This window comes from Equus caballus, chromosome 29, assembly GCF_041296265.1.
Source record: "Equus caballus isolate H_3958 breed thoroughbred chromosome 29, TB-T2T, whole genome shotgun sequence".
In the NCBI taxonomy this organism is placed as follows: Eukaryota; Metazoa; Chordata; class Mammalia; order Perissodactyla; family Equidae; genus Equus; species Equus caballus.
The window spans coordinates 17,245,224-17,533,581 of NC_091712.1; the positions used below are offsets into that span (position 1 = coordinate 17,245,224).

Consider the following 288,358-nt stretch of genomic DNA (forward strand, 5'->3'; position numbering starts at 1 on the left):
GTGATTGCCCTGAAGAATAGAAATGAAGGTTGGAGTGGGTGGAGCAAGAATTTCTGTTTTTCACTATTGTGTAATTTTACTTTTAAACTATGAACATGTGTTATTTTGATAAAAATATTTTTTAAAATATGTTTTAAAGAATTAAACTACGGTATTAAGTAGAATGCAGGGGTCTTCTGTCTGACCTGTGAAATAGTTCTATGGTGAAAAACCATAGAAAGGTGCTGAAAAACCATTTGCAGAAGGTGGGACTTGAGGACAGATGGGTAGAATTTGGATGGACATAAGGGAGAGACATTCAGGGCAGGATCAGTAGGACCTTGAAATTAGCAAATTATAAAGAGGACTAGTGAAAATGCCAGTTGTCAGGAGTCAAGAAAGTAAGCTATAAAACGGTGGGAAAATTCTTTATACTTATATATATAAGAGTATATAAGGGGAAGTGAGATGATAGAAGGTCTTGGAATTTAAGTAGAGGAATTTGAACTTGTTTGAGCAAGAAAAAAGGAGTTGTAGTTTCTTGAGCAACAAAATGATGTAATACAGGCAATGTTTTAGGAACTCTAACCTGAAAATTGCATGCGAACTAGTGGGTATGGGAGGGAATTGTTTAATCTTTTTCACCATTATCCCCCCAGCACCTATCTCACAGCCAGGCTCATAGCTGGAGCTCAGCCCACATCTGCTGAATGATCAAATGGGAACGAAGCTGGAGCTGTTGCAATAATCCAGGAATGAAGCAGCAGAGCCTGGCCTAGAAAGGGGTGGTGGAAATGGAGAGGAACAGGTGTCTGTTGCACACATTTGAAAAGGAGAAATACTATAATTTCCTATTCTAAATGCCCATTTAAAAAAAATCACTTCATATTAAACATGGAATAAATTTTCTTATAATAATGTTATAAACAGTGGTTATGTTCTTAGACTCCCTCCAACTATTTATAATTACTCTAAAATATAGTCCAATCTAAGTACATCTATTCTACAAAAGTAATATTTTACACGATTATTTTCAGGAGACAAATTTTAAGTTCCAAGTTGTAGGCTATTATTCCAGTTATCTATTGCTATGTAACAGATTTTCAGAATTAAGTAGCTCAAAACAATAATCATTTTATGACATCTCATGATTTTATGGGTCAGGAATTTGGGCAGGTCTCGGCTGGGTGATTCTTCTGCTTCAAGGGTGTCAATTGAGATTACTCACTGGTAAGCAACTGGTGGATGTGCTGGTCTGGACAGTTCAAGCTGGCTTCCCTCACAAGTCTGGTGCCTGGGTGGGGATGGCTGGAAGGCTGGCATTAGCTGGGACTATTGACTGGAGTACCTACATATATATGGCCTCTCCAGCATGGTGTGTGCAGGGCAGTTGGTCTTCTTATATGGTAGTTCAGAGCTCCCTGAGCTACTCCTGAACTACTGAGACCTACGTGGTTTCTTCCCACCTAGTCTCAGACAGCGTGCAGTGTCCCACTTCTGCCACATTATATTGATTACAAGTGAGTCAACGGGCCAGCCAAGATTCAAGGAAAGAGGCTATACAATAGTGTGAATCCAGATAGGCACGGTTCATTGGAGGACTATCTTTGGTGGCTAACTTCCACAGTGGAGATTTAATGTTCTAAATCTGTATAGGTGCAAGTACCACTCACATTTTCATAAGAAAAATTCATGTTAATGAGTCTCAAACTGTACTCTCAAGGAAACCTGCTGTTTCACTGCTCATGTTGAATAATGGTGGTCTTTTCTATATTTGGAAGAAAAACTGGGATTAAACAGCTTTTTTTAAAATCAATCTTTTGCTTCCTTATCAAAATATTTCTTAAACCCTATTGCCTGATACCACTATTCCTCACTAGTGTTACAGGACAGTTTTTAGAAATGTATTGATTTTCACATAGCATTTTTCACCTTCCTGGTCCTGTGCAGAGTCAGGCTCTTTGTGCTCCCTTGCCCAGGAGAAGTGTGTATGTCGGATCTGAAAGCAGAAGAGTCTGCAAACACTTCCTTTTCTGGATTTTGTTTTCATAAAGGCTGAGCTTCCAGAATCTGTTGTGCAGGAGGAAGGAAGAGGCAAGAGCTCAAAGGCAACAGAAGTGCCTTGAGCAGAAGAGGTTCCCAGAGCTTCACTCCTTGGCCATTCCATCCATCTCATTTCCCTCCTCACACCCATGAAATCTCCTGAGTCACCTCTTTGGAACCTATATTCCATGTAACAGAATTTGAAAATCACTGCTCTAGAACAATCATTCCTCAGATCTTCTGAGTTGGGGAACAAACGGGAATGGTGGAGTAGAAGTTGAGGAACTTCAGATGCAGACCATGTTTCTCTTCTGCATGTATAGGAGGTGAAGGAAACAGAGGAGTTACAGGTGACTGGAACTTTTTTAGCCTGGGAGTATGGAAGAATGCTAGTACTGGTCATCAAAACTGGAAAGCTGAGTAGTTGAATTAAGTACCGGCAGGCAGTAGAGGATAATTAATTTCATCTCTCGAATGCTAAATTTGAGGTTAAGGTTGAGCATCCTAAACAAAATGGCCTACAAGCAGCTGGAGAGATGGGAATGTCACACAGGGGAAAAGGTCAGGGTTGTAGATAACAGATTGCAGCAACTGTTGAAGTGAACTCAGAAAGAAAAGAGCAGAGGGCTGAGGACAGAACCTTCATGAGATCCTGCTGCAAAGGTTGAAAACTGTGGCCCATCTGCCACAACAACCTCCTTTGAGTGACCACTGCTTTCAAAAACTTTATTCTCTAAAATCATACTCTATTAGAAACTGCTGTTTGAAATTATATCAGTAAGAATAAAACATACCACTCTCGCTTGGAGGATCTAAGACCAAGAGAAACAGCCTCGATTGATTTCAAAACCAGGTGTAGAGCTTTGGAAAAGGGGTTTCTGAAGACTACATTCCACAACTATCTCAACTTTGCAGTTTCCAAGGAAGCAGGATCTTGGGTCCACTTGTAGTTCAGCCATATCACAGATCTGCTTTATCTGGAACTTATCAAAACACAGCTTCATTCAAATTTTACCTAAATTCCACACACTTCCCCCAAAGCCCAGTAACAACCCCATCTTTTCCTTTGGTGAGACATCCCGTGGTTCCTCTGGTGTGAGCTCTCCCTCACTGCAGTGGATCCATAAACCTGAATTTGTTGGACTATGGATTCATTTCTGGAGGTATTAGGATGATTTCGTGAGGAGAGAGGGCATTGAAGGTTTTCATAGTTCAATCCTTCATTTTACAAACAAAAATTGGGGACCAGAGGAAGGGTTCCTGTCTTTGCAGTTCTCCTTCCACAGCACATCAGAGCCACTTCCACGTGAAGAGCCTTTATGGTATCCGTGTTCTGAAAATTGGAGGCGAAATCAGCTGTGGAGTGGGTTTCCTTAGACGTGTAATCCACAAAGTTATCCAGGCCTTTTAAGACCATCTTTACACTACAGGCCAGTCATTCCTACAGTGTGGGGACTGACAGTTCCATACGTTTATTTATTCCCAGGGAAGTGGGACCCCCGATTCACCGAGGGCCTTCTCCCACCTCCTCCTACTCTTGGATGTTTCTTCAGCTACCTACTTCATTCCTTAGGAGAAATCCCCTTTTTCTTTCCCCTTCCTATCTATCCAACCCATTCTCTGAGGATAGAGCAACCACTTAACCAGAGTCATGCCCCACCCCTCATTCAAATCCTTTTTCTGGCAAAGCGCTCTAAAACGGTGGGCTAGGAATCAATTTTTTTTTTTAAGATTTTATTTTATTTTTAAAGATTTTATTTTTCCTTTTTCTCCCAAAGTCCACCCCCCCCAACATACTTGTGTATTTTTAGTTGTGGGTCCTCCTAGTTGTGGCATGTGGGACGCCCCTCAGCGTGGCCTGATGAGCAACGCCATGTCCGCGCCCAGGATTCGAATCGGTGAAATACTGGGCAGCCAAAGCGGAGGACACGAAGTTAACCACTCGGCCACCCGGCGGCCCCAGGAATCAATTTTACGTCCAGACCGACTAGAAACCAAACCCTTCCTTATAGGATTGCAGTATTTTATTTAAACAAACTACAACATAAAATAGTTATAACGAATCCCTCGCGTCTAAAGAAAAAGATGCTAAGCTCGTCTGCCCCAGTTCTGGGGAATTCTTCGGCGGGCCGGGCGGGTGGAGCAAAGCGCCAGCCCAGTGACCGGCCGGTAACTCTCAAATCCGAGACCCCGGCGGCGAGCGGCGGCGGCGCGCGCGCGGATTGGTCGCCGGGGCGCGCGGATTGGTCGCCGGGGCGCCCGGATTGGTCGCTGGGGCTCCCGGCCTGTGCGCCTGCGCCTTGCTTCGCCGCACCGCCCATCCCACCGTGCCGTCGCCCCTCCGTGGCCTCAGGAGTGATCGGGCGGCAGCCGCGAGCGGACGGACGGCCGGGCGGGCGGACTGGGGGCCCGGCGTGCTCTCTGAGGAAGAGGGAGGGGGCCGTTTCCCCGGCCTCCAGAAGCCCCCGAAACCCCGCAGCGTGCCCAGCCGGCGAGGGAGAGGCCGCGGAGCCCCTGACGCCCCGCCCGGGGCCGCCGCCATGGCTGCCATGATGGATCGGAAGTGAGCCTCAGGGCGACGGCTGCCGGCGCCGGCGCTCCGAGTCCGGGTTCCGCTGCCGCTCCCGCCGGGGGAACGCGCCACGCGGCGCACCAACTTCTCCTGTCTCGGCCTTCGCGAGCCCAGACCCTCAGCTCGGGCCCGCTGCCTCCAAGGCTGAGCGGCGGGGAGTGGCTCCCGGCCTTCGGCCCCGGTAGCAAGGAAGATGGCGGACCCGGCCGAGTGCAACATCAAAGTGATGTGTCGCTTCAGACCTCTCAACGAGTCTGAGGTGAACCGCGGCGATAAGTACGTCGCCAAGTTTCAGGGAGAAGACACGGTCATGATCGCGGTGAGTGACCCGCGCCGTCCCGCTCCTCGGACCTGGCAGGGCTTGGCGTTCGGGGAAGTGGCAGGCGCGGGAGGAGGGAGCGGAGGGGCCGTAGAGCCCGGGGAGTCGGCCGGCGCCGGTTGCCCCCACCCCGGGCCTCCGCGCCGGCAGCCGCCGGGGACACGCCCCGCCTGGGCGCTGAGGGACTGTGGGGAGCGAGCCGGGCGCGCGCGTTTGCCGGGCGCGGGTGCCGGCGCGCCTGGTGGCGCGGGTGCGGGCGGTGGCTGGCCGCGCCCCGCGTCTGCCGGTCGTGAAGTGGGCAAGGGTCAAGTTCAGCCCGGAGCCTGGAGCTCCGAGACCAGCCAGCCCTCCGGCGCCCTCGACAGTCAGGAGCTCGGTTTATAGAGCCGGCGCTGCGTGCCGAGCTGTGTTGTTCCCCGCGGGAGGGGGAAGAACGGCCAGACCACTGCGAATACCCTGCACCCCCGAGGTGTGCGCACCGCCACTCGAGTGATGAAGGCAGTTTCATGTCACCAGTTAAAAGTGACTAATCGACGACTGTAGAAAGAAATCGTGAGTTTTCTTTTAAAATCTGAGTGATCAGTGTTGTCTGATCTTCCAGCAAATCTAGCCAATTCAGTTTGAGTCAAGTGTGTGCCTAGGGAGGAGTGATAACTTTTTGTGTGTACATCAAAGTGTGGTAAAAGCAAGCTTTTAAAAAAAGATAAAATTTGACCAGTAAACTAGATTTGTTGTTAGTATTAGATTTCTACTTCTACAGTTAAGATCTGTCTTGAAGAAGGTTGATTTTGGTAATCCCAGGCGTGGTGCCATATTGTCCCTTCGTAGTACAGAACGTAACAACCGGAGTTGGCTGGATCGTGGTCAGGAAGACCAGCATGTAAGGTTGATTTTTTTGAAGTCTGAGCTCTGGTATTGAGAGATCTCTGAAAAGAGCATCCCCAGTTCAAGGAGATTGCAATGGACAGTAAGAAACTGCATACAGAACAGGGAACAGTGACTAAAACGTAAGTTCATCTTTCTTGGTAGATGCCATGTGGCAGAACTTTTTTCTACATTGCTTTCATGGTTAAAAAAAATTTAATGTTTTTTTCTCTCATGGCATTCCACGTTTAGCGTATTGTTTGTGGAGAGTTTAATTCCGAAATAGGACAGAGGGGTCACAGGAGGTGGGACATTGATGATTAAAAGTATTGATGTCTGAGATAGGTGAAAGTTCTTTAGAGTTTTTATGTGAAAGTTTCCAAAGCTCAGCTTTAGAAAATGAATGTCACAGCGTCAGAGTTGCTCTGTCGGCTTTTGGCAAACAAGTCGTTAGGTTACTAACAACTGTGAGCTCCTCCTGTGAAGACTGTCAGGCTGGTTCTTTGTTAACAAGTCCGCAAAAACTCTGGCTATAAATGACATCGTAGTGAGGCCAAGAAGTTAAGCACAGAGGCAGTCCTTTCTCTTTAGGATGACATGCTTTACGTGAATCAGAGGAAGCTTGCAAGGCCTGCGTTGTTAGTGGGCAAACTAGAGGCTGCCAGTATCTCACCACGTTTCTCTGATTACTCGACCTCAGCAGTGGTTGACACATCAAAGCTATTTTCCTTTTAGATTTGTATCAGGAATATCATATTTCTTCAGACTTGTATGTATGTATTTACACAAATCTGTAAGTATCACTAAGATTCATTTGTTGGAATGCTAGAATTTAGAATTCGCAAAATGCATAAAGATTGGGTTAGAAAGCAACCTTCTGATGCAGCCCAAATATGACATATAATATGAGGAAAGAGTCAAATGAAAATGAATAGTTACCACAGGAAGCACACATTTATTCTAGGTTGTTTCCTTTGGATAAAGTTGTTGTAAGTTCGTTACATAAGTTTCTTTAGTAATATAAATAAATTGAAATGATAATATTAGAAATAATGGATAGGTAGTTGAGTTGTGAGTCAGTAATGCACAGTTAGTTGGCCGTTAGGTAAACTGATAAACATTTTAGTCTGGTTTTTTTAAAAAGTATAAAAGCAAAAGTACAGCTGAGTAACATAGCATTAAAAAATGTAAGGCAACATGTTTAGTTCATTATTTGCAGGAACTAATCTTTTGCATATAGTAAGTCTCATTCATTTTTTTAAATGAACTATTTTATTATTATAAAAGGTTTGGGAATTTATAAGGGCAGCTCAGAGGAGTAAAATTAGAAAGTCTCTAGGTAAAATTGTCTGTTGGTTTGTTTTGTTCGTTTTATTGGATCCTGATTGTGATTCAAAATAGTTTAAGAAGGAATTGCTGCAATGCAGCATTTAAAATTAAATTATTTAAAAACAGTGTTCTGGTTAAATCAAAATTTGAAGAATAAGTTTTAGTTTATAATGTTACCAAATTATAAGTATAATCAGTGCTCATGTAGAAAATAACTTAAGCATTCTGGTTTTCATCTAAGTTCAGTTTCCAGTATTTTGTCCAAACTTGTTTCTTGTTATGCATGTAACAGGATTTTAATATAGTGAGACTCCTCTGTGTTTTGTAGTTAGATTTTTTTTGAAATTATGTTCTTGGTGAAGTGCTATGAATAATCACATATTGCATGAAATAAGTGAATTATTTTCTTAAAACCTTTAGGTGATGCAGGTAGAATCTATTTGCTTTAAATAAGAGAAGTTTTTATCCTCAAGAAAGAGGGGACAAAGGAAACACCTTATGCAGTTCAAGTGAGCCTGCTGAAAACATCGGGGAAAATATCAATAGAAAAAATTACTCCTGTATCTATCTATGCGTCATAAAAGTGGAACATGCACTTTTACATCATTAGGTGTCTTTACTAATGATTGTTCCTCATATGGTGTGCTGTAGAGGCTGCCAGGACCAAAAACAGGCTGTTGGAGTTCATTGAAATTAGAGGAGAATAAATTTAATTAGATCATCTTACCTAGTTCCTTGCCTACAGCACAACATGATGTCCCTTTTCAAGTGAATGATGATTTGGTGTTTGATCCTAATTTCCTTTACAGTGATATTGAAAGAGAAGGAGCCATCATCACAGACCTTTACAATTGTGGAATGTTAGCCCACAATCAGTGTCAAACTAAGGAAAATTTAATATGATATAATCCCATGTGATCTGAAGATCACTATTCAGAATTCCAGAGAAAGGCATATCCCTGCCAGAAGGGTATCCTTCATAACCAAATTTGGTGTTCAGCCTGGTCTGTGCAAACTCCAACAGGAACCACTTCACTTAAGAAATCTAAGATATGGTTGCAGTTCAGATAAACTTATTCTTATTTGGTTTTGTCCTCTTAAAGTCTAAGTTAGATGTGAATGCATCTTGTGACCTGGAGTATCCCTGAATATTCATAGAAATAAAGGCTACATAATGTACATTTCAAGGCCAGGTTTTTAAAGAACCAAGGTCTTAAAATATAGGTATCCAGATATTGTTTTCCTTTGTTTAATTTATTTGACAGATTATTAGTTACGAGATGTGCCTTAATTATAGACCATTAGAAATAGTCTTTATGTTTTAGAAGTCTTGTTTTCATCCCAGAAAGCCAGGGTCGGTTAGTAACTTTATGGCTAGATCTCTAATCTAAACATTTGCCTTATTTAATAAAGTTATAATTTAGTTTCGGGATTAAGACAGTTTTGTCAACTTAATGCTAAGCACTTAATTTTTTATTTAACGGTGATGTAACACCTTTAAAAAATCACTCAATACCTGCTTGATTATTCTTATTTTTGCCTGTTCATATTCTTATTTTAGTAAGGTTGTAGTGGTGGTTTGTGTATCTGCTGTGGAGTGGTGCTAGAGTGAACAGCTGCATAAAGTACTTTTGAGGCAGGCTTGATTATTGCCCATTATTTTTGGCTTATCTCTTTCTGAATGGTTTATGAGCGTTGTTTTTTATTGATGTGAAAATGGAGATATGACTTAAAGCTCAGTAGTCTATGTTCTTTCTACTCTTTAAATGTTTAAGAAAATTTTATTATTTGGCTCATTTTGGAGGGATACAGTTGTACTCATACTTTTACTTATTTTCTATTGATTAACTTGTTTCTTGCAAGCAAAATTAGAATTAATCAGTTTAATTGTTGTTTTCATACTATTTTTTTACACATCTGTTATTAAACATATATTTTGGCTAATTGCAATCTCTTCTTGACTGTTTACCAGGTTGTGAGTTCTTTAACGCTAGAGGCTATCTCCATTTCAGTTGGTTATCGTTACTTGATCACTTATATTAGATCCTAGTATACATCTTTTTAGCTTAGTACTCAAGACTTTCCCAGCTTTATTTTCTATTCTTTGAACTCTACAGTCTCTGTTAGTTAAGTATAATTTCTAAAATTGTACTTTTTTTTTTACTCATTTACAATATCTAATACTTTGTAAGTGCTAAATATATGTTTGCTGGATAAATAAAGAGGGAAAATTAACTTTCTTTTTGCATAGAAAAAATATTAGCATGATTTATGTCTGGGTGGTTATTGTTCTTTTGATTGTATTTGTTTTTAGAATTGTTTATGATGAACACATCTTGTACAATCAGTGAAAGAATGGACTGTCTTTTTTTAGCCACACCTGTAGTGTTAAATATTAATGTGTCAATAGCATCTTAGCAAAAGGACACTTTTATGTATGTTATAGCCAAAGAATAATTAGATATTGAGACACCAAAGTGAGGTCATCTTAGTATATCCTTCAGGAATGTGCTCAGCTGCAGAAGGAAAACAAACAACTAATAGCAATTTAAATAAATAAGAGGTTATTTTTCTCATATAAAAAGTCTGGAGATGAGCCTTTATATTGCTATTACTTACTAACTCGTTATCGTCTGTCATTCTTAGTTAGGACTTTTCATCATCATATTTGTCATGTTTGCAAGATGGGTGCTACAGCTCCAGGCATTCATTCCCCAAAGGAGAAGGGCAGCTTCAGCTGAGATGGTCCTTTTTATCAGGAAAACAAAACCCTTCTCTGAGACCTCCCAGCAGACCATCACTTACTTGCTAGTATCCAGAACTGGGTCATGTGGCCACTAGTTGCAAGGAGACTAGGCTTAGCAGGTGGTTAGCTTTCCGAACTATCTAGTGGTCCGTGGCAAGGGGAAGGGGAATTGGGAATGGCTTTGGATAGCCCTTTGAGAGTGTCGGCTTCATTCTTACTGTCGTTCCAAGCTTTGGGAAGGGGATTATGGCATATAGCTTCTAAAAAGATCTTTTTTAGCTGAAAGCTAGGAAGTGTTTGTATAATGTAAAGGATTTTTTTTTCTGGAGTCATGATTGTTTTGTATTTTAGAGCCCAGCTTCCTTCCTTTCCTTTAGAAGAGACTAGAGAGCAGGGAGACACTTAATTTTAAATACCCAGAACCCCCTTGCCCCTCTCTCTCATCTTTACATGCCCACTTTCTCTCTTAGATTACGAGATTATTCCTGTAAGCATGTAAACTTACTCCGGTCTTGCCCATCTTTAAAAAATACCTCCCTTAGAGTGACAGCCAGATTTCTGCTCTGCTTGGTTACCTCCCATTCTTTTTTCAACGCATTCCAATCTGACGTTTGTCATTGGATATTTTTCAGTTTTGCCTTGACCTTACAGCTATATTTGGCACAGTCACTCCCTCCTCAAAAATTCTTCTTTGATTTGCATGCATGCTATACTCTATAGTGTCTGTAGTGATTTTTTTTTTTTATTTTGCACCTCTGGGCTCCTTCTCAAACTACATCAGCAGTTCCTTAAATGCATCCCCAAGGGTGGAGGCCCAAAATCCTTTCAGGGGGCCCACAAAGTGAAAACTATTTTCAAAATAACACTAAGATGTTATTTGCCTTTTTCACTGTGTTGACATTTGCATTTGATCTTTGCTCCTTATACTTCAAACTTAACTTCCTTCTATTTCTTGAATGCTACAAGCTCCTTTCTGTCTTAGGATCTTTAATCATCCTATTCCCAATGCCTAGACTACTTCCCACACTCACCCTCCCTCATGACTAATACTGAAGAGAACGACAGTGGGCTAGGTGCTACTTATTCTTCAGATCTTAAACATCTCTTCTCCAGAGTATCTCCCTGACATTCTTCTGCCTCTCCCCAGACTCAGGCTCTCCTGTTAAGTGCTCTCATAGCACCCTGTTCTATGAGAATTCGAAGTCAAAATTCGAGTCACTTAATTGTTTGTCTGATGTCTGACCTGCTATTACTTATGTTCCACTAAAGTCGAGAGTAAATTTCTCTTGGTCATTCTATCATGGTGTCTGGCAAAATAGGCATCCCATAAATATTTGCTAATTGAATTAATGATTGAAAAGCTGTTGGAATAAACTGAAAAGCTGAATGGAGTGATGGAAGGAGCCCTCAACTGAAAGGAGATTTGGGTTCTAATTTTAATTTTGTCGTTAACGACTTTTGTACCTTTCAAAGACTGTTAGTTTCCTTATCTGCAAAGTGCTATTAGTATTGAAAATAGTCTCAAGACCTGCCAGAGTAGATGCTCATTAAATAAAAACTCACTGAGCAAAACTTGAGGGCCTAGTATAGTAGTGCTAGTTACTGTGCCAGGCCCTGGAGCTGCATCAGAGACTAAAACAGACATTCTTGGTTTTGTGGAGTTTATTCTAGTGGATTTGTACTTGGTGATCCCTAAGATCTTTTCCACAAAGATTCTATGACATGAAGTGATGCGTAGTAGGTATCCTATTTTGAAGGTTAAATATCTGATGACATCTTTAAAGGAGCTTAAAAATATTCATTCACCTTTAATTTGTGTAGTTGAAACTTCTGTTTCTGTTTTTCAGTCCAAGCCTTATGCATTTGATCGGGTGTTCCAGTCAAATACATCTCAAGAGCAAGTGTATAATGACTGTGCAAAGAAGATTGTTAAAGGTAAATATACGTAGCCTGCTGAGTTGTCCCAGCAATAAGTAAAATTTTGTTTATGCTCTTTCCCATTTACCCAACATCTTATTTTTCATTTTAATGCTCCTTCTTAGTTAATTGCGGAAGAAAGTTTAAATAATAAAAAGGTAAATACCATTAGTGAACATACTATTGCTCAAATTCCATGATCTAGTTTATATACAGTACCTAGTGAAGGGTATTATAAAAATTATAGTGTTACATGCTTCTTGGAAAATGCATTTCTATTAGATATTCCCTGGAGAGTTTCTAAGGTAGCAATTCTAGAAATACAACAGCATGAGAATGAAGACAAAATGGCTAGACAGGTTTTTAAACGGTAGTAGAAAATGGCAGTCTATCATTCTTCCATTCCATTGTTATTCCTTCCCCAAAGACTTATCTTGTAGTCAACAGAGAAACCCTTGAGGAATTTAACAGGGGTTGCCAAGGGTGAGAAAAGTATGTATATCCTAGTTAATGCTATTAACTTATTCTAGGATTTTTTTTTTTTTTTAAGATTTTATTTTTTTCCTTTTTCTCCCCAAAGCCCCCTGGTACATAGTTGTATATTCTTCGTTGTGGGTCCTTCTAGTTGTGGCATGTGGGATGCTGCCTCAGCGTGGTTTGATGAGCAGTGCCATGTCCGCGCCCAGGATTCGAACCAACGAAACACTGGGCCACCTGCAGCGGAGCGCACGAACTTAACCACTGGGCCACGGGGCCAGCCCCATTCTAGGATATTTTTCATTTTATATTTTCTAAAACCATAGACTCCTAGAGCTGCGAGGGGTGATTTTCTGCACTTCCAGTTACTACAGAAATCTCTTTTATCAAAGGGATCTTATAGTTAAATAGCCATTACTTTATGGTGCTTTATTCTGTTTTTTGACAGATCTAATTTTTAAAATGTGCTTCTTAGATTAAGGCCATATCTGTCTTTATGCAGCACCAGAGTATAGGGGTTGGGATTCAGTATAAAAGTGGATAGGTTAAGATTAAGGAGCACAGACAGTTCATCCAGTAACAGGAGAAAAGATAGAGTTTATGGATAGAAGTAGGTCTGTAGGTGTGATGAAGGGAAAATGTAGATGTTCTCTTCATATTAATTCATTTTGTCTGTGATTTGGGGAGCACAGTCATGAGAGTGAAGCTGGAGAGGAGGTTCTAGGAATAGATATGAAGTCATTCAGCAATAGAAGTGAATGGATTAGGGAAATGGGGCAGTATTGCCAGGTGGCATTAAGGGCTCACTTGAGGTTAGCTGCCAGAAGAGTTGAATTTTACCCAGGTGGGGTTTTGCCAGACGAGTACAAAAGAGGGAAAGAAGGGCAAGAGAATTGAGGATGTAGTCAAGAGAGTAAGAGAGTGATGATAATGGTCAGTCATGGAATGGTGGGTGAGGGGAAGGAGGACATGGGGGCTTGGAGGTGGGTTTGAGGGACAGTGAAAAAAGGTGTAAGATTAGTATGATATACTCTGAGTGGACTCAAAAGTTTGTTGGCATTAGGGTACTAGAAGGCGTAATGGGAGGTGGATACTTGAAATTGAGATAGAGAGGCAGTACAGTTAGTAATGAAAAGGTCTAGAGTATGACCATGGAGTTGGCATCTGAAGGAGTAAAGGACAAGTTCATGGAGAAAATTAGGTCAAGGATCTGAGAGGCAGGGTGTTTTAGTGGGATCATCTACATGGACATTGAAACCACCAAGAATTAGAACAGGAATGGTATTGGTGAGAGACAGTGGACTGGATGCTGAAATCTTCATAAAATGAGGGAGAATTAACTTGTGATTCTGTAAATGATTGCAACAAAGAGGAATAGGCAGTGTCATGTTTTTTGTAAGCATCAAATCATTTTCCAAAGGGTCTGTCCATCGTGAAACACAGTTATATTACATTCTTTGATTGTAACGTACTTTTGTTATCAGTACAGCCTAAGATTACGTTAGCATTTTTAATAATATAAAGTTAATTGATTCATGAACTCATGGGCAATTTAAATATACAGATCTTTTTCACATCTGCTGTAGCTAACATTAAACCCCAATCCATACTTGAATATTGAAGTTTTTAAATTTTTAAAGCAGGCCTTTAAAATGCAAATTCCATATTGTTGATTTTAGCTCTAGATCATATTTTGAGTTTTGATTTTATATTTATCTTACTAGGGATCTAAGTTGGCTATCAGCATATTTGATAAGTCTGTTGTGTCAAGAACATTGAAGGTTTTGTTTTAAAGATCTTTATTTAAAGACATCGAAGTTTGAAAAATATTACTCTAAATCATTTATAAAATGCTTAAAGGGCCATGGTCCTTCGCCTGATCTTTTAAAAGCCGAATAAGATTGTTGGTAATTAATGAAATTGCACTGGGCGTTCAACCAACTTCAGATTCTCTTACCTATATAGTTGTATAGTTCTTAGCTTGTCAGCATCATCCATATGATGAAACTTGGATCCTTTTATGAAATCTTGGTGCATGACTGTGGTATTTCCCCAAAGTATCAGTTGAGTGACCCTCTCCGAACAGGAAATGAGGTTAGTTCAACGATAGCTTTTCCTTAGTGAAATTTTGGTATACTTGTCTGTAGTTCCAGGAATCTATCATTTTTCCCTTTTAGAAAATAAATATAACATTTACAAGTTAGTCATCTTCTGTTACCTTTGTTCTCTATGGCTTTTTGTTTCGTGAGGAAGATTGTCCCTGAGCTAACATCCATGCCAATCTTCCTCTACTTTTGTATGTGGGATGCTTCTACAGCATAGCCCAAGATCTGAACCTGCCAACTGTGGGCTGCCAAAGCGGAGTGTACAAACTTAACCACTATGCCACCAGGCCAGCCCCTTTGTGTGGCTTTTACAACTTACCTATGGTAGCTGTGGGATTTTTATCCATGAAATATAATTCTCTTAGAACTAGAAACTTGGGCTTATTTAAAACCATTCTTTGGCTGTCCTACCCACCTCAACCTTAAAGTCTCTCTTGTCAGTGTTTATTCTGTTGTTCCGTTCTAAGGATAATGTTGAAGAAGATGGTAATAAAATAGGAATACCTCTGTCTTACATCATCTGTTAACAGTGTATCATTTTTCTAGGCAATGCAGGTCTACTCATTCATTATTCTTTCTCTGAATATTTTAAAAGCTCTTTTTAAGGCCTTAGTTTTTGTTTTGTTTTTGTAAGACTTAACTTATCCTAAGCTTTTACCTTTCTCATGCTTTTCCACTGATTTTTATCTCTTGTACATCCTTGGTTATATAGTCTTTTAATAATAGATTCATACCTCCCTGTCTCAGACCTCTTTGAAATCTATTGTCCTGAAGTCCAGGTTTCTACTACCTTTTGTTCTGTTTTATTACTGTTTACAGTTCTAAGGTGACGTCATTCTCTTCCTCCAATTTCCCTCCTTTTCTCAAAATTTTGGTCGCTTTTACTTCACCAGCAAATTCCTGCTTTACTGTTGGGAACCAAGTTCTGAATAGCAGTTTCGTTCTTTGCCATATGGTTAAGAGCACAGGCTTTGGAGTCACACAAACCTAGATTGGATTCTAGGCCCTGACACTTTCTAGCTATTTGACTTTAGCAAGTTACCCAACCTCTCTAAGTCTCCGTTTTCGTTTCTGCAAAATAAGGGTACTGTGAGGATTCAAAAATATGATTATGAAGAGAAATACTTCACCCAGGGCGTGGTAGAAAGTAAGCACACAACAGGTATCAAGTGCTATTTGTTTCCTCTATTTTCTTAGAGAATTATTTTCTTAATGTAATCAGCCATAATTGTACTTTGGATAACTTCTAGCCTAAGATATTTTTACTCTACAAAATTAGACTCCAAGCAGTTGTTACAGTAGAAGCTTTCTCTCACTGTCTCTTTCCTGCTTCTGTGCCAGCTTTGTGGTTTATGTTAGAAAAATATCACCTGACTATGATGTCGTCCTTTTATCTCACCCAGATGCTGTCTACCATTTTGGAGGAGCTTGGATGTAGTAGTTAATGGGTCTGGTCCTGGGCAAGGATGTGAACGTGGGAGAGTTACCAGTAGAGACATAGATTTAAGGAGAGAGATGAGGTGGGAATGGGTGCCTGGTGTGGTGTGAGAACAGGAAACCAATTAAATACGTGGCAGATTGGATTTTAGACAGTCATTGGCAAACAGATCTGGGGGAAGACCGTGGTTAGAAAAACTGTTGGGAGGCAACAATCAGCAAAATGATGGGCCAGCTGGTATTTCTTCTGCGATGTGGATTTGATGAGCAAGCTGCCAGGAATGACCTGAAGGCAGCTAGTACTCTCTGGGCCCTTGACAGTCCACTGAGGTTGCATTGCTTTATAAATTTCTATACAACTGCATAACTTTATTATATATAGGGGCTGTTGCCTTTCCCTTTTCATAGATGCATTAGATAGATTTTTTTCTTTTGAACAAGATTTACCCACCTGTATTCTCTTTTGAATTCTGAATCTGAGTAATATATGCAAGTTTGTTTCCCCTGTATTAAGTAATTGTTATATATTCAATACTTCCTTTATGCCAGGCATCAGACCAGGCCTTCATAGATCTCTCAGTTTCCCACCCTGGCTTCCTGACCTGGACTGTCTTCCACGGTATCCACCTCTAACTTTTTCAGATGTAGCCTGCCATATATTTTAGTTCTTGGTTTTCTTGAGAATATAGTATAGTGGTTAAGAGCATGTCTTTGGACCCAAGACTGTCTTAGGTTTGCATCCCAGCTCCATCTTATTATTTTACCCTCTGCCTGCCTCGGTTTCCTCATCTGTAAAAAAGGAACTAAAAAAGTGTCTTGTGTAGGGTTTTGTGAGGATTAAATACTTTAATATATGAAAAGTTATTAGAGCCTGGGACATTGTATGCTCTCAGATGTTAACAATAATAATTTTATATGATGTCTTCTAATTCTCACAGTCTTCCCCTAAGCAGACGTTTTGCCGAAGTTCAGAGAGATTAAGTGACTTTCAGAAGGTGTTGTGCAGTTGTCTCACTTATTAAATATGTTTTTCTTGTTTACAAAGTGTGGCAGAAGTACTATTTATCCATAGTTGTTCACCTCCGTTTCTCACAAGAACAGCAAAAGTATATTTAAAAAGGAGATGCTGTGTGTTAGTGATCGTAGCAAGCATTTGAGTACCTCCTAGGGACCAGGCACTATGCTAGGAGTTAACACAGTCCTGGCCTCAAGGAGTTTACAGACTGTTAAGGAAGGCAGACAAGTAAATTGACTATTGCAATACAAGTGATAAGTATTATGATTAGCTGCAGATGCTATAAGAACACACAGGTGGGACTGTTACTCAGATTCATTTGAAAGTGGGTTGTGGAGTTGGGTTGGAGGAAGAAGAAAAGCCTGAGTTAGTCTCTAAGGATGCACAGAGTAGGAAGGAGAGGGAGGGATGCCTACCAGGCAGAGAAAAGACACATGGGCTAGGGCATGCCCCCCTGAGAGTACTGTTGTGTACATACTTTATGGTATGACTGAAATTGAGCCATATGAAATTGTCAGATTTGATCATTTTTACCAACCTATACAGCAGCGTAAGAAGAAAGGTAGTGGGAGATGGAGCTGAAAAAGCAAACGAGAGCCAGGTTGAAAAGTGCCTAATTTTGTCTGCTTATGGATGTGTGCTCTCTAGGATTTTCAAATAGATGAGTATTATTTGTATTTTTTTATAGGTTTGTACTTAAAGTATATGCATTTCGTTATATATTAATTTTACCTCAGAAATAAAACTGTGAAAGACCGAATTCTAGTTAAGGGTATATGCATGGTGAAGTATTTAGGTGGAAGTCTGCAGTTTACTTCGAAATGCATTAAAAAAACAAGATGAATAGGGGCCAGCCCGGTGGCGCAATGGTTAAGTTCGCACAGTCCTTTTGGCGGCCCGGGGTTCGCCGGTTCAGATCCCAGGTGTGGACATGGCACTCTTTGGCAAAACCCATGCTGTGGTAGGCATCCCACGTATAAAGTAGAGGAAGATGGGCATGGATGGACGTTAGCTCAGGGCCAGTCTTCTCAGCAAAAAGAGGAGGACTGGCAGTAGTTAGCTCAGGGCTAATCTTCCTCAAAAAAAAAGAAAAAAGATAAATAGATAGATAATTAAAGCAAACACTAAAATGATCAAATGTTAATGGTAGAATCTTGGTAGTGGTTATAGGAGTGTTCACTGTAAAATTCATTCAGTTTTTCTGTATGTTTAGATTTTTTAGTAATAAAACGGGGGTTAAATCATTATAGAAGGCAAAGTCAGGAATGGATTTGAAGGTAGGCAAGAAGGGATTATTTTTCTAAATGGTTAAATTTTATTATTTTAGTGATAAACTTGATGTATCTAGAAATCACCTAATCAGTCACTCTTATCTCCCCCGCACCCATAGTGGGTGCTCAGTAAATATTTGAATGTTGGATATTCCATAATCTCTGTAAACATAGGAGATTTTTAAAGTTATGCTTGAAATCCCAAATACGAATGTGTTGCTTACATTTATTAACCTGGGAGCCTTTGTATAATATAGTTTCACATAACACAGATGTACTCTGATATCATATAGATATATGCTGCTAATAGGATCTTGGGAAAGTTGCATGTTCATTCACCTACAAATGTTTTTTAAGTACCTATTGTGCTAGTTGCTGTAGATAAGGGGATCATATCATGAATGGACCTTTTATAGATTTAACAAAAATTTGGAATTTATGCTTAGGTTTTGTGTGATTGATCCAAAGATCTTAAACAGGGTATGATGTAGACATTCTGAGAATGATTATGTATACAGAAGGTGAATTGGAAACCTCTAGAGCTTTTTTCTCTAGATGATTTCTTCAGCATTGCTGACAGAAGTACTGTAATCCCATCTATTTTAAATGTGATTCTTGAAATTATTTTGCTTCCCTTCTTATAAAACTGAAAAGATTTTAAAGGAAAGTTTCAAATGTTCGAGTCTGTTAAAATCTTCCCAGGGAAGTAAGTACTGATGCCTTCTTTTCATGTTAATAAATGTTTCTGTAGGAAATCTATTATCTAGTTAGTTGTGCCCAAAGTTGAGATTGTTCTTGCTTTTCTTTTCTTTTTTAAAGATTGGCACCTGAGCTAACATTTGTTGCCAATCTTTTTTTTCCTTCTTCTCCCCAAAGTCCCCCTAGTACATAGTTGTAGGGCCTTCTGGTTGTGCTGTGTGGGACGCCACCTCAGCATGGCCTGATGAGCATGGCCAGGTCCGCACCCAGGATCCAAACCAGTGAAACTCTGGGCCACTGAAGTGGAGAGCACAGACTTAACCACTCGGCCACAGGGCTGGTCCCCTTTTCTTTTTTTTTTTTAAATCATCAATTAAAAAAACAAAGATTGCTTGCTTGCTAATTTACCTTCCACTGTTACCGTTTGCTCTTGCCAGTAGAGGCTTCTCTTTTTACTGAGGTTTCCTCTAGAATGGAATGTAATTTCATAGTACCTTTCTTGTTAGCAAAAACAAAACAGAACGGAGCCCCTGAAAGATGGCAGTCAAGTCACCTTCTCATTAACTCACATTCCCTTTTTTCCCCTTCAGCCTAGTACAGGAAGATACTTAAATGTTAGTGGTTGTTCTTGTGGTACACAAAGGGCTAAAAAAGATATTTTTTAATTTCACAGGAACTTTCTGATGATTGATTTTATGGTAGGACTGGGCTTGTTACATTGTGTGTAGGGAGGAAGGATGGGTTTGTGAGGTTTAACCATGAGTTAACCGCAAATCAGTAGTCCTGTTTCTAAAAGCTAATTTGTATGTATATGTAAATTAGCAGAGCATTTTTTTCTTTTAGATCACATAAAGCTTTGTAATACAGATGTAATGTTGTTTGAGATGTACATTGACATAAGAGATGATTATAGGCTATGGAATTTAAAATTTGTTTGCTATTAATCACAGAAAATAATCTGGGCTGGAAGGAAAGTAATTGCTTAGATGGATCATCACTAAGAAAACTACTATTAAATATAGTCTTATTTATTTCCTTTACTATCTTTATAAATCTTTTATGTACCAAACTTTGGTTTTGATGGAATCTTTCATATTAGTGTAAAGAAAATCTAAATCTTCCTCACCATTCTTCCTGCAAATATTTATGCAAATTTGATTATGCATGGATAAGAAACAGGGTTAATGTGTGTGTGAATTTTTTTAGTGTTTTCTAACATTCTTAAGTAATTTCTTATGAATCTTGCTTGAGGGAAAAAAAATCCCCTGAAATATAAAATCCCTTATTTTCTCAATAGACGTACTTGAGGGATACAATGGAACAATATTTGCATATGGACAGACATCTTCTGGGAAGACACACACAATGGAGGTAACATTTTATAATCTGTACTTGGAGGTGATTTGGAGTACAGACAGTACATTCATTCATTATTTGTGAAATTATTTTACCATGCTTAAGAACATCTTTGTTTATTCTTTGTTTCTCTTATACGACTAATATACAGGTAACGTTGGAATCTTAATTAGTTCTTGAATTTGAATAGTGAAATTATATCTAGCTTTGTTTTATCAGTTAGCATAACCACAAAATTATGAATATTTTAGAATTAAATAGGAATTTTCTGTCACTTTATAATGATAAATTTTGAAATTTTGATTGTTTATATTTTCACTTCTATTCAGAGCAGTTAAAATTTTCTCCTCCTTTCCCTGAAACTCCCCCCACCCCCACCTTACCTGCCACTCTTCTCTGGTAAGACTGTCTGCCCAATTATCGGTGCCACTGTTAATAATAGATGTTGACCTGATCAAGCTTTGCTTCTGGAAAACAGCCTCTGATCGTCTGCCACTGCTACAGAGCATCTGCTTTTACCGTTTATCTGAGCGTACTATCTAAAGTAATGCTATTTTAGTGTAACTCACGTTACTCATGTTCATAAAGTCGTAGAGAAAGGACATTCCTACCATTTCTGTGAATTTGACTTCAAGTAGAAGGAATAATTCAGGTGTATATGGAAGGAAGCCAAAGCATTTTCCTAGAATGTTTCATTTACAAGCGTGAATAATCTAAATCTAATGATTAAATAAAAAGCTAAGATCAGTTCGTAACCCATGTGGTGGACATAGACTATTTATGTGTAACTTAACAAAATATGTAATAGTTGAATTGGGTTTTCTAGATATTTGTAGAGCCATTTTCTCCCCAAAATGGCAGTAATTAGAATTCCCATCTTCTATTGATTGTAAATTGTAGATTAAAAGTTTTGAATTTTAATTCGTACTTTCTAGTTTGTTTAAGAAGTCTAATTTTGTTTTCTCTTTAGGGTAAACTTCATGATCCAGAAGGCATGGGTATTATTCCAAGAATTGTGCAAGATATTTTTAATTATATTTACTCCATGGATGAAAATTTGGAATTTCATATTAAGGTAAAATCTTTGGGGAAAGATTATATTTGTTTTGTTCCAAAAAATAATAAATGTTAAGTTCCTTTTAAAAAATATTTTTAAATATTTTCAAAATTATTTTATGGACAAATATAGTGAAAAGATCATTAGAGTTAGTAAACATGGATTCTTCATCTGCCGTTAGTTGACCTTAAATGTAAAATAAAGGAGTTTGTTTTAGTGTGGAACTCAAAGGTTCTTGCTACTTTAATTAATTCATTTTAGGTGAATATATTTGTAGTGAAAATTGCTTTTTAGTTGTGTAAGCTAATTTAGGACTTCCCATTAGAATATGAGCTATGGCTGTGTTGTTGGTAACTCTGACCCCCTGGCAGTTGGACCCCAATAAATATTTACTGAATAAGTGAATAAATTATTTTATAATTTTAATTGGTTGAGCTTTTTTCCTTTTGTTTCTTTGTCTTTTAGGTTTCATATTTTGAAATTTATTTGGATAAGATAAGGGACCTCTTAGATGGTAAGTTAAATTCTTGCTCTTTGATTGTTTTAGAATATCACATTACTTTTTTTAGTAGTGGATGTGAGACCATTTCTTGGTAAACTATATGAAATTGACTTGAATTATAGGAAACAGACATTTAAAATTTTTTCTTTTAAAGTTTTAGTTGAATGCCTTTTGACATATAGAATAATTATTATTTAAAGCACATATTTATGAGTCCTCTTAAATAGTAATTTAGAGCATTGGACTGGAATTAGAGAGCTTGACTCCTGAGTTCTAGTCTTCTCTCAGCTGTCAATTAGATATATATTGTCCTTGGGCATTGAACCACTCTGGCTTAATGTTCTTATTTCCAATTGTTGGTGGTAGAAGTTGGACTGGACCTAAAATTCTATATTGCTTCATTGTTTTGTCTTTAAATCTCCTACTGTTTTTACAGGGTCTTACTTTAATAGTGATGTTTTCATATTTTTAAAGTTTGCCTGTTATTAGGCTGCTCAGGAAAGGAAACAATCAATTGAATTAGCTATTTCACAGCCAGTGTTAGAGTTTAGGAAAATAATACTAATTTATTTATTTTTCTTTTTCAGTTTCAAAGACCAACCTTTCAGTTCATGAAGATAAAAATCGAGTTCCCTATGTAAAGGTACTTAAAATGTAGAATGATTGTTTAGAAAAGCCCTCTAGTAAAATTTTTTAATAAAATATCCATACTTAAAAAAATTATTTCACAGGGGTGCACAGAGCGTTTTGTATGTAGTCCAGATGAAGTTATGGATACCATAGATGAAGGAAAATCTAACAGACACGTAGCAGTTACAAGTAAGTAGAATATTTTTTAACGCTAGTTTAAGTTACAAAACTGCCTTAAAATATCTTTATCAAGTTGATTAATTCTAAGACTTTCCTTTGTAAAATAATGCTTTAGAGATTATTAGTAAGGCAAAAAAATCTGGCAACTGTTATTGAATTCTCTACCTTTTCAAGTCCTGTTTAAATCACTTTTTCCTGTTTGTTCACCTAACGTTCCTCAAATTACACCTTCTCCTCTATCTCCCCGAAGCAGGAGCCTTATTTCCAGCTGTAATGATCTTGCCTAAACCATGCAGTAATTTTGAAGTAATCTTCCTGCTTAAAGTCATCCCCCATCACATATATTTAAAATGAACTTTCATGACTTCCCTGTTCTTATGCAGTAAAGGTGAAACCACATACTGTGGCACATGTGGCCCTCACTTATATGTCTCTGCACATGCGGGGTGTTAGCTTTTGCAGCACGTACTTTGTTATCTCGGCACCACCATCTGCTTTTACCTACCCAGTATTCCAGGCATTCTGAATGACTGTTTTTCTGAACATTCCAGTCTTCATTTACTAGTTCATTGTGATCCTCTCTCTGGAAGGACATTAACTAATGACTTCCACCATTATTTCCAACCACTTGTCCATCTTTTAGTCTCAGCACATATATTTTCTGATTATCTTAGACGAATTAACCTCTCAGTGAAAATACAAACATATGTCGTATGCCACCCCAGGAAGATACAAGTATCTGGCTTAGAATACCTAAGAGAGGAAATTCACTGTAATGGTTAAAAGATCAGAAAATAAGCCAGATTTCGAAGTCCACCCTCTCGATTTACCAGTTGTCTGACTTGAGCAAATTATTTAACTTCTCTTTGCCTCAGTTCTCCCCATTTATAAAGTGGATGTAATCATAGCAGGTATTTTTGTTAGAATTTAATGAGTTAATGTATGTTAAAGTGTATAAGTTTTGTTCTTGTTAAAAATAGCCATCGTCCATAATTGAGTTGAAAGTAGGGGCAGTGTCGTGTGTGTGTGTGTTAGCACATAGCAAAGTTCTCTTGTGCATAGTATAACAAATATTTGTTAAATAAATGAAGGAATACTGGAAAGAAAAAGTACTTGGAAAAATCAATTTTTTGTTCTTAAGCACTTTTTCTTTTTACTTTGTGTATGTTAATTCCAAGAAATAAAATTAAATTTTTATGTTGTTTTGGGTGAGTGTAAAACTTAGTTCATATGAGGATGTGAGGAATTCAAAGATGATCTCTATAAAGAAAAGGAATATTGCTGTTTATAAGTTAAGAAAAATTAATTGCTTAAAACTGAAACACTAACTTAAAAGAGTTCTATGATTTTTATTTTTAAACATTCTGCATCACCCAGCTGGGCAGCTGAGAACATTCCCTTGGAATGCATCCCCAGCACTATCAGAGGAGTGCGTAGAGAGCCGTGGTTCAGTGTGTGATGCCTTTTTATGTCCTAAAAGAAAGAAATGCATTTCTCTTTTCAAAAGAAAAAAAAGAAAGAAATCATTAGTAAGAGCCATGTTTGCTTATAGTTGTTTGTGTAATTTCATTGCAGATATGAATGAACATAGCTCTAGGAGTCACAGTATATTTCTTATTAATGTAAAACAAGAGAACACACAAACGGAACAGAAGCTGAGTGGAAAACTTTATCTGGTTGATTTAGCTGGTAGTGAAAAGGTAAAATGTTTATATTCTGATAGATATTTAAGCATTTTTATAAACTCTAGCTTGAGTTTGGACTTACACATTAGTCATTGATACATCCTGAAGACTTTTATGAAATTGGATTTGGTAATATTTTTGAGAATTAACGAGCAGTGTTGTCAGTGCTTTATGATTATTTAAACTGAGTAATCAGTTCCGAATTATTGTTATTTGGGACATAGTTGGGCCAATTCAGCTAACAGGGATTACCTTTGATTTAAGATGTATGTTTTTATTGAGAACTTGTTTGGCATGTGTCATTATGAATTTTACTAGGTCTCCTTGTCCTAATTTTTGGTATATGTTTTATCCATATTGGCAATAGGTTCCCTATGAAAACTTTCTAGTTTGGTTGTATTTCTTTCCTTTGGATGATTATTTCATTATTACAGTCCTTTACAATCTGATTCTCTTTATCTCAAAATCAAAATAAGTTCAAATGTTTTAATATTGAACCTCTGTGACTATTTGTGCTGTTCTGCTAATTTTGTTTCTTATTAGAATGACACACCTATTCCCTTCAACTCAAAAGTCTTAGATGCATCCTTCAAAGCCTGTCTCTAATTTTGTGAATTCTGAGAAGCTCTTTAGCCAACTTTGCTACCATGTTGCTATCCTATCTTTAACGTATGTATTTTACATTTTTTAAAAAGAAGCAAGTTTGCTTAAATATTTAAATTCCATCTTTGTTTTCCAAAAGTTACATCATCAACATTATGCTTTAGCAAATTTTGAAAGGTTCCTTTTTTCTAATGTAGTAAAGAAGACTAACAAATTAGTAAAGTACAAATGTAAACGTGGCAAAGAAAATCATCTTCAACTTGTAATTTTGTTTCATTCTTTTGAAATCGTATGTATAGGTGAGTAAAACTGGAGCTGAAGGTGCTGTGCTGGATGAAGCTAAGAACATCAACAAGTCGCTTTCTGCTCTTGGAAATGTCATTTCTGCTTTGGCTGAGGGTAGTGTGAGTATATATGTCTTGTCCTTTCCTGTTGTTATCTTGTGGGGAATTACTTAAATACAGATGTGTGGATATGTATGCATGGATGTGTGAGAGAGTGAGTGAGGGAGAGAGATTGACTACATTTAAATCAGTATGTGTGAATTAGTTGTCTTTTAGAAAATTTATAGTGTTAGTGTATATGTTGTAGTTCCCATTTTAATATAAGTAGTTAAAGTAACTGAAATCACTTTGTAATTTATTTAAAGTAGTATATATAATATGCTTTATTATTTAGAAATCCATTGGTCTTCTGTGCTTTTCTGTTTGTTTTTGTATGTAGACGTATGTTCCCTATCGAGATAGTAAAATGACAAGAATCCTTCAAGATTCATTAGGTGGGAACTGTAGAACCACTATTGTAATTTGCTGCTCCCCATCATCGTACAATGAATCTGAAACAAAATCTACGCTCCTGTTTGGTCAAAGGTTTGTTTTTAAAAAAATGCGAAGTCTAAAACAGGCCTTTTGTTTATTAAGTTTAGGAAAATATCAGTTAGATATTATTCAAATTAGTGCATATTGTTAGTGCACTAATACAGCTTTTTAATTGAGAGATAAAGCAAGGTCCATTTTTTAGGCTGCTTGGGTTTGAATTATGTTTATTGCACGTTAAAGTCAAATGTTAACTTTAGTCACATTTATATGAGAAGCTTTAATTCAGCATTAAAGAAAAGAAACATTTGAATGAGATAATAAAGTCCTGACAAATAGAATCCTATGTTAAGCCTGGTGACATTTGTGACAGCTTCAAATAGTGAGATAACCATATATGAGATGGTTAGCCTAGGAAAATCAATAACGATAACTTTTAGACCTTCAACAATAATTTTTTTTCTTAGTTTGGCCTTCCAAATGAATTGGAAAAATATAGGCCCCTGTTTTTTACCTCATCAGGTTGTTGATTTTTTTTTAAGCTATTCACAGATGTAGGGGCTGACCCAAACCTATTTGGGTTGTGAATAAGCACTAAGCCAGTTATAACTTAGTATTTAGTCAGATAACTGGACAGGAATAAATTACGTAACCATATAAACATAGATTACATAGGGATATAAATACCAGTTGAAAATCATTTCAGTCACATTCTTTTTTCCTCCAATTACTTACTTCTCTTAGGGCCAAAACAATTAAGAACACAGTTTGTGTCAATGTAGAGTTGACTGCAGAACAGTGGAAAAAGAAGTATGAAAGAGAAAAAGAAAAAAATAAGACCTTGCGGAATACCATTCAGTGGCTTGAAAATGAACTCAACAGATGGCGTAATGGTAATAACTTGAGTTTGTCATTTTCAGATTGTTGAATACAGATTTAGAGCTGTTTTATAAATTTGACATTCTCATGTGAGTATAAATAAGAAAAATAGATCATATTCATTTTCACTTTTTAGGCATTAGGGATTGTCAAATAAAAATGAATGAAATGTTTTACTTGAAGTTTTGATTTTACCTGAAATATTAAATAGGCACAAAGGCCAACTGGGAAGCCATAGCAGTCACAAGATGGCAAGGTGCCTAGATTAGAGTGGAAGCAATAGAAATTACAAGATTGGTGATTGAACTTAGAAGATGGGGTAGAGTCAGAGGTAATTCTAGCTTTTCAAATCTCAGGGACTGAGCTGATGAGTTGGTAAGAGTTGCTGAAATTGAATCAAAGTTAGAGTAGTTTTACAGGTGAGTTTTTATTAACCATTCTATTGTCTTATTTTAGGAGAGACAGTGCCTATTGATGAACAGTTTGACAAAGAGAAAGCCAACTTGGAAGCTTTCACAGTGGATAAGGATATTACTATTACCAATGATAAACCTGCAGCCACGATTGGAGTTACTGGAAACTTTACTGATGCTGAAAGAAGAAAGTGTGAAGAAGAAATTGCTAAATTGTACAAACAACTTGATGACAAGGTTGGTATTGTTCATGTTCTATTTTGTTTTAGAATATTTTTGACATGGGTATTTTTATTTACTAATTTCCATATTATGAGTTCTTGTGACCTATATACAGCTCCCTTGATATCTCTTAACCTATTGAAAATCATTACTTCCTTGATTTCTCTTTACCTTTTGAAAATCATTGTATTAGCAGAACATGTAGAATTAGAATTTTCATCTCTGTAGAAACTATGTAGGAGGCATATCCCTCTGCCCCCCTTTTTTTCCGTCTTAAAGAACTTCCTAAAGGACATTTGGTATTGGGTCTTCAGAAAGCCTTAATGAACTGGCCTCTTAGAATCAGGGATATGAGAACTCTAATAAAAGATAAGGCAAGAGATTAGATCGAGGGAACAGAACAGAGTGGAAATAGTATCTTCTGCTTTGATTATGTCAGTCTGTAGTGTGAAAAATGACAAATTATGAACTAAATAGAGAGGAAGGGAAAAAAGAGCAGGACGGGCCTGGTGGCAAAGTGGTTACGTTTGCGTGCTCCACTTCAGCGCCTTGGGGTTCGCAGGTTCAGATCCTGGGCACAGAGCTAGCACTGCTCATCAGGCCACGCTGTGGCGGCATCTCATAAGATAGAGGAAGATTGGCACACATGTTAGCTCAGCAACAATCTTCCTCAGGAAAAAAAAAAAAAGACTGGAAGAAAATAGTTCTGGTTTTGTTTTTGTCCTTTGTTTTTAGGTGGTATTTTTTATGTATTTTAAGCAAAGATGGCAGGTTTGACGTGGCTGCATGGCCATTATTTTCAATAATAGCTTTAAACATTATTTCTTAGCATTTAAAATATTTAATGACTAGCTTTCATGAACATAAACTTTGTTTCTTATTGGATGATAAATGTTACAATTGATAATTGAAAGAAATTCCATCTGTTTTCAACATTTTCTTAAGAAACAAGATCATAATAAGCTATGTTGAACTTGGAGAAACAGTTTTGAAATATTGGGGGTGGGTAGTTATCTTAAAATTTGTGTTAGGAAACAGAACCAGGTTGTGAGCTACTTGGTTAACATGTTACTTTAAAATTCTAGGATGAAGAAATTAATCAACAGAGCCAGTTGGTAGAGAAACTGAAGACACAAATGTTGGATCAGGAAGAGGTAAATTGAATACCTTTCATATTCCTTCCGGAAAAGCTTTATAGTTTGTCATTAGCATTTAAACATAAAAGATGAAGGAATCCACATAGCTCAGAATATACTAGAGTACTTTTTAAAAATTTTTGAATATGTCCATGCTTTACTATGGATGTCTTGTGACACTGATATATGCATTGAAGGAAAGATTGACTTCCTCTTAAGATTTTGGGTTTTTTAAAGTTTGAATTCTGTCTAACTAGAGTGGAGGGGATCACTTTTTAGTATTTATTCCTTAACACACATCTGTTGGACTTTCTAACACTGTCTTCTACTTCCCCTGCTTGAAGTACAGTGCTATTTTATCTCCTTATTCTCCTTAAAACATTTTTTATTGGCCCTTGGGAAAGACTTATACTGAGCTGGAGTAACCTTAGACTCCCCCTCCCTTAATGAGAAGTATTTCCACATGGAAATGAGGGAAAGGACATAAAAAGCACATGTTTTATTCTCCTTCATTTACTTAAACACACTAAAGGGTCTGAAGGGATTATTAAAGAGAAAATATTGGTTTCTGAATTGCATGACTTTATCTTTAATAATTGTATAATTTTGAGTATGGCTAACTGTGGGAATGAGAATGTCAGTGAATAGAATCATTTTTTACTCCTTCACCATTTCTACCCTCTTGTAACCTGTTGTTCATTTCTGCCATCTTTACATTCATCTTAGTTCTTCCAAGTTTCTCCTCTCTAGTTTGTCACCTAGTTTGGTCCTTCATTTTATCTCACCTGGTAGAGCAGGGGGATGATTCAAAAATGGTCTTTCCTTTAAGGTTTGTTTTGGGGATGGGCCAAAGACTGTATAGCTTCAATAAGAAAGAGTTATCCAGGGGCTGGCCTGGTGACGTAGTGGTTAAGCTTGTGCACTCCACTTCAGCCCAGGGTTGTCAGATTCCGATCCCAGGCCCGGACGTAGTACCACTCGTCAAGCCTTGCTGTGGCAACATTCCACATAAAATAGAGGAAGATTGGCACAGATGTTAGCTCAGCAACAATCTTCCTCACAAAGAAAACAAAAAAGAGAGATCTATCATCAGTCAAATTAGTCCTGGTCATATCATCTTTATCCTTATTCCAACTATAACATTGTTTCTCAAAGGGTACTAGTAGCGTTTGCATAATTCTTCATTATATTGTTCTGTCCTGTGCTTGGAGGACATTTAGCATCCCTGGCCCCTACTTCTAAGTGCCATTAATGTTCTGCCCGATTATTAATACTCGCACATCTTTTCAGATGCCCCAACTTAAGAGTTACTGTCCCTGAATGATTGCAGTATCCTCCTAACTAGTCTCTTGGCTTCTCTAGCTAAAATTTTATATGCTGATACCAAGTTTTCCTGAGCATAGCTCAAATGCCATCCCATCCTGACCAAAGAAAATCTTAACGTTTTTGTGTAGGGTGGGGGGGGTGAGGCAGATTCCCCCTGAGCTAACATCTGTTCCAGTCTTCCTCTTTTTGTATGTGAGCCACTGCCACAGCTTGACCACTGATGAGTGGTATAGTTCTGTGCCTGGGAACTGAACCCAGGCTACCAAAGCAGAGCATGCCGAACTTAACCACTAGGCCAAGAAAATCTAAACTTTTAAGCATATCTTCTAAACATGTACTAATTTCTTTTTCTATGCACACTGTTTATGAACCTAGAATGCCTTTTTCTTTCTGTTAACATTAATTTGCAGATGACTAAAATCTATCTATCCTAGCCACCTTCTCCATAAATACCCTACAAAAGTATCCCCCTATACTACCAAACACTTTGTCTATGTCCTGTCCCTCCTTTATGGCTCTTATATTCATTCCATCTTGTAATTTGTTTATGTACCTGTCTGTCTTCTGTTCGATTCCTCAAAGGCAAAGGCGTTACTTGATTTCCTTTGTCTCCCGCAGTGCCTGTACATAGTAGGCATTCAGTGAATCTGTTGAATTAATGTTAACCACACTTACTGGCGTCCGCATTTAATTCCCTTTGTGTTTAGCAAATGGTAAAGCAATTAGACTTTTTGAAACCTGTATACTTTTGGCAAAAATGGGTGTTTTACTCTTTTCGTGTAGCTTCTGGCATCTACTAGAAGGGATCAAGATAATATGCAAGCTGAGCTGAATCGCCTGCAGGCAGAAAATGATGCCTCCAAAGAAGAAGTGAAAGAAGTTTTACAAGCCTTAGAGGAACTTGCTGTCAATTATGATCAGAAGTCTCAGGAAGTTGAAGACAAAACTAAGGAATATGAATTGCTTAGTGATGAACTGAATCAAAAATCAGTAGGATATAGTTTTGTTTTCCTTCTTAAGGCTTTAGTACAAGCATTCATCATTGAAAAATTACTGAAGTATACAGAAAGTAGATAAAACATGCCAACCATCTAGAAAACTGTCAGTTTTATTCTAACATTAATTTGTTCAGATTCAGTTTCCAAAAATAACCCATACTCTGGTAATAAGCAAAAATCACATCTGATTAATTTGGAAGTTACCCATTTCTAGACAGAAAGTATTACCCAATCTCAAAGATTAGGGAAATAATAAAAACTACCCGCTCTTAATAGAGTACGATACGGCTACTTAACATAGTCTGTCAAGTCTAAAATACTTTTTAAAGTTTGAGCTGGGAGCTATCCCAGAACTCAGTAGAAGTTTGAGAAAATGAAAGCAGAAAATAATGGTTTTGCGACTTCTAGATGAAAACTTGAAATACCTGTCAATATTTAATTTGTTCATTTAATAGATTTAACTGTACCTTTTGTTTTTGGTTCTATTAGGCAACTTTAGCAAGTATAGATGCTGAGCTTCAGAAACTTAAGGAAATGACCAACCACCAGAAAAAACGAGCAGCAGAGATGATGGCATCTTTACTAAAAGACCTTGCAGAAATAGGAATTGCTGTAGGAAATAATGATGTAAAGGTAAATATAATACCCCAAATATTATGACGTGTACATAACTCATACTTTTGTTTACTGTTTATTTTTTACAAAGTCCTTTTCATACCCATTATCTCATCATCACAATAATCATGTGTAGTAGATAGTATTAACTTCATTTTAACTAGATGAGAGAAAGAGGAGAATAAGGGGTACTCAATAGACATAGTAAGTAGCATTTATTTGGACCCCATGTTTCGTTCTTTACTGCGTAAAGATTTTACAGTTAGAAACTATGTTAATAAATTTCCATACATAAAAGTATGTAATTGAAACAACAGTGAAGATTAGTTCTGTGGGTAAACTCATAAATGAATTGGCCTGTAGTTGCTTTAAATGTTTAAAAAGACAAAAGATGAGTGCTGCTAATTAATTCTTTTTTAAAATTTTATTATGAAAAAATTCAAATATATGGCATTAGAGGGAATAGTATCATGACACCTCAGAGGAAGCAGTTATCAAAATTTTGCCACCCTTATTTTATCTGTGATTTTTTTCTAATAATCTTTTCCGGGATACTAATACTGGTTATAGGCAGTATTAGGCACTAGTATCAGCCCCTAGGCACATGGTAAAAAATTTTAAGGACCTGGTAGATTTTAAAACTTACACCAACAAAGCAAGCTAACACTCTCAACTGCAAAAACATGCACGTAACATGAAAGATTTGTATGTTGCAGTAGGTATTTGGACCTTACCTTTTTGATTAAAGCCTAATTATAGTAACAAAGAGAACAAACTTATACTTGGGTTTATAGTGAGAGCCTCCTAAGAAGCCCGGTTTATCAGGAACTAGAAATGAAATAAAAATTTTCAATATGGAGTGCACATTCCTTCTGTCAGTTGTTATTCAGAGCTGCTGTTTGTTGATGGAGGCAAGGATTCTTGTAACCATTCTCCAAATATTGTCATTTCTTACTGTTGGCTCTTTGTTGAAACAAAGTAAAGCTATTATTGTTAAGTACTGGGTGACCTCTTAACCATCAGTAGGAACAGTCTGCCCTGTCCCTGTTTATGGTGAAGTCATGTGAGATGTTAGAGCCATATAGGAATTTTCTGGGTGGAAAAGTAGATTTACTTCGTATCACTGAACACTAGAAAAGTGGTGGTCAAAATTTGCTTTGTAGATTTGCAAGTTCTTTTTAGAAAAATCTTTCCGTTTCATGTTCAAATAATCTTAAGTGAAAACGTGGTGAAGATGGAGAAAATAAAGAGTGCAGAAATGGCTTATGTTTAGTGGCAGAGTAGGTTCCCTGACTCCTAGACTGCTTTTTTCAGTACACCATTATAACATTTTGAAAACAAGTCAGCCTTGCAAATAGTTTCTTTTTTTAAAAAAATAAATCTATGGATTCCTCAATATTTTGGTTGTTTTCACATAATTCTTTTCCTGTTAGATCATCAGTAAGCACTGCTTGAGCTCCACTTAAATTGTTTTGTGTTTTTTCATTGCAGTTCATTCTTTGTGTTGTACAGTTCTGTGGATTTGACAAATGCGTAATATAGATCCACCAGTACATAGAGTACTTCCACTGCCCTAATGAAGCCTTTGTGCTTTATCTGTTCATCCCTCTCCCCTGAACCCTTAGCAACCACTGATCATTTACTGTTTCTGCAGTTTTGCCTTTTCCAAAATGTTATAAAGTTGAAATAATATAGTATATAGCCTTTTCAGACTGACTTCTTTCACTTAGCAAATATGCATTTAAGGTTCTTTTAAATCACTGAATAATATTCCATTGGATGGATGTACCACTTTGTTTATCCATTCACCTATTGAAGGATGTCTTGGTTCTTTCTGAGTTTTGACAATTACATACATTCATGTGCAGGCTTTTCTGTGAACATAAATTTTCAATTCAATTGGGTAAAAATATGTAGAAGCATCGTTGTTAGATTCTATGTTAAGACTATATTAACTTTATAAGAAACTGTCTTCCAAAGTGGCTGTAGCATTTTGCATTCCCATCAGCACTGAATGAGAGTTCCTGTTACTTCACATCCTCACCAGTATTTGGTGTCATCAGTTTCCTGGATTGAGCCATTCTAATAGATATGTACAGTGTCTCTTGCAGAGCAGAAGTTTTTAATTTTAACCCAAGTCCAATGTATCCATTTTTTCTTTCATGGAGTGTGTTTTTGGTGTATCTAAAAACTCATCTCCAAAACCAAGGTCATCTAGATTGTCTCCGGTTATCTTCTATGAAGTTTTTAGTTTTCATTTATATTTAGGTCTATGATCCATTTGGAGTTAATTTTTCTGAAAGGTATAAAGTCTCAGGATTCATTGTTCTACATGTGGATGGCCAGTTGTTCCAGCACAATTTGTTTAAAAGACTATTCTTTCTCCATTGAATTGCTTTTGCCACTTTGTCAGAGATAAATTGATTGTATCTGTGTGTTTCTATTTCTGGGCACTCTATTCTGTTCCAGTGACCTTTTTGTCTTTTCTTCTGCCAATACTATACCATCTTGATTATTGTAGCTTTATAATAAGTTTTGAAGTTGGGTTGTGTCAGTCTGCCAACTTTGCTCTTCTTCAGTACTGTGTTGGCTCTTCAGGGTCTTTTGCCTTCCTGTATAAACTTTAGAATTGTCTATATTCCCAAAATAACTTGCTGGGATTTTGATTGAGATTATATTAAATCTATAGATCAAGTTGGGAAGAACTGACGCGCTACCAATATTGAGTCTTCCTATCCATGAATATGAAATATCTCCATTTATTTAGTTTTTCATGGATTTCTTTCATCAGTGTTTTAATGTTTCTTTATATAAATCTTATACGTATCTCTTACATTTATATCTAAGTACGTTTTTTTCTTTTTGGCATTAATATAATTGTCACTGTCTTTTTAATTTCAAATTCCACTTGTTCGAGCTGATATATAAGAAAGTGGTTGACTTTTGTGTGTTAACCTGGTATCCTGCAGTGTTACTATAATGGATTATTAGTTCCAGGAGTTTTTTTTAACAATCATGTCATCTGCAAACAGTTTTATTTCCTCCTTCTCAAACTCCGCTTAATTTTGACAGTGATTCTTATACTGGAATTTTATAATGAAACCCAAAAGTTAGGAATGTACAGTGATCACAGTTCTCCTTGATGGGCTTCAAAGTCATTCTTTCCCTGACACCTAAAACATCATTATTTGTTTAGTTTTTTTTTTAATATTTTCTTTTTTTTTTTTTAAAGATTTTATTTTTGTCCTTTTTCTCCCCAAAGCCCCCCGGTACATAGTTGTATATTCTTTGTTGGGGGTCCTTCTAGTTGTGGCATGTGGGACGCCACCTCAGCATGGTTTGATGAGCAGCACCATGTCCGCGCCCAGGATTCGAACCAACAAAACACTGGGCCGCCTGCAGCGGAGCGCGCGAACTTAACCACTCGGCCACGGGGCTGGCCCCATGTTTAGTTTTAAACTAGACTTACACATGATTAACAATGAACTTACTGAAGAAGGCCTATGAAAAGGAGATCCTTTTTTTTAGGTTTACGTTCTTTTGCCTTTCCTTGTAGGTGTGTGTTAACTTCTAGAAAGGAAGGAAGGTAAAAATTAAGGTCTATTTTACTTGCCCTTTATTAAAAACAATGTTTAGTAAAAAATTCCAGACTTCCTATGAATATTGAGTATGTATTTAATTTTGTTATAAGATTTTAGAGTCTTAATTGGGTAAACACACACTGAACATTTTTCTCTTGAATTATTACTATGATTTATTACTTTTTTTTTGGTGAGGAAGATGGTCACCAAGCTAACATCTGTGCCAGTCTTCCTCTGTTTTGTGTATGGGATGCTGCCACTGAATGGCTTGATAAGTGGTAGGTAAGTCTGCGCCTAGGATCCAAACCTGCGAACCCCAGGCCACTGAAGTGGGCTGCACGAACTTAACCACTATGCCACCAGGCCAACCCCAATCTTGAATTTTTTTATTTCACTTTTTTTTACAGCAGCCCGAGGGAACTGGCATGATAGATGAAGAGTTCACTGTTGCAAGGCTCTACATTAGCAAAATGAAGTCAGAAGTAAAAACAATGGTAAAACGCTGCAAACAGTTAGAAAGCACACAGACTGAGAGCAACAAAAAGATGGAAGAAAATGAAAAGGAGTTAGCAGCCTGCCAGCTTCGCATCTCTCAAGTATGTGTTGCAGAACAAGGTTTCTTCACTTTTTTGAACAGCCGCATGTAAATTTTATTGTAGTAAGAGTTTTAAGGCAAATGAACTTCCATAGTTTGAGTTAATGACTAACGAGGTTAATTTGATCAGTTTTTCCTAGTCTAGCTGCAGTATAATAACATTAATGATTTAACAGGATTATATTTGCTAACATGTACTTGTTAAGTATAGAAGTTTACTAGAAATATGTGACTGTTGAAGACTCTGGAAGAATTCTCTGGTGGAGAGAACTGCAGAGCCAGTTTTCTGGCTTTAGCAACTGTGAGTAGATGAGGTCATTAACCAAGACAGGAATTGTAGGAGGGAAGAGGGTAACATCAGATGGAGATAACAGTAAGAATATCTCATTTTAGCCTTCAGTGCCTTATTTTTGGAAGTGTTAAAAACTATACAGCTGACTATTTCATTGATAAAATTCTTTTTCATTGCAAAATCTGGCCCCTGAACGTTTTAGGTTTAAATATCTTCTCCTTTAAATGTATTATGTGTTTAGCTCTATTGATAAAACTTGCTTACTTTCAAATAGTCTTAACAACAAACTGTGTGCGTGAGATTTTTTTCCCCTTCAACTCAGTACGTTTTTCCCAAAAGCATGAAGCCAAAATCAAGTCATTGACTGAATACCTTCAAAATGTGGAGCAAAAGAAGAGACAGCTGGAGGAATCTGTTGATTCCCTCAGTGAAGAACTAGTCCAGCTTCGAGCACAAGGTATTAGCTTCTAATTATTTATGAGTCTCATCTACATTATTTCATTCTTTATGTATAACTGTAGTAAACTGACATTCACACTGGTATAAGATAGTAGGAATATGGATAGCTTGCAATAGTAAACAAATAATATGCCCTTATTGTGGCTTTGAAATATTTTTGAAATTGTTTGAATGTGGAAGTGGCCAATTTGGGAATTTCCCATAAAGTTATGAAGTGGTGTATATACATACATAGACACACAGATCTATATAAATCTTGACATAGGGGACTTTTAGGAAGCAATCTCATTTCCCTACCATTCCCTAATGCCTCTATTCTGAGGTTAGGCTAGGAAAATAAAGGAAACCCTAATATCAACACAAATTAAGTATACTAGTCAACATGTCATTGAGCTTGGAGAACAAGATTTTTACTATGTGGCTTGTGGATAATTTAAAGTCAAGTACTGCTAAGAAACATAGCCCTCATATAAAATGCATTTGCCTCTTGGTTTATATGAAGAATTTTAAGGTTTATTTCATCTCTTCTGTTTTCTTTCCCTACACCAACAGAGAAGGTCCATGAAATGGAAAAGGAGCACTTAAATAAGGTTCAGACTGCAAATGAAGTTAAGGCAAGTTTGATATAACATTGGCTTCTAATGGCTTTAATCCATCCTTACTAATCTTTGTTAGTCTGACGTAACATCCTTTTCCCCCTCATACTTTTAGCAAGCCGTTGAACAGCAGATCCAAAGCCACAGAGAAACTCATCAAAAACAAATCAGTAGTTTGAGAGATGAAATTGAGGCGAAAGAAAAACTTATTACTGATCTTCAAGAGTAAGTATACTTTTCTTTTCCTCTAAGATATTAGAAATGAACTCAAAAAGATTGACTCTTTAGACAAGAGGAAATAAGCTATTGATAGATAATATGTCCTATTGGAAACCTGCATTTTTCAGTGAAATTATAATTATTTTTACTTAAAAAATAGAGAACCTTTTCATTTATGAGTATAACATCTAAGTTCCAAGTGGAATTTTTGAAAATTTTTCTTAGGTCTTTGATGTTAACCAATCAGTAAAGGGAAAAAAAATCCCCGTCTTCAACTATTATTGCATGTAGACACCACAGTCTCCTCCAAATCATTTTCTTAAATTCCTTTTTAAAAATATTCTTAACTGAGAAAAACTTTATTGGAAATTGTGAGTTAAAAAAAATTTTTTTTAAGTAGAGATTGTCGTCTTAGTTTATCTAGATGACATTTTCTCCTCTTCCATGTCGTATGCATGTAGCATAAAATTTATAGAAATTGGAAGTCTGCAACTAAATCGTGATTTGATTAGGAAGCAGAGGAGCCTAATAAAAAATGATGACAAAGTTTGTGACACGGGTCTTAAAGTTAATACCCGATGGATTTAGGGACAAGGAATCAGGGAGATGAAAGCTATAGAAGAAGAAAACCATGGTTTCAAACCAAAATATCAAAGTATTTTATGGCTGAAAGTAGCCAGGTCCTCCTCATCGCTCCCTCTGTAGGACAGGATAACAGAGGACGCCTGGGGTATTTGAATGGTGAGATTTAGAATTTAAGAGTTTGAAAAATTTTGACAGACAACTTTCAGAAAGTGATGATGTTGATATTACATTGTTTTTTTTTTTTCTTTTGTCAGCCAAACTCAGAAAATGATGTTAGAGCAGGAACGTCTGAAAGTAGAACATGAGAAGTTGAAAACTACAGATCAGGAAAAGAGCAGAAAATTACATGAACTTACGTGAGTGAACGTTTTAATTCAAGTTTAAAATTAAAAATTAAATTAGAAGACTGCAGGTATTGCTATCAGATCTATCCAGTGGATACATTTTTCACTTTGTATAGGTTAAAGAGTGTTTTTCTTAAGCCCTCTGAGTTGGTTTGATGTATGCCTAAAATCCTGCATATATTCTCGTACTTCAGTGAAAGCAAGCTCTTCTATTCCAGTGCTCGTCAAGATTCACATTCCTGCTTGTCAACCTACTTCTTGTTTCTCTCTCTGTGCCACCGTATTAGTTCAAGATCCTGCATAAAAATAAACTTAAAACATGACGTTGAGTAATTTAGAAGATTTCAGGATCTGCCACAAAAACTGAATTTTTGTTAAATTTGATCTTGAATAAAAGAACATTATTGTTTTAGCCTTGCCTTTTGAACAGAGGCTTTTACCATTTACTTTTTCCGATTTACTAAGTATAGTGAATACACAGTTTTCTAGACTCTGAGTAGTTAGAAAACTCATGATTTTAATTTTTCACATACCTTGAATTTATGAGAGCTAATTTATAAATGAACTGCTATTGTTAGGATGGACTCACCATCAGGACCAAGTCATAATTGATTTATGAAGATTCTGCTGAATCTCACCCATAATTTTGTTTAGAATAATTTTAATGTAAAATGTGTAAAATGTTTGAGTTTGCAATAATTTATAATCTCTAATTCCCAGTTAACCAGAATTATTTTGGATAAATAGCAGCATGCCATATGTGGCATATTCTAAAATATAAATAAGAACCAATCCATATTCTTTGAATTCTGCCAGATTTTCTCTCTTCCATTTCTATACGAGGAGAAGTTTTTTCCTAATAAACTATAGATTTAGAAGGAGATTATAAGGCACATAAAAATTTCTTTGAAAGACACAACATGGGTACACATAGTAAAAAATAAATAGCTTTCGTTTATTTGAATTTAAGACTTGATCCTTTCAGATAAAAAATATTTGATTCAATTCTTGTGCTAAATAAAACTAGAATTTTATGGACTCAAAGTTGAAAATGTATGTATATTCTACTCTTTAGGGTTATGCAAGATAGACGAGAACAAGCAAGACAAGACTTGAAGGGTTTGGAGGAGACAGTGGTAAGAAAACTTGAAACTAAATAGGATTGGGGAATATTGAATGGGTTTTTTCCCCTTGGTTATACTAAATTTGAAGTCTGAATTTTAAAAAATACTGCACCTCTTAATTCAAGGCAAAAGAACTTCAGACTTTACACAACCTGCGGAAGCTCTTTGTTCAGGACCTGGCCACCAGAGTTAAAAAGGTAAGAAAGCTATGCTGAGGTGGGTGTTTCTATAAATGGTGCTCTCTCTGTTTAATTAATTGGACATTGTCATAATGTATGTGTAGTTAGGCTTAGGGTTTTTTGGTCATTAAATTTTTCGCAGTATTCATAAACCTTCTTTTCTTAGAGTGCCGAAATTGATTCTGATGACACTGGAGGCAGTGCTGCTCAAAAGCAAAAAATCTCCTTTCTTGAAAATAATCTTGAACAACTCACTAAAGTGCACAAACAGGTAATAAAAAGTATATTTTGTGGTAGCTACAGCATTGTAAGAATGAAAAATTGAGTCCTGGCAAGTATTTGAATCTTTCAGAGTCCTAAGGAATTTTCATACCTTTACCCATTCCATTATTTTATCAAGCGATGATATAAAGAAACCACTAGCAATTTTTAAGGGAGATTATATGTATGTATTTTTTTCCTCTTTTTCTCCCCCAAAACACCCAGTACATAGTTGTATATTGTAGTTGTAGGTCCTTCAAGTTGTGGTATGTGGGGCACCACCTCAGCATAGCTTGATGAGCAGTGCCGTGTCCACGCCCAGGATCCAAACCGGCGAAACCCTGGGCATGCAAACTTAGCCACAGGGCCAGCCCCAGGAAATTATATTTTTAACAACCCTTTTATCCATAGAGGCCAATGAAAACATGTATTCTTTCCTATTTCCTTTCTAGGATTTCAGATCTGTCAGTTTTGTTAATTTATTTATGGTAATTTTAAAATCTCTTGTAGACAAGTCTTGCAGTTAAAATACAATTTTTTAATGTCTTTTTACATTTAATGCCTTGAGGGTGAAATATATCATGAGACAGTTCATATTTTTTTTTTGAAAGAAATGCTTATTATGGATTTTTTGGCTTATTTTTTATAATGGCTTGGTAAATGACTGACTTATTTAAAAAATTCCATGGCGCACTCAGTTGATATCTTTGTTATTGTAAACCTGATACTTGTACTACAGTAAAGTTAAAGAAATTTTAGACTTTATTGCTTTCAACACTTACTAAGGGGCTTGCTAAATTTTTGTTTACTGTGGGTCTTACTGGGTCTAAAACCTAAAAGTATATGCATTTCCACTAGATTAGTGTCTTACTGAAGAGACATAACACTGTGTTATGACTTGTTGTTGCCTAGTAGAGGGAAAGAACAATCTCCTCCCCACCAAAAAAATTTTTTAATGAAACTGTATCTTTGTGAGAAATATATATGTGTGTGACATATATGGATGTATATATTCCTTGCATGTTGCTGCCTAAATTAAATTAGCTAAATGGAAAACATTGATATAAATATAGTTTTACTTTTCTAAAGAAAAATTATAACGTGTTGGTACTTTCTCAAATCGTCTTGTTAAAGCCAGAACCCTTATTTTCTTCATGTACCTGTAGTTGGTACGTGATAATGCAGATCTTCGCTGTGAACTTCCTAAGTTGGAAAAGCGACTTAGAGCTACAGCTGAGAGAGTGAAAGCTTTGGAGTCAGCACTAAAAGAAGCCAAAGAAAATGCATCTCGTGATCGCAAACGCTATCAGCAAGAAGTAGATCGTATAAAGGAAGCAGTCAGGTCAAAAAATATGGCCAGAAGAGGACATTCTGCACAAATTGGTTAGTAGAACACATTAAAATCTTTAAACCTTGCTCAATTTGAGTGTTTTCATTTACCTGAAAACATGATCTGATTCATTTTCTGTTGTCGTGGTGGTAGTATTTGTCTGTTTTTATTTTCTAACTTACCAAAGAGCATGTGGCGTTGTTAGGGTAAGAACGAAGTTGAAGAATAACCACAGTAACAGGACAAGAAGATAAATAAGTAAGAATGGTCAGGGGTAGGAGAAACTATATAGAGCAATGTTATTAAAGCAAAGAGAGAATTGCAAGAAAATAAGTCATCAGCAATATTTCATATTTTGGAGTAATCATTGATACACAGTAGGATTTTTAAGAGGTTAAGGATTGTATAGATCCTGGAAAAAAGGATGTAACTGAGAAGAAAAAGATAAAGGAATTTGCTGAGCAACACAAAGGCAAAGAAAAACAAAACGTTTGGGAATTTGTTGTGAATAAAAGAGAGAGACCTAAAAAGTCATTACAATCATGTGTTAAGATTTATTCTAAAGTCAGTTTTTATTTTTCATATTAGCTAAACCTATTCGTCCTGGGCAACATCCAGCAGCTTCTCCAACTCATCCAAGTGCAATTCGTGGAGGAGGCGCATTTGTCCAGAACAGCCAGCCAGTGACAGTACGAGGTGGAGGAGGCAAACAAGTGTAAGCCTCACACATTAGCCACAGGTTTGTAGTTTATGTCTGGCTTTTGATCATAACTATAAATGGAAAGGTTTAGCCATTATTTGCTGAACACTTCTTTGGATTCTCACATCAGTGTTAATGAGTCTCTTTCTTTTTTCCTTTGTTTCTTTTCTTTTCTTTCTTTCTTTTTTTTTTTGGTGAGGAAGATTGGCCCTGAGCTAACACCTATTGCCAGTCCTCATCTTTTTGCTTGAGGAAGATTGGCCCTGGGCTAACATCTATACCAGTCTTCCTCTATTTTGTATGTGTGATGCAGCCACAGCATAGCTTGATGAGCGGTGTGTAGGTCCACACCTGGGATCCAAACCTGTGACCCCTGGGCCACCAAAGCGGAGCACATAAACTTAACCACTATACCACTGGGCAAGCCCCATGATTTTCTTTTTTTTTTTTTTTTGTAATGCACGTAATTATGAAAGTAACTTGGCACAATTTCTTATCTTTTTTTCATAGTTCAGATCATCCTATATATTCAAATTTGTGTTTATATTGTTTTTAACCTAATATTGGATCATTTTTAAAAGCTCTTCGTTTTCTAATGGGTATACCATGGTTTGTAAGTTAGTTTTTTCCAAAATTGAAATTTCCATATATGAAGTTTGAAGTGCGAAACATCTTTTTATACCCCTTGCTTTTTAGATTATTTCCAGAAAATTCCCAGAAGTGGAATTACAAGAAAATGTGAACATTTTTTAAGGCTCTTGATACATGTTAACATACTGCTCTCCAAAAAAACTATACCAAATTGGATACAGTGCATTTTGTTGCGTCTTTCCCAGCGCCAAGTATTAATAGTGTTTAAGCTTCTAATGGGTGAAAGTAGGCATCTCATTGATTTATTAATGAAGTTGGGTAGTTTTTTCATATATTGGTCCACTTATATTTCCTTTTTTTTTATGAGTTATTTCTGTGTCCTTTTTCATTTGCCTGTCCTGAGTGACTTTTCTAACAGATTTATGAGTTCTTTTATTTATTTTTAATTATACAAGTAATATCTGTTCATTGTAGGGAGATAAAGAATATCACAAAGTAGAAGATAAATATCCTCCAGAGATACCACCCAATATATTGTGTGTATCTTTCTAGAGCACTCTTTACATATTATAACTTCTAAATTAAAAAGTTTAAACTGTTATAAATATTCCAGCAACATACTACCCTATTCTACTCCATGTGCTCCTTTGTAGCCTGCTTTGTTAACTGAGCAATATAGCCTGGACATTTTCTTCTCCAACATGATTGGTTAGTTAATAGCTGCCTATTGTTTCATCATATGGCAGGAACTCATATTTTAATTTTTTTAGGAAGTCTCAGATGTGTTTGTAGGTGCATTGGAAACTAAAAATACTAGATAATTATGGTATGGTTAACTGTTGTTTCTGACAAATACTAAAGCCAGTTGATTTTACTGTTGTTTTTACTTTGATCTGTTTTTACTTTGCATTTTGTATAATGTTGGCTCTCAATTTGAGTAGAGAATTAAGTAGTATTCTTGAGAATTCACATTTCCAACAATTTAAAATATTTTTTGTCCACACAGTGTGGGATTTAAGAGAGTGATATAGTGCAAAGAGCATGGGCTGTGGAGTTCTAAGAGTCTGGGCTTTTCTGCTTTTATGAACTTGAGCAAGTTACTTTTTTATATTTAATTAATATGTTATATATATATTTAATTATATTTATTTATATATAATAATTAAGTATAATTAATTATATTTAATTAATTATAATTAATTTCTCATTTTGACTGCTTTTAAAATTCTTTAGCGTAAAAGTATATTATGGATTCATGACCTATTTAATGTATCTCTAACACATAATTTTTTTCTTCATAGCCACAATAATTTCACACCTAATAAAATACTTTTAATATTATCTAATACCAATCCATATTCAGATTTCTCCAATTTTTTTTAAGTCGTTTACAGCTGATTTCTCTCAACCAGGGTACAATCCAGGACCACTGTTTGCATTTGGTTATATCCCTTAAGTCACTTTTGAAAATCTAGAGTAGCCCCCCTTTGTAATGACATTGACTTACTGAAGAGACTAGGCCAGTTGTCTTGAGCATATGGTGCCTTCTGGATGTGTTTTGAGTATTTCTATGTGTAGTTGCCTTGTTGCTCTATTCCCTGTATGTTGAAAGCATTCATGAAACTTAGTGTAAACATTTTTAACAAGACTGACATGGTAGGTAGTATGTGCTTAATATTGTGACAGGTCAGTTGACATACAATAGCTAGTTTTCCTGCCAGTTAAAGATGGCCTCTCTTTTTCCCCCTTTGGAGTAGTAACTTTTTGAGTCCTTTTTATTAGTTAAATGAAAGTCATTCTTGAAAAATACGGAAGTTACAATACAAAAGAAATACACAAGTCGTTAGCTAGTACAGAGTGAGGTTCATTAGATGCAGGTTGCTTTTCCTCTGGACGTGGAAGGTGGAGAAGGAGATTTTCAGAGCATAAATATAGATACAGATAAAAGTTTATCCTTTTTGGATATTGTTCTCTCAGTAAAACTCATATGTAAACTTTGAACACATATCTGGATTACAAAGAGGATAGACCATGGCCTTTGTTAAATATAGCTAGGTTTTAGCTTGAAAGTAAAATGCTGATCCCAGTGTAATGACAGCAGTTTAGCACATGAGGGAGATAGCTAGACTAGGTTTTCAAGACTTGAAGTCATTATAAAAGTGTAGTTGTTTACAGGTTTGCTTTATCACTGATCCAAAGGATAGTTGGTTCTTAATTTTTTAAACTCTTGTATTACTCTTAAACCACGATTGAGGCGTGTATGATCTACTTAAGTGATAAATTGTTGAAAAATTAAATATTTTGTAGAGAAATTTTTAAATTATTTTTTAATTATTAAGAAAAACATTTCAAAACTGATGGTTCGTTTTTTCGAAAAGATGACAGTGTATTAATAATACTGATACCTTTAGTACCCAGTTTTACATGGCTGGTCTTCTGCCTTGCATAATACTTTGAACAGGGTGAGTTTTTCTAAACCCATAGGTAACTAGGCAGTTTAATACAAGCATGCCTCCAGGTAACAACTGCCTAAATTGTTTCACTGTCACTTTGCCTACCGTACGTACCTCTCGTTTATCCCTGTTCCTCCACTCCTCTCCTCCTCTATCCTTCCTGCTACCCCCGAGCTCCCAGGTATGTAACATTGCTAGTTAGTGATCTTTGGTTTAGGAATGTCACTGACACTGTTTGCTGGCTTCCATTTTATTAACCATCTTTTTCTTTTATAAAAAAATATAATTCATACATCAGCTCACTTGTCACTCTTTTGAGGAGTGTAAAAAATGCAGGGCTGACCTCTTTTTAAACATTGTACTGCTCAAAATCAGCTCTGCTTACAAGATGAATAAAAAGAGAAGAAATCAAATCATTTAATGGTGCCATCTTTTTAGTTTGGGGGAAAGTGGTCAAAGCTGTTGGCTAAAATGTTTTTTAAACTATTGGTCTGCTTTATTTACCTTTTTGCTTCTTTTCATGATTGTCTCAAACACGTTTTGTTTTATAAGTAAAAATATTTTCTGTCTATGCTTTCTCTCATTTTCAGGTGTTGAAAGTAACTGAAGTATGAAGAGGACATACTATCTAGCAGGGTCATTCAGTGACTGTAACCTCTACCCCCTGGGAATTGTAGAATTATAACTTTTTTTTAATGTATAAATTCTCCCTGGCCTGTACAGCTCTTTCCTACCCACTCTTCTTGTAAACTCTGCTGCTTCCCAACACAACTAGCGTGCAATTTTGGCGTCTTAGGAGGGGAAAATGACAGTTTACAACTGTGGCCCTATTTATTACACAGTTTGTCTTCATGTCTTAAATTTAGTCTTCACTGTGCCAAGCTAACTGTATCGTATAGGATTGTGCTTTTTGTACTTGTTCTTTGTGTGTATGTTTTTTAAAATCTCAGTTTAAATTACCTAGCTGCTACAGCTTCTTGTTTTTCTTATTAAAATGTCTTCCTTATTTTAGAAAAAATGGAACATTTAGATTAAATGTCTTAAAATTTACCACTTACAACACTACATGCCCACAAAATATATCAGGTTAGTACTGTACTTTAAAATCCCTTGAAATGATTTCAAAGTGAAAATTACTTGCATCATCTCTGAAGTTTGCTTCTGAAAACTACGGTTTGAGCACTGAAACCTTAAAACTGCCTAAGTGGGCATTTCGAGACTGAGCAAGGCTACTTAATTGTTATCTCATGAAATGCCTGTTGCTGTATTTTCTTGAATAGAAATGTTTTACAATTTCAAAAGCAAATCTCAGTTTAAGAAAGAGAGTTTGGAAAAGGAGTTGTGTTTCTCTGCTTCCCAATCCTGTAATCAACATAGCTCGATGGAGTGAAAATACCCTGCTTCGTTCTGGTGAGCCTGCTAGTTAATATGAGAATTGGACAGATACTAATTTGTCATCTTAATATAGTGAGATGAGTTAAGATATTATGGGATTAAACATGATTTTATACTGTTAGTACTATATTAGTTGAATTATAGACTATGGAAATTGAGAAAATGTGGAAGAACAGGACAAATATATAGTGAATTTATCAATATGCAGGTAAATTTTGGTCTGAAATCCCGGAGGTGTTTTTAACCTGCTACACTAAGTCATACACTATAATTTATTTCTCATTTAGTCTAGACATAGTAAATGGTTTGCAAGTCACTAATAATCCTCAAAATTACTTTGTTGGCTGTAGCCCATAATTTTGTAATTAGTACTAAGTGTATCTGTTTTTGCCACTTCTTCCTCAGATGATTAAACTTAGTCAACAGTTTATTTTAGGGAGATATAAAACTAATAGGGAAAGATTTCAATATTTGCTTCATCAATGGGGGGTGACTGCAACTGTCTTAGCAGAAATTTGCGGAGATTGGGGATATAAGGTTGAAACTTAGAAAGTTCTGTCTTAGGATCTGGCTGGCAGAATTAACTTTTTGAAGAAGTTTTATACACAGATATTTGTATTAAATTTGGAGCCATAGTCAGAAGACTCAGATCATAATTGGCTTATTTTTCTATTTCCTTAACTATTGTAATTTCCACTTTTATAATAATTTTCATTTAAAAGATGAATTTATTTATTTATTTTTTTAACAGTCAAAAATCCTTGCTGTTGTAGTCTGCAACCTTTAAAATGATTGTGTTGCTTTTAAGATTGATCAAAAGAAACAGTCCATAAACTGAGGTGAAACTTTGGTGCAGCAAGATTGAAGTAATGCAGTTGACTAAAAAGGAAAGTGCTACAGCCTGTTTATGACACTTTTCTAAGTGGAGAAATATTTGGCTGCATTCACACAGACATTTGTATTTTGTTTTCAAATGAAAACTTGCTTCTTTGGCAATATTCATAAATGAGGCAGAATTTTTTTTCTCTTTTGTCTGAATATGGTAATTCATTCTTGTAAGATGTATCACGGGTATTGGTGCTGTGTAACAATGAATGGTTCAGAATACACAATGTTAGGTTTTTCAAAATATCTCGGTGGTTCTTTTCTATTTATAATTTCAAACTTTCAAAAAGTGTACAAAGAATTTCATAAATTTGTTTTCTGTGAACTGCTCTTTTTGCTATGGTAGGTCATTAAACACAGCATTTACTCTTATAAATGAAAATTTCTGATCATCTAGAACGTTGACACTTACTTCAATTTGCAGTGTCTTTTTTTGGACTGACTATATTAACGTTCCTCTGAATGGTATTGATAAATGGTTCAGAAGAGAAACTCAGTGAAATAAAAGAGTAATATTTATTCATGGTGATCAATTAAGTTATTTTCCTAACTTAAGAAAACTACTGTGCGTAACTCTCAGTTTGACATGAGGTGATAGAAAGAGCCTGAGTCTACCTGTGGAACATGTCGGTGCATTTTCAGTGCTTGAAGATACAGTCAAAGATAATTGGTTTGGGAAGACGCCATATAATTTTAAGTTTTAAGTTAACCTGCATGCTGTAAATGTGTTTTATGTTTAAATAAAAAGGAAAATTTTTTTGAAATGTAATGACTTTCTTAAATCTTATTCAGTGGAGCATTAGGTTGATGTATATGACTAAGTGGCCTTCTGTCTTGACAGAATAGCGACCAATGTGTCATTATATTCGTATTTTTTTCTAATACATTGGCTACTCTTTGGACAGCAGGTGTTAGTTAGATGTGTAGGCTGAAGAATTAAGAGCTGGAAGTCAATTCTCAATGTCCCCATGTCACTTTAGTCTACATAGTTGGGTTCAGTTGAGCCTGATTGTTTTATTAACCAGTATAAGAAATGTTACTTTGGCTTCCCTAATGGTCATTCAGGGCTAGCTGGAAAAAACAAAGGAAAGACTATTCCTAAATTCTGGTGGTGATTGGCTTTTCATCTTTTAAAATTATTTATTAATGGAAATTTTTAATCATATATAAAAGAGTAAATAATGAACCTCCAAGTTCCTATCACTCAGTTTTTACAATTGTCAAGAATTAACAACTCATGGCTAATCTTGTTTCATCCATAGCCTCATTCATGCATTATCCCCCCCCCCCGTATTATTTTGAAGCAATTCCAGACCTATGCTTTTATCCATAAATATTTCATTACGCATTTTTAAATACACACTCCTTAAAACACACACCAAATACCATTATCACACCAAAAAAATTAATTTCCTAAGCAAAATTTTAATTTTGGTGAACAGTTTTATTTGAATCAAGATCCAATTAAAAGAGGCTGGCCCTGTGGCCGAGTGGTTGAGTTCATGTACTCCGCTTCGGCAGCCCAGGGTTTCACCAGTTCAAATCCTGGGCTCGGGCATGGCACGACGCGTCAAGCCATGCTGAGGTGGCATCCCACATGCCACAACTAGAAGGACCCACAACTGAAAATACACAACTATGTACCAGGGGGCTTTGGGGAGAAAAAGGAAAAATAAGATCTTTGCAAAAAAACAATCCAATTAAAATTCATACATTGCAAGCCAGCCCTGGTGCCTAGTGGCTAAAGTTCGGCACTGGCCGCTCCAGCAGCCTGGGATCACTTCCTGGTTGTGGAACCACACCACCCGTCTCTGGTGATGGTGGCTCAAATAGAAGAACTAGAACAACTTGAAACTAGGGTATACAACTGGGGCTTTGGGGAGGGGGAAAAAGGGAAGATTGGCAACTGGTGTTAGCTCAGGGTGAATCTCCTTACAAAAAAATTTAATATATTGCAATAGAGTCCCCTTTCATCTCTTTCTCATTTTTTTCCCTGCAGTTAGTTTATGAAGAAAACAGGTTATTTGTCCTGTTGAATTTCCCAGATTTTGCTGATTGTGTCCTTTTGATATTATTTAACATATTCTTCTGTCCTTTGTACTTTCTTTAAATTTGTTTGGGATCCACAGACTTAATCAGATTCAGAGTTTTGTTTTGTTGGTGAGAGGCAGTATTACGTCATAGTGGTGATATTCTTCCATCAGGTGGCACATCATGTCTGGTTGTCTCTTTTTGGCTTATTAGCCAGCACTGATAATCAGTGCCTAGATCCATCACTTTATTAGGGGTTACTGAATGCCGATTTTCTAGTTCTGTCATTCCTTCATTTGTTAGCTGCAGTAGAGAAACTTGTCCTCGTCTACTATTTGGTTACCTAGTGGTGTAGTTCTATAGGAAAAATGATAAATGCGTGATTCTTTCCCTTTATTTGCAAGTTTCAAATAATGAGTTGCTTCACTACTGTCTTCTAGTGGTGACCAGTGAGTTGTGTGTTTTACTCCTTTTTTAAATTTTTTATTATTTGGTTATTATCTTTTAAGTGTGCTCTGTGGCCACTTCTTTGACCAGCAAGTGGGCTCCCAAAGTCCTCACTCCCCCTGTGAGCCTGCCCACCAGCTTCACAGAGGGGCGCATTTCCTGCCCACCTGCACTCTGAAGGGCTCTGCCAGCCTTGGCCCACTTGTACCCCAGTGAGGTGTCTCCTTCCCAGTCCCAGCCATGGTTCCCTGCTTGCCAACCTCACCTTGACTGCCACAGAGGGATGCCTCCTGCTTGCCCAGCAACTGTGCCCAGCTCTGGCCCGGGAAACCTAGCAAACTTCTCTGCCATCCAGTGGGCTGCAACCACACATTTGCCAACAAGATCTGAATCCCAGACATCGGGAGGGGACCCCTGCCACATTTCTTCCTTCGTTGTGTACTCTCTTTGTCCTCAAGTATTCTTTAAAGTTCTTTGTACCCATTTGTAGTTAATCCTTTGGACCCTGACTGATGCAGAGGGTAATATCAAAGTCTATAACCAGAATATTTAGAACCCCGGCTCTTGTCCCCTTACTTGGCTACCTGAATGCTGGCAGCCAGGCTTATGCTCTCCAGCCAGGAGATTAGAAGATTCTTCCCTGAAAAACTTGACAGCTGATGGGTGTGCCCATGGAAGCAGTATGGTTACAGAAGTGCCACAGTCAACAAGTCCTACTCAGATCAACCTTCTGCTTCAAGTCGGCTTCTTCGTGTCCCCATCTTGAATATGTGTAGACAGCCAAGGGTCACCAGGCATTTGAGGAAAGCCTTTAAGATAAAAGGATCAAAATAAACAAACAGAAAAAAAGCAAAATGATAATACAGAGGGAAGTGGGACCATGAAGGAAGGAGAAAACGTTTTAAAGAACTACCACAAATATCCTCAGCTTTTGAGATAGTAAAAAACTTTGTCTCCACTGAAAACAAGGGGCCGTAAGAAAGATCAGAAAACAAAAAAAAGTCTTGAAAATAAAAACTCAATAGAAGGGTTAGATGATGAAGAAATTGCCAACAAAGTGGTACCAAAAAAAACCCTGGAAAATAGGAAAGAAAAAGTAATTAGAAGACTGGAGCAAACGGCCTCAGATCTGAATAATAAGCATCCCATAGAAAGCAGAGGAAATCACCAATGAAATAATTCAGGAAAATTTAACAAGGCCGTCAGTTTCCAACGCCCAGCACAATGGATAAAAATAGACCCACACGAAGGTACATCACTGAAATTTCAGTACAAAGAAGACCAGAAACAGATTTTGCACAAAGGATTGAGAATCTGAATGAATCAAACAACACTAGAAAAAAGAAGAAAATGGATCAATACCTTCAAAATTCAGAGGGAAAATTATCTCCAACCTCAATTGGTGTAAAAGTAGGTAAAATAAAAAGGTTTCCAGACATGCAAGTTCTCAAAAACTTTACTTCTTATGCACACGTTATTGGGAAGCTGTTGCTCAACCAAGATCAGGGATTAAACTAAAGAAGTGGGACATACAAAAGAAGGCTCCAACAAAAGAGGGGAGTCACCAAGGGGACCACATAAAGAGCCACCAGTCCAGATGGGAGCCGGGCCATCAGAGGCCACCAGAGAGATGTTTCCAAGACAAAACAGACAGAGGAACTGATGTGTCTGAAGATTTTGAGACGAGGTTTATATAACCAAGGAGTTTGGGGTTGACTAAATGACTAGTACATAGAACACTAAGAAAAAAGTCACTGATTCAAAAAAAAGAATCCTGTAATAAGAAAGGAAAAGTCGCCATAGTCTATTACATAGCTCAGGTGCGATTGGCATATTTCATTGTCATAGTAAACATGGATTATTAATCGTGATGCGACCTTACTGAGAGCAAGAGGGATTGGGGGTGTGTCTGTGTGTCGATGGTGAAAGAGTGCTCAATCCTTCTGTAGTGACAAGGCCACAGATAATGCTTCAACGTGAATAATTGAGAAGTAGCAGAGATTCGAGGATGAAAAATAAAGAACGTGGATGTTCTGGAGAGTAGGAAAGAGGTGAAGTGGGGCAGGAGAACCACTGTTTTTCGACACAAGTTTTCTAGATCATGTTTGACTTTTCAGGGCTCAGCTTTGTTCTGTCGGCGAGCGGCTCGCCTTTGAAGATGGCTTTGGATGTTGGTCCCAGGTTCTTGCTCTAACCCTAGAATTCAGCTTGCTCATTTGTAGATCCAAGAATGGTCATTTGAAAACCTCAAGGTGACTCTTAGGTGCCTTGTTGCTCTGTAATTCTGTGATGCTGAGCAGTCTTTTCTAGAGTTATAACATTGGTTCTCACTTGGGCAGCACATATGCTAAAGATCGGGATGACACAGAGAAGATTAACATGACATGTTAATCTGTGCAAGGATGACATGCAAATTTGTGAAGCATTCCATATTTTTAAGTAAAATGTTTCTCTGAGTTCAAAATATATATTATACATATTTGTATATATAGAATATATACAGTAATTATATATAATTATATATAATATTCTCTATATATTTGTATGTATATATATATATATAAAACATCTGAAGCTCTTTTTTGTTAAAGATGGCACCTAAGCTAACACCTGTTGCCAATCTTTTTTTCTTCTTCTCCCCAAAGTCCCCCAGTACATAGTTGTATATTCTAGTTGCAGGTCCTGGTTGTGCTTTGTGGGACACCGCCTCCGCATGGCTTGATGAGCAGTGCCGTGTCCATGCCCAGGATCCAAACCTGCGAAACCCAGGGCCACCAAAGTGGAGCACACGAACTTAACCACTCAGCCGTGGGCTGGCCTCAGAAGTGTTTATTTTAAATTAAGCCTTCATGATTACTGACTTTATGTGAAAACAAACCCACATGGTCTCTCAAACTGAAGTAAACAGCTATTAAAAATACTTCTTTTGCACAACCAGAAGGACCTACAACTATGTACCAGGGGCTTTGGGGAGAAGAAGAAGAAGGAAAAAAAAGAATATTGGCAACAGATGTTAGCTCAGTTGCCAATCTTTCAAAAAAAAAAAGTACTTCTTCATTAAATGAATGCTTCCAAATTTTGAAGATCTAGAAGTGGTTTTTTAAAAATTGTGGCAAAATAAACAAATTAAAATTTACCATCTTAACCTTTTTTTTTTCTTTTGGTGTGGAAGATTGTCACTGAGCTAACATCTGTGCTAATCTTCCTCTATTTTGTGTGTGGGATGCCACCGCAGCATGGCTTAATGATCCAAACCCATGAACCCTGGGCCACCAAAGTAGAGCATACAAACTGCCACCAGGCTGGCCCCAGTCTTAACCGTTTTTGAGCGCACGGTTCAGTAGTGTTGGAAGAGAAGTGATTTTTAAAATAAACACAGAAGTTAGCTCAAGACTGGAAGTATTTGTGTCATGATCTACATCAAAATATTTAATGTTTTTGACTTCATATTAGCTTACCAGAATAATGTTAACATAATAACTTTGAAATGTTTCCACTGTAAGTAAAATCAGAACCTATGCAACTATTTAAAATATTCAAGAAATCAACTCACTTTTCACCCACTTAGCAGTTGAGAGCCATTTGACATGAAAGATACAGTAGTGTAACTAAATCTAAGCAATCCCAAATAAACGCCCATTGTTTCTCAAGAGAGAGACAAGACAGCACCAGTCTGAGCTACAGAAACTCCCACACTCACATCTTGCATATGTTATTTTCTTGCTGAATAAAAAGTTAGGCACACAGCTTTTCTATACAATAACTGGAATTGTGCACAGTCCCCCTCCACGCTGCTCTGAAAATGAACTTGTGTTTTATGCAGATGCAGACAAATTTGAAAGAACAAAAGGCACACATTTTCAGGCTGAGAACATCCAACTGAAAATGTGAAGCGGATTTTTCCTCCGCTAGACAGGAGACTGAGTGGAAGCCTTTTGCAGCACACAGTTAGAGGCGGACCTGAGCTCTTCCTGTTGCTCCCTCTTTGAAGGTGGCTGTCCACTGGCAAAGTCCTTCCTAAACGCTCCTGTCAAGGGTCCCGACATGGCCTATCTCCCGGAGTAAATAGGAAGAAGTCAACACCTCTTTCTGGCCTCCTCTGGTCCAGTATGAGTGATGAGGACCAACTTCTTCCCGCACCCACCATTGTAGTACCTTGCTCATTTTAAGGTCTGAGCCACCTGCTAGAGGGCTGGGCCCACAGAGATCTGATGGGCCAGGGAAACTGCCACAGCCGCTTGAACAGAACTTTTACAGCAGGGGAAGCCTGGAGACCCACTCAGGAGGGCTGATGAAAAGATGCTTGGTTATTAAGGAACGTTGAGGTCCAGATCCCTGAGCCTGAACACAGAGGCAACCAGCAAAGACCCTTCCTACCCCACCCCCAGCACACGCCCCAGAAGGCCAGGCTCCCTGATCCCTGACAACAGCTCCACTGAGAACTCAGACGCCACCAAACTCCGTGCGTCTTCCATGGCTGCCGTCATCGGTTCTGGCCCAGCATGATCACACCTCAACTCTGCTCCATAGTTACCCTCGCCACTTTCCCCGTCATCCATCCCTTCACTCCCTTATTCATCTCTTCAACACTGATGTCCCATTGCTTTTCTGGCAATTCATGCTTTTTCACATGGACCCTCATGCATTAAACTATTATCTATAAACTGATATATCCAAAATCTGCTTTTCCATCCTTATTCTCTCCCATCAATTTCTAACTCATATATCCAACTGCATGTAAGCCATATCCACTTGAAAGGCCTACAGGCACCTGCAATAAAACACGTCCAAAAGGGAACGAAAAAGAATGAACATTTTGTATAAATAAAATCCACAATATCTTACTTGAAACCCTTGAGACAAATGTTTTATGGAATTTTGAGTTCTTTAGGATTTAGAAAAGATGATAGTATATAAATAACACTACCAGTCAGGTCTAGGCCTTATAATCAAACACAGTTTTTTTTCTTCAGCAAAATGTACCACTCTTCATATTAAGTGGAATATACGAAGGCTAAAGGTGCAGACCTACACACTGCTCATCAAGCCATGCAGTGGCGGTGTCCCACATACAAAATAGAGGAAGATTGGCACAGATGTTAGCCCAGGGCCAGTCTTCCTCAAGCAAAAGGAGAAAGATTGGCAACAGATTGGCTGAGGGCCAATCTTCCTCACACACAAAAAAGAATGACAACTCAGAAGGAAAATTGACCACGAACATGAATAGACCATTGAAAGACAATATTTTTTGAAATGTTCAACCTTACTAATTCTCAAAGAAATGCAACTTGAAATAGTAAGATATTTTCTGCTTATCAGACAAGTAGGATAAAATAAGTTGGCAAAGGAATAGAGAAACAGGCACTCACATATACCATTAGTGAATTAATACTTGTGAAAACCTTAGAACAGCTGCTTAGTAAGCACATAGTAGGCTTACATAAGTGCTTGTGAAATAAATATTGGTGGAAGTTTATGCAAACTTTGGGGAGGACAAATTATCAATAAAGAGATGTATTAAAATTGTAAATGTGTATATCCTGTTATTCAGCTCTTCCAATTCTAAGAATTTATTCTACCAGAAGACTCACACAAATGTGCAAAGATATATTGTATAGAAAGATGTTCCATGAATCACTGTAATGATGAAATTTGGAAACAAGACCGCCATCTGCACTGGTGTGTTTCTCCACAGGCTGGTGGGAAGATGGCTGCAGCAACTCCAGGCATGACATTCAGACACAGAGGAAGAAGAGTGTCTTCCTGTGGCTCTTTTCTGTTATTTTTTTGGTGAGGAAGATTGGCCCTGAGCTAACATCTGTTGCCAATCTTCCTCTTTTTGCTTGAGGAAGATTGTCGCTGAGCTAACATCTGTGCCAATCTTCCTCTGTTTTATGTGGGGCACCACTATAGCATGGCTTGACAAGTGGTGCTAGGTCTGCGCCCAAGATCCAAACCTGCAAACCCCAGACCGCCGAAGCAGAGAGTGCCAACTTAATCACTATGCCACAGCGCTGGCCCCCATACTACTGTTTTGAAGAATGAGGTAGACCTATATGTACTTCCATGAAAAGATGACCAAGGCATACTTGTATCAGACACAACAATACATGTCTTCTCAGTTCCCAGGCACCAGCCACTTCCCAGACCCTCAGCTTCTTGTCCACCTCAGCACATGGTTCTACCATCTGGGCCCAACAAACCCCTGGGCCTGGGTGAGCAAGACTCTCCTTTCACTGCCACTCCTTAGACAGGCCGACCACACGCCCAGAGCTTCTACCTCCTCCTGCTACTTCTGGACTTGGATGAAACCACATGGCAGGGCGTGGGTTCTGACATCCTAAATGTCCACACAAAGTACAGATGATGCAGCTTGGAAGCGTGGGGGATTAACAGCCGCAGGAAATCTTTGCCCTTGTGGAGTACTTCAAAAAGCTTTTCTTGATGCGCTTTACATCTATCCATATTTATCATATGAGAAGTTAAAAGTGAGAACACTTTAAAGTATTTACTAGTTGATTTTAAACATCAATAAAAACATTATATGCAAACATAAATAGCATATTTTACATGAAAACAAATATATTTTCCAAAACAAAAAGAATTAAGCAGGAAGAGTGGTATTGCTTTACACTTTTGCAAGTCTCTTTAATATCTGGTTTAAAAGAAAGCTCAGTTCTCACATCTGCTTCTGCATGCAGCCTGTCGCAGTATCTTGTTCTGGTTTATGCAGATAATCTGGATTCATACAGATGTGGAGTTGAAGAGGGAGCCTAGCTTTTTCAGGTACCCGGATGTTCTTTGATACTACACCAAAACTTGGCAAGTAGTAGTTTCTGAGACGTTAATTGCAACATGGAATCTGAAACCATATCAATGAATTCTTTGTATTCTTTTTTTTTTAAAGATTGGCACCTGAGCTGACAACTGTTGCCAATCTTCTTTTTTTTTTTTTTTTTCGCTTTTTCTCCCCAAATCCCCCAGTACATAGTTGTATATTTTAGTTGTGGGTCTTTCTAGTTGTGGTATGTGGGACACTGCCTCAGCATGGCCTGATGAGCGGTGCCATGTCCACACCCAGGATCCAAATTGGTGAAACCCTGGGCCGCCGAAGCAGAGCGTGCAAACGTGACCACTCGGCCATGGGGCCAGACCCCATTTGTATTCTATTATACTAAAATCCATTGTTCATTCGTACTTTGAATGGATGTTTTACTCACACATGATATTGATCTTGCAGACCCCTGAAAAGGTCTTGGGGATCCCCAAAGGTCCATGGATCACACTTTGAGAAGTGATGATTTATTTACTTGTTTATAGTTTGTTCCTCCAAACCCTACCCTCTAGAAAATAAGCTTCAGAGGGGCAGGAATCTTATCCTGTATCCCCTGCACTTAGAACAGTGCGGAGCTCACCGAAGGTACTCAGTGATCACTAGTTCAATGAACGGACCTCAGGGATTCTAGAAGTCAGGCATCTCCTGAAGGTATCCTGTCACGCCACAGGGGTGGTTCACGGTTCTCCATGACCCCGAGACTACATTAACGTATTTCCCCAAGATTTTTTTAAATCAGTGTCATAAAGATAAACTAATTTAAAACTAAATAGCTTTAAAATTCACAAATTTTGCCCTTAAGAAACAGATTTTGACTTCCAATAACAAATATTTATTTCCATAAACATTCAATAAAATACACTATAATACAATGTCCAGTAGCCTTTATGAAATATGTGGCACAAAATTCTATATGTGAGGTATAGATCTATCTAACCAAAGCTTTAGGAAGCAATTCTTTCTTTAAGGGTATTATGGAGAGTAAATGAGATTAGGCTAATAGAATGTGGTAAGAAAAAGAAAGATGAAACAAAAAAAAATAAGAAAAGAAAATTATATGACGTCTTTCAAGAATATCCACAGTATTCATGTATCCACGTACGCGTCTTCTGTCTACTTCTACAACCATCCAAAGTATCTATATAATAAAATTTGGCTTCATTAAGCCATCCACACCCTTGCTGCTCAAAGTGTAGGCTCAGCATCAGCAGCTCTGGTGTCCCCTGGAAGTTAGAAATCAAGAGTATCAGGCCCCACCATACCTTCTGTGCGGATGATATTTTCCAAAGACAGCCACTACAATCTGTTCCACCCCATATGCTGTGAAACTGGCCCTCCTCCCATCGAGTGACGGGGAATGTCCCCTTCCCTTCAGCATGGGAAGACCTTTATAACTGCATCTACTTGAGCATGGCAGAAGTGATGCTGTATGACTCCTGAGGCTAGGTCATAAAAGTGCCAGGCACTTCCACCTTGCTTTGTTAGGACCCTTGGTGAAAGCCAGCTGCCGTGCTGTGAGGAAGCGAAGCGTCCATGTGGAAGGGATGCCTGCGGGTTTCTTGTTGAGCCCCCCCTGGGGTCTCAGCCAACAGCCAGCATCAACCACCAGACTGAGGGAGGAGCCTTCAGATGATTTCAGCTCCCCGCCATTAAGCCACCCTCCTTATCCAACCTTCCCATCTAAGGATGTGTGGGGCCAAGACAGCCCCACCAAGCCCTGCTCAAATTGCAGGTTTGCGAACAAAATAAATGACTAATCATTTAATGGCTGCTTTAAGCCACTAAGTTTGTGATGAGCTGCTGTGCAGCAACAGACAACCAGAACACCCACTGGACTGTATCTGCACGTCAACGGGACCCCTCAATGATTCATATGCACATTAAACTGTGACAAGTATTGATTCAAAGTAAAATTGTGTAACTTAATTTCCCTACTGCCCTTAACAACACTGACTGCAAATTATGAAAAACTGGATAACCAGTGAAAATCATATTTAGAGTAATCGTTCCCAGAAAGCTGGATAATTGTATTCTGTTAAATGTGTTGTGTTCTCTCAATGTCCAAACTTGTCCAAATCTTGGGTCAGACTCACAGTTGAAGTGTATCTTCTCCATGAGAGAGAGAGAAAGCTGGCAAAAGAATTGAGGCAAGCCAAGGGATTTTAGAAGTGAACACTCCTAAAACACTGTAAAAACGAGGACTGAGGATGTGTGACTAATATCTAGTAAACCTACTTGTATCAAGGGCAGTAATTATTTTAATAGCAGATGGCTTACAGAAAACTTTTGAAAACAAATGGTGTCATGCTACCAAAATTAAGTGTAGATGGATATATGTATGTGTTTGCTATTGTTATAGCATAACACCAAAGCTATAATTCAAATCATTCTTCTGCAGTAAGGTTTTAAAAGTGTATTAGCTTAAGGTCTATGGTCTCATAATGCCATATATGGGGTAGCTTTTGTACCTACAGTATACGTGGTTAATTAGCACCATGCTTAAGGTCTTTGTTCATTTTAGTTTAACCTTTCCTTTATAGTGTTCTAAATTCTAAATCAATGCAATCACAAAGATCAAAGAATAACAACCATCAGCTGCACATGATGTCAAACAACTGGACATTTGGAAACATCTAAACTTTATAATGAATTTTTCCAGTTTTCAACCAGATGTCTGGCATCCTGTGGCCACTGCCAGGCCATGTAGCATTTCCTCCTAACCCTCTCAGCCTCACCTGGGCTTCAATATTCCTGCAAAGAATGGCCTGTAGCTGCCATTACATTAAGTGCAGCTCGCTTTATTCATTTTGCAGTTATCAAAAATAACTTATTGGTAAGAGTTTTTGGTTGCAAGCAACAGTAATCGATTTGGGCTAACTTAAGCAGAAAATCATTTCTTGGAAAGCTAATAGGGGCTCATGAACACAATAGGAGGAGGCAGACCAGGCTTGGGAAGAGGCAGAGGTCAGGGAGGTCCCAGCCCCACCCACGTTCCCATCCACAACGCCACCACCACACTAAGACTGTCCTCCACAAGATCCACATTCCTGGGGCACTGCCTCCAAGGTCAAAGCCCTCTTGGCTTCCGTAAGTGAGAGGTGGACGTGAAATGTGGAAGCTAAAAGTTGCCCTCCTGCTGAGACTCCTTGCACAGGTAGGAAGATTACTCCCCATAAGAAGACTGGGATGTTATAAGGAAGTAAAATGATGCTGGACATCCAAAATCATATATGTCTGCTATAAATAATATGTAGGGTTTGGTTAAATTATAAAATAATGCATGCTCATTGTCTAAAATATATAGCATTGTCTTTCTATGCTTTCTTTTGCTAAAATTTGGATTATATTGAATATATCACTTATGACCAACTTTTTTTCACCTAACAATATATTGTGGTCATTTTCCATGTCCATAACTATTCATATGCAACATGATTTTCAGTGATGGTATGGTATTTAGTCTCTGTATTTATTTTAAACCTCTTAGGTAATTTCTATTTTACTTTTTACCACTGTAAATAATGCTGGGCTGAACACACACTTCTTTTTTTTTCTCTTTTATGTGTATTGAAGCCTTCCCATGTAGCAAGCACTATGCTATGTGCTTCGTGTGGATTTTCTCAGTTACTCCTCACAATGTCCCGGGAGGTAAATCCTATTATTATCACCATTTTACAGATGAGGAACATTCGTAGCCTGCATGGTGGCTATAAATAACTTGCCTAAGATCACACAGCCACTGACAGTCACTAATTAACCTTCGGGTCACACAGCTAGCCGATGGTAGAACCAGCCTGTAAACGCAGGCTTGTCCGACTCCACAGCTCTGGCTCTGAGCCTCTTAGCTTCCTTCCGATGTAGAGATTGTTGGGTAATCCAAAAATATGTCTTTAGGATAATAAATCAAGAGAAGTGGAATTGAGGGAGTCAAGGCTTTGGAGACATGGTGTCAACTGACCTCCTGAAAGTTTGTGTTAATTTATACTGCCTACAGAAATAGATAAAGTGCCCACACCCTTGGACCATACCTGCTGGGTACTATCTTTATCAGAGAACCTTTGCCAATCTGGCTGGTGAAAGAAGGTATCTTGGTTTTTAAATTGTGCATGTTTTGTATTATGTTATAATGCTAGCTACCTTTTATGATCGTTTACTATGTGTCCGTAGAATGCAAGCCCCAAGAGGGTAGACATGGCTGTCTGTTTTGTTCACTGCCGTATCCCCAGCACCTAGCAGAGCACCTGGTACACAGTAGTCACTCAATAAAACTTTGCTGAGTAAATGAATCAATGAGTGCATGTGCCGGGCACTGAGTTTAGCACTTTACATGGATGATCTCATTGAGTCCTCACAACACTCTCCGTTTCAGCCAGTGTCAATACCATTAGTGGCCTAGCTGTATGTCTGACCCAATGGGCACTCCCAAGGGCCTAGCTTTGAACCTCAGGTTCAGCTGCTCTAAAGTAGGACTGCTCACCTTCCTTGGTTTTCCTCAGGGTCCTCCCAAAGGGACCTCTTGTACGACACATAGACTATATTTCAAGTCAGACCACTCCAAATATAGCTCCATATTTGGTGAAGATATGCCCATCCATTTTCCCATGATGTAGTAACAGAAGGAACTTAACCTTTTTTAGGAGGCTTTTGATTTTTTTTATTATTTCAAAAATCTCCATTTTTAATCTAGCTTTCTGACTCTGTGCTTGTGCCTTCAACACTTTCACAGTGATTTTCTGCTCTTCCATAAGAAAAAGCATACTTGATCCTGTCACGGACACATTTAGCAACCATGGAAGTATCATAGGCCTGGATGACATGATTTTTGTTTTAGACAGTCTCATAAGAACTTTAGATCTTATGGCACAAACTCCTTGAAGCTGACCTGGGCACGTGTTACATGTGGATTTTGGTGTCACACCCTTCTTAGTATAAAGGTAAACAATTCTAATACCGGGGCTCAGGACAGCCCAGCATTGTTAGAGCCTGTATTGTAAGATAGCCTACAATGGTATGTCCAGTGCGGGACCGTTCTGAACACTATCCTCAGAAAAGGAAAAGAAACAGAAACTTAATTTTATTTATAGAGATTAAAAAGACGTCTCTATGTATTAAAAACATTATCCCTAATCCTTTGTCATATATTTTGCAAATACTTTCCATTATTTTCATTTGCCTTTTAATTTACAGTATTTTTTTCACTTGCAAACATTTTCCCTTTTTTGTAGCAAAATCTATCAGTCTTCCCTTTACTGTTTCTTTCTTTGCTGTTATATATAGAAGTCTTTTCTACTTTGAGTAGGCAAATAATCATACATAATAACCATTTCTCTGTGGAATTATCTGGAGTTGGAATAAAACCTTGGCTTTCCAATGTGACATTAAGGTGGTGGTGCACAGAATCCTCCATTTCCACGTAATGGCACCAGATTAGCTCTGCAGCAGCTCCAGGGGGAGCTCCACCTCTCAGGGGCCTGAGGTGTGAAAGTGCTTGACCCTGGGAGAGAAGATGGGAGCATCAGTTCTGTTTCTTCTCCAGGTCCCATGGACTTTGCTCTCTGCAAACACCATCATCACAAATACGACTTCAGTATCTTGGGGTCAATAACTTTGGGCATTACCTAGCATCATAGGTAATAAGGAGGTATGTTTGCATGAACATGTGTGTATTCATACAATTTTCCTCATTAAACTTCAAAGGACTGAACCACAACAACAAGAATTAAATAGCTTCAAAACAGTCCTCCACAGTAGTAGAAAGTTATAGAAGGAAAGAAAAAAACTCAAGCAAATGTAATATTATATTTTAAAACATGGAATTTTCTATGCGCAAGAGTGAGAATTGGTTAGGATGAAGAAATTTGCACTATAACATGAGTTAACCGGTAATGAGTGATGAATTCTAAGCATTCATTGAATTCCAATGAATTCCAAGTAAAGGGCCCTGCTTCCAGTCCCTTGCAAGAAAACCTGGAGCCTATAAGAAGGTGAGAGGCATATTATAGGCTCACTTTGAGACGCTGGCCTCCCAAAATACACAAGCAAATCAGCTTTGTTTTGGCTCTACATTGAGCGCACTGGCTGTCTGCACACAGTTACATCTTACAGAAATACTAGCAAATGTGGTGTTGCTCCCTGTGCTATATAATCATCAAAAGCACCTTCAGAACTTGTTGGAGTCTCCCTCTGTCATCGCTGAAGAAATAAAGTTACAGCAGCAGCAGGGGGTTGTGTGATGACAGGGTGGAATGGTAATTAGTTGCTAATTAGAATTTTGTGAAATATTAGGGCAATCATCAGAGGAAAAAAACCACTCAATGTTACACGTAAGTTAAAAATGCCCCAGGGTAGCTATTAACTTCTGAAAATAGTAGCAGGTATAAGCACTTCGTTTGAGATTAATCAACATTTCTATCACCTACCCGGTTTTCAAAGGTTATGACTTGATCATTTTTATGGAACTACATTAGCCTGGTGTTTATACACAGGTTTATGGATTTATAAATTTTAAAATACCTTTTATTTTCTTGTAAGCCTGCTGCTAAGGAAAATTGGCTTTAGTAAACATTCTTTTGCTATTGGACTCAGTCCTCTTTCTTTTTCCCCGGAGATTCTTGTAGACTTTTCATCAGGGAGAGGTACTTAGGTAACCTACAAACACAAAGACGTAAACAGATCTCAAAGACAAAGTCACATTGACCTTATATGGACCTTTCCTTTATGGTGATCCATGTCTTTAAACAAGGAGCCAAAGGAAACTTGGCAAAATGATTCTTTTTAACTTCAAATTACAATTGAAAACCTCATTTGAAGCATGGAAAAATTAGAGAAACAGTCCAGAATATAGCCAAATAATGTAGTCTAGACTTTAACTAGCTACAGAATGCTGTAATTGCTGTATCTGGATTTAAGATCTTTACTTAATAAGATACAATATAGCTGCTATATATTCAGTCTGTTTATAGATAAAAATAATACTCAATAGTTTCATCTACGGGGGAAAAGTTCATTTTCTTCATGTTCAACACAGAAAATATTCAAATATATGACACAATCACATGTGCTATTTTAACAGATTTGTTTGTCTGATCCTGTATGTATTTATCTATCTTTGGTCATTTGTACATAAATATTACCTTATTGTACCAACCCCAGTGTAGTAGTTATTTATTGCTATTTAACAAATTGCCCCAAAGCTTCGTGGCTTATAATGATAAAAATGTCTGATCTCAGTTTTGTGGGTCAGGAATCTGGGCACAGCTCAGCTGGGTGCCTCTGGCTCCAGTTCTCTCATGAGGTTGCAGTTGAGCTCTCGGCCAGGTCTGCAGTCTCATCTAAAGACTAGACTGGGGAAGGATCCACTTCCAAGCTCATACACCTAGTTATTATCGGTCTCAGAAAATCCACTTCTGAGCTTATTCTCTCCATAGGACCTACTCACAGCCTGGTAGCTGGCTACCCTAAAGTGAACAATCAAAGAGAGAGCTAGAAAAAGTCACAGCATCCAAGATAGAACCTGCAGTTTTTTATAACCTAATCTCAGAAGTGACGTACCAACACTTCTGCCATATTCTTTTCTTTAAAAGTGAGTCACTAAATCTCCCACATCGACAAGGAGGGGATTATACAAGGGTGTGAACCGGGAGGCAGGAATCAGAGGAGGATTATTTTAGAGGCTCCCAGCACAGCCGTAATCAGTCTATGATGACTCAGAGAGAGGAAGTAGATAGTGGTTCTCTCATATTTCTTGTCTGCCTCCCATATATTTGGGAAATGACTTCCTCCTTATTCTCAGTCTGTGTGGTTCTGGGGGGCTGATCGCTTCCCCTCCCCCTGGCTCTTGCGGTTGGCAGCTGTGGGGTCCTTGGCCTGGCCAGTAACAATCAACTTCAAACTTCTGGCCACAGTGAGTGGTTCAGGAATGGGCCATTCACTGTCCTTTTTCACGAATTCACATGGGTGCTGGGAGAAAAAGGGTCTCCTAAGATCACAGGTGCTGTGGAACACAGAAAACTGGAATTTCTTCCATGCCTATATATAAGCCTCCTTTGCTCCCTGTGAAAAAAGTCTTAGAATGAAACCAACAGAATAACACAGAGCTGAGAGATGGAGAGTGAGTGAGCTACACCAAGGTCTCATGGCATCTGCTGCCTCTCCATACCCAGCTATGCCTGCAGGCAGGCTTACCGTTTTTTTAGTTAGTTTTGAATTGGGTTTTTGTTACTTGCAACAAAAAATGGTCCTAACACACCCAGATGTTATGGATGTAGCCCCAAATATTCTAGTTTCCCTTAACAGAACCATCATATCGGTCCCTTTTAGGAGTATATTTACATTTTGCAATCTTATCAACTTAATTCTTAGAAAACTAAACTCCACGTGTTTCCTATTAAATTTGCTCTTCTTGAGATTCAGGAAATACCTTCTTGTTCCATTTAAGTTCTCCAAGAGCAGGGAGAAATGCCTTCTTAATTATTATTTTCTCCCCAACTTGTTGCACAATATCTGGCCACATTGTAGATCCTCAATAAGTATATAATGAATTAATGAGTAAATGAATCTTTTAAGTATACTTTAGATTATTTTTCCCTAAGTTCAATACTTTATTTTTGCCATATAAAAGACCAGTTCAATATTTTATGCCCATTCACATAGCCTCATACTAACATCAAGTTATTCCCATATACTTGGGCTTTTCATAATCAGAAGAACGTAGTGTCATTGTACCTTCTTTCCTCCAAACAAGTCATAAAAATATTAAACAAGGGTAGTCATAGGGGAATGCCAATGGTCACACTTCTTGCGCCAAGAAGTGCCCTTTTATCCTAAACCATTGTTTCTTGTCTCTAAGCAACTTTCCTGTGTATTACACCGGTCTGCATCACACTTTGATGACTCAAGTTTTAAAATAGCCTTTTGTGCGTAACTTTGTGAAAGGCTTGTTGAAATCTAAATAGACACCATTCATGAGCTTTTGTCTATATGCATATGTGCCTCCTAAAAGAGCTTTAATAATTGATGAGGTCTGCTTTCCTCTTATGGAAACCATAAGTTCCCCTCCAGCTCCTTTCTTGCCTCCCCCAGTCCTACTGGCATACAATTGTCTTTCTGGGGAGAAGGGTTCAGCTCTTCTCTGTTCATCTGCTTTGACTGAGTCTTTAATCCTTGTCAGGTATTGTCAGTAACATAGGGTTAAGATCGCCAAAATCAAACTGTCCTAAAGAGATTGATAACTATGGTTACGTGAGCATGTTGAAGTGAGAAAAGGAAATATGGACTCAGGTGTGGCAAATATGAGCAGCAAAAATGAAGTAAGGTTAGCAATACAGGGAGTCAGTGGTTGCCAATCGAGGGACAGGAATGTCTTGGGTCCTTTAGGAATCTGACAATGTTATCAATTTCTTTTCTTTAGATTCTCCCTTCCTTTGATTTCCTCAGCATCATGCTCTCATCCTACCTTGATAAACATTCCTTCTCAGAGTCTTTCTCTCGATGCACTTCTGGCCTCTTTGATGTGGTTGTTTTCCAGGTCCCATCTTTGGCCTTACTTTTGTCTCCCTCTGTATGTTCTCCGTTGTCAATTTCATAGACTCTTATGGATTTAGGTAGTCTATTTTTTCTATAGACTGATAGAATAAAAATGTAAATTTAGGGTACATACTTATTCTCTGAGCTTCAGATAAGTGTATTCACCTGCCTAGTGGACATTTCCATGCTGACATCCCACAGACACTCCAATTGTGCGTCCAACATCAAATGCATCACTTCTCTATAATTTAAGGCCTTTTTCATTATATGTGACAAAAAACCATATTTCACGGAATCTAAGGAGAAGCTTTACAGGTCAGGAGTATAACAAAGCTCAGAAACAACTGGAACCAGCACCCAGAAAACTCAATGATTTCTCCCTCCATATTGTATACCTCTGTCTACTTGGTGGGGAACAATGAAAGTTTCTGTGTTCCTGCTTCAGTCTCAAGAGTGAGACTAGCTTGATTCTCTCTGGGTCCTAAGTTCAAAATCTCAAGGAAGAAAGTCACTGTTCCAGCCATGGTCAATGTGTCCACCCATAAATCAATCAGCTTTAGCCTCAGGTACAGGGTTACAGCGCATGCAACTTGAAGATGTCCCACAGCTCACTGCTGCTCTGTTCATTCTACTTTTTTCTCCATGTGTTTCATTTTGGATAGTTTCTCTTGCTATGCATTCAACTTCATTATTCTTTTCTTCTATTGGGTCTAATCTGCTGTTAATTCCATCTAGTATATTTTTCACCATAGACATATTTTTCATGTCTATTATTTCAGTTTGTTTTTTAACTTCTTCCATTTCTCTATTTAACAGGCTCAATCTTTCCTTTAGATTCTTAGACAAATGGAATATAGTTATGGCAACTTTTTAGTTTCTTTGTCTACTAATTCTACCTTTGTCTAATTTAACGTCTGTGTCATTTCTGGTTATGTTTCCATTGACTGATTTTTCTCCTCATTATTCATTGTATTTTCCTACTTGTTTGTGCACCTGGTCATGTTTCACTTGGATGCCAGACACTGTGAATTTTACCTTCTTAGGTGCTGGATATTTTTCTATTCCTATAAATATTTTCTTGAGCTTTATTCTGGGAAGCAGGAAATTAGTTGGAAGCAGTTTGATATTTTTGAAGCTTCTTTTAAGCTTCCATAGGCGGCACGAGAGCAGCCTTTATTCTAGAGCTAATTTTGCCACACTGCTGAAGCAATGTTCTTTTAAACAGCCTATCTGATGCCCTGTGAATTACCAGGTTTTTCTTTCAAGGGCTAGTCCCTCTGATCCCATCTAGTGGTTCCTTCTTGAGCCTTGAGTAGCTTCCCCACACACTGGTGCTGAGCGGTACTCCCCTGAAGACTCTGGGGGCCCCCGCAGGTCTCTAGAGCTCTCGCCCTGGCAGGGCGCCCCTCCCTAGTTCTCTGCCTGAGCTGAAGAAGCCATGGCCTCCGTGGACACTCAGGCTCCACGTGGGGGCCCCCTGTCTAATGCACCCCGGAAATTCTGTTCAGGCAGTCAGTAAGGATAACCACAGGTTCACCTCATTGATTTCCCCTCTCTCAGGGATCAGTGTCTTCACTGCCTGGTGTGCAGTGTCTGACTCTCTCCAGGCAGTCGGCCAGGATAATCATGGGCTCACCTCATCAGTTTCCCCTCTCAGGGATCAGTGTCTTTACTGACCAGTGTGCTGTGTCTGAAAACAATTGTTTTCTATATTTTTGCCTGATTTTAAGTTGTTTCAGATGAAATGGTAAACCCAGTCCCCATCGTTCCATCTTGGCCAGAAGTTGGAGTCTAATTCAATCTTTTGGAACTATCTGTCGTTTTTTAAAACTTTGGTCTCTTGCATGTCTCTCAGCTTTTGCGTCAGTTTGAAACGTCCTTCCTTTCCACTCTGTCTGGCAAGACTGGGTTCCATTCCCAACCTTCCCAGCACAACCTGCGCCCACACCAGCATCCCTCCTCTGGGCTCCATGGCATCAAACACACACCATACAGGTTGGCCCCCCTCATTGACCTCTAAGCCCTGTGTGCACAGATCACAGCTTACTCATCTTTCTGTCTTCAAACTTAGCAAAGCTGAAACATAGCAGGTATTCAACATATGCTTGGTCAGACAAATTGAAACATTGCATGTGATTACACTGAAACAGAAAACAATCTTCACTGTTTATTTCAGAGTATTTTACAAGCTCTTAACCTGCAAAAATTGGCTGTGAATTTCTATATTCTGAAGTTCTGCTATTGTATTTCTTTGAATCAAGTATGCCATTAGCAAAATTCTCAGCCATTAGATGAGATGATTCTCAACCGAAGTGGTTTACTTAGAAGTGTGTCTGTTTGTAGCCTCCCTTGAGGCGGGTGGCAGATTGTTTGGCACGTCTGTACATTTGGTTTGGATGCTTATGTTGAGCATGAGATCTTTTCAATGTATCATAGATTATGAAAAAGGGCTTGTGTATTTACAGCTCATCCTGAGCAGAATGTAACTGTAAACTGCCAAGCAAACAATCTCATCATTTGCTCCTCATGTAGTGACATCTTTTCTTGACTCAAAACAAGGCCACACTGCAATCTGCAGCAGTGCATTACATCCTGTGTAAGTTCAATAGCTGCCCAGTGGAAAGAGGTGCTAAACTTTGACAGGAGATTTGTGAAGACTTAGATCTCTGAGATTCCATCCTGGGTCCTTCATGGAATACACATTCTCTTAGGCTAAAATGTGCCGCCACTCCCTCTCCAGATCTCTAGAACACTTTGTGTAGTTTGAAGTTAAACCTACTTGAGGCCTCAGTGCTTCCTTTTTTGACCTAAATGATTAACTTTCTAAAAAACTGACATAAATAGTACATGTTTACTGGAAAAGAAACAAAATATGTACATCAGAGCAAATAAATAATAAAAATCACCTAGAATCATACCACCCAGAGTGAATTATATATCACATGTTATACACGAAGCGTATAATATACATCTTATATTGTACCTACTATTTTGTAAATTGCAATCTATTTTCCCCCTCATATCTTTCCAGTCAATTAATATCTTTTCTAATTCCCCAAAGTAATAACATTTAAAATAAACTCTTTACCAATATTACTTTTTGTTGTGTTCTCTGTCTCTCTATTTCTCTCTGGAATATCTGCATTTTAATAAAAAAAACTCTTGAAGACATAATGCCTACCCAAAGGAATTACTCTCAAGTTCTTGAATTTCAGGCATAACAGGAATAAATATTTTTAATGCTTTCAAGTTGCTATACTCATTTCATTCATGCATAAGTGTAGCTCTGCCATATTATGGACAACAATAACAGTGTCACTAAATAGGAAGAATAGGACCAGAACAGATCATTTTTAAAACTCCAAATGTCATGTTTCACTATGTCCTAAGAGACAGCTACTTCTAGTAAAAGCAATGATATCTGTGAAACTTTACTCCCTAAAGGAAAGGAGAAAAGAAAAAGCAGTGGCTCGACATCTCCATTATTTTCTAACAACCTTGCAAGCCAACAACGACCAGTTTCATTGATTTCATTTAATTTATTTTCATTTAATTTAATTTTATATTTGTATCTTGAGTTGTGACAGTCAACAGCCATTTCCTTCCCTCTTTTTGGGAAAATATCACACTGTGAAATAGTTTAATTTAGGTTCATAAAAAAGTTAATGTTCAAGTCTCTTTAGGAAGATATACTAAGATTCATGATGGCAGGAATGACGTCTACCCCTAGCGTCTAGCATGGTGCCTGGCAAAGAATATGTGCTTAATACATATTTATAGAACATTAGCAAGTGACATTTGTTTGGAAGCAATCAATTATAATTGAATGATAAAGAATAAAAATTTGCATTTGATAACAAAGTATCATCTAAAAATTAATTTCTTTTTGTATCCCTATGTTTTAGAATGACATTGTTATTCATACATCTTACACACACACATATCAGAGTTTGTCCACCTTGATGCTATTGATATTCTTTGTTGTGGGGACTGTCCTGTTCACGGTAGGATGTTCAGCAGCATCTCTGGCCTCTACCCACTAAATGCCAGTAGCACCTCACTCTCCTCCAAGTTGTAACCATCAAAAATGTCTCCAGACATGCCCAATATTCCCCAGGTGGGGAGACTGCCCCCAGTTGAGAACACAGACACACACACAAAGTCAAGACTCTTAAGAAACAATTACAGGGGCCAGCCCAGTGGTGTAGTGGTTAAGTTCGCAGACTCCACTTTGGTGGCTCAGAGTTCGCGGGTTTGGATCTCAGGTGTGGACCTAGCACCGCTCATCAAGCCATGCTGTGGTGGCATCCCACATGAAATAGAGGAAGAATGGCCAATCTTCCTCACAAAGAAAAGAAAAGAAACAATTATGAGGACTCTTAAAAAAGATCATTCAAATGATATATTACTGGTAACATATCAATTCAAAGAGAGAATAAGAAGTAAGAATATTTACCTCAATTTGCAGAAAAATGGCTAGTTATCTTGATGATATTAACTGAGTTCTGAAAAAATTTTTAAAAACATACCATGTAAAAAAACACTCCTTTTGAAATCGTCCTGCATTAATTTTACACATACAGTTATTTATGTACTTGAACTTTAAGAAAAATATCATCTGAAATCAAATTGGCACTAATATCCTAGTGGTTCAAACAGATTGCATTTAAATTCCTTCAAATTAAGATTGTTTGATAGGAGCTCTACCAGGTTCTCACAGCGAATACTGGAGGAAAAATCCTTTCAAGCTTCTGGCCGGGGGAGGGGAAAAGTACTCATTTTGAAATACCCCAGGGCATTCAGTTCTTCATAACAAGTCTGCCCTCAGGAGAAACTATTTTACCAAAGACTAACCTGATGCTGTTTTATCACAGCCCGACCTACAACTATTTCTGGCTAGTTCTATCCCAACAAGTGGGAGAAGGGAAATACCCAACTCCAGTCTCCTCTAGCTATGCTGTCCCACCTAAGGAGGACGGAAAAGCCCTTAAGAAGCACTAGTAGAGTTCACAGTCCAAGGGCACAGGTGCTCCAAAGGACAGAGACATAATCGTACTGCTATAGAATGCTTCTCCCCCAACACCTTACCACTACATTAATGGCCTATTTACAGTAGTTCCTTTTACCCATGTCCACCTTTCAACAAAAAATTACAAGGCATGCTAAAAGGCAAAAAACACAATTTGAAGAGAATGAACAAGGATCAGAAGCAGAGTCAGATACAGCAGGAATGTTGGAATTATCAAACCTGGAAACAAAAAAAAAACCTATGATGAATACGATAAGGGCTTTAATGGAAAAAGTAGATAACCTACAAAAACAGATGGATAATGTAAGCAGAGAGATGGAAATTCTAAAAAATCAAAAAGAAATACTAGAGTTCAAAAACACTACATTCAGAAATGAAGAATGCCTTGGATAAGCTCATTAGCAGATTGGACAAAGCAGAGGAAAGACTGTCTGAACTTGTGGATACAACAACAGAAATTTCTAAAACTGAAAAGCAAAGCGAAAAAGAAATAACGAACAAAACAGAACAGAATACCCAAGAATTGTGGAACAACAAAATGGGTAACATACACATAATCGGAATATCAGAAAGAGAGAAAGGAACAGAAACAATATTTAAAGCAATACTGATAACATTTGAAGCAATAATGACTGAGAAGCTTTCCAAGTTAATGTCAGACGCCAAATCACAGATCCAGAAGCTCAGAGGACACTATTTGGCAAAAAAAAAACTACACCGAGGCATATGATATTAAACTTCAGAAAATCAAAGATAAGACAAATAGATCAATAGAACAGAATAGAGAGCCCAGAGATAGACTCACATAAATATAGTCAACTGATCTTTGACAAAGGAGCAAAGGTACAACAATGGAGAAAAAACAGTCTTCTCAACAAATGGAGATGGAAAAACTGGACAAATAAATGAATCAAGACACAGACTGCAAACTCTTCACAAAAATTAACTCAAAATGGATCATAGACCCAAATGCAAAATTCAAAACTATAAAACTCCTAGAAGACAACATAGAAAATCTAGATGATCTTCGGTATGGTGATGACTTTTTACGTACAACAGCAAAGATGCAACCCACGAAAGAAAGAATTGGTAAGCTGGACTTCACTAAAATTAAAAACTTCTGCTCTGTGAAACACAATGTCAAGAGAATGAGAGAACAAGTGACAGACTGGGAAAAAATATTTGCAAAAGACATATCCGATCAAAGACTGAAATCCAAAACTACACAGAACTCTCAAAACTCAACAATAGGAAAATGAAAAACTCAATTAAAAATATAAGATAAAGACCTGAACAGACACATCATCAAGGAAGATACACAGATGTCAAGTAAGCATGACTTGACATGAAAAGACGTTCAACATCATATGCCATTAAGGAATTGCAAATCAAAACAACAATGACATACGGCTACACCCCTATTAGAATGGCCAAAATCCAAAAAACTGACACCACCATATGCTGATGAGGAGCTCTCATTCCCTGCTGACGGGGAATGCGATGGGCTGCAGCCACCTTGGAAGGCAGTTTGGCATTTCTCGTTAAACTGAACATACTCTTACCACTTGATCTATAAATCATGCTCCTTGGTATTGAAAATTTATGTCCACACAAAAGCTTTACACAGATGTTTATAGCAACTTTATTCATAATTGCCAAACCTTAAAAGCAACCCAAATGTCCTTCAATAGGTGAATGGATGAGTAGACTGTAGTATATCCAGATGATAGAAGATTATTCAGTGCTGAAAGGAGATGAGCTACCAAGCATTGAAAAGACCCAGAGGAAACTTAAAGGCATACTGCTAAGTGAAAGAGGCCAGTTTGCAAAGGCTACGTATGATGAATGTACAACATTCTGAAAAAGGGCAAACTATGGAGTCAGTGAAAAGACGAGTGGTTGTCAGAAGTTATGGGGGAGTGAGGGATGAATAGGCAGAGAAGAGAGGATTTGCAGGGCAGTGAAACTATTCTGTATGATACTACAATGGTGGATATATGTCATTATACATTTGTGAAAACTCAGAATGTACCACACTAATAGTGAACCCTAATGTAAACTATGGACTTTGGGTGATGATGTATCAATGTAGGTTTGTCAATTGTAACAAACGTACCACTGCACGCACGATATTGATAGGGGGGGAAGTTGTGCATGTGAGGGGACAGGAGTATATGAGAATGCTCTGTACTTTCCACTCAATTTTTCTGTGCTTCTAAAACTGCTCTAAAAAAGTAAAGTTTATTTTTTATAAAAGCGTAATGTAAAAGATCATTAACATAAAACCCCAACCCCCTCCCAAGCAAATAACAAAGAAAATGAGAAATGACAAAACATGTCATTACAAAAAAATCAGTAAAACACAAAGGAAGGCAGTAAAAGAGGGATAGCTCCAAGACATACAGAAAATAATTAACAAAATGGCAATAGTAAGTCCTTTCCTATCAGTAATTATTTAAATGTGACTGTATCAAACTCTCCAATCAAATGACATAGATTTGCTGAATGTATTAAAAAAAATTATATGCTATCTACAAGAGACTCACTTTAGATCTAAGAACACACATAGGCTGAACAGGGGGCTTTGGGAGAAAAAGGAAAAATAAAATCTTTTAAAAAAATTGTCACAAGAGACAAAGGACATTCTATAATGATAAAAGTGTCAATTTACCAGGAAGATACAATAATTGTAAACATATACAGGCAAACCGTGTTTTATTGCACTTCACAGATACTGCAATTTTGCAAGATCCTCCACCAGCAAAAGATTATGACTCACTGAAGGCTCAGATGATGGTCAGCATCTTTTAGCAGTAAGGAATTTTTTAATTAAGATATGGACATTGTTTCTTTTAGACATACTGCTATTGCGCACTTAATAGACTACAGTATAGTGTAAACATAACTTTTATAAGCACTGAGAAACCAAAATATTTGTGTGACTCACTTTATTGTGATACTTACTTTATTGCACTGCAATAAAGTAACCAAACCCACAATATCTCCAAGGCATGGCTATATTCACCTAATATCAGCACTCTTAAATATATGAAGCAAACACTGACAGAATTAAAGCGAGAAATAGCAACACGATAATAGTAGGAGTTTTCAATAACCCATTTTCAATAGTGGATATAAAAACCAGACAGAAGGCCAATAAGGAAAGAGAGGACTTGACCAACACTATAGATCAACAGTACATAACACACACATATAGAACACTCCATCCAATAATAACAGAATATACAATCTTCTCAAGTGCACATGGAACATTCTCCAGAAAAGACCATGTGTTAGGCCACAAAACAAATCTTTAAAAATTTAAGAATATTGAAATTATACAAAGTACCTTTCTGAACACAGTGGACTGAAAGTAGAAATCAACAGCAGAGGGGAAACTGGAAAATTCACAAATATGTGGAAATTTAACAATGCATTCTTAAACAACCAATGAATCAAAGAAGAAATCACAAGGGAAATTAGAAAATATCTTGAGACAAAGGAAAACAAAATGACAACATACTGAAACTTATGGAATGCAGCAAAAGCAGTTTAAGAGGGAAGTTTATTGCTGTAAATGCTTACATTAAAAAAGAATGGGGGGGGCCTGGTGGTGTAGTTGTTAAGTTCACATGCTCTGCTTCAGCAGACTGGGATTCATGGGTTCAGATCCTGGGTGCAGACCTACGCACCGTTCATCAAGCCATGCTGTGGCGGCATCCCACATACAAAGTAGAGGAAGACTGGCACAGATGTTAGTTCAGGGACAATATTCCTCAAGCAAAAAGAGGAAGATTGGCAGTAGATGTTAGCTCAGGGCCAATCTTCCTCACCAAGAAAGAAAGAGGGAGGGAGGGAGGGACGGAGGGAAAGAGGGAGAATGAGGGGGGAGGGAGAAAGAGAGAAAGAAAGAAAGAAACGAAGGAAGGAAGGAAGAAAGAAAGTTAATTTTTAAACACACACATGCAAGGCTACACAACACATTGAAGATACAAAGACACTCACCATGAAGGATATAAACATGAAAGTTCAAATGCCAGATGGAATTAGTAATGGACATATGATCCCATAAATGAAAAATCAAACACTCAAAAACCTATAAACACAAGAAAATCCTACTGCTTCTTCAAGAAGAATGGATAATATTATCAGAATGTATGTAGACCATGACTTATGCCTTTCCCACTCTTTGTACTTCCAATGTCTGAAAAATGTGAAATGCTATTTTTATGAAGTTTTCTAAAAATGAAAAAAAGAAAACGACAAAATTAAACACCTTTTATGATAAAAACACTCAACAAGCTAGGAATAGAAGGAAACTACCAGATCATCATACAGGTCATATATGAAAAGCGCACAGCTAATATCATACTCAATGAGAAAAGAAAGCAAGCTTCTCATCTAAAACCAGGAACAAAAGCAAGGATGCCCACTCTAACCACTTCTATTCAACAGAGTCATAGAAGCTCTAGCAAGAGCAATTAGTCAAGAAAAAGAAATAAAAGGCATATAAATTGGAAAAGAAGAAGTAATATTATCTGTGTTTGCAGATGACTTGATTTTATATTTAGAAAACCCTAAAAGATCCACATACAAAAAAAACCTGTTAGAAGTGGGGCTGGCCCAGTGGCGCAGCAGTTAAGTTTGCACATTCTGCTTCAGCGGCCCAGGGTTTGCTGGTTCAGATCCCGGGTGCAGACATGGCACTGCTTGGCAAGCCATGCTGTGGCAGGCATCCCACATATAAAGCAGAGGAAGATGGGCACGCATGTTACCTCAGGACCAGTCTTCCTCAGCAAAAAGAGGAGGATTGGCAGCAGATGTTAGCTCAGGGCTAATCTTCCTCAAAAAAAAAAAAACCTGTTAGAAGTAATAAATTCAGCAAAGTTGCAGGATGAAAAGTCAGCACACAAAAATCAGTTGTGTTTCTATACACTAACAATGAACAATCTGAAAAGGAAATTAAGAAAATAATTCCATTTAAAATCACATCAAAAAGAATAAAAATATTTAGCAATTAATTTAATCAAGGTGGTGAAAGACTTGTACACCGAGAACTGCAAAACATTGCTGAAAGAAATTAAAGATACAAATAAATGGAAAGACATTCCTTGTTCATGAATTGGAAGACAATATTAAGATGTTAATACTACCCAATGTAATCTATGGATTCAATGCAATGGCTATCAAAATACCAATGAAATTTTTTTGCAGAAACAGAAAATTCTATCATAAAATTCATATGAATTCTCAAGGGATCTCGAATAGCCAGAATAATATCAAAAAAGAACAAAATTAGATTCCTCACATATCCTTATTTCAAATATATTACAAATTATAGTAATCAAAATACTGTGGTACTGGCATAAAGACAGACATAAAGACCAGTGAAGCAGAATGGAAAGCCCAGAAGTAAACTCTGAAGTGTATGGTCAAATGATCTTTGCTTAGAGTGCCAAGACTACTCAACGGGAGAAGGAAAATCTCTTCAACAAATGGTGTTGGGAAAACTGGATATTCACATGCAAAAGAATGAAGTTGGACCCTTACTTACACGCTATACAAAAATTAACTCAAAATGGATGAAAGACCTAAACAGAAGACCTAAAACTCTAAAACTCATAGAAGAATACATGGGGGAAACACTTCATGGCATTGGATTTGACAATGATTTTCTTGATATGATACCAAAAGCCGAGGCAAAAAAACCAAAAATTGACAAAAGGGACTACAACAACCTTAAGAACTTCTGTGCATTAAAGGACACAAACAGGGCCAGCCCAGTGGCTGAGTGGTTAAGTTCGTGCACTCCGCTTTGGTGACCCAGGGTTTTGCCTGTTCGGATTCTGGGTGCAGCCATGGCACCACTCATCAAGCCATGATGAGGCAGCATCCCACATGCCACAACTGAAAGGACCCCAACTAAAAATATACAACTATGTATTGGGGGGCTTTGGGGAGAAAAAGGAAAAATAAAATCTTTAAAAAAAAGTACACAGACTAAAAGTCAACCTATGGAATGAGAAAAAATATCTGCAAATCATATCTCTTATAGGGATTAATATCTAGAATATATAAAGAACTCCTACAGTAAAAAATAAATAACTCAATTAAAAAATAGGCAAAGGACATGAATAGACATTTCTTCAAAATATACAAATGGCCAGCAAGTATATGAAAAGATGCTCAACATGACTAATCATTAGAGAGATGAAAAATCAAAACCACCATGAGATGTCACCTTACACCTATCAGGATAGAACCTATCAAAAAACAAACAAACCTCCAAATCCAGAAAAGAACAAGTGTTGACAATGATGTGGAGAAGTTGGAAGCCTTGTGTACTGTTGATAGGAAGGTGAAATGGTGCAGCTTCTAGGGAAAAGAGTATCGTGGCTCCTCAAAAAATTATTAATTTTTATAAATTCTTATAATTTTCTTCTATAATTTCTTCTTCTTATAATTTCTTCTATGATTTTTATAAAGTCTATTTAAATAGAATTATCATATGATCCAGTAACCCCACTTCTGAGTAAATACCCGAAAGAAATGAAAGCAAGATCTCAAAGAGATTTGAATACTCATGTTCACTGCAGTATTCTTCACAATAGCCAAAAGGTGGAAGAAATCTAAAGGCCCATTAAGAGATGCATGTATAAAGAAAATGTGCTATTTTCATATAATGGAATATTTATTCAGCCTTAAAAAAGAAGGAAATCCTGTCACATGCTACAAACTTGGTGAAACTTGAGGACATTATGCTACATTAAGCCAGGGACAGAAAGACAGATACTATATGAGTCCACTGACATGAGGTATCTAAAAGAGTCAAACTTAGAGAAACAGAAAGTAGAATGGTGGTTGTAAGGCAATAGGGAGAGTAGGACATAGAGAATTATTTAATGGGTATATAGTTTCAGTTTTACTGAGAAGTTTTTGTTATCATGAAAAGATATTTAATTTTTGTGAAATGTTTTTCCTGCATCCATTAAGATAATCATATGGTTTTTAATTTTTAGTGTCAACATGGCAAATTATATATATATATATATTTTGTGTGTGTGAGGAAGACTACCACTGAGCTAACATCTGTGCCAGTCTTCCTCTATTTTGTATGTGGGATGCCACCACAGCATGGCTTGATGAGCGGTGTGTAGGTCCATGTCCAGGATCTGAACCTACGAACACCAGGCCACTGAAGTGGTGTGCATGAACTTAACTACTATGCCCCTGGGCCAGCCTCAAGATTTGACTGTTTGATCAATCTTGCATTCCTAGTATTAACACCACTAGATCTTGATATATTGCTTATATATATTCTTGGATTCAATGTGCCAAAATCTGTCTATAAATTTTTGCATTTATGTTCATTAGAGGTATTGGTGTGTTTTAAAACTTTTCTCGTAATGTCTTTGATTTTAGTTTCAGCATATTGCTGGACTTGTAGAATGAGTTGAGAAATAGTCCCTCCTTTTTAATTTTCTGGAAGTGTTTGCACAGAATTGGAAAGTTTCTTTCTTAAGTGTTTGATAGAATTCACCAGTGAAGAGATGTTGGCCTGGGGTTTTCTGTGGGAAGGTTTTAAATTACAGCTTCATTGTCTTTAATAGATGTAGGGCTAATGAGGTTATCTGTTTCTTCTTGAGTAAACTTAGGTAGTTTGTGTATTTCAAATAATTAGTCCATTTCATCTGCATTGTAGAATTTATTGGCATAAAATTTTTCATTATATTATCCTTAAAATCCTTTAATGTCTATAGGCTCTGTAATGATGTCTCCTCTCTCATTCTGATATTCCTAATTTGTGTCTTTTCTTTTTTTTCCTGACTACTCTGGCTAGAGATCTATTAATTTTAGTGATCTTCCCAAAGAAGCAGTAGTTATTTCATTGATTTTCTCTCTCTTTTTTTTTTATATCCCATTGGCTTCTGTCTTTATTATTTCCTTTCTTCTGCTTACCTTGCATATAATTTCCTTTTCTTTTTCTAGTTTTTAAGGTGGAGAGTTAGAGTTTTGCTGTAAGATCTTTCTTTGTAATAGAAATGTTTAATGCTATACATTTACTTCTCAGCACTGCTTTAACTGCATCCCACAAATTTTAATGTCATGTTTTCATTTTCATGAAACCTAATTTCAAAATACTTCCTACTTTCTTTTTGATTTTTTAAATTTAACCTGTAGTTTATTTAGAACTATGTTGTTGATTTTCCAAAGATTTTAAAATTCTCGAGCTATATTTCTGTTATTGATCTCTAATCTAATTCCACTGTGGTCACAGAACATCTTTGCATGATTTGAATTATTTTAAATTCACTGAGATTTGTTTTATGCCCTATGATATAGTCATTTCTTGAGAAATGTTCCATGTGTTCTTTTAACACACGTTTTCTGCTGTTGTTTACTGTACTGTTTTATGAACTAGGTTAAGTTTGTTAAAAGTGTTGTTCCAGTGTACTATATCCTTACTGCTACTCTCTTTCCTTGTTCTATCAATTAGTGAAAGATGAATGTTGGCTATGGATCTCTGACTGTAGTCAAGAATTTGTTTATTTCTTCTTGCAGTCTGTCTGTTTCTTTATATATTTTGAAACTCTGATATTAGGTGCATCACATTTTATGTCCTCGTGATTAATTGACCCCTTCATCATTATGAAATGACCTTCTTTATTCTTGGTAATATTCTTGATTCTGTAATCTACTTTGTCTGACATTAACATAGTCACTTCAGATTTCTTGCGGTCAGTGTTAATATCATTTTTTTCATCCTTTTAATCTATTTGTGTGTTTATATTTAAAGTATATACAAAGACTTTATATTAAAAACTCTGCCTTTTATTTTGCATGGTTAGAACATTTACATTTAATGTAATTTAAAAAATATGTTGGGCTTAAATTACCTTCTTGCTACTTGTTTTTAATTTATCCCATCTCTTCTTACTCCTTTTTCCCCCTTTTGAAATTAACTGAGCATTTTTTATCATTCCATTTTATCTCCTTTATTGGCTTATTAAAATAGCTCTTTCTCTTGTATTTTTACTGTTTTCTATTAGAGTTTACAATGTACATCTTTAACTTATCACAATCTATCTTTATATAGGGTTTCAAAAGAATTTAAGAATCTTACAACAGCGGGCCAGCCCCGTGGCCGAGTGGTTGAGTTTGCACACTCTGCTTTGGTGGCCCAGGGTTTCACTGGTTTGGATCCTGGGTGCAGACCTAGCACCACTCATCAAGCCATGCTGAGGTGGCATCCCACGTGCCACAACTAGAAGGCCCACAACTAAAATATACAACTATGTACTGGGAGGCTTTGGGGAGAAGAGGAAAAATTAAAATCTTTAAAAAAAAAAAAAAGAAGAATCTTAGAACAATTTATCTACGTTTGTTTTTTCTCAATCTTTCCACTACTGTGTTATTCATTTTATATGAACATATGTTATAAATTCTTTATCACTTCTTCTTTAAAGAGTAAAAAATATGAACAAAATATTTTAAAATATTTACCCATATATTTACCATTTCCTGTGCTCTTCATTCCTTTGTGTACATCCAGATTTCCTGTGGTTTCATTTTCCTCTGCCTGAAGGGCTTCCTTTCACATTTCTTGAGACATTAGTCAGCTGGTGATGAACTCTCAGCATTTGTGTGTCTCAAAATGTCTTTATTTCCCCTTCAGTTGTGAAAGATATTTTCACTAAGTAAAGAATTCTAGGTTGGCTGGTTTTTTCACTTTCATTAGTTTAATGATATTGCTTTACTTTTTTCTGGCTTGTATTATTTCCAATGAGATGTCTGTGTATTTAATGTGTCCTTTTTCTCTGGCTGCTTTTAAGATTTTTTTCTCTTTATCACAATTTTAAGCAATTTGGTTATAAAGTCTAATAAATTTCATCATGTTTCTTGTTCTTGGGATTCACTGAGCTACATGAATCTTGCAAGTGTATAATTTTCATCACATATGGAAAATTTTTAGTCATTATTCTTTAAACAGTCTTTCTGCTTTCACCTGCCCACCCCACATTGCTCTCCTTCTGGAACTCTAATCACATTTATATTCGGTTGCTTGATGTTGCCCCATAGCTCACTGAACTGTGTTCATTTTTATCTGTAATCTTCTCTGTGTTTCATTTTGGATAGGTTCTATTGCTTTGTCTTCAAACTCACTAATGTCTTCTTCTGTGGTGTCTGATCTGCTGTTAATCCCACTCAGCGTAATTTTCTGTATTTAGAAGTTCAATATGGATTATATCTTCTACATATCTCTTTGTGATACTTCTTCAACAGATGGAGTTTATTTATTTATTTACTTTGATTGTCAAGTGATCCTTTATCGAAGTATTTTCCTTGCTGGATCTTAACTAGCTGGGCATCCCACCGCACCACTCTTGATGTCATCTATGATGTCATGAGGGTGGTGGCCATCAACGTTTCAACCCACAGACTGGGCAGTCCCCAGGATCTCTTCAATGGTTCCAGAGAGTCCTTGGCCAATGACTGGCACCACATCTGTCAGGCAATGTTCACAATCTCATCGAAGGTGATATTTCCACTATGTTTCACGTTTTTCTGCTTCTTCTGGTCTCTTGGTGGTTCCTGGAGGGCTGTGATGATCAGGGCAGAGGCAGAAAATACCGCCTCAATCTGAACCTGTTGATTCTGGATCGTCAGTTTCACCGTGATCCTCAGACCCTTCCAATCACTGGTTGCCTTTGTGATGTCATCAAACACCTTTTTTTGGAGACAGAACCAGGAGGCCAGTCTTGGGGACCAATCTTGGTGGCCAGGGCTGACGAAGCACCAACTTCTCCAGTGATGCACCTCAGGTACATGACTTTGATCTCAATGGGGTCAAACTTAGGTGGCACGGTGGAAGCGGCTGGTGTTAGATGAACCTGGATTCAGGATGACTGAAGACAGGTACATCTTGGCCTTCTCCAAGCCAAGAGATGAAAGCTGGAGTACATTTATAATAACTGTTTTAATGCCCTCATCTACCAATTCTATCGTATGTTTCATATGTAGGTCTGTTTCTATTGGTTGATTTTTCTTCTCACTATGGGTTGTATTTTCCTTTTTCTTTTTATACTGCAATTTTATTTAGATGACAGACTTTGTGAATTTTACATTGTTGGCTGCTGGATTTTTTTTTTTGTATCCTATAAATATCTTTTGAGCTTTGTCCTGGAATGCAGTTAAGTAACTTGGAAACCATTTGATCCTTTCAAGACTTACTTTTACACTTTGTGAGGTAGAAACAAAACAGCCTTTAGTCTACAGATAATTTGGTCCCTCTCCTGAGGCAATACCCTTCTGAGTAGTCTATTTAATGTCTAATAGTTATAAGGTTTTCCCTCTGGGTGGTGGGAAAACAAATGATTCCTAGCCCTGTTGGGTCTCTGAGGATTTTTTTGCCTCTTCCCTTCTGGTGGTACTTTCTCCAGCCTGAGTTTCCTCACAGGTATGTGCTGATCAATACTCAGCTGAGGACCTGGGAGAACCCTCTGCTCTCTGAAGCTCTCTTTCTGTACAGTTCTTTCCTCTCCAGTGCCCTGCCCTGCAAATTCTAACCACTTTCACCTCAAGTCTGTCATTTTCAACTTTGTTTCCTCAACTCAGGGAATCCATTGGGCTCTTTTTAGGTTTCCCGTTCCTTGAGCTGTAGCCTGGAAACTGAAGGTGGTAAGCTGGGACAATGGTGGGGCTCACCTCATTTGTTTCCCCCTTTCTTAGGGAACACTGTCCTGAGCCTCCTGTTGTACAGTGTCGGTGAACAAGTGTTTCATATATTTTGTCCAATTTCTTAGTTAGAGAGTAAATCCAATTCCTCTTCCATAATGGCTAGGAGTAGAAACTTCTTGATGTTCTTTGATCCTACTAAATGACCTTACTCATAGTCTGACATCTAGTAATAAGACAAACAGGCCAATAATTAGGGTAATACACTCAGTCAATTATCCACTGGGTACTGTGACATTTTGTATTACGTGCCGACAGAGAAGCATTCCTCTCTTTAACGCTTTTTGAAAGACTATTCTCTTTGGTTTTGGTTTTTTCCTTCCAGTTTTTATTTTGAAAAATGTAAAGCATACAGAAAATTTGAAAAAACTGAACAATAAAAATCCATAAGGCCTTCATTTAGATTCACAAATTGTTAATATTTTGCTACATACACTGTATCACTTTCTATATATTTTTCAACCAATTAAGTTTCACAACAAAATAGTTATCCTGGGGCTGGCCCCGTGGCCGAGTGGTTATGTTCCCGTGCTCCACTGCAGCGGCCCAGGGTTTCGCTCGTTCGGATTCTGGGCTCGGACATGGCACCGCTCATCAGTCCATGTTGAGGTGGCGTCCCACATGCCACAACTAGAAGGACTCACAACTAAAAAAAAGATACAACTACATACTGGGGGGATTTGGGGAGAAAAAGCAGGAAAAAAGAAGATTGGCAACAATTGTTAGTTCAGGTGCCAATCTTTAAAAAAAAATTATCCTGTATCTTTCAAGAAAAGGACATTCTCTTACATAACCACAATAGCATTATCTTACCTAAGAAATTTAATACTGATACAATAATATTAGCTAATACATAGTCCATATTCAAATTTATCTAATTATCCTTTTCTTATTCCAGAATCACAATTCAATCAAGAATCATTCACTGTGTTTGGTGATTCCATCTCATTAATCTCTTTTTACCTGAAACAACCCCCCGGCCATTTTTGTCTTTTATAATGTTGACAGTTTTGAGGAGCTCAGGCCTGCTATCTTGTTTAACTTAGAATTTTAAAAATTGTGATAGTGTTAGTAAATTTTATGACAGTTTGGAAAAGAGAAACTCCTCACTATTTTGAAATCATATTCATTCTGTCACTTTGAAGACTATACTAAACTCTGAATATGAATAAATCTCATTTTAAGAGCTAATATACCCGAAAATTGCTCAATGACTCAAATGTGCTATTACAGAACTTACAAGTGGAAAATATCTAATACTGCATTTCTCCCTGGTGAAAGGAAAGGCAATTGAGACATTTTAGCTCTGTTCCGTTCTGTCACTTTTGCCCTATAGTCATACAGTTACTTAAAAATGTGGCCCATGGGGCCGGCCCTGTGGCGTAGCAGTTAAGTGCAAATGTTCCGCTTCAGCGGCCCGGGGTTTACCGGTTCGGATCCTGGGTGTGGACATGGCACCACTTGTCAAGCCACACTGTGGCAGGCGTCCCACATATAAAGTAGAGGAAGGTGGGCACGCATGTTAGCTCAGGGCCAGCCCTCCTAAGCAAAAAACAGGAGGATTGGCGGCAGATGTTAGCTCAGGGCTAATCTTCCTCAAAAAAAAAAATGTGGCCAATTTTTCATAAGCACTATTCTTGTGTGATCATTAGAGAAAGTTAACTCTTTCATCTATGCAGCAGCTGAACTTGTCGTATAGTCCCCCAAGTGAAATGCAACAGGAAAATGCTTGTCCTTTTAGAACCCCAGAATACGCATGAGAAAAACAAATGCATTTTTCCCCTGATGAAAACTATTTCACTTTACTTCCGGAAATTTCAAAACAACCATCTGGTAGTCAACCCTGTTTTTCCACCAGATGGCAATAATCCATAATGGGTGAGCAGGATGAATGGAATGTACACAAGGGTGTGAGCATTAAAAGGGCTGTGAGCTCTCAATGTGGTAATGTAGGAAAAATGATTCGTCTCAGAAGAAGAGGATAAATACTGGGTTGCTAAATCTGGTAAGCTAGGAGATAACGACAAATATCATAAAAAGGGATTACATCATTCTTCTTTATTAGTGTAAAACAAGTTGCACCATTTGTTACATTTTTTTGGGTTTCCAGAATCACATTAAAGAACAGCTGACAGAGTGAAGTTGTTGATATTCAAGTAGGATTAATCAAATTCAGCACCAAAAAGACACTGTGTGTTCATAACAGAAGTCACAGATTCAGAGAAAGTATTCCAAGAAAAAAGAGGGGGAAGGGAATCTGCAGGACCTGCTGATGCCATTTCTCTTCCCCTCCACCATGACTTGATGAGGATTCCTGTTGACACTTCTTCCTGGTTTTTCAAAATCTGTCTAATTGAGTGCGCCTACTTGGTTTTGATTTTAGGTGGTATCATACAAACCCAACCCAATGCTACACTACCGCATGCAAATACCCCACAGTGTGCTATAGTCCAAATTCTGTTCCTTCCACATGACAGGTTCCATGTGAAAGAACTTCTTCCCCCACTGAATAGCCTTCATTCTCTCCTCCTCTGGCTTCTTTTTTTTCTAAGTACTGGATATTTCTCTGATAAAGAACATGCTGTTCTTTGTGAAGACTAAATAGTACCAACTTTTATCACTGTTTTTACCATTTTCCTTTCTTTCTTTTCAAAAAATAACAATATGGTCACTCAAATATTTTAAAAAGTTCTAGTTTGTGAGATAAAGATTAGAATTTTAAATAGTTTGAAGTAAACTGGAAAGAATCTAAACAAAGTTGTTTATTAGGGCACATTCATACAAAACTTCCAAGGAAACTGTTAGGAACATTTCCTTTTGTTTTAATAAATAGATCAATTATCTATTTAATATAGGTGAGGACCGTATATAAAATAAAAAGACAAAGATGACAGTGATGAGAGATGGGGTCTAGGAAATTCAGTTTTTCCTTTAGACAATATCTTTTAAAGGGGATTTTATGAAAAATGTTAAGGTTTTATTTATTTATTATATTTTTGTTCTTATAAAAGTCCTAAGTGATCAATATAAGAATATTGAAAATACAGAAAGTAAAAAAGAAGAGGTATCAACTACTATTAAAATTTTAGTGTATTTTCTAACAGTTTTCTTCTATAAATAATTTTCTTTTCATCTTTTAAAAAAACCTGTTTGTTTTCATGGTTGTTTCATGGTTTTTATGACCTGATTTCTCACATTACATGATAATATATGCAATTTCCTATAGAAACACTTAGTAAAATAATTTTAATTGCTTCACAATATTTTGCTAAGGATGAGCCATACTTTAATTAACCTATTATTGGACATTTATTTAGTCTCTCTTTTGGTATTACAAATAGCACTGTGATGAACACGTCGGTGCATACAAAATATTTTCCGTATTCAGACTTTCTTAGAATGGATTCCCAAGAGTGAAATTACTAGTTCAAAAAGCATAAAATATTTTAATGCTTAATTTTGATCACTGCTAATTTTCTTTTTAACAGAGCTAAATCGGTTTACACTGCTACTAGCAATGTGCAAGAAGGCAGCTTTCACACTGATGGTATTACCATAAAAAACAAAAACCAAACACTGCTAAACGGTCTCTCGTTAGTGTTTTAATTTGCATGTCTTTGATTACTAGTGAGATGGACCGTTTTCCCACTGTTGTTAAACAGCTGAATTTCCTCTTTTGTGAATTGTTTACTTATGTCCTTTGTCCATTTCTTGGGGTCTTTGTTATCCCTGTTTACAAAGAGGACTAACAAGTACCGCCCAGAGAAAGGCCTTCTGTGCGAACTGTCATGGAATTCCTCCCCTTTTAAGTCATTCCAGACTCACTGGGCATTCGAACAGCAATTGAAAGGGAAAACAGGAAAAGTAGGAAAGATAAGTCATATATTTCTCTCTGCTGTACAAGTGAAATAAAAGTTCATGTTATCGTGGTAAAATGGCTCCGTTCCTTTACTTAACCCTGTACTCATCTTAATACTGCATTCTGTAAGTTTTGACCACTTTTCAAACAAGGCATTATATAATACTAGAAATCTGTCTCAGCATGAGTCACTGTGAAGCCATGGTGATTCCACAAAATGTTGCTATTGCAGGGTCATCTTTTAAAATGATTTAATTAGATGTGATTTAATTTAATTTAACTTGGAGTGTCAGCCTCTATTCTGTAGCCACTTCCTGAAAGGCTGGCACATCCCTGTATTTTTCTTATGGATACAACTAGAGCAAGTACAAGAAAGGGGCATAAATACAGACTCCTTGGCTTTGAAGTAAACTGGAGGAGCTGACCTGTTCTCACTCTGCACTAGTAACTATCCAGACCCAGGTTCAAACAGCTTGCCTCTTGCTGGCAATAGCAGGGCTCAAGACCAGTAAACAAGACTCAAATGCTGATAACGACTCCCTGCCTTTGTTCCATTTGGTCAATTAAGGAACCTCTCTAAATCTCCCTATGGGAAAAATGGTGATAATAATAGTTCCTCTCTTATCCAATGAATATTTTAAAGATTACATTATAAGAAAAATTATTTTGAGGTTGAAATGGTGTTAAGTATTATTATATTGTAGTAAATGTTGTTTTAAAATGTAAGTCAAGACCCCAAAATTACTTCCTTTGTCAAATATCTTGAGGTCATAAAGAGAATCAAGGAATATTGGTAATGAATAGGATCTTAAAATCATCCAAGCCAACTCTCTTACTTGACATGCTATGAGAGGTATCATCCAAGATGACACTTGTCCAAGATGATACTGCTAATGAATGAGAGAGCTAGAGCGCCAATTTGGGAACCCTGAATTCCCTCAAGAAACCTTTCTACTGCCTCCCTCCTCCGATCCAGTGGGCAGAAAGTTACTCAGCACCATCAGGTAAAGAATTCAATTTTATTTTCTTATCATTTTTAACAGAAACTGTTTCCAACCCCCCTCACTCTATAAAAGTTAAAATCTGTTCATAGTAAAGATGAATTACGTAAAATAGGCTAAAATACGTATATAAAGTTTTCTGATGACAGAATGTGAATTTATTTAAACATAAAACATTGTACCAAAAAGTTTAAGAAGTAAGCATCAAAGAGCAGTTTTTATCAAACCGAAGCCTCCTTTTAGACTTATACTTGCAATGCGATACCCTTCTCCATCAGGCGGTGTAGGACGGCAAACACACAGGAGAACGAAGGTCACCGAAATGAAGTGGAACCAGTTTGACAGAGAGTATGCAATCTCGTTTCAACAGATTAATATGAGAAGAAATAAATCTGTTAGCCACTAAGAAAGAGGGCTCTGCAATCTTTATGATTTAAGACAATACACTCTTCTTTTCAGGTAATTGTTTAAGGGAAAGCCTGTGAACTCTCTACAGAAATAATGTGGATTGCAATAAGGAAATTGACTATCAATACATCAGAGTCTTCATCAAAGACTGAGAAAACAGATGGCAAGCTGGTTTATTTGTGTGAAGCTATGGGACTCTGTATTACTATATATTTAAATAGTCAAGAGTTCAAACATCTGATTATAAGTGGTGTTAGCAAAGCTACATGCTCAGATGGAGAGCTGAAAGAAACTTTGTCAAATTAAGAGAGTTTTTCCCCCCCAATTTCTTTCACTATTAGAGAACTTTTGCTTTCGTTTACGTATTTTTCTCCAATCTAAGTAGGATTTATTATATATTTAGATACACAAAATTCTCTCCTCTTTCATTCTACACACACACACACACACGAAATACTAAGAAAAAGTTAACCAAACAGAAAAAAATGGTAAGAGAGTTCAACATAGCAAGAACTTTCCTGGTGCTTTTTCAAAGTAGCCACATTACTTGCCTATTTTTATGCCTTTTATTAAATCTTTTGCACTTAGCACACCATGGACACTAATGTTTCAGATTTATTAGACAGTTCACTCTGATTGCACAGATCTTACAGAATATGCAGAGCATAGGAGCTTTACCATAACTCTGGATTTGAATTCGGTAGTCCTGACAATTTTAGATTCTGTGATGTTATATCAGGAAATGAAAACAAAAACCATCTCGTTTTAGCCATTAATTTCAATCTCTTCTCTTGCATTCAAACAGAACTGGTAAGGCAGCAAAAAAAGTTTTACTTTCTCACTGACTTTTCACTCAAAAAATGAAAGTGAAAAAGGTGGTGTAGGGCTGGCCCGGTGGTGTAGTGGTTAAGTTTGCATGATCTGCTTCAGCAGCCTGGGCTTCAAGGGTTCGGATCCAGGGTGCAGACCAACACACTGCTCATCAAGCCACGCTGTGGCAGTGTCCCACATACAAAACAGAGGAAGATTGGCACAGATGTTAGCTCAGCAACAATCTTCCTCACCAAAAAATAAAAAAGATGTTAAATTGCCTAAAAGAGAAAAAGAAGAGAAATAAAGGCTGCACATTAGCACAAAGTAAAAATTTGTCTCAAAAATCAATGAAAATAGGCTTTACAGGAATATTCGAAGCCAATACCTCACTCTTGTGGAAACTGTCACAGATCACATAGTGGCTGCATTTTATGTCTCATACATCGGTGGCTCTACAACACTGAGTGAGAGCATTGGTATTTCCCTGACTCACGAGGATAGGAGTGTGCCACCTACTGAATCATCCTCCTTACTTCCTGGGGTGTCTGGGTGTTCCAACACACTGATGGAGGATTAAATTATGGTTGCCATGACAGCTACTTAAATGCTGTCATGATAATATCAACAGATGTACAGTGTTCCCTGAAAGCTGAATTTTTTTCCTTCTGAAGTCTCGATAATTTTAATCATTGAAGTTCTTCAATAACTATTCAAAGTTGATCTAAAGAACCGGAAATGTCCTTCTTTCCTTGACTAGATAGATTGCCACATTAAGATACAACTCATCTCTTTATTTAAAATTTATTACTTCTAGTGAATGGTGATTGACATATGATGTTGCTTATTGCCTTTTTAGAAATTAAAATGAATAATATCAAAGTAGAAATAAATCGGAAGAGTTTAATCAATTTTATTAAAGAAGCTCAAATTTGAGAAAACAAATCTGAATGCCTTAAGCATTGGCTGGCATCTCGCGGTAACAGGCTGGTTTTATGCGTGCCAGTGTTTATGCAAACTATCCCATGTAGGAAGCTGCCTCTGCAGGGCTTGTACTTGGTGGGAAGATCTCTGTTCCTCCCTCCCTCCCTTCCAATGATTAGAGACAGCAGGGAGAGCAGAGAAGCAGCAGCAGAGGTTCCTAGCGAACCTGTATTTTTATTTTAAAAACCTCATTTGGGGCAGGTTTACAGTATCTTTTAGGAGGATTACCATGAAGCCTAAGTACTGAAGAGCTCTGAAAAGTCATCAGTGAACATCATAAAAAGTTCAATGACCTCAAGGGTTTACTGAAATATCTTTACTAAATGTTTTCGAAACTGAGCTTGAGCATTTGTTGTTGCTTTTTATATAGTGTTTTTCTGCTTTCATTTCACTTGCCCTCACGATGTTGGTTATTTTTTCCTGAGGTGTTCCTTGGCATCCTTCTAATTTCAGTAGCACAAAAAATTATCAAAGGCCTGTTATCTTTCTAAACTGCTCCTGGTTAGAAAAACAGTTAACCAAATGTATCAGTCAGGTCCTGTAAGGAAAAGTTCTACTTAAATGAATTTAATGGAAGCAAATTTAATGATGGGACTATTCACAGAGGTGTGGGCAGGGTTAAGGGAACCAACCTGGGGGTGGTGAGGCACTTGGACATTAGTACAATTAGGAGCCATTCTCAGCCCTAGGCCTCTAGGTGGGAGAGGAGAGACCAATGTTTCAGCGTCTGGAGAGAGCAGGAACCATGAAAGAGGGCTCCCTAAAGGGAGGTGCATTGTGGAGGTGAGCACCCACCTTCCACCAGAAACTTGGCAGGGCAGGGAGTGCAGAAGAGTAAATACCACAACGTCTCTCCCTCTTCTCATCCTCTATCTTCTGTCCATGCCTCCCAACTAAAAGCCACAGGGCAAGGGAGCCTGGTTGTGATACAACTCCAAGGGATTCGTGGCCAGGGCATAGACCTGGACAGAGAAGCGTGGAGAATGGATCCTGGGAAAGTGGTTGGGCAAATGGAGAAAAAACAGCCCATTGAGCTCATCAGAACTTCAGATCAAGTAGAAGTTTTGTGTACAAACTCTGTTGCATCTGAGCACCAACTTCTGCTTTTCAAAATTTCTTGGTTCTTGGCTATTTGGATAGTCTATACTGCCAGATACCTGATTTGTAGTTGATCTGACTTAGAATATATAGCCATATCATATTTGGATACTTGGAAATAAGGTTATACTATATTTAGCAATAAAGATGGCAATGTGCATTTTAACATTCTAATATTTTTAACATAATTCTGACCACACAAAAACTAAAGTTTCTTCATAAGTATGGGACAGAGGAAAATTCTCCAGGATTGATTCCTCGACCAATATTATACACAATTATATGGGTGAATTGGTAGTACATACACCGCAAGCAATGTCAATGTCACATGCTCAACTGAAAGTGGCATAGGCCCCTGCTACCGTAGAGTTGGAGGAGTCGCATCTTCAGGAAAATATTATTATGATGGTCAGCTCCACCCTGCACATGTATTTTGAAAATCCCACAAAGTCAAGTTTGTATTTGAGCTTAGGCTTGCTCCATTTTATCTGAAAATAGAAGAGAGGTTACTCTCCCTCTGCTCCCAGAATTGCTCCAGTGGGATTAACCTCCAACTGTGCACAGTGGCTTGATTAAGCACTCTTTGTTGATTGCCTTCTTCCCTATCTCACTTCCTTACTGCCATTACTGGTGCTCCCATCACCTGCCAAATAAACTTTTTGCGCTTTAATCCTTGCCTCAAGGTCAGCTTCTGGAGGAACCCAAACCAAGAAAGAGGTACATTTTCATCTTCTACCTGCCTAAGTCTGTAAGGGTCTATCTTCCATTACTTTATAACAAATTACTTCTACTAAGAGTTGAAGAAACTCTACAGAACTTCATCATTTACTGACCTCCTCCAAATGCCAAATTTGGGCTCAGTGCTCTTAACTCCTTTAATCCTCCCACCCACCCTGACATACCAATCGTATGGATTTTAGTGATGTGATTTGTTTGGATGTTTTATCTACTGTGCCAAATTACATAAATTTACATAAAGTTTTATCTACAAATTTACTTAGTGCCAGATACTTGCTAGAACCACCAGTACAATGTTGATTAGAAGTAGTGAAAGCAGATATCCTTGCCTTGTTCCCGAAGTTAGGGAAGTATCTTTATTTTTAAATCAAGAAATATCATTTCTATCTTAGCCATATTTCACATCAAAACATTGCACTACTGACTAATTGCGACAAATACTAAAGGTTTTTCATGTAGTGTAATTTTTATTACTTTTAGGGTCATTTCCTTAGTGTCTATATCTAAGTTAAGTATAAAATTGAAATGAATCCATATTTACAGGATATACGCAGAACAAATTATCAGTTAAAATATATCTAAATTATTGATTGGCTGATCACATAGTTAAAATTTTAAAGCCAATTACTAATTTTCTGGTGTTAGGCAGCCCTGGCTATATAATTTTGGAAAAAAGCTCCAGGTGGCAATTTGCTCTTTAATACTAACTACTTATGCCTGCACTTGTCTTTAATAATAGTGTAAAAAAACTGAAGATGTAAATTTATATAGTGAAAATGGTGAGATTTCACAAAAAATATTAATAAAGCTCTTAAAATCCTTAAAGAGATGATGTTATGGAAATCTGAATGTTATTGTAGTCTATGATTATAACTCCCTTTGAGATTTCTGGAAATTAAGCTCACAAATAGATATAATAAAATACCAAAACATATTAGGCAAAATAATTTCCAGGGCATCTGCGTAACCCATGGAAACAGGAGGCAGCTGACATTACAAAGTGGGCGAGTGAACAGAGACACACACAAACACATGCCTTCAGTTTTGTTCTCAAATATATTTTTCTTGACCTTATTAGGAGATGAACAAATAGTCCAAAAAAATTCTAATTTTATGCTTAAAACAGAGGATCCAAGTCGTTAAAACTTGCTCAAGTAAAGCTCTACTTCAAGAAAAACACTTTTGAAAATTTACATATATTTGATATGATGTATACTAAGCCTCCAACTACACGTAGTACCTGGATCTGAAATTATTACAGTAAGGAGTAGACAGTGTTCAACTTGAACTTAATGAAAACAACTCTGAATTTTAAAAAAGTTTACCTTGTATGTGTACTAGTGTACCTGATATTTTAATCAGGTAAATTTTGATAAAATAGATAGAACCTGAATGTTTTAATAACAAAATAAAAATACCAGAAAAATTTTATAGTAAAAATTTTAACTTTTTGAGTAGGGAAATCATTCTCATGGTTTAAATATCAGAAAGTTCAGATACGAATACAGTGAAAGGTCTTTCCTATGTCTTCCATCCACTGATATCTCATACCTCAACAGTCTATCCTAGTTTAATGCATATACAAGCCAATACATTATTCTGCATCATTTTCCTGCTTTCTTCAACAAAAAAATCTCAGAGATCTTAATATTAAAATGTAAAGAACTTTGTCTTTTTTTTAACAGCTAGACAGTGTTCAAACGTATGGATATCATAATTTAACTAGTGTCGTGTTGGTGGATATTTAGGTTATTCCCCATCATTTGCTATTCTCGGCAATACAATAAGAAATATCTTATCCTTTCTCACATGTGGAAATACATCCTGGGATAAATCCCTAGAAATGAAATTGCAGGTTCAGTGTAGGAATGCATTTGTAATTTTGATAGATATTGCCAAATTCCTGTTTCTCTATAGCCTAGCCATAGCAGATACCAGATGTAAATTTATGCCTTTTCACTTAGAAATGCACAATGAAAAGTGGGTTACCTATTAAGGAATTAGGAAAAAAGCAGGACAAGTTTATTCAGCAATTTGCATACACATTATTACTCAAAAATACATTCAGTAGAAATTTATTGTGCACCTACCACATGCCAAGTGCTTTTAAGCACTTGGGATATATATTTATATAAATCAAATTCAAATCTCTGCCTTTGTGGAGCTTACATTTAAATTCTAGATTTTGGAACTCTATGCTACTTCATAAGAACTCAGTTAAATGTCAATATCCTGAAAATGATCTGTTGAGATCCTGAGCACAGGCGCCAGACATATGCTACCAGTGTTATTTAAAAACTAACTACAGTCAATGTTGCATATGATTTCCTAGCTCTCCATCAGGTTTTAAAACAACACACTTGGGCGAGAGCTCTTTTTATCTGATTCCATCTGCTGTTGGAAGAGATCAGCATACTGTGGGCATTGTGGTATCATCTGAGATTAGGTTGTGAATAGGAAGTGGAGTTACAGGCAGATCAGCAAGTACATACAAACTGTTTAGCTCTCTCTTGCTGAAACCAAGGGTGCCCAAATCAGGTTTGGGGAGTAGGGAAGATAGGGTTATCAGCACATTCCATCAGGGCACAGGTTTCCTTTCTGCACTCTGTCCTTGTTTTGGTTCTAGAAAGGGATTCAATGGAAAATAGTTTCACAAGCATGCAGCAGCAATACTCTGCATGCTGAACAAGCAAGCGCATGGAAAATATGTTAGAAACCGAGGGAGACAGAAAAGACCATCGATACCAAAGAAAGGTTGGTAGCAAGTGCAACAATAGATACAGTATGGTCTCAGGTTCATTTTAAGTTTCTTTACTTTCTCCAAGGAGAATATCTTGAAACTTTAGCCCCCTCGTTACATTTAATTTAATTTTATAAGGTGGTAAACTGCAGCTATTAAAGTCTTGTTAATATCCCAGTGGGTTTTCACAGCCTTTACAGAACTGGGAATTCAGCTTGTGATAAGGAAGCCAGACACAATGGCATCTTCCAGTACCAGGTGAAGAACTGAAAACAGTCAATTCCAGAGAGTGGCTCTAGAATCATATCCTGGCTTTCTTTTTTGTCTGGTATTATTCAAATTTCATCCCGGCACCATAAAAGGCACAATCAACAAGTGGTTACTGAATGAGCAGTTTCTGAAGTCCTATCAATTATTTTTCTCACAGTCATTGAATTCTAGAGGTAGAAGAAGGAGCCTTTGAGTTCAGTCAATAAGCTCCGTTGACAGCCGAGGTCGAGAAGGGTGAAGTGACAAAAGCAGAAGCCAGGTCTCCTAGATTCCTAGTCCAGCAAACTCCTTCTGTCACAGGATCGCTATGAAAAACCTTTAACGCTTCTGACTTCCGGATTCCGTACTACCACACTGCAAACGTTGCACACGGGGATGACTCTGGCAACGACACTGGGGCCCCCACGGGGCTTGCACACAGCAGGCCTCGCGGACGGCTGAGCCGCCATGCTGCTGCTCTGGAGCCGCGTGACGGGCGAGCGGCCGCTCCCGGGTCCCCAGGGGCCGCCTCAGCCCCGAGTGTGCACAGCTGGTCCAGCAGTCCGCCCTGGCGGCCCCGGCGAAGGGCAGCTCCACATGGACCCGATCATGGACTCAGGGTCTCCAGAGCTCCCTTTTGTCCCCCTGACGGAGCGCGTGGCACTTTTCCCCGTCTCCCGCGGGACATTCGGCCTGTGAACGACTGACAGACGCCCGGCAGCGGCTCCCAGTTGCCAGTGGGCCGAGGAAGGGGCGGGCCGGACTCCACGCCCCGCTCTCTTTCCCTGGCCTCCATTCCTGCCACCCTCGTGCACCGGCCGTTTCCCGCCCGCCCTTCGCGCGTTTTCCCCACGAGCGCTTCCTCAACGTCCCCCGCTTCGTGTTTACAGACTGCTGACGCCCACTTGGCCGGCAGCTCCACCGCGCGCCGAGTCCCGCGGCCCCGCCCCGACCGCCCCCTCCTTCTCGCTGACCCGCCGCCGCCGACTCACCCCGCGCCCTCCGGGTCGTCACGTGACCCGCCGCCCTGCCCCGCCGTCACGTGAGCAGCGGCCCCGCCCCCGCCGTCACGTGGGCCGCCGCCCGCCCCGCCCCCGCGCCGGCGCGCTCCGACGTGCCCTGGCACTTAGCCTCGCGCGGAGCCAGCCTGCGGGGACGGCCGACCGCGGCCGCCACCGTGTGAGCGCCTTGCGGTCGCTTCGCAGCCGCCTGCTAGGGGAGGAGGGCGCAGCCCCGCGAGGCCGCGGGCCCTCGGTAAGGGCGCGGGCGCGGGGCCCGGCGGACGGAGGGCAGGTTGGCGAGGCGCCGCACAAAGGCGCTCCGGGGCCGGGGCTGCCCGCCGAGGCGCCGGGCTGGGGGGGCGTGTGCGGGAGGCGCCGGCGCCGAGGGGGCGCGAGGTGAGGCCGGGGCGCCGGAGGGCGGGGGCGCGGGGGACGCGGGGAAGCGGGGCCGGGCAGCCCCTTGGCCGGCGTGGGCGCGAGGGTTAAATGGCTCGAAGTGGTGGCCCCTCTGCCCCCCGGGTTCCTGACTTCCTGTGTGAGGGCAGCGCCCGCCCGCCCCGCCCCCGGGGAGGAGGGTGTCGGGGTGCGTGTGCAAGTGTGTGTGTGTGCGTGTGTAAAAGGCTGGCCGGTGCCGCCCTCCTCCCTGGTCTGCCGCTGCGTGTGCCCGCTCCGAACTGCCGTAGGGCGTGCAGACCGCCGCCCACCGTGCGAGCCCACCGGGGCCTCCCCTCGGGACTGTTGACCTTAAACTGGGACTTTCGTCTCTGCAGTCGTTCGAGGTACGCCCCCCCCCCCCCCCCCCCGCTTCCCCCACTCGCTGCTCTCCAGCTCCTCTGGGAGGAACCTCCTCAAAGTCCTTGAATTTAAAAAAACCTCTTTACTGGCGTGCTGGCCTCCTCCCGTCTCAGGGAAGTTGTTTTCCAGGAATGGCCGTCTTTTGGATGTTGTCTCTGAAGTTACTGCAGACCCTCTGAGCAGCGTGTCCGCTGGGCCGTCGTTGGAGATAAAAACACGGCCTTAAGTTTCAGAGGCCTGTGATGTTTTCCTTCTGACTGCGCAGCAGCTTTAAATGCGTTTGCAAAATGTTTGAAGCATACCTTTATCCAAGTTCTAATGTCATTCCAAGTGCAGCGTTTGTCACGGGTGAAGGCTGTTAACACTCCTAGTGCTTTATGGTCACTTATGATATATGGACGTGGATTTTATTGACCATTCACGCACATATTCCTAAGGGGAAGTAATGTGGAGGAAGGAGCATTGAATGAGGAGTCACTCCGGTTCTGGTTCGGATTCCTCCCCTCACTTCTGAAGTTCAGACCTTGGAAGACTCTGAATGTTACAGTGACAGGTTGTTAAAAAGTATCTAGTCCCTAGCCACGCCTCTTTCATCCTTAAAAGTTGGGAAACAGTGGCCTAGAGATGTATTTGTCCATGTCCAGTGGTCCTTACCTCATCCTATAGGAGGGTGTGTTACAGAATGGCTCGTCTTTCTATACTGGTTCTGGTCTGCTGTGCCAGTATTTCTCCTGTCCTCGTTGTTTTAAAAATGACTTGGAAACGTGTCAGAGCAGGGATTTGGGAGCCCAGAGCAGTGCCTGAGAACAGGCTCTGAAGATTTGACCCCGGCCATGCAAAGCTGCGTACGTGCGTGACCGGTGCCTGCATGTAGGTCTGCTGCTCTGGAGGTGTTTCTCTGTGGGGACAAGTAAATTAAATATGTAAGGCGTAGTGTAACAGATTGTGTGTGTGTGTGTGTGTGTCCCCATATTTGTTGATAGAGTTTTGTTTATACTACTTTATCAACCATGGAAGTTGGAGAAGATTGCTAACCCATTGATTCTTAATGTCGTCTGTATAGATTAGTTGCCTGTATATAGTCAATATTTTATGCATCTTTAGGGTTTTTTTTTACTTACCTGTCCAGTTGCTGTGAGACACAAGTGAAACTATGTAAATGCTGTAGAAAAACAATGTATTATTTGTAGGTAATCTTTGGCTTTTTTTCATTAATTAGACAATATCTGTTGAGTGCTTTTTTTAATAGGCCGATAGAAAATGGGCTTTACAAATTTAAGTACTTCAGGTTATGCAGTTGACATTTCTGAGAATAAAAAGGTAATAAGATTTTTAAATTGACTAAAATAAAACAGTGAATGTGGTGTTGTGTAGAATTATTAAATGGTAGTGCTAATATTTTGCCTGTCTGAGAAAATTGGTAGTAGGAAAAAGGAGCTTAAGGTAAATCTACCTAAAACGGGCATTACAATTTTGTAATAAATAGTGGGAAAGAAAAGTGAAATTAAACTTTTATTTTATATTTAACTTTATATTTAACAATTAAACATTTATATTTAACGATTTGTAATGTAAAATGTACTGTTTTGTACAGTGAATCAGATGTGAAAAGGTATGATGGTACCACATAGCATCATTGTACTTCAAATCATGCTTTTCAAATCATCCTCTCTGGAAGAACCCATTGGGCCACTCACTATCTTTGTGGTTTTTCTTTGCTTGAGTTGTTAACTAGTCTGATTGTGCCACATCCTCATTTGTGGATGGCTTCGCTGTGATTCAGCCATTGCCGTATTACTTTTATTGACTTAATACATATCCTGCAGTTTCAGTTTGTAGTTGATTAGCTTTTTATTTGAACTGAACTGCCAAATGCTGCCGGCTCTAAGCACCCCTCCCCTCTTGGTAATCTAGTGCTTCTCAAACTTAAATGTGCCTGGGAATCACCTGAACTTCTCACAGACCCCAGGTGATGCTGACGCTGCTCTTGTGCCCAGAACACTGCTGTCCAATAGAAATACAATGCCAGTCACCTGTGTAATTTTCTTTTTTAGTTTTTTTTTCTGAGGAAGATTGGCCCTGAGCTAGCACCTGTGCCCATATTGCTTTATTTTATATGTGGGATGTCTGCCACGACATGGCTTGTTAAGCAGTGCTAGGTCCGTGCCCAGGGTCTGAACTGGCAAATCCTGGTCTGCTGAAGCAGAGCATGTGAACTTAACTACCACACCACAGGGCTGGCCCCTCACCTGTGTAATTTTAAAGATTTTTTTTTTTTTAAGTAGTCCCATGATAAGTTAAAAGAACCCAAGTGAAATAAATGTTTTTATCATTTTACCATATAATCAATATGAAATTATTAATGAGATATTTTACATTCTTTTTTGCAGACTAAGTCTTTGAAATCGCGTGTGTGCTTTGCACTTACAGCACATCTGAGTTGAGTTTAGTCACATCTGGCTAGTGGCTCCTGTATTGAAAAGCACAGATCTGGAGTCTAGGCCCTAGATCAGTGCTATTCTAAGTGAATTTTTAGATTGGACCTATCAGCAACCTTTGGAACTTGTTAGAAATGTTAATTTTGGGCCCCACCTCATACCTCCTCTCATTAGAATATCTGAGGTTTCAGTAACTTGTGTTTTAAAAGCTGCAGGATAGAACTACAAAGTTTATATGTGGTATTATGGATGGGATCCTAGAAGAGAAAAATTTGTTAGGAAAAACTCAGGAAATCTGAATACAGTATGGACATTATCACTAGTATTGGCTCATTGAATATGACAAATGTACTATAATAATGTAAGATGTTGATATTAGGGGAAATGGTGTACAAGGTGTGTGGGGAATTCTCTGCACTATCTTTGCAATAATTCTGTAAATCTAAAACTCCTCTAAAGTAAAAAGTCTGTTGTTTTTTCCATGAAGCTGTCCGGGTGAGTCCAGATCCAGATCACTGACCCTGCCTGCACCGCTGCAGCTCGGGGAGTGGGGCGGAGGCTAGGATTAGGTCTGAGAGGGTGATGATAGTTGTATTTTCGTAATTAGGGCTACAATTTATAAAGCACTTACCTAATGTGCCAGGCATTGTACCACATGCTTTACACATATTTACTCATTTAATTCTTCCAATATGTGGTATGTACTGTAAAAATCTCTGTTTCACACATGGAAACAACGGAGGCTCAGAGAGGTTACGTGACTCGTCTTAGGTCCCGTAGGTAGCAAGAGGCAGAGACGGGGACTTCTGAGGAGGGACCGATTTTATAAGCCATCAGTTCATTGGTGAGTGTTTTTCTACTCTAACCTTTGCTTCTCTGAGAAGCAGTGGTTAGTGTGGATAGTCTTTCTCGTGCCTGGTTCTTTTCTCTTTCCATTCTCTCAAGGATCTTTTCAGGTTTGTGTTGTTTCCTTTGTTTTACAAATAAGTTAAGGTGCTCAGGGTCTGAGAGCTGATAAACAGCAAATCTTAGACTTAAATTTGAGGCCTCTGACCCTGAGTTCTGTGCTGTTTTCCTTTACAACAGGAGAAAATAGAATATATTTTGAAGTTAGAGTGATATCTTTAAAAGTTTTTTGGAAATTACCTGTATTTTGGTATATATTATTGGTTTGTTTAAAAAATCAGTTTTATTGAGGTGTAACATACATACACTAAACTGCACTAACACTCAACAATAAAAAAGAATTAAGTCCAGATACGTAAAACAACATGGATGAATCTCGAAAGCTTTGCTGTTAGTGAAACAAGCCAGACAGCAGGCTGCATGCTGCGTGGTTTGTGAGTGCTCTTCTGTCACAGCTTCGCGTCCATAGTAAGCAGTGATGAATGTGATGCTCTCTGTCATGCTTTATAGTTTTACTAAGTATTTTTTCACATTTTCCCTTTCTGTTCTCATATGGATCTTTTGAGGTTTGTATTGTTTCCTCTTTTACAGATGGGTGTACCACAGTTTGTTTAGGCATTCACCAGTTGATAGGCCTTTGGGTTGCTTCCAATTTCTAGTTGTTATGAATGAAGCTTTTATGAATGTTCATGTGAGGCCTTTGCATGGACTTATGTTTTCTTTTCTCTTGGGTGAATACCTAGAAGAGAAATTGCTGGATCATATGGTACATGTGTGTTTACCTTTATAAGAAACTGTCAAAATGTTTTCCAAAGTGGCTGTACCATTCTGCATTCCCACCAGCAATGAATGAGAGTTTCAGCTGCTGGTATCCTTACCATATGAAATATCATACGCCTGTGTATGTATATATTTAAAGCCATCCTAGCAGGAGGTAGTGATATATGGAGCCTTTAATTTGCATTATTTGGGTTTTGTTTAACAGCTTTATTGAGGTATAATTGTTGTATAATAAACTGCACATAAGTTAAATGTGCAATTTGAGGAGTTTTGACATATGTATGTACCTGTGAAACCATCACCATTATCACAGTAATGAACATATTTATTCCCCCCCCATCATTTTCTTGAGTCCCTTTGTGATTCCTGGTGACTATTGATTTGCTTTCTGTCACTATGGATTAGTTTGTATTTTCTAGAATCTTATGCAGATGGAATCATATGGTATGCAGTCTTTCTTGTCTATAGTTTTTCGCTCAGCAAAACTGTTCTGAAATTCCTCCAGTTTCTTGGGTGTGTCAGCAGTTCATTCCTTTTTATTGCTGAGTGGTATCCCATTGTGTGGATATGCCACAGTTCGTTTATCTCCTCACCTGTTCATGGACTTTGGGTTGTTTCCAGTTTGGAGCTGTTAGCAATAAAGCTGCTGCGAACATTCACGTACCGGTCGTTGTGTGGACGTATGATTTCCTTCCTCTGGGGTAAATATCAAGGAGTAGAATCCCTGGGTCACATTCTGTAAGTTGTGTGGTATTATTTATGTTTTTTAATTTGCATTTCCCTAATGAATAAAGATGTTGGGTATCTTTTCATGGGCTTGTCAGTCTCTTTTGGATGTCTGTTTAAATTCTTTGCCCATTTTCATTGGGTTATCTATCTTATTCTTATTGACTTGTACAGTTCTTTGTATATTCTAGATATGAGTTCTTTGTTGGAGATGGTTTGTGTCTGTGTTCATGAAAAATATTGATCTGTGGTTTTTTTTTCTTACAATGTCTTTGGTTTTGGTATGGTGATAATGCTGACCTCATAGAATGAGTTGGGATATTTTCCGTCTTTCAGTTTTCTTTAAGAGGTTTATGTGGAATTTGTATTATCTTCCTCACATTGTTGGTGAAATTCACCAGTGAAGCCATCTGGGCCAGGACTGTTCTTTGTGGGAAGATTTTTAGAGACAGCTTCAATTTATTTATTAGACACAGGGCTATTTAGGTTGTCTGTTTATTCTTAAGCAATCTTTGGGTATTTGTCTTTCAAGTAATTTGTCCAGTTCATCTAAGTTGTTGGATTTATTGGAATAAAGTTGTTCAGAGTATCATCGTGTCTTCTGTTTGCCGTCGTTAGGATCTGAAGTTAGTCCCTTGTCTCATTTCTGATACTGGTAATTTGTGTCTTTTCTCCTAGGTTTCTGATCATTTTGGTTGGAGAGTTATCAGTATTACTGGTCTTCTCGAAGAACCAGTTTCTGGTGTCGTTGATTTCCTCCAACGTTGTTCTGTTTGCTCTTTCATTGATTTCTGCTCTGATCTTTATCACGTCCTTTTTCTGCTTGCTTTGGGTTTAATTTGGTCTTTATTTAATTTCTTAGAGTGGAAGTTTACATCACTGATTTGAGACCTTTTTTCTTTTCTAACATGGCCATAAATTTTCTCTAAGCACCACTTCAGCTGCATCCCACAAGTTTTGAGATGTCACGTTTTCGTTTTCATTCAGTTCACGTTTCTTGTTTTATCTCTTCTTTGATCTCTGAGTTATTTAAAAATGTGTTGTTTAGATTCCAACAACAAATTTGGGGCTTTCAGGATATCTTTTTATTAATTTAAAATTTAGCTTAATAGTCATACTGCATATAGCATACTTTGTATGATTTCAGCCCTTTTAAATTTATTGATATTTGGTTCATGGCGCAGAATATAGTCTACAGAAAATACGTGTTTCTAAGAAACTGCTGAACTGGCTGTGGAATGTAGCATTCCCACTAGCTCTGTATGAGTGCTGCACTTGTTGGTATCCTTGTCAGCACTTTGCATTGTCTTTGTTTTCTTTTTATATAACTTTATCTATTGTAGTTGGCATATAGTGATATCTTGTTTTGGTTTTAATTTGCACTATTAGGTTTTTAATGTTTTGTAAAATAATTTAAATTTGGATAAAAGTTAAGAATCGTGAAGTGTTTTCTTTTTTCCAGTAGAGGACAGAAAGATCTGAGAGATCAGTATTAGTAGTTCATCATTTGTGTGGACCTGCGTGTCACTTTTTGGTTTTCTAAAAGTTTGAATGTTTATTTACCTTTTAACATTTACTTTGAAAGAGGATATGTAGAAGCTATCTAAGGATTTCCGGGACACTTTTGGTATTTGAGTAGACATTTATTAGGTGATTTAGATTGTGTTTTCCAGCGACTCTTTATCGTGGGAATATACACCGTATAATATTTTGTTCCAAGTGTACACCGCATTTTGTCTAGCGATTCGTCCACCTGGGGACCTTTGGGTGGCTTCTACCTTTTGGCTATTGGGAATAATGCCGCTGTCAGCATGGGTGACAGATCTGCTGGGAGTCCCTGCTTTCAGTTCTTTTGGATGTATACTCAGAAGTGGAATTGCTGGATTATATGGTAATTTATGTTTAATGTTTTGAAAAAACACCACACTGTTTTCTCCAGTGGCTGCACCATTTTACATTCTCACCAGCAGTGCACAAGAATTCCGCTTTCTCCACATCCTCACCAACACTTGTTATTTCTGGGTGGTGGTGGTTTTTACAGTAGCCATCCTAGTGGCGTGAAGTGGTATCTCATTGTGGTTTTGATTTGCATTTCCCTGATGATTAATGATGTTGAGCATCTTTTCATATGCCTACTGACCATCTGTATATCTTCTTTGGAAAAATGTCTATTCAAGTCCTTTTCCTACAATGACTCTTCTTATCACAATGTTAATTTGAAGTAGATTGGCATAATTTAAGCATTATGAAGTGTACTTTTTTCTTTTTTTAAATAAGTTACTAATTTCTGACTATAACTTTGCAGTTGCCAGACCTTAATAATCACTACACTTGTGGATGTATTTGCCTTTGTTTTATCTTTTTTTAAAGCATGAGATTTGGTATACATTTGAAAGTGTCTGAATGTAAGTAGTTATTTCAAAGATTTTCTTTAAGAGGCTAATGTGTATAGTTTGGGAGGAATATCTGAATGAGTTGGAGGAGGTGTTAATGCCTGGGCAACCAGTATAGTTGGGAAGTGAATGAAATTTTTCTTCTATAGTAAATTAGAGGATTAGAAATCCTATTAAGCTTTATAAAGACCAAGGTTATGATTTTCTTACTAATACACAGCCTGTATAACAACATAAAGTGAGACCTGGGCATGCTGCTTCCCCAATGGAAAATCAAGGTACTGTTACTAGAAGGGAGTGGGTGAGGTGTCACAGAGGCAAGATCAAAATTATGTGAATCAGAGGCCAGCCTGGTGGCATAGTGGTTAAGTTCGTGTGCTCTGCTTTGGTGGCCTGGGATTCGCAGGTTCAGATCCTGAGTGCGGACCTAGCACTGCTCATCAAGCCATGCTGTGGTGGCATCTCACATAAAGTAGAGGAAGATTGGCACAGATGTTAGCTCAGTGACAGTCTTCCTCAAGCAAAAGAAGGAAGATTGGCAATAGATGTTAGCTCAGGGCCAATCTTCCTCACCAAAAAAAAAAAAAAAAAAATTTGTGTGAACCATAAAAAAGTTAATTTCTTTCTGTTTTTCTTTTTTTAACTTAATTATTTTAGAAAGTTATTAAGAAATTAAAATATGGGACTGAGGTCTTGAGGGTATAGAAGGAAGAATCCATTGATTGAGTGCATTTAGAAGGGAGTAAAGAGAAAGCCGAAAAAGCATAGGAGCAGAATGAACATCATAAAAGGGTGGTTTTAAAGGTTAATGTGCGGCTGTTATCGATACGGGTAGCTTTTGATGAAATAGTAGAATCTTAGGGAAGAGGAAGTTAACCTATTGGCTCAAGAAAAAACTCTTTTTGCTCTTAAACTTTTTACTAACTGAGTTTTTTTACCTTATAGGCTATCTTGGTATCCTACATCATCACATTAAAACTCTTAGTGTGTGCAAGTGGATCTCAGGGAGTTAAAACTAAGTTTAATGTTTAATGTTTTTGGTCTGAAAAGTCTTGATCAGGACTGTTTACTAAAGTACTGAGTTTTTGAGATTTTTTTGGAATACAATAGGCTTCTCATTTTCTGCTCTGTCATGCATTAACTGGGTCAGTATTTACATCTCCATGTATAAGAGATCCATTTTAGAGAGAACCCCAGTACTTCTTAAATAATTGTAATTTGTGTTTTGATGAGAAAAACAGGCACTGTCATTCTCCATAAATGCAATGTCTAAAAGAACAAAGGAAATGTGAGTTTATTTAAATTGTTTGAATGTGGGACAGCATAATATATATTAATCTGAATATCAAATATGCATGCTGTCACTTTTAATTTGAGTTATTGTTTAAGAAGACAGTTGTCTAATAATAAACATTTAAATCAAGTACCTAAAATCCAGATGGGGGAGGGGCAGGGGTCAATATGGTGCTACAAGGGGCTCATCTTGTGTATTTCCTTCCCCAGTCCTAGAGTCAGCCATTTCTCCAAACAGCCTTGGTTCCTTTGAAGAATGGTATTAGAAACCAAATCTGGGTGCCAGGTGTGCTTGTTGCTGCTAGGGTGTCATTTTTACTGGCAGCAAGGAAATGTGTACATGTGTGCTAAGCAGTATATAGACACATAGCTGTAATATTTCTTTATGTAATCAACTGTATCCATGGTAAGCTAAAAATGAGTTCGTGTTGGTGTCTCCAAGTCTAATCCATTACCATATGGATCATTCCAGCCTACTCCCCTTATCTGTAAATTCCTGCTCCAATATTGAGGAACCTGAGTATATACTATACTATATAGTATCTATATGTACTATCTATACTATACCAGTAGAGATGTATTACCAGAATTTGTAACTCGTACCCCCAAGGGAAACGTTTTTATTAGAGCACAGTTGCTTTGCCTGTATTCTTATAGACCCCACTTATTTCCAGAATTAGTTAGCATCTTCTTCCCCTCCCCCCCGTTCAGTAAGTTTGTTCCCTATATTTGTAATACTGTTAGACTATTTTGTCTCATCTGCTTTCCATCCTGGGATTCCCCCGACCTCCTAAATGATTTTTTAAAATTTGCGTACATTGAAGTTCCCACTTTGTATTTTAAGGATTAATGGGTTTTGACAAGTACATAATGTCATATATCCAACATTGCAGTATCGTACGAAATAGTTTTATTGACCTAAAGGAATCCTCTGAGCTTCACCTATGGACTCTTCCTTGCTTCCTTCCACCCCGGCAATTACTGTCTCTATGGTTTTGACTTTTTAGAATGTCATATAATTGAAATAATTCTATACGTGGCTTTTTCAGACTGCTTTCACTTAGCAAAATCTAGCTAAGATTCATTTGTGTCTCTGTAGCTTGATAGCTCATTTCTTTTTATCACTGAATAATGTTCCATTGTACAGATGTCTCACAGTTTATCTTTTCTCTTATTGAAGGACATCTTGGTTGCTTCCAGTTTTTGGCAGTTATAAATAAAGCTGCAATAAATATTTGCATACAGGACTTTTTGTGGAAGGAAGTTTTCAGCTCATTTGGATAAATACCTAGGAGTGTGATTGCTAGAACATATGGTAAGACCATGTTTAGCTTTGTAAGAAACGGCTAAACTGTCTTCCAAAGAGGCCGTATCATTTTGCATTCCTGCCAGCAGTGAATGAAAGTTCCTGTTGCTCTACATCCTCACCAGCATTTAGTGTTGTCAGCTTTTAGATTTTAGCCATTTTAATAGGTGTGCCGTGGTATCTTGTTTGACTTTGCAATTCCCTAATGACTTGACGTTGATCACTTTTTCGTCTGCTTATTTGCCATCTGTATATTTTTTTTTTTCTGCTTTGTCTCCATAAATCCCCCCAGTACATTGTTGTGTATTTTAGTTGTGGGTCCTTCTAGTTGTGGCATGTGGGATGCCGCCTCTTCATGGCCTGACTAGCATGCCATGTCCGCACCCAGGACCGGAACTGGCGAAACCCTGGGCAGCGGAAGCGGAGCGCACGAACTTAACCACTTGGCCATGGGGCCAGCCCCTGTATATTTCTTTCTTGATGTGTCTTCTCAGATCCTTTTTCCATTTAAAACATTTGGTTCTTTTTGTTGAGTTTTAAGAGTTCTTTTTGTATTTTGGATACAAGTCCTTCATCAGATGTGTCTTGCAAATATTTTCTCCTTGTCTGGTTTATGTTTTTATTCTCTAGCAGTGTCTTTAGAGCAGAAGTTTTAAATTTCAATAAAGTCTCAATTTTTTTTTATTGAGGTTATGATAGTTTACAACATTGTGAAATTTCATTTGTACGTTATTATTTGTCAGTCACCATATAGGTGTGCCCCTTCACCCTTTGTGCAAGTCCTACTTACTTTTTTCTTTGATGGATGGTGTGTTTAGTGGTGTATCAAAAAAACTCATGGCCACACTCATGGCCATATTTCTTCCTTTTTAAATTGGAATATTTTCTCCATTCTTGTAACAATCCAAGAAAAAGTCGTGTCCACCCCATTTCTGATTAAGAAAGACTTCTTGGCACAAATCTTCCGAAAATACTCTATGCAAAAGTCACGTTTATTGAAATATCCTTGCTTTCAGTAAAGTTTCTTTTCTTCTTTCCTCATTTTTGTTTCAGATTTAAATATTGGTTTTGAATTTCCTTTACCAGTTTTCACTTGACTGTGTTCTCTACAGCTTCCCAGTTACCCATTATTTCCTGTATCCTTTCTGCTGTTCGTATTTTGCTGTTTCTTTTTAGCCAGAATAGTTTATGATATTAATCACTATATTTTCCTTCTCTTATTTAGGCCTAAAAAAAAGTCTTATATTCTGTGCGTTTTTATTCTTAGAAAACAGGGATTGTGCATTAAGAAAAAAGTTTAAGTGCCCTGCAGTGGCCTATGATTTCTTGTTTAAGTGTACAATTTACAAAATTATTTTGTGGAGTAATTTCTTTGGCTGGAATTTATGATAGAATTGTTCGTAACGTTTTTGTTTGTGCTCGTTAAGTCTGATTTCTTTAATAGAGGCCTGTTTAGGGATTAATTTTAGACAAATAGTTTTAAAACTGCTAGGAGGACTGCAGATCAAGAATCTGCTTAAGTTGTGTTTTTAAGTCGGTTGCTATTTACTTGTGAGGCTATATTAAAATTTTGTTGTTCATGGTGTTAGAATTGCTAAATAGGTTGTACATATATGTGTATTGGACTTGAATTATAAACTCATTAGTTATGGATGTATTTACTGTACTTCTCGTAAGGTTTTGTTTACTTGTTTACTTTTTTGATATACCTAGTAAGGATATCATGCTGAGAGACACAGTTGATTAAAACAGATGTTCTGGGGGAGGAAAGTAACATTTGCCGAGCCGTGTAATTAGTGGTAGGAAAGAGAATGAGAAATTGGCGGACAGAAAGGAGGAGGCTAAGTTTTAAAATAGCATGATAGCAAGTTCTGGATCTGACTGAGGGAAGAGAAGTAAAAGATGTGTGCAGTTGTGTCTCTACGTGTATGTCTGTCCTTGTTGAAACATGAAGAAGAAGATGGGTTAGAGCCATGAAAAGCCTATGATGGGTATTTTTGAAACTGCAGAGAAAAGTGATTGTCGGTACTGGACCGTGATAGGCAAAAACTTTATATACTGGTTGTTGTGTGCTTAGTAGGTGTGTGTGTGTGATGAATGTGGATGGAGGAGTGTGGTGATAAGAATAGAATATATTTCAATTAGAGGAGTGTTGTGCTTGGAGGGCGTTGCAGTTGAGTGAGTGAGATTCTAACCGAAATACTTGAGAGGGTAAAGTACCAGGATAGACAATGCTCAGCCTAATCTGAAGAGAGGAATCCACAGGTTTGGGGAATACAGGAAGAAACAAACCAACCGAAGTTAAAACTGTTAACATTGGTTTAATATAGCTTATATTTTTAAATAAAAATAGGTGACATAAGTTATTCACACATTTGCAGATAATTTTCACTTAGATCTAAGTTTTTGGAGCTACCTGATGATAATTTTAATTTTCTTTGACTGCTTAGTGTATAGTAAGGCTTTTCTCTTCCATTTTATTTTGTCTAACTTTTCCTAGACCTTGGCTTATAATACGTAATTCCTGCTATGTGACTTTCTAGAAGTTTATAATTTTGTCTCTCTTACGGGCTTCTCAGTTTCATTCCCACTCCCACCCCAGTATTAACTAGAATTTTTTCTCGGCTCCTATTCTCTTATCCCATTGTGCCCACTCTTGCTCATGTCGTCTGCCTCGATATCTAACTACCTCTTCTGTGTCTTTTGACTACTTCTCCACCTGCTTGTGTTCCCAGTCCTCACTGCATTTAGCTGAAACTTTAGATTGGATGTCTCCTGTTGAACATAGTGAAACTAACTTCTTTATCTTTCTCCCTGACTCCTCCTTCATACTTATCTTTGTAGTCACTGAGGAAGGTGTAGTCATAAAGCCTGGCAGTGAAAGAGACCGCACATGGACTAGCCTTTAACCCATTGTCGCTCCCCACTCCACAGCCCCTCTCCTACTAGCATGAAATCATACAGTTTACTTGTTACTCCTCATACTTTCCTTTTCTCCATTCTTGTGGATCAATGTCTGGCAGTTATAGTGTGTCTGAGCTCTATAACCTTCAGCATATTCCCTTACTTGTTTCAACATCTTTGAAGGTACTTAAGTTATTTTATACTTCCTGGAAAGAAAAAAGAAAAAAAAAGTCACCTGAGGATAAGTATTTCAATGTAGAATTCTGTAAAGTTGTATTGAAAAACTTTTATGTGGGTAAAAGGATTAAGTAAAGCACATAGCTACTAATGTCTTGGTAATGCATGAAAGTAGAGGCTGAACGTTTGGACGGTTAGAATTTCTATTTAGTGGGGTGGGAAAGACCAGCCGGATTTGGCAGGGTCGGGGGGCGGGGGGCTCGGTGGGTAGAGATAGGGAGTAGATTTTGCATGTGGTCTGGGTTAGGTGCCTACTAGAACATGAAGTGGATTCAGTTGTTCTGTGTCAGTAGTCTCTTTTAATCTAGAAGAATCCTCCCTTTTTCATTTTTCGTGAAATTGATTCTTTTGAAGAGTTCAAGTCTGTTGTCTAATAGAATGTCTCACATTCTGGATTTAATTGTGTCCTGGTTATTAGCTGAAGGTTAAACATTTTTTGACAAGAATACAGCATAGGTGACATTGTATGTCTTATTGCCTCACATTAGGAGGCATATACCATCAGGTTGTCCCACTGTTGGGATTGCTAAGTTTGATCGCTTGCTTGAGCCCATGGCTGCCAGATTCCTCCATTGTAAAGGTCTAGTTCCCTACTCATAATTAGTAAGTAATCTGTGGGGAAATACGTTAGGGCTCCCAATACCTTTTAACATTTGTTCTCATTTTACCCACAGTACCATCAACTTGAAAAACAGTTCTGTCTAATTTTACAAAGTTGTTTCATATAATTAGAAGTTTAAAAAGATACTTCTGTCAGAATAAAATGTAAGGGGCGGAAATGAAGTTGAAACCATGTGGAACTGAAGTAGGAGAGGCAGTGGTAAAAGATCCCTTGTGTTTGTCCCTATTTGAAGGGTGGTACCGAACACAGTCGTGATCTGTAAAATTGTACTCTTCCTTATAGCTGTTATAAAAAAGTTATGCTTCTGAAAGGGTGAGCACTATTATCTTCTTAGCCTTCTTGAAGCAATCCTCTTAAAGTTAATGAACTTTATTTTTGTTGTTGTTGTAGGTTTAAGTGAAATACTGGGTGTTTGTTTCTCCTTCTAAGGTAAGTTTTTTATTTTTTTTTTAAATGACATTACTGTATTAACTTTGTTATTCAAGTAGTTTGTCTAGAAAGTAAATTTTAGATACTGAAGTTGTATCACTAATTTACCTATCCCCTGGGCTTATGGGCTTTATCTGTTACAGAGAAGAATATTGTCCTCAGGGAATGATTGTTATTGCACATACATTGTACAGTAATATTATGCCCGGCACTTGGGTGCTGAGAAAAATTGGTAGGTTGTCACAGGACCGTGGGTAAACATTTCTGGTACGTGTCAGTCTTCAGAATTACTTAGGTTTTCCTTAGGATCCTTGAACATTGGGTTGAGTGTATTAGTTTCTTAGGGCTATTCTAACAAAGTGGGTGGCTTAAAACAACAAAAACTTATTCTCCCACTGTTCTGGAGGCTAGATGTCCAAAATAAAGCCATCAGCAGGGCTGTGTTCCATTTGAAGGCTCTAGGAGAGAATCCTTCCTTGCCTCATCCTCGGTTTGCTGGCAGTCCTTGGTGTTACTTGGCTTGTAGCCGCCTCCCTCCCGTTTCTGCCTCTGTCTTTGTGTGGTTTTGTTCCCTCTGTGTGGCTCCTCTCCTTGTCTCCAAATCTCCCTCTCCTCATAAAGACGCCAGTCATTGGATTTCAGGGTCTACTCTAATTAAGAATGACCTTAACTTAAATTGATTACATCTGCAAAGATCCTATTTCCAAATAAGATCACATTCACAGGTCCTGAAGTTAGGACTTCAACATCTTTTTGGGGAACATGATTCATCCCATGATGGCTTGACTTGAGTTGTAGCAATATCGAGATGCTATAATCATTTTAAAGATTGAATGCTGTGTTCTTTGAGGGTGCTAAAATATTTTGGAATTGACGTAGAAATAAAAGTGAATCTTAGATTTCTCAAGGCAATTTAGGGCCATTTCTAATAGACTTTGAATGGGGAGAGGGTGTATGGGTTTTTAACATTTACAGGTAAAAAGACTGGTTATTTGTTGGCATTTGTAGGCTTCAACCTAACAAGGTTGTAGCCCTCCTGAGGCCGACATAAGAGGGAAACAAAATAAGCCAGCAGTTTCTCTTCTTTATGTGTGTGTGTATTTTGCCTAATGATAACAGTGCTGTCCTTTTTATCCATTTGTATTAGGAAAGGAAGCTTCTGTAATTGGATAACTTTTTTTTTTAAGCCCATTCATGCTCTTGATCATTTTAGAAAATAGACTACAGGGTCATTGAAATTTAGGGTGGTTGAAATTCAGCTCCAGTGTTAAGCAGGGTCTTAGGTAAGGCATGCAGTGAACCTAGCTCAGTGCCTGGCCCTTCATAAGTACCTAAGACGTATTAGCTGTTATTAGTGAGCCTTTGTAAGCAAGTGAAGGAGATTGAGGTAGTCCTGAAAAGAAGGAAAGTCCTTTTCACTTCTTATTTTTGATAGTCTTGTGTCTGGCTGGTTAGTGTATTTACTGTTCCAGTCATTGGTTTGGTTTTGGTCATACATGACTGAAAAATGTTGGTTTAGTTAAAATGAGAGTTTTTAATGTAGGGTAATACATATAATCTTAGACGTGTTTACTTTCTGGGGTTCGCGATTTGAAGGTAGTGTTCTGTAAATGACTTGTATTATATGATGCTTGTGAGCAAATATTAAAAATCCAGACTACATTAACATTTTTCTTCATTCTTTTCCTCCTTTTAAATAAAAATAGCTATATTAATCCAAAAGCCATAAAACCATAATGTGGCATACCATCCTTTCTGAGAGGTGAATGTTACTGAATAAAAATGGCTGACAGAAGTGGGAAGATTGTTCCAGGACAAGTGTATATTGAAGTGGAATATGATTATGAATATGAAGCAAAGGACAGAAAGATTGTGATAAAACAAGGGGAACGATACATCTTGGTGAAGAAGACCAATGATGACTGGTGGCAAGTAAAACCAGATGAGAATTCCAAAGCATTTTATGTGCCAGCCCAGTATGTGAAGGAGGTCACCCGCAAAGCTCTAATGCCACCTGTTAAACAGGCAGTGGGACTGCCAAATAATTCCATGAAAATGATACAGAGTCTGCATCTTCAGAGATCAACAGAAAATGTGAACAAATTGCCTGAGCTTTCAAGTTTTGGAAAGCCATCCTCGTCTGTTCACGGAACAGGTCTCATTCGTGATGCCAATCAGAATTTTGGGCCCAATTATAATCCAGGTCAGACTCTCAACCTAAGCCTGGACCTGACCCATAATAATGGAAAGTTTAACAGTGACTCACATTCTCCTAAGGCTTCCGGCCAGAATAGGACACGCTTATTTGGTCACTTTCCTGGTCCGGAGTTCTTGGACGTAGAGAAAAGTAGCTTCTCCCAGGAACAGTCTTGTGATTCAGCAGGAGAAGGCTCAGAAAGGATACTTCAAGATTCTGAATCAGGTGATGAACTGAGCAGCAGCTCCACTGAGCAGATAAGGGTAAGATTAAAAGTAGAATGATGAAATACTTGTACACATCAATAACAACATTATAGATTTTATTTTAATTAAAATCTTTGAGAGAGTTCACAATTGTTTGTTTTGCTTTGTGTTTTCATAGTACATGGGTTCTATCCTGATTTAAAAGATAGAGAAGCTGTGAAATAACGTGTGACGTTGGTAAAGGTTCACTTTGTGGTTTCCATAATTATTCTTGTGCTTATAGGACTGCTTTAAGTGTGGAAAAGTTTTTTCTTTTCTCTCTGTTGATTATGGATAAGAGAGAGAGGATTTACTTAATTTACCCAGTAATGATACTTCTTTTACTAGAAAAAGTTTGTTTTCTAGCTGTACTCTTTTTGACTTGTTTCTGGTAAGTCCCCTTCAGGTAATAAAGGATGTATGAGGAAAGATGTCACTGGAATGTCAACTGCTAACTCTTGTTCTTTTGAACATGTTTATTAACTTTGAATATAAAAAAAATATTGAGCTCATAAACTTTTACCTCCATTCATGCACTTTTGTGTTGTAAGTGTCTGAGTATCCACACTTGGTGGAAACTTTTATATGTCTGTGGTTCAAGTTTTCTTTTTCCCTTACCTAACTTTATTTTGAGGTTAGTGTATGCCTTTTATTTGTCAAGTAAGGTGAAGTAATTTTAAAAGCACATGCATGAAATTGAAACTTGAATGTATTACAAAAAGTCTAATTTTAAGTGAATTTAAAAATTGATAAATTTTTGGCCTAAGGCTGCATTTTAAGATTTATTCATCACGTTAAGTCAGTGAATAATTGTGAGGCTGCTCTTAGGGGTGATCTGATTGTAATGGAGCTAGTATGTTTTTTCGATAGCTTTTAATTTTTCTTATGACATTTTGAATGGAAATAGGAAAAAGGGAAGATTCTCCAGGAAAACCTTTTTTTTTTGTCTTCTTTATTTTTTCATTGGGGTAACAATGGTTTATAACATTATATAAATTTCAGGTGTACATCGTAATATTTCAGTTTCTGTTTAGATTACATGGTGTTCAGCACCCAAAGACTAATTACAACCCATCACCACACACACACACCTAATCACCCCTTTCTTCCTCGCTTCTCCTCTGGTAACCACCAATCCAATCTCTGTCTCTATGTGTTTGTTTATTGTTGTTTTTATCTTCTACCTATGAGTAAGATCATATGGTATTTAACTTTCTCCCTCTGACTTATTTTGCTTAGCATAATACCCTCAAGGTCCATTCATGTTGTCACAAATGACCATATTTCATCCTTTTTGGTGGCTGAGTGGTATTCCATTGTGTGTATATACCACATCTTCTTTATCCCTTGGTCCCTTGATGGGCACCTAGGTTGCTTCTAAGTCTTGGCTATTGTGAATAATGCTGCAGTGAACATAGGGGTGCATGTATCTTTATGCATTTGTGTTTTCAAGTTCTTTGGATAAATACCCAGCAGTGGAATAGTTGGATTATATGGTAGATCTATTTTTAATTTTTTGAGAAATCTCCATACAGTTTTCAGTAGTGGCTGCACCAGTTTGCACTCCCACCAGCAGTATACAAGGGTTCCCTTCTCTTCACATCCTCTCCAACACTTATTGTTTCCTGTCTTGTTAATTATAGCCCTTTCTGACCGGAGTGAAGTGATATCTCATTGTAGTTTTGATTTGCGTTTCCTTGATAGTTAATGACGTTGAGCATCTTTTCGTGTGCCTGTTGACCATCTGTATGTCTTCTTTGGAGAAATGTCTGTTCACATCTTTGGCCCATTTTTTAATTGGGTTGTTAGTTTTTTTGTTGTTGAGATGTATGAGTTCTTTGTATGTTTTGGATATTAACCCCTTATCAGATAAATGGTTTGCAAATATCTTCTTCCAGTTGTTAGACTGTCTTTTCATTTTGTTGATGGTTTCCTTTGCTTTGCAGAAGCTTTTTAGTTTGTTTGATGTAGTCCCATTTGTTTATTTTTTCTATTGCCCAGTCATACATGATATTTGAAAATATGCTGCCTAGACTGATGTTGAAGAGTGTACTGCTTATATTTTCTTCTAGAAGTTTCATGTCTTCCATTCAAGTCTTTAATCCATTTTGAGTTCAGTTTTGCCTGTGGTGTAAGATAATGGTCTACTTTCATTCTTTTGCATGTTGCCGTCCACTTTTCACAACACCACTTTCCTTTCTCCATCGTATGTTCTTGGCTGCCTTGTCAAAAATCATATCATAAATGTATGGGTTTATTTCTGGGCTCTCAAATCTTTCCATTGCTTGGGTGTCTGTTTTTTTGCCAGTACCATGCTGTTTTGATTACTATAGCTTTGAAATATATTTTGAAATCAGGGAGTGTGATACCTCCAGCTTTGTTCTTTTTTCTCAGGGTTCCTTTGGCTATTCAGGGTCTCTTGTTGTTCCATATAAATTTTAGGATTCGTTTTTCTATTTCTGTGAAAAACGTTGTTGGAACTTTGATAGGGATTGCATTGAATCTGTAGATTGCTTTAGGAAGTATGAACATTTTAACGATGTTAATTCTTCCAATCCAAGAGCATGGAATATCTTTTCTAGGAAAACATCTGATGTTTGAGGTCACGGCAGTTACATGAAGTAGCACTGGCAGTTTCTTATCACGTCTTAGTAGACTTACTTTCTTCAGTCTTTATGCGATACTTTCACATAGAATATATAGTGTTTCCTGGAATTTTTCTATACATGGCTCCTTGTTGAACTAGTGGGACTTGGGAAAGGCATGTGTTTTCCATTCCATCCAGCCATCACTGCTATTTCATACTTCAAATCATACTTTATATTTAGGTATGCTAGCAATCCTGGTTCTCTTCATTATGGTCGTCTTAAATTCACTGCATGGAAGTTCATGGCCTGTAACATCTCCTGGGCCCTTAACACTGTTTGGAAATCCTATTAGATTTCTCTGCCAGTCCTCTTCCTAACTCTTCATGGCACCTGTTTCAAACCTTTTCCAATTTCTTCAGTTCTTTGATTCATTAGCTTTTCCCTGCTTTCTTATCAGATCAAGTTGCCTTCTATTTCACAGCAAAAATAAAAGTTGTGGGATAGAAACCACTTTGGCTTTGGGGAGGATGTACTGCACAGCAGGTAGTAGCACCAGCTTTAGATTTGAATCTGGTTCCTTGTCACTTAACAGCTGTGTGATAATTGGGGAAAATTACTTAACTTCTGTGTGCTTCAGTATCCTCGTCTGAAAATGGGATCACAGGGATGTCGAAGATTGAGTGAGTTACTATATCTAATATGCTTAGAACTATGCTTGGCACATAAGTGCATTAGGTATCTGTTGGCTGCTTAATAAATTACTCCCAAATCTAATGGCTTAAAACAGTAAATATTTATTATCTCAGTTTCTGTGGGTCAGTAATTCAGAAGCAGCTTAACTGGGTAGTTCTAAAGGCTTAGGGTCTCTTGTGAGGTTGCAGTCTTATGAAGGCTTGGCTGGGCCTGGAAGAGCTGCTTCTAAGATAGTTCGGTCACATGGTGCTAGTTCGGCCTCTTCACAGCTGCTTGAATGACTAGCTTTCCCCCAGAAGGAGTAATCCAAGAGAGAACAAGGTAGAAGCTGCGTGGTCTTTTATGTCTGAATCTTGGACGTTGCACACCGTCATATCCTGTTGATGACACAGTTCAGCCCTATTCTGTGGGAGGAGAAAACACAGGTTGTGAATATCAGGATACGAAGACATTGAGGGCCTCCTTGGAGGCCAGCTGTGATAGTAAGTATTCAATAAAATATAGCTATCGTTGTGTTACTTCTCTTATTTTTTCCACCATCAAATCTCTAAGTACACCCGTATGAGCAATCACCTTTCTCCCCAGTACAATGCAAACCTTGCTTCTCCTCGCAAAGGGCAGTCTCTTTATATTTGCTTTTCCCTCTTTTTCACAAACCTCTTGCAAAGATTCTGTACCATTGTGCTCATATGGCTTTAGATTCATTATTTACCAAGTTTTTTCCATGAGCATTTAGTAAAACTCTTCAACAATATCATCCTCTCTGAGTATCTCGTTATCACCCTGTCCCTTTACTGGCAACTTCTGGAGAGAGCTGTATATATTTGGCTTTTCTGCATTTGCTCATTTCCCACACACTCCTCAGCGTCTCCCAGTATGGCTTCTGGCTCCACCACTCCACCTAAACAGCTTCTGCTAAAAGGTTCTCATGGCTTCATTGTTGATAAATTACAGACAATTAAAAAATGTTTACACATAATCAATACCATTCTCACAGAGAACAAAATTAATAAATGACAATTTAAAATAGTTTTTCATTGAGGCATAGCATATAATCAAGTGTGTAAGTTGCACTCATCTTAAATGTACAGCTTGATGCATTTGTCTGTATGTATACACCTCTATAACCAACCCTAAGCCCCGTCCCAGTCAGTATCCACCCCCCACTCCCTTATGTCTCTGCAAAATTTTCATTTTTCTGACTTATATTACCATTGAACATTTTGAGATAATTGTAGATTCACAAGCAGTTATAAGAAATAATACGGCAAGGTCCCCTGTGCCCTCTGTTCAATTAACCTCCAATGGTAACATCTTGCAGAACTTTACTATAATATTACACTCAGGGTATTGACATTGGTACAGTCAAGATACTGAGCATTTCCATCACCACAAGGATCCCTATGTTGCCCTTTTATAGCCACACCCACTTCCCTCCCACCCCAACCCCTCAGTGTAAACCCTGGCCACCACTAATCTGTTCTCCATTTCTATAATTTTGTCATTTCAAGAATGTTATATAAATGGAAGCATATGCTGTATATCCTTTTGGGATTGGCCTTTCCATTCAGCATAATTCTCTGGAGATTGATCCAGGTCATTGTGTGTACCAGTGCTTGTTCTTTTTTTGCTGATTGGTGTTCTATGGTATGGCTGTCCCATCCTTTGCTTCACCATTCACCCACTGAATGGGTTTCTAATTTTTAGCTATTATGAACAAAGCTGCTATATATAAATATTTCACATGTTTTTTTGTGAAGATAACTTTTCATTTCTCCGGCATAAATGCCTATGAGTATAATTGCTGATGGTATGGTAGTTGCGCGATTAATTTTTTAAGAAACTGCCAGCCTATTTTCCAGAGTGGCTGTACCATTTTACGTTCCTGTCAGCAGTGTATGTAATCCAGTTTCTCTGCATGCTCACTAGCATTTGGTGTTGTCACTGTTTTTATTTTATTTTATTTTAGCCATTCTGATAGGTGTATAATAATATCTCTTGATTTTGACTTGCATTTCCCTAATGGCTAATGATTGTTGAACATCTTTTCGTGTGCTTATTTGCCATCAATAGATACTTTTCCTTGAAATGGCTCTTGTGTGTCTTTTGCCCATTTTCTAATTGGACTGTTTGGTTTTGTGCTGTTGAGCTTGGAGAGTTTTTTATATATTCTAGACACTGGCCATTTGTCAGATATATGGTTTGCAGACATCTTCTTCCAGTGTGTAACTTGTCTTTTCGTCCTCTTAACAGGGTCTTTTGCAGAGCAAGTGTTTTTAATTTTGATGAAGTCCAGTTTATTAATTTTCCCTTTTATGGGTCATGCTTTTGTTTAAATCTAAGAACTTGTTGCATAGCTGTGTTAGGGTTCTCCAAGGAAACAGAGCCAATAGAGAAAGAGAGAGAGAGTGTGTGTGTGTGTGCGCCTATATATGTATATGTATGGATAGAGAGATTTATCTCAAGGGGTTGGCTCACGAGATTATGGAGGTTGGCAAGTCCAAAATCTGCAGGGTGGGATTGTAGGCCGGAGACCCAGAGAAGAGCCGGTGTTGAAGTTCAAATCCAAAGGTTGTCTGCTGGCAGAATTTATTCTTGCTTGGGGGAGGTCAGTCTTTTGTTTTATTCAGACCTTCAACTGATTGGATGAGGCCCACCCACATTATGGGGGGGGGGGGCGCGGCAATCTGATTTACTCAGAGTTCACTAATTTAAATGTTAATCACATCCCAAAACACCCTCACAAGACATCCGGAATAATGTTCCACCAAATATATGGCCCTGCTGAGCTGACACAAAATTAATCATCACAGTAGGCCTAGATCCTAAATATTTTCCCCATATTTTTCTAAAAGTTTGTAGTTGTACATCTTAGGTTTTAATCTATAATCCATTTTAAGTTTAATTTTTGTATAAGGTGTGAGATTAAATCAAGTTTCTTTTTTTTTTTTGCCTATGGAAATCTAATTATTATAGTATCATTTATTGAAAAGGCTATCATTCCTCCAACAAATTGCTTTTACATCTTTGTCAAAAGTCAGTTGGCCATATTTGTGTGGGTCTATTTCTGGACCCTCTGTTCTGTTTCATTCATATATATATATCCTCCTAATATCACACAGCCTTGATTACTGTAGCTATATAATAAGTCTTGAAATTGAGTAGACTGATTCCTCCCACTTTGTTCTTCTTTTTCACACTTGTTTTAGCTATTGTAGTAGGCTGGATAATATCCACCAAAGATACCAGGTCCCAATCCCTGGAACATGTAAATGTTACCTCTTTTGGGAAGAAGTCTTTGCAGATATGATTAAGTTAAGGATGTTGAGATGAGGACATTATCCTGGACCCTACATGCACTCACAAATGTCCTTAGGCAGAGGGGGCACCACACACAGAGAAGGCTATGTGAAGATGAAGCAGAGAGGGCCTGGCCCTGTAGCTGAGTGGCTAAAGTTCTGTGTGCTCCACTTTGGCACCCTGGGTTTGCAGGTTCAGATCCCTGGTGCAGACCTACTCCAGTCACCAGCCATGCTGCAGCAGTGTCCCACATACAGGAAAATAGAGGAAGATTGGCATAGATGTTAGCTCAGAGCTAGTCTTCCTCAAAAGAAAAAAAAAAACCAGGAGGATTGGCAATGGATGTTAGCTTAGGGCAAATCTTCCTCAGCAAAGAAAAAAAAAGATGGTGCAGAGAGAGATTTGAAGATGCTCTCTGTGAAGATAGTAGTGACGTGGCCACAAGCCAAGGAATGCCAGCAGCCACCAGAAGCTGCAAGAAGCAAAAAAAGAATCCTCTTCTAGAGCCTCTGGAGGGAATGCAGCCCTGCCAACACCTTGATTTCAGCCCAGTGATAACTGATTTTGGACTTCTGGCTTCCAGAGCTGTTTTAAGAGAATAAATTTTGTTTTGTTTTGTTTCAGGCCACTGTGTGTAAGTCGTTACAGCAGCCACAGGAATCCTTATTCCAGTTCCTTTGCTTTTCCTCGTAAATTTTAGCATAATTTCTATCTATGAAACTTCATGCTGGGATTTTGATAGGAATTGCATTAACTTGTATGTCACTTTGGAGAAAATGGACGTCTTTACTATGTTGAGTCTTTCCATCCATATATATTGTATGTCTCTTCATTTATTTAGATCATCTTCGATTTCTTTCATCAGCATTTTGTAGTTTTCAGCATAAGGCCTGTACAATTTTGGTAGATTTACACATAGGTGTTAAATTTTTTGGAGTCATTGTAAATGGTATTGTGTTTTAATTTTGACATTCATGTATTTATTGCTGGTGTATAGAAATACAATTGATTTGTTTTCTTATTTTTAATGAACTCTCTTTTTCAGAACACTTTTAGACTTACAGAAATATTGTGAAGAAAGTACAGAGTTCCTGTATAGCCAACCCCTGGTTGTCCCTGTTATTAACATCTTATATTAGTATGATTCGTTTGTCACAATTAATGAACCAATATTGACACATTGTTATTAACTAGAGTCCATATTCAGATTTCCTTAGTTTTTACCTAATGTCCTTTTTCTTTTTCAAGGATCTCTTCCAGAACACCACATTACATTTAATAGTTTTGTCTCCTTGGGCTCCTCTTGGCTTTGGTAGCTTCTCAGACTTTTCTTGTCTTTAATGACCTTGACAGTTTGGAAGAGTATTGGTCAGGTGTTGTAGAATGACCCTACATTGGAATTTGCCTCATATTTCTCTCATGATTGGACTGTGGTTATAGACTTTTGGGAGGAAGACCACAGAGGCGGAGAGTCATTTTCATTGCATCATATTAAGGGTAATACAACCTGATTTATCACTTTTGACATTGACCTTGATCACCTGATGAGGTGGTGTTTGTCACATTTTCCATTGTAAAGTTGGTTTTTATTTCTCCCTTTCCACACCATGGTCTTTGGAAGGAAGTCACTATATGTGGCCCATACTTAAGTGGGGAGTTGTAACCCACCTCAGTGAAGGCATAGATTCTACATAAATTATTTAGAATTATTTTTTATGGCAGATTTATATCTTTTTGACCATTTATTTATATCTGTATTGACTCATAGGTATTTTTTTATACCTTGGATTGTAATCCAATACTACTATATTCTGCTGTTGAATTATTTCACTTTTGGCTATTGGAAACTCTTTCAGGTGTGTGTGTGTTTTAGTGCTTCTTTACTTTCTGGCAGTACAAAATGCTCCATGCTCATGTTTTGTATGCTTTGCCCCAGTCCTAGAATCAGCCATTTCTCCAAGGAGTCGTGGTTCCCTTAATTGGAGAATGGTGCTGGAAACCGAGATCTGGGTGCCAAGTGTGCTTGTTGCTACTGGGAGGTCATTGCTTCTAGGCCCTCTCAGCTGACAGAGCAAAGAAATACACATTGGTATGCTAACCTGTGTGTATACACATACCTATAAATATTTCCATATGTAACCATCTGCATCTATGTTAAGGTAAACATGAGTTCATATGGATTCTTCAACTCGAATCTTTTAGCACATAGGTCATTGCTTATATGTGAACTCCCCCTCCGACCTTGAGAAATGTGGCCCCCACCATCCACCATCCATTTGCATAATTGTCCAGTTCCAGTATACATGTAGAGCAGTATCAGAAATGCTAACTCGAACCTCTGTGGTATACAACTTCCTCAGCTAGAATATAGTACTTCATGTGCGGTTCTTTTTGTTTTTGGTTTTACGGATACCATTCACTTTTAAAGTTTCTTTGATTAGCTCCCTTTCCATCTACCTGGTTTAGAGAGATTGTTTCATACATTTGTAATAAAGTTAGGTTTTTTGGTCATTTTCTGCATTCTATTCTGGGATTCCCTGCCCAGCCTTAAATTCCTACATTTAAAAAAAATTGCATATATCCAGGTTTGTTCTTTGTGCTGTGACGGTTAGTGGCTTTTGACAAATGCATAGTGTTGTGTATCCACAATCACAGTATCATACAGAATAGTTTCACTCCCTGCTCCCCAGTGCTTCTCCTATTCACCCTCCCTGCCTCCTCCTCTCCAACCCTTGGCAACCACTCATCCTTTTCCAGAATCTCTTTTAATTGGAATCATACATTAGGCTTCTTTCACTTAGTAGTATGTATTTAAGATTCATCCATGCCTTTTCATGGCTTGATAGCTCATTTATTTCATTGCTTAATAACCTGTTGTAGGGATGTGCTGTAATTTGTTTATCTGTTCATCTGTTGAAGGACATCTTGGTTGCTTCCAGTTTTGGCAATCATGAATAAAATGGCAGTATATATTTGCATGCAGGCTTTTGTGTAGACATACATTTCAGATCATTTGGATCAATGCCTAAGATCAGTTGGATAATACCTTGGGTAAATACCTAAGATTGCTGACAGTATGGTAAGACTGTGTTTACCTTTGTAAGAAACTGCCAAACTGTCTTTCAAAGTGGCTGTACCATTTTGCATTCCCATCAGCAGTGAGTAAGTTTCTGTTGTTCAGCATCTTCACCAGGATTTGGTATTGTCAGTTTTTTGGATTTTAGCCGTTCTAAGAGATGTGTAGTATCTCATTGTTGCTTTAATTTGCATCCCTAGTGACAAATAATATTGAGCATCTTTTCATGTGCTAATTTTGCATCTTTGTATCTTCTTTGGTGACGTGTCCATATCTTTTGCTCATTATTAAATTGGGCTTATTTTCTTATTGTTGAGTCTTAAGAGTTCCTTGTATGTTTTCAATACAAATTCTTTATCAGATATATATGTTACAAATACTTTCTCCCAGTCTGTGGCTTGTCTTTTCATTCTCTCAACAGTGACTTTCACAGAGCAGAAGTTTTTAATTTTAATGAAGTCCACACGTTAATTATTTCTCTCATGGATGATGTTTTTACTATTGTATCTAAAAAGTCATTGCCAAAACCCAAGATCACCTAGATTTTCTCTTTGTTTTAGTTCTAGAATTTTTATGATTTTACATTTTGCATTTAGATCTATGATCTATTTTGAGTTTTTGTGAAAGGTGTAAGGTCTTTGTCTAGCTTCATTTTTTTTTTGCATATATGTGTCCAATTGTTCCTCACCGTTTGTTGAAAAGACTTTCCTCTTCCTATTGAATTGCCTTTGTTCCTTTGTCAACAATCAGTTGGTTGTTTGTGTGGATATATTTCTGGGCTCTCTATTCTGTTCATTGGTCTGTGTGTCATTCTTTTGTAAATATCATGCTGTGTGGATTAATGTAGTTTTATAGTAAGTGTTGGACTAGATAGTAAGCATACTTCACCTTTGCTGCTCTTCAGTATTGTGTTGGCTGTTCTAGGTCTTTGCCTTTCCATATAAAGTTCAGATTCAGTTTGTTGATATCTACAAAACAGTTTGTTAAGATTTTGATTGGAATTGTGTTGAATCTATAGATCAAATTGGGAAGAATTGACATCTTTCTACTATTGAGTCTTTCAGTCCATGGCCAGGGAATATGTCTTCATTTGTTTAGACTTGCTTTTAATTTCTTTCATCAGAGTTCTCTAGTTTTCTCTACCCTTTAAGCAGTCACCCCACTATTCCTCTGTCCTCCCCAGCTCCAAGCAACCATTAGTCTGCTTTCTGTTTCTACAGATTTTCCTATCCTGGACATTTCATTTTAGTGGAATCATATAATATGTGGCCTCTTGTGACTGGCTTCTTTCACTTAGACTAATGTTTTCAAGATTCATCCATGTTGTGGCATGTATCAGTACTTCTCTCCTTTTTATGGTGGAAGAAGAATCTATTATTTTTCCGTCCATCATTTATTGGGCATTTTAGTTGTTGCCACCTTTTTGCTAGTGTGAATAGTACTGCTATAACCACTTGTGTATAAGTTTTTATGTGGATATATGTTTTTGTTGGTCTTGGGTAGATATCCAGGAGTGTAATTGCTGGGTCATAGGGTAATTCTGTGAAGAACTGCCCGATTATTTTCCAAAGTGTCTACGCCATTTTACATTCCCGCTAGCAATATTTGAGGGGTTGTAGTTTCTCCACATCCTCGTCAGTACTGACTATTTGGTTGTAGCTATTTATGTGGGTGTGAAGTGGTATCTCACTATAGCTTTGATTTGCGTTTCTCCTATTACTAATGATGTTGAGTATCTTTTCTTATATTCATTGACTATTTGTATATCTTCCTGGGAGAAATGTCTATTCAGATCCTTTGCCCATTTTAACTTGGGCTATTTGTCTTTTTATTGAGTTATAAGAATTCTTTATATAGTCAAGATAAAGATCCCTTATGAAATATAACGTCTGCAAATATTTTCTCCCATTCTGTGGATTGTCTTCTCATTTTCTTGATAATGTCCTGTTAAGCATGAATTTTTCATTTCGATGAAGTCCAGTTTATCTAAATTTTGTTGCTCATGCTTTTAGTATCATTTCTAAGACTCCATTGCCAAATCTGAGGTCATGAAAATTTAGTCCTGTATTTCTCCTAACAGTTGTATAGTTTTAGCTTGTTTAATTTTGATCCTTTTGAGTTAATTTTTATGTATAGTGTGAAGTAAGGGTCCAACTTCATTTTTTTTTTTTTTGAGGGAGCTAACATCTGTTGCCAATCCTCCTCTTTTTGCTGAGGAAGACTGGCCCTGAGCTAACATCTGTGCCCATCTTCCTCTACTTTATATGTGGGACCCCTGCCACAGCATGGCTTGTCAAGCGGTGCCCTGTCCACACCCAGGATCCGAACCAGTGAAGCCCGGGCCGCCAAAGCAGAATGTGCACACTTAACTGCTGCGCCACAGGGCCAGCCCCAAACTTCTTTATTTTGTGTGAAGCTATCAAGTTGTCCTAGGACCATTTGTTGAAAAGACCATTTTTTCTCCTCATTGAATGGTCTTGGTTGGTACCTATATTGAAAATCAATTGACTGTAGACACATGGGTTCATTTCTGGACTCTTAGTCTATTCCATTGATCCTTATGCCTGTATGTCTAATCCTTATGCCTGTACTAGACTGTCTTGATTACTGTTGCTTTGTAGTGAGTTTTGAAATTGAAAAGTGTTATTCCTCCTAGTTTATTGTTCTTTTTCAGGAGAGTTTTGTCTGTTATGGCTCCTTTGCAATTCCATGTGCATTTTAGAATCAACTTGTCAGTTTTGTACAAAGGAACTGGCCAAGATTCTGATAGGGATTTCAAAAGTCTCTAGATAATTTGGGGAGTAAAGCTATCTTAACAGTATTAATGTTTGTTTCAGGGCGGATTTGGAAGTGCTGAATTTTCTGTACAAGAAAGTATTTCTGCTCCATTTTGATGTGTACTTTCTCTGGATATAGACTGCTTATTGGTGATTGTTTTTCTTTCCACACTTTAAGTATTTTTCCCACTTTTTGTTTGCATGCTTTCTGATGGGAAGTATGCTGTATTTCTTATTCTTGTTCTTTAGTAGTTAAGGTGGTTTTCTCCCTCTGGCTTCTTTCAAGATTTTCTCTTCGTGTTTGGTTTTCTGCAGTTCACATATAATAGGCCTTTTTGTGGGTTTTTTGGTATTTATCCTGCTTTCAGTTAGGGAAATTTCTGTTGACACAGCTTCAGGGTCATTGATTCTTTTTCCAGCCACGTCCAATCTATTGATCACTGCATCAAAGGCATTTTCTATTTCTGTTAATATTGTTTTAATTTGTAGCATATCTTTTTGATTCTGTCTTAAATTTTCCATTTCTCTTCTTCCATTACTCATTTGTTCTTATATGTTGTCTACTTTTTCCTTTATAGCCCTTAAGATATTAATAATAGTTATTTTAAATTTCCTGTGATAATTCCAACATCTCTGTCATATCTGAATTTGATTCTGATGTTTGCTTTATCTTTTCAGATGTTTTTTTCTTGCCTTTTGCTATGCCTTGTAATTTTTTTGTTGAAAGCCAGACGCTTTATATGGGACAGTAGGAACAGAAGTCAATAGGCCTTTTGTGTGAGGTGTTAGGTTAATCTGGCTAGAAAATTGGACTGTGTTTAATATTTGCTGTAGTTGTAGGTATGAGAGGGTTTAAATTACTCAAATGTCTGTGTTTTGGGGCTTCTCTAAGAGTTCCTCATTAGTGTTTGGCTCCCCACTAAATCTCCCTGTTACCTCCCTGGTTGGGAGGGGTTGAAGTACGTCATTACTTGGCCCATGTGACCTCCACTAACACCATTGTTTAGAGAATGGCCTCCTTGTCACTGGGCAGTGTGAAGTTCTGACTCTCCACTAGGCCTCCTCTGTGTGTGTGTTGGGGGGAAGGTTGGGGGGCTTGTTGTTGTCAGTAATGACTACCCTGGTTCTTTCCTCTGCCTTCTCTGACTAGCATTGTGTAACAACTACCCTGATGAGGGTTTTGCGATGCCTTGTTAGCCTGGCAAGTGCAGAAATCTAGTTTCCCTGCTTACCATTGCTGGTGGTATGTGGGTGGAACTGGTGGTATGTGGGTGGAACTGTTGGTTTGTTCTGTGGCATTGGCTGGAGTAGAGTGGTTACATCTAAAAGTTTTCAGTCTTGTTAGTCTTCCCCTTTTCTGGTCCCTTTGCTAACTACAGCAGGGATTTGTTGGTCTGTGGGTTGCTGATTTCTCTCTTCAAATCTGGGATATATGAAGCCAAAAGTAAACCCAGGGAACTCACCATCATGTTGTTCGTTGGCTCCTGAGGTCACTAGTTGGTCTACCTTTTCTTTACCTTTCATAGTCTTCTTGTGTTTGTTTTATATATTTTGTCCAGCATTTTTATTTGTGCTTAGTATGAGGAATAGGGAAAAGTACGTTTACTCTTTTTTCCCAGAATTGCAAGTGATTGATAGGTTTTTAATGGTAGTTTTTACATATTAATTTTCTTGCCCTGTAAACAGTCTTGTTAGTCTTGGCTTCTATGGGGTATCCTCCCATCATGAGCTTCGATTGTTCCCTGCACTTTTCCTGAGTTGTACTCATGGCATTTATGATTGTTTTCTTTCTTTTTACTAGTCAGTCTATAGTCTCCAGGCTATGCTAGATACCATATCTTGTTTATCTCTGTATATCAGGTGCCTAGTAAAGTACCTGGTACATAGTAGATATGCTAAATGCTTCCGGAATGACCACCAGTGTTTACCCACAAAGACATGGATGTCAAAGGGGAAGGGTAAGCCCTGATTACTGTCCCATCAAGGATGCGTGTTTCTGTTTGATAAACGGTGATCTAGAAGTGCTGTGACCCTTGATGTGGCATAGGCTTTAATGAATGATGTTGTTAGTGGAGTTGGGGGTAAAAAGTTGTAATGCAATACAGAGATTCCAGAATTTGAGTCAACAATCATAAAATTGAATTTGGCTCTCTACTCCCAGTAAAGTGGATATCGTATTCAGTGTCCTCCTTAGAGCAACAAGTTTTTAGGTCATTTCAAAGTTCATGCTAATGGTTGAAACTTGAAAATCAGCGTTAGTTCAGAGCTCCAAACCTTAAAACAGCCTTAAAAATCATACACTTTGCTCCTGATGCCTTCTTTTTCTCTCATGATCTCATTACTGCTCCTTTAATATATGTGTCTTACCAGTTTGGGGAATGAAGTTTCCCAGTTCTGTGTAGTTAGAAAGTGTGGTCTGAAACTGGAGAGTAGAAGGGTAACCTTCGTCTACGAGGCTGACAAAATGTCAGAAGGAAACATGATAACGCCAGAAAGCTTATAAAGCTTAGAGTCTCATTTTTTTTTAAAATACAAGGTGAATATTTATGATGATGACCATAAATCTAGAAATGTTTCAATTATGTTCCATACTACCTTTTTATGTTAGCAGATAATGTTTATAGAAAGTGTTTCTTCATTGATAGTGATAAGCTAATGCATTTCTGGCATTTGAAGTCTAATCTTAAACTAATCTGGAAAATTTTACATATGCAACAGTTCATCAGCCAACATTTTGAGGTATTATCGTATACTAGGTTCACAAAACCAGTTCTCTAATTTGTTGTAGATTTAAGTTTTGTTGCTAATTGAAAAGCATTTAAATATTTCCTTTTAGTTTTTATTCCCAAATGTGTGGACTGTTAATATAGTTGTTTATTGTATTTAAAAATACAAATTTTAACCATGCGTACATATATTTATGTATTTACTAAGAATCATACTGTATGTTCAATTTCACTATAGGTAATATATTAAAAACGTCTGTTATATAAGTAGAATATTATACAAAAGAGTATGCTTGAAGGATGTAATTTTTCAGGCTAATTGGATTTTCTGATTAATTCAGGATTAGGTTATAAAAGATTTCAGTGTTTGTTAGAGATTTCCTAGATCTATTTCCACATACATGGTGCTCAATCTAAAAACAGACATAAGCTAGCGTTGTGTAACAACAATAAATAATGTTCCCTTTCACCGAAGTCTGCACTCACTGTTGAGAGATCTTTTTGTTGAGTCCTCCACCTGCCGCACTGCTGGAACCAGTGGAGTCGTTACTTAGCTTTCTTAAAATTTTCTGAAATGCTGCTTTGTCACCTGCTCAGACTCACCACAGACTTCCTACTTAATTCCTTTATTGCTTAGAGCAGTTCTGAAATTAGGAATCTTAGGAGATTCCGTGGCTCAATCTTCCTTTAGTACTGGTGATTTCTGCTATATAATGGCTTGAATAACTTTTGGTGAATTTGTCTGAAAACCTAATCCTGAGTATTTATAACATAATTTTTTGGGGGTAAAATATAGGTGAAGTTCCAATGTCTTACTTTAGAAAGCAGTTGGAATTGTCTTGAGCACTGATGTTATTGTTTGTTTTATTTTTTAAGTTTAGGACAGTATGGTGTCTGACTTTGAGTCAGGACAGATGTGGCTTTTGAGATTTGAATTCTGCTGTTGCTTAGTCGTATGACCATGGGCAAGTCACTTAATCTCTGAGCCACAATTTCCTCACCTCTAGAAATGGAACTCAGAATTGTTGTTAGATTTAAATGTAATCTTGCGTGGGAAATTACCTGTGTACCTGGCACAAAAGGAGGCACTTGGCGTGCTGTTAGTTCTATTCACTTAGTAATATAGATAGAGCATATAGACTGACCAACCACAAGGATTTCACTGCTCTTTAAGATCTCATAGTTTTTTTTAATTTGGTGTTTTAAGTTTATATATTTACTAAAAATCAGTAAAATTATCCTGAGAACTTTAGTCATAGGAGATGAAATTTTTAAGTGGTTCCTGGATTTTTAAACAATTTTCAAAATTATTTAAAAATGTTTTTAGAAAGTAGAAAGTAGTACCTTTACTTATTTCAGTGTAAAGGTGAGCTTTGGTATTACTCTTGATAATAATTACTACTAATAATAAATCTTTAAGGAAATTTAGGCATAAATGTATAGATGGAAGGAAATTTGGGAGAGGAGCTAGATCAGCCTGACATTATATTTGGGTCAAACATGAAGTTAAAATTCATTGAGGTCTTTTAGGATGACTGGTCTTATTGTCTTTGGCACCCCTTTTATTCTCCAGGAAAAGAACACCTGGTTATAACTACTGGGGGTCGTTTCTCAGAAACTGCTGATGTTAGAAAGCAAATACAGTCAGAAATGGCTTAACAAAGGGAATAGTTGTGAGAACTGTGTCATTAGGTGATTTCGTGTTGTGTGAACGTCATGGAGTGACTTACACAAACCTGGGTGGTATAGCCTACTACACACCTAGGCTATATGGTACTAGTCTTATGGAACCACTGTCGTGTGTACAGTCTTTTGTTGACTGAAATGTTGTAATGCAGTGCGTGAGTGTACTTTATCATCACTAGCTTCCTTCTGGAAAAAAGAGCCTGCTTTATTTCAGCATACATCTGCTTATCAGGTTCCTTCCTTCTTAATTGTTGTTTGGTTGTGACCTTTTTTGAGCATCTAGTGAAAGCCATGGACCATCTTCCCAGGAAAATGCCTACATGTGTATTCATGCATACAATTTCATTGGGCTCACAGTTCACGTAAAACTCCTCTTACGTCCACCTCCCCTTCACCTCTTCCCCGACCCTTTTCTCACCTTTTCCTTTTCTGAAGATAAGTTGGTCTCTTTTTTACCTTTCTCGTAAACTCTACCTGTCCTACTCCCTCATGATTCCTAGATGCATTTGGCTTTAAGTTTGTTTACCTTTTTCTGCTTTAATTTCTGTGTATTAGTCAGAACTTAGTTGCAAGTGGTAGAAACCTGTGACTGCTTTAGGTGAGAGGGAATTTATGGGCTCATGTGACCAAACTACAGGAGGGCTTATTCATCTAGGCGTTAGGGGTGATTGGAACTAGGGCCCTGTTCACTGTCAGAACTCCCTTTATCTCTTCTCTCTCTCATCTCTCTCATCTCCTATTCTCTCTCCATGATTCTATCATTCTTCAAAATAGACTTCTTCCATATGACTGTAGACAGGTTGCTGACAACTGTTAGGATTGCATCCCTAGGTTATCTACTAGAGTATCTGTTTTTCTTCCCTTAGTTATAGTTTAGAGAATCTAGGAGAAGGAATTTGGCTCTGCTTGGGATATGCTTATACTTATGGCCAGGGGCATGATTGGACCTACCCATGCTGCATAGTTTGAATTTGAGGAGAAACACTTCCCCCAAAGAAGTAGATATGCTGTTCCCAGAATAAGGGAGAGGTGCCAGGCAGACAAAATATTAGTTATCTTCCTTATCGTCTTTTTCTGAATTTGAGTCTCTAGTCTTCCCACGTTATATCACTCTGTACCAGGTCAAGCATTGACAGGAAATGCTGTGAAGGCCAGGGAGAGAGCTGGCAAGGACGGAATTTCCAGACTGATTCTAGTTCAGCATAGAAAGTTTTGAAGATCCGAATTTCAAGTAGAGAAGATTTCTACGTGCTATAAAGTAGGAAGAGCAAAGTAATATTATCTTTGTGCATGTCTTGCTCTCTTCAGATTGTAGTCTTTAAAGCCAAAGATTGTATCCTGTCTGTCTGTGCCAGCAAACTTTTGACAACAAATAATGTAGTAGTAAATAATCTGTATAGTGAAGGCAATACTGATTTTTTTAAAAAAAACCTTAATATGCTATGTCTGCACTTGACAAGAGGTGAACTTGTGATGGTTAATTTTGTGTCTCAACGTGGCTGGACCATGGTGTACAGATATTTGGTCAAACATTATTCTGGTTGTTTCTGTGTAGGTGTTTTTGGATGAGATTAACATGTAAGTCAGTGGATTTTGAGTGAAGCAGATTACCCTCCATAATGTGGGTGAGCCTCATCCAATGAGTTGAAGGCCTTAATAGAACAGAGAATAGAACCTCCCCTCATTAAGAAGGAATTCTGCCAGTAGACTGCCTTTGGACTCGAACTGCAACTCTTCCCTTGGTCACTAGTCTGCCAGCCTACCCTGCAGGTTTTGGACTTGCCAAGGCTCCACAATTGCATGAGCCAGTTCCTTAAGACAAATCTTTCTCTTGCTTACTTTCTTTCCCTCTCTCCCTCTCTCTCTCTCTCTTTTCTTCTTTCTTCTTCTCCCTCTCTCCCTCCCTCCCTCCTTCCTGTTGGATCTCTTTCTCTGGAGAACCCTAATTCACTGGGTATAGCCGCTGACTGCTCCAGGCTTTTATCATGACAATTAGATCCAAAAGCAAGTCATGAAGTTCATATGTAAAATCCTTTACAGGGACATCTCATCCTAGCTTAATTAAGTCTTATGCTCATCGCTGGGCCAATAATTCTGGTAGGTAGGTTGAGCAGCCTGGTTTGTCAGAACTGCATGTTGTGCCAGTCCCTTCTCAAAGGAGGTATGAGGTGTGCAGGGTAGTATGATTGGCTGTCCCATCAAAATCACATCATTTAGGGGAGGGCAGATAACCAAAGAAAGAAGTGGTGGTGGTACTAGTACCTGAAAAGGGGGAATGCTAGGCAGTTAAAAATAATAAATGTTCATATAGCACAATTATTTGCTGTACATTGGGATATAATTATCTTTTGGAATATGGAATGAATGTATTCTTTATGTTTCAGAATTCTTAGATACTCTGTAAGGTCAGTTGCATATAAATTTCTCCACATCTGTGGATGGATTCGTTAGGCTTAAATGCATGAATATTTTAGTCTATGATTTTAAAAACTCTTAGACATTATGTTTAAAGATTAAAGTCACAGTATCACTTGACTTGGAGTATTGGAAATTTCTCTCTCTCTCTGGATGTATATATATATATATACACACACACACACACACACACCCCCAGTCATCTATGATTGTAGTAGAATAACAATAGAAAAGATGGTTGAAAAGATGGCATAATCTTAATCGAGTCATTAAAAAAATGTGTACATTAAAAATGTTCTGTGTTTTCACCCTGTTTTCTTCCTAGGAAAGAATTTGCTAATCTAGGTGACATATCAACAAAAACAACAGATGTGGAAACACTTTTTGCGTTTTTGTTGAGAAAAATCTCATCTGTATGCATGGAACATCTTTAGCAATTGCTTCAGTAAATGCCAGACAGATGGTTTAAACTCAGAATGACTACTCAAATAATTATATCACAACAGTTATTTTGTAACACTCAAGCTCAGATTTCTGGAAAATCGTGAATGTAGCTTAACTACATTAAAGAAAGGTGCAGGAATAGGCTTCTAAAGCAGAGAAATTTGTGTCTCAGAGCCTTTCTACAAGATACTTGACTTTTGAAGCTCTCTTTTTGTAACCTATGGTTGAATACTACTTATTTGTCTGTTTTTCTCTCTCATAGCAGAGTGGAGTTCATTAACTTAAATGTGGTTGGAAAGTAGGTGAGTGATAACTTGGTTTTTAATGAGAGAGAGAAACGTTCAAAACTAAAGGGGATTCATTAAAATAATCAATATTGTAGTGAGAGAGAGGAGGTTGAAGAGAACTAACCGTTGTTGAGCATCTTTAACGTGTCCAGCACTGGAATAGATGCTTACGTATGTGTTTGCTTCAGAATTGCTTTGTAGGCTAGGTAGAGATAACTTTTTTTTTGTTTTTACAGTGAAGAAACAATTTCATATTCTCAGTTTGCAAAGTCAGGGGAGGACTTACACCTTTTAAAAATACTTAAAAATAATTATGTGAAAATATTAACATTCTTGGTGATGGCCTGGTGACGTAGTGGTTAAATTCATGTGCTCTGCTTCTGTGGCCCAGGGTTCGCCGGTTCAGATCCTGGGCATGAACCCACGCACCACTTATCAAACCATGCTGTGGCAGCTGCCCCACATATAAGATAGAGGAAGATGGCCACAGATGTTATCTCAGAGCTAATCTTCGTCAAAAAAATAAAAAATTTAACATTCTTGTTTGAGTGAGCTGTGGCTTGAACCACTCACTTTTTTCATGAAACACCAATTTTACTTGAAAGGCTGACTGACAAACTAGTTATTCTTACTAGGGCATTTGTTAGACATTTTCTCGAAAATGAACAAAGTAAGCCCATCACTTTAAGGAAAACAATTGATTTTATTGCAAATGGTAAAATTGAAGCTTTCAAGTGAAAATTAGGATTTCGAAAACTTGTGTCTGCTACCATGAGCTTATCACTTCTCAGTCTCAAGACTTTTCTGGTAAGAACAGTGGTGATATTAAAGTTTTGCTTCGTTTTTTGATACAGTCCTGTCACTTAACGGTGGAGATATGTTCTGAGAAATGTGTCACGAAGCAATTTCATTATTATGTAAACATCATAGAGTGTACTTACACAAACTTGGGTGGTATAGTCTACTACACTCTTAAGCTGTTTGGTACTAATCTTATGGGACCATCGTGTACATGGTCTGTCGTTGACCGAAACATCATTATACAGTGCATGACTGTATTGTATAATGAAATGTTTCAACATTTGGAAGCTAAGATAAGCATAACTCAGTGATTTAATATTTTTCAAATAACTAATGCGTGATGGGTGCAGGAGTCATGCAAAGGCAAGATAGACCAACGGATTTTAATGTAACAGAGTACAAATAGTTACTGATGTGATTTTAGATTTCACATTGCAACTAATCTTTAAGAAACTCTCTCATTGAGTTTTGGCAGAGTGTCAGAGAAGAATGTTCAAAATTATCTGAAAAGCCTATTAAAATACTTCTCCTTTTTCTGTCTACATCTGTGTGTACTTTTTTTCTTTATGTACTTCACCCACAACAATATATTGCAACAGATTTAATGTAGAAGCAGATATGAGAATCCATACAAGAAAGAGAGTAGTAAATGTAAAACAGTGCCATTTTTCTCACTAATGTTTTTTGGGGGAGACTGTCAGTATTTTTCATAAATATATATTTATGTTAACGTGGGAGGTTTATTATTTTTAAATGAATTTAACAAGTAATTTTAAAATTTATTAGTTTTAATTTTTAATACTAAATAGCAATAGATATAACCTACATGAACAAAAGCTCTTTGGTGTCCCAGATAATTTTTATGAGGGTACAGGGGCTTTGGGACGAGGTTGTTTGAGAATTGCTGCTCTGATAAAAGGGTCTATATTTGGCTAAGTGAAAGTGGCATTTGATTGAGGCCTTGCAAGATGATGATTCTTCGAATCCCTTTATGTTTATGTTAGTGGTTTAGTGGTTGATGATGATAAAATTTTTTGATAAAATGTTTTAAAATTTGGCTAAAAGTTTTTGGCTAAACTTTCAGTTAAGAGAGGTAACTGGTAGATGAATTCTTTGTTAAAATCTGTATCATTCATTTGGAAAGCATATAGTCAGTGCTCTTAACAATACATAGAATTTAATTTTTTTGTTGTAAACGTATATGCAGTAATTACGAACTACCATTAAAATGTTGGAAATTTCTTGCCTTAGAAAGAGTTTATACTTAGATCCTCAGTGACTGAGCTGTAATCACTCAATGTAAAATTATTTTGCATTGTAAAATATTTATATTTTATGTAACTTTTTGTAAAATTACTAAACATAAAGTCACATTCCCACAAGGAAGGCACAATGTGAAAATAGTTTTCAGATCTGAAAACTTGAATATGCAAAAATAGAAATGACAAGAAGTGAAAGACTTACGTTTCTAGTAAGAATGGAAAAGAGGAAGGAAAGATTTCCTGTAGTCAGACTGTTGCAAGTGTTTTTTGTGCTGATGTTAGAAAATGGAAAGTTTACCCCCAAAAAAAGGTCTGCCTACTCTATTGGTTGTTCCCTAAGGATAAGAAGCAATGTGAGAGGTACCTTAATTAGTGATAGTACTGTTTTTCAATCCCATGATATAAGATGAATTAACACCGTTTCTCTCGCCTTATCTGTTTTAGCCTGTTGAACTAAAATTTGAAGCAGGTTTGGGCAAGGGGATAATTAATGTAAGACTTGGGGAATAAATATTTCTTAATGCAATGAAACGTCAGTCAGTTTTCCTGGGGGACAGAAATTTTTGCCTAATTGAAATTCCCTCAGTAAGACAGGGATATCCAGTATCTGTTTTCATCCACCACTTGTTAAAGGCTTTCTGCGTGCTAGATAAGATGCAAAGTCTAATTTCTGCCTGTAAGGAGCTCAGAGTTTAGTGTATTTTAGTCTACTCTCCAGCCTTAGTAGAAGTAGCATTTGAAAGATTATTGAACCTTTTTTTTTTTAAAGAATCATAGTTGTATAATCATCGTTACTATTATTATTAGCTGTCTTTTTAGTAGTTTATTTGTTAGTTTGTAGTGTGTCCAGGACATATTCAGTGTTATCCTTGGAGAAAAAAAAATTATCCTATCATTTACCTAATTCCCCTAAAATGAAAATGTTGAAAAATTGCAAGTAACACTTTTGGTTAGGTAGGCTCTGACTACTATAATTTTTTTAATGTAGATGTTCACCTTTCTATCTGATAAAAAAAAAAATTTGTCTAAACAAAAAACTTGTTTGCCCTATGCTCTAAGTTTGAAACATTTGTTTCTCCTACTCTGTGAACTCTTAGAGATTTTATTATTTCTGACATTCCTTTAAAATCTTACAGATGTAGAATCAGTCGTCTTTTGGCAACTCTGCCCTCTGAATTTTACTTAATCATTCTTGGCCTCTTAGAGCCCGGAGCATATATCTGGCCTTTCTTTTCTTTCTGTCTGGTTGCTACTCTACACATGAAGGCCATAGGTAATATTAGCTAAAATCTCCTAAGTATCTAAGCGCATGATCTAGCTGGCTGGTTCACAACGAGGGAATTGTTTTGCCTCCCCCTCTCTCTGAGTGGGAGGGTGTCCAGTCCCTCACTGTGGGAGAGCAGACACGGGTGCAGTGCTGTAGTCAGAAATGGATGTGAAGCTCATTTTTAAAAAGAAATTGGTGGGTGTGTCTTGGCAGTTATTTTATAATTTCCAAGTGATTTTTTTTTTATTGCTTCAGAGTACTGAAGAACCATGAAAATTAATCTTGAGACTTTTCTTTTCCTGCTTAAAGTTACCTAGTGCCCCATACCTACAGGCCCTCAATGAGGTGGATGACTATGTATTGAATCAAGTAATCTGTTTCCTAGTGGAACACTCTTTTGCACTGTTAATCATCCTCCTTTTCTTTTACATAGCAAATTAGTTGGAAAGTTAGAAACAATTTGAGCTTGGATTTTTGGTAGTGTCATGGATGTGGCAAATATATTTTCCAAACCAAAAATCAAAACATTTGTTCTGACTAGTATGAGAAGTGAGATGTACTTCTGGGGACAGTGGGAGCCGGCATTTGAAATCTGAACTGTATGGTTGCCATGCTCATAGAGAGGAGAGCATTATTTAATTATTTAAAATATTTAGTGATTACTGATGCTGTGCCAGGCATGTTTTAGAAAGTATCAAATAATATTCTCAAGTCTTTTACCGAAAGATAGGCACACTGAAATGAAAGTGGAATAATTTAGCACTTAATATTTCTTGTTAGTGTTTTTCTGTTTGTAGCTTTAGGAAGAGAGAATGTGCCAGTTCTTAAATTTGAAAATATTTTACACTGTGGTAACAAAAGTATTTACTAAACACAGCTCTAAGGAAAGACTACTATTATTTCTACTTGGGTGGGACAAAATAGGCAGTGAGTAATAGCCTGGACTTTGAAATCAAATAGACCTAGTATAAAATCTTGGTTCGGCAGCTTCCTCATGAGGAGATGTAATTAAACTCCTGAGTGTTGAGAATATTAATGAAATAAGTGAGTGAAGTGCCTCGGACAGAGTATGTGCTTAATAAATGTTAATTGCTATGTATTGTTTTTATTATTGCTAATGGAAAATTTTCTTAAAAAAAGTTCGAAACTTTGTGGATTTCTATTTGAGACCCTTTAAAAAAGCTTTTCTAACTTCTAAGGAGGCAAGCAGAAATTCTTAAGATAAATGTATAGTTGGCATATTGGTTTAGAATCGGTTTCTTTGGGTGTGTGCTTTATGTAGTTTGGATACTGTATTGAGCCTCCTGTAGTGCATCTGCGGGCCTAGGACATTTGTTCCTGTTTTTTAGCCTATGGGGTAATGTTACTGCTTTAGGCAAGCTTTTTTAACATGACATTGCTCACTAAATTTATATTATATTTGATATCCTTTGTCAATTTTAATATTGTTATGAAAAACTGATATGATACAATTTGGGGGGAAACTTACGATGTAAAGTCTGGGAAGTAGACTTTATTGCCTTGGTCTTGGTTCCCATAGCTGAGTTGCAGAGCTTCTCGAGGACAGGGATTTGTCTGTTAGTTTTTTCTATCCCTTCACTCAAGGATGTATTGAACATTTCTTGAATGAATACATGAATGATGGAGATCTTAAAAGGCTACTAGCGAAATCCCAAAAGACTGGACATTAAAGACTATGACTTCTCAGTTCTACTTCTTAATTAATATGTACATTGTCAAAAAGAGTATTATTTTATACACTGGCACAAGGCCTTTTCTTGTTCTTCCACTTTAGTCTGTACTGTACTTCCAGAGAAAACTTGAATTTTGGTATGGTTGACTTTCTATCGCTTATAGCTGTTAACCCTTTCTAAAAATTCAGTATTATAACTTTTTACCCATTAATAAAGAGGCAAAGAGCATGAATTCTGGAACCAGGTAGCCTATGTTCAAAGTCTAGATTGATCACTTTCTAGTTGTCTGACCCTGGATGAGTACCTGAACTTGCATAGAACTATTTGCCCATCTGTAAAATGGGAATGATAGTAGTACCTATGTCATAGGGGTTTTATGAAGATTAAATGAATTATTCTAAGTACTAAGGGTAGTGCCTGGTCCACAATATATACAAGTGGTTTCTCTTATCATGTGTAGATGTAGATGTACCCTTGTTATTTGATCGCAGAGATGCAGATAGAACTATATATTTTTGACATTATAATTAAAAATAGAAGAAAGGAAAAACAGCTGGAGCCTATTTTAATATTTACTTAGGAAATAAAATTTACTTAGGAGGGTGAATGTCTGAATATAAAAGTCATGGAAATACAATTGTCTATCTGATTGAAGTATCAGAGGTGGAACTTAGTTAATTACTGGGGATAATTCGATGTAGATGCATATATGTATCTATAATTGGTTATTTTACTTGAAGTGATATGAGGCTGTATTTTCTAGATAAGCATTTTTCTGAGACTATAACAAGGCAAAATATTTGAAAATAGAATCTACAGTGTCTTTCCTGTACTGTAGAGAAGCTTGAACCCATCAGATTAAACAATAATTTTTTAATATCCATTGTGAAGTAGGGGCTTTGGGAGAACTATTACATTTTTTAAATACATACTTGTTAAATATTTTAATCATTTTTTATTTGGAAAAGAAGGGTAAACACTGATGGAGAAGAATAAAATTGAAAATCATGACTTTAGACTTACTGGAATAATTAATTCATTTATGCACTCACTAACTAAATATTTATTGAGCACCAGCCATGTACCTTGTAATGTGCAAAATTCTGGGGATATGATGATGAGCAAAACCAGCATATCTTGTAATAGAACCATACTTTATGAATGAATACTAGATACCTATGTAGAATAGTAGATTATTTCTGTCGCTTCCCTGTTATCTCCCATAAGAAAAAATTTTAACTGGATATTCCCTGACCTCTGGGAGTTATTACAGTACCTGCATAGAGTGGCCAGAAACCTTGTGGAAGCGTGTAGGAGACGATACTGTGACCATCAAGGAATTATAAAGGATATTCTAATGTGATTCTGGTTAGCATAGGTGGTGATGATTTCAGTTATGGGAGTTATTTGATATAAGAACTGCCAGCCTAGTGTTGGTCTGTTAGTCTGTATTAACTTTTTTTTTCAACTAGAGCCAAGTGTGAGCACATTAGGTGATTTTGTTGGGAGGCAGGTGATTAGTAGGATAAGGCAATGAAGGATAATATAAGATCAGAGGAAAACTATGTGGAGATGAATAAGTTAAACAGTTATCAAAGATAGAAATTCTGCATTTAATTTTTATGTCTATTTGTCTTGGGCTGGGTGTTAATAAAGTTATATTTTTAAAATAAATTTTTCTTTTTTGAAATTATTTTCAGTTTAACTTTTTATTATTGGGGAAGCTGGTTTCCATACATTTTCACTTGGAGGGAAACACAGTATTTCCCTTTTTTTCCTAATTTCTTTTTACCGAGGGATAATTTTTTTTTAATATTTCTTCTTTTTCTTTGTTTTTAAAGATTCACACTGGAGCTAACATCTGTCGTCAATCTTTTTTTTCTTCTTCTTCTCCCAAAAGCCCTCCCAGTACGTAGTTGTATATTCTAGTTGTAGGTCTTTCTGGTTGTGCTGTGTGGGTCACTGCGTCAGCATGGCTTGTTGATCTGTGCTGGGTCCATGGCTAGGATCCGAACCAGCAAAGCCCTGGGCCACAGAAGTAGAGCTCTCAAACAACCACTCGGCCATGGGGCTGACCCTATTGAGGGATAATTAACATTCAACATTATATTAGTTTCAAGTGTACAACATAATGATTTGATACAGTAGTTTCTTATCCATGGTTTCAGTTACCTGTGATCAACTGCTATCCAAAAATATTAAATGGAAAATTCCAGAAATAAACAATTTATAAGTTTTAAATTGCATGCCGTTCTGAGTAGTGTGATGAGATCTCACTCCATCTTGTCCAGGACATGAATCATCCCTTTGTCCTGTGTATGCATGCTGTGTATGCATGCTGTGTATGTTACCCGTCATTAGTCACTTAGTAGTCATCTCAGTTATCAGATCAAGTGTTGTGGTATTGCAGAGCTTGTGTTCAGTTAATCCTTATTTTACTTAATAATGGTCCTAAAGTGAAAGAGTAACAATGCTGGTGATTTGGATATGCCAAAGAGAAGCTGTAAAGTGCTTTCATTAAGTGAAAAGGTGAAAGTTCTTGACTTAATAATGAAAGAAAAAAATAATTGTATTCCGAGGTTGCTGAGATCTACAGTAAGAATGAATCTTCTATCTGTGAAATTGTGAAAAAGGAAAAAGAAATTCATGCTAGTTTTATTGTTGCACCTCAAATGTATATGTGTAGGAAAAAACATAGTATATATAGGGTTCAGTACTATTTGTGGTTTCAGGCGTCCTCTAGGGGTATTGGAACGTCTATCCCCTGTGGATAAAGGAGGACTATTGTATTTGTATATACTGTGAAATGATCACTACAAAAAATCTAGTTAACGTCTGTCACCATACATAGTTAGAGAATTTCTTTTTCTTGTGATGAGAACTTTTCAGATTTACTCTCTTAGCAAATTTGAAATATGCAGTGCAGTATTACTAACTGTAGTTGCCATGCTGTACGTTATATCCCCATGGCTTACTTATTTTATAGCTGGAAAATTGTCCTTTTTTAAGGATATCACTAAAGTTCTTTGTGATAGCTATCTGTTCCATAGTTAAGCAGGAGAAATATTCTTATCTTGTAAATAAAAATTAAAACATGTAAATCAAGAAAATCAGTTAAAATTCACTGTTAACATAAAAGTGACACTTTTACATAGTTGAAGATGCCTTTATTCATCCTTTCTGAGGTTTATAGAAGGAGAATGTCAATGTCAAAGGGGATCTAAATTTTGTGATTATTTAATTACTTTGGAAAAATGCAGTATAATACGTATTCATCTAATTCTTGTGTACTTTGTTTTAGTAAAACCCAGCTTAAAATGGGGAGGGCATTTTCCTAGGTATTGGCAAACTTTTTCTGTAAAGAACCAGATACATATTTTGGGTTTTGTGGTCTCTGTCACAGGTATTCAACTCTGCCATTGTAGCATAAAAGCAACCATAGACAATATGGAAACAAAGGAATTTGACTGTGTTTCAATAAAACTTTATTTACAAAAACAGACTGCAGGCTAGATTTGGACCATAGTTTGCCTATCCCTCTACTATAAGGAAATATAGAGAAATGCTGCACTATTATTTTTTCTATTTTCATTTTATTCCTTTTCTTTCTTTTCTTTTCTTTTTTTTTGAGGAAAATTAGCCCCGAGCTAACATCTGCTGCCAATCCTCCTCTTTTTGCTGAGGAAGGCTGGCCCTGAGCTAACATCCGTGCCTATCTTCTACTTTATATGTGGGACACCTGCCACAGCATGGCTTGACAAGCAGTGCATAGGTCCACACCTGGGATCCAAACTGGTGACCCCAGGTGCCAAAGCAGAACGTGCAAACTTAGCTGCTGCACCACTGGGCTTGCCCCTTGTTCCTCATTTTAGTAAATGTAAAAAACAATAAAATGCTTAAATACAAAATTGCAGTAGCATTGCTGCACAGATAATATTTGAGGTTTCTGAAAGAGAATTATTGCTATTATTTGCTCAAAGAGTTCATCAGCTGGTATAAGACAATTCAGATTTCTGTATTACAGGAAGCTTAGGAGTTTCATTGTGAAATTATGGAAGTGCAAGATGTTTGAAAGTTAAAAATTTTAAGTAAAGTGTCACAGCATGCACCTCTTATGATTACAATGTCATTTAAGACATCAACAGAGGTTATACTTGAGTAGTAGGTTTCTGGAGGTTTTGTTTCTTTTTAATCCTATTCTCTGCTTTCCTATTCTTATTTTTTTTTTAAAAAGAAGATAGGTTTCTGTTTTTCCTTTTGTATCTATATTTCATGATTTAAAAGAAGAGTATATCTAACTATTTGTGCAACTTTCTAGCCAGCTAAGGGTGGTTTTAAAATTTTACTAATTATCTGCTAAATATCTCCCTTAAGTCAGTCAGATTTTCCTTCATTTGGTTTATCATGCTTATTATTCAAAAGCATTGTTAAGCACCCATATCATGTGGATGATATTGCTAAACATTTAAGAAGTGTAACATATACATAGGGATTTGAAAATTTTATGGAAAAATTTTTAAATAGAAAAACCATCTATTCCATATTTCACTTAAAGGAATTCCTTCTTCGTTGACAGTTTTGTTGATATAATTCAAATGAATTATGGAGAAAAAAATCTGTTTATTCATCAGTTACAATAACTTAATTGTCAGCTGTTCTTTAGACATAATCAAGTGGGGAGAAATGTGATCTTTTTAACTTTTCAACTATAGATTTAAGGATTTAAATGGGAATTAATAAATCTCAGTGTTTCTCTAGTAACTAAATATAATTAGAAAAATTGTGGATAGTCTTACAATAGTTACTTACCCTGATATGTTGTTATTGATATATACACAGTTTTTATGTTAGTGCATTCACTAAAACAGAATATGAAGACTAAAACTGGGATAACCAGACATGTTCCTTCCTATGGCTCGCATTTCTTCTCTTAAAAGGAACCAGGCAGCTTTATGCCACTTTCAATATGTCTCATTCTGAAGAGCAACGTATCCCCAAAAGGACACACTGGGCAAGAAGTTAATAAAGCTTAACTGAATTGAGATCTCTGCCCCAGATTTCCTCATTTGTCTGTTTTTATATGTAGAGACTTCTGAAGCTTGAATGAAAACCTTTTTATTTCTCCTTTGGATGTTCAGATACCTGATGAAAAGGAACGAGCATATAAATAACTGATTTGGAACCAGAGGGAGCCAGCATGTCTCAAGTGAGCCTTCTAACAGGGGAGAGCAATTCTGAGTCCTTGATGAGGGTCAGGAGTTAATTTGACTTCTGGGAAACATATCTTTTGTGTCCAAGAACCTTTTCTAAAAACTCTGAACTGAGAGCTAGTTTTGAGGAGGAAGAGCAGTTGGAAAGGCCCTGAAAGGAGACTAAGGATCTTGGAAAACAAACCGCAGTTTTTAAAGCTTTTATTCTTCCTTTTTCTCCCCAAAGCCCCCTGGTAAATAGTTGTATATTTTTAGTTGTGGATCCTTCTAGTTGTTGCATGTGGGATGCCGCCTCAGCATTGTTTGATGAGCAGTGCCATGTCCACGCCCAGGATCCGAACTGGTGAAACCCTGGGCCGCCGCAGCAGAGCGCGCAAACTTAACCACTTGGCCACGGGACCGGCCCCCCAGACTGCAGTTTTGACTAGCATTAATTCTGTAGGACTGGAGTGTATTTCTTAGATGGACTTTGTTTCCTGCATGTTGAAATTTAAGTAGAATGTTTGATATTTTTCTCTCTGCAAATTTGGGTATAAGAGGAAGTCAAGAGGAAGAAAATTAAATTGCGCTTAAACTTAGTGCTGATTGACTTTTTTCCACTCTTTTGGATTAATGGTCTTCAGTGCGTGTGTAAGGTGTTGGGAAGTGGAAAACGTAAAGCATCAGTGTTTAATGATGACCTTTCGAGCTAATGGTAAGTTTTGTTTGAGGAGTTTCAAAGGAAAATGACTCTGTATAAATCTGTACATATTAGTCAGGGTTCTCCAGAGAAGCAGAACCAATAGGCTATATACATCTATGTATATGAGGAGATTTATTACAGGAGTTGGCTCATGCATTTATGGAGGCTGAGAGGTCCCATGATCTGCCGTCTGCAGGCTGTAGGACCAGGAAAGCCAGTGGTGTGATTCATTTCAAGTCCAAAGGCCTGAGAACTAAGGAGATCTTATGGTGTAAGTCCCTGTCTGAGGCCTAAGGCCTGAGAACCGGGAGAGCCAATGTCCTAGGAAAGGAGATGATGGGAGTCTCAGCTCAAGCTGAGAGAGTGAATTCGCCTTTGCTCTGCTTTTTGGTTCTAATCAGGCTGTTTAGGAATTGGAGGATGCCCACTCCCATTGGTGAGAAGACCATCTTCTTTACTAAGTCTGCTGATTCAAATGCTACTAATCTCTTCCAGAGACATCCTTACAGACATACCCAGAAATAATATTTTACCAGCTATCTGGCCATCCCCTTAGCTCAGTCAAGTTGACATAAAAAGTGATCATCACAGGGGGCCGGCCCGGTGGCTCAGCGGTTAAGTGCGCATATTCTGCTTCGGTGGCCCAGGGTTCGCCAGTTCGGATCCCAGGTGCAGACATGGCACTGCTTGGCAAGCCATGCTGTGGTGGGCGTCCCACATATAAAGTTGAGGAAGATGGGCACGCATGTTAGCTCAGGGCCAGTCTTCCTCAGCAAAATGAGGAGGATTGGCAGCAGATGTTAGCTCAGGGCTAATCTTCCTCAAAAAAAAAAATCATCATCACAGTACCCCAAAGAATTGAAAGCAGGGCCTCAAACAGATGTTTGTGTGTCCGTGTTTATTAGCAGCCTTATTCATAATAGCCAAAAGGTGGAGGCATCCCAGATGTCTGTCAACAAATGGACGAGTAAACAAAATGTGGTATGTACATACAGTGAAGGAAGGAAATTCTGACACGTGCTACAACATGGCTGAATCTTTCCAAGTGAAATAAGCCTGTCACACAAGGACAAATATTGTATGATTCCACTTACATCAGGCATCTAGAGTAGTCAGATTCTTAGAGACTGAAAGTAGAATGTTAGTGCCAGGAGCTGGGGAGATAGGGGGATGGAGAGTTATTATGTAATGTGTACAGACTTTCAGTTTTGCAAGATGAAAAAAGTTCTAGAGATGAATGGTGGTGATGGTTGCGAAGAGAGAAGGGCTGGGAATGATTAGTGTCTAGACAGGCCTTGGTTTATGAAACTTAAGGATGAATTACTCAGTCAAAGAGGGTGCTAGACTTTCACCACTGTCAGAACAATCCCATTCTACCTCACCCATCTTACCTTTCCCTGTTTTATCCATTAGCTACTTGGAGAACTTGCTAATGGGAACCATATTTTCATTGTGGCTTATTGAGAGGATTATAATTCTAAATACAGTGACTACAGTTCTGACTTAGAATGAACCCAGAGTAGATATGACTGTGAACTAGCCCTTTCTCCTTGCCTACTCTCGATTTTCTGGGTAAGCTTGAAGTTTTGAGTATTGACCTCCATAAGCATTCTTGCCATTATAACTTATGCTGTAGAACTTCCTAAAGATCGTTCCAGAATTGTTATGTGGATTTAAAACTAATGGCCTGTTCTTTTCCACAGATTTTTTCTTTTTAATCTCACTTCAAGATAATGTACTCGTTGAAGAATAATTAGAAAATACAGATAAATAAAAACCCCAAACCAGCCATAATTTTATGAAAAAAATTACAAAAGCTTACATATAGTCTTTTGATTTTTTCATGCATTTATGTATGTGTGTGAATGTATGCATATGTTTTTATATTTATAGATTTGTACTATATGTGTCTAAATACCTATTTTGAATATCTTTTATGGAATCCAGGGCTTAAGTATTTCTTGCTTTAGTGTAAAATGACCGTTAAAATGGTGGAAAATCATCTTTTTATTTACTTTGTATTAGGTGTAAGGTTTTCAGTACAGCTTTAAGGAAATAATGCTTTAAATCTTCTAACTGTGCTCTCAATTTGGAATTAACATAATAGTAGATTATCCTAGCAGCTGTATTATGGTGTTCTCATGTGGACTTGTTAATGAATTGATAAATGTGGTAAGTTAGAAACCCAGTCATTTTGTTGTTTTCATTTGAAGTGACAATTTATAAATTCTTTCCTCAGATAGTTTTTCAGAATCTTATTTTTGAAAAAACAAACCAAAAACAATAGTCATTTACCAGAAAATGAGAGGACACATGGTATGGCAACCATTTAAATGTATACCATGTCACTACGTATTAATTTTGTGTCCTTTTGAAATTTATTATCTTTTGCTGTTGCCAGAAACCTCAACTTGTAAGCTTAGACTTGTGCATGTAGTATATGCTTTCAACAAGTAAACATCACTCCATTTTTTCACTTGTAATTGTACCATAAACTTTTTACTCTCTAGAAATTTCAGCAACAGGGTATTGTCTTGTCATCCTCTGAGTGCTGATCATAGAGTTACTATTCAAGTCCCTAGGGAGGGAGATTTGTAATAATGAAAGGCAGGATACTAGGCTATTGCATTTGGCTTCATCAGCATAAAATAGTAACTAAGTCTTCCTATCTCAGCATGTCTTATTGAAGAATTTTGTTTGCTTAACTGACCAAGGACAAACATATTTGGTTGAACACTTTCAACACAAATTAGTAATGAGGTTTCATCAATAAATGTTAGTTTCTAGCAGCTGTCTCTGTTACCTTTCTATTTCTTAAAATGTTTTATGGATTGGGAAAGCAGTTCCTGGGGAAAAAAACAATCATCAGAGTCTGAGCCAGGGCTTGAAAAGGGATCATCAGTTTATTCATTTGTTTATAGACTTTGAAAATAGGCAGCAAGATACGGGCTTGCTCTGAACTCTTAAGGGGCTTACAGTTTGGTTGGAGAGACTGAAGAATAACAACTAAATGTAACGTAGCGTGATGGGGACAGTAGTGTAGGTGAATGCAAAATGCTGTAGATTGGTGCTGTTCAACACAGTTGCCACTTGCCATGTTTGGTTATTGAGCACTTGAATGTGGCTAGTGGGACTGAGGAACTGAATTTATTTTATTCTAATTATTATAAGTTAAAATTTAAAAACTGATAACAGACTAATTTGAGTATAGAATATTTTTCATCTGTAAATTTTATGAACCCTAAGTACAGATCAAGTACTTTTGATGAAAATTTAGGATAAAAATTGAGATGTGCTGGGGCCAGCCTGGTGGCAGAGTGGTTAAGTGTGCACGTTCTGTTTCGGCGGCCTGGGGTTCGCCGGTTCGGATACCAGATGCAGACATGGCACTGCTTGGCAAGCCATCCTGTCGTAGGTGTCCCACATATAAAGTAGAGGAAGATGGGCACGGATGTGAGCTCAGGGCCAGTCTTCCTCAGCAAAAAGAGGAGGATTAGCAGCAGATGTTAGCTCAGGGCTGATCTTCCTTAAAAAAAAAAAAAATTGAGATGTGCTATAAAAATATACACTGGATTTTAAAGACTTAGCCCAAACAAATACAGTATCAATAATTTTTATATTGATTATGTGGTAAAATGCTAATACTTTGGGTGTATTGGGTTAAATGACTATATTATTAGAATTCATCTCTTTCTTTTTACCTTTTTAATGTGGCTACTAGAAAGTTTTAAATTACCTACGCAGCTCCCATTATATTTGTGTTAATGCTGCTCTGGATGCACAGGAAACTTATGAATTCTGCTTTTGAGGAATAGAGGAGCATCTCAAAGAGAAAATGACCTTTGAACAGCACTTTATGGTTTTTATAGGTGTTTACTGGTTGGTGGTTGGGGACAGGATATCTCAGATAGACAGATACAGAAAAGATTTGAAAGTGATGGGAAGGGGGCAATAGCATGACATTAATAGAATTGTGCGTAACATGAGGGTTTTGGAGCAAAGAATGTAAAGAGAATGGCAATAAATGAGGCCGAAAAGATTGTTTGGGACTGGAGTGTTCAGATCCTTAAATTCTCTGCTGTGAAATTTGAATTTCTATAGTCAATGAAATATTCATTAATGTTTTTAAGCAGATCAGATTTGTGTCTTTAGGGAGTAACTGTTGGTACTGTGAAGGATCACTTGGACAAGGTGAAGAAATGGAGGCAGTTGACCCCCGTGGATGCTTGTAATCATTCAGCAAAAAAAGATGAAGAAGACCTCGACTTAGCTAGTTGTCTTGGGATAAGAGAGGAAGGAAGTCAAGATATTAGGAGGACGATTAGTCGAACTTTGTTGGGGTAAAGAGACACAAGATGACTGAGATTTCTGACTGAGTAGTTTATGATGCTATTAGTATTTGAACTGGTGAATATGCTAGGGTAGTGTGTTATGGGAAAAAGCTGAGACAGAGGATATAATGAGTTTGACCTATCTGTGGAGAACTCATGCTAGTAGGTCTTTCAAAATACATGTCTGTTATTTGGGGGTTGGTAGATGGGGGAGTGAGTTTGGTTTTATTGAAGGAGTAGATTAGGTAAGATTTCCCAAGGAGACTAAAACAGGAGTAGGGAAGTAATTTTAGTGTATGGATTTCATGATAGCTTCTTTAGTTATATAAAAGTAATTTTCATTCGGGAACATATTGAGTGCTTACTATGTATTGGTGCTATACTAGACACTCAAGACGAAGAGAGAAATCAGGCAAACATTGCTGCCTTAAAGATAATAAAGTTCTAGAGAGAAAGGCAGACAAGTAAATCTGGGATACATTGTAATAGGTACTATGACAAGCTACAGAATGGTAAGACTGTGGCAGAAGATGCATGTGAGGGCATAACAGAAAATGACACTGGAGAGTTGTGGGCTTCATCTTGAAGGGGAAATCTGTCTTTTGTTCCTTTTTGGCAAATCTTTCACCTATGATAAACTTGCTAATTGTACACACTCTCATGGCTGTGTATGTGTTAGTCCCTGGTACCCAGGGCTTTTCACTGTGATGTCTGCCAGCTCTTAGCTATCCACCCTCTAGGTACAGAGAGTCTTTACCCACCTGGGATTTTGGTTTATAGTATGGCACAGTTGCACTGTGGTCATTTGGGGTTGGTACTGCAGGTTGGTGTACAATGACTTCATCAGTATGTGTTTGAGTCTGGCTTCCTAGAAAAAAGCATTTGTCAGCCCTCACAGCTTTCCTACCTGGGATCTGCCTTATTATTGTCTGTGTTGGGAGAGAAGGCAGAAATGGTGACAGACCTATGAAGGTAAGGAAGGAGTTGTTCACGTTGTTGGCTAAGGTGATCAAAGGAGGGGAAGAGGACAGAGACAAGATGAAAGATGAGGGGCTAAGAAAGTTTGAGTGTCTGATTGTAAGGTATCCAAGCCTGTTGGAGTTGAGCAGCCTTGAGCTGCAGTAACTAGAAAACCACCTGGAGAAAAAACAGGAAAAGAATTTATTTACCATGAAAATAATCTCTCTCAAAGCTTTTCATAATACTCACTTCACTTAACTACCAATTGTGTTTCATTATTAAAAGGCTGCTTTTCGTTTCTTGGTGTTTCGTCAGCTAAGAATAGGAGGATTTTGAGTGTACTTGGAGTGCCCTTCACCACTTCTCTGGCTGACGTGGCCTCCTCCTGCTTTCCTGTACAGAGCCAGTTAAACCTGTGCTGTGACCCTTTCTGGAGCTCTGGGTCATACCCTCTTCTCCCTGTTCAGTGCTGCTTTGTGCTCCCACAGCATCCCATGCACACTTCTCTCTCCAGCATTAGTCATGTCATTGGAGTCGTCCTTCTGTTTACCTCTCTCTTCCTCTTTATTAGGCTGCTGGCCCTTAAGAACAGAGGCTATCTTATTTTCATCTCCTGCCCAGCTCATAATTAGTTCTTAGATGTTAGTCAAATAAGTAAGTAATAGAAAATGTCAGTTCACGCTGTAGACCTTGAAATCTTAATGCACCCATGCTTTTAGGTATGGACATTGGAATTTGTGAGTTTTGATATTTTAAAATTATTAAACAAAGGGTATTATGTTTTTTTCCTAAAAATTGGCTTTAAGCAGAAAGACTGTCTTTTGGAAAGTTAAATTGTTCAGTTAAAATTGATATGCAATTTTCAGTTGTGAAACTAAAACAAAATTTAGTCCTATTTTAACTGGATATTGGCTTGTTGACAGTTTTTTCTTTTTTGTCCTCTGTTATGCTGTTAACTGGCCCAAGGCTATAATAATTAGCAATTATGATAAAGCAGAGTTTAAGCAGGTAAATTACCAAAGGCACATAAATGGTTTTTTCCCCCACATGAATTAAAATAGAAATTAAAAAATAATTTAAATTCTGTTTTGGAGACTGATACTTTGGTAAATGTTTTTTGTTTTTTTCCCAATAAATCTAAATCACAGGTATGACTATAAGCTGCAGGGACTTATTTCGATTATTCAGTAATATAAATGTAATTCTGCATTTATAGTAAGGTATATATACCTTAAGTATTAATACTGAATAGCATATGCTAGTTAGGAAACAAGAGGTGCAAACATGCTCCTTAGTTAGTGTGTTTTCTGCCATTCTCCGAAGTTTGTTTTAGAAGCAGTTCTTAAACTAATGTCAAAGGTAAAAAGAGGACAAATCTCAATATTTTGGGTGAGGATTCAAGTACAATCCAAGTTTAAAGTTACCTTCTTATATATGGTTCCCCAATGTTTCCTTTTTGTGGATGGTGGAGGACTATTTTAGTCTACGTATAGGTAAAGTAGAACAGGCCAAGTCTTTTTTTAAATATGAAATTGGGTCATGTGCCGAGGTACTAATCCCAATTCAGTTATTAATTAATGACAGATAGGGCCCATAAAATTAACTTTCTTTATTCTCTTATTTTTTGTATGAAAAATCCACTTATTTTTGTTGGTGACAGTTCGTGAACAAGGTTGTTTGTTCAGTTTAAGTGCATAATACTTATCTTATAAACATTAGAAAACTAATTTTTATTTGATTCATATATTAGAAGTACAGCTTATTGCTTATTCTTTTAACTCCTTTTTCTTTGACTTATCTGCAGAAGAAGAAGCAACTGGTGGTATGAACTTCAGAATTGTCTTTAAGTATTTATGTTTTTTGTAATACAAATTTATGGGATCGGGGAACGAGTTTGCCCTAAGTCCATTCAGGAAGATTGAGTTTTATTAGTGTCTTCTGACCCTTAAAAATAGATTCTTGACTACCACCCCCACCATTCTCCACCCTCAGTAACTCTGGGATATGACCCAAGAATTTTAATAAGCACCTCCAGATAAGATATAGATGATCCATTGACCACCCCCAAAGAAACACTAGTTGATAATAGTGTTAATACTATTGCTGTCACTTTCATAAGTCCAGTGGACTAGGCGAGTGCCCCAGATTCTTATCCTGATCGAACTCTAAAGATACTAATTCTCATTGTAATAAAACTGGGAAATAAAGCACACAGAAAAAAAAATCATACATAATTCCATTATCCAGAGAAAATTGATAAGATTTTAGTTTGTTTTTCTCCATACTTTTGAATTTTTAGTTGGAAGTTCAGTTGGAAGTAGTTTTATGTTCTGCTTTTCTCATTAACCTTATAGCAGTTTTTTATCATGTTATTAGAAAATCATTCACAACGTTTTCAGTGCTTGTGTAGTATTGCCTCATATACTGGGTCATTATTTACTCAACCATTCCTCTGTTGTCGGATGTTTAGATTGTTTCCAATTTATTTCTGATAAATAACACTGGAATGAACATCTTTGTGGGAAAAATTTTTTTCTATATCTAGGATTTTTTTTTCCCTTTTATTCAGGGTCCTAAAAGTATTTTTTAAAAGCTTTTGAAACACCACCAAGCTGTTTTCCAAAAAGGTTCATCTAAAGTTACCAGCAGTGAAGTTGTTAGATTCCCCAGCATTGAGTGTGTGCTTTTAAAATATATATATATTTTTTTGGTTCAGTAGACAAAATGGTGTATAATTACTTAATCATCCCTTGTTGTAATTAATGTATGTTCTATGTATATGTAAAGATTAGTTTGATGTTTTATACTATTTTTCTACCAAGAATTTATATTTTCAAGAGTTCTTAAGGAAAATTGTTATTAATCTTTTGCAGAGGTTTGAGCAGTTGATAATAAACACGGACGGTTTCTTTTTGCAGAGATCAGAGTATTAACAAAAATACTGAGTTCTCTTCTGTTCTCTTTCCATGCACTTTGGAAGTTGAAGTTTATTTTAAGTATGAAGTTAATTCATTAAGAAAACAAAGTTCTTGCTTCTACTAGAATCGATTTCTAACAGCAGATGAACAACATTTCAAATGAACATCTGTCAAAAAATTTAACTAGTGGTCAGTAAGAATGTGAAATACTGGGGCTGGCCCCGTGGCCGAGTGGTTAAGTTCACATGCTCCGCTGCGGCGACCCAGGGTTCGGATCCTGGGTCATGGCACTGCTTGTCGGGTCACGTTGAGGCGGCGTCCCACATGCCACAACTAGAAGGACCCACAACTAAGATATACAACTCTCTACCGGGGGGGTTGGGGAGATAAAGCAGGAAAAAAAAAAAAGATTGACAACAGTTGTCAGCTCAGGTGCCAATCTTTAAAAAAAAAAAAAAAAGAGAATGTGAAATATTAAAATTTTTACCATTCATTCCTTGTCAGTAAACCTCTTCTAGCGCGCGCTCTCTCTCTCTCTCTCTCTCTCTCTCTCTCTCTATATTTTTTTAAGATTGGCACCTGAGCTAACAACTGTTGCCAGTCTTTTTTTTTTTTTTCCCTGCTTTATCTCCCCAACCCCTCCCCCCCCCAACCCCGGTAGAGAGTTGTATATCTTAGTTGCAGGTACTTCTAGTTGTGGGATGTGGGATGCCGCCCCAACGTGGCGTGATGAAAGGTGCCATGTCCGCGCCTAGGATCCGAACCCTGGGCCACTGCAGCGGAGCACGCGAACTTAACCACTCGGCCACGGAGCCGGCCCCTGTAGCTATATATTATTCTACTTAGAATTACTGTTAATCTCTTGATTTCAGACATCCCTCTCACTTCTGTTGCTTGGTTAATCGGTTTTGAAGAATACTAACAAAGTTTGAAGATTCTCGGTTTAAACAAATTAGGGACCATTCCCTTCTCCTTTTCTTCTCTTCACAATGTTTGCTACTTATGTAATTATTTTCCTTTCGTGTCTTATTCCCTTCGTTACTTTAAATAATAAATGTAAACTTTATCTCTGTCCTGTTGACTTATGGTGATTGCTAGGCTCTGTTTGGGTTTCCCCTCCCTGTGCTGATTTCTGGAAACCACCTCTAGGCAGAAAGCCTGGAAGTGATAGAGCCACCGCATTTGTTTCTTTCTTCTCACAGGGATCATAGTCCTGGCTGCTTGTTATGCAATGCCTGAAAATATGTGTTTCCTGAATTTTATGCACTTTTCTAGTTGTTTATGGCGGGAAGGTAATTTCAGATCCTCTTGGCTGGAAGCTGAGGTAAAATGGCCTCTTAATCGCTGAATCTAGTGATTGCTTCAGAGCCCTCATACTGAAGTATAGATTGATACTATCAGGTTCGCATTCTCTTGAAGTTTTCTTTTGAAAACTTTTAAATACCACCCTTTCTTGTAGATCTTCTACCTCTGACTTTCCTTTGTGACTCCTTTACTGACTCCTGTTATTTTGTCTGGTCTCTTAATTATATTAATTGCAATAATAATTATAATAACAATGAGAGTCACCATGCCAGACCCTGTGCTAACCTTATACCTGTATTCTCATTTTAATTGATAAAGCAACTGCTTCCAGGGTTCTCTTTTCTTCTGCCTCTCATTCTGTGGTCTCTCTTAAGTTATTGGCCCCACCTATATGCCAACAACTTTTACATTTCTATTTTTAGCCCTGATTTCTGCACTGAGTTCCCAGTCTGTGTATCTAACTGTCTATGAGCATTTCCACCTGGATTTTCAAAGGGCTTGTTTGTCAACCCCATACAGTCTAAATGGAACTCTTCTTTTCCTCCTATTCTTGACATTATTTGATCTGTGGTTAAAAACACACACAAACACGAGAAAAACTATGCTTCACATAAACAAACATAGAATCTGCATGTTAATTGAACCTTCTAATTTTTTTGAATCTGGCTCTGGTTCTGCAGCCCTGCTATCCTTGTCCTATTGCAACTCTCTTCTTCTGTCTCTTGTATTGTACCAACCTCTGAACTGATCTCTGCCTCTAGTTGTGTTCCTCTAAAATCAGTAATATTTTTAAATTTTAAATCGGAATGTACTTCCTGACTTAAAGTCTTCAGTAGTTCCCTAAGTGCTACTGGATAACATCTGTGCTTTTTAACATGACATAAAAGCTCTCCCTCTGCTGTCGTTTGTTTCTGCTTTGATCTTTCTCTGGCTGCTCCTTTTATCTGCTCTGAGTCAGCATCATTCCCTGACTCTACCATGCCTTTTTTTGTCAAACTTATGTTCTTGCTGTATCCCCAACTTTTACCTGGCTAACTCTCATTTATTTACTTCTAAGGCTTAGTCATTTGTTTCCAGGCCCTCTTCCTTTTTGCTCCCATAGTATCCATGTGTAGCTCTAGCATTGTGTCTGTTATGCATTTAAAAGATTTTTGTTTCTCTTTCTTTTACTATATTATGAGGTCCTAGAAGATGTTTTTTAATTCATATTGTAACCTTACCACCTAATTGGATACTTGACATTCATTTTCTTTTTAGATAGTTTCTGTCTTAAATGGTCACACAACTATCCATCCTTTTCCCCCAACTAGAAATATGGATATTTTCGTAGTTTCCTCTCTCTCTCTCTCTCTCTCTCTCTCTCTCGTGTAACCAGTTCCAAGTTCTTGAATTTTTGCTTTTAACTTTTGCGTATATGTTTGCATTCTTTTGTTCACATTTGTTTGTTCATTCAGCAAATTTCATTACATGCTACTGTGTGCTAGGGGGTGTACTAACTATACTGTGTGCTGACCACTGCATTGAATTTGTAGAATTTATGGACTAACTTTTGGAAAAGTAACATAGTTACAAAGTTCAGTTTTTCCATTTAGGAACAAAGGTTTATCTCTTCAAATATAATTTTAGGTACCTGAGGAAAATTTCATAAATATTCCTCATTTGCTTTTGTACATTTTTTAAAAAGCATATTTGTAAATGTTGAACAGTTCTTTTCCTATTGTGAATGAGAATTTTTTATTCTGTTACATTTTCCAATTTGTCATTGCTCTTGTATGGGAAACTGTTTAGATGATCCTGTATCTGGCCAACTTATCAAACTTCTTAGTAGTTTTCATGGACTTGGGTTTTTGGGTATTGGTTATGTCAATGACAGATATCAGCGTTTATTTTTCCTTCTAGATATTTATGAGTTTAATTCATTTTTCATATCTTAGTACATTGCTTAGGCCCTCCAGTACAATACTGGAAAACAGCAATTCTTGGCATCTTAGTATTATTCTTGACTTGAATGAAAATGCTTCTTATCAATGTCTTGCTAATATGTTTATTTTAAATAATAATTTTTAAAAGTCAGATTAAGGAGATGTCACTTATTTCTCACTCGCTAAGAGTTTGATCCTGAATCCAGGTGGGATTTTATTAAATGCTTTGTTGGTGTCTGTGGAGATGATCGTGTTAATCTGGTGAGTGTAAAGAATACAGTAAGAGATTTCCTAAAGACAGATGGACTTAACATTTCTCCTTTTCCCTGAGTTATTTAATACAGTGCTGGATTTGATTGCTAAGGTTTTATTTAGTATATTTTCATTTATATTCATAAGTGAGATTGGTTTATAGTTTTTTTTTCATTGAATTCTTCTCTGCTTTTATTTCAGAATTATGCTCACCTTATAAACTGTGTTGAAGCATTCCAGTTCTTTTGAATTGGAAAAACTGTTTAAATTTGACCTGTTTAAACCATAGGAATTAGTTGTTTCTTAACGATTACTAGAATTTGTCCATAAACATCATTTAGAAAATGGCTGTTTCTTGGCATCTTTATTTCTCTACGTCTAGTAAAGTATCAGGAGCAAAGTAGGAAGTTCTTTATCACTTGTTGAATAAATATTCTCTAGATGAGCTTCTGGGAAGTGATGTACTATATAGTATTGTTTTTTGTATTAACAGAGTTCATCTTAGTAGAGAAGCATTGTTATCCTGGCTAATTCACCAGAATGTGGAGTTGTTCTGAAAGAGACACACATGGAAATTTGTCTTAATGGATAGATTTTCTTCATAGAAAGATGCTGTTTGGGTAGTCTAAATTCAAAGCTACATTTTTAGGAAGACAGTCTAATTTGTGTCATTGAGTACAGTATTTTCCTAATTACCGAGTGTAAAGAGACCAAAAGTAACAATTTTACAAATGTATTCATGTTTTGGGTTATTTTTACTGTAAGAGAAGGCTTATTCTATGATTTAGATTCATGATAATTATTTTATAAGCAAACAATATTTTAGAAGTTAAAGTACTTTAATTTCAATAAAACTGACTCAGTGTATCCATCCATGTTTCCCTTTTTTCATTCAATTTTTAAAGCACTCATAAAACTCGAGGTACAGTATAGAAGTAATTGAATGTCTGACTATAACTGTAGGATTTATGTGGTAAAGCAGTAGTTCTCAGCTAGGGGCGGTTTTGTCCCTAGGGGACATTGGCAATGTCTGGAGACTTTCTAGTTGTCACAATGGGGGGATGCCACTATCATCTAGTGGGTAGCGACCAGAAATGCTAGTAAACATTCTACAGTATACAGGATAGCCCCCAAACAAGAAAGAATGGTCTGTCCTCAAATGTTAGTGGTGCTGAGGTTGAGAAACCCTATCATAAAAGGAAAGATATACACACAAATATGAACACGCAATACCAAAAGGTGTTCTCAGACATGGGCTTTTTCCCTTCAGCAACTAGAATTCTAACTTCATACGGTTTACACTCTCCTTATGCAAGGGGTGTGAAGAGTATTCTTTTTTTTTTTAAAGATTTTAGTTTTCCTTTTTCTCCCCAAAGCCCCGTGGTACGTAGATGTATATTTTTTTTAGTTGTGGGTCCTTCTAGTTGTGTCATGTGGGATGCCACCTCAGCATGGCCTGATGAGTGGTGCCATGTCCATGCCCAGGATCCGAACCGGCGAAACCCTGGGCTGTTGCAGCGGAGCACGTGAACTTAACCACTTGGCCACAGGGCCGGACAGAGTATTCTGTTCTTGACTGACATCTAGTGAGACATTTAAAAATAAAACGTAAAGCTTAGGTTGAGATTAAGCATGTAAATCAGAGAGTTACTGCTTATTCTTATTTTTCCACTGTTAGGAAATTCACAAATAGGAAACTAGGAAGAGACTAAAGGATTTGTTTGTGGTTACTGAGAAATTATAACTGAAAAAGAATAGAATGTAGTAAATTTTAAGCTGAAGTATATCTCCTTTATCTTTCACTTACATTCCTGATTTAATATTAGAGCTTAGAATATAAAATCTTTCATTTGATAGTTTATAAATGCAGAGTTACCCATGTGTAAGAGTTTTTATATTTTAAAAAATTGCCTAAAATCATAAAGTTTTAGAGCCAAAGGAGATGTAGGTGGTTTAATCCAATTCTCTCCTTTACAGAGATTAAAAAATTAATTTCAGAGAGAGAAAGTGATCTAATCCAATGTCATACAACTTGTTAATGCGAGATCTTAAACTAGAACCCATAGCTTCTGACTTCTAGTTGAGTATTCTTTCAGGGTGAGGGAAAGTTATTAAGCAAAGTTATTAAGCACTTTGGATTATTTGAAACTTTTATATTTTTTTCAAACTATGAATATTAAAACTGTTAAATTATTTCTTTAGAAAGACCATATACACCTGTTTGTCTGTTTTTAGATGAATTAGTAGAGATTAGCCCTGTGGCCAAGTGGTTAAGTTCATGTGCTCTGCAGGGTTTGCCAGTTTGGATCTTGGGCACGGACCTAGCACTGCTCATCAAGCCATGCTGAGGCGGTGTCCCATATAGCAGAACTAGAAGGACCTACAACTAGAATATACATCTATGTACGTGGGGGGCTTTGGGGAGAAGAAGAAGAAAAAAAATGAATTAGTGTGTATGTTTATAAATCTCATGTTTCATTTAATTTTAATGTGTTAATGTTATGCCAATTTAAACATGAATATTGCACATTTTTCACAGGCAACGACACCTCCAAATCAAGGACGGCCAGATTCTCCTGTCTACGCTAATCTGCAAGAGCTGAAAATATCCCAGTCTGCTCTCCCCCCGCTTCCTGGGAGCCCAGCAATTCAGATTAATGGAGAATGGGAAACTCATAAAGATAGTTCTGGGCGTTGTTATTACTATAACAGAGGAACACAGGAAAGAACTTGGAAACCACCTCGTTGGACTCGGGATACAAACATAAGCAAAGGAGATTCCCAGAGTCCAGGAGATCAAGAGGTATGAGTTGTGAAGGAGGCACCAGGGAGTGACCAAACTCGCTTCCCGTTGTTCAGAGGCGAAAGAAGTGAATAGGCTTGTTTCTTGGTATGGAAATGGTAGAACACTTGAAATCTCTAAGATACTAAATGTTCTTTCCAAGTTTTATTATATTAATGCTAGTTACTTCCTAATCTCTAATTAGTAGACAGTAGCTAACCTTATAGCACGCTTACTAGTTCCAGTATTAACTGGATTAAAGTTGCCTAGTGCTAGTGGTTTCCCTCGTGTGCTAGAAGGTACTAATTCAATCATTGTTATTGTCCAAGCAGTGACAATTTTTAGAAAAAGAAGGAAAGAAAATATTTGACATGACTTAGCCAAATAAATAAAAAATAAAAAACAAAGTTATTTAACTCATTAAAACAGACACTTTTCTCTGTTGGTTTGGTATGGCCAGCAAGATACTTCACGGTTTTTCTCAGTCAGAGGTACAAGATCACTTTGATTTATATCTAAGGGAAATAAGTATAAAATAATTCCTTTGCTGCAAATAGATCGTCCTTTCAGTCTGACAGTCCACTCTGAAATCATTATTTTCTCTAACAAGTGTTCGAATTCTCCCTTACCCCCCACCTCGGTTTCACTTCCCTCACACCTCTTAGAGGGCGGTGCAGCGATTTGGCCCACCATATTTTGAGAAACACTCATCTCACGTCTGAAGAGATTCCTGGGGACTGTTTAGATACGTAGGAGAAGCTTGAGTAGGATGGATAGAACAGAGTTAAATCCTGTGTTTTGATAGACAGGCCCCTGCATCTGCATAGGACACCCTGCTTTTATAGAAAGCAGCCGGCTGTACAATAAAAACAGAAATCCAGGGGCCGGCTCCATGGCCGAGTGGTTAAGTATGCGTGCTCTGCTGCGGCAGCCCAGGGTTCGGATCCTGGGCGCGGACATGGCACCGCTCGTCAGGCCACGCTGGGGAGGTGTCCCACATCCCACAACTAGAAGGACCTGCAACTAAGATATACAACTATGTATCAGGGGGGTTTGGGAAATAAAGCAGACAAAAAAAACCCACCAGAAATCCAGTTAGGTAGGAGCTGGAAAAACCAGGTAACACAGCCTGCATTTAGCAGAATCTGAAAAAGCTTTTTGTGGTTAATAACCCCTCTTCTTGTCCTATTTTTCAGTTATTTATAGCTTTGGTTTGGAGATAACTTGTACCTTAGTGTTCAAGAATGAGCTAGAGAATAGTGAGAGAAATTGTTCTTGTGTTACTATAGTAAGGAAAGTGTTAGGAACACTGAGTGGTAGATCTAGAAAGATTTGAAAATAAGTTGTCCTGTGTAGCAATAGCAAAGTCAAATCTAATAATTTGGGAGAATTAGGGAAAGGGCTGTATTATAGAATGATTTAAAGGAATTCAGAGTGCCCATGGGAACTTTTAACGTTTCTTAGCTTTCCATTTCAATAAATAGATGAGAGTTATTTGTATATCAGAGTCTCAGCTTATACTAGTAGTCTTTGCACAGGTTTTATAAAAACAAATAGTTATTTCCAAAGTGGCTGAAGGATAACTTCCAGTAACTTCTTGAGAAAGGTCGCACATGGGAGGTTAAATTGAGATTTTTGTATGTGAAAATGTCTGTATTCTGCTCTCATATTTCATTGATAGTTTGCCTGAGTATAAAATTCTAGGTTAGAAATAATTTTTTCTCACAGTTGTAAGATATTTTGAACTTTGCTCTATGGCAACCTGGGTCACCTGGTTTGTGGGGAGTCTCCAATGTTAGAACCATTAGGCCTTCCTTTTAGACTATTCAGTCTCCACAGCAGTCTTAAAATCTTCTGCCTAGAGAGTCAGGGCTGCCAGGGTCTTGGTAGTTGGCATTCAGTTTGTGTATCGTTCTTTGGTCTGCCCTCTTTCTGTGTGATACCCATGTCCCAACTGTGCCTCTTATCTCCCAACTCAGAATCTTCCTGTCTTCCCTCTTGAGAGGGAGTAAATCCCTGTACTTCTGCTGGGTAAGGGAGGGGCACACACCTAGCAGCCACACATGAAGAAGGAGATCCTGGTGATTTTAGTACCCTTGCCTTCACCTGGGGGCTCCAGGAGTACCTAACAGTTAGTTCCTGAGCCGTTTGAAAATTGTGCTCTGTAAATTTGTTGGATTTCATCTTTTCAACTCCACATCTACCCCACCAGTTAAGATTCTGCTTTCTTTGTGGATAATTTCACTTTTTGTTCATCTGCTTCTTAGCTCCACAGTTTTATGAGTATTGTTTCTTCTTGTGTTCTCCCTTTTCTTGAGGGGTTAGGTCTTTTTAAGATATTTCAGTGCTTTTATTTTAGTGGGGTTTGAGAGGGAGCAAGTGTTCACTCTTCCATCTTAACTCAGAAGCTTATTATTTTGGCAGTTACCCTAGAACAGTGGTTCTCAGCCAGTAACAGTTTTGCCTCCTGGTGGGCATTAGACAATGTCTGGAGAGATTTTTGGTTGTTACAACTGGGGGAGCACTACTGGTGTCTAGTGGGTAGAGGCCAGAGAGGCTGTCAAACATCCTGTGATACACAGACAGCTCCCACATTGAAGAATTATCCGGCCTTAGGTGTCCATAGTGCTGCTGTTGAGAAACTCGGCCTTAGAAATTTTGACGTGCATACTTAGAAAGTCTAAAGTTAATTGGTATCTTCTTGCTCCTTAAAGCGGTACAAGAACTATACACGCTGTTGTGCTATTGTTGTCTTATATTTTGTTTCTATTTTTAGCCCTCTTATTGTTGTACAAGGTGACTCTAAAAGTTAATCCTCATATTTACCACTTTGTTTTCTCACATTTCTTTATGTAGATTAGATTATCTTGGATAAATTTTCTCTTGTCTAAAGTACATAGTTTTAAATTTCCTTAGTGTGGATCTGTTAGTGATAGAATCAGATTTTTTGTTTGTCTGGAAATGCAGTTATTTTGTCCTTATTTTTGAAGAGTATCTTTACTGGGTGTACAGTTCGAAGTTGATTGTTCACCTGTTTGTTTTTTCCTAGTTCATTGAAGATTTCATTCTCTGTTTTCAGGCTTCCATTGTTGATGTTGGAAATTCACTTGTCATTCCTTTAAGAGCAGCCTGTCTCTTCTTGCTGGCAGCTTTAAAGATCTTGTATCTCTGCTTTCACTATGAGGTAACTAGGTGAAGGTATCTTTTTTTTGTTTCCTGCCAGGGCTTTGTTGGGACTCCTGAATTTAGGGAGTCCTGTCTGATCAGGTCTGGAAAATTCTTAGTCATTGTCTATATATAGCTTCTGTCCCATTTTCTCTTTCCTCTCATTCTGGAACTTTGATTAGATGACTGCTTAATCCCCTTACTCTGTTTGTCATGGCTCTTGATTTCCCGTATACTTTTAAATTTTCTCTCTGTGTCTCTTCCTGCTTCATTCTCAGTCATTTTCAGATCTAGCTCCTGTTCACTATTTTTCTCTTCAGGTACATCTTTATGTGATATTAAACCAGTCCTTGAATTTAAAAAATGTTATTTTTTTATTTGTTTGGAGGAGCTTCCCCATCTTATTCCTTTGAAAAGTTTTAGACCTGCAAAAAAAAATGGAAAGAATAGTAGAGTGAGCATCCATATACCAGATGTCCTTCATCTAGATTCATCAGTTGTTAACATTTTGCCACATTTACTTTATTTCTCTATCCCTCCTTCCACCTCTTTACCCTCCAATAATTTTTTCTGAACCGTTTGGAGGAGACAGCATAAGATTTTATTCTCTGAATGTAAGGACATTTTTCAGCAAAACCAATTTTTTTGGTGAAAAACAGATTTATCATAGCCAACAAATTTAATATTGGTATATTATTTAATACATAGTTAATATTCAGTGTTTCTCACTTGTCAAGTAATATCCTTTATAGTTTTTCCTGCAGTGGAGCATCCAGCGAGGGATCATGTATTGCATTTATTTGTCATGTTTTTCTTTAGCTTTATTTTATATTTTATTTTTGATAATTCCAGTATATAAAGTCTTTGAGAGTCTCATTATGTTGTCTGTTTTTCTTGTCTCTCACTCATGGTGTTTTGTTGCACATCTTTTGTGTGTCTCAGTATGTGTTTTAATGTGAGATGATAGTTCTTGAAAATTCGTATATAGGAAGTCTTTAATGCTGGGGTTGAAAGTTTATTCCTTCAGAGAGGATGTGCTTTGTTTCTGCCAGGTGCCTAGGGAATATCTGTAACTAAATTTTCAGTTTTTATAGGCCACCTAAGTAGTAGTAAGTTGGATTGCATAAAGACTTGCTTGTAGTTGGGGATTCCTCCAGTTTCCCCCAATTTTTTGTGAAGATTCCTGTGATTTCCCTAGTGTGGAATAAAGGGACGAGATTTGTTTCTGGTTCACCCATAAGCTGTGGGTATAATTCTTTGGCCTCCCAGTTCTTTATTGTGGGGTATCCTTTTACACTCCCTGCCTTTGATGGTCCTGAGTCCCGTTCCCCAGTGCTTCTGCATGGCCTCGAAAACTAATGTTCTAGTTCGGGGTTTGGCAACTATCTTCAAAGAGAAGGCTGGTCTTTTTATTCTACTTATCTTTCTGGATTCTTATTTCTACTTAGTTTTTGACCTCTCAGTATTTCTTAACTAACTTCTTGCTGCTTGATGATTTTTAAAAAAATTTTATGTAATATTTTAAACTGCTTTCATCTGGGCGATCAGTTGGGTACCTACCTGTCATTCTTCTATAAATGGAACATCTAGGTGGCCTCCTCATCTTTCTACTAGGCTATGTTTGCTACAGAATATTTACCCCGAAGTCGCTGGGCCAAGTGTCCTGCTGAATGGAGTTATTTAGTATAGAACAGTTAACATTTGGAGAATGCTTACCAAAATAATCTTAATTTTTGTTTGTCCTTAGACATCTCTTTTCTAGCAGTAAATATTAAGATCTTAAAGCTGCTCTTGGTTCTATAGTGTAAGAAAACATGTTGAGGTACTGGAGGGTTACTTTTCATGGTAGAAGTGAACATTTTACTGCACAAAAATTAGGAAATTATGGTGAGCATTTTGTCAACTAGAAAGTTGAGTTTATGAAAAACATGATTTAGTGACTTTCTTAAATTAATTTTGCTAATTAGATTGCATTCTTTTACTGTGCTTCTAACAGACTTTATTGCACTTCTCCATCATGAGCTTACACTTTAAGTGGTCTCAATTAAGTAAAAATTAATCCTAATTTTTGATTTAGGTTGTCCATTTTCTAAAAACATTACCGTTCTGAAACATATACAGCTCAGTTTATGCAAGGCTTCTGCAAAGTTGTCTATGTCAGTTTTTGTGAACATATTAATATTAGGATATTTATGTCAAGTTACTTCTACAACATTGAGAATCTAAATATCTTAGTGTTTTAGACCAAATTACAATGGTAGAAAATATATCTGATTAAGATTTAATTGCAGAAACTATTTTACCTGTAAGTGATCCTGGAAGGGTCATTTGCACATGAGAGTTAACCTAGTGGATATTGGTTGAATGAATGAAGTTTAAGTGCAGTAAGCAAATTGCTACTTAGTCACATGGTGCCTCTTGTTTGAAAAAACAGAAATGGTTAAATTTTCTCCATCTTCTAATTTGCTTCTCTTAAATGTCTGGAGTTTATCGTTTTTGTTTTTTTTTTTTAAAGGAAACGATACCTTAATTATTTCCACAATGAATTTCTTAATCTCTCTGTATTGTGTTTGAATTTTCTCAATAATATTTTTTCTTGTTTTGAAGTTTAGTTTCCGACAGTCTTTAATAAGCACTTGGTTGGGTGAGTTAGGAAAATTTGCCAATAAATTAGGACATAAAATATAGTGTTACAAAGCTAGTGTCTTTTTCTCTCCTTGCCATCCCACACACTTTCACAAAAGAGTTCAAGATATATTTATTGAGCATTCTTGTTTGCCAGAAATTTGGTTAGGAACTTGTGAGATAGAGATGAGTGAGAATTTTCAAGATTCTCAGTCTGATGAAGTACCCCATCCGCTACTTTGGTTACACATAGGCATGTGTACGCATACACACTCCTGTCATTTTCTAACCTGATTTCAGTTTAAAAGCAGCTAGAAAAAGCAGCATTAAATAGAAAGTAACATTTTATCTGTCTGAAACATTGTTTTCAATTTTATTATGATGAATTTCTCTAGGGTTGCATTAATGTGATAAAATAACTATTATTAATTTCACCTCACCACTTACAATGTACCATTTAAAAGACTAAACAATGTTTTGAAGATTAAATACTCAAATATATTCCAGATATCTGGTACTAATACCCAAATAAAGTCTATCGCTTAGATTTTCAACTACTGTGTATATATATGCAAAGAAGAAAAATCCTTATGTTTCTGACTGTTTATAGCTTCTTTCATCAGAAGAAAACTACCACAGCATTTGTTACAGCCAGTCAGATAGTCAGTGTGGTTCTCCTCCAAAGGGTTGGTCAGAAGAGTTGGATGAACGTGGGCATACCTTATATACCAGTGACTATACTAATGAAAAGGTACCTTTTTTTTCTCATCTAGTGTTCTTGGCAGAATCCTCTCATAAAACAGTTGTGTACTGAAGTTTTAGTAGTAAAAAACTCATGAAGATATTCTTTATTGTAATTCTATAATCATGACAATTGACAAATGAAAACTCAGTATAGCTACTGATTCATGGGTTTAAACTGCTTACAGTGATACTGATTCTTGTAGTGTTGAAACCCATTTAAGATAGACCTTTTAAAGAGTATACCTACTGAGTATCATTCTGTTTAGACTTCTTCAATAAATGTATTTCTTTATATTTTTCTTGGTGAATAGTTTTCTGAACATGCCATTATGATATACCACTTCACTTCCTGTATTCCTTTTTCTTTTATAACCAAGTTATGTAAAACAAAAACCATGAATCTAGTATGTTGTGATTAATTAATTAGTTTGGGAATACACATTGAAATTTTATGTGTATTATATCTGGTATCATCAGAGAAGGTAACTGCTTGGTTGTGCTAGTTTAGAGAATAGATCCTTGGAAATAAATGGAGGTAGGTTTTTACCCCTCATTCCTGCTTTAATTATTAGACATTAGAACATTAGGGAACAGTAGTTTTCATTTATTTCACAATCAAGATCACATGTTTATATTACCAATACTTATTCTTTTTCTCCTCATATTCCCTATGTTATCTTATGTGAAGTTTTGTTGTTATTTAAATCATATTGAGTAAGATGTGTCGGCTATAGGAGGTAACTCCTAAGGGTTTGCATAAAGTTTGGCTTAAATTGTTCAGTAGTTTTATACTTAAAGATTGAAAAAAGTTTTCCTTTTGTTAGAGTGTGGCCCTGTGTCCGCTGCGTGTATGTGCGTCTGTGTATCTTTGTTCTCTGTTTCTTGTTATGTTGTTAGAGTGTGGCCCTGTGTCCGCTGCGTGTATGTGCGTCTGTGTATCTTTGTTCTGTGTTTCCTGTTATGTTGTTAGCGTGTGGCCCTGTGTCCGCTGCGTGTATGTGCGTCTGTGTATCTTTGTTCTGTGTTTCCTGTTATGTTGTTAGAGTGTGGCCCTGTGTCCGCTTGTGTATGTGCATCTATGTATCTTTGTTCTGTGTTTCCTATTATGTTGTTAAGTGGTGCTTGAATCACTAGCTTGACATTGGAAGAAAGAGAAAATGAGTTCACATTTAATATTTTTACTTATTCTCACCAAACTTAAAATGCAAGTCTGTTACTATAAATTTGTTGAATTTCTTTTGCAGTATTCTTGAGCAAGTAGAATAAGGTTTATAAGAACAATATCTAATATCTCTGGTTGTATAAGCCTTAAAGTCACTTTTATTTAAATTTAAAATATTACACCTGTTTTGTTTTTATAGTGGCTCAAGCATGTTGATGATCAAGGTAGACAGTATTACTACAGTGCAGATGGATCTCGGTCGGAATGGGAATTGCCAAAGGTAACAAACCTTAACACTGAATTTCTATTTAAAAATAGTAGATGGAAGGGCTGGCCAGGTGGTGCAGCGGGTAAGTATGGACGTTCCACTTTGGCAGCCCGGGGTTTGCCAGTTCTGATCCCGGGTGCGGCCATGGCACCGCTTGGCAAGCCATGCTGTGGTAGGCGTCCCACATATAAAGTAGAGGAAGATGGCCATGAATGCTAGCTCAGGGCCAGTCTTCCTCAACAAAAAGAGGAGGATTGGCGGCAGATGTTAGCTCAGGGCTAATCTTCCTCAAAAAAACATAAGAAAAAAGAAATTTATCTTCTTCCTGAAGTAAGTTAATTTAAAGAAAAATATTAGTATAAAGAGATGGATATCATGTATCTAGAAAAAAATCACTAGGTATTACTAAATTGACTGAAGATTGGGAGACACTAATCTAGTAAACTGGTGCTAAAAGTGGCAGGAACCACTTTCATCTGACTTTTAATTATTTTATGAAATTGTAAGGCTTGATACTAGTAGAGTAAGATGTACAGCCTTTATGTGACTTCTAAGAACACACTTGCAAATCTGTATTGAGGCAGTAGCAGAAGAGCTCCGTTATAACTCTGACAGCTTTTAAAATGTTAAGATCTCAAGGAAGAATGTAGGTTGCTATAATGGAAATTTGGCGGGAGTGGCGTCTGGGCATAAAGGAATACTGGTTCTTTTGGTTAATTTGGCTATCGAGTACAGCCTCAGAATTTTCTGGTAGTTAAAAAAGCCTTGTCAAATCTTCAAATAAGCATTTTTGATTCTTTATCACACAGTTTATGTAGGTACTTTCTCTTTTGCCCAGCTCAGCAGAAAACACTATTTCATATTTTTAGCCACTTTGTTTTTTAAATTAATACTTCCTAAATGAGAAGTCGTATTAAAATTTACATTTGGATAATATGATTGTTTTTTTAAAATACGACTTGCAACTTAAACATGTTAGTATTAATGAAGATAATTTTTATATTTCAATTACAAAAACTTCCATATGCGAAGTGTTATGAAAATATTATCACATAGTGGGTTTTTTTTTAATGACTTTACTTTTGAGAGTAATTGAGAGGAAGGTACAGAGAGATCTCCCTGCCCCCACACATGCATACCCTCCCCCATTATCAACATCACTCACCAGCGTGGTAATTTTTTTTTTTTAACCGAGCGTGACCTGCACTGACGCATCGTAATCACCCAGAGTCCATGGTCTACCTTAGGCTTCACTATTGGTGTTGTACATTTTGTGGGTTTGGACAAAAGTATAATGACATATATCTGTCATTATAGTATCGTACAGAGTATTTTCACTACCCTCAAAATCCTGTCCTCTCCCTGTTCACCCCTTCCCCTCTTCCCTGGCAACCACTCATCTTTTGATTGTCTCCAAAGTTTTTCTCATGTTGTTTTACTTAATCATGAAATAATATCAGGAATGAAGAAAGATCCAAATAAAAATATATCTAAAAGTGCCATAAATTCCTCCTCACGTATTTCAGTGTTGGAAGTTTTATATCATTTAAAATTATGAAGTGCAATTCAGTAAAGCATTTGTGGGTCTTTTTCATTTTTCATCATTATTAGTTTGTACTTTTGGAATCTGATTCTGAAGGTAAAACCACATTTACCTTTTAAACTTCAAAGTTATGCCAACCACTCAGAACTCTATAATAGTCTTATTTTATGAACTATAGCATAGCAATTGAGTGATTTCTCTAGCGACAGTTTGGGTTCTTTATGTTTGTGTGTGTTTCACAAAAAACTGAACATGAGGGGCTGGCCCGGTGGCACAGCGGTTAAGTGCGGACGTTCCACTTTGGTGGCCTGGGGTTCGCTGGTTCGGGTTCTGGGTTGCAGACATGACACTGCTTGGCAGGCCATGCTGTGGTAGGCATCCCACATATAAAGTGGAGGATGATGGGCATGGATGTTACCTCAGGGCCAGTCTTCCTCAGAAAAAAGAGGAGGATTGGCAGCAGTTAGCTCAGGGCTAATCTTCTTCAAAAAAAAAACCACAAAAAACTGAACATGAAATGGCCTAACTTTATTTTCCTAATTTAATTGTCTCTCAATAAAACTCAAAAATGGAAAAATAATATTCTAAGCTTAATATAGCTGTTATTAGGATAGTATAATACAACTCTTACCACCTTTTGGGAGAAAAGGGTATACATAATAAGATTAACAGTATTTCTGTTTTGTAAATGTACTAGAAAGAAGTTAGAGAATATATCAAGTATTATTTTTCAAAACTAGATACCATTTATAAAAACAATCATATTTAGTGATTAAATTGGAAAGAAAAATCTATGGATAGTGATGGGCCAAAATATATAATACTGTATGACCTGGGTTAGGAATATATTTTGGGGACATAACTATCCAATGATCAATATAACAGTGATTGGTTCTCTTAGGCTTATAAAATATGAGATCTGATTTTTGACTTAAACTAGAAGATAAATCTGCTGAAAGTTTAGTTCACTGAAAATGATTTAGATTATAGAAGACTAATATTTCATTATTATAATATTAATTACATAATTTAAACATAATATTAAATTTTTGTTCCGTTTGTCACATTTGGATTTTAGCTCCTATCAGTACCTCAAATATCATTTGAGTTATAGAAGAATCTTTTGTTGTATCGTATCTTTCTTGACAGTGGTTTCCTTACCCGGAGTAACGAGATCAAACACAAGCCTTCTTATAGTGATTTGTCCCAGGTCAGTTTCCATTGAAAAAGGAGGCTTCCAGGATGACGTTTCATAAGGAGCAGTTTAGAACCTTTACTTAACTGGTAGCTAAAATTCCTATTCAGTTTCTTGTTAACTTCTATTGTTTCCTTGGTTGAAAGACATATATTCAATGTTAAGAAGCCTGCTTATTTCTGGAGATGTCCTGGGTGAAAGGAGAGAGGCAAGGGATTGACTTATGTCAAAGCCTTAAAGATTAGTTCTACAACAATGGAAATGGCTGCTGATTGTGATCAGTGTTGAGTCATTAGTTTTGTGATATTATCTATTTTCTGCTGCCATTTGCCACCTACGATAAAGTCAGAAGGTCTTGGCAGTTTCTTGAACTTCCAGTTGAATTGGATGTGGGGAAGAGGTTTGAGTTGGGTACACTAGGAATGAGGAAATAAGGAAAGATGTTCCAAAACCACTATTTAAGGGATTGTTACTTTATGATAAAGAAAATTGCAGGTTAAATTCTGTACCTTAAGCAGTTTTACACTTAGTAAGTCTAAAATAAGTTCTGCCAGATAGTTTTGCAACCCTCAATGCAGATGTGAGAAATTTAATTTAACTGCTGTTTTCTGAATACATACTTGGTGCTCAGTACTGTGTAGGTGTTATAGTGAATACAGGTGTAGGGCATTGTCTTTACCTTCAAGAAGAAAGAAGGACTATGTTTGTATGACAACTAAGTGAGATACAATATGTATCCACATGTGTTTATACATAGCTGGTTCTAGATTGGGTTTAGGGAAGGAACCACAAAACCACTAGATGGGCAGAAGGATTGGGAGGGAAAAATAAAGAAGGATGAGTGAAGAGAGAAAACAAAACAAACGTCTCCTCCTCAAAATGAAACTGCTGTTTTAAATTCCAAGTAAAACACATGAAGAACTCTAATGCTGTTATAGACATGAGAAAATCAAGAATCAGAACGTTGTACTCCAGATGAAATTAATTTTCTTAATAACTTAATAGAGACTTTATGTTGCAGATGTTTAGAGTTAAGTGAAGGCTTTCATTTAAAAACAAGAAATTATGAAAAAATAAAACCAAATGATACATGAATAGGTGATAGGATAAAGAATTAGGAATCTTTGAGATAAAAAAGATAGTCGTTGAAATAAAAAGTTCAGTCGATAGTATAAACTACAGACAGATAGGAAGCTAACAAACATTAAAGCATAGTTAAGAGAAATAGAAGATGGGTGGAGAGTTTCCTAAGTTCATATACTAACTAGGAAGTCCATATACTAACTAGGAAGAAGAGAAAGGTGGAGAAATAATGTTTGAAAATATAATAAAACTGAAGGAAGGCATTAGTCTTTAATTGGAAAATATGCCTTGAATAGTGACTGGGATGGATAAAAATAAATCTTCCTGTTGACACAGTTTACTGGATTTGCAGAACTTCACTATAGGAGACGATCTTAAAAGCCATCAAAGGGTAAAAAACTAGATTGCCTATTCTGGTAGTCTGCATCATTGGATCCATTCTTTACCCAGTCCTGTATCAGTAATCTTTGCTCCATACCTTTGTGGTGGCCTCCCACTGTGAAGGGGCGTGTATTGTCCTGCCGCTAAGTTCAGCCATGTGACTTGCTGTTACTGATGGGATGTGAGCAAATGTCTCCCAAGCATAGTTTTGAAATGGGCTTGTGCACCAGGGCTTGGTCTTCCGCCTCTGCCTTGCCGTGAGAAGAGCATGCCAGGCAACCCTCCTGGTCCCTGGAGGAGTAATCAGATTTTTAAAAATGAACAGAGCCTCTGAGATCTGTGGAAAACACACAAGATCTAACATTTGTTTTATTGGAGTTCCAGAAGGAGAGGAGAAAGAGTTTGAGGCTGAAAAATATTTGAAGAAATAATGTTTGGTAATGTCCCAAATTTGGCAAATGACAAATGAACAGATTCAAGAAGCTGAGTGAACACTAAACAGAATAGACTCAGAGAAACCAACATCTAGACACATTGTAATCAAATTGCTGAGAACTAAGACTGCCCCCCACCCCTAAAGAAGAACATCTTGGAAGCAGCACAGTGAAACAACAGATTACTTATAGGGTAATGATTTGAAAGGCAGTGGATGTCTTACTAGAAACCATGAAGCCAGAAGGAAGTGATATAACATTTTTCAAATGCTGAAAGGAAAGAACTGTTGTTAAGCCATAATATACATTCAGCAAAACTATCCTTCAAGAATGAAAGTAAAATAAGACATTTTCAGATGAAAATAAATTGAGATTTATCACCAGCAGTCTTTTTCTCAGAGAATTGCTATAGGAAGTCCTTCAAACAGAAGGGAAGATGATACCTGAAGAGGACTTGGAACGTCAGGAATGAAGAAACAGTGGGAAGGGTGAATATCTGGGGAGACCTTTGTCCTGAGTTTTAAAAATTATGTTTGACATTCAAAACAAAAATTATAACATTTCTGAAGTAGTATTCATGGTACGCGGAGGTATTTAAGACAACTCTATCATAAAGGGGGGAGAGTAAGGGGTGTAATTGTTCGTAAAGTTTCTACATTCCACGTGATGTAGTAAAATGTTACTAGTAGACTGTGATAAATTAAGTATGTAAATTGTAATCCCTAGTGCAAGCACTGAAAAACTGTAAAATGAGAGAGACTCAAGAAACTATTGATAAATTAAAATATGGTAGTAAAAACTGCTCGAGTAGCCAATAGGAAGGCAGGAAAAGAGAAACAGGAATGATAAACAGAACAGAAAACATAATAAAATGGCAGACTTAATCCTAACATTAATAGTTACGTTAAATGTAGATGATCGAAACACACCTGTGAAGAGATTTTCAGAATGGATAAAAAACCATGACCCACCTGTCTACTTCTACAAGAAAACCAATTCAAACATGATATATTACAAGGAAATAAAAGTTATTTATCGGATAATGGGTGTAAATTAATACTGGCACCTTGGACACGTCCACTTATAGCAAAATGGTTAAATTGTGGTATCTACAGATATTATATAGAAGTGAAAATAAGTGAATGAGTTAGAACTGCATATTCACCAACATGGATACATTGTTTAAAATAAAAACACATTGAGTGAAAAAAGCAAGTTGAAGAATTATGCATGTGATTCCATTTATATAAAATTTAAAAAGCACAAGTAATATGTATTTATAAATACATAAGTATGTATCACAGTATAAAATGCATGAGAATGTTGAGCCCTGAGTTAGGCTGGGTACTGCTGTGGAGGGAGGGAGAGGATGGAGTCTGGAAGATGTGTTCAGAGGGCCTCTAATATGTCTATAATATTGTATGTCTTAACAACAACAATAACAAACACCTGAAGCAAACATCTTATGTTAGATATGCTAAAGCTCAGTGGTGGGTTTTCATTAGTCACTGTTCTTTAGTTTACCTTTGAAATAATTCAAATAAAAATTCAGTTAAAATTCTTAAAACCAAAAGCTCTTTTTAGAGGGATTATAAAAATATTAAGTTTTAGCTATCTTAACTAGACACATACATGTGTGTGTTTGTATATTTTAACTGAGTCATCTTATTTTTCTTTTCTATAAGTATGTGACACTTTATTTTTGTTTTCTGTCTACACTAGATTTTATATCTATCTCATTTATGCTTTCTTTGCTTTTATGAACCTATTGTTGCCTAGTAGAATCATCAGCACATTTAAAATTGTGATTATTACCCAGTTTAATTTTACGTTATTTTTGTTCCCACATTGAAAGCATTTCTAAACATCTGTAGTAATTATAGCACTCAAAAGCTAGGGTAGGTATCATACACAAGCTTGCACACAACTATACATTTTAATTGGTGCTAACGATGATTGTATTGAAGGGAAAATATAGCCCTGTTTAATATTTGAGTTTCTTTTCACTTGGGGATTTCTGGCACAGAATTTTTTTTCGCTAGCCTTAAAGCTTCATCTTTGTTTATTCTATAAATTATCCCTTTGTGAATTTCTATGATAAATGTTAAGATTGCTGTTTGTTAAGCAACAGTGAATTAAAAACAAACACTCATATGTTATTGCCTGGCTTTGGGTAACAAAGTAACAGCTTTGGGAGACAGTTTGAGGAGCCTGTAAGGACTCTTTTTGGAGAGAAAAGAAATGGCATATTGTGGAGAAAGATGTTGGAAGGTTTTTTAATATTAAAAACATCCCCAAAATGTACTTTCATTGAAATTATAGTCAGTCATTAAAATTTAAGATTTACTGGGCTTTTTATGGGTGAGGGGAGTAAATAGATATTAGGTATCCTTTGGTTTCAGAAGAAGAATGTATCCCTTACAAAGCAGATTAATATTTTTTATTTTATTATAATTCGTTATTCATAATTTACTAAAATTGCCTGTATAAAACAGCCTAACTCTTAAACATCACATTTCTCAAATGTTTCTGCTTGGTGATCTTCTTGACGTGTCAAACACTTACATGATTTAATGCCTACTGATAATGTGTTCTTAATTTTATATGCAGGTTTCTTGTCAGTTATTGCCTATCCTTTGTGCACAACTGATACATTCAGGATTGGGCTTTAGAACTAGTACCATCTCTACCTTTCACCTGGTTATGTTTTACCACTTCAGAGAAACAAATAACAGTATGTTTGGCCTATAAGTAAAAGCAAAAGTAAAAACAACCCTTTAAATGTGAAAATACTGTTACAGTGTTTGTAAGCACTATTTTTAAAACCTAAACCAAAAATTGGATTTATGTGGATTTTAGAAGTAGAAGAAACCTTAAAATATTAATTTGTTCAATGACCTCATTTTATAAATTATGATAACTAATATTTATTGAGACCCTACTATCAGGGCAATATTTGGTACTTTTTATGCTTTGTTTAATCCTTATAACAACTCTGTGAATGAGATATTTGTTAGATCTTTTTACAGTTGATGAAACAGACTTGGGGAGATTAAATATTTTGCCAAATATAACATTAACTTGGTCTCTCCAAAAGCAAACTCTGTGATCCTCTCAATTGTGCCACAGTGCTGGTCACAGATCAGAAAACTGAGCCCAGAAAATTCATATTAGTGTCATACAAGGAAGTTTGCCTAATGTCATGTGTCATTGGGAGCTAGCATGTTTAGATTCCACTTTTTGTTTCTCTTATTTATGAAGTATATTTTGTTTCCTTTAGTATAATGCTTCATCCCAGCAGCAAAGAGAAATAATTAAAAGTAGGAGCCTGGACAGGCGGCTGCAAGAACCCATAGTATTAACAAAGTGGAGACATAGCACCATTGTGTTGGACGCTAATGACAAGGTAGGACTTTTTGAGAAGGTCTGTTGAGAATTTTGCCAAATTCTGTATTATTTTATTTTCTCCTTAACTGAATCTCATACCTTGGTGACTGCTATTTTAATGTATGCAGCATTAGTCGGTCCTGGAGTGAGTTGTGATTTTTGCCCAAAGGACTGACTTATCTGTGGCTGAATGATGTATACCTTGATACGTTTGAGCCTAGTAGGTGACAGATTTTTTGATAATCCTATTGTAAAGTCACATATCTGTTATATTGTTTATTTTCAATCTCTAGGAGGTTTTATAGCAGAGACATTTAATTAATTTAATTAATTCCTCCATTCCAGGAAAAACTGGAATCTCACTCCCATGTTCCCTGTTTCCCTGTACAAGGTGCTTCCTTTGTCAGTCTGAGAAGTAATGTTCTCTGTTTCAAATAGAGGATGGATTTTGATGCAAACGTCAGAATGGAAAAGTCATAAAGTTTTTAACTTCCTTATGAGTTACATCTTTACACTGTGGCTTCATTTTGGGGATAGAGTAGGAAATTAGTACAAATTTGCAGAACATCAGGCATACTAATGTTATCATGTGAAGGTGGCAGTAACACCCCAAAACTAAGTAAATTATTTTAAAAGAGTATTTGTCGTTGGGGGACTCTTATTTTTACCACGAGGCTTCTCTTTTGACATAGTTCACAGGTTTCCTGCATTTTCAGGTGTGTTAGTGAAAACAGGATGAACTCTCCTAAAGCATATTTTTCTGTTTGGATACTTTCTGTCTTAAATTCCTTTATCAATTATCTCAATGAATCAGTCAAAATGAATATTTCTTTAGTATTACAGTGACTGTAGAGTTGATCTTTGTTAAATTAGAAAGTGGACTTTTGTGGAGCTGTAGAAAAAGTCTGCACACATCATGTTTATAAGATGGACTAATAGAACCAGGAAAGTAGCAGACCAGTTTCTAATTTCTATTTGTAAAGATGTTATGTGGTTGAACGTAGGCGGCATATTAAAGGAATGAAATTTTGGCTTCTGTGCTATTGAAGAATGATTCAAAATATACTAGCATTGAGATTAACTTGAGTAGGTAAGATTCCTAGAGGTTTTAATTTAAAAATTGATTTGAGGGGCTGGCTCCATGGCCCAGTGGTTAAGTTCGCGTGCTCTGCTGCGGCGGCCCAGGGTTCGGATCCTGGGCGCGGACATGGCACCGCTCGTCAGGCCACGTTGAGGCGGTGTCCCACATCCCACAACTAAAAGGACCTGCAACTAGGATATACAACTGTGTACGGGGGGGTTTGGGGAGATAAAGCAGGAAAAAAAAAAAAAAGATTGGCAACAGTTGTTAGCCCAGGTGCCAATCTTTTAAAAAGAAAAAAAATTGATTTGACTCCAAGAACCAGATTACAATTGAGTGTATACAGAATTCTCCTGAAGACCATGTATAATGCTCTAACGCCAAAGCCATCGTTGAACCAGCTCCACTGCCTCTTCATACTAGAACAAAATGGATGATTATTTTGGTGATGTTAGACTTAAAATTTTTTACTCCTTTTTAATGTTTCTTCAGATTCATTTTTAGTCTATTATTAGAATAAGTTGCATGAAGTTCTTATTACATTTCCTTTTTCATCTAATTACTTCACAATTGTCAGAACATGATTTTCTTGAGGTCAGAGATTTACATATTTTTGGTAGAATTGTCTCCCTCCCCCCCACCTTACCCTTTATAAATGGATCACAGATAATTATGAACTTTTCTATTATCATCACCTAGTGTATATCTTTTTAAGATTTGAGGTTGTGAAAGAGGAACTATTTCAGAACAGACACTGACTCACGTATGCTAAAGGGGTAAAGTATGTATAACTTGAACTGTAACCAAAGAAACCTAATGCTCTGTATCAAATATTGTTATGATGACATAATCCTAATTCAGTTGCCAGACAACCTTGGAGGAGGTAGCTGTGTGATGTCTGTGTGTAGATGTGTGGGTGCATCTGTTTGTTTCTGCCTCTGTATGGTTTTTACTAAAACCTGCTATTTGTAGACATTTAAGATATATTTATTTATGCATATACATTTATAAATATACATGAATGTATAAATGTAAAATAGTTTCTTTATAATAATTATAATTGTTATACATACATTTTACTCATTTTGATGTGGTTTTTATTTCTGTAGGACCGATAATGCTCTGAAAAATCATATTACTATTCATTTTATTCAGTTATTTTTTAGTTTGTGGGTCATCAAGTCTTTCCTTCCTCTTTTTCTCAGACTGTTTTAATATTAGACACTTTTTAGAAGTCAAGAGATTGAAAAGTGAAACATCTCAAGCTGTCAGAAAAAAAAATACTTGAATGATGCTAAACTGAGATTTGGACATTGTGTAATTTCTTTTTGTAAGGATATATTTGATGTGATTTTAATATTTTCTCCATAACAGTGTCTTGGATGTTTGATTTGAAAGGTTGTCCCTTCAATGGTTTTCCGTGTAAACATTCACTGCTGCCTGGTTTCTGTGTTTACAAATTGTTTAGGATATAAACCTGAAGACTTTTTTCCAAGTGAGTGGATATAGAGTTAACAGTTTTTTGCATTGTGATTTAACACAAATTCCCAAGTTTTTCTACAGTATCTTATCCAGTTTCATAAGCATAGAAAAGTAGACTGATACAGGTATGAGGATGAATGTTTAAAGAAATTATTTGGCTTTATAGGAAAATTAATAATAGGTATTGGCATATTATTTTTCGAATTCTCTTTTCCTGAAATTATTCAAAGCATGTCAGGGAATGGAGAAAATTTAAATGGAGCTTGGCTGTTGGTACCAAAAAAATGTTTTTTTGGTCTTATCCTCCATGAAAAATCACATACTGTGTTTTAATATTGACAAAGCAGAATTGCTTTAAAAATGCACGTTATTGGTTTGCTCCTTTTATTTTCTTGTAGACTTATACATTTAAAACATTTCTTTTTTTTCTGGGGAATTATTAATCTTTAAATCTGAGATTTCTTTGCATTTTTAAAAATCTTACTTATTTCTAATAGTTGGAAAGTTAGCTATAATACTAAAATCACTTTAAATATTAATAGTAATTTAATTTCTTACATAGCTGTTGACTAAAATAAATTCTTATTCTGGCAGTTGCCAAGTAATTCCTGTGACTATTTCATGCCTAATCCTGGATATTCATATCTGCTACACCAAGAGCAAGTTAGTATGCTGACTATTACATTTTTATCCATAAGCATTTAGATTTTACCTATTGTAGATATGGTTACTTCAGGCTGCTGCAACATCATGATTTAAAGGCAACGTGCATCATTTCTTTTGAATAATTCTTTATGCAGTATTTAAATTTAACTGTTTTTGGTATAAAATATGCCGTGTTTCATAAACTTCATGACAGCTGTAGTTTTCAAATCAGTACCATGTTAGTTTCGGAGCTGAATATAGAAAGAAAATAACTAGGGAAAAAATTTTCTTAGCCTTCCTTGTTAAACTTTCCCACTGTGAGTAGAGGGAGAAATATAATTATATAAAGTAGAGTAACATTTTTTCATTACTTATTTCTTGTAGGAATCTCCAACTGCCTCAAAACCCTGCTTTCCTGAATATGAGTCTTCTCCCTCTTCACCAAAGCACCAAGATACAGTTAGTATGATAGCAGCATATAGTATAACATAGTCTAGTTATTTCAATCAATTTCAGTAAATCAGTTTTCTCTAAGTGTAATGTTTAAATATTTCTTGGGCTTTTATTAAATTTCATTGGTTTAAAAAAAAAAAATTACGAGCGGCCAGCCCAGTGGCGCAGCAGTTAAGTTTGCACATTCTGCTTTGGTGGCCTGGGGTTCGCCGGTTCGGATCCCGGGTGTGGACCTATGCACCGCTTGTCAAGCCATGCTGTGGTAGGAGTACCACATATAAAGTAGAGGAAGATGGGCACTGATGTTAGCTCAGGGCCAGTCTTCTCAGCAAAAAGAGCAGGATTGGTGGCAGATGTTAGCTCAGGGCTAATCACCCTCAAAAAGAAAAAAAAAAAAACAATTAGGTTCAAATTAAAAATCAGATTTTATTGATTTAAAAGCCCCTTTTTGTGCAAAATATGGTATCTTCATGATTATAGGCCATATTTGTAAATGATGAATTTATGTTTGGTTTTTAAAAATAAATATAAAAATCCCCAGAGAATACTATCAAATTATACTTTACCCTTTTTTCCTCAGGCCAGCAGTCCAAAGGTAAGAAGCATTTCCTCCTTAATGAGCACAGGCACCATTTTTTTCCTGTGCTGTAAAATACGTTGCCCATCTGTGCTAGATGAGTATCAGAGATGCATAACTCGACTGAAGTTTCCTCTAACCCGAAGAACCTTCAAGTGACTTCTCCTCACACAGTCACGTGACTTCGGCAAAATTGTACTTGATCTCTATACTTGTAGTCCCTCCCGGTCTTTCCTGTGATTTCCTGATTCTGCCATTCCCCTTCAATGGCTTCCCTTTTCTTTTAGAGTGAAAACTAAAGTTCTTAGTGAGGACAACAAGACTGCATGCTCTGGCTCTTGATTGCTTCTCCAGCCTCGTCTCTTAACTTCTTGTGTCCTCGTCTTCCCTCTGGCTTGTTTTCCTCCAGCTGCACTGCCATTTTTGTTCCTCAAAGTTTTGCCCGGGTCGGTCCTCTGCCCACTGAAACATTTCTGCCCCACATCTTGCCTCGTTAACTTCTGTTCATTCCTTGGAGCTCAGTTCCTAGTTTGCTTCCTCAGGCAATTTTATTCCAATCCTTTAGATTTCTTCAGGTTTCCTTGTAATACTCTTCATAGCATTTAATTCTGTTATTTGATTACATATGTAATCATATATGATTTGATATGTTATTTGATAAAATAGTTATTTGATATGTTATTTCATAATAGTTCTTTTATTTCTTGTTTCTTCTAGGAACCCCTAACTCTGTTAATGTCTTTTCTCTGTTAGACAAAGAAAAGCTTCATCAGAGCAGGAATGGGGTTACCCCAATGCCCACTGCAGTGCCAGTCTAGTAGCTGTTCAGTAAATACTGATTGAATTAATGAAACTTTTAAAGCTCTTAAAAGATGAACTCTTATTACTTCCTTACTTTATGAAACGATAATAGACTGTTTTTTATTAGGATACTTCTGATTTCTTAGTGAGGCAAAGATTTCCATAGATGTCTTTTCACTTTCTAGCTCTCTCTCCGTTCCCTAACCTCATTAGGTCTTTTATGGGTCATATCACATGTATAGATTTCCTTCTGACATTGCACAGGCGGTTTCCCCTGCCTACAGAGATCCTTGGCTTTTCTACTCTCAGAGTTAAATCCTGTACTGACTCTTCAGGAGGCCTTGCCAGACTAACCCCAGCATAACGATCTCGTCTTTTTTTCCCCTAAACTCTCAAGTCATTTCCTGCATTGAATGGTGTGAAAATTACCTCATGTATCCCACCTCTCCCTACTAAGGTTTTAAACTCCCAAGGGATAGGTAGGGACTAGTTTCTGCTTTTTATCTTTTGCATTATTTAGCAGAGGCCTGGGTACATAAACATTAAATAAAGATAAAAGTGAACATGATTTTAGTGGTTTTGTTAGGAATTACTGCATGAATCTAAGGTACTGTTACTATAAGTCATCAGTCCATCTAGAAAAATCAGAAACCATTTTTAACTTGTTTTAAATATAGGTAATATATAATTCCTTAGAAGACTTTTTATAAATTGTTTATATTTTGGTAAAAGGGAATTGCTGGGTAATTTTAGAAACATGAATTTGTAAATGTTCCACATCGAGTTACAAAGGACTGTTTGCACATTATTTCTCCATGTATTACCCATTTTTTTGAAGAGTTTGAAAACACGTAGACCATCCTGGACTCATGACACCCTCTGTTGGCCACCACAGGGAACTGCTTCACCAGTATTTATGTTTCGTTCTTTATCTATCTTCAGGTGAGAAAAAAAGTAGCTCTGTTAATTCCACCTGAGGCCATTCTCTTTCCACATAAACATACAGCGGTTCTTTCGCTCTGGAATGAGGAATGTACCTCTTCGTGCTGCCTCGCCCTTCCCCACTGAGGCTCTGGCCCTCCTTGACTTCTCCTTCCTCGGCTCTCGACTCCTCTTCTCCACTTATCTTTGTTTCCGCCAAGTCATGCCTGTCTTTCCCACTCTTAACCAGTTAATACAAGGAGATGCATTTTCCCTCTTTCTTTGTAAGATAAAATCTCGTTGGTATAAAGCCATAGTGGTAAGAAAAAGGAAGCTACAAATTAGAAATGACAATGATACCGCAGTCAGTGTTAGCTGCTTGATGTCTTCTTAAAATCTCTGGAGATTGTCCACTTAACTCTTTAAACTCTTCCCTTTTTTTTTTTTGTTTTGTTTTTATAAAAGCTTTGTTGAAATATAAGTCACGTACCATATAATTAATCCGTTCAAAGTGTACAATTCAGTAGTTTTTAGATATTCAGATATGTGCAACCATCATCATAGTCAATTTTAGAATCTTTTCATCACCTCGAAAAGGAACCCTGTGTTCATTTGCTATCGCCCATCTACCTCTACATCCCACGAAGCCCTAAGCAACCAGTAATTACTTTCTGTTTCACTAGATTTGCCTGTCCTGGACATTTCATATGAATAGAATCATGTAATATGTTTTTTTTGACAGGCCTTGTTCATTTAGCATGATGTTTTCATTCATTGTCTTCTAATGAAAGTAGATTTAAAATTCTTCTCTGAATATAAATTTTAAACATGTTCATTTTTTCTTAATTCATTTTCTGTATTCAAGTGCATTACTATTACTCTTCATAATCCCTTCAAATCATTTTCGGAAATAGCCAGTGTATATATTTTTTTAAAAAAATCAATAATGTATTTTTCCTACAATATAGATTAAATATCTGACAAATTTAAAGTCCACATAAAAAGCAGATTTTGCATTGTTAAACTTAATTGACCAAGAGCCAGGAGAAGCATGGCCTGAAATCAGACATATTATTCAGGAAGAATGGGGAAAGACAATGCCTGAAGTCAAAAGAAAAGAAAAATCGAGATGGATGACAGAAGTGCTAAAACTTGTTACAGACAGGTGAGAAGCAAAAGTAAAAGGTGACAAAAGTAAGATTAGAATCCTGAACGCAGTTTTGCAGACTGTCATGTAGAGATAAAGAGAACCGCTCTAATGGCCGGTGCAAAGAGATAGAACAACAAAAAAGGAAGAACAAGAAATCTCTCTCGGAAGGTTCAAGAAATCAAAGGGGAAATTTAAACCTAGATCAGGAATGCTGAGTGACCAACAGGGAAGCACACTATCTGATCAGGAGAAGATAAAGCAAAGGTGGAGACAGTACACTGAAGACCTATACAGAAGAGACAAAAGGATGACAGATTCCTTTCAAGAAGATTCCTATGAGGAGGAATTCAGAATTCTAGAAAGTGAAGCGAAAGCTGTCTTGAAAGTACTGGGAAGCAGTAAGTCACCAGGGGTTGGTGGGGATATTATTAGAATTATTTCAAGCCACAGAGATGGAATCTGTCAAAATCCTAACAAGAATATGTCAACAAATATGGAAAACATAACAGGGGCCTACATATTGGAAATGTTCAATGTATATCCCAATCCCCAAGAAAGGAGATGCTAAGGAGTGCGGTAACTATAGGACCATTGCTGTCATTTCTCATGCAAGTATAGTGATGCTCGAGGTGCTGCAACAAAGGCTTTGACCTTATGTGGAGCAAGAAATGCCTGCTGTCCAAGCTGGATTTTGAAAATAGAGCGGTACACGAGATCTAATTGTGATTATTTGTTGGCAACTGGAGTGCTCCCAAGAATTTCATAAGAAGTTAGTCTGTTTTATAGACTACCGTGAAGCCTTTGCATGGGTCTTGAAAAGCTCTGGGCTGTTCTGAAAGATGAGTGTGCTTCAGCACTTGATTGTCCTGATGTGCACCTGTATGTGGACAAGAGCCCTCTGTCAAGACAGAGTATGGAAAGACAGAATGATTTCCTGTAGGCAGAAAGTGTCATACAGAGTACATTTTCTTTCCCTATCTGTTTAATCTGTGCACAGAACATATATGAAACAATGGACTAGATTCAGATGAAAGAGGAGTGAAAATTGGTGGAAGAAATATCGACAATCTGAGATACGCAGATGACAGCATCTTACTGGCAGAAAGCAATGATTCAAAACAACTTCTGATGAAAGTAAAAGAAGAAAGTGCCCAAGCAAGAGTGCATTTGAACATCAAGAAGACAAAAATCATTACTACACAACTACACAACTTTAAGGTAGACAGTGAAGACATTGAAATTGTTAGAGATTTTGTTTACCTTGGTTCAGTCATCAGTTTAAATGGAGACTATAGCCAAGAAATCAAGAGAAGACGGGGACTTGGAAGGGCAGCAATGAAAGAATTAGGCAATATCATCAAATTTAAGGAAGTGTCGTTAGAGACTAAGGCCAAGATTATCCACACCCTTGTATTCCCAATTACTGTGTATGGATGTGAAACCTGAACAGTGAAGAAGGCTGACATGAAAAAAATTCATTAATTTGAAATATGGTGATGGAGGAGAGCTCTATGGATACCCTGGACTGTCAGAAAGATGAACAAGTGGGTCCAGAGCAAATTAAACTTGAACCATCACTGGAGGTAAAAATGATAAAACGGAGGCTGTCCTACTTGGGGCACATCATGAGAAGACAGGAGTCTTTGGAAATGACAGTGATGCTGGGAAAAGCAGATGCAGCAGGAAAAGAGGAAGAGCAAATATGAGATGGATGAGCCCGTAAAGGAAGCCATAGACCTGAGTCTACAGAAGCTGAGCAGGGCTCTTGAGGACAGGACATTGTGGACATCCCTCATTCATAGGGTGGCCAGGAGTCGGAGCCAACCTGACAGCATGTTAACAACAATGAGTTAAACAGGATTTTGTAGGCTGGTCTAAGAACCTGATCTCTTTTTGTCCCAATGTGCCTATGAGAATATGCATTTTAAAGTTCCAAATTACTAAATCCTGAATAAAATTTTAGAATATATAATGTGAATACTTCAGTTTTTCAATCTGTATTTCCAATTGCGGTATTAAAATGCATTACCCATTTTGGAGAAAAGAACATTTCAACACTTTCTTTAAAAGAAGTTTTAGTGGACAAATTTGCTAGTTTTTTAAATTGGGTATTACTATTCTAAAACCTGTTTTAAAAACATAATTTGAATACCTAGTTTTTTTGTAACACTGGTTCTTTAAAAATTTTTTTTGAGGTAAAATTTGGATAATGTAAAATTAACTATTAACCATTTTAAAGTACACAGTTCAGTGGCATTTAATATATTTACAATGTGTGCAGCTATCATTTCTACCTAGTTTCAGGACTTTTTCATCACCTCAAAGGGAAACCCATACACCTATTAAGCAATCACTCTACATATCCCTGTCTCCCCCTGGCAACCACTAGTTTGCCTTCTGTCTATGGATTGCCTGTTCTGGAAGTTTCTGGTTCTTTTTCAGCATTCTATCATTGTTCAAATTTTCTTATTCTGTATAAAGAGAATCTTATTTTACGTAATTAGAAGGTGATTAACTGAAGATAAGAATTGTCATAGGCTCTCTTGATTTTGGTATATAATGCTTGTTAGCTGAAATTGGGAAATGCCTATTTTCCCAAACGAGTGCAACCTTGGTTGGAAATTCTGGAGCCTGCAAAGTAATTATGAACCTGTGGAAGTTTTCCCAGATTACTTAATAGAACTGACATTTTATTGTTTTCTTGCCTTATTAGGATAGGATAATCTTGTTACAATCTTTTTGGTTAAAATTTGACCATATTTTGGTAATCCTTAGTAAAACATTTCTGTCTGTTTTTCATATAAGTTTCCTTTGCAGCATCAACTATATTTAGACTAAGAAATATTCATGTGCGAATATGGGCATTTTTTACAGAACTTAAGGTATTTTTATGACGTTGTTTTAGTAAGCAACACATAAACATTGGTTGATTCTGAATCATACTAAGTAGAGGAAGTATACCAAATAGTATGAAATAAAAATCTGTTTAAATTTTTTCCCCAAATCTCTCACCTGTATAAGCAAACCTGTATTATTCATCTGCCTACCTGGCACTTTTATGTTATTCCAGAAACTTCAGTGTTTAAAATTGAAGCTTTATTTTTTCTATCACTGACCTTTTCGTATATTTCTTTCTTGTGATAGCACTGCTAACCTGTTGGTTAATTATTTCAGCAAATATATCTTGAACACCAACTACATGCTCAGTGCTGTACTAGGCACTGGTCATACGTTGATGAACACAACAGATGTGGTCCCAGCATTACAGCCTAATGGAGTAGACAGTAAATAAATAATACACATGTAATTATACTTTGCATTACGTGCAACGAAGGAAACAAGCTGAGGACAGTAGTAAATAATGGGAGGGGTGGAAGAGCTCCTACTTAGGAGTGGTCAGGGAAAGCTTCTCTAAAAAAGTGTCTTTGAGGCTGAGATGCCACCATCTACCCCGTCGCTCAAGCTTGGGAGTTTTCCTCACATCTTCCCTGTTACCGTCACATCCAGTACTTGTCAGTTCTGTCTCCTGACTCTCTCTCAAATTTAGGTCCTCTTCACTCTCTCACTGTCACTGCCCTAGTTCAGGCCTTCAGCTTCTCTTATGGTGATTATTAGAATACAGTCATGCACTGCATAACGTTTCTGTCAACGGAAGACCGCATATACGATGGTGGTGCCGTCAGATTAGCACCATATAGCCTAGATGCATAGTAGAGTGTACCATCTAGGTTTGTGTAAGTATACTCTATGATGTTTGCACAACGACAGAATCACCCAATGACACATTTCTTGAACATATTCTCATCCTTAAGCAATGCATGACTGTAGTGTTCTAATTGGTTCCCGGTCTTGCCACCCTTTCTTAGTTCATTCTTTCCAGTGCCTCATTACTTGCTATTTCTCCACCTCACCCAGTCCTTTGAGGAAACTTAAAGGTCCTCAACTATGATGTGCTCTCTTTAGCTTCTGTGCCTGTGTACTATCTGTTATTTTCATCTACTGTTTCCACTTAGCTAACTCGTGTTCCTTAGCTCGAGTGTCAGGGTCTCCAGGAAGCCTTATTGCCTTCTTTCTCTCCCAGGTTGCGTTAGATATACCTTTCTCATAGCACTTACCATGTTGTATGATAATTGTTTTGTATTTATACATTTGGAATGTGGTAAATTTTATTCTCATTTTAAGCTCAAGTTAGTGCTTAATACTTAGAGCATTAGTACTTGGGTCTTAATCTCTGTGAGAATTTTGTGAACGTTCTGGACCCTTTCCTTGAACAATGTATGTACACGCCCAATTTTGTACCAGTTTCAGTCCATTCATTATTCAGGTAAGAATCCCTGATTTCGAATGTCTCTCTTGTCCTTAGGATTAGGCTGTCTGTCACTGCTGCTCTCCCTGTTGTTTTTCTTTGTGTTTTGACACCTTTATTTCCTTCCTTCCTCTGCTTTTTTGCCCCACACGGTTCCAGCTTTGGCATTTTTTATAGGCTTGATTCCTGCCTTTCTGCTCTTCTAGTTCCTATGTTTACATAACCAGTGCCCATCCTCTCAGATCACTGTTGTTTCTTAGTTCCTGTATCATTGAAAGTCTTCTTTCCTCCCTTCTTCTCATAGTAAATTGGGGTAGGTAGAGTGGGAATGTTCTCACTTCATCTCCTGTGCATACTCACAACTGTAATTGATGTTTTGTTGAGAGGCAACAAAGAGCTCTTCTGAAGAGTGTCAGACTTGTGCATCTAAGGAGGTCTAACCTGTGCTTTATGAAAGACTATAACAAAGCTTCATGTGAGTGTTTCCCAAGTTCCCAGGACACCAGAAATGTGAATCAACACAACAGTTTGTCAGCTTTGTCTATAGATGTGAATTTTTATCAGACCAGGCAAAACTTTCAAACATTATCTTTTAGACACTATTGAGAAAGTACTCAGTATTATTTTTCTCTCCTATACAAGAAAACAAGGTGTGTTTTTTTCTAATTAAAGTACATGGGAAAAATAGCTGAGGTATGAGTTAAATAGTCAGAATTAAATTCTGAATTGGGAATATTTTTTTCTGTGTGTATGTTTTGTGTGTGTGTGTTTCAGTTTAAGTAAAATTGACTGCTCTGTCATGTGCATACAATGCTTACTAATGTTAGCTACCATCGGCACCAACTCATTTTGATAAAACTCGTTTGAATATAGGCTGCTAAAACAACGCAAAAATCCTTCTTTAGTTCCACTTAGAAGAATTTTAACATAACATTTAACCTGGGCACAGTGGCTTTTGCCTTCATAGGGTTTGATGATACAGCTGTATCACTATTTTTGGCTTCAGCTGAGTAATATGTCTGGTTTGTCCAGAGACAAATTCACCATCTGATAATGTGTTTAATGAAGCACATGTTGAAATGTTTATGCCACCTTAAGGCCAGTTCTATGCATAGTACCAGCTACTTCTGAGTAATTTATTAAATACAGTCACTCATTTGTTCTACCTAGTTATTTTTATGTTCTGACAAAATGAGTTAGTGTCTTAAATAATTTTCAGGCTATGTTGTTGTAAAATAACAGCAAAGTAAATAATTCCTTTTTTGTCGTATTTATCATGATAGTATTATATCACTCTTTGAATAGGAAGTCATGCATCATTTTTCCAGTGCTGACTTGTAACCTTCATATGGAAATCTAATTTGATAGCAAGATACCTTATGGCTTCTGTAACTTGAGAGGAGAAGTTGTTTAATTGTAAAATTACTGAAAATAACTTCATAGAAGTAGTGGGAAATTATATGATTAATGTACTCTGTAACTAAGCATATTACATACTGACTAATCTTTTGAACTAATTTTTAGAGTACAGATCATTCTGATTCAGTCATATGTAAGAATTTGGACCTCATTTTCTATATGAATAATATGTAAACAGTATTACTCTGTTCCACAGGGTCAAGAGAAATATGGATTATTAAATGTAACAAAAATTACTGAAAATGGGAAAAAGGTTCGGTAAGTACACAAATCATTACTGTCTGAATGTCTCATATGATTGAAATAAAAAGTACAAATATAACTATATTCCAGTAGAAAGGATTCAAAGGTTCATAAGAATTTCAAATAATGTATTTTCTAATATAATGTATATAGGATTGTCATAAAATGTATGAAAATTTTCCTTTGTCTTCATGTATTTCTTATGGTGATATTAAATTCAAAGGTGATAAGGCAGAGGATCTGAGCAAGGATTAGCTTTATTTAGAAATTTCTTTTCAATAAGTAATAAATGTACCTGGCAAAAAAAAAGATACACAAAGTATTTAGTCAAAAGTCAGTCACCCTGCCATCATTTCCCCTCCCTAGAGGCAACCAGTTAAGTCTGATGAGATGTAGTGTTTTCCTCTAGAGAGAGAATACATGTATATTTGCATGTGCGTAGATTAATTTTTTAGACACAATCTTTTGAAAGTTTATCTTGGAGAATTTCATTGCATGTAGAGCTGCCACATTGTTTTTAACTGCTACGTGGTTGTATAGTGTATCACTGTATCATAGTTTATTTAACCATTGTTTATTTGCGAGTATGTAAATATGCCTATTGGTAGACATTTAGGATATTTACATTTTTTTGCTATTATAAGCAATATTACATTTAGTAACTTGCATAGTTCATTCTGCAAGTATGTAAATATGCCTGTAGAATAAATTTTACAAAAGTGGAATTGCTAGACCTTGTGCAGTGGTCATTTTGATAGAATGTTCCAAATGTGCTGTAAGGCATTGAATCAGATCATACCTCCGGTAGCAGTGGATTTGTTCACAATTTTGCCAATTCCATATGGTGTCAAATTCTTTGATCTTTGCTAATAGAGATTAGATAGAAAATGGTATTTTTATTTGCTTTTCTTTTCAGTGTGTGTAGAGTATCATAAGCTATTTGTATTTCGTTCTTGTTGTTGAATTGTTAGTTCATACCCTTTGTCTGTTTTTCTGTTGGGTTGTTGGCTTTTTTGGTTTGTGTAGGAATGAATTATGGAAATTAACTTTGTAATTGATAGGTTGCATTTCCCCCGGTTTTAAAAAACTGCTGAAATGCTGTGATTTTTATAGTCAAATGAGATTAGTATGTTGCTCAAGAAAGAGTTTAAAATTTACATGTAGTTGAGTTTTTTAGATTTACTCCAGTTGAACTGTCTTTGTCATCTTTTAGTACTGGAAGTTTCTCTTTTAAGCACTCTGAAACAGCTTGACAAAGACTGCGATTATCTGTGCCTTAAGCTGTTCCTTGGTAGAAGACACTTGTGAATTGGATCTTTATTTTTCTCTTTCTCTCTTTTGGGCATATTTGGTGTGGATATTTCTTTGGCTACTTTCTCTGTTTTCATTTTATCATTGTTTTTCCTGTGATAATTAGTCTTTTAGGTTTTCTTTTTTTGGAATACTTTTGGTGATTTATGTTTTTCTAAGAATATCATCCATTTCGTCATCTTCATATTTATTTACGTGGAGTTGGGCAAAATAGTCTTTTAATTTCCTGTATATTAGTGGTTCTCAAGTATTTTGGTCTGAGGACACCTTTAAAGGCTTAAAAATTATTGACTGCTGCAAAGAACTTTTGTCTATATAGTTTATATCTATAGATATTTACTGTGAGAAATTAAAACTGAGGAATTTTAAGAATATTTATTAACTGTTTTAAAACTAATAACCTGTTACGTGTTAACACGAATGACATTTTTATGAGGAAAAACTCCCATGTTTTCTAATACAAAGCAATTTCATTGAGAATTGTGGCATTGTTTTGCATTGTCACAAGTCTTCAGTATGTGTCTAGCTTAATGGAAGACGGCTGGGATCTCTGCTGCAGGCAGTCTCTTGTGGCATACTGTTTTAGTTGAAGTTTATGAAGAAGATCCTCTCTTACGTAGGTACATGTGGACAAGGGAGAAATATTTTAATAGCCTTCTCACATAATTGTGCATATCTTTCTGCTATACCAAAATGCCACAAATGTTAGTTGCAATGAAGACTTTGAAAAACTATCAATAAACTTTACATACTCAGTCACATTAAAAGCCATGGGTCTATGTTAACGATCAGTGAACTTTTCATACTCAGTCACATTAAAATCCGTGGGTCTGTGTTGCACTTTGAATGAATCTTTACCCGTGCATAATTTTGTAGCATCTTGTAGGTCATTTGGAAAATATTGACTTAATAATTATTTACTGATTTTTCAAATGTTGACACATTTTGTAATATCAAAGAATCACAAATCAGTAATATCATCAGAAAAGTCATTAAGTATTGGAAAATTGTCAACCTCTCAGTGGTAGATATGCCAGGTTTTCCAAAATCCTACTTTCTGTTTGAAAGCTGTAAGTTTTTATTGTCAACAGATACTGTCATTTATTTTCTTTGAAATGACAGGCTCACTTCATTTATTTTTGAGATAATGTCTACCTGCCAGATACTCAAGTTTAAATAACCATAGTCTGTCCGTCACTCATTTGTTCAGGAAAAAAATTGGGGTTCCATGGGAAAAAATGACTAATTCTACTTGCAGCTCATTCACACAAGTACTTCAGTCCTTGAGGCAACTATTGTTAATTTGATATTCAAATAGTCAGTGTTGTTTTCAGATCTATATTTATTCTATAGTTTTTCTGATTTTGAAAATTAAATTCAAAAAGCTTATTTAAAGTGAAAATATATTTTAGCATTTATTAGAGTAGGAAGTCAGTAGATGTTATCTAAACAAATAAAAGATTAAGTATAAAATAAGTTTATGAATAAAATTAAGTCCTTCTAAATATCCTCAGAGATCCACATAAAACAAAATAATAAAATAAAATGCAAATATAACAAAATAATGACAGAACAAGCACCAAACATATCTATCATATCAGTAAATGTAAATAGACTACACTCATCTGTGGAAAGAAGATGCTCAGATTGAAGCACAAGGCAAAACTAACTAAATATTATATACAAAGGAGACGTCTAAAAAATGGTGCAGAAAGCTTAAAAAAAATCCAGCAAAAAGATGTCAAAAAGTAAAGCAGGAATAGGGATCTTAATAGCAGACAGTTCAATTCAGGGAAGAAAGCTTTAAGCGACACAAAGATGGTACTTTAAAATGATGAAGCACTGTGGATGAATCCACAAGGAAGGTCTGCTCATTAAGCATACCCACTCACCAAGTAAGCAGTGTTAACAGCCATAAGCAAAAACAGCAGAAAATAAAAGGAAAATAGATAGAAACTCAGTAGTAGTAGTAAACTTTATTCCACTTTTCTTAATTCATGAAGTTCAGGTAGACATAAAAAGTAACAAAATAAAAAAGTAGGTCTAAGTGATAGATACTGAATGCTACATCCTGAACATAGAGAATACATCCCTTTTTGAGTGCCTAGAGTTTTCACAAAACTGGCCATATGTTTGGATGTAAGGTAAGCCTTAATAAATTACTGTAGTAGACATACTTGACATTCATTTTAACTTGCCAGCAATTGAATTCCCTTACAGGGTAAACATTGGTTACCTCGGGAGTGTGGATTGAAGGAGAATAAATGGAGGCCTTTTCCTTTATACATTTCTGTATTTAGAGTTTTGATATATATATATATGTGTATTGATTTTGTGATTTAGGTAAATTTTTTTAAAAACCTCATCTTAGTAATAGTAACCTCAGCGGTCAGTCAATATGTAGTTTATTGTATACTTATAATGTACCTAGTATCAACTGCTTACCTAGTGTAGCCTTATTAGGGGAAGGAAGATAACCAAGAAATATAAAACAATCTGTATCTGTAAAGAATTGGGTAAGGTAAGCATGTTTGTCTAATTTTTAATTGTGAATAAGAATTCTTGCAAAATACAGTGTTCAGTTCATGTGACTTTAAAATAAATTCGTACCCGGGATCACAAATGTGCTGGATTAATCCCATGTGAACATAATTAGATATAGTTACTCCAATAACTTGTATCTTTAATGAACCTCATTTGTTTTGGGGCCTTTATGGTCAGATTCGGACCATAAACTGATTGTAATTTCTATTAGCATTTTATCCCTAATAAAAACAGTTAGAATGTCAGTAATGAGTATAAATTGTAGACAATATTGGGACAGCTGGTAGGTTTTAATTTTTAAAATTTGGTTGGAAAAACTGGATACTGGGGCTTTAATTGGTCATCTTTATAATTCCAGGAAAAATTGGTTGTCTTCTTGGGCCGTGCTGCAGGGTTCATCTTTACTCTTTACCAAAACTCAAGGAAGTAGCACAAGTTGGGTAAGTGTTTCTTCTCTTTGGAGGCTGTATTTATACATTTAAATTGTGTGGATGGTATTGTGTCTGAATTTCACGAAGTATTAGAGAGTCCTTCCAGCTACATCTGACGTGCAAATAAAAGTAAATGAAGTTTTCTTAAAGATGTATTTAGACTCAGAAGACAAAAAAGAGGGCTACTTAGCATAGTCTGATTAGTTGTATTATTAAAATCAACAAATTTTATCCATTGAGCTGAAGAGTTGGGCTTACTACTTGGGTGTCATAGAACAAATAAATTTCTTGGTCCGTCTTCAGTGTGTTAGAGCTTTCCTGTGCCTTTGACTTGGCTGTTGCAGATATTCAGTGAGAAAATGAGCAGTAATGTGTCAAGCCCCACCTTGAAATGTGGTCTGACTCTTGGAGACCAGTCAGTGATTCAGGTGTCCGTATTCGCATACAATGTCAGCCAGCTTTTAGAACGAAAAGAAATGTCACCGTTACTTGTGGAATTTTGAAGCTTTTTGTGTAGTTGAGTGTTTACTATCATTACTCCTCGGTTATTTGTAATACAAATACTAAAAATTTTGATTTGTGATATATCATAACAGCTAACACTTTTTGAATATTTGATATGTATTAGGTACTGTTGTAAGTACAGAGGATTATGTATATATTGTCCTCTTAACTCTGGGATAGCTACTGTTTATCATCCCCTCTCCCCCTGTTGGAGATGAGAAGATGACGTATAAAACAGTTAAGTAACCTGCTCAGGGTCTTATAGCTGCTAAGTGGCAGACCTGGGTAGCACTTGGCTCCAGAGTCCATCGTGTGGATTCCAGAAATGTTTAGTAATTGAGTTGGAAGTATCAATGCTTAAATAAAATTTAAAATAAAATTAATGTCTTTAGTCTGCTTTGTATCCTATTTTAACCAGTATTTTCTTACAATTACTAAGTTGCTTTAAAATTAACAGGACCTGTGGACCTTGTGTTTGATGAAAGAGAAGTCCATTTATAAAATTCAAGCAAATTTTAGTTATCTACACCTATAATGCAGCCTTGTAACGTTGTTCTGAAGCAGGAACACCACAGGGCATGTTAGTCCTCAAATACTCTGCTATGGCAACGTGAAACTCTGCTGGATTAAGCATGGTTTCGAACATTGTAGAACATTCCTTCTGTTTTGCTTCACTGACCTCTGATTTGCAATCTGTGCAGCCAGTACAGTGAAACTGATCTGTGATATGCTTTCCATAGTAAAAGATTGAAAATTTGGTTTGACTTATCTTAAAGTAAATTGATAATTATGTCTTTCTCCTTCTTCCTCTGAGGTAAAGCGTATGGTACTTTTTTGTGTTAATGCATTTCTAGAAGACTGTGCAATTATTTCTTCTTCCTACTTGTGTCTCAGCTTTTATTTGAAATTGATTGAAGGAAATGAATGAAAGAAAAGGAATGGAGACACAATTAGAGATTAATAAGTAATAAATAGTACCTGAAAAAAGCTGGATAATGTTCATTTATTTGCTAATTACTGATAGTTAAAGTTGAAGGTTGTGGTGTGTCCAGATAAAGCAAGCAGGTAGAGCATTGTGGTAAGCGAGGCATCATTTAGACAGGCAGATCTGTATGCGATTTAAGGAAAATGAAAACTTTCTTTTAAAATGTAAAGATGTTAAATTAATACCTCAGCATCGAATCATTAGTACAGGCTGATTGCATTTTATTTAAGGTTTATCCTCTTGAAGACCATGCATAATTTAGAACTCACAATTAAAACTCATCCTGACAAGGAGTGTGAGGTATTTCTATTTGTCAGCTAAAGTTGTATTACTGTATTACATGTGGCAATAGCAGAAACAGTTTAAAATTCACTGAGCTAGCCAATTTTGGAATTGTAGAAGTCTTAATGAATTTTGAACTTTAGGGATTTCCTGTTCAAATTTTTGCCTTTAAATGAAATTTTATTTCATTTAATACAATATATTAAATGATTCATAAGATATGATAAAATGCTTGGTTATGTAGTCAATTCTTAGTTTTTATTTTATGTAAAATTAAAAAAATCTCAGACTGTCTTGCTTTTTCTTCCCATATATAACACATATTAAGGGAATGGAAACTAATTTAAATGGCCTAAGTAAAAGCAAGTGTATGTGGATGATGTATTTTGGCATATTCATACAACATTCATGAATATTAAAAATTGGTGAATATGCAAGATGCTTCTTAATTAACTCTGTAATTAGGGTTGTTCAAAAGGGAGTTGAAAGAATCTTAGCTTTATTTCTCTGCTGGGTCACCAACTAGATCTATTGAAGGTAAAATGTGTCCTATTTATATGTTGAAATCACATCTTCCTGAGGACGAGATTCTAAGGCTAGCATACAAGCTGAAAACGAAAAATCGCCTATAGTGAAAATTGCCCTTGAGTACCTCTTTGCAAGATGCTGTTAGAAGTTGGTCTCTAGCAGAGCCAGATTTTTCCTTTGATGTTGGAACAGATTGCTTTTCCTTCAGTTGAGTTTGGATGGTTTATGTTAAGGGGCCATGTTATAGAACTGATTCTTTAAAAATTAGATTCACACTTAATGCAAAAACCTACCAAGATCCACTTGAGGCAATACTCTGTTCAAATCTTATACTCACTCAAGGGTGTATGCTCATTGATGGAGTGCTGAGCAAGATCACCCATACTGTCTGAAGTTCTGTTTTTTTAAAATCATTTATGCTTTGTATTTGTTTTTGGTTCCATGAACAGTTAAAATTGAGTAAATAAATTGTACATATGCAGCTCCGTATAAGATAAATTTTGCATAGATGCTGTTTAATCCAAAAATCCAGTGAGTCTTTCCTTCTTCTTAAGGATAGATACATTCCAGTTGTTTTCTGGAAAATGTTAATTATCCACTGAATTGTTATATCAATAGTGTAAATTATACTTGTTTTTTTCTTACCTCATTTCATCTCATTTGTTCAACAAGAAAAATATAAAAAGCCTGCTGTGTTCTGGGCATTGTGTCAGGCTTGGGAGTTTAGAAATAAATAACATGGTCCCTGTCTTCATAGCTTACATTGTAATGAGGAGGATCAACAAGTGCGCAGTTACAATACTATGTGACATACATCATGTTCCTCTCAGATATCATTCATCATATTCCTTGAGTATTTTAAAAATTACCCCACACATATCGGTAGTGATTAAAATTTGTTTATACATGATTTCAAGTTTCTAAAAATAGTTACTTTTCTGGATCAGATAATTGTTTGTTGTGGGAGCTGTCCTATGCATTATGTGGGGTGTTAGCAGATGACAGTAGCACCATCCAGTTGTGAGGACTAGAAATGTATCCAGATGTTGCCAGATGTCCCCTATGGGACAAAATGGCCTCTAGTTGAGAACCACTATCCTAGAGGAAAGGAGAGACAAGCTGGATGTTAGGGCTACTCGCAAGAGAAGACTTAGAAAGGGGTATCAGAGGATATTGCCCAACAGGTCACGAGGAGGAAGCTCAGGAATTTCTGAAAGGGGGCTGAACAAGATGGCAGAGGGCCAGAAGTGACTTACCTCTGTTATCCATCGAGTCATCTGTTGTGAATATAGGCTAAGACAGGTGTGTTTGATGTATAATGTTCTACACAGCATTCATCTTTAAAACGAAAATTTACGTAACAACAAAGTCACAGAATAGTCTGAAATAAATTTAGGGCCTTTGCAAAAATATTTGGAAGTTTAGCTTTGCTGTGTTGTGTCACCTTGTAGAATTGTATTTTTGTCCTATCTGATTCCATTATGTTTTTCTTTCGTGTGTCATTTTGCCCTTGTGCATTGTTATGACATCGTCATGTTCTTCCCTTTTTCCATCAAGTCATTCTGCCGACAGGGCTCAGTCTCTGAGCTCTTGCTTTTGCTGCTTTCTTCTTGGAACAATTCTGTCAGTCGTCAGCCTGCTGTTGCGTCTGTAAAATGTGATCCGGTTTCAGCTGTCACTGTGTTCTTCTTGCACGCCCCGCGCTGCAAGATTCTGTTTTCTTGTCATGAATACATTGGAGGGATGATTACAGTAGAGAAAGTGGGGCTAGATTTTGAAAAAGAGTGAATAACACACACACAATTTTTGCCAACCATATTGAATGCCTTTCTCTAGCATGCCGTGTCATGTCATTGTATTTATATTTAGTTGCTCTATCTTATTCGGTTAGTTACTAGTATCTTAGCTTATGGTTAACCATCTACAGAGCTTGTAACGACAACAAGTTAAATTGATTTTTATCATGTTATTAAATGGGTACATTTAAATTTTATAACTTTTGAGAGAGAGCAGTTTTGCTCAGAAAGTTATCTGTGCCCATTGTAGCTTTATGGTTTTAATTAAACGTCTTTTGACTGACAAAAGATACTTGAGAAGGCCAAGACTTTGTAGAATAGTTAAAATTTTATTGTGATTTTTATTATGATTCCACTAGTAAATTCCATATAATGTCCTAAATTTTATTTTGTTAAAGTAAGTACATTGTTTAAGTCCACATTGCTAGCTCCAAAGATAAAGTAAAAGGGAACAGATGAAGTTGAACCATTTATTAAATGTGAAGCTACTAAGTAATCATTGACATTATGAATAGTGAATAAATTACCACAAGGTTGGTGTGTAAGATCCTCTTCCAATGACAAACATAATTTGGCTTGAAACTAATTTAGCAAATGAAATTTCCCGTAACAAATCTTTATGACCTTAAGATTACAATTAATCAACCCTTAAAGATTTTAAAACCTCTAAACCTTTCAATAACATAGGAATGCGATTTTCTATTCTTAGTTAACATGCCAAACAAAAATTTGTTAATGATGGCAAGATACAGAGTAAGTCTATATTTAACGTAAATTTTCTGCTATTTGCCTATCTTTTCCTTATCTGGTTAACAAAATATAGCTAGCTAAGTGCTAATTTTCTTTTCAAACCACCCATGTTAACTGGCTTCCTATTCTTTCCACAGTTCCAATTGCTGAGGCTTTATAGCATCTGGCTCTGGTTATAATTTCTAACAAAGGCTAAATAAAAGATCATGGGGCTTACAGTTTTCTGTTTTTACAAATTGTTAGTTGTTGACAACATAGATAGTTGATAAAGAAATAACTCTTGAAAGCCCAAAATCAAGTTTAGAGAATGTTTATTAGGTGGAGAGCATTTGATATCTGCCAGATATATTTTTTATACGTATATAAGAATATTGCCTTACCTTTCTGAACACATCATTTCATATAGTCATATATAGTCTAGGATAAATTCCAAGAAATGAAATTGCTAAGGCAAAGGATAGATGTGTTTGTAAATTTGCAAATATGGTATTACCAGTTTTTCCACTTTAGGAGTTGTTCCAACTTATACCCCACTTGCGTATGAGAACCTGTGACTTTAGCCTCACTAACATAGTTTTTCATCAAACTTTGGATTTTTTATTCTACACTGATGGATGAAAAAAGATTTTAGTGTGGCTTTGTTTTTGTTTTTTTTTTATTATGATGGAAGTTGAGCCATTTTATTTCCTATTTGTGTTCTATAGACATTTTTCAATTTTAAAGTAGGAATTATTTTATGATATAGAAAGAGAAGAAGAATTTGAGATAATTACCTTTTGATTTATTGTTAATAATATAAAATTGGTCTTAATTCTTTTTGAATACACACATGTACATGAATATCACATAAAGATGTTTTCTTTTTTCTCAAATGAAGTTTGGGAGTAATCAGTCTAAACCCGAGTTCACCGTGGACCTGAAGGGGGCGACGATTGAGATGGCTGCAAAGGATAAATCCAGCAAAAAGAATGTATTTGAGGTAATAAATTTTTTTCTAAGGATAATTCACATCCTCAACTGTAGTAATTAGATGTTCTTTTGTTTTGGAGGAAGATTAGCCCTGAGCTAACATCTGCCACCAATCCTCATTTTTTGCTGAGGAAGACTGGCTCTGAGCTGACATCTGTGCCCATCTTCCTCTACTTTATATGTAGGATGCCTGCCACAGCATAGCTTGACGAACAGTGTGCAGGTCTACACACAGGATCTGAACCGTGTGAACCCCAGGCTGCCGAAGCTGAACATGCGAACTTAACTGCTGCACCACTGGGCTGGCCCTTGGATGTTCTTTTGAGTTATTTTGGGCCATAATCTTTCAATGTGACTAGTTAAGGCAAAGTTGGTCATCAAATCAGTTTGTATCATAATTTAAGGGAAAAAAAAGTGGTGTAGGGGCCAGCCCAGCTGCATACTGGTTGAGTTCATGCGCTTGGCTTTGGCAGCCTGGGGTTCACAGATTCGGATCCCAGGCACATACCCACACATTGCTCATCAAGCCATGCTGTAGTGGTGTCCCACATATAAAATAGAGGAAGATTGGCACAGATGTTAGCTCAGGGCCAGTCTTCCTCAGCAAAAACATAAAAGCTGGTGCAGAGATTTGGGCTTCATTTGCATAAATTATTGGCTCTCAGAGAATATATTACAAGCCTTTGTTGTACAAATCTTGCCTTTCCCCAGCAACTCTAAAAGGGGTATGGTTTCCTTTACCTCCAATCAGATATTAAAAAATAAATTAAAATCTTTCCCTTTTGTCATTAAAAACTCTCCACAGTAATAGATGATTTTCTATCAGTTATTTATTGCTGCGTTTGAGGCCACCCCAAAATTTAGTATCTTAAGAAAAGAACCATTTTGTTTGCTCAATTTGGCCTGTGCTGAGCCCAGTGGCTCTTCTGATCTTCCCAGGGACCATTCGTGAGGCTTCAATCATCTCATGGCTTGACTGGGGCTGGATAGTCTAGTTCACGTGTCTGGTGTTGGTGCCAGCTGTTTACTAGGCTTTTTTCTCCACAGGAGCTTTCAATCTCAAGAAGGCTGCCCCAGGCTTTTTCACATGGTGGAGTCAGGGTTCTAAAAGGGCAGAAGTGGAAGCTGCAAGGCTTTTTGAGGTCTTGGTTTAGAAGTCTCACATCAGTGCATTCTGTTGGTTAAAGCAAGTCAGAGGCTGGCCAAGTATTCAGGGTTGTGGGGAACTAGAGTCCACCTGTTGATGGAGGAACAGCAAAGTCACATGGCAGAAGGGTGTGTATACAGAGATCAGAGGAATTTTGAGCCTGTCTTTGTGAACAGTCTTCCAAATCTCAGCCTTCCTTGTAGCCTCATAGGCTCACGTCTCAGTCTTCCCCTGTCTTACCTCTGCAGGTTGGATTGGTTGCTATTTTCCAGGCGGAACCCAGGTTCTCCCGCCTCTGTGATTTTTACTCTTTATTATTCTGCCTTGAGTACCAACTCATGCCAGTCTCTGCTTGTTGGATGCTACGTATCTCCCAAGACCCGTGAGAAATGTTACCACGGCGTTGATGCTTCTTTGTTTATGCTTTTAAAAATAGCACTTATTTTAGTGTACCTTGGGTTATCTTCATCTGTAAATTATTCTCCCCCACTAGATGATTAAAAATCTTTTTTGTTTTTTTTTTAAGCAGAGAGACTGTATTTCTCCTTAAGTAAGAACCTCTAACAGAGTATCTTATGTGCAGTGAATATTCAATGTTGGTTGATTGGCGTGACCCACTCTCTAGATAGAAATGCAAGAAGGGAATTACTGTTTTCCTGAATTAGCCTTGCAGTTTCAATAAGAGATTCCAAAATGAAAAGGATTCCATGATCAAATAAATTTGGGAAATGGTGTATATTTTGTTCCTTTCTTAGGAAAATCTCAGCGTGCCCTGGAATATCAAAGCCCTGAGAAGTCTTGAAGGAGAGAATCTCGTTTAACTTTCTTCAACCCAGTATTTCCCAAATTAATACCACATAACTGGTTTTTTTACTTATTTTTTGAGGAATACCTTTTTAAACATTACTTTGGGAACTGTTTTTGAGGCATATGTCTCAGAATGTTGTTTGGGAAACATTGCCATATGTTCCTCTAGGGAAAAAATAAATCAGTTACCAACCAGAAAATAGGAGGAATGCTTTCTCCTGCTACCTCAAAAGTCATCCTCAATCAAGTGTAAGAAACTTTGAACCAAAGAGATTATGCACAAGTTGGTTATTGCCTTCGTATATAGTCACATGCCACATAACGACATTTCAGTCAGTGACAGACCGCGTATATGATGGTGGTCCCATAAGATTAGTACCAGATAGGCTAGGTGTGTCGTGGGCCGTACCGTCGAGGTTTGTGTATGTCACTCTATGATGTTTGCACAACGATGGGATCACCTAAGGACGCATGTCTCAGAATGTATCCTCATTGTTAAGCGACACATGAGTTTCTAATACCTGGTATCTTTACTTAAGTTAGTTCGTGATCTGACACTTAATTTAGTAATGTTTCTGCCCAGAAGGAGTGTGACATTTATTGTCTGTGCTCTCTCTTTGTACTAAGCCATTATATTTGCCTATTAAGTGGGAAATAATGAAAGTTCTAACTCTTCGTATATTCATTTTCTACATTTATCTTTTAACAAGAGAGAAAAAAATTTGTCAGATTTATGTAAAATATCATAGATTTTATTTCCTTACAAATGAATCATGTTTCAGTTCTAACTTAAAATGCACAGCTTTGATACTTGAACTTATTTTATTTATTTTTTTTTTGGTGAGGAGGATAGGCCCTGAGCTAGGCTCTGTTGTCAGTCTTCCTCTTTTTCACTTGAGGAAGATTGTCTCTGAGCTAATGTCTGTGCAGTCTTCCTCTGTTTTCTATGTGGGATGCCATCACAGCATGGCCACTGAGAGATGAGTGGTGTAGGTCTGCACCTGGGAACCAAACCCAGGCTGCTGAAGTGCAGCATGCCAAACTTAACCACTAGGCCACCAGGGCTGGCCCAGGAACCCTCAATTATTAGATTTTTATTGAGAATTTGTGAGAAAAACTTCATGTTTTGTAAAAATAATTTAGCTGGTATTATTTTATACTAAAATAAAAGATATTCCCTCAGTATGTAGTACTTTCACCTTTCGTCACTTAATATAACATCTAGTCTTCTGCTGGTGGTTTTGTAGACTTTGAATTAGATGTATTCATTTATTTGGTTGAAAGCTCTAACCATGCTCTTTTGTTTTTTTCCCTCCTTTTCTCTAAAGCTGAAAACCCGTCAAGGAACAGAACTGCTAATTCAGTCTGATAATGACACTGTTATTAATGATTGGTTTAAAGTTCTTAGTAGTACTATCAATAATCAGGTATGTGTTTGGCTTAAATAAATTTTTTTCACTTAGAGCTGTTTTTCTTTTTGGCTTTCCAAATGGTTGTTGTCTATCTAATTTCTAATTTATGTGTTAATAACTTCTTTAGTGTATGTCTTGACAGAGATGGTCAGCTTAGCAATTCGCAGGGGCTGGTGAATGACTTAACATGCTCGTGTATATAATGTTTGCTATCAGTGGATTTAAAATAATTTTCACATGAGGCATTGTCCAACAAGAAATAGTTCAAGAAGGGACAAACTGTGGCTAGTACACAGTATTTCTTCAGTGACTGAATGAGTTAGAAATAGTAGAATTTGTTGGAAACAGGTTCTAGAACCTCAAATGTGTACTCTGAAGCTGTGTTAGTGAGAGCAGTAATAAACAACAATGGGCTGTACTTTTTAGACGATATTGTTACCCCCTCACCATATGGGGACACGGCTCCTGGTTAGGGATCATATGTTAGCAACAAAAATAAAAATGAATACTTATGGGAGTGTGTTATGGTCTTAAACTAACAGAGACCAAAAAGTTGGGAATTACTGGCTTTAGTAGACGTCGAGATGTCCTTCAGAGACTTTATAGGTGAATCCTAATTATTAATAAGGTTTTTGATCTTATTGAGATATTCTACCTCAATTGGCCTTAGTTTTTTCACCTATAAAATAGAGAGATAGGATTTGATTGTCTCCAACTATCCTTTCAAGCTCCAAAATTTTATGATTCTCTCAGTTTCAGAACACCCAGATTTGGAATATGAGTATTCTCTGACTCTTGCTTCCCCAATTTTTATCTCTTCTAGCAAATTATTCACTAATGGATACATGTATTCTTCCTTTGCAGTTTGTAATATTGGATGATATTTCTGAATGTTGTCCCTTCCTTTCCGTTTATCCCTGAAAGCATAGATGGGCCTTTATATGTTTATACTAAGAGTAACCTCTTAAACAGTCTTCCTTATTTCACTCATCCCCCACCAATCCATTCTTAATGCCATTGCTATATGAAACTTCCTAATGTCAATTTTATGATCCTCTCCTGCTCAGAAACCTCCTGTGACTCCCATTAAAATTCAACAACCTGAGCTCAATCTATCTTTTCAAATGTCCCTTCAGCTCTACCCAGTATGGGCTTTCAGCTCTGGTCACAGTAATCTGTTTGCTATTCCTTGAAAGCAAGTATGGCTTCGTTGATTTGACACATGTGTGAGTGCCCCGTGCACTGGGGATGTGCAGCATGCTACCAGATGCTGCACCTTCCTACACGGAGCTCACAGCCAAAGACAGGATGACTGCAGACAGACAGCTGCACAATTAATATGATGAAACGTGACGAGTTTTATGATGGCAAAGGATGTACGACTTACCATACGAACACTGGTTAAGTAGGGCTACCTGTTGTAGGGGTCAAGGAAGACTTTGCAGAGAAAGTGAGAAAGTGGTTTTTTTTAGATTGAAGCCTGTAGGATCAGGGAATAAGCAATATGAAGAGAGAGGAACATCTTATTGACTATGAAATTTCAAAATATGCTCTGTTTACAAAGTGACAAAAGATACTGAGGAATAAATGTAGCAAGAGATATGCAAGACTTCTGCAGGGCAAATTGTGAAACTTTATTGGGAGACGTTGAAGAAAACCTAATTAAATGATAAGTATATCATGTTTATGGATTAAAAGATTCAATAAGGAAATAATGTTCTTCTAAAAGATTTATAAATTTATATATTTGAGATTTTTGACTCATTCAAAATCCTAGTGGATTTTCTGGTGGAACTTGACAAGCTTTTTCTAAAATTTCATATAGAAATGCAAAGGGCTAAGAATATTCAACACACTCCTGAAGAAGAAAGTGGAAGGACTTGCCCTACCCTATGTCAAGACTTCATAAAGCTGTATTAATTACTACAATGTGGTGTCCATACCAGGATAGACAGACAGGCCTGTGGAACAGAATAAAGAACCTAGAAACAGAGCCACGTACCTTTGATCACTTTGTGTCAGATACAGCACTGTAGAAAAGTGAGGAGGAATAACCTTGTCAGTAAATGGTGAGGGTCAACTGGATATTCAAGAAGAAATTGGAACCTTTCCTTACACTGTACGTAAAAGTAGATTCTTGGTGGAGTAAAGACCTCAGTGTGAAAAGCGAAGCGATGGTTTTAGCTTTGAGAACTTAGTCTGGTTTTTTAACCTATAGAGGTGACCTTGGTTAGGCTGCAGATAAGCTCTAGGGTTTCTTTCAATTCCTAACACCCATGAGTCTCTGAGTAGTGATTAACTATTGACACACAGCGTAATTTAAAAAGATAGTTGGTATGAAGAATTAAGGTGCCAGTGACTAGTGGCTTTATCTTGGATTGTTATCTTAGAATGTAGCTTCATCCTGTCCTGTCACCACAGAGTGTAGCCTGACCTTTTAACTGTTATTACTATCACTCATATGTAGTTGATCAAAATGAGACAAGGTAGCCTCGCCATCAGTGTAAACCCATCATCCTGTGAATTACCAGTAATTATTTCTTTTTGAAAATTCAGAATTAATGCCATCTAGGAGGAAAAAAGAATTACAGATTCATCAAATATCTAAATCATACTACATATTAATTGGTTCTCTAAAATCATTTGGAAGGGTCAATTACTGATCATTCTGAGAATTATGCTGTTACATCTAAAGTAATATCAAAAGTAATATGTGTTTGGGAATCTCCAACCAACAGACAGTAGAAACTGATGAAACAATTGAAGAGGAGACACCAGATTCACCAGGAATAGAAAAGCATGATAAAGAAAAGGACCAGAAGGATCCCAAGAAACTTCGTTGTAAGTTATTCTCTCCCTGTTTTGTTAGTGGTTTGAGTGAGCTTATTCTCTTGGCTTTTTGGAGATTTTAAATCTGTAAAAGTTGAGCAGAATCTGCAGTGTTGGGAGAAAGTTAGGAGATTAAGTAGGCGCAGTCTCGGTGTTTCATTTCTCTCTGCTTGTCAGCTCACTGTCATGCTTAACCTCGTCGCATGCATCCCTAAAGTCGTGTTGATTTTAAGATACTGTGCTACTTCAAGAGAAAAAGTATATTAGAATGCACTTCTGTTGAGGATTCCAGCAAGCTGAACTTTACTGATTTAAAAATATACAATTACTATTTGAGATTATAGATAGAATCTTATACTATAAGAAGTCAGAAGTCACAGGCTGTGTACCTCAGTTCCACACTGGACACTAGGCGGCTGTCTCTGGAGTAGGATGTGCCTGTGCAAGTCCACGCATCATCCCTCCAGATCTACACAAAGGACCAGAGCTGAGGCCAGCAATTTTAAGAATAGCTTTTTCTTTTTCTTTTTCTTTTTTTTTTTTTGAGGACTATTAGCCCTGAGCTAACATCTGCCACCAATCCTCCTCTTTTTGCTAAGGAAGACTGGCCCTGAGCGAACATGCATGCCCATCTTCCTCCACTTTATATGCGGGATGCCTGCCACAGCATGGCTTGATAAGCAGTGTGTTAGCTCCAAGTCTGGGATCCGAACCAGCGAACCCTGGGCCACCAAACCAGAGTGCGTGAACTCAACCACTACGCCACTGGGCTAGCCCCAAGAATAGCATTTTGTAATGAAGGTCCATTGTTTAACTAGGCCCTAAGCTATGACTTTGAACTTTGTTAAATCTATTTTAATGAATCTGCATTTAACTGAGAGTTTTTTGGCCTTCAAATTAACTGAATGATCAAAAAATCAGTTTTACTTTTGTTCTCCCACATTGTAAGGAAGTTTAGGCCTATTACTGACATCATCATTATATAACAATATAAACACATGAAAATTTTATTATTTTAATTCTTTACTAATATATTTTTTGTGCTGTCGACTTTCCTCAAATATAGTAGTTATTTTCAAGAAATTTACTTTTTGAACTTTTGTTATTATAACTGAAAAAGAAATCAGGACTAAAGGCAATGGAGAACATTTTCCAGGTGGTCCCTTTCTTAGCTCAGAGTACAGATAATTATGATGAGACTCAGTTAGCATACAGTACAAATAATTGTGATGGATATATATATGTAGATCTATAGAGAGACAGAGAGATATCTGTATCTATATCTATATCTGTATCTGTAACCAGACTTCTAGGTCAGTAAGGATGGGAAGGATAGGGATTTTTTTGTTTATAGTTTATGCAGTTTTTTTTTTTGCTCGTCATTTTACCTTGTAAAACTGATGGAGAGTCAGAGAAGATAAGTAGTATCATTTATGAAATAATGAATATAAATTAGAATAACTTAGGAATGTCTTGGCACATACACCAAAGAAGATAGAGCTTGTGGTCAGTGTTTATTGGTAAAAATGAAGTGTTTCGTTTGGTCTATCACTTTGAAATTGGGTCTATGTTAGTTTGATTCTTCTCATGTTACTCTTAAACCATATTAAAGATAGAATAATTGAATTTATAACTGGAATTTTTACATATGAGATTAATATGTTTTGAGTGCTAGGTGGAAAAACTTCTATCCAGAAAGTTTTTTATTTTATGAAGTGATTAATATCTGTCTGTCTTAAGCCATGAAAGTGTCTAGCATAGATTCTTCAGAACAGAAAAAAACCAAGAAAAACTTAAAGAAGTTTCTTATACGACGCCCCACTTTGCAAGCTGTTCGTGAAAAAGGCTATATTAAAGGTAGGTAGAAGTGATGTTTATAATAATGAACTTTGGCCAAAATCAGAAATAAGACATTTTAAGTTAAAAACTGAAAAATTTCCAAATGGTAAAAAATGTTCTCATTATTTATTCACAAAGCTATCAGGTTCAGTGATTAAAATACATTTGAGTAATTAAAATAGGTTTTCTAATGCACTTGAAGAGTTTCACTAAAGCACTGAACAGACGTAAATACCAAAGTAAGATTCTAGAGACCCTGCACCAAGGAAACTGCACGGATGTGATGGGATGGGCGGCAGTTGTCAGAAGACGTGATAAGAAAGACTTTCAGTTTTGAGATGCACAAATCATAAGAAATTTTGAGTAAATGATCACTAACAGAGTAGAAAGAAGAAAAATATTGAGCAAACAATTATTCTTGATTATTTGCCTTCAGTTCTCAGGGAAGGTAATTTTAAGATTAGTACAGTCATGCATCACTTGATGGGAATATGTTCCGAGTAACACATTGTTAGGCAATTTCGTCATTGTTTGAACGTCATAGACTGGATTTACGTAAACGTAGATGGGATAGCCTACTACACACCTAGGCCATATGGTGCTAATCTTATGAGACCACTGTCGTGTGTATGGTCTGTCATTGACCAAAACATCTTTATGTGGCGCTTGACTGTGTAAGGTATTTTTTCCTGATTTTTATACGTTTTTTATTTCATTTATAAGCACCATAATGCACTAGCAGGATCTTTTCTTAATACAGTATTCTTTATTTTTTGAGGAAGATTAGCCCTGAGCTAACACCTGCCACCAATCTTCCTCTTTTTTCTGAGGAAGACTGGCCCTGAGCTAACATCCATGCCCATCTTCTTCTACTTTGTATGTGGGACGCCTCCCACAGCATGGCTTGACAAGCAGTGTGTATGTCCGCACCTGGGATCCAAACCGGTAAACCCCAGGCTGCCGAATCAGAACATGCGAACCTAATTGCTGTGCCATGGGGCTGGCCCCTAAAGTATTCCTTAAAAATCGCATATACGTTTATGTACAGTTAGTTCTTAGAAGCGTGTTTAATTCCAGAGGTAAAATTTTCTAATATATGATTCAAAACAGTGATGTTTATTTGTAAACAGATATAGGTAAAGGTAATATATAACATCTGTTATATCTGTCTCTGATTATGAAGTTTCTGACAAAGACCATCACTGGAACATCTGTTGGCAAAGCATCTAAGTTAAAATACACAAGTAGATTTCATTAAAAAGATATTTAAAACTTGCAGGAAGAGTTCAGCTAAGTAAGTGATTCAAATTAGCAACATCAGGAGTTGTAAACAGGCACTCCCAGATAATGCATAGGAATTTAGCATATTGAGTTTAGAACCTTTTAAAAAACAAAAAAACCTGATGACAAATAACTGAATAAAAACTGCTGCTAATTTGTTCGCCAGGCCTTTTCACTGAGAAATGTAAAGTGTTACCACTTTATGGTGTTATTCGTCACTTCAAATATTGCTTGTTTGTTTTCCTGAATACCGCTAATGTGGCATTTCAAAACTGTTGAGTTGAAAGATTAACAGAACAACCTTTGAAATATATTTTGTGAAGTCAAGTGTTAGCACATGATGGGCAATGCACATGCTTGTTTTGATACTTTAAAAAATATTCGAGTATTTACTAAGTGCTAAGCATGAGCCTAGGTGCTATAAATACCTGTTGGTGTTCAAGAATTACAAGATCCCTGCCCTCATGAACTTAACATAAAAATGAGAGATGGACGAGATAATTTAAAACACTGATGACTACTATGAAGAATTTAATATAGTAATGAAATAGAGTGGCTGGAATTGGGCTCCCTTAGATAGGAGGATCAGAGAGGGTTTCTTAAGGAGATAACAGCAGAGACCAGTAGTGATGAGGAGGAGCTAATTTGGGAGGAATATTGATCTCTGCAAAAAGAGTAGAAAGTAAAAAGGCTCTCAGGCAAGAAGGAGTTGCTGTGTGCATGGAATTTAGTAAAGAAGGAAAATTGTTTGAAATGAAGTTGGAAGGGGTGGGCAGAGTGCACATCATCCAAGGCGTTTTTTAGGGTCGTCAAGTTGATTCTGACTCTAGGCCACCCTGTGTACAGCAGGGTGGAACCCTGTGTGCTCTATTTGCACCATCCTCTCCCCTTCCGGCCCGACATCAGCTAATGCTCCACTGCTGTTCATAGGGTCTCCGTGGCCAGTTTTTTTTGGAAGTGGGTGGCCAGGTCCTTCCCAGTCTGTTTTAGTCTGAAACCTGCTGAAAACTCCGCTGAAACCTCTCCACCATGGGTGGCCCTACTGGTATTTGAAGTTTGAAATGCATGGGTGGCGTAGCTTTCTGCATCACAGCAACACTCAGCTGCCACAGTATGACAACTAGCAGACGAGTGGTGTGCTTCCCTGACTGGGAAATGAGCCCGGCCCTTGGCGGTGAGAATCTTAACCACTAGACCCCCAGGGCTGACTGTATATAAGACATAAGTCATGGCAAACAATGACTGGATGCACCGAATGGCTTCTGTTGCACTGTGAATGGCTTAGCCATTTTGTGAAGTAAATTTTAGCCAGATGATTTATTTTTTAAAATGAATCTCTTTCAGATCAGGTATTTGGATCTAATCTTGCTAATCTGTGTCAGAGAGAGAATGGCACAGTGCCAAAATTTGTGAAGTTATGCATTGAACATGTTGAAGAATATGGTAAGAAAATGATTTTTTTAAATGTTAAGCGCACCAACCCATTGTTTTGCTATCAAAATCCCTAGGGTTTTTATGATTTTGAGTGATGACCAAAAGTTCTTCATAGTCATATTAATAAGAGCATCTCATTTGCAAAAAACTTAACATGTTTGTACCTGTTTCAGATTAAGACTTTTGTGGGCTTCTAATGAATGTTTGGTACTTATGATCGATTAAGCATATGGTATTCTTGGAAGCCATTTGGGGTTGGCCATTTGCTAAAAAGAAGAAGGTAGTGATTGTGAAACTGAGCTTATTAAGAAATGATTTGACAGTGTTGAAGATATGAGATTGTGTTTACTTACTAAGAGAAAGTTCTGCTCTAATAAAAATGAGATGACATTTTAAAACTGTTCAGTCAACTATAAAGTGTCTAAGTAGACAGATCCTTTTTTTATGTCATTCCCTGTAAAATAAGACTTAATTTCTATTTTGGTTAATTTTAACATGTTTATAATATTTATACTAGTTTTATATAAATTAACAATATCTTGACTGTAATCACCTTAACTTATGTCTCTCTGTCATCAAAAGATCTTGTACAATTAAAATATTTGCATAACTTGTCATTTCTGCCAGTTACAGATCTCATCTTTTTAGAGATTCTCATGTTGTCAACATGACAGTGGAGACACCACACTACTTGCCTTTATTTGAAGTTAAATGAAGAGCACATTAGATAATGTACTTTGTTAAATGTGTACAGCATTATCACTTAATGAATATTTGAATTTTTTAGGCTTAGTTGTATAAATTTTAAATTATTCTGTTCCACATATGAAGTAAATTAATAAACTATCAAATTATCAGTTGTTTTTGTAGAACCATTATTTTAGGTACTTGCTTTTATTAAGTTTACTTATTACAACCTCTTAGTATGACAAACCTTTTTTTTTTTGAGGAAGATTAGCCCTGAGCTAACGACTGCCAATCTTCCTCTTTTTGCTGAGGAAGACTGGCCCTGAGCTCACATCCATGTCCATCTTCCTCTGTTTTGTACGTGGGACGCCTACCACAGCATGGCTTTTGCTAAGCAGTGCCATGTCTGCACCCGGGATCCGAACCAACGAACCCCGGGCTGCCGAGAAGCGGAACGTGCGAACTTAACCCCTTCGCCACTGGGTTGGCCCCAACAAACAATTTTAAGAGAGTGCTTTAATATATGCATTTACATTATAAAATAGCATGCAAAAAAATCAGTGGGCTGATTTTATCTACTTTACTTTTTGAACTATCTATCCCCAGGTGTTTGCAGAAGCTTATCTTAAATTGTTAGTATTCCAGGTTTAATGAGATGACTTCCTTTAAATGATTCACAGTCTACATGATAAACAAGGTAGAATTGTTACTGTTTATTAAACAGAATTCAGAGTGTATCTCCACCCCCCCCTCTCTGCCAAGCATCTATAAAAAGCCATTTAGAGGAAAAGAGTGTTTACCCATTTGATTGAGGCTAATGTTAATGAATAAGAATTCTGAAACATGCAAGTAGCTTTAGAAGAGACAAACAAGTACTTTAAACATAAAACTATTATCATTTGTGTCTTAGGTTTGGATGTTGATGGCATATACAGAGTAAGTGGCAACCTTGCAGTGATCCAGAAACTGAGATTTGCAGTCAATCATGGTAACATCACATTTCCTATTGTTAGATCCAGAATAATCACTCATAACCGTTAGAATTGGTTTAAAGTAATTTTTAAAAATTTCCTATTTCTCCTATTTTTCAGATGAGAAATTGGACTTGAATGATAGTAAATGGGAAGATATTCATGTCATCACTGGAGCGCTCAAAATGTTTTTTCGAGAATTACCTGAACCTCTTTTTACATTTAATCATTTTAATGATTTTGTGAATGCAATTAGTAAGTATGTATTCTACTCAGTTATTTTTCTAGATGTTGAAAATCCTCTGTACAGATTAAGTCGCTATATTCTATTTGATTTCTTAAGTTTTTTCCAAGGATTGTTTTACTCCAGAAATTTTAAATTTGACCACCAGATGTCACTGTGTATTACCAAATATCAGGTTCCAAACTGTCACTGATTTCAGGTTTTTGTTTTTGTTTTTTTTTAAAGATTGGCGCCTGAGCTAACAACTGTTGCCAATCTTTGTGGGTTTTTTTTTTATTTTATTGCTTTTTCTCCTCAAATCCCCCCAGTGCACAGCTGTATATTTTAGTTGTGGGTCTTTCTCGTTGTGGCTTGTGGGACGCTGCCTCAGTGTGGCCTGATGAGCGGTGCCATGTCCATGCCCAGGATCCAAACTGGTGAAACCCTGGGCCACCGAAACGGAGTGCGCGAACTTAACCACTTGGCCACGGGGTCGGCCTCCTGCTTTCAGTTTTATGCAACATCTCTAGTTATCTTTTTTCAGAACAAGAACCAAGACAGCGAGTCACTGCTGTTAAGGACCTAATTAAACAGTTGCCAAAGCCAAATCAAGATACAATGCAGATTCTCTTTAGACATCTCAAAAGGTAAGAGTCTCCCCACAAAAAAGAAAAAAGGTAAGAGAACTGCCCAGTTAGGAGATGTGGTGTAGCACCCGTGGGGCCAGGGTCACTCAAGCCCAGGTTCAGAGCCCAGTTATACTGCTTACTGTCTTTGTAACTTGAAAAGATTACTCAGTTCCTTTGGTCCTCAGTTCCTCATAGTTTGGTTTGGTATGAAGAATACATTACAGTAGATATTATATGTGAAGCAATTATATAATACCTAGCACATAGTAGGTGTTCAAAAATTGTTGCTAAAGTTAGTTAATATGAAGATGAGATTGGCTGTTAAGTGAAGACTATTAAATTACTTTAAAATAAAGCCATCATTGCTCTGAGTTACTATATAGCCACTTCAATACTGATTTTTTCCTTCTGATAGAGTACTAAAATAAATGATCTTAGAGAGATTTAAAAAAAATAAAATTGAAAGTTTAATCTCTGTGCCCAATGAAATTTTTTTCCCATATCAACCTAGTAATCATTTTTACCTGAATTGTAACTCATATTTAAGTCTGTGTCTTATTTTAAACACTAAGCTAAGACATCACATATTGAAAGTTTGTTGGAGTATGTATAATTATACCTTTCAGCTGTGTTTATCCAACAGAAAGCTTCACATGGCATTTGGACTGAATTCTGCTTGGTTAAATAGTTTATATGTACCTTAGGAAAATGAGCATTATTTCTCATTTCTAAATGCAAACTGTTTATGTTAATACAATTTGAAGAATTTTCCCTCTCTGTTTTTTATTTTCACTTTTAACAATTTATTTTTTTCCTCCTTAGGGTTGTAGAAAATGGAGAAAAAAACCGCATGACGTATCAGAGTATAGCAATTGTTTTTGGTCCCACTCTGTTAAAGCCAGAGAAAGAGACTGGTAATATAGCAGTTCATACTGTCTACCAAAATCAGATTGTAGAATTAATTCTTCTGGAAATAAGTTCTATCTTCGGACGTTGATTCTTATTGAAGACAACCCTTGGAATAGAAGCTGGATTCCATCAGATTTCAAATCCTTACACATGATGTATTTTATTTTTGGACCAAGCAGTGACTCTTTGATTTTGCACTTTTTTGAGGGATCAGAAGGGAATGGGAGAGTCAAGACATATGTGGGGCCCTCATATTTGCTGCTTTGTTGCAAGTTGATATAACTGTGTGTAATTTTGAATTAATTTTATTCCGAATGTTTGCATTTCATCCTCTGAATTTCAGTAAAAATCAAAACTTGCAATTCTGACCAGTCATATACACTGGATAATTTGATAGGAAAACTACGTTTTTTTTTCCTCAAACTGGATAATGTAGAATTTCTTCTCATGATTTGTTAGGTTCATCACTTGATAGAACAGCACTATCAGTTATTTTGAAAACGCTCTTGGGCATTTTAAACGAAATGAAGTATATCTGTTTTGAAACCTGTGTATTTGTTTTTCAGGGTTTCTGCATGCAGTGGCAGTCTAAGTGCTCAAATTCTTAATAACTAGATGTAATCCCTTGATGAAGGCTAGCTGCCTCTCACTGTGTTGCACAGCATCCTTATTGGATATTTAGTTGCTTGTTTGGGCAACACACTAATACTACTTAAAACACTGTGATATACTGGAGTTTAATTTAGCATAAGTCAGTGCAGGGTATTTTTGGGCTGTCTGTGCTACACTGATTTGTAGCTAACAATCCTAATTATATCTAGTGCCATACTGAGTTCTTGATATGACCCTGTGGAAACAGATGTTATTTGATGTAAATATAGGCTAAAGACTTAATGCCCTTTAGCTTATGTATATAATTGTGTTGTATAGTCTCAGAGGATGTTCTGACCCTACGTTTCTAATCATGGTATTGGTAATCTTTTCCGTGAATATTAGGTTTCCTCCAGAAATAGGCCGTTATTTGAGAAAGTTAACTGTGTGCACTTTTAGATTTTAATTACATTTACAGGCAAATCACTGTAATGCAAATGGTACTGGAAAAATACTGAATAGACTTGCTAACTGGTAAATGCACTACAAGAGGAACCTTTTAGATTATTTAATATGTACAGAATACATTAGAAAAAATTTATTACAGAATTCTAACTGCAGTATGACTAGTTGAAACTCACATGTAAATTAGGTAGATGTCAGATGGAAAATGACATTACTAAATTCGAGAATTTCATTTTTACATTACTAATGTAGATTGATTTGTATAATAAAACAGGGTTTGGAAAGTTTTGTTACAGAGAGCATGGTCTGTTGAAGATTTTTTAAAATGTATTTTTCTAGGTTAACTGCTGTATATGAAATGTCTAATCTGAATAAAGAAAACTATAAGAGGTTTAGAGATTTTTCCATTGGAAATATACATTTTGGTTTTTAATTTCTTTGTGCTTTTGCATTTACTGGCATACTCTTATACCTCATTTAAAAAAATCAATCCAATATTTCCTGTGGCAAATACATTTTCCTCATTTCACACCAATACACCTCCACCCCCACCCTACCCATTCTTCATCAATATTTGAAAGTAAATGATTTGTAAGCAAGACTTTTTCTTAGAATTGCATTTATAATTTACAGATTGCCTTCCTTGGGAACAAATATTTTTTGTGTGAGCTGTCTAAAAACCTCTCAGTTGAGTTTTGTGGTAAAAATATTGTTTGTCGTTGTGATCTTGTTAAGTTGATAGCAAACCAGGCTACTTGATAGCAGTGGCAAAGCAGATTGTTTTGGACAGGGGATAAAAGCCCCGAAACGAGAGGTGATATTTGCCTAAAGATGTCCTTAACAATGCAATATGCTTTAGGACTGGCCTATATGGTGATTGTATGCCAGGAAAACAATTAGACTCAAATCAATGATCTCTCTTGTGGTAGTTATGGACATATCAAAGATTAAAATTGTCCTGTGTTTCTTGTTTGAAAGAACATATGTGTGTATGTGAAATCTTAAATGTTTTATTAGTCTACAGCTAATCAGTTTATTGTAATATTGTATGTATAGTGAGATCAATGTCTTGTTTTCATCCTTTGTGAATTAAAAATTTTCACTTGTTTTTTGTAATAACAAAACCAGTAATATTTTCCTGTCTTGACAGCTTGATTTTTAGTAGAAAATATAATAAGACTGAAATAAATTGTCAGTGGAATTTCCTTTGCTAAGAGGCCTTCCTTCAGAATGTCATTAAAAAAGTAGTTGGAGGGGCTGGCCCAGTGGTGTAGTGGTTAAGTTTGCATGCTCTGCTTCGGCAGCCCAGGGCTCATGGGTTTGGATCCCAGGCACAGACCTACACACCGCTCATCAAACCGTGCTGTGGCAGCATCCTACATACAAAATAGAGGAAGATTGGCTCAGATGTTAGCTCAGGGCCAATCTCCCTCAAGCAAAACGAGGAAGACTGGCAACAAATGTTAGCTCAGGGCCAGTCTTCCTCACTATAAAAAAGTTGGAAATTGAAACAAAAAGTATATTCAATTATATTATTACATTCCAAGTGGAATAAAAAGTACTTATGTGAATTTTACAGCAGCAAGAAATTTTACCTTTTACTGTGGAAAATATTAGTTATGAAATATCTTTGAAATAAAATATTACCTTTTAGATAGAGGCAGATCTGTATTTTTTTCTTAAGTGAAAGGCATAAATAGAATAGTTCAACCAAACTTTGGGCTTAGTCAGGTAACATAGGTATTAAAATTAATACCTGTGTGTGTGTGTATGTATGTATGTATGCCGTCACTTACATACAATTGAAAACATCAATAATAATAATGGCAGATACCTAGAGACCTTTATACTCTCTTAGTTTTATCCTGTGCTGCTTTGTAAGCCTGTAATACTAGATATTAAGGTAGCAGGGACAGAAAAAAAAGTTATTCCATAATTGTGCCAAGAGATTTTTTTCTCAGCTTGTGGGAGAGGCTTCTAATTAAATAAAGTAAACATCTAGTTTCCCATGACACTAATTTCGCCAACATCTTTAAGCATTTAGAAAAATACACAGAGAACCCTACATGTTGTTTTAGTAAAGAAGAAAATTAAAATAGTTGGGAAAATAAAAATTGTCAAATGGTCATAAGGCTCTCACTGGTCTAAAAAAGTCAAATATTGCATCTATGTAGAGAGTTGAAAATAGGTAGAAAAGAAGATTTTACGGAGTTTACTAGTCTCTCTGAACTCCAGCCCTCAGCTCCTCTTTTATAGAAAGCATTTCTCTATTGCAAGACTGGAGAAGGTTTTTAATAAGGGCGTTAGCCTGTATGTTACAATCCTGGAGGTGGGCAAAGTTGTTTTTTTAAACAGTATTCCAATATAACTAATACAGTCCTGTTAAATGCAACTTTAGTTTGAAATCAAAAAAAAAAAAAAAAAAAAGGCAAAAGGGGCTGCACAACAGACTCTTAGAATAATGATGTATTAGAATCTCCTGGAAATTCACAAGCCGTGAACCCAGGCCAAGCAGAGTCAGACTTCGTATTCTAGAGAAAGGGCAGGTCCAGAATGCCTAATGAGACATTCTGTAACTACTAAAGACAGGGGAGCCCTCCTGAAGAATCTCAATTAGTCTTCTCAACTGAAGTTTTGTGGACCAGTGGTGGCTGTAAATATATTCAGCTGGATTGAGCTTTTACAAATTAGCCTTATGTGAATATGGCACTTAAATGAACTCTTTCATTTCCTTCATTGCTTCCCTTCTCCCACAGGAAAAAAAGGAAAGAAAAAAAGCACTTTCTTGGTGCTCTCATCAACAGAGCACTTGCAGAACAAGGTAACTGTTTAACAAGCCACTACAATACGTATTTAGAAAAGTCTGGTTTCTTTCTTTTTCTCATCAACCCTCCCCTCTATTTTACTTCCTCTCTTTTTTTCGGAAAAGCAGTCTTTGGTAAAGATTTAATTATTACTGGTAGCCAAATCTCGCAGGTAGTTGTGATAGTTGTGGCTCACGCTGCAAGTAGCACTGAAACTTGTAATGTTGTTGTGAACCTTGTAATGTCGATGAAATCCATAGTGACATCTGAACGACAGATGATGCTGTAGAAGCTCTTATCAGCAGGGCCTTTGCAGAGGTAGAGATCAAAACCACTCTACAGTCATGATAGAGGGGCTGGTGAAGACTCAGCATAGCACTTCCTTCTCTTCCTGGGCATGTTGAGAGACTTTATATTTAGGCAAGAGAAATGGGAATCTTAGACACTCAAGGAAAACTGAGTGTCATCAATTGATAAAGCAGGACAGGACCCTATATGAGTCTTATTTGATGGAGGCCCCGAATGATTGTGAATGCCTAAAGCCATATGGGAGTTAGTGGCATAGAATGAGAAGCTGAAGGAAAGAAGTATCTTGATTAGTTATGTTATTTCTGTTTAAAGTTTGTGATCAATTTAAACCTTATTCTGGCAGTTCAAATGATATCATTTGAGGAAGAAACAAGTAACTTGTCTACCTATTGTGGGCATCTGTTTTCAAGCTAAGTTAATTTTTGTTTATGTGGCTTATTGAAACTTCTGTTTTATATATTATGTACGCCTCTTACGTGCATAGAGGCGGCAGCGGGTAGGTGTTGCTTTCTGCTGGTTTCTCCGGGTTCTAGTTGTATAGCCAGTAAACTAGCATCCTGCTCCCCCACACAGGCAAATAATCAGACTTTAGTGGTTCTGTTTTTACCCACTGACATTCCTGGACAGGCCATTGTTTACATTAATTTCTGTTGAATATGGATATCTGCCTTCACTTATGTCTAGAACTGTGCTATTCAATACTGTAGCCACCAGCCACATGTGGCAATTTAAATTTCATTAAAATTAAATAAAAACAATTCACTTAGTCACAGTAGCCACATTTCAAATGTTCAATGGTGACATGGAATTATTATTATTTTTTTTAAAGATTTTTATTTTTTTCCTTTTTCTCCCCAAAGCCCCCCGTACATAGTTGTATATTCTTCGTTGTGGGTCCTTCTAGTTGTGGCATGTGGGACGCTACCTCAGCGTGGCTTGATGAGCAGTGCCGTGTCCGCGCCCAGGATTCGAACCAACGAAACATTGGGCTGCCTGCAGCGGAGTGCGCGAACTTAACCACTCGGCCACGGGGCCAGCCCCGACATGGAATTATTTGCCACCATATTGGACAGTGCAGATATAGAACATTTCCATCCTCACAGAAAATTCTACTGGACAGCGCTGTTCTAGAAGCTTGGCTGTGAGGAATAAGCAATTGGAAAATGCAAAATTCTTTCAAAAAATGCATGACCTTAAAGTGTTATACAGTATTCCATAATTCTCCCTTACGCTCATCTTTTAAGTATGTGACAGTAGAGGAGTTTAAAATCAAGGAGAGAAATAATGTTTTTATAACAGATCTGCCAAACTTGGAATATTTGTCCCACTATATGCTCTCATATCAGAGGCTTGGAAGGGTGGCAAATGTGATTTGACTTCTAATACTAGTCCATCAAAATGCTTGCAGTTTGGTGAAAATCAGTTTGAAACTGTGGCTTAAAAGAAGCCTCAGTTGATTAACTTTATTCCTAGGCATTTTATTCTTTTTGTTGCAATTGTAAATGGGATTGTATTCCATCCAAGAAGACACAAAGAAATGGAAAGACACCGTGCTCTTGGATTGGAAGAATTAACGTAATTAAAATGTCCATAATTCCTAAAGCAACCTATAGATTCAACACAATCCCTATCAAAGTTCCAATGACATTTTTTACAGAAATAGAACAAAGAATCCTAAAATTTATATGGAACAACAAAAGACCCCAAATAGCCAAAGGATTCCTGAGAAAAAAGAACAAAGCTGGAGGTATCACACTCCCTGATTTCAAATTATACTACAAAGCCGTAGTAACCAAAACAGCATGGTACTGGCACAAAAACAGGCACACAGATCAATGGAACAAAATTGAGAGCCCAGAAGTAAACCCACACGTTTATGGACAGCTAATATTCAACAAGGGAGCCAAGAGCATACGATGGAGAAAGGAGAGTCTCTTCAATAAATGGTGTTGGGAAAACTGGACAGCCACATGCAAAAGAATGAAAGTAGACCATTCCCTTACACCATGTGCAAAAATCAGCTCAAAATGGATTAAAGACTTGAATGTAAGACCCGAAACCATGAGACTTGTAGAAGAAAACATAGGCAGTACGCTCTATGACATCGGTCTGAGCAGCATATTTTCAAGTCCCATGTCTGACTGGGCAAGGGAAACAAAAGAAAAAATGAACAAATGGGACTACATCAAACTAAAAACTTCTGCACAGCAAAGGAAATCAGCAACAAAACGAAAAGACAACCTAACAATTGGGAGAAGATATTTGCAAACCACATATCAGATAAGGGGTTAACATCCAAAATATACAAAGAACTCATACAGCTCAACAACAAAAAAACCAACGATCCAATAGAAAATGGGCAAAAGATCTGAACAGAGATTTCTCCAAAGATATACAGATGGCCAACAGGCATATGAAAAGATGCTCAACATCATTAGCTATCAGGGAAATGCAAATCAAAACTGCAATGAGTTATCACCTCACTCCCGTCAGAATGGCTATAATTGACAAGACAGGAAACAACAAATGTTGGAGAGGGTGTGGAGAGAAGGGAACCCTTGTTCACTGCTGGTGGCAGTGCAAACTGGTGCAGCCACTATGGACAGCAGTTTGGAGTATCCTCAGAAAATTAAGGATAGATCTACCATATGATCCAGCTCTTCCACTGCTGGGTATTTATCCAAAGAACTTGAAAACACAAAGGCATAAAGATACTTGCACCCCTATGTTCATTGTGGCATTATACACAATAGCCAAGACTTGGAAGCAACCTAGGTGCCCATCAAGGGACAAATGGATAAAGAAGATGTGGTATTTATACACGAGGGACTACTGCTCAGCCATAAGAAATGATGACATCTGGCCATTTGTGACAACATGGATGGACCTTGAGGGTATTATGCTGAGTGAAATAAGTCAGAGGGAGAAAGTCAAATACCATATGATCTGACTCATAAGTAGAAGATAAAAATGACACAAAAAAACACATAGCAACGGAGATTGGATTGGTGGTTACCATTGGGGAAGGGGGGAGGCGGGAGGGTAAAAGGGGTGATTAGGGTCACATGTGAGGGGATGCACTATAGTTAGTGTTCGGGTGGTGAACATGATGTAATCTATACAGAATTCGAAATATGTACATCTGAAAAAAATAAAAATTAAAAAAATAAATAAATAAAATTAGGGTGGGAAATCTCACCCATGGCTGGCAAAGGCCTTAACACAGTTAAACATCTGTGTTAGCTAGACTTTAATTAAACAATTTTTATCAGGAAAAAAAAAAGCCTCAGTTGACATTGTTCTCTGGGAAATTTAGGAATGCTGTACTATGACATAATTAACATTTCTAAGGTTTATGTCACAGCATTCTTACATTTAGATTTTAGGCATTTTTGCTTGGTGGAAAGATTTTTCTGAAATCTTATTTTAGAAGCTATGTCTAAACAACTAATGAAAGAAATGGTTCTCATGAGAGCTTTCCCTTGGGATCCGAGCTCCTTTACCTTGTATTTACTTCTGATGTTTAACGACACCCTATATGAAGTAGTGGAGATCTTGAAGAGCCCACAATTTCCCTTTAAGTGGGAGCTGAAATATAGCCACAAATACAGGAAAATTGTTGGTAGTTGCAAAGCAGTTCACTTGGTCTGCACGTGATTTTCACCAGATGCTCACTCAGGTATGGACAGTGACATGGTATATAGATCCCATAGACTAGATGATAATTGCGTTTTTCATTTTTATTTTTATCAAAATAATTAAGATTTTATTTTTTTCCTTTTTCTCCCCAAAGCACCTCCCCCCCCCACCCCACCCCGTACATAGTTGTATATTCTTCATTGTGGGTCCTTCTAGTTGTGGCATGTGGGACGCTGCCTCAGCGTGGTTCGATGAGAAGTGCCATGTCCGCACCCAGGATTCGAACCGTCAAAACCCTGGGCCGCCTGCAGTGGCGTGCGTGAACTTAACCACTCGGCCATGGGGCCAGCCCCAAAATAATTATTTATTTTTAAGAGTCCCAGGCCAAATTCTTTTAGAGCTGGTACTTCTATGCATGGTTGACACACATAATGCTCTGGTTTAAGAAGACGTTACTGATATATTTTCAAACCTACTGTCAATGCTTTCTATTAGTATCTTACAATTTCTAGGTAGGCAATATAATAGGTTGTTAGTTACTCTAACCCAACCCCTTTGACAAAATGCTTCAGTTCAGATTTAAGCAAATCATAGGGTAAAGAAGCTTTGCCATCCAGTAAAATTAACACAAAACTCTCCTCCCATCTTCTCATTAAGTACAGTGAAACACGAAATGCTTCTTTGTGTGTCTTTTTGTCTTCTGCCTTCCCTTTGTGTCCCCTCCCTTCCCCTGTCTCAGCAGTTGCTGTTTGCCTCAGACGGTCAGATAAGTGGATGCTCACAAGGCTGTAGTGGGATTCTTTGAGGCCCTTGTGTCCAGAGTGTCCAGGCTTCCTGGAGAGGATGGAGTTAAACAGGAATCAAGACCTCTAGGGAAGCCAACCCAGCTGTGTCGAGAAAGAAACTAAACCTTTTATAAGGGGGGGAACCCCAGTATCTTTGGATGACACAGTTCTGACTATAAGGTTTCCTGATTTCAACCACTTGTGTTAGGGAACCAGATCTGATGTACCATTTCTGACATCTGGCTACATCTTGTGACTGCCCTCCTTGGTCATTTTCCTATCTCCTGACCTGTTAAATTAGCCAGATTCATTGCCTGAACTGCCAGTAACAATGACTAAAACTTCTTATCATATTACTCTCGTAAATGCGTGTAGCACGTTCACTTGGCGTTAAGGGTTCTGCAAAGCCAGCATCAGACAATATGAAATTGCTAGTTTATATAATGGGTAGTACTGAAACATCTCCCACTGAATAAAAGGTTGGGAAGGGAGTTCAATGTAAATAATCTGCTAAGATCCCATCTATTCATTCAACAAATTGATTGAATTTGTTTTAGGTGTTAAGGCATAGTGTTAACCTCTGGGGATACAATGGTAAGCAAAACAGAATCCCGGCTCACGTTTACAGCTCATATAACATATTAGTAATATGACAACTGGTATATATTTAATTCTGACATATACCGATGTTGAGTAGGTGAACTCAGAATGGTCAGCTCAGTAGTTTTATTACTGTGCCTTCAAAGTCAGCTACTAGTATTGTGGTCGTGACAGTCTACTGGGGTTGAGCAAGATTTATTGCTACATTATCTGGTAGTATGTGTTCAGAATGACCTAATTCTTGAGTACTTGTTAAATTGAAGTAAGGCAAGTTTGTAAATCAATGCAAGAGATATTGAACGCTTTGATGAAGCCGAGTTTCAGTGAATGAGGCCTGGTTTTAAACAGCAGATGGATCATTCTGGCTTGAAACAATAAAATGTAAAGTGGAACATTCTCAACTAAAGTGTCAGGAAAAGCATGGGTTTAACAACATTAGTAGGAGTCACACAGGTAATCCACATCATACTTCCTGTATTAAAATTAAATATATGGAGAGGATTCTGGGAAGATAGTGGTGGTGACAGCATGGTTTTTCAAATCCCACATTAAAACAACAATTTAAGGACATTGACAGCAAAACTAGGTAACAGTAGCCTCACAACCCCCAAAATATGAGCAGGTGGGGACAAAGCACCTGCAGCTCCTAGATCTGCACTGATAATGGTCTCTGTGAGAGAGGAACATGAAAAAGCAATAGGGTAGCATCTGACAGACCTGAGAACAGGAGAATCGCAATGTAACCATCAGGACCAAAGGGGCTGAAACACGCCAGCCCCTAGGAATTCTCAAAACCAACTTGCCAGAGCTCCCTTCCAGGACAAGGCCTAACACTGAAGAAAAGTTGCTGAGTGTGGAATCAAAATTAGACAGGATAGGGACAGTAGACAAGAGAGATGGTCTAGATCAAAGTGGGGAAGGGAAGTGGAGCCAAGAAGTCCCAGGAATCAAGCTGTCATATTGTTTGTTACAATGCAAAAACAACACAGGAATGAATTTGTGAGTTTAATGAAGCTTTCCTGAATCCTCATTCCAAAAGTTCAGGAAAATTAATTTTACACAAAAATGAGCAAAATAATATCAAGGCCAAATCTCATGTAAAATTATAAGAAAAAAAAGAGTAAGGAACAGAATAACATCCCCGTGGAAAATGGAAGCATGCCAGAAACACATACCCACAGAAGAGACTGTAACCTGTTACTACACAATGAGCTCAAAGTCTGAGATGATATAAGACATGAAAGAACAGTATAGATCAGAATTTTAAGAAATAAGATGACAGAACTCAGGAAAGAGAAATACCGTATTTCAGAATTGTAAACAGATAAATAAAACAGATAAGACCTTAAAAGAACTAGAAAGTGTAAAAAGAAAATTTTAGTCAAAAATGAAAGATTTAGAGATTTTTTAAAAGATTAAAAAGTGACATTGAAGACAGGCAAAAAGGATCGAACAGGATTAATAGTTCATACAGAAGAAAACCAAGGCAAGAAAAGAAATATTAAAAATATTTCAAGAATACCTTCCTGAATTTTAGAAAAATGCAAATTATGTCTTGAAAGAGGACACCAAATAACTAAAATTGACCTAAAATAACCAATACCAAGACATATTCTAGTGAAATTACTGGACTGTTAAAAATATCTTTTGGGCATCTGTTTAAAAAAGACGTGATTTGTAAGGGAAAGTATTAGATTATTAGCATTTTCAACAGCAGCGCTTTATACCAGATGAAATTGGAGCAATATATTTAAAATTCTCAAGGAAAGAAAGTCAAAGATTTCCTATCCAACAAAATTGATTTTCAAGAATAAGAAGACACAAGTTGGTATTGGAATTCAAGAAATACTCTTCCCATGATCCCATTTGAAATCTATTATATACAGAACAAGTTTCAGACTAACAAAGTGTCTTCGCTTAAGGACTAGTGGTTGAGCATTAAATATTTAATTGTTTATTGAAGTAAGACTAAATGAAGGCCACCAGGGAGAATATATAGTTCTTAGTGACTATATGTACCCTTGCAAATGAAGATTTGGTACAAGGGAAGATTTTTACAAGGGAAGAATGGGGATAACATATGCAAAAAAATTTTAATGTTTTCAGCAATCATATTTGTGGTATTATTCTGATTGCTGTGCATGTAATAGATTAAACAAATGAGTACTTCTGGGATATCCTGTCATCTCGTGTCCTTGAGAATCAGAATTCTCAGGATGGAAGAAAGGAGTCACAGCTCTAATAAGTAAAAACTCTGTAGTCTTCCATTTGAATTGAGAGTAGTACCAATAAGAAGTCATGAGATAGTTTATCTATATGTATGTATGTGTAATCCACTAAGTCTGTCCAGTTAAAAAGGCCTAGAAAAATGACCAACCTGGGGAACATCTCTAGCACTTAAATTTTGATCTTGAAATGTACTTTCTCATTAAAAGATACAAAGCTTTTAGAGATATGAAGCCATATCTCTAAAAAGGTAGATCCTACCTCCAGCCAGGTTTGGGACAGTAAATGTACAAGATGACTCTGGAAGATCTTGTTCTGGTAGATAGCAAGGAAGCTTTCAAATATTACTAGGGTCTTGTCAAGAGGCTCTGGAGGCAACTTGAAGAGTATCCCACCATTCAAAGATAGCATAGCGTGAGTTTCAATAATGAGAGTAATGGCAGTGAATTGAGACCCATTAATATGCTTTAACCCATGAATTAGTGATATTTAAAAAGATAATCACAGGGCTGGACCTGTGGTCTAGTAGTTAAGTTTGGTGTGCTCCACTTTGGTGGTCTGGGTTCAGTTCCCAAGGGCTGACCTACACCACTTGTTGGTGGCCATGCTATGGTGACAACCCACCTACAAAATAGAGGAAGATTGGCACAGATGTTAGCTCAGGAAGAATCTTCCACAGGGGAAAAAAAATCACCTTAAGAAGATGATAGGGAACCAATTATTATCTTCTCAAAAACTGATAAATAAAGGGAAAGAAGCATTTATCCTGTCTTTCCTGTATGCACTTGACCACTGGGTAACCAAATGGCAGATGAGGAAAAGTATCTCTATATAAAAATATTCCAACAAATAAATGGAAAAGAAATTATATAATATCACCAATTTTACACTCCCCCATTGAGTTAATAAATATAGGTATTAAACATCAATGACTACAAGCATCATAAAAAGAAAAATAACGAAACATAACATACCTCCTGATGAAAGAACACAGGATCTCTTACAGTCTTGTCAAAGGAATTCAGCCTTGAATCTGAACCAGGCTCTGAATCCAGCTTCCAATTTACAGGAAATACAAAGGACACAGAACTACATCATGCGTATGAAATGAAGAAAATCCAGACTGTGAGAAATTCTACAGATCAAAGGGCCTGGATTCTTCAACAAATAACATGGTAAGGAAAAGAAAGAGATGGAGATGGACTCTATAGAATTGAATATCATTTTTTTTTTTGATTGAGATGTGGCATTGTTTAAAACCAAAGACATAGTCAACACATCATTTCTTTATGATTTTGTTATATTTTAGTATTTTCCATGTTCTTAAGGTCCTATTTTGTCTGTGTGGTGGAAATACTACATAATAGTGTACTTTACACGTCTTTTCTCAATTCCACATTTGGTGACATCATTTGGCCAGTCATAGCCAGTAATTTGAAGCTGGCCATGATGGTGATATTTAGACCAAAACAAGGATTGATTTTTTGTTCTGTTGATTTGTCTAGATTTAAGAAAGTGATGGGAAAAATGTTAATACAGATTAAACTTAAAATGTATCTGTAGCCTTTACATTGTGGATAACACAAAAAATTGAGGAAGTAGTTCTCCAGTTTTAAACTGTTATCCAATTCAGCAAAGAAGTCAGATACATCATTGACAGATGAGTGAAATTCTTACATATGTATCAGTTAACTTTTGTCTTTCTCATTAATGTAAATAAAAATGTCAACCAAAATTCATACCAGATTATACTCACTCATTGATTGCAATCATAGGATGGCTATGGGACTTTGGCAAAAATAAATTAAAACATTCTTTGAGAATAAATTGGTTATGTGAAATTTGCAATAGAGAGTATTATATATTTCATGATATTATTTATATCAGTAAAATTTATAATAAACTTAAGTATATGTATATGTGTGTGCCTATTTTGTGCCAACTCTTACACATTTACCACCATATCACTGAAGTATGGTAAGTGCATAATAAATGTTCATTGTTTTTATTGTTAGTATGAAGTAGTGCAATAACAGAATGATGGCTTCCTGGGAGGGGATGATGTTCACAGAGACCAGAAAGATGTTTGGCAGGAAACTAAACTCATCAGGATGGCTTTAATTAAATTCTCAAGGGAATGACAAGAGAGCCCATATATAACCACCGAATTGAAAGTAGGAGGGAGAGATCTCGTCAAGATGGCGGCATAAGCACACTCTGAACTCAGCTCCTCCCATGAACACAACCAGGTTACAACTATTTTTGGAAAAATTACCCTGGATGGAAAACTGAAAACTGGATAAAAAGAACTCCCACAATAAGGGACAGTCCTGACTAAGGCAGAAGAGGCAGAAATTCCTGCTGGAGAGGGAAAAAGCCACCTTTGGGAGCAGTGGAGCTTCTCAGCTGGCCAGGCAGGAGCCACCCTAAGGTATGAGCCCTCCCTGGAGGAGTGAGGGCTGGATCAGGGGTCCATACTGCTATAAGCATCCTTCAGACTCAGCACACTGAGATGAAGGTCTTACTATCTGGCTTCGCTGGCTATTAATTGCAGCGGGGATACCCCCAGAAAATCTCTCGATTGAAAGCCAAAAAGACCCAGGTCTTAAAGGGCCCATGCACAAACTCACCCATCTCAGCAACCTAAAATCATCAGAGAGAAGGCTGACAGTGCTTTGGTGAAAACAGACTCACCTGGTGGGCTCTGGGGGCATCTTGGTGAGAGGAGGGACCTCTCAGGAGACTGAGACATTGGTGGGGGCCGTTGTTCTGACCTGGTCCAAGTGCACTGACACAGACCCTGGTGGACGCCACTGAAGCTCTTCCCATGGCCTGTTAGCCCAGGGGTCTGCGGCACCCACTAGATTTAATCCAGTTCAGCCAGGGCATGCAGCCCACCTTAGGGACCAGCCCCGCCCAACAGCAAGCCCTCAGGTTACTTGTTGGCCTGCATTGATTGGGTGCCTTGATCCTCGACAGGCAGGCGAGTGTGTCTGCCTCTGTGGGGCAGGTCCTGTGTAAGGACCAGGTGAACTGTTGGGGGCATTGGTGGAGAGGTGGGGGCCTCTGCAGTGGGGCATCAGGGTATGCTCCAGGGGTTTGGGAAGTGTGCACGGACCAGGACTGTGTTGACAGTGTGTGTGGTCCTGTGGGGTGTGAGGCTTATCAGTGGCAGAAGACCTGTGCTTCACAAATAAAAAAGATCATAAAAAGGATAAGCCCCAACTTCCAAATCCTCAAAAACTTGAGTGCTCCTGTGCCTAGGGCAAGCCCCACTCAGCCGCACTCCTAAGAGAATTGACAACAGCCTTGTAGGCCTGAGGCCTATAGCAACTGTAAGCCCCTGAGCCTAGCAACCAGCTACACTGGCTACCTACTCAATTAACAGGAAAACTGCAACAGGAGTGTGCTGTTAGACGTTGTAGCCAACAGTGCTGAGGCTCCCCAAACTGGATTTACAAACTGCTGGCCAGTGAAGGAAAGACTAGAGACTCCCTGTGTACCTGCATTAAGAGCAACCCTGTCACAGCAGAAGGACACAAGTAGCCCACAAAGGGGTCACTCTTGGGTCATTTGGACTGGTGATGAGAGGGAAGCACACTGCTGGGTGTCATAAGGTATCTCTTACATAAGGCCACTTCTCCAAGATCAGGAAACATAGCTGACTCACCTAATACATAGAAATAAGCACAGAGAAAGAGGCATAATGAGGAGACAAAGGAATACATTCCAAGCAAAGGAACAGGACAAAACCCCAGAAAAAGGACTAAATGAAACAGAAATAAGCAACCTACACAAAAAAGAGTTCAAAAAAATCTCAAGGATGCTCACAGATATTGAGAGAAGACTGGATGTACACAGTGAGCTCATCAACAAAGAAGTGGAAACTATAAAAAAGAACCAATTAGAAATGAAGAATGCAATACTGGAAATGAAAAATACATTAGAGGGACTCAATAGCAGAGTAGAGGATGCAGAAGAATGGATCAGTGAGCTAGACAAAAGACTAGAGGAAATCACCCAAGCAGAACAGTAAAAAGAAAAAAGAATTAGACAGAATGAGAACAGTCTAAGGGAACTCTGGGACAATATCAACTGTGCTAACATTTGTATTATAGGTGTCCCAGAAGGAGGAGAGAGAGACAAAGGGGCAGAAAATTTATTTGAAAAAATAATAGATGAAAATTTTCCTAACCTAAGGAAGGAAAATGACATCCAAGTATAGGATGCACAGAGAGCTCCAAACAAGGTAAGTCCAAAGAGGCCCACACCAAGACACATTATAATTAAAATGTCCAAAATTAAAGATAAAGAGAGAATCCTAAAAGCAGCAAGAGGAAGGCCACAAGTGAGACACAAAGGAAAGCCCATCAGGCTATCATCGGACTTCTCAGCTGAGACCCTACAGGTGAGAAGAGATTGGCATGATGTATTTAAAGTGCTAAAAGGAAAAAACCTACAGCCAAGAATACTCTATCCATCAAGGTTGTCATTCAGATTGGAAGGAAAGATAAAGAGCTACCCAGACAAGCAAAAATTAAAAGAATTTATCACCAAGAAACCAGTTCTACAAGAAATGCCGAGGGGAGTTAAGTGGGAAAGTGATGACCACAAAGAGGGATAAAAAATTATCAAACCCCGCCCCCCCCCCACAAAAATCCAGGCAATAAAATCACTGGTAAAGGTAAAAATATAGTAAAAGTAGGAGATCAATTACCTGTGAAGATAATATGAAAGTTAAAAGACAAAAGTACTAAAATTACCTATTTCAATGATAAGAGGGTAACGGATAGATACACACTAAACAAGAGACTATATATGATTTCAAAAACATAAAATGTGGGAGGAGGGGAGTGAAAAAGTAGAGCTTTTAGAAAGAGGTCAGGCTAAAGAGTCTATCAACTCGATATAGACTGTCATATACATAGACTATTATATAGGATCCTCACGGTAATCACAAACCAGAAACCTATAATAAGTAAGCAAATAAGTGAGACAAAAGAAATCAAACATATTACTAAAGATAGCCATCAAACCACAAGGGAAGAGAGCAAGAGAAAAAGAAAGGAACAGAGAAGAACTACTAAAATACCCAGAAAGAATGGTAAGGAAATGGCAATAAATACATATTTATCAATAGCTACTTGAAACGTCAATGGACTAAATGCTCCAATCAAATGCCATTGGGTGGCCAACTGGATAAAAACAAGACCCATATATATGCTGCACACAAGAGACACACTTCAGACCTAAAGACACTCACAAACTGAAAGTGAAAGGATGGAAAAAGTCCATGCAAATGGCAAAGAAAAGAAAAGCGGGGGTAACAATACTTATATCAGACAAAATAGACTTTAAAACAAAAACTGTAACAAGAGACAAAGATGGGCACTACATAATGATAAAGGGAACAATCCAAAAGAAAACATAACACTTGCAAATATCTATGCACCCAACATAGGAGCACCTAAATATATAAAGCAATTATTAACAGACATAAAAGGAGAAATAGACAGTAACACAATAATAGCAGGGGACTTTAACACTCCACTTACACCAATGGACCACTTCATCCAAACAAAAGATCAATAAGGAAACACTGGGCTTAAAGGACACATTAGACCAGATGGACATAGTAGATATATATAGAACATTCCATCCCAAAACCACAGAATACACATTCTTTTCAAATGCACATGGAACATTCTCCAGGAATGATCACATATTAGGACACAAAACAAGTCTCAATAAATTTAAGAAGATCGAAATAATACCATGCATCTTTTCTGACCACAAAGGTATGAAAATAGAAATCAGCCACAGGAAGAAAACCAGAAAAGCCACAAAAATGTGGAGATTAACCAAAATGCTACTGAACAACGATTAGGTCAATGAAGAAACCAAAGGAGAAATAAAAAAATTCCTGGAGACAAATGAAAATGAAAATATGACATGCTGAAATCTGTTCAATACAGCAAAAGTGGTTCTAAGAAGGGAGTTCATAGCCATTCAGGCCTACCTCAACAAAGAAGAAAAACCCGAAATGAACAATCTAAAAGCTCATCTAAAGGTACTGGAAAAAGAAGAACAAACAAAGCCCCAAATCAGCAGAAGGAAGGAAACAATAAAAATCAGAGTAGAAATAAATGAAATAGAGACTAAAAAAACAATAGAGAAAATTAATGAAACCAAGGGCTGGTTCTTTGAAAAGATAAACAAAATTGACAAACCCTTAGCTAGACTCACCAAGAAAAAAAGAGAGAAGGCTCAAATAAATAAAAACAGAAATGAGAGAGGAGAGATTACAACGGACACCTCAGAAATACAAAAGATTGTAAGAGAATATTTTGAAAAGCTATACGCCAACAAATTGGATAATCTAGAATAAATGGATAAATTCTTAGAATCCTACAACCTTCCAAAATTGGACCAAGAAGAAGTAGAGAATTTGAATAGACCAATGACCAGTAAGGAGATCGAAACAGCAATCAAAAACCTCCCCAGGGGCCGGCCCCATGGCTGAGTGGTTAAGTTCACGCGTTCCGCTTCGGTGGCCCAGGGTTTCCCCAGTTCAAATCCTGGGCAAAGACATGGCACCGCTCATCAGGCCATGCTGTGTTGGCACCCCACATGCTGCCAATGGAAGGATCCACAGCGAAAGATACACAACTATGTACTGGGGGGCTTTGGGGAGAAAAAGGAAAAATAAAATCTTAAAAAAAAAAAACTTCCCCCAAAATAAAAGTCCAGGACCAGATGGCTTCCCTGGTGAATTCTACCAAACATTCAAAGAAGACTTAACACCTATCCTGCTCAAACTCTTCCAAAAAATTGAAGAGGAGGGGAGGCTTCCTAACTCATTCTACGAAGCCAACATTATCCTGATACCAAAACCAGACAAGGACAACACAAAAAAAGAAAATTACAGGCCAATATCACTGGTGAACTTTGACGCAAAAATCCTCAACAAAATACTAGCAAATCGAATACAACAATACATTAAAAAGATCATACATCATGATCAAGTGGGTTTCATTCCAGGGATGCAGGGATGGTTCAACATCCGCAAATCTATCAACGTGATACAGCACATTAATAAAATGAAGAATAAAAACCACATGATCATCTCAACAGATGCAGAGAAAGCATTTGACAAGATACAGCACTCATTTATGATAAAAACTCTAAATAAAATGGGTACAGAAGGAAAATACCTCAACATAATAAAGGCCAGATATGACAAACCCACAGCAAATATCATTCTCAATGGAGAAAAACTGAAAGCTATCCCTCTAAAAACAGGAACCAGACAAGGATGCCCACTGTCAACCACTCTTATTTAGGATAGTATTGGAAGTCCTAGCCAGAGCAATCAGGCAAGAAAAAGAAATAAAAGGGATCCACATTGGAAAAGAAGAAGTGAAACTGTCACTCTTTGCAGATGACATGATTTTATATCTAGAAAACCCTAAAGAATCCACTAAAAATCTTTTAGAAATAATAAACGAATACAGTCAAGTCGCAGGATACAAAATCAACATACAAAAATCGGTTGCGTTTCTATACACTAAGAACGAAGTAGCAGAAAGAGAAATTAAGAATACAATCCCATTTACAATTGCAACAAAAAGAATAAAATACCTAGGAATAAACTTAACCAAAGAGGTGAAAGATCTGTATACAGAAAACTACAAAACATTGTTGAAAGAAATCGAAGCAGACACAAAGAAATGGAAAGACACCGTGCTCTTGGATTGGAAGAATTAACATCATTAAAATGTCCATACTTCCTAAAGCAATCTATAGATTCAATGCAATCCCTATCAAAGTTCCAACAACATTTTTCACAGAAATAGAACAAAGAATCCTAAAATTTATATGGAACAACAAAAGACCCCGAACAACCAAAGGAATCCTGAGAAAAAAGAACAAAGCTAGAGGGATCACACTCCTTGATTTCAGAGTATACTACGAAGCCATAGTAACCAAGACAGCATGGTACTGGCACAAAAACAGACACACAGATCAATGGAACAGAATCAAGAGCCCAGAAATAAACCCACACATTTATGGACAGCTAACATTCAACAAGGGAGCCAAGAGCATACGATGGAGAAAGGAGAGAATCTTCAATAAATGGTGTTGAGAAAACTGGACAGACACATGCAAAAGAATGAAAATAAGACCATTACCTTATACCATGCACACAAATCAGCTCAAAATGGATTGAAGGCTTGAATGTAAGACCCAAAACCATGGAACTTCTAGAAGAAAACATAGACAGTACGTTCTTTAACATCGGTCTTAACAGCATATTTTCAAGTACCATGTCTGACTGGGCAAGGGAAACAAAAGAAAAAATGAACAAATGGGACCTCATCAAACTAAAAAGCTTCTGCACAGCAAAGGAAACCATCAACAAAATGAAAAGACAACCTAACAATTCGGAGAAGATGTTTTCAAACCATATGTCAGAAAAGGGGTTAATATCCAAAATATACAACGAACTCATACAGCTCAACAACAAAAAAGCCAACAACCCAATTAAAAAATGGGCAAAAGATCTGAACAGAGATTTCTCCAAAGAAGATATACAGATGGCTAACCAGCATATGAAAAGATGCTCAACACCATTAGCTATCAGGGAAATGCAAATCAAAACTACAATGAGACATCACCTCACTCTGGTCAGAATGGCTATAATTAACAAGACAGGAAACAACAAGTGTAGGAGAGGATGTGGAGAGAAGGGAACCCTCGTACACTGCTGGTGGGAGTGCAAACTGGTGCAGCCACTATGGAAAGCAGTATGGAGTATCTTCAGAAAATTAAGAATAGATCTACCATATGATCCAGCTATCACACTGCTGGGTATTTATCCAAAGAACTTGATGACACAAAGGCATAAAGATACATGCACCCCTATGTTCATTGCAGCATTATTCACAATAGCCAAGACTTGGAAGCAACCTAGGTGCCCATCAAGGGACGAATGGATAAAGAAGATATGGTATATATACACAATGGAATACTACTCAGCCATAAGAAATGATGAAATCCAGCCATTTGTGACAACATGGATGGACCTTGAGGGTATTATGCTGAGTGAAATAAGTCAGAGGGAGAAAGTCAAATACCATATGATCTCACTCATAAGTAGAAGATAAAAACAACGACAAACAAACACATAGCATTGGAGATTGGATTGGTGGTTTCCATGGGGGAAGGCGGTGGGGAGAGCAAAAGGGGTGATTAGGCTCACATGTGAAGTGATGGACTATAGTTAGTTTTTGGGTGGTGAACATGATGTAATCTACACAGAATTCGAAATATATTACAGTGTACATCTGAAAGCTATATAATGTTATAATCCAATGTTACTGCAATAAAAAAATAAAAATAAATAAATAAAAACAAAGAAAAAAGAAAAGAAAAGAAAGAAAGTAGGATGAAGTTAGGTAACAGATAGAAGCTCCATGGTGGCAGCATGCACACCAGTAATCTTTATAATAAGGGCTGTTTGGGCCCAATATTTTGCTTTCAGGAATTTTTGATACACAGAGTATGAAAAAAAATAGGACGAACTTCATGTTCTGTCATAAGCTAAATAGAACCCTGTAGGTATTGCAGAGACTTACAAAAAGAATTTAAAGAATTCATAACCATAAAATGGTGACAGATCCATTAGGCTCAAGTGAAATAGATTGAATAGGAAAGGCAAAGTGTGCGATACCTAAAGAAGACATTTATTTTAAGGAAATACATGAATCTAAGGATAGGACGCATGATGAAGGGCATTTAAGTGAAGCTAAAAGGAAATATGTGGCACTTTAGGATGATTACATGATGCCACTTACCTATTTGGAAGATTTGAGTGATCTCTGCTTAATATATATTATATAACATACACGGAAATGATCCATTGAATTGAGGCCTTCAACCATCCTGACTTCTGCTAAAGGAAAAGGTCTGGAATTGAGTCCCACCCTGCTGACACTGTTAGAAGGGATGCAGCCCTGTGGATAATTTTCATCAACAAGGAAGAGCTGGTTGGTGGTCGGGCAATGACAGGACACTTGGGAGACAGTGATCCCTTTATCCTGAAGTTCCTAATAGGGAAATGGAATACTGAGTTTAGTCAACCACGTATGGAGTGTGACTCCAGGAAACTCGGAGATGAATGTCTTAGAGCTTGAGAGTTTAAAAATGAGTGGTGCCATGAACTCCCAGGAAAGTACAAAAACGTGAGATTTCAAGTGTACAATTAATAAGAGGCAACGTGGGAGAGAGGAAGACTAAAGAGACTCGTATGCTTGCAGAGGAAGCCCTCCGACGAGCACACGTTCCTAAGGGTGAACTGAAGCTGACCATGTGGAGCATATAATCAAAATGATCGTACAACAGTACAAGTTTATTAACATACTGGAAGGTTTAAATTCCCAATGAACTTTAAGAAAATGCTAGTTAACAAAAAGTGCCTTTTAAGCTATATTCTGATCTAGAAGTACAAGAAAGGGGCCGGCCCCGTGGCCGAGTGGTTAAATTTGCGCACTCCGCTGCGGCAGCCCAGGGTTTCGTCGGTTCAGATCCTGGGCTCGGACATGGCACTGCTCGTCAGGCCACGTTGAGGCGGCGTCACACATGCCACAACTAGAGGGACCTGCAACTAAGATATACAACTGTGTACCGCGGGGGTTTGGGGGGATAAAGCAGAAAAAGAAAAAAAAGAAAAGATTGGCAACAGTTGTTAGCTCAGGTGCCAATCTTTAAAAAAATAAAATAAAAAAAAAGAAGTACAAGAAAGGCCTTCATCCCCAGCAAGCAGAATAATCTTCAAACAGGGAAGGATAAAATAAACAATGGAGAGATACGATTACAGAACCAAGAAAAGCCATGAAAAGTTTTAAATTACTCTATCTCCAAGACCAGACCAACTACACCCCAGGATACTTCTGATTCTTGAAGAACGTATAGTTGGGACCCAAGAACATATGTCAGTGACGTTTGATAACAACAGACAAATATTCAGAAGTCTCAAAATGCACAATTTTTTTCAAAGGAAAAAAAAAAGGTTTGTTGATGAAAGGAATGTTGCAAATTCAACCTTGAATTGAGCGAAGACTTTCACGAAATTGCACGCAATGTCCTGTGGATAAAGAGAGAAAAGTAAATTAGCTTCTGGTACGTTTAGAGAATAGTGAGCGTTAATAAAGTAGCCTAGAGGCATACTACAAGAATATCTTTGAGTGACCTAAGACTTTGTCTTAATACTCTGTTGTAAGAAAATTCTTAATGATTTAAAGCATAAAAACTTGCAAATAATACAGAACTGGGAATATTAAGCAATCTGGCTGACATAATCACTTTGCACAGTTCTATAATAGGCTTATGCTTCTGGCTTCAGCAGATTAACTTGTATCAGGTGAACACTCTAGCTGAGAATGACTAGAAAGGCTGGGTAACATTTTAAAATCAATATTATTGAGGTACAATTTAAACAATAAAATACACCCATTTTAAGTGTACAGTTTGATTAGTTTTGACAAATGTATACACCTGTGTAAACCACTACCACAATCAAGACAAGAAACATTTCATCACCCCCAGAAGTTCCATGTGCCCCCTTTCAGCCAATATCTATCCTCCACCTCGATGCCAAGCAACCACTCACGGGCTTTCTGTAGCTGCAGACTAGATTAGACTTTTCTAGAGTTTCATATAAATGTAGCCATACTGCATATACTTTTTTCTATCTAACTTCTTTGACCCGAGAATAACATTTGTGATTCACCCAGGTGTTTGTGTGTCATAGTCTTTAATCCACTGTGGGTCTATACCACAATTTACTTATAGATTCACCTCTTGAAAGTTATTTTGTGGGGGAGGGAATTTATTGGGAAGGAGGCATGAAGAGTGGTAAAATTTTGCTGAGGCACAGGCTATGTATTCGTCAAAGTTCAACAAACTATTTATGTAAGATCTCTACATTTCCATGCGTGTAAATTATGCTACAATAAAAAAAGGGGGGAGATGTGTTTAAAATTTTGAAAGTCTTACCCTGTCTTCAGAAGTATAGTACCATCCAGAACATCTAACTCACAATTTTTCATAGACGGTTCAGCATTCAATAAAAAAAAAAAAAAAAGCAACAAAAAAATACTAAGCAGAAAATAAAACAATAATTGAGCAAAATCAATAGAAAAAACAGATGATAGAAATAGTTACATGTGAGCTCCAAATATTGGAATTGTCCTATTTTACAAAAGCTGTGATTAGTATGTTCAAGACATTAAATGAAAAGAGTGAGAATTTCAACAGAGAACTAGAAATTATAAGATTCAAATGGAAATTTTCAGACTGACAAATATAGCAACTGAAATGAAGAGCTCAATAGATGAGTTTACAGATTAGACACAATTAAAGAGGAGATTGTATCAGAAGATAGGTCAAAAGAAAATATCCAGACTCAACGTGGAGAGACAGAAGGATAAAAAATAAATAATGGAATGTAATGGTTATATGTGACATGGTGGAAAAAATGTAACATACAAGTGGTGGAGTTCCAGGCAAGGTGAGAGAGAATGTGGCAGAAGCACTATTTGAAGACATAATGGCTGGAATTTCCAAAATAAATCGAATATCAGCAAGCCATAGATCAAGGAAGCTTTACAACCACAACCAGGATAAATACAAAGAAAACCACATCTTAGGGCATCATAGGGAAACTGCCAAAAAATAAAGACAAAACAAAAAGGACATACTACCTTCAAATGGGCAATAATAAAATTAGCTGCTGACTTCTCAACAAAAACAGTACAGTGCTGAAAGTAAGCCGCCAACCTAGAATTCTATACTTCGATGTTGTGATTTATGGTCTTAGTTCACAGTTCCTGGTTCACAGAACCACAAACCCTTGGAACTTCCTGAGTGATAAAAGCCACGAGAGCGTCTTTTGTCATAATATTTGGCCTCTTGTCCTCAGTTTCTGAAATCACTTCAGAGCCATTAAGGTGAAATAGGTGTCTTGCTCATAACAAGCCCCTTTCCACCACAACTGGGTTTATGTTATAAGGTCACTTTTGGAAAGCACTGAAGAATGGGAGCTGGTTGCCAGGGGAACCAACCATGTGATTAGAGGGTTGGAACTTTCAGTCCCGCCCCCTGATTTCCAGGGAGAGGGGCTGGAGGTTGATCACCAATGGCCAACGATTTAATCAATCATGCCTCTGTAATAAAGCCTCCATAAAAACCCAAAAGCATAGCTTCTGAGTTGGTGAACACGTGGAGATGTTGGGAGAGTGGCGTGCCTGGAGAGGGCATGGAAGCTCTGCACCCCTTCCCACATACCTTGCCCTGTGCATCTTTTCCATCTAGCTGTTCCTGAGTTCTATCCTTTCATAATAAACCGGTGATCTAGTATCTAAAATGCTTCTCTGAGTTCTGTGAGCTGCTCTAGCAAATTAATTGAACCCAAGGAGGGGGCCATCGGAATCTCTGATCTATAGCCTGTTGGTCAGAAGCACCAGCGATAACCTGGGCTTGCCATTGGCATCTGAAGTGGATGGTGGGCAATCTGAAGTAGGGCCGAACCATTAACCTGTGGGATCTGCTGCCATGTCTGGGCAGATACTGTCAGAAGAGAGTTGAATTGTAGGACACCCAGCTGGTATCCAAGAATTGTTTGTTGGTGCTCTGGGGAACCCCTCTCCCCAACATGTTGGAATTGTGTCCAAAACCCCTTAATACTCAATAGTAACATCTTTCACAAAGTAGAAAAAATAGACAATTTTCTGAATAAAAATGGAGAGAATTTGTCACTAGTATTTTCTTGCTAAATGAAATAATATAGTTCCTTAGGCAGAAGAAAAAAATGATTCAAGATGAAAGCATGGAGATTAAGGAAGAAATGAAGCCTAGAAAGGTAAGTATGCAGGTATGATCTATGGAGCGTGTGTGTGTGTGTGTGTGTGTGTATGCCCACATGGCTACAATACATTAGAATAACAATACAGATGATGAGAGCCAAGGAAATAGGGTCAAATGTTCTGAGGTACTGGTATTGTTTAGGAAGTGGTGAAAGTGCTAATTTATATCAGACAGTAAGTCAAGAGACATGTTGTAATCTCTACGGTAATAAAAAAATAGTAAAAGAATGTATAGCTAGTAAGCTACAGTACGGGAAGCGAAATACAGAAAACCACTAGATTCAAAACAAGGGAAAAAAACAAAAAATAAAAGAAGGGAGGAGAAACAGTAATGTAGGATAGGTGGGAAAAATAGAAGACAAAACAAGTAGTAAGATAAGAAATCCAAATATAAAAATAATACATGAAATGTAAACAGACTAAAAGCTTTATTTAAAAGTTTATTGTGGGCCTGGCCCGGTGGCACAGCAGTGACGTTCGCACGTTCCGCTTTGGTGGCCCAGGGTTCGCTTGTTCGGATCCTGGGTGTGGACCTACGCACCACTTGTCAAGCCATGCTGTGGCAGGCGTCCCACATATAAAGTAGAGGAAGATAGGCACAGATGTTAGCTCAGGGCCAGTCTTCCTCAGCAAAAAAAAAAAAAAGGAGGATTGGCAGTAGTTAGCTTAGGGCTAATCTTCCTCAAAAAAAAAAGTTTATCTTACTGGATTAAAAAACTCAAAATGTACAAACAGACTGCTTGTATGAGTCATACCCTAAATCTAAAAATACAGAAAAGTTTACAGTAAAAGAATGGAAAAGATACACCATGCAAACATTAACAAAAGGAAGTTGATGGAATTACAATTTAGAGTTAAAGCAAAAAAGCATTGCTAGAGATGAAGAAGGATGTTTCATATCCATCAAACAGCCAGTGTACCAGGAAGATGCAAAAATTCTAAATTGCACACACCTATTCACTTACCCTAAAAATACGGAAAACTAAAACTGACACAACTAAAGGGAGAAACAGACATAACTACAATCATGGTGGGAAATTTTAACACACCTCAATAACTGATAGAAATGTTGACAGAAGATCAGCAAGGATATAGACAATTTAAACAACATTAATGAATTTGTCCTGGTCGACGTGTGTACAGCACTGCACCCAGCATATCAGAATGCACGTTCGTTTAATGTGCACATGAGAAGGTTCCCAAAGTTGACCACGTGCCAGGCAATAAGGTCTCAGCAGTTTTCAGCAGATTCAAATTATACGGAGTGTGCTCTCTGACTGGAGCGGAGTTAAGCAAGAAATCAGCATCAAAAGGTAACCACAAAGTCCCATATGCTTGGAAATTAAGCATCACATTTTTAAGTAACCCATGGGTCCAAGAGGAAATCACAATGGAAATTTTAAAATATTTTAACTGAATGATATTAAAAATATGATAGTTCACCTCATGTAAATAAGCAAAGAATAGCCAATTAGACGCAAAGAAGTGAAAGGAAAGAAATAAAGTTAAAAGAAAAAATTAAATAGAAAGTAAATGTATAATAGAAGGGACTGGTAAGCCAAAAGTTGATTCTTTGTAAAAAGCTAATAAAGCTGATAAATGTGTGACTACTTGCACACAGAATGAGAGAGAGAGAAGAAATAACCCATATCAAGAATGAAAAAACAGGTGGACATCATCACAAATTCTAGAGATATCTAAAAGGTAATAAGAGGATATTATGGAAATGTGCCAGTAAACTTGAAAATTTAGATAAAATAGACAAATTCCAGGGGGGAAAATCTTATCAAGATTGACACAAAAGAAATAGAAAGGAGAGGAGCTGGCCGCGTGGCCGAGTGGTTAAGTTCACGCACTCCGCTTTGGTGGCCCAGGGTTTCGCTGGTTTGGATCCTGGGCACAGACATGGCACTGCTCATCAGGCCACGTTGAGGTGGCGTCCCACATGCCATAACTAGGAGGACCCACAACTAAAATATACAACTATATACTGGGGGGATTCGGGGAGAAAAAGCAGAAAAAAAAAAAAGACTGGCAACAGTTGTTAGCTCACATGCCAATCGTAAAAAAAAAAAAAATGAAACCAGAAATAGAAAGGAGAGAATCTGTCACAGACAAAGGGCTAATCTCCCAAATATATAAAGAACTCTCAGAATGTAAGAAGTAGAAAACCAACAATCCAGTAGAGAAATGAACAAAGGAAGGGAGAGGATAACAAGCACGATTCAGGCAAGAATCTTCGACAGGTGCCAGGCGGCGAGTGGAAGTTGAGTAGAAACGGATAAGCTCCCGGCTCTTCTTGAATCATTCCCACTCGTGTTTATTTCTGTAGACTGTGCCCTGCTACAGCTTTACTGTTATTATTATTGTTACTGTTACTGCTGTTCTTATATCTGCCCTCAATCTCTTCTTCTCTGTGGTAGAAGATTGACTTCATTCAGCCCTGGACACTGCATTTCACCTCCTTCGGCATTGCTGTTCTTGTAATTGCTATCTTTCCACTTCCAAGAAGACGCTGTCTTGAAACTGAAGCTCTTCTTGGATTCCCGGCTGCTTTGGTAGCTGATTAAAAGGGGACACAATGGTAAAACCAGGAACATTCATATTACATTTGAAGTCTAAGGAATCAAAATTGTTTTCAAAGTTGTATTCCACTATTTTTCAAAACAGATCATTGGAAACAAAAATTGACATATGACATAAATACTTGTGCCTGAGGCTAATCTCACACAACTCACCTGTTTTCGAAAACTCAAATTTCTGAAACGTCTGGTAGGCAGTGAGTTGGGATAACCAACACAGAACTGTCAATTCATTTAAAAAATGACTATATTTTTGCATGACATTCCAAGGGAAGGAGAAAAACATCTTTCACTTAGTGAATGTAGAAGCTGTTTGTCCGGAGGATGCCCTGTTTCCCTTCATTTCACCTAATCAGAGAGATACATCTGCATGATTTTCTAGCTGTCACACCAGTCATCAATAAAAGGTACATGGTCTCTTTCTTCAAGGAGCTGAGTCTGCCCGAAGCTTCAATAGCACTATTTTATTAGCTGAACTGCTTAAAGTTTTTCTCTTGGAGAACGGTTATATTTTACTGAGAATAATTGAGCTGCCAGGTAATGGAAAATAAACATTAAACACTGATACTATCATCTTCTTGACTTGTCTAATTTTCCTGGTTCATAATGCATTGTGGCTAGACTGATGAAATCAAACTGTTAATGGTAAATTGCCTGACAGATTGATTTGTCTGCTCTGTTCATTATCTTTGGTGAAAATATGCCTGAGATGGTTGTGTGTGTGTGTGTGTGTGTGTGTGTGTGTGTGTGTGGTGTTTTAATTTCTTTGAGCTCAGAGTAGGCGTTAGAAATGCCTGTTTGCAGAAAGTAAACTTGGTATGTGTATTTTTTAAATAAAATAGCTACCCACTCATAACCTAGTTAGACGTTCAAAATATAATCATCAAGCTCTTACTGTTTTGACTTTTTCTTGTTTATAATCATTAATCTTAGGGTCTTAGAAAACAGTAATGGAAACTCTTCCTATTGTCACCCTTCATCCTTACTGCCCAGAGGGACTTTAAGGACTTCCCTGTACACATTACCAGGGGAGGCACTAGACACAGGGGCTTTCCTGCTCCTTGGTGATTGAAATTGAAAACAACTTTGCCATGAATTCATGAAGGCCTTCCAAAGAACAAAATGGAAACTGCAAACTGATTCCAAAGGAGACTTAAGTGTAGTTTTATTCAAAAACTTAGGAAACGGGGCCGACCCCGTGGCCAAGTGGTTAAGTTCCCAAGCTCCATTGCGGCAGCCCAGGGTTTCGCCGGTTCAGATCCTGGGCGCAGACATGGCACTGCTCATCAGGCCACGTTGAGGCGGCGTCACACATGCCACAACTAGAGGGACCTGCAACTAAGATATACAACTGTGTACTGGGGGGACTTGGGGAGACAGAGCAGGAAAAAAAAAAGATTGGCAACAGTTGTTAGCTCAGGTGCCAATCTAAAAAACAAAAAGGCATGGTGCTGGCTATTGGTCTGAGATTATTTAAAAAAAAAAAACTTAGGAAACAGTACTTTTGGATCTGGAGACAGTGGCAAAAATCTAAAGCTGGTTCTTGTCTTAAGGTTGAAAGCTCTTTTTTTTTTTTTTTAGCCTTTCGTTAATTGAAAAAGAACTTCCTTTAGTATCAACCTCCTCTCACGGGATCTTTTAGACACTCAAGGACTGCTCCAACGGCGTGCTTGTGAGTGGAGGGCAAGAGTCAAGTCCTCAGGGGCTGAAGGGGATCACGGGCAAGACGGGACAGGACGCACCATCCCCGACGTCGTGTCGGCTGGCGTAGGATGCTCTGCAAAGTTGGTGTGCCCGGCAGAGCCAGGTGCTTGCCGAGCTGTCTTCATACCTGGGAATCTGTGCTCTGGTAACTCGGAATTTATCCTCGAGAATTTGGGAAGGTCACGGATAGGAGACCTCTGGTGTTCCCTCCTTGATTCTGTCAACAGACAGTCAGTTCCAAGGTGGATGTTGCTGCCTGAGCAGCGCTGGACGAAGCGGAGCGCTGGGTGGTCCCAAGGCTGGGGGTGAGAGCGTGCAGGGCCGGGATTGCAGAGACCTGAGCTCAGATCCCGAATTTCTCAACTGGAGTCAAAGCAAATTTCTTGAACCTTTGGGAACTTCAGTTTCTTCATATGTAGAACTCAGACAATACCTTCTTCACAGTTTTTTAAATAAAGATTAAACAAGCTTAATGTATTTGAAGTACCTTGCCTGGTGCCTGGTTTACAGTAAGTACCCAATAAGTGTTAGTCATATAGCAAAATTTGATATTACTCCAGCTACAATTCTATAATAAAATTCCCTGCATTTTTCATAAACTAGATTTTACTTGGTTCTTATAAGAACCCTGGGAAGGAAGCGGGTAAGTCTTTTTAAGAGAAGAAACTAAATTTCAGAAAGATCAGTCCCTGGCAAAGGGCCCAAGATAAGTGCAAAGTTGGGACAAACCCCGAGTCTTCTGAGCTCCTGCAATTCAGCCATTCACAAAGAAGTTTGAGTATTTCCTATTCGTTAAACACTGGAACTTATGATGGACATTACCAGATATAATTCCTGCTATCAGAGTGTTTACAGGCTAGTGAGGGACAGAGAAATTAATTTTAAAAACTCACTAATAAATGTATAACTCAAAACTGATCTAAATCCTCTGAAAACGAGGAATGATGGTTTATAAAGGTGTATTTACAAAGGGACTGGTTTAGAGTTGGGTTCAGAGCAAACTTCCTTGAGGAAATGCCCCTGGGCTGAGGTCAAAAGACCAGTAGGAGTCAGCTGGTGGCAGAGAGAATGTGGAGCCCCAGGAGAGAGGCCCAGGGGCAGGACAGCATGGGGCCTCCAAGAAATGGGAGGAAGCCCGTGTCGCTGAAGGACAGAAAAGGCAGAGAGGAGGCAGAGTGGGCGGGTGGAGGTGGTGATGGGGAGGTGGTACTGGTGGTGGTGGTGGTTGCTGACATTGACTGACCCTGTGCATGCCAAGCAGGCTGGGCCCATCTGGGACCACCTTACACTAAATTCTGAGCTTGAGTTTCCCTGTGAGTCTAGGTGACAAATACATTCTAGGGCCAGTGGCCCCAGGTGTGTTGTTCCCTTTCCTTTTTTCCCTTGCTGTGCTTTGCCAGCTGCCCAGGCAACCTCCCCTGTGACGTCCCGGCTATGTGTGCCCGTGGAGGGGGGAAGGAGTTAGCCTTGAGTGTAGGCCTCCGTGCAAGGAGGATGTCCTGTTAGGTTCCTCCCTTGGTGGGGCCCAGGCCTTGGCTCCTGTTTCCTTACTCCAAGAGGCTGTTAAAACCCATTTAGTTTGCTCATTTTAGTAACAGCCCTCAGTAACTGGTTCTGCTACCGCTCTGGGTTCCATCTCCCCTTAGATTCCAGCCTGGTATTTTCTATCTGGTCAGATTATTGACGTTTTTAAGGAGTTTGTGTCTATTTTATCCAGTACTTTATTTTTCAGTGGGCAGCTTGATCTGAAACCTGGTGTGCCATTACAGGAATCAAAAGTCCACCTAACTGTGTTGCTTGCTTCTTCCTGCTCAGCCTGTGGAAGCCTTATGTAATCTGCGAGTGACACGGGTTTTTTCCTCCCCTGAGCAGTTAAGTAACTGAGGAATTTTTCTTATTGTGGAAAAATATGTAAAACATAAAATTTACCATTTTAACCATCTTAGGCATGCAATTCAGCGGCATTAAGTGCGTTCATAATGTTGTGCAACCATCACCACAACTTTTTCATCATCTCAAATAGAAATTCTGTAGCCATTAAACAAAAAGGCCCCATTTCTCCCCCCAGCCTTAGTAACCTCCAATCTGCTTTGTGTCTCTGTGAATTTGACTGCTCCAGGTGCCTCCTCTACGGGAAATCATACAGGGTTTGTCCTTTGGGGTCTGGCTTATTTCACTTAGCATAGGTTTTCAAACTTCATCCATATTGTAGCATAGGTCAGAACTTCATTCCATTTTATGACTGAATAATAGTAATTCCATCATATATGTGCGTGTATACCACATTTTGTTTATCTATTCATCCCTTTGTCACTTGGGCTGTTTCCACCTTCAGGCTCTTATGAATAATGTGGTATGAATGTCAGTGTACAGGTAGGTATCTGTTTGAGCCCCTGTTTTCAATTATCCGGGGGTATAGACCAAGGAGTGGAATGGCTAGGTGATATGGTAACTGTGTTTAACTTTTGGAGGAACCCATCAAGTACTTTTTGAAGCCACTTTTTATGACATGAGCACATAAACTTTATGCCTTGCGTCCCTCCCAGCACAGGTCCTCCAATGACCCTCTCTGAGACAGTGTCCCGCCTGCATGCCCCTGTAACTGTCACCAGGGAAGTCCCTAAAACATCTCCCACGGGCGACGCTTTGTTTTTAAGCTTTGCTTGCTTACAGGAACCAAGGCAGAACATCGCCAGGTGACCAAACTGAAGAACCAGTCCAAAACAGAAAGGCCCAAGATGGCGATGGGGTGCCTTGGCAAAAGGAAACGTGTGCAAAAGGTGCCGTGTGCAAGAAGGGAAGGTCTGCACATGCCCCAAATGCCCCCGCCCCACCCCCAAAGATGCAGAGACCCCCGCCGCCTTCACATCCCAGAAGAACCCTGCTCACCGTGCCTTTGGGAGAAGGTGTTTTAGACCATGAGCTCTCCTCCTCCCTTCCTTGATCAACAAATAAAGTTTATGCTCTGCTATTCCAAACCCGGTCTCCTTCTGTTTGTGCGAGTGGCCCCGGGCAAAAGGACCCACTTGCACATCACTGGTCCCTTAGGGCTCAGGAACATAACCCCTACATGGGCCCTGTGACCACGCAGACAGTACTACGTGCATCTTCTGGGTCCCAGTAGGGCAAAGCCTGTGTCTGTGTCTAGCCCGGTGTCTGGCATGCTGAATGAACTCCCTTTGATGGGGGTTTTTATACTCTGCCCTTACAGGCTCGTGGCCTCTGAGAATCGGCTCCTGCTTCATCTAGACTTCGTGCAGGAGCCACCTGGACTGAGCTCACCTGACTCTGACCCTGTGGACACAGGAGCCTCGGATCTGCCCCGGATTCTAAGGGTGAGGGCAGAGGATGGAGCAGGATGCCCCAAACCAAGGTGTGCCCATGCTGGGTGCTACCACTGGCCAGGGCCTGGAGTCAGGCTGGGCTGACCCACCAGGCTGAGGGCTCTTCCATGCTCCTGTGAGCACCATGGGGCTTGTACCATCTTTCCCATGTTTCCAATTGTGGAAACAATTCAACACTTTTCTCTTTATTCCCATCAGGTTTTTCATTTCTTTTTTTAAATTGTGGTAAAATATACTTAACATAAAATTTGCCATTTTAACCACTTTGAAGTGTACGGTTCAGTGGTGTAGGGAGGAAGACTTTTCTTCTACCTAAAGTGGGTTCGTCAGGCCGGAGAATGAATTAAATTCACATGAGACAAAAGCAGGAGAAAATTAAACAAAGCTTTATGAGGACCATGGCCCGGGGCCTTTCTTCCCAAAGGAACAAAGGGCACCGAAGAACTGGGGTGCACAGAGTGATTATATACCCCCAAACAGGGTGTTTCACATATGATTGAAATGTCCCTCCCACAATAGTCACAAGATTGCCCTGTCGGCACAGTGCTTGATGGACACAGCAGGAGGCAAGTCTATTGTCTTGAGCTGGGTGGTCACAGGTGAGCACAGCAATCAGTTCCTAGCCTAAGGAAAGATGCTTAATCCTAAGAAATGCCAACGTTGGGAGGGGGAGATTACCACACAAGTACAGTAAACAAAATGCAGATTTAAGTCCTTGCCTTTGGCATTGATTAAGAGTTTCTAGAGAGAAGGTCATCCCCTTTCTTCTTCCTGGTACAGAGGGGGATATCTTTACAGATGGAGATATCCTTTACAATGTAAATGTCTCCTAACAAAGGGCAAGCAAGTTCCACTCCTCAGAGCCTCCTTCCCTGTCCCAGTTTATCAAAAGCAATCAGCCTCCACTAATCCTCATGCCAAAGAGACAAATCTTGGGGTGGCCAATTCCAGTCCCCACAGTGGCACTGGCACATTCACATTGTTGTGCAACTTACCCATCGGTTTTGGTAATATCTTTATAGTCAAAAGAGATTTTGCCTTTCTAAATACTAAAAAGAGTTTCACCTTAAGGAAGCAGGCTGTTCCCCAATGTACATGATTTTCAGGAATTTGCACAGCATTCCAAATATAACACACAGGACGACGCAGACCCTGGGCTGTGGAAGAGAGAGTGTGAGCCACAAGGCTGGAGCCCTCTCTTCCTCTCCTCTTCTCTTTCCCTCCTCTCTCCCCACATTCTCCTCCCCTTCTTTTCCACAGTCTTGGAAGTCAATGCCACCTCCTCTCTGAGAGGCAGCATCTCTGCCCTGCCTGCAGGCACGTGCTGCTCTGTGAATACCAATGATTAGTTCCTGCTTCTGTCTCAGCAGGGGCGATGGGGTGGGGGTGGGGAAGCCAAAGCAAAACTAAAGAGCTGGAGCTGGAGGCTTTATTATCTTTTTAAGCAAATAATTCACTACTTTAAGCTATAAACCTGTTAAGTTTTATTTCAGTGTCATTGTTTCCGAGAGTAAGTGCCATTTCAGAAACTTGGCAACCACAGAGCAGAGACCTGACCTGGTCATCTTGTGGCACTGGGCACTGGGCAGGTCACCAGAGGGAACGGGCTCTGCTTTCAGCTTTGTCACTAACCTGGGGCACGCCGTGACTTTTGTGAAACGCAGTCCCCTCATGGGCAGAATGAAGGGGTGGGCTCAGCGCCTGCTGAGGTCTCTCCCGGCTCCTCCCATCCGCCAGGGAGGAATCGCCCCTTGAGGCTCTGCACAGGCGCACAATCAGACCTGGGAGAGCCGGAAGGATCGGGGGAGGGGAACGACTCCAGTGCCCCATTTTGCAGATGGGTTCACTGTGGCTCCCAGCGAGAAGTGCCTTTCAGCTGAAGCAAACTCTCCTGAGGGAACCAGCACAGCCGGCTCCCTCTGGGCTGCAGGACTGACTGTGCCAGGTCGGGCCTTGTCCCCGGGCCCTGGAGCCGGAGATCGGGGCATCCCTGTGGTTCTTGTCCCACCTGTGCCACGCAGAGCCCTGCCCTCAGTGTTGTAGGCTAGCACAGACCCCTTCTTCCTCTTCGCTCCCTCTTTACCCAGGCAGTGGGCCTCTCTGGGCCGCCGGGCGTGCAGGAGCCTTCCCGAAGAAGTAGGCCTGTTGCGGATCTGCGGGAGGGCACGGCTCCTCTGCGCGCGCCTGCATAACTTAACGGGATCTGTTACCTCCAACGACTGCCACCCAGCTGCGCGCAGGAGCCGCTGCCTTCCCTGCCTTTGTTCGGCCGGCTGTCGCTCCTGGGCAGCAGGGGCCCCTCCGCTCCCCGCACGTGATCGCGCCGACTCCCTGCCCGCCGAGGGCTTCGCTGGGCGCACGGATGCGCGGAGCCGCGCGCACAGTTTCCGATAGTGACGGCGAGCAAGGGTCGTTCACAGTCAATCGTGGGTGGTAGCCTTAGCTCTTAAAAATCATCTGCAGCTCTCCTGGTGGCCGCTTAAGTTTGCCTGGGGCTTCTCTTCTCGTCCGGAAAGTCGGCTGCCGGAGACAGAGGCCCCGGAGCCGGCAGGAGCGCAGAGCACGCGTTCGGCCTCTGCAGCCTCAGACGAGAGGACAATCCCCAACTCGGGCTGGTCAGAATCCGTGTCCCCTCAAAACATATTCACTCACACGTGCACAGGCACACACACCCGCATACTCACACAGGCGCACACACACGTGAGCGCACACACTCACATGCACACACAGTCCTCTCATGCATCCAAGGTCCCCGGAGGCGCAGTGGCCGCTCCGGGGCCTCGGGAGCTCGTTGCACGGTGGGGCTTCAGAAACGTCTCCGGCCAGGCCTTGGCCCCCTTCCCCTCTGCCGCGGCGCCCTCGGCTTGCAAACCTCAGCGCCGTCCCCTCCGGGCGCCCCGCGTCCGGCCGCCCGGGCTGTGGAGCGGGACCCGCCTGGAGCGGGCAGAGCCGTCTCCGACACCTGCGTGGGCCGCTGCCGCCGGGTGGCCAGGGTCTGCCCCTTCCTCCGGAGGCACAGAGCGGACCCTGGGGCAGGAGGTCGCCACCGGGCCCGAGAACGGCCGGCCGGCTGGTCGGAAGGCGAGCAGCTGCCCAGAGGAAGGAACAGGATTCCCGGCCAGACGCCCGCGGTCCGCCCGCTGAGACCTCGGGCAAATGACGTCCTTAACCTCCCGAGCCGCCGTGTCCTCCCCTCCGGAGGGGAGGCCGAAAGGCCTGCCTCCCGGGGCTGCTGATCGGATGGAAGGGAGGAAGGTGCGCGGAGCCCTCGCGCGCGGGGACTGGCCCGCGGCCGCGGGGGGAAGCTCCGCTCTCCTGCTGTCCCCGCCAGGCCGCGGCCGCCCGAGAGGACGCGTGCCCGAGAGGAGGGCGCCGTCCCTGCCTCTCCTGGGGCTCCTCGGCCCGCCCGTGGGCGCCGCTGCGCCTCGGTGCGCAGGCCAGACTCCCTGTGCTGAGCGCAGGAAAAGGGGACGTGGGCTCTGAACGGCCACGCGAGGCCGGCGGTCGGCCCTGGGTCACCTCCGCCATCCGCCCTGGGCTCCCGTCAGGCCTACAGAACCCGCTCACACAGACGTCAGGAGCGAGGCCTTGCCCGCGGCCCGCTGTGTGGTGACAGCACCGCCCTCGGAGGAGGGAGGCTGGGGACAGAGACCGAGGGCCGGAAGGGAGCGGAAGCAGAGAGAACAGGAGTGTGGGACCCACAGCCTCGGGCGGACGCTCCATGTTCCCCGGATGCTCGGTGTCCCCCGGGTGCTCGGTGTTCCCCGGATGCTTGGTGTTCCCCGGATGCTCGGTGTTCCCCGGATGCTCGATGCTCCACTTCCGCTCAGCGCCTGAAGAGCGACTCGCTCCCTGACGGGAGGACCCGGGCCGCGGCGCTCCTCTGGCCCGCGAGGGGGACAGGCCGTGCGGTCTCGTGAGCGTCGCTTGGAAGAACCATGTTTTCAGAACACACCTGACAGAAGTCTGCAGGACAGAGCTGGGGGCCGGACACGGGCCTGCCGGCCGGGCCTTGCCACCCGCCGCCCCCGGGCCCCGGGCCCCGGGCCCACCCAGGTTCAGGCAGCGCGGCTCGCGGGGCTGCGCCCTCCCGCCGGGTCCCGACCCCAGGCCTCCTCGCCGTGGCCCCCAAGCTCGTCCCTGCCGCCTGCGACGCCGAGGCCGGCGCCTGCTCTCTGCCAGGATGGGGTGCGCCCCGCACCCGCTTCCCCAGCGGGACGGACGGGCCCCGGCCCCGATGGGCGCCAAGTGTTGTTAGACATTTTCAGCTGCTTCCTGACATTTGTATGAATAAATGCCATACATGTGTGTATACACTTTTATATATAAAATAAAATGATTCTATATATCTTGTTTTTGAACCTGACTTTGTCCATTCAGTATATTGCGACTGTTTTCCCATGTCCTTATATGTAGTGTGCTACAACATAATTTTTAATGACTGCAAAGTATTCCCTGGGGTCCCCAAAGGGAGGTGCATGTAGACGAGCCACTGGGGTGAGGGAACAAATATTGCAACTCCTGTCGTATTTATTTTTATCCCAAAAGAAGAAGGAAACGAAGCTTTACTGATATACTAGTACCTGGGGCCCCCTGGTGCTGCGCCCGGTCTGCGGTTCCCTGTGGCACCTGTGGGTCCTGGGAGGGCACAGCGTGGACAGTGACACTCCCACAATTTTGTTTGATTTTAGCAAATTGCAGTTTACTGCAGTTTATGCATTTAGGTTGAAGAGATTTCCAGATTATATTCTTTCGACTAATAACACTCACAAAATGGACATATGGCTTAGAAAGCTTCCTGAAAAGAAAATGCAGAACCTGAGGGGAAGAAGAAAATGGAAGAATGGATTCTTGTTCAGCTTCCAGTATGAGTTCGTCATGATACTTAGACGTGCAAACACCAGCAATGTAAACAGATCAGAAAAGAAGCCAGCCAAAAACGTATTAACATCTTGAGAAGATTAACATTTGAGAGACTACGGGATATATTAGCCAGTTCATTCATAATGGCCTTACTGCAAGTGCGTATTATACCTTGAGAGCTAATGAGAACACCACCACAGGCAAGGCATTAAAAAACTGAATGTTGTGGCCAGCCCCATGGCCAAGTGGTTAAAGTTCTGCGCACTCACCTTGGGCAACCTGGGTTCACAGGTTCAGATCCTGGGCGTGGACCTACTCCACTCATCAGCCATGCTGTAGCGGCATCCCACATACAAAAAATGGAGGAAGATTGGCACAGATGTTAGCTCAGGGCTAATCCTCCTCAAGCAAAAAAAAAAAAAGAGGAAGATTGGTAATGGATGTTAGCTCAGGGCGAATCTACCTCACCGAGAAAATAAAAATTTAAAAACCCCATCAAAATAGAAAGACAAATTTCAACATTTCTCCACCAATGTTTAAAGACATGCAATATTTCTGTACTTAAACATTTTTTCTAAACTACTAGTAATAAGTGTTTAGAAGCTTAAAAGTCCCATACCATGGTAAAACTGGTCAAAATAACACATGGAAAAACTGCAGGGACAAACTTAAATGTAGTTTTGTCAGAAAATCCTATGGGCAGATGCAAAGAAAGCCACTGTGGAATATTGAAGAAACAAGCATTGGTATACTTAGCGCAGGGCGGGGGCTCTGCCACACAGTCGGATGAAAGCACGTACCTTTCCAGCACGATTCAGTTATGGCATTTGCTAAGCGCTGTATCCAAAACAAAACACATGAATTATGTTTTTGTAAGCCACTACAGGAAGGATATTTGAAGGACATATATTCTCAATATTAAATGATGTCTTCACTAATGGTTAAACACAACAACAAAAAATGATGTAGGGACAAGAGCAGAGTACTGGCTTTGACCCCAATAACAAGATTCTTGAGCATCAACAGATAGATACAGATGCACAGACAATGGCCTAGCATGGTGGGGAAAAGAACTGTTCTTGGACCCAGACTGTCACAGTTCAAATTCCAGTGCTGCTCCTTGCTAGCTCTGTGACCTTGGGCAAGTTACCTAACCTCTCCGAGCCCCTGTTTCCTTGTCTGTAAAATGGGGATAATAATTGTACCTAAATGAGAGGTAGTTGTGATGTGGATTAAGGCTGCCCGAGCTAGAGAAGCCCAAGGTGACCTGGCCTACATGCCAAACTATACGACCCAGTGGGCTTTTTTTATGGTGTGAATTAGGGCTGCCCCAGGGAGAGAAGCCCAGGGCATCCTCACCTACATGCCGATCTATATGGCCAGATTCGTATCTAAAGTTATATGACCGCACAATAACCAGACCCCATCTGCACTGAAATCATTTAATGACTTTTTACATCATCTTTTCTTTTCTCCAGTAAAAATAAGTCACGTACCCATGCCTTATAAAATTAGCCCTAACCCTCAACTCAGGGCAGCAGCAGGAGCTCTGACTGCCCATGGGTCCTGTCCCCATGCCTACGGCTCTTCACTGCCCATGGGTCTTGTCCCCAAGCAGCAGAAGCTCTGACTGCCCATGGGTCCTGTCCCCATGCTACTCCACACTATTCTCTAAATAAAATAGCACCACTGCCAGACCTCGAGAGTCCAAGAAATCTTTCTTTTGACTCCTTGGCTCACCGACCCCGCATCAGTTGCAAAAGTTAAATGAGTTAATGTATGTGAAGCGCTGAAACCATGCCTGACACATGGTCAGTGCTCAACAAATATCAGCTGACAATTACCACCACGCTCAAAATTTATTCATAAACTACTGTAGCATGGAGTTTGAAGCTGGAAGCGCAAAGTTCTGCACTTAGTATCAGTGATGTGGGTCAGTTAATAAAACGAAGCTTTAAATCCATAGTAGGATTTTTATAATATATTTTTAAGGACATAGGGAATGAGCAAAAACGTCTTTTCTGTTCACAAAGGTTGGATGTGTATCATGTAGGTTACTTAAAAGAGGTAATAACTATAAAGATGAGTTAGGGATTTTTGTGGCTTTCATATTATGTTACTTAACTTTCATAATAAACACAGGGGATCCATCCCTTCAAGTTATGGGGACATTTTAACAACAAATGATAAAATAATGCTTTTTGAAAGAAATAGTGAGAACATCTTGATTTTCAACATTATATGATTTTGTTGCTGAAAAAAGTGCAGTTATATAAAAAAAACCTATCATGTTTGCCCACTTTACAGAATTTTCTAACTTGTTTAAAGATCTTCCAATGAAATTTTTAGTGTTTTGGACACAGTTGTTAAAAATATAAAATGTGTAAGACCTATTCATAGATATCATAGAAGCAGAAAATTTACTTAGCATAATTTCAGTAAAAACCTCTGTATACTTAGTATATGAAAATGAAAAATTAATTTGATTTAGTAAGTGTGCCCAATTATGCCTTTTTCCTATTTGTATCTGTCTTTATAAAAGATTGTTTTCAATTATGGCAAATACTACAACTAAGTATTGAAATATATTACACTTTCAACTTTTGTGCCACAAAGTAATAACTAAGATTTTAAGAAATAATTAAGCATATGCAAAATCACATTGCTTTCTCTAAGTGTAAATACTTCTATAGTATTAATGAATAAAATAAAATTTAAAAATTTTTAAATATTTTTTTTCTTTTTTTTGCTGAGGAAGATTCACCCTGAGCTAACATCTGTTGCCAATCTTTCTCTTTTTGTATGTGAGCCACTGACACAGCATGGCCACTGACAGACGAGTGGTGTAGGTCTGTGCCCAGGAACTGAACCTTGGCCACTGAAGCAGAACATACTGAACTTAACCACTAGACCACCGGGGCTGACCCTAAAAAACTTTAAATATTGCTTAAAATTTCCGTCTCTTATATTTTTTAGCACAAAAACATTTTTAGTTCAATAGTACTCATATATAACTTATAAATACACACATACATATTTATGCATTTATATATTTATTAATTGTATATATTTATAAGTACATAAATACATATTTATTTATCAGAATGTGTACTCAAAACATGTTTCATAGGGGCATGAACTGTTGACTCAAAGTACAAGAGATCATTTAATCTCTTACTGTTGGGCATTTAGGTTGTTTCCTCTTTTTTTTTTTTCTTTTTCCACATTCCTGCTTATTTTTTTGTGGATAGATTCCTAGAAGTGGAAATGTTTAATCAAAGAGTATGTTCATTTTAAGGAAATGTTTTGATATTTAAAATCCGTAATAACTGATGTGTCTACCAGCACTGATGAGAGCGTTTTTTCCCAGCCCTTGAGTTTGTTTTAACCGGATTTCTTCTGCTAGTTGGAGATGAGGGCTGTGGTCTGTCTCCGGGCAGTCATGGAGCCCAGGGGCTCTGGGGAAGATGGTTTTGGGCAGGGAGCCTGGGTGACCACAGACAAGGATGCGCCCCCTGGGGACTTGGGGCAGGGCCTTCAGTCTGCAGGGAGTGGGGTGCGGGAGGTTGTGGGAGCGTGGCCATCTCGCTCAGATGGGGGCTGCGGGTCAGCGAGCGAGGTTGTGTTTCTGGACACCGTCTGTGGGATGACGGCTGTTTACATGCTGCAGTGTCTAGGGGTCAAAGGCGAGGGCAGAGGAGCCGCCTGCCTCAGCCCGCGTGGACAGCCTTTCCCTCCGGCTGGAACCCTGCAGGAGACCCCAAGCGGCCGTCGCGGCAGACCTCCGGGCCCGCGCAAGCTCGGTTCCTGGCCTCCCGGCCTCCTGCTCGCAGGGCACGTGGCGCTTCCCGCCAGAAGCAGAGAAGCCGCATTTCCCAAGCAGAGTGGACTCACAGCGAAACCGTCGCACTCTGTTCCCCATTTCCTGGTCCTGTTGAGGCGGCACGTTGTTCATATCAAGCTTTCTTCTCTGTCTGGAGTCCGGTGCACCGGCGCCTGCCACCTGCCCGGCTGCTCCGACGCAGGGCTCAGACCAGAGCGCTGGCAGCGACTCCTAGCCGGCGCGCGACCCTCACAGATCGCATCGGCACGTTGGTCTGTCTTGGACTCCGCTCTCAAGGCCAGGTTGGGAGGCAGGGCAACGACTTGGTGAGACGAGCATTTGGGGGCTGTGCTCACCACTCTGGCACCCGACAGCCCCCCGTTTGTGCACGGTGGGTCCTTGGGGGCCAGAGGACTAGCCTTACTGGGGGGCGAGGGTTCTGCTTTGCCCTTTGTCTCTGGCCCCACTGGGAACCCTGACCTGGCGTCTCAGCAGCTCCACAGCCCCCTTCTTTCTTGCTGGGTGCTCCTAACCCTACCCAGGGCTGGAGGGGAACTTGGGGAGGTGGAAAGTGTGCAGGCCCAGAGAAGGGTGAATGCAACCGCAGGGACTGGGAGAGGTGACTGGACTTAGGACTTGGGGAGATCATGACCACTCGCTTCAGGCCATTTACGTAGGTCTCTAGGCAGCCAAAGAGCCTGGAAGCCTGGTGGAGGGGTGTCCCGGAATGAGTAGGGGTGCTTTAGAGGCGCCATCAGCTTCTCCACTGGTGCTCCTGATCCATCATCTCCCTCGCCCTGGGACCTTTCCCAATAGGTCTCCAACTTTCTTAATCTCTCTGTCTATTATGCACACACACTCACACACACACACAGTGGTTCCTTCCGTCCATCCATCCATCCATCCAACCAACCAACCAGCCAACCAGCTAGCCATCTATTTATTTTTTCATTTGATCATTCACTCGTTCAACAAACATGAGAATGGTTTAAAGCAGATGGTTGCAGCCGAGAGGGGTTGAGCGCTCTCACCTGCGGCTCATAGGACCTCACAGGTGGGCAGGACGTGGGACAGGATCCAGTTCACAGCTTTGTAGGTCTGGAAACTCAATTTCATCCCCTTGCCCAGAGGTTCTGAGGGACTGATTCCTTCCAGAGAAGTCAAAAAAGTTTGATTTATACAGCTGAAGGCCACAACCCCATTGTACCCCAGGCTAGACTGGGTGAGATAGCCATACCAACGTCCCCTCCTGGGGTAAGTAAAGTCCAGAAGGGAGACGTCTACTCGAGACAACTGAATGCATTTCTTCTCCCCATGCCAAGAAGATTCCTCTCTAGATAATGCTGTGGCCCATTAGCCACACAGCAGCCAGGGTGGTACTTATGACTGTAAATCAGATCATGCCTCTCCTCTGCTTAAGACTCTGCAATGGTGTCTCATTGTACTTACAGTAAAATTCCAGCTCCTTATGTTAGATTACAAAGCTCTTCAAGATCCGGCCCTGCCTCCCTCTCCAACTTCACCTCCTACCACCCTTACCTCTGAGCACCTTGCTCAGCCACGCCACCCTCCTTTGCGTTCCTGCACCATCCAACCTGAACGCCTCCCACGGTTCCTGCGCTGGGAACCTCTGCCTACAGCTCCCACTACAGCCTGGAGTTTGCAGGCTCCACAGGGCATGGAGCCGGTCTGGCTTGCTCACCAGTGTTCCCCCAGTGCCAGCACAGAACAGGGGCTCCAAGTGTTTGTTAAATGAATGCACAGTAGCAGTTAATGAGGGGGTGGGAAGGCTCTGCTTTGAACATGGTGCCAAAAGAATTTGGACTTTGCTCTGTTGGGTAGAAAGGGATACATTTTAGCTACCTTCTTTTCTCCTCCTCCTTCTCTTCCTCCTCCTCCACCCCTCCTCCCTCCTCCCTCCTCCTCCTCCACCCCTCCTCCCTCCTCCTCCTCCTCCTCCACCCCTCATCCCTCCTCCCCCTCCTCCTTCTTTTTTGGTTAGACATAACCATCAACTTCTGGTTTCTATGCAGATGGTGAATCAGTTCAGGTTGCTGTTGGGCTATCTCAGAACAGCACTGGAGAAACTATGGAGGCAAAAGGAAAAGCTGGATTTCAGGAATTAACCTGAAAACTAGGAGAAACTCTGGGGAGCCTGAGAACTGTTTTGAATTGGTAAATGTGGTGGGGAAGCAGATGGCTGCACCTGGGGCAGAGGGCAGATAGGGCAGCAGGGCAAGAAGGGCCAGAGGAAAGCATTTGAGATTCTCCCCTTGCCTCACCCCATCGCCTGCCTTGCCTGCAGAAATCAGCAGCTACCGTCTGGAATGCCATGCAGGGGTGCGTAGGGTGGTATCAAGGCCGTGCCACCTGCTGGGCTGAGAGCTGAGAAGACCAGCTTCTCTCAACATTCACTCCTCTGCCCTCCCCCACCCCAGGCCTGGGGGATTATAGTTAGGAGTCTCAGAAGTGAAATCTGACCAGAGGAGACATCTCGTGCCCTGTTGGCCAGTGGGAGTGATTGGTCACCTGTAGGACAGTGGAACCTGGGACTCTCTGCTCTGGGGCTCTTCTCCTACCCTCTCTGGAACTTGTCAGAACTGATACAATAGCTGAATACTCCCAGGGGAATAGAGAGAAGAGCTGGTGTGCCCAAGGGAGTGGGAATGCACAAGCCAAAACAGCCAGAGACTTAAGGAGTGCCACTCACGCAACAGAAACCAGCAAATGGACACACAAACCATTTGACATGGATTAGACAGATGGATAAGAATTTAAAATAAGTATGATAAATATTCTCAGATGATAAGAGAAGGAATTTGTAGTGTGAAAGAAGAATAAATGATAAAAAAGAAGCATGAATATTGTCATGGACTTAATTGTGTCCCCCACAAAGTCATGTGTTGAAGCTGTAACCCCCGGTGTGACTATAGTTGGAGACAGGACCTTTAAGGAGGTGATTATGGTTAAATGAGGTCACAAGGGTGGCACCCTAACCCAATAGGAGTGGTGTCCTTATGAGAAGATCAAGAGGCACCAGGGATGCTCATGCACACAGAAAAGGCCATGTGAGGACACAGTGAGAAGGCGGCCACCTGCAAACCAAGGAGAGAGGCCTCATGAGAAACCAACCCTGCCAACACTTTCATCTTGGACTTCCAGCCTCCAAAACTGAGAGAAAATTAATTTCTGTTGTCTAAGGCAGCCAGACTGTAGTGTTTTGTTATGGCAGCCCTAGCAGACTAATACAAGGATAGATTAGGGATGAAAAATATACCAGTTGAAACACACAGTACAATAGATGGGGTAAAAAGCTGCAGATGAACAAGTGAGCTGCAACATCAGGGGGAGGAGCTCTCCTAGAAGGCAGAGGAAGAAAGGTAAAGATACAGCAGCACACAAACAAAAAACACATGGAGTAGATATACAAATGCCAACATCCAGATAATAGGCATCCCAAGTGTAGGGAAAATTCAAACAGAGAGGAGGGACACTTGAAGAAATAATGGAAATATATTTCTTCAAAGAAAGAGAAAATACCTAGGATTAAAAGGCTCACAGGATGCCAAATAGGAGAGGTAAGACAAATCATAACAAAATAAAGAGTATTCTAAAAGTTTGCAGAGAAAGAGCAGATCACCCACAAAGGAACGAAAACCAGGCTGACTGCAGAGCGGATATGCGACACTTTCAATCTCAACTTTTTCCTGAAGGCACAGTTTTGAATTTCTATCTCTGTCTTCACACATTGACTCATTATCATAAATTTTATTTCAGAGTCTCTTTTGCAGGAACCCTACTACAGGGAAGCTGATATGTTCCTTGTTCTCCAATCACGCTCTTCCAGTTCTAACTAGTTGCCTTCCTTTATGCCTGGAATGTTCTGCTTGCTATTTATTAAAGGCCCAACTCAGGTCCATCCTCATTGCTGAAATCTTCTGGGACACTGCCAGCCCCCAGGTGCCACCTTTTTGGAAACTCTGGGGTATCTGCTGTCTGTGCGACCCATTTGGCTTTTCTCATACACTGCTCTGTATGCGTGTGTGTTGGGAGGTGAGGATGGTACCTCTGCACAACTGGGACGCAGAGACTAATTCTGTGAAAGGAGCTGCTGAGCTGATGGCTCCTGAGCTCTATTTGCAGGCCTGGAAGGGCAAAGGCTTCCAGGAGAAGAAACTTCTACATCTGAGTGGTGAGATGTAAGAGAGAAATGGGCCACAGGAGGGAGAATGTAGGGGGAGACCCAGAGGTGAGGACGGGCCTGTCGACGCCACGTGGAAGGCATCATGCCTCCATTGCAGCGGGCTTGCAGAGCAATGCCACAGTTGGACTTTTCAGAGGTTTTGTGGTTCTGGGATTCCCAAGAAACATCCACAGGTAACAGCAGGCCTCTGATGCGGCCCGAGGGGGTCAAAGGGGAAAGGAGGCAGAGCCATCAGTGGCAATAGGGAAGTATTGGCTTTAAATGGCTTTTCAGGCTCTGGACCACAGGCGGTTGCAGAAAAAGAACATAGGAGGACTCCATGAGCATATGTGAGAGAGACCCTGAGGCCCCCCATGGGGCGGAGGCACCTGGGTCTTGCAGTTATGCTGGTGGGGCCACTGAGTTGTCAAAAGCTAAGCATTAATATTGATGTGACCTCATTTGTACCCACAGGCTGGTAGGCATGTTGTGGTTGTCATTGCAGACAGATGCTCTGCTTCGCCAATAGCCTTGTAAGCTCTCCGAGGGCAACTATTCTTTGTGAGCTCGTTAAGCGCCTGCATCTTTTGGTGAGATGTGTAGCAGTTCGGTACATGCTCGATGCTGGGGTAGAAGAGGCTGCCCAGGATGCAGGTACAGAGAATGAGGTGGGATTGGTAAAATGAGGAAATCTATTCTTGGACAGCTGTAAGACTTTACAGTTCCCAAATCCAGGCGATTCTGTGTTGTGGGTTTGGGAAATAAGAGCCATCAGCCATTATACTGCTGACCTAATGCCTGATCACTGCTCTTTAAGGCTTGGAAAGTCCCGCAAAGTCAAAGCCTGCATATTGAAGAATCACTGGAATACTTCAGAGCTTCAGATGTGGCCAAGTTAAAGGCAGCTTCTTCTTTTTTTCAAGGAATCCACCTTGGCTAGGATCAGAAAACTCAGCTCCATCCTTGCCTCTGAGGTTCCCAGGGCAAGGATTTGTATGTTACCAATTATCATTGGACAATGAGAGAGGAAGAGAAAGAAGTAGGGGCAGAGGCACAGCAAACAGGGGTCCCTGAGGAAAGCAAATGGTCAGAGCCGTCCAGCATGGTGTGGCAGAAAGGACATTGATTTCTACCTGGGCTCTGACAGCTGGGTCTTGCGCAAGTCCCTAGCAGCGTCTCTGGGCTTCAGACTCCTCATCACGTAAAGCGAGGGGGTTGGTGGGATTGTTTATGGCCCCCGCGGCTCTGACATCTGACACATCTATCAATCCTCACCCGAGAGACGTCCCACATCTCCTTGGGCTAGATGGGAAAGTCATCTCCCTTGCAGATTAAACACCTATTGATTTTTTTTCCCCGGCAAAGGGGAATGAGACAGCTATTTCTTTCTGTGCAGACAGAGGCAAAGAAAGTAGCAAAATCAGAGCAGCCTCCCACTTGGGGCTTTAGGGTCCAAGCCTGCATGCTAAACAGCCTTGGCTCCCAGAGCTGACTCAGACTCTGCCGTTCATAGAAATTTAGAGTTGGAAATTTGGAATGGTCCTGACTGTCCAGGCTTCTCTAAACTGAGGGAACGGAGACCCCCAGATGGGAAGTGACGCGGTGATGGAGCCCGCACTGGAGTCTCGATAGACACCCAGGATGAGTACAATCTGATCGCTGTCCCCACAGATACCTTTCCAGGGCCGGCTATTAGGGGCTGCTCCCTTGCATATATACGGTCGGATAATCCTGCTCGCGTTTTGCTTCTCTGATTGGAGTTCACGTTAATTTCTATTAAGCCATCGGCCTGGCTTTCGCAAACCGAGCCTGGCTTTCGGCAGGCCGCTCTCTCCACCCTTTGTAAGGAGACGCGGCCGGCGATTGGTGGCCTCGGGGAGCGCTGGGGCCGACGGCCAATGGGGGGGCGGGGGCGGGGCGGGGGCGGGGCGTCCCGGGGCGGGGCGGGGCCGCGGGGAGGCGGTCGCTGTGGTTACTGAGCCTGCTGCCGCCGATCAGGAGCGGCTAATCAGGCCAGCCACCCGGGCGCGGGGCTGGCCGCTGGAGGCCCCTGGACTCCACCCTGGCACTTGCCATGATTTTCGATTTTACGGCTCCTCTCCTCGAATCTATCCAAGTGCATTCGTGTGGCGTGCGCGGTTTCCCAACGGGGCGGCCTTCGCGGTCCAGAGAAGCTCCCCCAGAAGCCTGGACGAGGCGCCCTGCGGTGCCGCCTGGACCGGATGCCTGCGCTCTGGGGGTCCTTGATGGAGCAGAAACACCGCTGCCGGTGTGCGGGCCCGTCGTCGCCCAGCCGGACAGCCACGGAGACGCACGCGCCTCCTCCTCCAGAAATCGACCCCTGCGCTCCCTACTCGGCCACGGGCGCGGGGCAGGGGCGTTGCCCGGGGGCTTCACGGGGAGTCTTCCCGCCCCGGGACACCCCGACTCCACGCCTGCCCCTACCTGTCCGCCCGCGAGCACAGGAGACAAATGTGCGCACGTGGACGGCCACGCCCACTGCCCTCTAGCCCCGCCCCCCGCGCGGTCTGGCGCGGGTCACGCGCCTCGCCTGGGCGGGCCGACCCAGGGGACTCGAGCCCACCTAGAGGCAAGCACGGAGGCGCAGCTTTCCCCTGCCAGCGCCCGCCACTGCGGCGGGCTTGTTTGATCCCCTACTTTTCTATTTCTTCTGTAATTATGACCCTGTTGACCCCCGGGGAGAGGGCAGCAGAGCTAGCCAATCAGGACGCATCATCTCTTAAGGTCAAGGTAATGCACGTCTCCCAAGACCGTTCACGCTTCTCCATCCTTACTCTCGTCACAAAACCCGGCAGCAAGCACTTAAGGTGATTTCCCCCCCATCTTCCGGCAACCGAGAGAATAAAAAGCTGAAGATAAAAATGAACCCTTTTGTTAGAGTGTAAAGGTTGGTCTTCTCCTTAAGTGAATAAAATTCTTCTCGCGTAGGACCTGTCTTCAGTCTTGAGAGAGCGCTGACATGAAGTGAGTTGGTCTGCGTCCCTTGCATTCCAGGCTTGCTTTCCCTCATAACGTAAATAATTTCATTTTTTCCACTAGCTATCGTGACACACAGAGACTTATGAATTGTACCAAGTAGAAAACAGACCATTTAAAATAGATCCATCTTGTCATCGTCAATGTCGTGGGCGTTAGAGGAGGCCAGGCGTGAGGGGCTGGAAGGACAGGAATGTGCACACCTGGGGACTGTCTCTCTGTCAGGTCAGGTGCATGAGCCTTTGAGCACACTCAACCTCCTCTCATCCCCGCCCTTGAAAAAAATGTGCTTTCAGCATTATTTCTGTGCTCAAAAACCTGAGATGCTCCCTGGTTTTACCCTAAAGTGCTAAAAACACAACTCCTGCCTCCGCAGTGTGAGGCGTGGAGCCACGGCTCCGATGAAACCAGCCAGAGGCGCCATGCCGTTCCCACTCGCATGCTTGTCCCCTCTCGAATGCCTGCCTTCCCTCCCGCTGGCTCCTCTCCACCCTGTCAGCTCCCCATTCTCCATTCACACCTGCTCGGTTCCCTAGTCCAGCCCCTAACTGCTTCTGCCTCATTAAGTTCTAGAATGAAGGGCCTTTGGCATGGGAGGGTTAGTCCTCTCCTGGGTCGGAGGCCTCCGTGCCCACAGGTCCGGCTCCGGCCTTCACTGGCCCTTGGTTTGCGGAGCAGGTGGAAAGGAGTTCACCGGCAGTCAGCAAACAGCAATGAAGGCGAGGCGGGCGGGCTGAGAGGTGCCGGTCGGGCAGCATCCGGAGCAGCCGGGACCTGTCTGGGATTTGTCCCAGCTCCATCACGACCCTGGACAGGACACCAGCGTAATTTGGACAGCTGTCTTCCCCGTCCACTTACGGCCGGCCACGTCTGGCCGAGGAAAAGGCGGCGGCCAGGAGCGCTCGGCCAGCCGGCGCGCCACGCGGGCGGGGGGCGCGGGGCGGGCAGACCCCGCAGTCCGCGAGGGCGCGGCGATCCCCCGGAGGCCCGCAGACGGGGCGCGCGCGGCGCAGCGGGCCGGAGCCCCGGGCCGGGGCGGGGAGCTGCCCCTCGGGCGGAGCCCGCAGCCCCCAAAGGCGAAGCCGGACCCCCAGTCGCGGCCTCGAGAGCTGCCCTCTCCCTGGTCCCCGGACGCTTTAACTTCGGAAAAGTCGCGGCTCTCGGTGGAAGGCGGCGCCCTCGAGCGGGAGTCGTCGGAGCACACAGACGGATGCTCCGCTTTCTGGCGGTGAAGACAATAGCCTGTTTTTCATTTTCATCCCAATTTTGCCTACAGACTGTGGGTGGAAGGTCCTGCTGGCCCTCATTGTTCTCAGTCTAATGACGCCATCCATCATTTGAGCGCTCACCCGGAGGCAGACTCGGGGCTAAGCCCTCCGAACGGCTCAGTGGGCATTATTCGTGGAAGAGGAACTGGAGGCTCAGAGAGGTCAAGAAACTTACCCAAAGCCACGCAGCTCATGAGTGGTAGCTCCCAGAAGCCCAGCAGCCCTCGGCACATCCACCAGCCTTGAGTGTATGTGGTGGCCAGGGTTGGGGTCGGGAAGGCAACGAAACAAACAACTTCCATTCTTTCATTTGTTCAGGTCCCAGTCAGTCAACTGTTGATGCTGAGACTATCCTCAAAGTATATTTTCAGCCACTTTTTGTCACCTCTGCAGTCGTCAAGCCACCATTAGACCTCCCCAGGACTGTTGCAGCCCCCTGACTGGTCTCGGTGCTCCTGCCCTCACCCGCTTAGTCTATGCTCAACAGGTGGCAGCCACAGACATACAGTGAGAAGTTAGAGCTTGGCATTCCTCTGCCAACCCTCCAGGGTTTCCTCTACACATATTGTCTCCTGACCTCCCTCCCCACCTGCTTGACCTGGTTTTCTACCACTCCTCCTCCCTCCCTCTGCTCCTGCCTCAGGGCCTTTGCACTGCCATTCTCTCAAACTCGAATGCTTTCCCCCAGATATCCACATGGTTGGTTCCTCACTTCTTCACGTCTTTAATCCACGTAACTTCAGTAAGGCTTTCCCTGGCCTCCTGATCTGAAATTTCAACACCCCCCTCACACTTCGTGTCTCCCTTCTCTGTTTTCTTTTCCTCCTTATCACTTGCTTTACACTTTCTTATTTATCTTGTTCACCTTCTGTCTCCCCAGCCTTGGTGCAGGCTCCGTGAGGGCAGGGGTTTTGTCTGTGCTGTTTGGTCTCTTTTGTTCATGGCTGTATTCCCAGGGCCGAGAACAGTGCCTGGCACCCATCATGAACTTAGTAAATATTTGCTGAACAAACCAATGAATGAGTGAGCCCCAGTTCACCCCACGTCACGGGAAGGAGCAGAGTCTTCTGATAGGAAGGGGCAGTGCGGGGCGCGGGAGGGTGTTGAAGGAGAGATGAAGGTGGCCATGTTGAAGGATGAAGAGAGCAAAGACCCAGGAGCTAAAAACGGACGTCCCGGAAAGCAGGGGTTGTGGGGACCCTCTCCAGTTCTCCTGCCCCCTCCCCTCCATTATGTATTGGGGTGCCAGATCATTGTGAGTGGGCCCTAGCACCTGGTGTCAGCTTGGGGAGTCCCACAGGAGGGCCTGCTGTAGGCTCCGGAACAGAACGAGACGTGCTGGAGCCGTCCGTGTGTGTGAAACGTAACCCCCAGCGCTGTCGCTGGTGTGAGCTGGCCCGTCTCAAGGAGCGGGAGGCCGGGAGAAAGCCCAGGCTTCTCTCGGATAGCAGACGCCAGAGGGGCGGAAAGTGTCTTCTGCTCTAGGGGGCTGCCCCACCCCGCCCACCAGGGTGTCATCTCAGAGCTGCCCGGAGGACCTGTGGGCCCATCGGCAGAGCTGGCCCCTCTCTCGCCGGCCCAGCTCGGAAGTCCGCAGAGCTGGAAGGCCGTGGGCTGGGCAGGAAGGACGCCTGACCCAGCTGGGCTGTGGCCACAAAGGGAACGGGGCAAGTTCGCCAGATCGCGGCCCAGCAGAGAGGTCCTGGTTTCTTCTAGCTCTTAGCTGGTAGTTCACAAAGGACAGGTTTCTCCTGTGCAGTTTGGGGGCTCTCTAAGGCTCGGGGTTAGACAGACGGGGCTGAGTCCTGACTCCAATTTTGTCATCTGTGTGTTGTTAGGCAGGTCTCTCTGATACAAAATGTGGAAAATGAGGTCTAACGAGACAGGGTTACTGTGGATTAAATGCAATAGTGCCACCGACAGGCCTGGCAGGCACGTGAAGAGCCCTCTCACAGTCACATGCAGCAGCGGGAAGGGCATGAGACAGCGCACTCGAGAAAGCAAGCACCTGACGAGGAATCTGGAAACCTGTTCTCCAACTCCAGCTCCAGCTGGTTCTGTGGTCTGGGCAAGGCTGCCCCACATCTTCACTGCAGTCTCCTTACAGGTCCGTGGCGGGGCTGAACTCCATGACCCTTCACGGTGCCATCCAGCCCCAGCATCCTGTGATTGGTGATTCCGAGTGAGATCATTTTTAACCAGGTTCCACTGAAGAGAGGAAACAGGAGGCAAGGGCCCGTCAGATGTCATAAGGGGTCTCCAGGGGTTTTCTCCCGAGTGGGTGGGCGTTTGTGTGTTAGCACACTGTGGCCTCTGAGGAGCTCTGCTAATATCCTCCCCATCATTCTCGCTCACACGTGAGACCTGGCCTCACGCTGGCCTATGAAATGCAGGGACGTTCCTCACACGATGACCTCAAGTTCACCTAGGAACTTGCTAAAAGTACAGATTCTCAGACCCCACCTCATGTCTATTGGTTGAGAAGCTTTGTGGGCAAGCTCAGGAGTCTGCGTTTTTATCAGCCTCCCCAGGTGACACCGACAGCTGTATAAGGATGTGCATTTGAGACCCACTGGAGCAGCTGGTCACCTGTAGCGTAGGGTGTGAGGTGGACAGGACACACTTTCCTGAACGTCTTTGCAGTGTGTCAGGAATCGCCCCCTGAAGTGGACATCTTTGACTGAAGTGTCGCCCACTGACATGCCCCCAGCCCGACAGATGCGAGAGCACTGCGACCAGCATCCTGCATCCGCTTCTCAGGCACTTTGGGAGGTTGGCTAGGGGAGCGGCTCCTTGTGAGAAACGACACCTGGAAGGGCAAAGAACAAATAGAAAGGAGGGAAGGGCTGAGTCAGTTCACCAGGGCGGCCACAACGGAGTGCTGCAGGCTGGGGGCTGCAACAATGGACGCCGCCTCACTGTCGGGCGGCTGGACGTCTGCGGCCCAGGGTGGGCAGGGTTGGTTTCTCCTGAGGCCTCTCTCCCTGGCTTGTAGACAGTCGCTTTCTTCTGATGTTTTCATGTGCTCCTCCCTTTGTACGTGTCTGTGTCCCAGTCTCCTCTTCTTACAAGGACACCAGCCATATTAGACGAGGGCCCTCTCTAATGACATCATTTGAACTCGATTATCTCTTCAAAGACCCTACCTCCAAATGCAGTCGCATCTGAATTTTGGAGAGACACAATCCAGCCCGTAGCAGGAGCACACGGGGCAGCACAGAGAAGAGGAAGGGACACCGAGGCTCGGGGGGAAGGGGGACAGTGTCACGCTCCCGTCCTCTGTTTCCAGGCTTTCCTGTGCGCCAGGCTCTGAGGGCACCTCAGTGCCATGCTCTGCTTGGAGGGGCGTAGCCTTTCCTAGGCCTCTGCTAGCTCTTATCCCTTTTCTTCTTCACCCCCATCCCGGGAGGCAGGCAGGCAGGGCACATTTATTGTTATTTGGCAGGAAATAGAATTTACATGGTGTCCCCAAGGACACCCTCAGGCAGCCAGACTTTCTAGCATCAAGAATAGTGTCCTTTCACAGCCACACTGGACACCTGCTATGCATCCTCTATCTTTCTCCTTGGCTTCCAGGCACTCAGGGTGTGATGTCTGAGGAGGGCGAGAGCTGGCAAGGGATGGTGCAAAGAGAGATTCCATTCCTTTTTTTCGCTTTGATCACCTCTCACGTTCTACTCTCTAATGGAACTCCTGGGAGAAGAAAGCCATTCACTGTCTACGGCTAAGTGTTTTCCCCTTTTCTCCCTATTAAAAGCATGGGGGTTGCCTAACTCATTAAAAATACATGTTCCATTTGCTTTGGTGTGGATGAGGAGAAGGCTGAAGAGCCAAGGCAACGAGGCTAGCCCCTGTCAGGCCAGACCCCAGGAGCAGGGCCTGTGGGGATGGATGGCTGAGCTGGGAATTACTGAATCGTCTAGAGGATTCAGTTCGCTCCACAAACACTTAAGTGCTCACTGTCATGGCCACAAACAAGACACAGCCTCTGCTGTCACTTCACAGAAATAGACAGGGAGACAGTGCGGTGAATGGATGATGATGTGACAGTGTGGTGAACAGACTAATGGGGTGTGTACATCGAGGTCCTCAGTAATGGCAGGATTGATGGGGCAGGAGGCCAGGAGGGAGGGGATGTTGGGGGCTGAGGAAGGAGGGGGTTGGGGGCTGAGGAAGGAGTCAGACAGGGAGTAATGGTTACCCCAGCTGTGTGTATGTGTGTATGTGTGTGTGTGTGTGAGTAGGCACACGCAAACATGCACTGGCTCTTGTGATGCACAGCACATGTCCTGGTCCACATTCTCTGTGTTCCCTGGAGCCTGAGCCCTGCAGGAAGAAGCTGTGTGCAAGTCAGAGAATTCCCAGGCCACCTGCCTGTCGCCAGGGCTGGGGGTTCTCAGAGGCCAGTCTGCTGTAGGTGGCTGATGACCAATGGAGGGAAATGACAGAGGGCTCCTACCCTGTGGCCACTTGTAAGACAAACTCAACTGGCGAAGCCTTCTCCTGATGCATCTCTGAATCAGGAGGGTGGGGACGAAGGTTAAAACCCAACCTGCAGGGGGCTGGCCCCGTGGCCGAGTGGTTAAGTTCCCGCGCTCCGCTGCAGGCGGCCCAGTGTTTCGTTGGTTCGAATCCTGGGTGCGGGCATGGCACTGCTCATCAAACCATGCTGAGGCAGCGTCCCACATACCACAACTAGAAGAACCCACAATGAGAAATATACAACTATGTACTGGGGGGCTTTGGGGAGAAAAAGGAAAAAATAAAATCTTTAAAAAAAAAAAAAAAAAAAAACCCAACCTGCAGAAACCAGACACGGGCAGCCCGTGGGCAGACGATGATCACAAACCGGCAAAGGACGACCTGCCCGCCGGCAGTGGGGCAGCTCGCAGCTGGGCCTGCGAATGGAGGGTAACCGTCTTGTCCCTCTGCTGTTGTATCCGGACTTGAAGACTTCCTAAAAGGAGCATCCATGGACTGCGCAGGCCAGCAGGACAGTACTTTCTCGTGGACGCGGGTCCCACGTGTCACCGGGGATACGGTTCCCACAGTGATGTGCCTAGAGGTCATGTCCAGCGCCTCCCCTGGATCACTGCTTCATTTCCTGGGCACAGTCAGTGAGTGCCCACACAAGAGGACACCCCAGGTCCTGCGAGTCTCGGGCAGCACAAATGTCTGGGCTCCGCCCAGCGTTTGAACTGCTCTCGCTGGCCAGGCCCAGGGCAGAGCTCTTGTCTGTTTCCTGTCCTTGCGCTAGTCAAGGTGTGGCGGCAGTCCCTTTCTTACTTCCCAGCAGGCTCACAGAATTGGCTTTGGGTCCTTGAGGTAGCTGCTACCCAAACCCCAATTCCCTGAGCTGGCAGGATGGAGCCCCCCACACCCGACTGAGTCCAGGCACTTGGGCCAAGAGAGAGTAAGGGCCGACAGGGGTGGAGGGCCTGCTTCTCTGAGAGACGCCAGGGAGGCTCCAGACTGGTGGTTTAGTGAGAAGCCCCCTGCTTATTGGTCACTGCCGTTCCGAGGGCTGCCTGGGGTCCTGGGGGCACTTGGCCTTGTGCTCCAGCCCCGAGGTCCTCCCGGCATGGAGCAGGGGCAGCAGACAGGCCGGAGAGTGAGTAGGGTCCTGTACCGACCTGGCTAGGCCCAGAGCCTCCCGGGGGGGTGGGGGTCGCAGAGCATCAGGCGAGGCCAGGGAAAGGTCCAAAGTGCCCAAAGTGAGGGCTGCCAGGTGGGCTGGGACGCCGCCAGCCCCCCCACCCCTCACCCCCGGCTTTGTGCCTCTGCGCACTTTGCTGGTGAGGCAGTTCTGTCCTGAGCCGCCAGCTGAGCGAGGGAGGGGAGGAGGGGCAGGCATGAAAGGGCCCCACTGCGGCCTGAGAGGGGGAGAGAGCCGGGCTTGGCACAGCTCAGGGAGGGGAGGCTGCAGCCCAGCCCCCAGGCCCCTGCATCCGCCCTTAGATCTCTCGGCCAGGGCAGCAGATGTCTTGCTGGAGAGACTCCCCATGCAGCCCACCTCAGCCTCCCCTCCTCCCTGGAGCTCAGCGGGGCAGGCGCCAGGCCCAGAGACGGCCTGCCAGCTGTTGGCTCCCTCGGGTGCTGGCCCTGGCCCTGCTTTGTGTGTGCCAGGCAGCAGGTGCCATGCGGGGGTGCTGCCCCCCCAGCGTGTGGGGGAGGGGCTGGGGTGTGCAGGCTGCCGAGGGGTGTTGGTGAAAGGGGCTGCCCCAGGGGCAGTAGGTTGCTGAGACAAAGGGCAGCTGCCTTTTCAGGATCCCGGTCTGGAGTCCCCCACCAGAGCAGCCACAAAATGGACAGAATACCGGGCGGACAAGGGGATAAAGTCTTGGCCTAAATCTAAGATTCCACATAATCCCATTTTCACATTAAAAAAATGGCCTTCAACCGTGGTCTCTTTTTCCAGGCCTCAGACTTTCCCAAGGGCAACGAGATGCGGAGAGGAGTCTGTTTAGCGCCAGGAGACTCAGGCTGTTCTGGCCAAGCCTGCTCCCTGGGAACAGGAGCCCCAGGAAAGGCATTGGTTGGTCTGAGCAAGTGGTCCACACTTCCCCAGGCTGCAGGCCACTTCTGGGACCGCCCACCGCCCCGACCTGCCTCAGAGACCCTTCAGACACCTTCCCACTGGTGGGGGGAGCAGCTGCCGGCTGTGAGGTCACCATGGTGACTGGCGACAGCTGGCAGCCCCCGCCTCCGTCCTGCCGCCTGGCAGGCCTGCTCCCAGCCCCCAGCCCAGAGCAGCGGCCGCAGGGCCTGGGCCTGCCCATCGGCTGCCTCAGGGGCTTCCTTTCAGCGACAGATTTCCCTCAGGCAGCACCAATTCAAAAGGAGAGTTCTAAATTGAGGCAAATGGGTAAAATGTCCCTGGAGGAGAACTTCGAGGCATTATAAATGTTATAAATAAAATCAAACTCATTACTCAGGAGACAATAAAAATTATGATGTTAGAAAGAACCTAGCCTGGTTGGAATATCCTAATTCTCCTTTTGAGTGTCCCCCCCCCCCCCGCCCCCCCGCCTTCTGATTCCCTCATTTAGCGAGTGTTTCTGGTGTCCTGCTAAAATCTTTATTTTATTTTAGGATCATCTACTTTCATTTTGTCTGAGGTGAAGAATGACTGATAAACTCCCTTCTCAAAAATCTTCAGCGATTTTAAGACCAATCAAGTCTTCTCTTCCTTAAGCTAAGCAAGGCCAATTATTCGGACTAGTGCTTTTTAATGACTGAGCGTCTTTTCTTCTCTTAGAGTGACATTGACATATCTGCTCAATAAATTAACATCAACTGACTTATTTGGCTCTTACAAGTCCACTTGCCAATGAAGAAGAGCAAAGGATTAGAGGAGAGAGCAGGGAATCATTTTACCATTTGTCAAGATGAGAGGACCAGCACCCAATTTTTTAAAAATGCATTGCTTTTAACCTTTTAGAAGGTCTATTTCCCGTATCTTTAATCATCTCTATTGCTCTTCTCTGAATCCCTTCTAGTTTTCAATGTCTTTTGGAAAGGATGTTAATCAAAATTACCCGTTATTCTGATCAGGGCTCAAGGAGCTACATTGTATCAAAGAAACATTACTTTCCAGTCTCTGTAAGTCATACAAGTATCCTTTTTTATAGCCTGGGTATCAGGCTAGCTTTCTTTCTATGCTTCTAATGACGCGAACTTGTTCTTTCACATTCGGCTTGTGGTCACCTAGGGCCCCTGGATTTTTGTTGTTTTCTGTCTCCTGTACCTGTGCGTAACCACCAAGCATTTTGTGTTAGTATGAGCTCTCTGCCATACCATTTAAAACATTTTCATTGAAGAATAATAAACACACAAGAAAGTGCATATATCATAAGTATATAACTTGATAAATTTTCACAAATAGAAATAGCCCATGTAACCAACATTCAGATCAAGCAACATTACCTTATCAACAACCCAGAGGCCCCTCTTGTGCCCCTTCACTGCCTTTGCCCCACCCACCTGCGTTAACCACTATGCTGACTGCTGATACCGTAGACTAATTTGGGCTGTTTTCATTCCTTACAAAATGCAGTCACGTAGCATGTGCTATTTTGTGTCTGGTTCATTCACGTTGCCATTCATTTCCACTCTCCTTTATTAAACTTACTCTTTTCATTAGTAGGCCTAGAAGGATCTAGGGGCTTGAGAACCAAAGTATTTCAGCCTCAGACCTGTGACATGCCAGTTTTCTGAGTTAGAATTTTACTTGAACCATCTACTGGTATTTTGTCCCTTTCACTGCTCAAAGTCCACCATCTCTTCTCCAGGTCAATTCACACTCTTACATCAGGGTAATGTCTGAAGATGATGTGTGTGTGTGCACGCGCGCGTGTTACTGCGTTAGCCCCATAGGGAATTATTTCTGCTACTCTGAGGGCAATGATGACGGAGAGCCGTGGCTGTTTTGGGAGGCCTTTAATTCAGGTGCCTGGGCCAGGCTTTAATGCTGGTTGTGGTTTGTGCTAATACGCTGTGGGGGCGCAGGTATCAGAGGGGAAGGAAGCGTGCCCACACCCTAGAGCCCTGCTCCCAGCCTGTTTGCAACATGGCCCCACAGAAAATGGTACTATTTATATGGCAAACTGGGGGAAATGGAGGAGATATTTTCGTAGTAGTGGATGACAAAATGTAAGACAATGTTTCACACTATTCAAATATTTACAACAGTTACATTTGTGATATATTTATATATAAACAGATATATATTTAAATATATTTAGTAAATGTCTTTAATATATGTATATTATTACATATTTATTTTTAAGGACTCTAATATATCTTCCTTTTCTTCCTTTTTTTTCATTTTCCTTCTCCCCAAAGCCCCTCAGTACATAGTTGTATATTCTAGTTGTAGATCCTTCTGGCTGTGCTATGTGGGATGCCGCCTCAACACGGCCTGATGAGCGGTGCCACGTCCGTAGCCAGGATCTGAACGAGCGAAACCCTGGGCCGCCGAAGTGGAGCGGGCAAACTTAACCATTCAGCCATGGGGTGCTCCAGTCTTCCTTTTCTTTGTGTCGTAACTAATGTTGATTTTTGTGTGTGTGTGTGATAATGTGATTAGAATTTAAATCCACATTGATTTATTTCATATCAACTATTTCAGAACAGAGAAGTTCCAGTTTGCAGAATGACACTCATTGTTGGAGCAGTGCTTCATCAGCTAGCTTGAACACGTTAGAGGCCCACCATCCAAAATCGCAGAAGAAGTATCCGGTCTGTGAAGCTGGAGACTGAGCTGTGTCTGCCGGGAGCCCCCGCCCACCCCACGGGCCTTCTCTGGGCTGCCGGACATGCCCCTTGAGCACATGGAACCCAAAGTCCCCCAGCAGCTCCTCGGCTCCTTGCTGGTGAACAGCAGCTGCAGACTTGGTGGCTGGCTGCCGACGATCATGGCTTGGTCGTGGAGGCAGAGCCGCAGGTGTGGGGTGTTGCTCTCAGTGCTGCTGCCTTCAGGACCACAGGGCATGCCATCAGACTCCACTCCCCCTTGCCGCCCTCCAAGGAGCCTTAGGCAAGGCCGCTCCAGCTGCTCACACCCTACTCAGCTGCCCTGAGGGTGAGGGGTTGTCTCACATGGCATTTCTGGAACTCACGTGCCGCACTCCGGTCTGCTTATCATTTGGGACATTCTTGCTAAGATGTTTTAGTGGCAGAGTCCAATGCTCTAGAACCCTTAGTCCATTCAGGCTGCTATAACAAAGCAATGTAGACCAGGTGGCTTATAAACAACAGTAATTTATTTCTCACAGTTTTGGAGGCTGGAAGTCTGAGAGCAGAGTGCCAGCACGGTGGGGCTCTGGTGAGGGTCCTTTCCCAGGGTGCGGACTGCTGACGTCTCATTGCTCCTCACAGGGCAGAAAGAGAGGAGAGAGCTCTCTGGGGTCCTTTTATAAGGGCACTAATCCCATTCATGAGGCTCCACCCTCCCGACCCAGTCACCTCCCAAAGGCCCCACCTCCTAATACTGTCACATCGGGGGCTGGGATTTCAACATATGAATTTTGGGGGGACACAAACATTCAGACCACTGTCACCCTCCAGCTAGTGTTAGAGACTTGGAGAACCTTGTTGGACAACTTCCTGATTATCTATTCAGAAGGCTGGTGAAAAGGTGTCTGAATAGATGTGAGGCGGAAGACCTTTACGCTGGATACAGATGGGTGAATCATGGATTCAAGAACTGTGAATCAGGCCCACGCAGAACAGGTTAGAAGTAACCCTAGTCTGAGAGGAAAGATCCACTCTACACCAGCCTGAGTAAACCGGCTGTACCGGAGGTTTGTGACAGGCGATTCAAATGGAGTATTGAGAAGAGTTTAAGTTACAAAAATACGGGCAGGGTTAAGGGAAATCAGCAACAGTTAGTGAAGCATCTGGGAATAGGGCGCCATGACCACCCCTGTGCCTGAAGAGAAGGAGAAAGGACCAGAACCCGGGCGGTGAAGCGCTGTGTGGCAGAGGCTGTAACCTTTGGTGGAGGAATGCGGCTGCTGACAGCCTGAGACACGGTAGGAAGGAGCTAATGGAAGCATGCTGTGGCCTCATTGTCCTCCAGTCTCCTGCCAGTGCCCCTCATGGCCAAACCCAAGTGGATGCTGAAGACCAAGGGGCCCATTGGTGTGGTCTGCAGAGGCCAGCCTCCAGGCACAAGCACATTGTGGAGAAGGGAATATCCAGCACCTTTCAGCCCTTTTGCCCTTCACCAGCCACTTTCGCAGAGGAAGACTTCATGTCCTCAACAGGAGGACACGCAAAGTCCCATTAGTTACTGAATGATGGTGGGTTGCTGACCTGAAATCTAAAATGTTAGCCAGAATATTCTTCATCTAAGGTTTGGGGGTAAAAGTGAGGAAAGGGAATCAAGTAATTAGCATAAAAGCTACTACAATCCCCATTGCTATACCAGGTCATGGGCCCACGATGATAGTCATGGCTTCCTTCCTTTATCACCTTCTTCTCATTCCCTTACTCTTTGCCAGCACCTCGACTGACCAGGGTTCATTGCCCTCATACCTTCATGATCTGTGTCCTTGGTGGTCCTTAGTGTCTTTACTGTGTTGTCTCAGTTTTCCACTGACCAGTAAACTAGGTAAGACTAGTTAAAACTAGGTAAAACTCAATGGTGGCTGGTGAATTTCTGGCTTCTGCATCTAGTCCTTTCTGCCCTCATTTCATAGCAGCAACCCAATTCCTCCTTGGCCATCAGATCAAAACCTTGGTCAGTAGTGTGGCTTCCTCTTCTGCTTGTTGGATCAGTAGAATGAGAAGCCGAAAATGGTTAAAAGGCAGTCTCAGCTTCCGATTTAACAGAACCTTGGCCACGTTTCCTGGTTCTTCCCTTGCACACAAGGACCTCCAAACCCACCGAGCCCACAGTTGTAGGGATCAGAAGCAAACATCCCTTAAAAGGGTGCAGTAGTGAGAGCTCATTGCCATGTCCACTCTTGATTCCCAGATGTGGGCGTTCTGGTTATGGTGAGATGGCACTATATTTTGGCTCCTGGTTTAAGGAATGTGCTGCATTCTGTAGGACAGCCCCCCAACTTTGCAGAGTGTTGTCTGCCAGCAGGCATAATAACAGAGCCTTCAATGGAACATTCCACTAGAATATGAAGCCATCTACTTCAGCATGAGAGGGCAGGTGGAAAGACCACATGAGTTTAATTTAATTGGAATAAACCCTCTTCTGCACTTTCTTCGCAATTTTAAAAAATGAGTTTCCTGGTTGTAGGCAATGCAATCTATGGTGAGGAATAAGGCATTCCATAGGGAAATGATGGTGCTGGCAGGGAGTTAGGAGCAGGGAAAGCAAAAACATACGCAGACTATGTATCTATTCATATAGGGACAAGTCACTGCCCCTGCCTTGATAGAAGGGATTCAGTGTCATCAACCTGTCACGAGGTGACTAGCTATTCAGCGCAGGGAATAATAACATATTGGGAACTCAGCACTGACCTTTGCTGATGGCAGCAAGGGCACTTCCTCTGCCACTGGGCCTGCTTGTTCATGGAGTCCCAGAGGCAGAGCAGGATGCACCACAACCAGAGATTTCTCGATCTGGCACCCCTCAAAGCTGGCAGCTTGAATGAGTCAGAGCAGCATAGCCAAGAGTGGTATATGCTATCCCCGAAACCCACAGGTCTACCAAACGCTGCATCTCTTTCTTTGTGGTAGGAAGTGCACGATGTAGCAGTTTGTCACTGACTCCTGACATCTTTCAGACCCCTGGGTCCCTAGAAACTTCACAAAATGGAATGCCTCTAAAATTCCATGGGGTTTATTCCCTATCCCCTGAAATGCATGGGTCTCACCAAGGCATCTAAAATATTTGCCACTTCCTGCTCACGTGGTCCACTTAGCACAATGTCACCAATAAGATACAGTGATATTCTTTAAGATGTGAAGATGATCATGTTCTTGTGGACTATGGTACAACAGAGAGCAAGCTAGTTGATACAGCCCTCGCATAAAGCCGCAGGTGAAAGGGTACTGCTGTCCCTGCCATGTTAAGGCAACCAGCTTTGCTGCTTGGAATTAAGAAAAAAGCCTTCTCTAAGATTATAGCTGCATACCAGGTGCCAGAGGTGTGTTTGGTTTGTTCTAGTAAAGATACCCATCTGGAGCTGCAGCTGCAGTTGGCATCACCACGTGACTGAATTCTCTATACTCTAGTGAGTTCAATGTTAACGTGGTAGGAATCACTCCTGCATCTTTTAAGTATTTAATGGTTACAGTAATCTGTGCAATTCCCTCTGAGTTATGATGTTTCTTTGGTTCACTATCTTGACAGTGGGGGATGGGGTAGTTCCACTTAGAAGGGGAGAGTTCCCTTTGGCCCTTCTTCCCATGATGGCTTTCATTCCATGGGTCAGGGAGCTCATGTGAGATTCTGCGAGTTGGTAATATATTTATTACTATTATACATTCAGGGACTGGGAAAATAACCACAGGATAGTGCCTCAGCCCTCTTGGACCCACTGTAAGACAGACTTGGGCCACTATTGCATTTATCACCTGATCGCCTTGTTTATGTCAAGCAGCACCTTAAGAGTCTGTCCATCTACTGCCGTCCTAGGGCCCCATGATTGGTTAGCCAGTGCCACAGATCCCTGCAGGCCCAGGTGTTTCAAATACCACTCTGGTCCTACAGCTCATTATGGTAATTGTGTCCATTGTGTCTTTGAGACACATCCCATTTTTTCCATTAAAAATCAGGGAGCCTAATTCCATTGCAGCCTCTCCCACTTCATTTCCTGCTTACAGAAAACAGCCAAGAAGAGCTTTCCAAGGAGGCCTGTGAACACTTCACAATGGAATTCCTCTGGCCTTCTGAAGGGAGAATCCTCTGGCCCTCCTGGGGAGTGTGGTTAAGGTGTGGCTATGCATGTTGTACAGAATAGATTCCCTTGAACATTCCTAGCTTCCTGAGCCTTCAGTTTCCTTTTCTTCAAAATTCTAGAAAAGTCCTGATTAATTGTCAGCGTCTGTGGAGTCCAGGCTTCATTCTCCAGCATAGCTATGAATGCCATTCCCGGGTGCTTGAGCCAGGACACGAACTCCTGAATCTTGAGTGAGCACACCTGTATCATTAAATTCTCCTCAGTTGTGTGTTTTTTATGTGTTATCCATCCAGCACCCTTTGAGCTCCTTCCCATATATGCTCCACAGATTCCTGCTGGTTTTCCTGCAAGCTTTTTTATGAAGGGGCTCTCCCCTCCTATACCAGCCTTTGTCCTTCTCCAACTGAGCTATACTAGGATATAACTCTCACTAGGGACCTACAGACAATGACGGGTGTGGAACGCGGTCTTGAGGTGACTTGGCAGCCACATCTGTGTCTGGTCCAATGTCCCAACCTATGAATCAGGGTCCCTCTTTTGCAAACAGTGAAAGCATAAGAAATCTGGTGGGGCTGAAAAGTTCATTGACTCTGCATGTCTGTCACCTTTATAATCTGTCCCAGAGGAGATCAGTGATTCCCTCAAAGCTAGTGTTGAGGCTTTCTAGGTTTCCACCCGTGTTCTGAGTTGGGCATTCAGGACTTTAGATCTGCCCCTTCTCTGTGTATGCTCTCTGGGGCTGTCAGAGAAGCCATCCCATAACCACAGACCTGTAATCACCACTGTCTGTATAGCCAAGCCGCTCGATCTGCCAACATCCTGCCTTCCATTTGTGTTCTTCCAATGACACTACCTATGATGACTTGAGCAACTATGATGCCACCATATTTTATAGATTATCTGCATTCTACTTCTTTCTGGTAAGGGGATCATTCCTGTACATCTCAAATATGTGAGCAATCCAATCCTGGAATTTCATTTGAAGATTATTTTCCTCCGGGGCCATCCCTAGCACTGATTACTTGATTAGTCAAGGTCCCAGTGGGAAAGGGATGGCACACTGAAGTGGGGTAATTGAAGAGGGTTTAGCAAGAGGTTTTTACAGAGTTGTGAGCAGAGTTAAGGGAAATCAGCAGGGTATGGTGTAGCACCCTCGGGCTGCAAAGAGCTGGGATCCTTGTCTTATCTAGGTCTGGTGGTTACCAGAACCTGGAAAAGAGCTGTAGATGTAGGAAGAGGTTACAGAGGAGGATCTGTGGACTTTGGAAGAGGAGTGCTGTGACTGTCAATCCTCAGCTCAAAAGGGCAAGAAGCTGAGCAGGGGAGGCTGCAGTGTTGTCAGGCCTGGGCTCCAGGGGAAAACCAGCCTTTTACTCATGTGCGTGTCAGGGTGCAGACAACCTAGGGGCCTCCCATCGGCACATCAGCCTGGAAATCCTCAAGCCCGAGCTAGACCAGTCACATCAAAACTGATAGAGCACACTTCCTGATTTGAGAGAAAAGGCACTATTTAAGACATTTAGGGGAAATTTGAGTATGAACAGATATTAGACGATGGTGAAAAGTAGTTGCTGTGTTATGCATGGTAATTTATTGTGGATGGCAGGAAAATGTCTTTATTTTTCAGATGTAGTTTTAAAAATGTCCTGATGTTGGGGCTGTCCCTGTGGCCGAGCAGTTAAGTTCGCATGCTCCGCTGCAGGCGGCCCAGTGTTTCATTGGTTTGAATCCTGGGCGCAGACATGGCACTGCTCATCAAACCACGCTGAGGCAGCGTCCCACATGCCACAACTAGAAGGACCCACAACGAAGAATATACAACTATGTACTGGGGGGCTTTGGGGAGAAAAAGGAAAAAAAAATAAAATCTTTAAAAATGACCTGGTGTCTGTAATATACTTTAAGACAGTTCAGCCAAAAAGGAAACGGTGCTGTTATATATATACAACAAATATGCCATAATGCTACTGCTTCTTTACTCTGGATGGTGGGTATATGGGTGGCCATCGATTTAATCTTTTTCTGTCTGTTTGAAAAATTTCAAAATAAAAAATTAACAACACGATAGGGCATCTGTGCCTTCCCATTTCCTCAAAGGAGTGGAAGCGGATGGAAACATTCGGTAGCTCGACAGCTGTCTGGTGACACCGGGCGGGGCAGCACTTCTTGCTGTGGGGTCACTAGACCAGCCTGTGTGGAATAACTAGGGAGTTTGACAAAATGCAGATTCCTGGGCACCGCCTGCCTGAATCAGAGCTTCTTGAGGGGTGGGTACATGCGTCTGCACATTTAACAGACGCCCTGGGTGAGAAGCACAAGTGGAGTGATTGATGCACCCAGCTAAGGGTCAAAAGTGAAACATTTTGATTCTGCTTGCCACTAAGTAGCTTTGTGACCTTGAGCAATTCACTTGGCTTCCCTGAGCCTCCATAGGGACATTATGTAACAGCTACCCTCCCTACCTTACTGGTTAGCTTAATTCCATATTGAATGTTTTTTGAATGCTCTATAAAGTGCTATGCAGGTAAAAGGTGACATGCTAAGCAGTGAGAAAGAACAACTATAGCTTGTTGAATGCTCATTATGCATATTAGTAAGCATGGTGTGTACAACATTGGGTTTGATGTTCATAACAAATGAGCAAATGAGCATGATGAATGATACAAATGATGACCCTCTCTATAGATGAGGAAATGCACTTGTCCATGGCTGTTGTGTCAGTCTCTTACTGCTGTGGTAACAAATTACCACACACTTAGCAGCTTAAAACCACACGGAGTTATTCTCTCATGGTTCTGGAGGTCAGAGGTCTAACGTCAAGGTGTCAGCAGGCCTGCAGCCTCCGGGAGGCTCTGAGGAGAACTGTTGCTTTGTCTTTCTCAGCTTCTAGAGACCACAGCCCGCTCGGCTAGGGCCCCTTCCTCCAACTTCAAACCAGCAGGGTAGCATCTTCAACTCTCTCTCCCTGACTTTCACTTCTGTCGTCACATCTCCTCCTCTGACTCTGACCCGCCTGCCTCCCTCTTAGAAGGACCCTTGTGATCACATTGGGCCCTCCTGAATAATCCAAGATAGTTTCCCCAGCTCAAAACCCTTAATTTAATCTCATCTGCAAGGTCCCTTTTGCTATGGAAGGTAACACATTCACAGGTGTGGGGCTTAGGATGTGAACGTCTTTGGGGGACCATTATCCCACCCACCATAGCTGTGTAACTAGTGAGCACCCATCTGATTCCAAAGCCCAACCCCCAGGGTTGCTCCCTCCAGGATAACTTGAACCAGTGAAACGCCAGACACCCTCCAAGCCTTCTCCTGCTCGGTCGGTATAATCGAGGCTGTCTCCTTTGTCAGGAGAGGGGCTGGTCCGAATTTCATCCAAGTGTGGATGAATGTCGAATGAGACACCGTCTTAATACAGAGACCGGAACGAGAGTCATGAGTACTTTTACTCTGAGTGGCGTGGCACTGTTCTGTAAGTCACAGCTGGAGAGCACAACAGCAGTCTGGCCCCCTTACGGCTCTCACATCGAGCTCTTGGACAGACAATGCGGTGGGTACCACAAGCCACGAGGGGTGGTGGGACAGGCCCGGCAACCACGCAGGCGCAGTGGAGGGCTTCGGGTCCGCTCAAAGGCACGCGGGAGGGCTCCGCGCTGGAGGGTCGCATGGTCTGGGACACCGGAACCTGGAGGTGTCCCACGGCCCCCGCAGCACCCCTGGTGCACACATGTGCTTTTCTTTTCCTGATTATGGAAGCAGTATTTACTCATGTTTGGAAACTGAAAGCACACGTGAATGTAAGGAAAGAAAGCACCACAAGATCCCCACCATTCAGGCAGATTTTGATACGCCATGCTTTGCTCCAGCTCTTTTGCTACACATTTTTACATGATTTAGATCGCACTGTATATGTAATTTTGTATCTTGCTTTTTTCCTCAACATTATACTGTGAGTGTTTTTCCGAGTCATTAAAAACTCTTTGTAAACATCATTTTTAATGGCTGCATGATGATTGGTTGCCAGAATGAACCATCATTCACTTAATCAATACATTCTTTTTGGACAATTAGCTTAGATTTTTTTCCAATTTTTTGTGCTATGATGTACACTGCTTCAGTTAATATCTTTGTGCATAAATCTTTGTATAGTGGAGCTCATCTTATACTATGGTTAGGCTTTAAAATCAAAGCATAAAACAAAAATTGAGTATAGGTAAAATTAGTCTTGAGAAAAATCCCTTAAATCAACCCTAATCTATTAAGGCCGCTGGAAGGGAAGAGCTGAGCATTAGCTATTTGTCTGTCTCTTTGCATTTCAGCAGTAACTTCTTTCCCCAAGGCAGTGGGGAAAATATGGTTGAGTAGGAAAGATTGATGGAGTAAATAAAGACACTTTCTTTGCTCTCTTCCTCCCTCCTTCCCTCCCTCCTTCCTTCCCTTTCTCCCTTCCTTCTTTCCTCAGAAATAGTTGAAGACACATCCCACCCTGCATTTGGATAATTTCCCTAGATGGATGCTCTGAAGGGTAATTCCTGAGATGAAGGGTGTGGTAGGGGTGTCAGGGGGGCATCCCGTGCCCCTCTTCAGTCCACTTGGCCCCTTCCTCTTCTTCCCTCCATCACTTTGATCAGCTATGTGCAGGTGTATACTGACAGAGCCTCCCCTGGGCCTCTAGATTCCTGTCCTGGGACTTTTCTGAAGCCTTGGTGTGGACCAGCTCCCAGGTGTGCAATCTGGAAGCATTAATGCCTGTGAGGCCACTTTGAGCCAAGGCGATGGGGGCCAATGGTGACCGCTTCCTCTTCATGCCTGGGATGGGAACTTCTAGGACACATTTCAGGAGCCTCCTCAGAGGTGCCTGCAGGATTGAGCACCAGTCACCCACCACAGGGCGACTGGATAACACCTCATCAGACCGGCTTCTCTTCTTCTCTGTTTCCAACCCCATGTTCCACCCTCCTGATTGCTGGGGTCACCTCCAAGCCAGCCATCTCAGGCTCTGCTTCAGTGACACCAAGGTAAGACACCAGGCGTGCCCTACTAGCAAGATGACAGGGCCCAGTTATCCAGACTTTCAGAACCTGTGTATCACCAGTCATCTACTCTTTGATAATTGTTCCCCAAAACAGGGCATCTTGCTGTTGCTCTAATTTACATTTCTTTCACTACTATTGAGATTGTACATTCTTTTTCTGTGGAAAGGTTTTTTTTCATGTTACATAGTTCCTTCTTTTATGCTTTAATTATTTGTAGTATACTTATAGTTTTGGGGTTCTAATCTTGCTATTGAGAATTGTGTTTTCATATATGTTGTCATTTAGATCAGGTGCCCTGCCCTCTGGCCCGCTGGGGCCCCTTAGAGCAGTTTTGCATTTGTTTCTGTCGGACAACAAAGGGGGATCACCATTCTAGGACCCCCTTTTCATATTAAATTCTTGGCTTGGAGTTCTTAGGTCATTATGAGGTTATTCTTTTCAATAGAAAAAAATCTCTAAGGAGATTTTTTTTTTCCACCCAAAGGCTAGGACCAGCTTCCTTGTAGTTCCCTTTTGCCAGTGGACTGATTTTTTTCTGGTTCACCCTTTCCTTTCGAAGTTTCCACCTTTGTGGGGGTTTTAGTTCCAACTCCCTCCCTTCCTCAGGCCTGAGGCTGCAGCGCCTGTTGCTGTGTGGCCATTAACTACTCAAGTCCTTGGGTTTCCACGGCGGGCCAACCTCCATGGATGAGGTAAAGCACGGGTTCCAGCTAGCCAGTATGGCTTTGCTTTCTCTTCATTTTATGCCTTTGGGGATTTCCCTTACTGTCCTTTTTTATAAGTGTTTGTTATATTTTCCCCAGAATTATTTGTGTTTTCCAGTGGGAAAGTGTTCAGGCAATCTGGTCTTATAATGGTGGAGACGGAAGTCCTCAGGCAAAGATTTGGGATTTGTAAGGGAAGGGTGTGGTGATGCCTGAGGAAGGTGAACCTCAGTGGGACGAAGTTTAGTCTCCCAGACCAGGTGATCTCCTCCACAGGCGGATTCTCCTTTGAGAACTCCGCTGTGCTCAAGTCTCGGAGGGTTTGGGGTTTATTCCTGTGTGCCCAGCACAGCACCTGTATACCATTAGTGCTTCGTGAATGTTTGTAGGGATGTTGTACACTCACCCTCTTCTGTTGCAAAACTGCTCAACATTTAGCTGACCTGAGTTCAGCTTCTAACTTTCCTGGGGATATATACGCGCAAGAGTCAAGCTTAGGACAAATGTCTTTGTGGTTTCTCCGCATTCAATCTGTCAACCAAGGCCTTTTGTTTCTACTTCCAAAATACGTCTTGAATATTCCATTTCTCTCCTTCTCCACGCCCACTGCTGAACACAGGGCGCCATTCACTGGCCTGGACAAACAGACCAATTGGTCTCCCCCTCCAGACTCACCCACTTCCAGCCCATCCTCTCCTATCAGAGCAAGAACAGTCAGACTACCTGACTGCTTCAAACCCTTCCAGCACCGCCCACCGCACTTAGGCTCAAGTTAGAACCCCTTGCCAAGGCTGCAAGGCCATTGGTGACCTGGCGCCTGCTGCCCCTCTTAATTCACCTTCTGCCCCGTCCTTTTGGCTGCTGTGCTGGGTTTACTCTCAGTTCCTCAAATCCATAAACCCTTTCCTGCTTTGAGCCCAGAACACTATTCCTCTCAGTCTTGGAATGGGGAGCTCCTTACTGGTCTCTAGGAATGCACTTAAATGTCAACAGCCTTTGCTTCCCTCAGGGAAGTCATCATAATTTGTAGGTATTTTGCCAGTTTGGTTGTTTTATGATTTTTGTGGTTACCTGGCTACCCATTTAGAATGTAAGCTGCATGTAGAGAGGGACATCCTCTCTTTTGTTCATTGCTGTGTCCATAACACCCAGCCTGGCATATGGTATGCACTCAATAAATATATAGTGAATGAAAGAAAGAAAGAATGAATGAATCAACAAATGGTAAGTTCTTTTGAAGGGGTTCAGCAGCCTCAACTGTTCCTTTGGCTCTCCAGCCTCTCTCCATGCCCCACTGCCTCCATCGGCTATCTTGCCCTTCCTCCCTCTCCTCCCACATCACTCTCAGGTATTCTGTATTCTCTGCATGTCTACTGAGCCCGCCAAACCCACCTCTGGGAAAAGATTCAGGAGCAGTTACTGTCTTGGTTAATACAATACTTGTTGCTGAAACATGTAAATCCTGACTTTCCTGTGGCTTATCACAGTAAAAGTTTACTTCTCACATTGTCATCCAATGTGGCCATTTTTGTAGGTGACTGTCGTGAGCTGAAGGGTGGCCTCCAGAAAGGTATGCTGAAGTCCTCTGGTGTCTGTCAATGTGACCTTATTTGGAGAAGAGGTCTTTGCAGATGTTATTGAGTTAGGTAAGGATCTCAAGATGAGATCATCCTGGATTTGCTGAGTGGGCCTTAAATCCAATGATAAGTCCTCATAAGAGACAGGAGTGGAGAAGACACAGAGGAGAGGGCTATATGAAGATGGAGGCAGAGATTGAAACTATGCAGCCACAAGCCAAGGAAGGCCTGGAGCTACTGGAGGCTTGAAATGACAAAGAAGGATTCTCCTCTAGAGCTTTAGGAGAGAATGTCTTTATTTTGGACTTCTGGCCTCCAGACCTGTGAGAGGATAAATTTCTGTAATTGTAAGTCTCCCAGTTAATGGCACTTTGTTATGGCAGTCCTAGGAAACTAATGCAGTGAGCTTTCAAGTGGTCATTAGGGACCCAGGCTCCTTCCGTCTTGTGGCTCTGCCTTTCCCTGACTACTTAGAGTCCTCTAATTCTGCCAGCATATGGGGAAGAAGACCATTGGGCAGGTGCCCTGGTTTCTTAACCACTTTAGCCTGGAGGAAACACGTAGCAGACCTGCTCCTTCCTTTTGTAAGAACTGATGAGTCTAGGTGCAGAGGCGTTTGGGAGACATAATTCCTTACTCGGTAACCACTTCGCAGTAACCGCTTGTCATCATGAAAGGACAGCACAGATCTTTGGTGGTCACTTAGCTGTTTCTACCAGCATCACTTATATTTATTGTATTCAAATCAGTATTTAGCCTTTGACCTTTATATTTAGCTTAATTGGTGTCCCCCATTAAGGGAACTGATGACAGTAGCAGGCAGATGGATAAGGAAGAGTCCGTGAGGACTCCAGTTCCACCCTTCGGGGCATGAATAGGAAGGTAATGAGTTAGAATTGTTGTCGAAGACAGCCTTGAAAGGGGAAAGGAAGCATCTCAGAAGACCACCTGAGCTCGAGAAGTTTGGGAGCGGAAGGAGGGGGCCAGCCCCACTCACTTGGATCCAGGGATCATGCTTTGGCTTAAAATTATCTCCCCTCTCCCCAAAAACAAAAGTCCTAGCACTGCTCAGCTCTGGTACGTGGGGCTTAGGGCAATTGCTGAGACCCTCACAGCCCAGGGATTAATGTGGAGGATGTGAAGGAGACACACCATCATTCCATCACCTCCCCAAGCACAGAGGTTGGTGCCTGCCCGCAGTCGTAATCTTGCTTCCATTGTGACGATGGGCAGGACTCAGGTCTGCTCACAAAAACAGTCTGACGTCGGTCTCCCACTGTCCCTCTAAACTTGCTCACAGCGGGTATCCTCCTTCTGTCCTGAGTGAAAAAATTTCGGTGGGTCCCATGACTTTTCTGAGCACAAATCCTAAGCTGCCTGTAGGATGAAAATGGGACCCACAGCACCCAACAGTTCTCAAAATCCTCCTTAGAAAATTCTCTCTTCATCTTCACTCTCTTGACTTGACGTGAATGAGGGGATTCAAGGTTGTGTAACCAGTTTTTAGATATCAACTTTAAAATTCTGCAAGGGTGGGGGATCTCTGTTATAATGTAGCTTTTGTTATAGCTTGGTGCCTTGGTGGAAACTTCCAATTTAACATTCTGTTACGATAATCATCATATCAAGGTCCTACGCTGGTGTTTTAGATACTTCAATCTTCACAACAGTCCTTCCAGGAAAATGTTCTTACCCCTAATTTACAGATGAAGAAACTGAGGCTTGGAGAAATTGTCACTTGCTCCTGCCTCCTCAAATGAAAGAGCCAGAGCCAGAGTTTGAAACCAATGTCTCCTGCTGCGTGTGTTCCTTCCTATATCATGGTGCACCCCGTCTCCCTGAGAAGGAGTGGGGAGGGGGGCCGTCCCCCCACCCCATCTCTCTGATGAGACATGAAATGCACTTATGACAATTGTACTTAACTGTTTACGTAATCATTTGTTTAATGTCCATTTTCCCTGTCAGAGTGTTAGCTCCATGAGCTGAGAAGCTGGGTTTGTCTTCATTACATCTGGTTGCCCAGCCTGGTCCAGCGCCTGGCGCTAGTAGGGGCTGCAGAAGTGTCTGTTGCATATCAGACAGGCTCTTGGAATGGAGATGGGCAAGGATGGGTGTATGTGGGATATTAGGAATTGAGGAAAACAGGAGAAATAGGAGGAGAGAGGGCACTGTTGTGTGAGGAGGACTGTGGGTTGGGAGAATGGGGAGAGGGAATGAGTTGAGTTTGCTTGGAGTGGAGGATATGTCAACAGGAGAGCCGGGAGGCAAAGGCTGGGAAGAAAGGTTGGGGTGAGAGTGGCAGAGGCCTCCGCGCCAAGGCCTGACTCCTCCAGGAACCAAGGCCTGGAAGGGGCCGCCCCAGGGTTGGAGCGTGGGTTTCCTGAGACCGAACCAGTAAGGAATTTCTCTGGGTTCTAAGAGGATTAAGATGTGAAGCCTAGAGTGAAGTCCACAGAGGACAGCCAGGGCAGCCCAGGATTTGTAGAGGTTGTTATCTCTTGGAGATGCCTGAATGGAATCTGCCCTGACTTTTTTGGACAAAAAGCCCATTCAGGGCCAGCACCAGAATTCTTTTTAGGGAAGGACTTTTCTTTGTTTGGGAAAATATCTTGACTAAGCTCTTTGGGAGATGAGATGCGACTATGAAAGGCATGGTTTTGGCAGAGACCCAAGCAATAAAAGAGCTGTTTAAATCGCACTGCAGGAGAGCACGAGGAGAATTTTATCTCAGCTTGGGAGGAACAGAGAAGGGAGAGAAAGGCTGTGTGTTGTCAAGCTTTTGTTATAAGAAGCAGAAGCTCTCTCTAAAAGTGGCTGGAACAGGGGAGGTTAAATTATCTCATACGAGGAGAGATCCCCAGGTCGGTGGTTCTGGATCTGCTCTGCTGTCCTCAGCTTGGGGACTTCCCCGCCTGGTGGTGCGACGTCTGTAACTCTGGACAGCGGGTCCTCACGCAGCTGCGTTCAAAGGCAGGGCAAAAGGAGGAGTGGGAGTGAGGTTTTCCTTTCGTGTCTTTTAATTTTTACCAAGAAGGAAAATATTTTCTGGCTTCTGAGAGACTTCCCCAGACCACTGGCTAGATCTGATGTCTCTGATTGCATGTGCCGACGCTTAGACCCACCTGGCAAAGGGCAGTGGGATTGTCATGGCCACTCAGGCCCATCGTGGTTCATCCTCTGGTTCTGTGGGATGGCTCACCTTTGGAGAGCATGGACTCCATGCGTGAATAAAAATGAGCTTTCTTTAGCAAGGAAAAGGCGGGAGATGGCTGTTAGGTAGACAACTAATGGTATCTGACACGAGTGAAGAGCAAGTGAGGAGGACGCCCTCTTGCGCTTGTGGCCAAAATGACTTTTAGAGTAAGAATGTCTGATAATCTAAAGTCATATGGTGACCTCTCCTCGCGGCCTTCAGCAGTTTGTGAGGCACACTGTCCTTTTGAGGCTGTGCGGATGTGTGCCTGTGTGGACTGTTGGCAGGGCTCCTGTTCGTCAGCTTCACGGTGGTGGGCTCCCCCCTATTGTTAACAGCAGGTGTCTATTGTCACTGCCTGTGCCATGATGGGCAAGTATCTCTAATGTCACCCAAGGCGTGTGCAAATCAAGGATGGTGTGACTTTCAGATCTTGGTTGGCATAATGTGAATCCAAGATATCAGGAGTGGAGGCAGAGATGACCGTGACAACTTAAGCCCCCAAATGAGCATATGAAATCTCTAGGAATGCTCTGGACATCCACGAGTCATGGGAAAGAAATTTAAGCCAACCTTATCTAGATCTGAAGTGGCCAGAAGCTTTAGCTGACAGGTGGGCCACCACTACACTATACTGCCCACTTCTTACCTTTGAGTAGGAAATACAGTTGGGGGAGTTTTCAGGGAAGACTCAGAAGGGTCTCCCAGGTGTATTGTTCAGTTGGCCGGGCTCCTCCTCATTTCTCTTCACTTGCTCTGGACTCTTCTTGCTCTTCCTTCCAGGATTCCATCATGGTTTGGGGGAGGTCGGTGCAGCTGCAGCCCCCAAGTCCTCCTCAGAGGACACAGAGCCACAGAGCTTCTGCCTCGAGGGACCCCCTGAGAGTGTGGAGGCCGGGAGCTTGGGGTCCAAGGCTGGGAGGATGTGCTCCTGAGGAGGTCAGCCAGGGGTTCCTACACCACTATATTTCCCATGAACTGTGCTCCTTATCTAAAAGGAATTTTCAGGCACGTCTGTCCTACATTGACAATTCCCACGTGGGTTCCTGAGGCTTATCTGTATTTGATTCTCTTGCACGTAGAGCCAAAGGAGTTACCTGACAGCAGTCGCAAGGAGCTCGAAGACCTACAAAGACAGTTATTAAACTAGTCTAGGATACAGGCAAGAAGGGGTGATAATTCTACCTGGCTTAACACCATCGTTTCTCCAGCGTCTTTCTACAAGGTGACATGAGGAGGGGCTCTGCTAATACAAAGCAGAACGGCATCTGGTTATGCCGTGCAGGTGACACCTGGTATCGCTACCTCAGGAGGGTCAGGGTCTCACCCCAGCCTTTGCTGGCAGGAAACTTAACAAAGAGGAACCCAAATACCTCTGGGCTGCTCAGCTCCCCCAGAGGGAAGGGGCAGACTTTCCCCTGAGGAGGCCAATGCTGGGCCTCCACCTGCCAATCTCTTCTCCTCTTTGGATGCCTCAGGTTCACACAGCCTTCGGGGGACCTGTGCTCACCCTAAGCTTAGCTGGCTCCCTGGGCTCCTTATATCTTATCGCTCCACCGTAGTGGGCGCTATTTCTAAAGTTTACCTCATGGTCCAAGATGGCTGCTTCAGCATAGCCCTTATGTCTGCATTCTAGCCAGCAGGAAGGAGTAACGGGGAAGATGCAGGCCTACCTCCTCCTTTAGTGACATCTAGAAATTGCACGCACCATTACTGTTAATATCCAATTGGCCAGAACCCAGTCACATGGCCTCACGCAGCTGTAAAGGAGGCCAGTTTGCCAAATAAGACAAAGAGGCACCTGAGAGTAAACGTTATAAAAAATGACAAGTGAGTCAGGAGCCGTGGGACAGAATAAGCACAGGGCCTGGGGAAGAAGGCAGCAGGAGCTCTGGGCTTAACACGAGCCTGTGCTTGGCCCATCCAGACCTGGCCCTGGGCCTTCTACAGACGTGGGAAGGAGAAGCTGAGGACTGGAGGGTATTCCCTGCCAGAGATGGGTGCCTGACGTCAAGAGTAGGTTGGCAACACCTCCTGCAGATTTCATGATTAGAACTTTTGAAGTAATGGCGTATAATGAGGTTGATCATATGAACGCTGTTTTGTTCTGATAATATTTCCTCCTAAATGATAATGATGTTGGCACCCGTACACCCTTCATGGTATGCCTCACACTCAGGAGGTGGAAACATAAAAAGAGTTGTTTCCGGAAAGGGTTGGAGTTTCTACTCCCATTTCCCCTTGTAAACCTCCCTCTCAGCATTAGCCTGTCATCACAAAGTGTATGTGGGGTGTGGAGTGTTGCTAGAAGGATCTTCATCAAAGCTTTCCCATTTGCTCTTGGTATGATCTCCACGTGATGCTCTAATATAGTTGTATTTATTTTTATTTTTGTAAGTATTTAAAGTGTTTATTATATTTGAAAACTTTTTTTGGCATTTCTTAATTTTTTTTTTAATACGGAAATTCTAAGAAATGGAAGTGACTCCTGTCTGTCTGTGTCCACCCTGCGGGTTTGATCTCGACATTTCCTCTGTCTGCCCAGCACAGCGAGATCAGCAATCTAGATGGTCCGCCTGGCTCTCTCCAACTCTGCATGGCCTGTGCCCAAGATTCTCGTCCCTTCCCTTGCCTTTTGACTTTCATCTCCATTAGATTTTGGCGTCAGGGCTATGCGATTTATTAAATAAATTAAATAACTTTCCTTCCATTTTTCTGTACCTTCTTAAAAAGTTTACGTAACATAGGAGTTAATCAGTTTAAAGAAATCCACCAGGAAATCCATCATTGCCGAATCTACTTTGAAGGTGATTCCCGCCTAACTTTCTCAGGTCTTGTCGTTTCCAAGCTTTCTACATCTTGTTGCACTGATTTGCATTGCGCAAGCATTGGTTACTTCTATTTACTAGGAAAAGCATTTTTTCGTGGAGATTTCCAAATTTATTACCATAAAATTGTGTACAGTTTTAATCTCCTTTATCCTTTTATCTCTGATGTTTATCACTTTATTTTTAATTTTTTGTTGTTGAAACTTTATTATATTTGCCAAATGTTTATCAATTTTCTTTCTTGTCAAAGAACCAGCTTTTTAGTTTACTTATTCAATTCATTTTTCTAA

The 288,358-nt window shown here is 39.4% G+C and overlaps 2 protein-coding genes, 1 long non-coding RNA gene and 2 pseudogenes across 23 annotated transcripts; 3 read left to right on the forward strand and 2 right to left on the reverse strand.

Moving 5' to 3' along the window:
- Positions 1 to 4,260: 4,260 nt before the first annotated feature.
- On the forward strand, positions 4,261 to 47,548 carry KIF5B (kinesin family member 5B). The gene is made up of 26 exons (XM_023632229.2): positions 4,261 to 4,913; positions 11,700 to 11,787; positions 20,071 to 20,144; positions 21,100 to 21,204; positions 21,652 to 21,700; positions 22,276 to 22,331; positions 22,420 to 22,507; positions 24,074 to 24,198; positions 25,086 to 25,190; positions 25,510 to 25,655; positions 26,346 to 26,494; positions 26,937 to 27,130; positions 28,201 to 28,269; positions 30,361 to 30,567; positions 31,065 to 31,208; positions 35,179 to 35,367; positions 35,998 to 36,115; positions 36,670 to 36,731; positions 36,829 to 36,938; positions 37,772 to 37,873; positions 38,937 to 38,997; positions 39,111 to 39,182; positions 39,331 to 39,435; positions 40,592 to 40,808; positions 41,344 to 41,494; positions 45,090 to 47,548. Exons 1-25 carry the CDS (start codon positions 4,788 to 4,790, stop codon positions 41,472 to 41,474), a joined length of 2,892 nt encoding a protein of 963 aa, XP_023487997.1. The 5' UTR covers positions 4,261 to 4,787; the 3' UTR covers positions 41,475 to 41,494; positions 45,090 to 47,548.
- Positions 47,549 to 51,580: 4,032 nt separating this feature from the next.
- Positions 51,581 to 51,694, forward strand: LOC111771268 (U6 spliceosomal RNA; annotated as a pseudogene).
- A 29,306-nt stretch (positions 51,695 to 81,000) lies between these two features.
- On the reverse strand, positions 81,001 to 81,610 carry LOC111771198 (large ribosomal subunit protein uL11-like; annotated as a pseudogene).
- Positions 81,611 to 95,285: 13,675 nt separating this feature from the next.
- On the forward strand, positions 95,286 to 213,509 carry ARHGAP12 (Rho GTPase activating protein 12). Of its 21 annotated transcripts, none has more exons than XM_023632093.2 (20): positions 95,312 to 95,523; positions 110,061 to 110,099; positions 111,806 to 112,559; positions 157,677 to 157,940; positions 164,320 to 164,460; positions 165,815 to 165,895; positions 173,800 to 173,925; positions 177,064 to 177,132; positions 177,499 to 177,573; positions 186,938 to 186,999; positions 191,198 to 191,279; positions 196,993 to 197,094; positions 200,367 to 200,465; positions 203,189 to 203,291; positions 205,020 to 205,136; positions 207,744 to 207,842; positions 209,431 to 209,508; positions 209,612 to 209,746; positions 210,259 to 210,361; positions 211,166 to 213,509. In XM_023632093.2, the coding sequence occupies exons 3-20, from the start codon at positions 111,882 to 111,884 to the stop codon at positions 211,338 to 211,340; spliced, it is 2,589 nt and encodes an 862-aa protein (XP_023487861.1). In that variant the 5' UTR covers positions 95,312 to 95,523; positions 110,061 to 110,099; positions 111,806 to 111,881; the 3' UTR covers positions 211,341 to 213,509. The 21 variants fall into 21 exon arrangements, with proteins under 21 accessions (XP_023487863.1, XP_070111568.1, XP_070111574.1 ...); XM_070255460.1 differs by lacking the exon at positions 95,312 to 95,523 and adding an exon at positions 95,690 to 96,049; XM_023632095.2 differs by lacking the exon at positions 177,064 to 177,132 and having other exon boundaries at positions 95,286 to 95,523.
- A 38,782-nt stretch (positions 213,510 to 252,291) lies between these two features.
- On the reverse strand, positions 252,292 to 259,538 carry LOC138921421 (uncharacterized). The gene is made up of 4 exons (XR_011433978.1): positions 259,169 to 259,538; positions 254,922 to 254,999; positions 254,615 to 254,743; positions 252,292 to 254,060 (listed from the first exon to the last, which is right to left on the reverse strand). It is a non-coding gene; the product is annotated as an uncharacterized lncRNA (long non-coding RNA).
- Positions 259,539 to 288,358: the final 28,820 nt, after the last annotated feature.

Excerpts from the sequence above, each read along its gene's own strand:
- KIF5B (XM_023632229.2), top strand. The coding sequence starts at position 4,788 with ATGGCGGACCCGGCCGAGTGCAACATCAAAGTGATGTGTCGCTTCAGA. Across the intron at positions 27,131-28,200 it reads ACAAACAACTTGATGACAAG|GATGAAGAAATTAATCAACA; the intron begins GTTGGTATTGTT and ends TTAAAATTCTAG. Across the intron at positions 39,436-40,591 it reads TCACTAAAGTGCACAAACAG|TTGGTACGTGATAATGCAGA; the intron begins GTAATAAAAAGT and ends ATGTACCTGTAG.
- ARHGAP12 (XM_023632093.2), top strand. The coding sequence starts at position 111,882 with ATGGCTGACAGAAGTGGGAAGATTGTTCCAGGACAAGTGTATATTGAA. Across the intron at positions 177,574-186,937 it reads CACCAAAGCACCAAGATACA|GGTCAAGAGAAATATGGATT; the intron begins GTTAGTATGATA and ends TCTGTTCCACAG. Across the intron at positions 203,292-205,019 it reads GGATCCCAAGAAACTTCGTT|CCATGAAAGTGTCTAGCATA; the intron begins GTAAGTTATTCT and ends GTCTGTCTTAAG.